We start from the raw sequence: 288,358 nt of genomic DNA, 5'->3' as shown, positions 1-288,358 counted from the left end.
TCCCGGTCATTTTTGGTGTCCAGGGCGTTACGGGGTTGGCGGAGGGCTACGCCCGCTCTCCCGGACTGCAGGCGTCCTATTGATATGTCGTTACTTCCAGCACTGCTGGACGCCCTGGGGGACATTTGCTGGCCTTATTATGAGGTCCTCTTGTTCCGCACGGCGTACGTGATGGCATACCACGGGGCCTTCAGGATTGGGGAGCTGGTGGCCCCGTCAAAACGGACGCCCTCACCTCTGGCTGTGGACGATCTGGTGGTCCAAGCTGACTCGGTGCTATGTCACCTGCGACGGTCCAAGACGGACCAGGCTGGGAGGGGGCGGTGGCTGTCCTTGCTCCCGTGCACGGTGGAAAGGGCGTGCCCTGTGACGTTGGTCTCGGCCTTCGCCCAGGTGCGCCCGGACCTACCCGGCGCATGGCTGATGCATGAGGATGGGTCACCGCTCACCAAATACCAATTTTGTCACGTCTTGGGGCGGGCGCTGGAGGCCACGGGCCTCGATCCTAAGGAATTTGGGTCTCATTCCTTTAGGATTGGGGCTGCTACCTCGGCGGCTGCGGAGGGCCGCTCCGACGCAGAGATTCAATCTCTGGGTCGATGGCGCTCGGCAGCATTCCGGAGGTACATTCGGCCAGCCTTATCTGTCACTTTTCACCATGGTCGACTGGACGCATAAGCGCTCGTCAACTTCCAGTGGGGGCCTTGAGGTGTGTTTTCACATCCGTCTGGGGGCACAATTCGGCTATAATTACAATCTGGCATGGCGTACTTGTTAGTTTACTTCAGACGGTGTGTTTTGTGCCTCAAGAGCTGGTCGGCCACGGTTTTTCTCATTCCTCTCTCCTAACAAGTGTGGTGAATGCGTGGTATGCAAGCTTGTCGACAGCCTTCTAACCTCTCTATAAATATTTCAGGTCGACAGGACGTTAAGTCCATATGGATGATTGGACATTCCTTTGTCTATTGGGCTTCCAGGGCAAACATCGCCTCCGATGTACGTGTGTTTGGTCGGGCTAGGGAGGTTAGGTGGCTGGGTGAGAGAGGTATGCTGTGGAATGGACTGCAGGCTGGGCTGATTCGAGCCCTGCGAAATTTTGGGGTCCCAAGAGTCATTATATTCCACCTGGGTGGCAATGACTTAGGGCGGGTGACCGCTCTTGAGCTACGCTCTGTGATTGTGCGGGACCTCTATTTTATTTTGTTGTATTTGCCTGCATGCAAGTTGGTGTGGTCCTCCATTATATCGAGGATAGTGTGGAGAAATGCGGTATCCTGCCCCCGCCTGGAGCGTTCACGGAAGACGGTGAACGCTGCAGTTGAGAAATATCTGCTGACCAACGGCGGGGGTGTTATTCGCCATGACGCCATCAGCTTTCAGCGGAGTGCGCTGTATAGGAGCGATGGTGTTCATCTGAGCCCGGAGGGCGTGGCTCTGTTTTTGGGCGATGTGTTTAATTGGTTAGATACACAGTGCTGAGCGTTTCCTACTTGGTGGCGGTGCTGCGGCTTAGGGCCTAGCTTTGGCGGTAAAGAACGGTCATCCTTGTAAGATCTTGAGGTGTGTGTGTAGATAGTGGGGTGTCGCTCTCCCCTGACATCTATGGTCATCGGCCATGCTTCCGCCCGGGGGGTGGTCACCACTAGCACGAGTGGATGACCGGGGAGAGTGATCACCAGCGATGGTGTGTATGGTAAACATCTTTAACCCCCACTTTCCTATAGTGACCGTTCTTTGGTGCCGCCACCATTATATATATAGTTTAGTTTAATTGTCAAAATAAATTGACATTCATTTTGAAACGCCAGCACTTGTGTCTGTGTCTTTTTTATTAGATAAGTTTAGTTATTAAGGTTTAGGTTAAGTTTATGGTGAGTTGAAAGGTGTAGACCTGGGGGATACCTGATGGGGAGTTTAAGAACCACGAATGCTGAGAGCATAAACCCCTGATGGGTTCCCCAGGTTGCACTGGAAGGTCAGCTGATATGCAAATAGGATGGGCACAAGGCCTATCAGAGCAGTGGGAGGGTACAGACAGGGAAGAAAAGGAATATGCTTACAGGAAGTCCTTCCTCTGTCTGAAAAAGCCCCACCCACCCTTCCCTATTTCTTCTCTCTTCGGCGGCGGTAAAGAACGGTCATCCTTGTAAGATCTTGAGGTGTGTGTGTAGATAGTGGGGTGTCGCTCTCCCCTGACATCTATGGTCATCGGCCATGCTTCCGCCCGGGGGGTGGTCACCACTAGCACGAGTGGATGACCGGGGAGAGTGATCACCAGCGATGGTGTGTATGGTAAACATCTTTAACCCCCACTTTTCTATAGTGACCGTTCTTTGGTGCCGCCACCATTATATATATAGTTTAGTTTAATTGTCAAAATAAATTGACATTCATTTTGAAACGCCAGCACTTGTGTCTGTGTCTTTTTTATTAGATAAGTTTAGTTATTAAGGTTTAGGTTAAGTTTATGGTGAGTTGAAAGGTGTAGACCTGGGGGATACCTGATGGGGAGTTTATACATAACTTATATAATTCTAGTGGCACTAAAGATTCTGACCCTTTTGACATTGCAAACCTTCGCAGATTATTATTCCCAATTATATAATCTTAACTCTGATGTTATTACCCCCTAGAATAATTGTCTCTAGATTGTCCTTCCCAGTGCACAAGGCCGGGATATCAAGAGCGTATAATTACCAGATTAGCAAATTTAAAACTAGAACATTATTAGCTCAAATTAATACTGCTTTCACATCTCAAAATGCAGGTTCGCACCGGGACTTTGAAACGGTTCAGTCCCGACACGAACCTGCATTTTGGGATGTTCACATTCCGGTTCATTGACATCATCTGGGGGCAGCGTGTCATCGGGGTCGGGGGAGGAGGCAGCGCTTAGAGCTGGCGCTGCTCCAAGTGGTGCCTCCTCCATAGTGTGAATGCAAAATGGGTTGCTCGACCAGTTTAACTCACTCACACCGCCAAGCAACACGGCAACATACCGCTAAGAACTCTTCTTTTTTACCAGTCCATATTGCTGTGTTTTTACCTGTTTACGGGACACGATAACCCCTTTTACATCACACTAATTACCAGGTCAAACCGGCTTGTTACCAGTAATTAGTTGCAATGTGAAAGGGGTAGAAATGGGAAGCAGATCTGTCTATGTTCCTGCCTCATGTTTTGAACTGTCTAAGGGCTAGATTCTCTAAGCTTCAAAAGTAATAAAAGGGAGAGTGATAAGCAGCCGGCCAATCAGCTCCTACTTGCCATGTCACAGTCTGTGTTTGAAAAATGTCAGACAGGAGCTGATTGGCTGTCTGTTTATCACTCTCCATTTTATCACTTTTGAAGCTTAGAGAATCTGTCCCTAAATGTCTTAACCATTCTGAAATGTTCAATAAACTCTGTCATAGGGCATATTTCACCCTTCAGTGCAAACACAGAATATGGATTTCTCTTTCTAAATGCTATTAGAGAAACTGCTGCTGTATTGGTTCTAATCTTCATATAGTTTGGGAATATCCATTGCTGCATCTGCTGAAGTATTTTCCCTCATACAGTAGGTAATGTTTTAGGAATAAATCTCCCTGCCAATCCTGTATTAGCAGTGTTCCACCACAATACACAAATTCTTCAGGCAGACAATTATATTCTAGGACATACTGTATCCTAATCACAACTAAGGCTGCTACCAGCTCTGGAAATCACCCTCTATACCTTGTATACACCTTATTATTAACAAAGTTCATAAACACTTTTTTTTGAGACGGCTGACTGTAAATACCCCTCCTCTGCTACGTCAATCCATATAAAATGGTTCAAATGGAGTGAGTACAGAGAAAGGCAGTTATCTGATTTTAGTGATCTAGGGCCTTATTCTGATCGGAGCGGCCAAACGTGCGTACGTTCACAATTACCGCACGCTAGCCGTACGCGGCCGTTAGGGTTAAGTCCACCCACAAATCAGCCGCTTACGTACGGGCAGAAATAACGTAGAAGGGGAGTGGTGTACAAATGAGCGTACGGCAACGTACGCGGCCGGCCCAGCCCTTACACTCCGACAACTGGCGTACGACTGAGCGTACGGCGCCGTCTACGGCCGTCTCTCCTCCGTCTCCCCACCGACTTCTTGCGGAGATCTGAGCGTACGCCAGTTTGCACGGACGGGTCCCTATTGTTTTCAATGGAAAACTCAGCTTATGTCACCGCTCGTGAGAGTGAGCGTACGTCCGTGCACGCTGGCATACCCTTCACATATATGGACCTGCAAATCTTGCCTCTCAACTACTAATCTGACAATTGATTAATTAATCTATTTGTTATTCACTTATTGTTTTCTATTAACTCAATTGTCTACCTTAATAAAGACCTAATAAAACTACATTTTAACCCACATTACATGTATATTTGTTATGTTCTAATGTGGCATTTTAATCACTATCTATGTGTCCCCATATTGCTGTTACTTTTAAATCAAGTTATGTTGGTGTTTCTGTATATGTATTAAATTATGTACGTAATTACTTTTTCCAAAATGTGTAACATGTATACCTACCCTGATGTTATGTGTGATGTTTTAATCGAACAACATTAAACATTCATGCATTTTCACTATGTGTTATTTTACTCCAAAACACACACATTCACACATCAATCATTACCCCTCACCTCAAATTACAAGTATAACTTACAGTACACATCTGTATGTACCTACCCTTACACGCCCTCTAACATATTTATTATTAAAAACACAGGCAATTTCGAACTGTCATCAAACTTTTATTGGATACAAAAATAAAAAGGGGGGGGGATAAATAAAAAATTAAAGGCGGGCCTCCAGAAGGCCAAAAAGTAGCTGCAGGTAGACCAGGGTGACCATTATTTCCCGCATGAGGGCTGCCACCTCCTCCTGCTGCTGTTCAGTGTCTGTAATGAAGGGATAAAACAAAAAATTAATATACACAAATGTTTGTTGTATTTGTACATAATAAAAAGTTCAGAGTTATGTGTGAAGGCCACATACATTTAGAAACTACATTGAAGATGGGTCTGCTGTAAACACAGTACTAAAAAAAAATATGTTAACACGCACATACTGTACATAGTAAATAACATTAATTCAATTACTCCTTCATCAATGAATGTATGCTGTATCCCAATTGGTAGTTTGGTTTTGGGGGACTCTCCTCTAACCTCACAATTAGCCTGTGCTATTTAAGGGTTATGACATTGTTGTGGCTTAAGCACTCCTTACTATTTTAAATTTAGGACATTGCTGTACAAATTATAGGCCTACAGCTATGTTTGTAAAGCATGCATCCGCATGGCCTCACACACTATTACCAAAACAATCTTTACATTTAAGTTGCACCAGTGGCAGATTAAGCCTTTGGGGGGCCCGGGGTACTTTAGAGCGGGGGGCCCCCTTGCACTTGTCATTACTGGCCGCACACTGCATGGGCGAATATTATACTGTCAAAACATAGAGTAAAGGCAGAATAAACTTGGTCAATGGTTACCTGCAGGGGATATATATATATATATATATATATATATATATATATATATATATAGACAGGGGGTTGGCGGCACTCAGAATAATAATAGACACCATATATATATATATACACACACCACATGAAAAGCCTGTGTTTGTCCCTCTGCCCCTTACTCTGGAGGAGACCTCACAGTCCTAGTGCTGCCTCTGATTAAAAACCCTCCTATGACTAAGCTGCTGCTGCTGTTCTCCATGGACCTGAGAAGTATGTAATGAGCTCCACCAATCAGAGCTCAGCACAAACTTCTCAGCCTCTGTCCTCTGGTGCAAAGTGTCATGGGACTTAGTCAACTCCCAGAAATGCACTGCACACTTGTGCAATCAGTGTGCCTTGCCTCCCGATGCTCAGCACCATAAATCATTGTCACATTGGCAGATAGGTGAAGCTGCAGCACTACCCCACCCATGCACAAAACATTTAGCTAAAAAAAAAAAACATAACTTAAACATTTTCTTTTTAAAAAAAAAAATGACAACCACAGGGGGCCCCTAGCTAGAGGGGGTCCCAGGGGCACTGACCCCTTGCGCCTCCATTATAATCTGGCCCTGTGTTGCACATCATGCTGGGAACTGGAGTTACCCAACACCTGGAGCCACATAACTACCACACCACTAATGTCGGATATCTCATTGGATGTACTGTTATGTCAATTATTCAAGGGGTGAGGCATGGCCACACTCAAAAAAACCACCAAGGGGAGCCTTGTTCCTGGAGAAGGACAGGACACACCTCATGGTCGGCCTGCAGTGATATGTTGCAACTAATGTTGATGTTGGATACACATATGTGGTTGTTGTGATTGTTTATGTGTAGAAATGTGTAGGTCAACATTAGACACATTATTTACTTACGGCTACTTGAGCCATCCTGGGCGCCGCTGGTTGGCTGTGGAGTGGTTGGGGGGGACAGGAGCAAGGAGGATGGTCCTGGTGTTTGGACCGAGGTAGTGGGTGTGACTGGGGAGTGGAGAGGTTTGGGGGTGGGTGGTGGAGAGGTGTAGGGGGGTTGGAAATGGGGTGGGGAGGGGGGGGTGGGGGTTGTGGAGGGGGTGGGGGTTGTGGAGGGGGGGGGGTTGTGGAGGGGGGGGGGTTGTGGAGGGGGTGGGGGTTGGGGGAGGGGGGGGGTTGTGGAGGGGGTGGGGGTTGTGGAGGGGGTGGGGGTTGTGGAGGGGGAAGGGGATGGGGGAAATGGTGTGGGTCCAAACTGCACCCTGGGTCTCCTCTTGTTCCTCCTCCTCTTCTTCCTCCTCCTCCTCTTCCTCCTCCTCCTCCTCCTCCTCCTCTTCCTCCTCCTCCTCTTCCTCTTCCCTTTTCCTCCTCCTCTTCCTCCTCCTCCTCGGCTGCCTGGTCCCGGGCTGCCTGCTCCCGGGCTTGAATGCGTGCCCTTGCCCGTGCTGAAATGTTCATGTTGATGGCATAGAAATCGAAGATTGGGTTTTCATAAAAAAGGGGGAAAGAAAAATTCACATTAGTCATGCTCATAACCTTCAAAATTATCATTGCTGTGAAATTTCAGACATTTATCATGCAAACTATTTGATATCCTACACCCAAAAACTGATCAACTACTTAAAACCCCCCCCCTATACACCCCCTATACACCCATATACCCCCATTATACCCCCATATACCCCCCAATATACACCCATATACACCCATATACCCCCATATACACCCATATACACCCATATACCCCCCCATATACCCCCCATATACCCCCCATATACACCCATATACACCCATATACCCCCCATATAACCCCCCATATACACCCATATACACCCCATATACACCCCATATAACCCCCATATACACCCATATACACCCCATATACACCCCATATACCCCCCATATACACCCATATACACCCCATATACACCCCATATACCCCCCATATACCCCCATATACACCCATATACACCCCATATACACCCCATATACACCCCATATACACCCCCTATACACCCATATACACCCCCTATACACCCATATACACCCCCATACTCAGGAACATATTTATAAAAAGTACACAAAACATTGCTAAAAAACGCTGACATACTAGTAATCAAAACTTACATCGGGCAATATGGCGGCGAAGGCTGCTGAGTAGAACCGGCTGCCGCCGGCGCAGGTCGGACCAGCGCCGCTCAATCTGCCCCAGGCTTCTGCGGACGCCGGTTGTGGAAAATATCAGGCGGCGGGCAGCATTATACGCCCGCCGCTTGTCCGCATTAGAAACATATGGGCCCCTGGGCCCCAGGTGACGATCCATCACTTCCACCAGGGCCAAAAGCTCTGATGTCGAAAAGGGCCTAGCTCTTGTACAAGTCATATTGGCAATGGCGCAGTTATTAATTGCAGGTACATATATCACTTTTGGTGCTTGCTGATTGGTCGAAAAAATTGTTTGTTTGGTATTAACTTTATTAATCCCTCTTACATTAACAAACTGGATGCGAATAGAAACTTACGCGGACCGTTCCGATATACACACACCACAACCAACAGCATGCATTCAATGAAGAGAGAAGTACTGTATTTACAGTGTGCGGAAAATAATAAACGCAACCCTCTACTTATAACTACGCTGCTTAAAGGGGGCACGATACACCGATATGCATGGGGAGGAGTACTGTATATACAGTAGGCGGAAAATAATACACGCAACCCTCTACTTATAACTACGCTGCCTAAAGGGCCACAATGCAACATGTTGCTGTATGACAATTTCATACACATTACATATGCAAGGCAAGCATGATAACGTGATGTTTTGAAATGTGACTCACAAAGCATACACGAACTCCAACAGATACCAGCTGACAACACTCATCATTGGAATGAGAGGTGCACACATTTCACGATGTAGCCCACAATGCTCCACAACCTGTGTATATACATATACGGGTGATTGATCAGGTGCATTGAGACCTGCGTAATTTAAGCGGCAATTATCGGCGGGAAATATCGGCGTAAATTTGCATCTACCTTGCGGGAAAATATATACGCCCCCTTGTTCGTGGCGGGAGATTAACATATAAATATTCAGTCAGATGCAGCCCACAATTGCTGCAAACATGTCTGACTCTGACGATTCAGCAGCAGAGGACGCTCTGCAGAGAGCACAAGCCGAATCCCTGCTTCAAGCATTACAGAAGAGGGAAGAGGAGCGGAGAAGGAGGGCCCAAGAGAGGAGTCGCCTGCAAGATCAAGCGGGCCCCTCAGTAACAGGCCCTGGTGAACCTCCACCAGCTCCACAAGGGCCAAGCAACCAGCCAGAACAAGAGGTTGCATCTCTCCAAACAGGTGTGACCCAGCAGGTGCATGGTGAGAGAGCTCGGGCCACCAGAAAACGTGCTGCAACATCTAGGGTGATGACTGAGCAGGATACCACCACCAGAAGGAGAAACCCTGCATTTGTAGAGGCCGAAATGCGAATTCTCGTGCCCAGGGCACGCGAATGGATTGAATTGGCAACCAGGAAGCCGGGTGCCAGTGCAAGGAGAAACCTTTGGGACAAGATCACAGAGGAAGTGAACCAGGTGGCACCAGTGGTCAGAACTTGGGACGCGGTGAAGAAAAGGTTAGTGTGTTTGTCAGGGCAATTTTTCAGCAGTCTCCAGCAGGAACTGAGGCCCTTATTCTAGTTCACTCTTTCTGGCCAAATATTTCTTAGATGGACAAAACCATGTGCACTGCAGGTGAGGCAGGTGTTACTTGTGCAGAGATAATCAGATTTGGGTGGGGTTTTACACCTGCCTCACCTGCAGTGCACATGGTTTTGTCCATCAAAGAAATATTTGGCCACACATGGCACAAAAGATCACCCACACTAGGAAATGTCACGTAGCTAGGGGTACCACCTAGTCCCTTTAATTCCGGACACATATTAATTACACAGGTTCTGTGGCTGGCTGACTTCAAGACTCCACTTCACCTAATTTTAAACTGCCACAGAACCTGTGTAAGTAACATGTGTCCGGAATTAAAGGGACTAGGTGGTAACCCTACACGTAGCACAGTGGTGCACATATCTCATGGTGATATTTGTATTTTTAAACTTGTAGGTGGACTGACTTCAAAAGTGCCCTGAAGAGGAAGATGACTGACTGGTACAACCACAGCATGTCCACCGGGAGCGGTCCTATGCCTGACCATTTGGAGTTTACCCCCCTGGAGCTGGACTCCTGTGACGTCATCGATGTGGGGGAGATCAGGGGGATCTCCAATATGGACAGTGAGCTCCCGGTGGAGGTCTTTGCTGCTGCTTTTGATGGTAAGTCACAGTAATGCATTGTATTTAGAAAGATATTTTTTATTGCGTATGTGATGGTGACATTGTTTTCAATTCTTATCCTAGCAGAAGCAGAAAGTCAGGATGTACCGGCAGCATCGGCCTCTGCAGAGCCACAGGTGGAGCAGGTGGTCCAGCCTCCAGCAAGACGTCGCCCCCAGCCCCAGCCACAGGAGACATTGAGTGAGAGCCTGTTGGTGACGCTGGACAGGATCGAGCAGCAAGGGGTGGATGCTGCAATCCGTCAGCAGCAGGTGGCGGATTTTCTGGCGGAGTGGAAGGCCACAAACCAGCTGCAGGTTGAGGCCTTGAACCGCATTAATGAAACTCTGGCGGCTGGCATGCTAAGCATTGGCCAACACCTCAGCCGCCAGAATGAACTTATTGCGGAGCAGCTGTCCACCGCCAGGTCCCTAAGGGACAATCCCCCATCTGCTGCCCCACCCCAAGCTGCTCCCCAACCTTCCACCTCGGCTGACCCTCCTGTGGCGACTAGGGGAAGACGCCGAAAGCCAGCTGACCCAAAGGCCCCTGTCCCCAAGGCCCCATCTAAAAGGGGCAAAAAAGGGCCCAAATGAGACCTGGTTCACTTCCTCTGTGGTTGGAGGCCAAAGGTTTAAATTGCACTGGACATCCGCTTCCTGAGTTGCCCATCGATCCATTTGCGTGCCATGGGCATGAAAGTTCGTATTTTGACCTCTACAAATGCAGGATATTTTTTTTTGGTGGTGTGTATCTTGCTTAGTATTCACCCTGGTTGTTGCAGTACGTATTCTGGTGTCCCCATTTCTTTCACCATTGCATTTGCAGGGTAACACATGTTTGGAGATATGCAACCTCTTGTTCTGGCTGTTTTATTATTTGTGTGTCTATTTTATTTGTTTATTTGATTTGTCACATTAAAGTGTCAAGCTGTGATGCTGAACAGCAAATAAATTTATTTTACAAATTAAATCTAAATTGTGGTATGTGTAATTTCTTGTGTGAAACAAATACTAGATTTATGTGTACTTACTGACCAGGGTATTTTTGAACATTTGTTGAAGTGTGGTGGAAGTTTCCCATGTGTAACCCTCTCCATGGCCATTCCCATGTTCCTATCCAACTTTTCCCTGCTAATTAGTTTGTGTCAGCACATGTGCAGAGCAACTTAATAGGTGAGAAAGCAGTTTGTGTGCAGGTGAGGTAGCTCCTACAGTAGTAGGTAAAAGCAGGTCCAGAACAATGCTTTCCTCATGGAGTGGGTGAGGCAGACAAACAAGGGTGAAAAGGTACATTTGTGTAGGAATTCAGATGTGTCCTCCCTAAAAAAAGATGTGTGAATGGGCCAAACATGATAAATTAGCTTGTGAACAAACATGAATAACTTTTAAAATATATATGATTTGACAGTGTCATAATCAGATGTAGGAATCCTTTGTTAGAGAGATGAGAGTGCAATAATGTGATTGGTGGCATCTTACATCCAGAGTGTAGTGAAATCCAAATCATAGCAGATGAGATAGTGGTACAGGTCATAATTTTGGGTACTATACAAAGATTGTGTGGAAAATAATGGTCATGGGCTTCAAACATTGCTGAAACATCGTTTGTAGGTGTTAGATGTGGTTTATGTTATTGTATCCTAAATACAAAACCTATGTTAGTATTAGAGTGAACACGTTGACACATGTCGACTTGTGTAGATTGAGTGTGCTACTGCGTAAAGTCTATGAAAGCAGGTAGTGAATGTGTCTGTTTAGCAAATACCTACCTTAGCGTATAAAAAGATTCTTACCTTAAATTAAACAAACCTTTAAATGTGGAGAAGTATAGAAACATAAGCTTCCAATGTGTTTGCGTGCTGCATGTGTGGCTTGCAGGCAGTGAAATCATGGTTTGTAGTTAATAGACTGCAGCATTGCTTATTACATTCAGGTGTATGTGTTTGAGTAGTAATCAGCGTTAATTAGCCAACTCAGGCGCACGCTGGCATGCGGTATCTGTAGGGGTGGTTTTAGCTGGCGGTTGGCGGCCGCCTGTTTGGCGTCCGAAACGAACGGTGCCTTAGTCGATCGTGCGGTAGTAGCACCGCTCATTTTGGGTGCACACCCCCGTGTACGCCCATATTTACGCCCATTTTCCCTCATTATTTCGGCCGCTCCCATCAACACGCCCCTATGCCGCCCCATTACCCGTACGCTCGCGTACAGGTTTTTTCGCACGTTGAGACCCCGGCCGTAAGCGTTGTGGAGTGTTCGCGCCGGCGCATTAGCGTATCTGCACATGCGCAGATTGTAAAAAACCCCGGGACGTACGCGTACGGCCCGGACGCTCCAAGCAGAATAAGGCCCATTGTATACTGTTTTTCTTATTTAGGTGTAATTTCATGTCACTGTGATATTTTTCCTGTCAAAGCTGTCAGTGTCCTGTGAGCTTATTTTCAATGGGAGGCCTGGAGCTGCAGCTCCATCCATTAATTCAGTATAGAAACATAGAATTTGACGGCAGATAAGAACCATTTGGCCCATCTAGTCTGCCCCTTTTTTTTACCCTTCAGGTAAACTTAACCCTTTTTAATCCTTATTTCTTTGTAAGGATATTCATATGCCTATCCCAAGCATGTTTAAATTGTTCTACTGTCTTAGCCTCTACCACCTCTGATGGGAGGCTATTCCACTTATCCACTACCCTTTCTGTGAAGTAATTCTTTCTAACATTTCCCCTGAACCTACCTCCCTCCAGTTTCAGTGCATGTCCTTGGTTTTTATTACTTGTTTTCCTTTGAAGAAAATTTCCCAACTGTACTATGTTAAAACCCTTGATATATTTGAAGATTTCTATCATGTCCCCCCTTTCCCTTCTCTGCTCCAAACTATACATGTTAAGATCTTTTAGTCTATCTAGGTAAGTTTTGTGATGTAGGCCATGAACCATTTTAGCTGCCCTTCTTTGTACACTCTCCAATGTATTTATATCCTTCTGAAGATATGGTCTCCAGAACTAGACACAGTATTCCAGATGAGGTCGTACCAATGACCTATAAAGTGGCATTATTACGTCTTTTTTTTCTGCTACTGATTCCTCTCCCTATGCAACCAAGCATCTGACTAGCCTTCCTCATTGCTTTGTTACATTGCCTCCCTGCCTTTAAGTCACTTGAAATAGTGACTCCTAGATCCCTCTGTTCCTCAGTAGTTTCCATTATAGTACCCTTGATACTATATTGAGCCTTTGGGTCTTTGAGTCCCAAGTGCATAATTTTGCATTTTTTAGCATTAAACTGTAGTTGCCATTCTCTTGACCAATTCTCAAGTTTACTTAGATCATCAGTCATTTGATTTACCCCTCCTGGTGTGTCTACTCTGTTGCATATCTTTGTGTCATCTGCAAAAAGGCATACTTTCCCTTCAATACCATTTGCAATGTCACTAACAAAGATATTAAAGAGCACTGGTCCAAGTACAGATCCCTGGGGTACTCCACTGGTAACATGTCCCTCCATAGAATGCACTCCATTTACTACAACTGTCTGTTTCCTATCCTGCAACCAGGTTATTATCCATTTAATTGTTTTATAATCCAATCCCACACTTTCAAGTTTATTTAGCAGCCTGCGATGTGGGACAGTGTCAAATGCCTTACTAAAGTCTAGATATGCCACATCTACAGCCCCCCCTTCATCTAGTGTTTTGGTCACGGAGTCAAAAAAGTCAATGAGACTTGTTTGGCATGATCTCCCTGCAGTAAAACCATGCTGTTTTGGATCCTGTAAGTTGTTTAATTTAAGATATTCCACTATTCTTTCTTTTAATAGTGTTTCCATTATTTTCCCTACTACTGATGTAAGGCTCACTGGTCTGTAGTTACTTGCTTCTTCTTTGCTTCCACTTTTGTGCAGTGGAACTACATTTGCTTTTCTCCAGTCCTCTGGAACTGCACCTGTATCTAGTGACTGGTTGAATAAATCTGTTAATGGCGCTACCAACACATCTTTTAGTTCTTTTAGTATCCTTGGATGCACTCTGTCTGGCCCCATTGATTTATCCACTTTCAGTCTTGAAAGTTCTGTTAGGACTTTCTCCCTAGTAAATGTACTTCCATCTACCTCATTTTTATGAATGTCCTTGCAACTTAACTGTGGTCCCTTCCCTTCTCCTTCTATAGTGAATACGGAGCAAAAGTAATTATTTAGATGATCTGCAATTGCCTTGTCTCCCTCCACCAAATTCTCAGTGTCTGTCCGCAGTCTTATTATTCCTTCATTTGATTTTCTCCTTTCACTTATATACTTAAAAAAAGTTTTGTTTCCTTTATCTACTGACTGAGCCATTTTCTCCTCAGCTTGTGCCTTGGCACGCCTGATCACTTTCTTAGCCTCTTTGCGTCTGGCAAGATACACTTCTTTGTCATTATTATTTTGAGTCTGCTTGTATGTCCTTAAGGCCATCTTTTTTGCTTTTACACTAGTTGATACCTCTTTAGTAAACCACACTGGCTTCCTTTTCCTGGTACTTTTCTTAACCCTTTTGATACAAAGGTCCGTTGCCTTTAGTATTGCACTTTTTAATTTTTTCCACCTCTCCTGCACTCCTTTCAAGTTCCTCCAATCCGCTAATGAGTCGCTTAAACATCTCCCCATTTTTGCAAAGTCAGCCTTCCTAAAATCCAACACCTTACTTTTTGTGTGACTGGAGTTGGACCCTGCCTTGATACTAAACCATACTGCTTGATGATCACTGGATCCCAGGTTCTCACCCACATATATGTCTGATATCCTGTCACCATTTGTGAGTATTAAATCTAATATTGAGTCTTTGCGAGTAGGCTCCCTCACCAATTGCTTGAGAGAGGCTCCCTGTAGGGAATTTAGAAATTTGCCACTTTTAGATGATCTTGCAAAAGACTCCTCCCAATTCACATCAGGTAGATTAAAGTCTCCCATGATTATGACTTCTCCCTTTAAAGCCATTTTAGTGACATCAAGCAATAGGCTCCTGTCCAAATCCTGCCCCTGGCCTGGTGGCCTATAGATGACCCCAGTAAGAATAATGTCCTTCTCCCCCATTTCGATGGTCACCCAAAGGGCCTCAGTTTTTTCTTCAATGTTTTGTATTAAAGTAGCATTTATGCTTTTCTTTACATACATTGCTACCCCTCCTCCGATTCTTCCCATTCTGTCCTTCCTAAATAAATTGTATCCTGGTATAGCTATGTCCCAGCCATGGTTCTCATTACACCATGTCTCTGTGATATCCACAATGTCTAGGTCATCCCTTGTCATTATTGCAATTAGATCAGGAATTTTGTCTCCTAGGCTTCTAGCGTTTGCACACATAGTTTTAAAATTTTTGCCTGTGCATCTGTTATTCCTAGGCATGTTCATATAGTACAAAATCAAAATCTAAAGTTGAAATTACCTGTTTGATGATGTTGTTCAATGTCTGTTTTTATTTTTTTACTGTTCAGAAAAGCTGCAGGTCACTAATTCTAAGAATATAGTGAGTCTGTTCAGGTCAGGCTACACCTGAACACTAACAACCAAATGGTCAAAGGAGATAATTTGCACTGTGTTTGAGTAGACATCAGGCAGAATGCAACACTAAACTATGCTTCACTGAACAATGTCCCCAAACAAGTATCTAGTAGGTACTTCTCTTCCTCATCTCTCCCGTCCTGTACACATATGTTCAGGGGACACTATTATTGTGGGAATTGTGTGCGTCGCTGCTACCCTGGACAATATATGTATAACATACAGTATATTACTTTGGGCATAGCATGTATATTACTTTTGTGTGCAGCATTACACTGTGTACAGTGGGGGTTATTCTGGTTGATTCGCTCTGATGCGTATTCGCATCCTTGCAAGTCAACCTAACCCCGCCTTGCGAATGGTAGTACGCCAGCCCACCATTCGCAAGGCTAGTTCCTTTGCACTGGCTGCGAATGGATGTTTTACATAAACATCCATTTGCAGCATGCAGGGGAACACCCATATCATTCAATGGTCGGCACCCTTACATATGTGTGCACGTTCAGAAGGAAGTGGGTGGGCAGCTGACATTAAGTGACGTCAGCTGGCCACTCCTGGCGCCCACGTCTTGGCCTCATTAGCATGAAACTGCCTAGCGTTCTCATGGGAACACCCATAAAACACCATATGCTAATGGTGCCACCCCATGCCCCTCTCCACCCCCACATGCAGAAATGCACATGCGCAGTAACAAAACATCGGTCAAACGCCTTTTGCGAATGGACCTGAATAATGTCCATTGTGTGTGGAAATACAACTGTGGGTATTTATGTGTGGCACTACTTCTATGGGCATTGTTTGAAGCACTACTACTGTAGACATTATATGTATAATGGGCACTATTGTGGGCATCGTGTGCAGCACTGTCCTGTTGACACTAAATTAAAAATGGAAACTACTTTGAGCATTGTGTGTGGCACTACAATTGTGGGTATTGTGTGCAGCACTACTACTATGGGAATTATATGCAATGGGCACTACTACTGTTGGTATTATGTGCATTGTCACTATGATTATGGGCAATATGTGTAATGGGCACTACTACTGTTTGCATTGTGATGGTTATCCAGAGCTGATGGCTGTTGTGTGAATTCACAAGGAGATTGATATTGAATGACTGCACATGTGTATGGATCATAGTGTGCATGATAATATTTGCAATAATTTACTACTTTTTCGCAATACCCTTACAACTTCACTGACAGGAAGTCAGCATTTGTGGTTGGACACCTGCCGATATCTGGGAGTACAAGGAATAAAACACTGGTAGGCTCAGGCATTTTAACAGAGGGTGTGTGACATCAGCGCCGACTTCGATCAGCCTTTCTCTGTTGCAGAGTTGTGGAAAGGTCAGAGTTACGCATACAGTACTTGCACGGACTGGGAAAATCATTTGATAGTGAGTGAATTGTGTATAGATGTGTATCGATCAGTGATATTTTGCAAGCAATTAGCAGACTTACATGGGACAGGTTTTGCACAGCGCTTAGGTCTGAATCAGGCCCTAATTCGGATAGGCACTACTACTGTGGAAATTACATGTAGTGGGCACTATCCCTGTTAGTATTATCTTCAGCACTACTACTGTGGCCATATGTGAATAATGGGTACTACTGTGGCCATTATGTGTAACGCGTGCTACTACTGTGGGCATTATGTGTATAATGATACTACTGTGGCCATTATGTGCAGCACTACTACTGTGGGTATTTTATGTGATGGGCAGTACTATTGTATGCATTAGGTGCTGAACTACTACTGTGGACATAATGGGGGGTATTCAATGCTGCAGCGAGCGGCCGGCGAGGGGGTTAAACAGCGAGGATTGCAGAAAACCAGCGATCCTCGCTGTTTAACCCCCGCGCCGGCCGCTCGCTCTATTCAACCTTCTGGGGAAATCCTCGCCGTCACAGACCCACGGCTACTGCAGAAAACTCACAGTTTTTAGCCGCGAGTCTCGCTGCTTCTGGAGTCGCATCCGCCAATTCTCCCTCGCTCAAAAAACGGAGCGAGGGGGAATTGGCGTATGCGGAGGGTGTGTTGAATGCTGTCAGGGTGAGTGGTGACAGCGAGCAGGAAGACCTGCTCGCTGTCACCACTCACAAACAGCAGTGAATACCTGCCTATGTGTAAAGGGCTCTACTAATGTGAATAACAGAAAATGTGACTAACAGACACTATTGTGGGCATTGTGTGTGGTGTAATGCATAAAAGGGTTACTACTGTATATTATAATATAACAAAGGGGCACTACTATGTGACGTAACATGAATAATACCCCTTTCACACAGAAAATGAAATTCCCAGGTGAAGCAGTTCCAGCTGAGAATTTCATTAAATACACAGGTCCATTTTCTGTGTGAAAGGGTTGATCCAGATCCTAAACTCTGAGTCTCCGAGCCCTGCAAAAGACCAGGGCCGGAGTTTAAGATCCGGATCGACCCTACCACACAGGCGAAAACCCCATGTAATAGAGCAAAGCGTCAGGTCTAAATTTGCTCTCCTGTATGCAGGGGGGTCTGACACCGGCGGACAAATAACCCGGCATTTTAAAAGCCGGGTAATTGCCGGTAATTACCGGGTTATTCGGGTGTCACTCTCTGAAAGCGGTATAGGAGACACTGCTACATTATGTGGTGTAATATAAAACAGTGGAACTACGTACAATGGGATATTAATAAGATTATGATTAGAGATAAGCGGTTCGGATTCCACGGAATCCGAACCACTCTGAACACTGCCGACCCGACGAGTTTATGGCTTTGTGAAAAAAGAATATAAAGATCACTGCGCTGCTTATCCTCTCACAACGTGAAATATCAGTAGTACTATCTCAGTCAAGTATTCCACTGTAATTCCCAGAATGATGACACTTCTTTGATGTGCACTTTTTCTCCATACATGAAACAGAAAAGAGAAACAGCAAAACAAGACCGTCAGGTATTATTCCTCATATATAAAATGAAGGAATGTTAATCCTGGGGGAGGGGACCCCAAATTCCCAAAATTGGATTGCTTACACGTGCTTACAGGGTATAAAGGGCCTTATTCTGGTTGGAGCGGCCGGGCCGTACGCGTACGTCCCGGGATTTTTTATGATCTGCGCATGCGTACATTCGCTAATGCGCAGGCGCGAACACTCCACAACGCTTACGGCCGGGTCTCTACGTGCGAAAAAACCTATACGCGAGTGTACGGGCAATGGGGGCGGCATAGGGGTGTGAAGAGGGGAGTGGCCGAAATAATGAGGGAAAATTGGCGTAAATATGGGCGTACACGGGGGTGTGCACCAAAAATGAGCGGTGCTACTACCGCACGATCGACTAAAGCACCGTTCATTTCGGACACAAAACAGGCGGCCGCCAACCGACATCTCAAACCACCCCTACAGATACCGCATGCCAGCGTGCGCCTGGGTTAGCTAATTTACGCGGATTACTGTAAGGATAAATGTGTAGCCCCTCGACCTGGTGGCCCCTTAGGTACCCGTGAGAATGTTTCTTAAAACTACACACCAAACACACGGTGGCGGGTTAAGAAACACTCTGGTTTATTAGGAGTTTAACAGTAAGTTAAAAGACATGATACATGGGTGTGGACAAATGTGTGGTACTTTGTTATTGGCTGTTTAACAGTTGCTGGGCAGATTAAACAGGAGACATACAAGATATTATACACAAAAGAAATGAGTAACAAGGGGGGGTTTCGATTATACAGGAGTTTATGCAGGTGCACGCTGCATACCAATTCCAAGGGGAAATAGAAACAGTATAGAGAGATAAGACACGCTCAGGCTTACAATGACCTTGCGATGTAACCATGGAAAAACAGTCTACGTGCAAATTCTTATATGCTACATGGATTCCTAATTTTAACCCTTCAATCCCCTCTTAGAATCATGAATTTAGATGATATGATTCTTCTTACCAAATTCCTTATTTCTGTGCTTAGCAAGATATTGTTTGTAGCCTTCAGGGGAATTTGCGTGTGCAGGGGCAATGGATTCAAGTTTTCTACAACATGGTATAATACAAAAAACAACAATACAGATAATTGTAAGAATAATCAATATATAGATTGCTAATTGAACAAGGGCCTGTTCTATACCATTTGGGTGACCATTCTTATTACATCCCTATGTCCGTCGTTTGGAGACACAGGGGTTAATGGTGCAAAAGTCTATCTGGTAAGCGGCTACCTCGGTGCTGAAAAAATTGTACCAGAAAATGTATACGCCTGCCTTTTCAGTCATGTCCACTTCAGTTTTTGTGCAAAGGTATCTGGCAAACAAGAATCAATAGAATAATATACGTTATCCACCATCGTCCAGAATTCTAGAATGACCTCATCTGCTGGTGAGTCGTCTTCTCCATCATGTAGGAGGTTAGGGCTGTCTGCCCCCATTAGTACCTCGCCTTGATCTGTTCTCTATCCGGGACGTTACTCGGGATTCTCTTTACCCTGGATGTGTGTATCCACACTGGACTCTCTTCTGTAAGGACAGCCGTCCTTGTTACCGCTACGATCTCTGTTTCTGGACCATAGGTGAAGTCTCCTGGGCTCTTATTTCTGGCGAGGACCTTCACAACGACCTTGTCTCCGATCTGGAAAGGATGTGTTGATTCCTGTGGATTAAAAAGATTTTTACAAATAACACCATGTTCAATTTCACTAAGTCTGGTGATGAGGGACCTAACATACTCTTCTCTAATCTGTTCTAGGTCTCCCTCCTGGACTACTAATGGTTTCTTAGCCCAGGGCGTGGGGAAAGGTCTTCCTATTAAAATTTCAAAGGGTGAATAACCCAGAGTCTGTTGGGGGGGTCATTCTAATTTCTGCTAGGACTATGGGGAGGGTTTGTTTCCATTTATTAAATGTTCCTCCTGTTGCTTTCCTAAGTTTATCCTTTTCTCCACTATCCCTGAACTTTGAGAATGATAGGGAATGTGAAATTTCCTCTCTATTTGAAATGCTTTCACTAAAGCTTGTGTGATTTTTTTTCTGTAAAGGCAGTGCCTTTGTCGCTATCTATTTGGAGCGGGCATCCCCATCTAGGGATGATTTCTTGTGTTAGTATGCGTGCAACTGTTTTTGCATCTTCTGCTTTTGTGGGAAATGCCTCTGGCCATCTGGAAAACATATCTACTATGACCAGAGCATACTCCTGTTTTGTACCTTTGTTAGGTATATGTGTAAAATCAATTTGCAGATGTGTGAAAGGAGTAGTTGGGTACTCCGGGTGTTGATGCTTTGCTTTCATTGGGTTATTAGGGTTGTTGCGCAGACAGGTAATACATCTGCTAATGTACTAATCTACCAATGTTTTAACATCTGTGATATAAAAGTCTTTGCTCAAAAGTATAGCTGTGGTGATTTTGCTATAATGTCCTACCCCATGGTAGTGAGCAATGAACAATGGGGCGCTTGATTGTGGTATGCATGGTCTCCCCTCTTTGCAGATCAATCCTGTTATAGGATTTTTCTGCAATATTGGAAAGAACCAGTCATCCAAGTCTTTTAGTGATGCTGAGCTTTGTAGTTCAGTGATCAGGTTTATCTTTCTACATTTGGCAAGCTCTTGTGAGCGCTATGAGTTCTGCAGCTTGTGCTGATTGATATGGAATAGGTCTCGCTTCTAAAATGTCATTTGGGAGGCGTACCACTGCATAGCCTGCCTGATATGTTGAGTCATTGGGTCTATTACAAGAACCATCCACAAATACATGGTCAGAACCTGGTATTGGTACAGGGGAAATGTCAAGTCTAGGGGAGGTCTCTGACTCTATTGATGCAGAACAGTCATGATCGTCAGGAATGTCATCCTGTGGCCCTTTTAGTCCTAAAAGTGCATTTAGAATGGGTGCGGGGCCTGAGGATGCGTTTGCATACTTAATGGTGAGTGAGGGGCTTCCTAGCAACAGAACCTCATCTCCACTAAGACGCTGGGCTGACATGTTGTGTGTGTAGCCCTTTAAGTAATGCTACAACATTATGTGTGGTATGGAGAACAGTGGGTGAGCCTAGGGTGAGTGTGGTTGCCATCTCAGCTACCATTGCACAGGCCGCCAGTGCCCGAAGACAGGCAGGCATACCTTGGACCGACACCGGCATCACTTTAGAAAAGAATGCCACGGGGCGCAGCTTACCTCCATGTTCTTGTGTCAGCACACCCGCCATGGTTTTACATTTTGTCCCTTGCATATAAATGAAATGGTTGTACATAGTTTGGGAGGGTCAATGCCGGACTTTTCATCAACATACATTTATAAGGCTTTCATATGCATTTAATATTTCTTGTGACCATTGTATCTGTTTAGGTTTGTCATTGAGTGTGGCTTGTCTCAAAATGTTATCATAGTAGGAACAGTCAGAAATCCACTGTCTGCAATAATAGTGTTTGGGCGGACCAGACCCAGTACAGACTGTATGCGTTGTGGGCTGACTTTCCTTTCCCCTTTTGTCAAGACAAAACCTAAATAATCAACATTCTTTTTGCACCATTGCATTTTTGCTTTTTGACACTTTGTGCCCACATTCACAGAGCCAGTTTAACAGTGATATACCATCCTCTCGGCATGCCTCCTTTGTTGAACTACAGATAAGCAGATCATCTGCATACTGTAGCAGGACTGAACCATAGGGGGGGTGCCAGGGAATGTGGCTTGGAGCACGATGCTGTACACAACAGGGGAGTTAATATACTCCTGTGGCAGTCTGCATCATGTTAACTGCTGGCCTCAAAAGAAAATGCAAATAACAGTTGTGTCTGGGTGTCCACAGGTATGCTAAAAAATATATTTTTCAAATCGGTTACTGAGAAATAGGCGGCATCTACAGGGATGGCTGAGATGAGTGAGTTTACATCAGGTACAATGGGTGCAATGGGAACAATTAATTGGTTTATTGCTCTGAGGTCCTGTTGACCATGTCTGAGGATTTACAGTGTCTAATTCTGTGTTTGGGTCAGAACTGTCGGTCATGAGCAAGTGTGGTGATGAAACATCAATTCCCTTTCCTGCTTCTGATGGACTAATTGTGATTTCCAGCACAGAGAGAAGATCTCTGCCTAGCAAATTGATTGGGCAGTCAGGTATTACAGTAAATTCATGTTTTCCTATGTCATGGCCCTTTAAGGTCTGTCCCTGCCAGTCAATCTGAAATCTGGAGTTGTCTCTAGGTCTGGGTTGGCTGGGCTGCATGGGGTTACTGACCTGTCGGGGTTTGTTTGAAGGGAACGGACAGTCTCTAGCCCAATGGCTATCCCTTTCACAGTTATAGCAGCTTGTCTGCCTGTTGGGTGGGGGTCCCGCAGGAGCCCTCTGAGGTAGTCTGTCTCTAGGAGAACGGAATGGTTTATTCTGTCTCCTAGGATTGTTTTGATCTTGGAAGCGTGTGAACGGGGTATGTGATGGTGTGACAGTGTTTCTTTTAACTTCAAAACAACCTGCTGCTTCCTTTTCATACAAATGTTTTTTTTTTTTAAATCCTTCACTGTATCAGAGGTCCAAGTTGAAACACTCTGCTTCACAGCGAGGATATATATCGGCAGCAGATTATTAATGAGAGTAGAAACAAGTAAATTATCATTATGCAGAAGCGGCAGACCTGCTTCCTCGGTCCAGCACTTCTTGAATCTCTTCCAGAAATTTGTCACTGTTTCTGTTTACAACTTACAGCTATGGGGAGAGATGAGCGTGCTTTAAACACTTCATTCATATGTGCAGCAAGTTGATCCCACATAGCATCTATGCCTTCTTGTGTATTAAGTGGGTAACCTACAGTTGTTTGTGTGACTGAGGGTACACTGATAAGTGGAACTTTTTCCCCAGTCTCATTTATTGTAATGGTCAATTATATCATTAACAATGAGTCTCATATCTCCTTGGGTAAAGCTGCGTCCTTTGCATGCTTTCTTTAAATATATTATACATCCTATTGGTGTTATTATTGGTTTGGGACGATTTTTAATTATCCTATCTATCCCGCTAAATTGTCTACCCAAGGGTTAATAAAATAGTAATTTGTGGGGGAGACACGGGCAACATATTCTTTACATGTCTCTCCTGGTAAAAGCGGGGAATATTCTGTTTCTTTACTCTAATATAATCCCATAATATAACAGTATGTCAGTCAATATAGTCACAATAATATCTGTCACAAGTCAAGTCGCAATTGTACTTAAAATTACTTTAAACAAAAGGACATTCAGTAGCCAAATCACTTTGCAAATCTACTTAGAATCGCTCTACACAACAAATGACACTCAGTGGCCGTACACTCACCACCCGTTCACTGAGTATCCCTAATACAAAATATACAGCACAATTGTATATAAGACAGACAGATTACTTCAGCGTACGTGCACTTACCACCCGTCTACTGAGTGTTTAAACAAATACACAGTTTGCAACATTAACAGACAAACATGTACATACATATATTTAGGCGATCAGATCAAGGAGGCTTTCTCTGTGAACCCCTGGTTCAATTGCGGTATCCCGGATACCTGTTTCGTAATCTCAAGTCCCGGACTTGAATTACCTTTACGTGGACCCCAGGTCCCTGTATCCCTGATACATTTTATGACGTCATAAATTTCCTTACATACAATTACGTAATATTAAGTCCCGGACTTAAATATTACCTTGTCACGTGTTCCCGGAACACGGAGTGAGTTCAGATTCTCAAATTCAGCAGGTGGCCGCAATCCCGTGGAGGGGACGGCCGGCTGAATCCCAGACGAAGCCCCCAAATTGTAAGGATAAATGTGTAGCCCCTCGACCTGGTGGCCCCTTAGGTACCCGTGAGAATGTATCTTAAAACTACACACCAAACACACGGTGGCGGGTTAAGAAACACTCTGGTTTATTAGGAGTTTAACAGTAAGTTAAAAGACATGATACATGGGTGTGGACAAATGTGTGGTACTTTGTTATTGGCTGTTTAACAGTTGCTGGGCAGATTAAACAGGAGACATACAAGATATTATACACAAAAGAAATGAGTAACAAGGGGGGGTTTCGATTATACAGGAGTTTATGCAGGTGCACGCTGCATACCAATTCCAAGGGGAAATAGAAACAGTATAGAGAGATAAGACACGCTCAGGCTTACAATGACCTTGCGATGTAACCATGGAAAAACAGTCTACGTGCAAATTCTTATATGCTACATGGATTCCTAATTTTAACCCTTCAATTACTACCAAACACATACACCTGAATGTAATAACCAATGCTGCAGTCTATTAAGTCCAAACCATGATTTCACTACCTGCAAGCCACACACAGCACTCTAACACATTGGAAGCTTATCTTTCTATACTTCTCTACATTTAAAGGTTTGTTTAATTTAAGGTAAGAATCTTTTTAAGACCTGCTTATATATGCTAAGGTAGGTATTTGTTAAACAGTTAGACACATTCACTACGTGCTTTCATAGACTTTACACAGTAGCACACTCAATCGACACAAGTCGACATGTGTCAACGTGTTCACTCTAATACAAACATAGGTTTTGTATTTATGATACAATAACATAAACCACATCTAACACCTACAAAGGATGTTTCAGCAATGTTTTAATCCCATGGCCACTATTTTGCACATTAATTAATTCAATCAATTAATTAATTTTCATAATTATAGTTGAAAGGGAAGATTTGCAGGTCCATATATGTGAAGGGTATGTCAGCGTACACGGACGTACGCTCACTCTCACGAGCGGTGACATAAGCTGACTTTTCTATTGAAAACAATAGGGACCCGTCCGTGCAAGCTGGCGTACGCTCAGATAGCCGCAAGAAGTCGGTGGGAAGACGGCCGAGAGACGTCCGTAAACGGTGGTGTACGCTCAATTGTACGCCAGTTGTCGGAGTGTAAGGGCTGGCCCGTCCGTGTACGTTGGCGTACGCTCAATTGTACGCCACTCCCCTTTGCCGATATTTCTGGCCGTACGTATGCGGCTGAGTTGTGGGTGGACACTCTTCCTGCTGTGCACAGCTCTGCTGTTCGCGGCGGTGGCGGGCTTCTGGGGCGTTGTGCACTGGGGTGTTTTAAACTTTAACTGAGGGGTGTTGTGCAGACTGCAGAGGGGTGCTGTGCAGTGTAGAGTCAGACATAGGGGTGTTGTGTGCAGTGCATGCAGAGTGAGACTGCAGAGGGGTTTGGCACTGGGGTCACTCAGAGTGATCATCATTAGTGTGCAGAGGGGTGTAGTGCAGACTGCAGAGGGGTGCTGTGCAGTGCAGACAGAGGGGTGTTGTGCAGTGCAGACAGAGGGGTGTTGTGTGCAGTTCATGCAGACTGCAGAGGGGTTTGGCACTGAGGTGTTTAACTTAAACTTGAACTTGTACTTGTTGTAATCAATCACTCAGTCATCATTACATTAGTGTGCAGAGGGTTGTTGTGCAAAATGCAGAGGGGTGCTGTGCAGTGCAGATAGAGGTGTGTTGTGAACTTTATACACCATATATACTACTGTCAGAAGAAGCAGAACAAGTTCAGTGTGTGTGATTGTTCTGCCTCCATGGTCCACGCAGTGTTATCCAAGGGCCCTCCATAAAAAAGAAATACAACATAAAATAAATTGTCCTATTCTACCCCAATAGCATAGACCACAAGTTGTGATTGTTCGGCCTTCACGCAGCTGTTAGCTCGTTGAGCAGTCAAAACAAATGTAATTAATTACAGTTAAAAAAATCCAAATCAATTTTTCTCTTCTTTATTCAGTCTTTGTGTGTGTAGTTGCATCCATAGTATACTGAGTCTTTTAGAAGGTGCGTGTGTGATTGTTCTGCATCCAAGCAGCGTTATACAAGCTGCGCATTAAAAACAAATTAAATTTAAAAAATCCTAATCAATTTTTCTTGTCTTTCTTTATTCATTCTTTGTGTGTACTGCACCCATAGAAAGTATATACTGTCAGAAGGTGGGTGTGTGATTGTTCGGCCTCCAAGCAGCGCTGTCCAAGCTGCTCATTAAAAACTAATTACATTTAAAAAATCCTGATCAATTTTTCTTGCCTTTAATTATTTATTCTTTGTGTGTAGTGCACCCATATTATATACTGTCAGAAGGTGGGTGGGTGAGTGATTGTTCTGCGTCCAAGCAGCGTTATACAAGCTGCGCATTAAAAACAAATTAAATTTAAAAAACCCTAATCAATTTTTCTCGTCTTTATTCATTCTTTGTGTGTACTGCACCCATAGTATACTGTCAGAAGCCACTTGTATAATTAGCATAATTATCCAGCTACCTCGGTGCAACCTTTTGCCCTAAAAACAGTATTGTGAGGTGTAAAGTGGTCAAAATTGTCTGGAAAGGGCTGGAAATTAATGTTATTGAGGTCAATATTACTCTAGGGACAAAAAAAAAATTACGTGATTTGGGCGGGTTTTGACCATTTTTCAAAATATTTAAATCCAAACCTTTAATCGCTGTTCGACAAATCCAAATCCAAATCTCGACGACGAATCCAAATCCAAATCTTCAGCCCCAGCGCTCATCCCTAATTATGATACTGTATGGTGTAATTTGCTTGATTGAGAAACCACACCACTTCAGCATACACTGCCCCTTTATTACATATGGAACAGAGGGTGCAAATTTATCATTTGCATGGGTGTACCAAAAACCAGTGCTTGTTTAACCAATAGGCTGATTAGGCTGCAGCCTTGTGCACCAGGACTGGGAAGGGGGGGGGGGGGGGAGGGTGGCGCCTTGCAGATGACAGCCAAGAAATAAAATTAAGGCATAATTTATTCTATGCTTGTTAGCTATGAACTTTTCCGATGTACTGTAGGGAGTAAAGTTAGTAAGGTGACTGACCAATGTCAGTTGGCTGTGCCAATGAAACCTACTGATGGAACCATTACTTTATGTACATTGTGCTAGAGTGCCAGTTGGCCAGCCTAAAGCCAAAGTTTCCTTCACATGCCATACACATTAGATCCTACAAGCCAGTTGTATAAACTTTGTTACATGCACATGGGCAGTATGAATGGCAAGTCCCTGAGCATTCTTTAATCAGGCCTTGCCATACACCATAGCAAAAGCCCTGAATGAAACCTCCTAGTGCACCCAGAATCGCAGCCTACAGTTAATACACACAGGGATATACTTAAATCCTAAAGAAGTTACAATATTACAATTAAAGTGTGTAAAAATAACTTATGTCACTTAGAGCCTTATTCTAGTTCACTCTTTCTGACAAAATCCTTCTTAGATGGAAAAAAACCATGTGCACTGCAGGGGGGGCAGATGTAAAATGTGCAGAGAGAATTAGATTTGGGTGAGTTATTTTTTTTCTGTGCAGGGTAAATATTGGCTGCTTTATTTTTACACTGCAATATAGATCTCACTTTGAAGTAAAACCCCACCAAATCTAATTCTCTCTGCACAAGTTACATCTGCTCCACCTGCAGTGCACATGGTTTTGTCCATCTAAAGCTGTGTACACACGGGGGCGATAGGGACTAAAATCGCTGGAAATATGGTCGCTGGCGACCATGTTGCCAGCGATTGGAGTGCGCACCAGCTATAAATCGCTGGGTGTGCGCTCCCGTTTTTAGCCACCTTATGATCGCTGGTCGCAGGAGCTTGCTGATTACCTCTGTTGCTCCCCCAGCAGAGGTTCCCTTTCATCAGCGACCATGTCTGGTCGCTGATGAAAAGGAGAAACTGAGCAATATATTGCTCAGCAATATATTGCTAGCAATATATTGCAGAGCTATATATCTCCCCCGTGTGTACGGGGCTTTAGAAGGATTTTGTAAGAAAGAGTGAACTAGAATAAGGCCCTTAGTGAGATAAGTAAAGTAATGTAGTAAGAAACATCAATTTTCAGCAGAGTGAGCACTCTGGGACATGGTAAGCTGGGATTGTCAACTAGAATCAGGCGCTAGATGTATCTGAATATTCTGAGAATTTGAAAGAAAGCTACACAAGAGATATGTATTGCTGTTTTTTTCTGTTACTTTACTTATCTCATTAATTACTTTACTTATCTTCAATAATAATCCCATCTTAGTAAATGTATCTTTTAACTTTATAAACAGTTTGAGAACCAGCAGTAGAAATACTTAAAATACATATTATTCTAACATATATGATATGTTTACAAAATCATATGTGTATGATTAAAAAATTTCCCAAATCTACTTTTTTTTATACAACTGGGGATTTCTATAAAGGCTTAATTAAGATGTATCCTGATGTTAACAAATCTGTGTTGTGTATATTGTATTTCTTTCATCCTGTTAATTCATAATGTAACAATTCAGATTGTCCAGGAGATGGAGTCAGCAGACCACTTTTAGCACAGAAGCCCAAATTATAGTGTATACTAAAAACCAACCGTGTGAATGAACACAAAAAAAGAATTGTTTAAAAGGAAAAAAATGTACATTTATATCATTCATCTATTTAAATTAATGTTATGAAAGTGATGGACTTACAGTATTATGTCCATACAAGTATTTATATTGCATAATTTGTGCAGTACAATAACTAAACAAAACATACAATTCTTAATAAAATACACTTAGTTCTACAGGACAAATATTTGTGTGTGCATGTGTGTGCGTGCGTGTGTTTGTGTGTGTGCGCATGTGTGTGTGATAAACGTAAGAATAAAAAAATAATTAAAAGTCATAAATGAAAATGCATTGCTGTTATAGTTATGAATCCTCATTTAATGAAACAATTAGAGCTTAGTCACACACACACCCGTGTCGGACACAGTGGATTTATTTTTTTGCCAATGCGCAATGTATCTAAGGCAGGGGTGGGGAACCACAGGCCCGGGAGCCGTATGCGGCCCCCGTAGCCGGTCTGAGTGCCCCGTTCACCCACCTGGCGGCTTTGCCGGGAGTCAAGTACAGGGGAATTCTTGCAAGAAGTCAGTAGTTCTCACGAGATTCCTCTTAATCAACAGTAGCCGGAGACTGTCAGTCATATTCAGCGGCAGCCGCCGGAGTGTGGGATGGCTGCAGCAGGACAATTTATAAGCAGGGCAGCCGAGAGGGGGGGGGAGCAGGTACTAATTACCTGGGCCCGGGCTTGCTGGAGGGGCCCGGCAGGGGCCCTGGTCTGACCCCTCCCTTCCCCCTCCGTCCCAGCTTGTGCTGTGCTGATAGCAGGCTCAGTATGAGCATCTCACTGATAGGTTGAGAGCTCATGCTGAGCCTGCTGTCAGCACAGCACATGCTGTAGGTGTGTGCTGCTGCTGCCGCTGTTGAGTTTAGAGTTTTCTTTCACCACCTCTAAACATTGAGGGGGGGGGGGGTGGCCTAAGCACGGGAGGTGGCCACACCCCCAACACTTAGGCCACGCCCCAAATTTTTACCGGGGCCCGGCATTCCTCTCGGCTGCCCTGTTTATAAGAGAAATTTTTACATATGGCCCCCAAACATACAAACGGCCCTTGGCACAAAAAAGGTTCCCCACCCTTAGATTATAAGGTGTACTGTGAATGTGTCCTAATTGTGTCCAAACAGTTGTGATTTCAGATCTACAATGAAGAAGTGTTTTGAAGGTGATATTGACATTCCTGAGTAGTAAAAGGGAGATGCTCCATCATATGTTTTTTTTATGGATCTCTTCCTTGATGTCCCAGCGCTTTCTCAAACTTAAGATGTCCAAGACTGAGGTGATCATCTTCCCACCCACCCTCACAACCTCACATCCCACAATCTTATTATGTATTGATGGCAATAGCTCAAGCTCCCAAGTACGCTGTCTTAGAGTAATCCTTGACTCCTCCCTCTCTTTCAAATGACATATTCAGCACCTCTCACAAACCTGCCATTTTCATCTCACAATTATTTCCAGAATTAGACCCTTTTCTCACTCAGGATGCCACTAAGACCATTATCCACTCACTCATCATATCCAGGTTGGTCTACTGCAATCTCCTCCTAACTTGTATCCCTGATAAATGCCTGTCTCCACTCCAATCTATCCTCAATGCTGCAGCCCAGCTCATCTTCCTCACCAAACGCACTACCTCCACCTCCCCTGTTCTACAAGCCCTTCACTGGCTTCCCTTCCCTTTCAGAATTCAATTCAAACTTCTCACTTACAAAGCCGTCACCCACTCGTCTCCCATTTACATCTCTGACCTTATATCCCTTTACACTCCCACTCGTCCTCTTCACTCTGCTAATGCCTGTCGGCTCTCCTGATGACTTATTGCCTCCTCCCACTCCTACCTCCAAGATTTTTCATGTGCTGCTTCCTTACTCTGGAATTCTCTACCTCTCCCCCTCAGACTCTCTACTTCTCTAAAGAACTTTAAATGAGCTCTTAAGACCCACTTATTCACCAAACCAAGCAAACTGTCCTCCTAACCTTCTTCTTCTTTTTTTGTCTACCCCTCCTGTATCACTCCTGTCTGTCTGCCCCTCCTCTTTAGAATGTAAGCTCTCATGAGCAGGGACGTCTCACCTCATGTGCTTATCCTTTCTTACTTTAGCAGTCTTGGACTGCACAATACATGCTGTTTGCTGCCACCTGGATACTTATGTTGCAGTAATCGGCCGGTGTTCCTATAATCATTTACCCTGTACTTGTCCTGTATTGTCATCAACTGTAAGTCACTGCTTTCCTGTTTGGTTATGTATACTTTGTAATTGGGAGCTGCGGAACCCTTGTGTCGCCATATAAATAAAGGATAATAATGATAATATGGGAATGTCACAACCATGTCAAAGAAAGTAGTAGCATATACTCAATGGCACACATAAGAGGCAATACTTGTACAGAAGACTACACTTGCCATAGGGCTACTGCAGGTTTATATGGTGCAAAGGGTATTACAGCATGTACAGATGTAGACCAGGGATGGACTTTTTAATGGGATTTGCATACCAACAACAAGTGATGATATGCAAATATTGCATTGGGTGCCCACCATTATATGAAGCCACAGTTACATTGGTGTATTCATTTGAATGCTGAGATGAGAACAATAATCCTTCAATAGAACATTTCTAAATTGTGTTTATCTAGTTGTATTTTGTCAAAATTAATTTACAGTAGAGCAGCGTTTCTTAAACTATTTTGCTCTGGGACCCCATCAGACAATAAAAATGATTACAAACAGGGCATAAAGTGGTCATGCAGAGGTGGTGAAACTAATTTCTCTATGCCACTTAATTACCCACCCTCCCCTCCCACAATTAGGCACAGACAGGGCCAGTGGTGTGATTTTTTGGCATTCCCCTGCAAACTAAAATGCTTTTCTTTGAGAATTACTGTGCAGGGCCAATGTGGAGATTATTGGTCCTGACGAAGCTCTTGCGAAGCGTGCGCTGACTGCACGCAGTGTGTCCCCTCATACCCCCTACCCACTTACCATTGTATTTTGATTGATGTACCAGTTGCGCTTGACGGGTCTCCGCTGTACACGGAACCCCACTGCTTACAGGTCAGGGTCTGACGGCCGTCACCCGACCCAAACAGCAATCCAGTCCCCCTGAGGCTGTGCAAGGGCACATACCTCAGGCACTCACTATTGGTAGGGACTAGGTGACTAATCTCAGACGCGGTAACAGTGACCGCTACATGGGCGGGTAACGGAGACACTCTCCACACCCAGCACCACGGTCCTACCCTGCATACTTAGACCAGACTTGAGTCTCGATGCAGCACAGATTGAGCCTACACTTTGAACCCGATCTCATGGTAGATCTCATTTAAGGGTTACATACAAGCCGCAACTGTCTTTGTTTCTAGTTGACAGCAATCCCACTTACCTATGTATTTTGATTGATGTACCAGTTGCGCTTGACGGGTCTCCGCTGTACACGGAACCCCACTGCTTATAGGTCAGGGTCTGACGGCTGTCACCCGACCAAAGCAGCAATCCGGTCCCCCTGAGGCTGTGCACGGGCACATACCTCAGGCGCTCACGGTTGGTAGGGACTAGGCAATAAGCCTCCCTGCAGCACAGATTGAGCCTACACGATTGAACCCGATCTCATGGTAGATCTCATTTAAGGGTTACATACAAGCCGCAACTGTCTGTGTTTCTAGTAAACAGCAACTTCCAAGTGGGTTTCTCCTAGGTGCACAGATACACCAGGAGATTTATAAGATATTCTATTGATATTGACACAATAATTCGGGGGCACACTGCATGAAGATTTAATCCTCTTTTTAAATCACCAGTTATGTGTATATGTATGTTAGTGTGTTTTTAATTTTCGCAACCTTTTTAAACATTCCCTAATAAAAGTTACATTTTATTGTACAATTTTTTCAAGGTGCACCAACCCAGACATTCTGTGCTTTCTCTCCCTTCTCGTTCTCAAATCTAATGTCTTATGGTAGTACACCTTTACTGGTTTAATCTAGTGAATTCCACACAAAACAACCAAATATAAGGGTCCACCTGAAAAATGACTGTTACTGTACTTTCCTGTGCGACTGGTACAAACCCCTGCTTTGTTTAATCTTGGATGGGTGGTAACCCTATCGTAGAATTAAAACCAAAGTTTGATTGATGTTTAAAAGCTTACAAAGTTACATATACTTTTACATTCTGTGGAACCTTAGGAAGGAAATCCTGTTGTTACCACTATCAGAAAAGGGAAAGTTTATGTGTGATATTTTATGATAACTGTTTGCATACAAGCTTGAATTATATTTTCATTTTCTAATTTTATCTGTATTGCATTGTGTAGAATTAAAATAAAATAAAATATAATATCATATGGGAAAGCACAGGTTTCTTGCGTTTTCTGTGTAGAGAGATTGCAATTATTAGGATTCATCTAGATATCATTATCAGATATATAATACAGTTACCGCAATGATTATCATCTCTATATTGTCTAATGTCCGTGAGTCTCCGAAACACTGCCATCTGCTGGCAGAGAGTGAAACTACATCTCTTTCTCACACATGCACAAACACAGAAGGTAGCAGACTAGCTTTTGAAGCCTTTCTTCAAGCGGGCTTACTAGTATTACTATATTCTTTTTTATTTCACAAGATAGCCACTGCTCCTTATTGATCAGTAAGACTCTGGTTTCAACAAAAGAAAAAGCAGCTTCAGAATATGATACTGTAGTTTAGGTCTTACCTGCAGTTTCTAGAAGGCAATAGCTGTCATACAGGATCTTGTTGTTTACGTCTCAAAAATATCTCTGACAAAACTATGTGTATCTGTCACACTCAGGTTCAGTCATGTGGCATGTTACCTGGTATTGCTTAGAATTAGATTCATCCACATTCCATCTGACCAGCAGCCACCAGTGTGACGAAGATACTGTATTCACATGCAGATCGCAGCATCAGTAGTATATTATATGTGATTGTAAAAGATGGGTCCATTTTACCTAGATGGATTAATAGCCTGTGGCCTATTTTTGAACATCATGGATAAAAAGACATGGGGGCACGAAAGTCTCTTGGAGTCAGGATATCAGATAAGGATCCCTCATCCACCCCCCACTCCCCTCAAGATATTAAATTACTGACAGGAATATGGGTTTGAATCATGAAAGGGTCCAGTGTCCAGAATGATCTGTATAAAAGGGAACAAGAGGGTAGGGTAGAATGAATCTTAAAAAAGGTATAACTGCATCTCCCGCTCAATGATTGTTGTTCACTTCTTGGGGATTCAGCCACACACTGAATGTTACCCTGTGAACACTTAGCACAGTCCCATTGTGCAAGTGTTATTTACTGAAATATTATTCCCTGTTTATTTTGCTGAGATTTCTATGTACTGTATATCATGTCTATTTGTAAACTTTTTTTGTAATTATATATTGGAATATTTAGTTTGATCTTAAAAGATCGTTTTTTTCTTGCACATTCTCTGTCTCTTAATGAATCTACAAGCCTGTGAGGCCAAACACTATGTAAGTGCATTTTTCAATTGGTAAGCCTGTTTACAGATAGTTGCAAAAGACTATCTGTTATCCTTATTGATGTTTTGCATTCTTTTGCTGGTGGCAGTGACCCGTTTTCAGTAATCACTCGTTCTGGTGTATCCATAAGTCTCTGGTGGTGATTCTCAGATTGATCTATCTGGAGAAATAGCCGGCAAATCAGAGACAACCAGTACTTCATCTTAAACTTCAGTAAAAGTGGGGGAGTGAGGAAGGGAGTAAGGTGAATGAAAAATGGGATGTAGGAGAAGGTGCAGGACAAGGTAAAAATTGGATTGCAAGGGGAAAAAAACACATATAAAAGGGGTCAGAAGCACAAACATGGAAGATAGACTCTCTCAGAGAAGAGAGGGGATAAAAGATACATAAGATAACTGAGGAGAGACAAGCAGTGAAAGGAAGAGAGTCTAGGAAGGAAAGATTATGAGTTTGTAGATAGACGGAATGGAGAGAAACTGTCACATATAGTAGTTGGGAAATTTGAACAAACCATGGAGATAATGGCTGGCTAAGTCTTAAGAGGTTGGTAAAGACACAGGAAGAAGAGGGAAACAAGCACAGGTAGAATAACTTGTGAGATATCAATTAATTCATAATCAATAAGTGTGGTATATGTGTGGTAAGAAATTGCTTCTCCGTTGATATATAAAATGCTAACAATTGGAATGATCTGCCTTCCATGGCTCTTCTGTTTCAGCCAACATTTATGATGGTTTTCCATTTTAATCTGAGAATTGCATCTAAACTGTATCTCTGCTTTCTATTTGTAAGCCTGTTTGGCATTCCTTATATAACTTTAGAAAGTTCTATCAGGCAATGTATGGTAATTCAAGTTTGGAAAGAAGAAAGACTCTCTTCTCTTCTTTCTAAACCTGACCTACATTTACTCTCAAGGGTGCACCTCCACACCAATTACCCAATAAACATAAGTATTATCTTTCTACTCTGACTAATTGTGAACCTGTATATATACTGTATTCTATGAACCAAATTTTTACTACCTACGCCTGTGCACCTGTCTCTCCTATTCCCGCTTTCCCTAAAACGTAAAATGTATGGTAATTGTATGATTCCTTATAAAGCATGCTCCTGGATGGATAAATCTAAACTTTGAATTCAATTTAGAAATAAAGCAGATTACAAAATATTTAACTACAGGTTTGGATTTAAAGTTTTTACAATTACGTTCATTTTTAAGTTGCATCTTTAATTGCATGTAATAGGCAAGTAATAGGCACTTCTGAATATTCTCTGTGCTTGCTGTGAGCATCATTGAAAAATAAGTTTTTTGTTTTGTGACAACACTTCAGCTGTTAAATGTGTTATTCATGCAGGACGTACTCTCTAGCATAAACCTGCATGACTTCAATGAAATAATACATGAAAAAGTTTAATTTGAAACACTTCTGAAGCTACGGAGTCAAGTATACTGTTTAATTAAACATTTACTTGGCGGCCCATGAAAGCCCTAGAAAGTTAATTAAAAATCTGCCCGAGCATTGTGGGAACTTCTGAATTAAGCTGATTGTTTCTCTTTTCCATGACCATTTATATTTACAGTATCTGCTGAAAGCAGTGAGCCTCTAATGTAAATGATAAATTGTCTTCTTGATGAATTTTCTTTACTCATCCAAGTGAATACTTATTAAGTTTTTGGTACAAAAATATTTAATACAATATTCGTTTATTGCATATAGGCAGGTACGTAAAGAGCCTGGCTGGGCCCAGTTACAGTTGGGGGTGTGGCCTAATGTAAAGTGGTATAGCCATGCACCATTAAAAAAAAGAGAAAATACAGTATTTGCAAATCAACTGGGGGTGGGGTATATTGTTCACCTCAGCTCAGAGCAGGTCAGGAAGGAGTACACATGGCAACATGGAATTGGCGAAGTAACTGGATATGTGGATGCCAGAATGACACAAGGTAGCCTGGCTTGGTGATACGAGCTGGATACTGGGATACCAGAATAGTACAGTGACTGGACATGAAGAATGCTGCTTATTCCAAAGTTACCAGAGTAACATAACTAGTCCGGTATAGCAGAAGTAAAGGACTTGGCAACACTGCAGCAAAGGTTCAGCAGGACTCAACACACATTCTGAGAGGAAGTTATTCCAGTCAGAGGAAATCCTGCCAAGGAGTTAAACCCCTGGGAGGGCTGTCATATGTCATGGATAACCAGCAGAGGTATAAATAGCCATTGGGCAACGGGCATAATGTGACCAATCCAGGATGGTGGCGCTGATCTTCGTGAACCTGCCCCTGGCCCGAACCGAGAACCAGTCACTGCCTGCAACCTCCCGAACCCCACCAGCCACATGCCGGTCAGAGATAGGAACCTATATGTCCAAGCACATGAATAACTGCATCCCAGACGCAAACCCTGCCAGGCTGTGATGAGGTGCCACTGCATATACAGTATGTACAGTACTAAATGATTAAGAAGCATTTATTTATATCTAATAAGTGCAGTGAAAGTGTCTACCTTTATTTCTAATAACTATTAGTAATGAAGTATTAACTGTTATGAAGCCATGTTTAAATGTTACCATTGAGATTATGGGGGTTATTCTGGTCTGTTCGCACAGACCAGAACGTTCGCACCGGACCGATGGTGGGCACATGCACATGCGCAGGGTCATTTCTACACATGTGGATACGCCGGGTGTGTGCAGCCACATTAAAGGTTGCAGCCTGGGGGGGGGGGGGGGGGGCAGATAGTTGCACCAAGGGCATTTCTATGTAAATGCTGGGCATTCCCCTGGTAATTGGGCCGTGACATCGGTGCTGGGGTTGGGCAACTGACATCACCAAATGTCAGCAGCCTGTCCACTTCCTCCCAAGGCTGCATGCGAATCTAAGTAACCTGAGAGTCACTTAGATATGTGTGCACGTTCCACATCATTCGATGGTCGATGACTCATATATTCATACCAGTAGCTTGCACCCACGGATTTTTCTCAAAAAGAATAAGCTGTCTGCCCTTTATTAGCCCTTTTTCAGGTTACATAAAGAAGGGCTAATAAAGGCCCGAAAGTGTTTGTCAATTTTGTTTTTGAGGAAAATCCGTGGGTGCCAGCTACTGGTATGATTGTACGACATGATGTGTTGCATTTGCACCGCAGTAGTTGTTTTAAGCTGAGGAGGGTGCCGGTCCATTTGCCTAATAAATAAAATAAATATTGAAAGGTTGCTGCTAAAAGCTTGGTTGGTCAGCTGACGTGTTTTTGAGTTAGCCCTAGAGTGCAGTCGGTGACATGGCTATGGATTCTAATTGCGGGTAGAGGAGCTGAACCGGGTGACAGGACAGTTTATATATATATATATATATATATATATACAAAATGTAGATCCAGACTGCGCACAGCCACAAGCTTCAGAATATAGGAGTGCGTCCTTGGGTCAGGATGTAGTGCAGCTCTCTCCAAATAAAGCCAGACCTTAGCTTTAATTGTCCCAATCACATGTAGAAAGAAATTGGAGAAAAAGCGCAGATATGAGCAAAGTGTAAAACAAATTTTACTAAAAGTGCAGGCTCACATACATCATAGATAACAGCAAACAGCTTGCCACAGTGATATCCAACACGGTGCACCAACGACTTGAATAGCCGGGACCAGCCTTTTCGCCGCCGTCAGGGCCTCTGTGGTCAGGAACTCCAAAAGCACAATGTTGTCAGTTTAGGCACTCCAAAATCTCCCGGTGTGTATGCGCTGGGGTGCTCACAAACAATAGCATACAGGCAATCCAGAACACTGTGTGCACTCCCACGGACTTCCAAAAAAGAAGTCTGTGGGAGTGCACACAGTGTTCTGGATTGCCTTTATATATATATAATATATATATATATATATATATATATATATATATATATATATATATATATATATGTATATATATATAAAGTTTGGATATCGGCACTCTCCCCTCCTGTTAATGATAATAAGAAGCCAGGTGCCCTCCGGGGTATTCAGGTAGGTAGTGAGGTGTAGATGGCGGCACTCACGGCGAATGAAATAACTCAAGCAACAGCAAAGAGGAAGCTTAACCTTTCAATTCTCGACAGGCTTCTGATGAAAATTCCTGTCGAGAATTGAAACGTTAAGCTTCCTCTTTGCTGTTGCTTGAGTTACTTCATTCGCAGTGAGTGCCGCCCTCTACACCTCACTATATATATATATATATATATATATATATATATATATATATATATATATATATAGATTTATGAGAGAGAGAGAGTCATACTTCCCCTTATTGTGAGCTAAATACAATCACATTTGGAAATTTGTAAAAAGGTATGAGCATGTTTCCATAGGAGCAGAAGCATACTATTTTTCTTTATAGCTGCATGTAACCTTGTTTTATTTCTCATTAATTCATTCACTTTTCATTAAGAATAGCTAACTTTTGAGAAAATAACATAATTTTCAAATGTATTTGATACTGTAGTACCTTGACATTTTAGAAACAGATTCTCAATAGATAGGATACTTAAAGCTATACACAAAATAACCTTGCTTACATTTACTAGATAAAAAGATTGCTGATTGCTCTTCAGGCAGGAAGTACTTCACATGGCTGCTCCTGATCTGACATAAAAGATTGAACCTATTTTTAAGTGGCTGTAGCTCTGTCAGAATGGTCTTACTACAGTTAGCACAAAGTATGGCCTAAGTTAGAATCAGATTGGGTACTTGTGTAGTTTCACAACGGCAGTTACATCGTCAGCGTAGCGTTCCTGTCAGAATCAGCGTAGTGTTTCAGCGGCCAGCATAGTTAACATAGTCAGTCAGAAGTAGCGTAGCCCAAAAGCTGCCTTACTTGTGTAGTTTCACGGCGGTAACCTAAGCTACATTATCAGCGTATGCTGCCGCCGTGAAACTACACAAGTAACTACCGTACTGTTGCCGGGAACTGCATCTCTGTCCCCAGCGTCCCTGGCAAGCCAGCATGGCACCAGCATGATCCCCTCTTTTTGGCGGAGAGCTGGTCATGCTTGCACCGGCGGAGAGGCACTCCATCTGTTTGAGAAGCAGGACCGTATCAGACTCTCCAGCAATGAGACGCTTCTGCATCTGAGTAGCTATTGCAGCATTTGCCAGTGTTCAATATTACATACTAGCAAATGCCTCCTTTTCAAACCCCCACTATATAAGGCAGGCCGAAGTGTGGTGAGCACATGCGTTACGCATCCTCCCGACCTTTTCATACCCCCACTATTCACGTCGACGTGGAGAGTTGATTATATATAGTGTGGCGAGCGCAGCGAGCCATCGAGTCCAAAGCGTGGTGAGCGCAGCGCGCCCCGCGAAGGGACGCGGATTACCTGACATGTAATCCGTGTCCCCTCCTGGGGCTCGCTGCGCTTGCCATGCTTCGGGCTCGGTGGCTCACTGCACTCGCCACACTATATAAAATCAACTTGATGCCAACGTGGATAGTGGGGGTATGAAAAGGTCGGGAAAACATGTTACGCATCCCCTCACTGCGCTCGCCACGCTTCAGGCTCCCGTGGATAGTGGGGGTTTGAAAAGGAGGCATTTGCTAGTATGTAAAATTGAACACTGGGAAAATGCTGCAATAGCTACTCAGATGCAGGAGCGTCTCATTGCTGGAGCATTTGAGACGCTCCTGTGGCTCAAACAGATGGAGCGCCGCTCCACCGATGCCAGCATGATCACCTCTCCACCAAAGAGAGGGGATCATGCTGGCGCCGGCGTTGTGAGAGAGGCGCTGACTAGGCTTGCCAGGGACGCCGGGGACAGAGATGCAGTTCCTGGCCACAGTACGGTAGTTACTTGTGTAGTTTCACGGCGGCAGCCTACGCTGATATCGAAGCTTAGGCTGCCAAGTAAGGCAGCCATTGGGATACGCTATTAGCGTAGCTTCAAACATAGCATAAGCTGCCGCCGTGAAACTACACAAGTACCCAGATTGTATGTTGCTAGTCTTTTGGAGGAATAAGAGCAGAGATAGTACAAGTTTGTGCATGGTAAGTGTGTGCTCAGTATTGGCCACATCAGAGACTTCCAGCTTTTGGCATTGAACTTAAGGATGTAGAGATTGTCTCCATCAGACACTAAGAAATAAGAGATCCAATGCCTGTCTAGATTGCTAAACTGCCCTGGTCCAAAAATGGATGAATGATCCATCATTCTGTGTTTGAAGAAACTCAGGGAGCCCAAGGTGTGCTCCCAACACCCAGTGCAGTGACCTAAATCGTGCATAGGGGGCTGTACGAACCTCTGTAATGGGAGCAATCTACTCAGTCCCAGCATTTCTCCGCTCCTTGGGAACGGATACTAAACTTCTTTCACTGTCTCATCCTTCAGGGGCTACAAACCCCATCAAGAGAGCCACCTACTGGGCCCAGTGTTTCTCCTCTCCTGTTACCAGTGGAATTATGATGCTGGAACTGTCCCACCATCTGGCAGAGGTGAAGGTACTCAGCCCCTCTGCTCCCAGGCATGAGGGGTCCTAAACCCTCTGCCAATTAGAGCAGTTACTCAGTCCAACCTTTCTCTATTCCTCTGCCAGGGGCCGGTCCATACCCACTGAAAAGAACAGATACTACACTTGATCTTAGCCAAAAGGATCCATCATTCTGTAAGGAACATCAACATGAAATATAACAATGTATTAAAGTCATTTTGAAAGAACATTAACAAAAATATATACAGTCCAGTGCAACGCAAACTTCAAGGGAGGTTCTTCCTTTTCGGGAAAAGGCGAGGATTACCACAAGGAAGAAATGTCACGTCACAGACAAAACTAAAAGTCTATATGCTACCTGGCAAAGCCTCAAAAAAAATTTGGGTTTGTTAAAGTGTGCATGTCCTATTTTCGCAACATAAGGGTGGGTGGGAGGGCCCAAGGAGAAATCCATCTTACATCACCATTCATTAATCCTACTGCTGAGAGTCATTCAAATGTGGGACTGTTTGCGCTCTTGACAGTGATAAGTGGACTTGTCTTTAAATGCATACAACTGTTTAATTCCACTAATGAGAGTAATTGATTGATGCACCAATCGCCCACTGTTCCTCGACTGGTTGCCTCCTGTGCTCAGATAGGGTGTTACAGGTGTCTCTGGGAAGCCATTCTGCAGTGTCATTAATGTAAGCACTGTACCTTAATCACAGATAACTGATACATGACTGTGTCACAGATACTGTAATGCAGATGGTATTTCCTATATTCTGGTATTATTCTGGGAGTCCACCACTGCCGCTCTCACCCTGCATTATTCTGGGAGTCCACCATTGCCTCTCTCACTCTGCATTATTCTGGGAGTACACCACTGCCACTCTCACCCTGCATTATTCCAGGAGTCCGCCACTGCCACTCTCACCCTGCATTATTCCGGGGGTCCGCCACTGCCACTCTCACCCTTCATTATTCCGGGAGTCCGCCACTGCCACTCCCACCCTGCATTATTCCGGGAGTCTGCCACTGCCGCTCTCACCCTGCATTATTCCGGGAGTCTGCCACTGCCGCTCTCACCCTACATTATTCCAGGAGTCTGCCACTGCCCCTCTCACCCTGCATTATTCTGGGAATCCGACACTGCCACTCTCACCCTGCCTTATTCTATGAGTCCGCCACTGCTGCTCTAAACCTGCATTATTCTGGGAGTCCACCATTGCCCCTTTACCCTGCATTATTCTGGGAGTCCACCACTGCCACTCTCACCCTGCATTATTCCGGGAGTCTGCCACTGCCGCTCTCACCCTGCATTATTCTGGGAGTCTGCCACTGCCACTCTCACCCTGCATTATTCCGGGAGTCCGACACTGCTGCTCTCACTCTGCATTATTCTATGAGTCCACCACTGCTGCTCTCACCTTGCATTATTCCGGGAGTCTGCCACTGCCGCTCTCACCCTGCATTATTGCGGGAGTCTGCCACTGCCACTCTCACCCTGCATTATTCCGGGAGTTCGACACTGCCGCTCTCACCCTGCATTATTCTATAAATCCGCCACTGCTGCTCTCACCCTGCATTATTCCGGGAGTCCGCCACTGCCACTCTCACCCTGCATTATTCTGGGAGTCCATCACTGCCGCTCTCACCCTGCATTATTCCCGGAGTCTGCCACTGCCGCTCTCACTCTGCATTATTCCGGGAGTCTGCAGAATGCTACCGAATCGCCCACTGCTTCTCGGCTGGTGGTAAACAACAGGATTAAGCCAGATAGTGGTCTTATTAGATATTAAACTGATAAAAACAGATACACAGCACAGCACACTCGTAGACCAAGTCAGTGCTGCACCAATCGCCTACTGATCCTCGGCTAATGGTAAACACAATCAAGCCAGATAGGGGTCTTTTTGGGGCCTAGCTTTTCAAATTGCCACCCTGTCTGCCGCTGCAGTGCCACTCCTAGATGAGCGTCGTGTTTGTGCCGCACAGTTGTGTGGCTTAGCATAGTTATACAGCTACCTCGGTTCAACCTTTTGCCCTAAAAACAATAATGTGAGGTATAAGGTGTTCAGAATGGACTGGAAATTAGTGGAAATGAATGTTATTGAGGTCAATAATAGCGTAGGAGAAAAAAAAACAATAATTCTGAGATTTTAGCAGTTTTTACGCTTTTTAGAAAAAAAATCAGAACCCAAAACCCAAAACGTTTAGGGGGTGTTTTGGCAAAACCCATTAGAACCCAAAACCTAAAGGTAATCAGAACTCAAAACCCAAAACACGGAAAGTGGCCTGTGCACATCCCTACTTTGCAACCTAAACAGTATATTTTATATGTATAATGTAAGAAATGACATGCAAAGTGTACTAATATTAAAAAAGTATGGGTTACTGGAATGTCATAATATGTTGTCCAACTGCTCAATTTATACAAATTTGGTAGTGTTGATATTTCAAGGCCAATGTGTTCTTTATTTTGGCGGTGATGACATATTCAATCTCAGTTTTGACTATTTTCTTAAAGCAAATTTTAGTTTTTATATGTTAATACAAGCCAGTTCTGGTATAATTTGGCTATATATGAAAGAATAGGTTTTAAATGAATTATCAACATTCATTGTGTGAAAATATACCATTTAATAACCTTAGTGTAACTCTAAATTCTGGCTTTATGACTGCACACAATACAAAAAAAAATAAAAAATGACATGCCCAATTAAGGTATTTTGAAGATTGCTTCTGGTAATTTACAGTAACATAAAATTTCTCTACAAGTAAATAATTTCTAATGTTTTTATACTTTGTCCGGGATTTAATGAAGTCCGGGATAGGCAGACATGTGTAATACAAGCCAAATTCTGATGCTTTTTTAAATGGGCAATCATTTAGAAAGTAAATAATATCAGGTAATCCATGTAATCTGAATATGTATTTAATGAAAACACGTGTCAGGGTTTTAGCTGTAGTTGACTTGGGAATTTATCAAATTAAAATTAGCCATTCCACTGAAATGCTCATCTATGGTCCAAATACAACTGCAACATTTATACAGAGATAACAAAACTTGATAACAAAACTTGCATAAGAAAATATTTGTTTTCTGCTTACAACATATATCAAGCACAAAATACATTATACTAATGGTATATCTTATCATATCTTATATGCAAAGAAATGAACAGTTGTCAATAATATACAATGCCTAATGACCCATTGAACTGCATTGCTGACTTAAAGCCATAATATTCAGTGCTAACCCACGAGTACATTTATACTCCATATTACTGGATATTTATAAATAGAATCAAATTATAGCTTGAATCTACTATATGTAGGAATTTTCCATATTACAGTCATAAGTAATTCAAGTGAGCAGACACCCCAGTAGTATACATATAAATAATTTTAATATTCTGCATATACTGACAGTTGGAAGTGCCATCATCATTGATTTTAAATATTTTGTGCAAGGTACGTATTAGTGTAATTATTAGAATGCATGAACAATGCGCATTAGTCTTCTTACTAAATTGTTAATAGTATGCTATGTTGTTATGACAGCCATAATACAGTACTATAGCAGGACTAGAGTACTGCAAGAATATTATATTAGGCATAAACATATCAAAGTTGAATGCACAAACAGCTGCTGTATATTTCTCCTATCTGTATTTCAAGATAAATGTAGATCATTATCACAGCAAAGTGCTGAAAATACCAATTCAGTTCTAGTTAATATAAAAGGATTTTTTCCAGCTCCCCTAAGGCAGCCTTAACTCACAGTTTTAGGTATCTTGCTAAAAGCTTTTAAAGTGAGAAATACTGTATAGAAAGAAATGGAAATATAAACACCGGTTTGTATGGTACAGTAGCTGTAATAAAACTGCTATTGTTTGGAATGTGTTCTTATTTTTCACCAAATATGCACTAAATAGACTGTATTACATAATCCAAAATGTGTTTGCATTGTTAATGGAAGAGCTACAGATGTAGCCGGCCACATCTTTGCATGGGCTGGTGATTCTATCGCCAGGCCCCGCCAGCAGCCGGCTACCGCCAGGGGCGCGCACTCACGAGACACACGCGTGCCCCATGGCAACGGAGCCTGCCGCCGGTCCCCGCAGCCTCCCCTGCCGTCGCTGCCGGTCCCCCACGCCACACTGACCCCCCCCCCCCCCCCGAACTGGGCAGCGTCTCCCTAAAGCGGAGACAGGCAGGGAGACACTGCCCAGCCGTCGTGATACTGGGACGCGCGTGCGCATGAGACGCACACGTGTCCCAGTCCCTATCGCTGGCGCTCGCCAGTGAAAGGGATCTGTACACTTGTATATTAAAACTAACTTGATGGTGCTAGTAAACTGCTGCCATGTTTCAGGATTCATGTTTTGTGATGGTAAAGTTATTCATATTTGGGTGGCGAGTTTTCCGGCAACCAAACAATGCCAAACATGAAGTACGCACAGATCAATCAGATCTGTACGATGCTTCTGTGTATAAAACGTGAAAGAAAAAACAGTGTGGGTTCTGCTGCTAAGCATACCCAGCCGGGGCTCTTCTAAAACTACAGTGGAAAAAAGATGTAGGCCTAGATGTAATAAGAGACGGTTTTAGCGGCCCCAAAAAATCGCTCAAAGACACACACTCGAGTGTCCAACTTATTTCTGGAACTTAGCCAATGAGTGTGCAACATTTATGCTCCGTTAGCAATTGGATGTGACTTCTTGTGCATTTTAGTCCAGGAAGCGTCCAATTCATTCAGACACACTGGAATGCTACATATATGGTATAATGGTATGCTATATAGTATAACAGTTGCAGGCCACAAAACAGCTCTATAAAATCAGACATAATTAGAGCTGGTTTGGTTAACTTACTGGTACAAAATCAGAGCACATTTGTAATAAACATTAAAAAAATATTTCTAACCTTAAAAATTCTAAATATACTTTTGATTTGTCAAAATAGCTGTATACCCATACATGTACTGTATACCCATACATACACTGTATACGTACACATATATTTTCCCATTTTATTTCCTGTCAAATGAATCTTATGTGTTTCCTTTGATGCAGCGCCATATTGGGAGGGACATTTGCAGACTGGCCACGGCAGTAGCAACATGGGTGCCAGGTTTCTCTGTGTACATGAATACAGCTGAAGGCTGATAGATGTATTGAAAAGTGTTACGGTTCTGTAGGTGGTCAGAAGACCTGCTCCCTGACTCTGTTGCCCCAGCCTGACGTCCACGAGATACGTGCGGAGCTAGTCTTCTCCTGTACCCGTCTCGGCTGAAGGGCAAATTATGTCCGCCCCACCACACTACAGGCAGGTTTTATGTTCAGGACAACGTATCTGAGGAGGCAGACCAGCAGCAAAAGGACCTCTAACTAAACCTGACGTGCAGGACTGAGACCCCTACAGGGATGGCAACAATGCCCAAATGGTGTAATATAATAAAATATAAATGGCAACAATGCTCAACGATGGAATATAATGAATACAATACTGCAAAGCACAAGGGTAACTGGCAGGGTGCACCCCTGACTTATCTGCAACGAATGCTGACAGCAGGTTCAGGCTAGGACACTGCAGGCTGGATGAAGCAGATACTGCGGACTGAGGTGACCAAGGACCAGGTACACGCAGACTGAGGCACAAACAAAGCTGGCACACAGGACGCTGGATACAAGGTGCTGGGACCAGGAACACTCTGGAAACGAGGGCTGGCAGCAGGTTCTGGCAAGAACACTGCAGGTACTGAGGACTAAGGCACAAACGAAGCTGGCACACAGGACGCTGTACACAAGGTGCTGGGACCGGGAAGACTCTGGAGCACAACATAGAGGGAATACACGGCAGGATACACAAAGCTATCAGTAAGCTATAACCGGCAGTGACTGCATGCTGAGAACCTTAATAAATCACCTTGCATGCAGCCACACCCAAGCAGCAGGGAATGCAAGAAACTGAGGAAGCTGGATCCACAAAACCCGGAGTACAGATCCAGGGAAAACACACAAACTAAACACAGAATATGAAAAACGACACATTTAAACACAGATCCGCTGGAGGCGGATCGTAACAGTTCCCCCCCCCCCCTTGAAGAGGGGTCAAGGGACCCCAATACCAGGTTCTCCAGAACCCTGGCAAGCGTGTACACACAAAAACAGACAAACAGAAACAAGCTGTGGCTGCAGCTTGTAACAGTGCCCCCCTCTCAACGGTGGCCTTCGGACACAACACGACCAGACAAACAGATAAGACAAATAGGACAAAGCACAAGGTCAGTGCATATACTTCCACAGGGAACATTTAGTTCTTACTATACCCTGGACAGCTTCTGCTTTTTCTATCCAACATCAAGGACCTTTCTGGGTTGTGCATAAAGTTTTCAGTGCCTTTCCTCCTACAGAAATCAAGTAGCAAAGGAGCCTATGGATCATGCTAATTAGGTTACAATGCACCAAAACATATTTAATATCTGTGGGAGAATTTAGTGGCATTGCACTAAATTATCTGAGCTCAGGGACATGAGCTTTGCTGCACGCCATTACTGTGGTTGTAATTCCACAGCTGCTAAAGTTTTTCTTTCTAGTCCGCCCCACTACACCTGCCTGTAGTGTAGTGGGGCGGACATAATTTGCCCTTCAGCCAAGACGGGTACAGGAGAAGACTAGCTCCGCACGTATCTCGTGGACGTCAGGCTGGGGCAACAGAGTCAGGGAGCAGGTCTTCTGACCACCTACAGAACCGTAACACTTTTCAATACATCTATCAGCCTTCAGCTGTATTCATGTACACAGAGAAACCTGGCACCCATGTTGCTACTGCCGTGGCCAGTCTGCAAATGTCCCTCCCAATATGGCGCTGCATCAAAGGAAACACATAAGATTCATTTGACAGGAAATAAAATGGGAAAATATATGTGTACGTATACAGTGTATGTATGGGTATACAGTACATGTATGGGTATACAGCTATTTTGACAAATCAAAAGTATATTTAGAATTTTTAAGGTTAGAAATATTTTTTTAATGTTTTTAATGTTTATTACAAATGTGCTCTGATTTTGTACCAGTAAGTTAACCAAACCAGCTCTAATTATGTCTGATTTTATAGAGCTGTTTTGTGGCCTGCAACTGTTATACTATATAGCATTCCATTATACCATATATGTAGCATTCCAGTGTGTCTGAATGAATTGGACGCTTCCTGGACTAAAAGAAGTCACATCCAATTGCTAACGGAGCATAAAAGTTGCACACTCATTGGCTAAGTTCCAGAAATAAGTTGGACACTCGAGTGTGTGTCTTTGAGCGATTTTTTGGGGCCGCTAAAACCGTCTCTTATTACATCTAGGCCTACATCTTTTTTCCACTGTAGTTTTAGAAGAGCCCCGGCTGGGTATGCTTAGCAGCGGAACCCACACTGTTTTTTCTTTCACGTTTTATACACAGAAGCATCGTACAGATCTGATTGATCTGTGCGTACTTCATGTTTGGCATTGTTTGGTTGCCGGAAAACTCGCCACCCAAATATGAATAACTTTACCATCACAAAACATGAATCCTGAAACATGGCAGCAGTTTACTAGCACCATCAAGTTAGTTTTAATATACAAGTGTACAGATCCCTTTCACTGGCGAGCGCCAGCGATAGGGACTGGGACACGTGTGCGTCTCATGCGCACGCGCGTCCCAGTATCACGACGGCTGGGCAGTGTCTCCCTGCCTGTCTCCGCTTTAGGGAGACGCTGCCCAGTTCGGGGGGGGGGGTCAGTGTGGCGTGGGGGACCGGCAGCGACGGCAGGGGAGGCTGCGGGGACCGGCGGCAGGCTCCGTTGCCATGGGGCACGCGTGTGTCTCGTGAGTGCGCGCCCCTGGCGGTAGCCGGCTGCTGGCGGGGCCTGGCGATAGAATCACCAGCCCATGCAAAGATGTGGCCGGCTACATCTGTAGCTCTTCCATTAACAATGCAAACACATTTTGGATTATGTAATACAGTCTATTTAGTGCATATTTGGTGGACAGACAAATCAGGTGATAGGATTTGGTGACCCCCGCCGTGGCTCGCTCCAATTTCCTACAGAACAACTTGCCCATAGGTATGACCCTGCAGTGAAGTTGGGCCTGCTGCAGCAAGACCATGTGCACAAGAACACAGGACCCAATGGAGTCCTTGAGCTTAGCTACCTTATCCTGGGGAAGGCAACCCCAGAGAGTATCAATCTGTCAAAATGAGAAAAGAGTGCACAAAGCTGAACAGCAGTCGGAACTGGGCGGACCAATGCACAGGAAATCATCTAGGTAGTGGGCAATCCCCTCGCCCCCTGAAGAATATGCCACACACCAATGTAGAAACTGAACTTTCACAAAAGACAAGCGGAAGCCCATGAACCAAGAAGCAACAGGGTAAAGTGGAAGCAAGTGAAAAGCCAACTCAACATCAATCTTAGCCATGAGAGCCCCTGAGCTGATACACCACCGAACAGTGCTCGGGGGAATGTCATTGTTCAAAGAGGACTTGATGGATAAGACAAATGCTATATAAGTGGAAACTTCACATGCGCCTTCCTTGGCACCACCCTCAATGGAGAAATAATAAAAATCTCCTTTGCAAGAAAGGACCTGCCATGCAACCCAGCTGAATCTCCTTGTCAACTGTGAAACAGCTTGCCCCTCGGCCTCATCTATTTGGTACTCCAAGGGAAACCTGGCAGGCCATCTGCTGCGACCATGGCATCCAGAGGGTGAAACCTCAGCTACAGAAGACCGGGATCCCCTTGTTTGTTCACGGAGGCCCAGCGAGGGACAGCCATCGTTTGCTGAATCTGCAATGCCTGCTGACTGGCCACTAACACGGGGGCCAGAGCGCACGATGCTGGAAGTGACAAGCCACCAGCCACCCCCCCCCAAACCCCCAAATATTAATTACAAATAAATTCATCGGAGAGTTTGTTAATACAGAGAACTTAGACATGGTTTAAATACCTTTACAAAAAAATTTAATTCAATAGACACAAAAAGATTAGGCAGAACATGGTAAAATACTGCATTGTTGTCCACTACCTCCTTTTCATGGACACTTGGCAGACATTTAGTATTGGAAATGTCTGTGTCTGTGAGATTGAAGGTTAATCTGTAGCCTGCAACCTTTCTCTGTCACATATACTCATGCACTCATTTTACTTTGGTAACCTAGACAGAGAGTGTGTATTCCATTTACCGTATAATAAGAACTGAAAATGATATTTCCTCTGCTGCATTTAAAATGTTACATGATGCATGTGACTATATACTCTTCCTGGAATGTTTTTCTTGCTTCTGGTAATGATAATAATGTGTAAAATAATAGGCTCCCAAATCAGACAACAAGCCTGAAAATGACTTTCCATAATTAACATACCCTATATATATTGCATGCATTTTTTTACACTAGCAAAATCACTAGTAAAAAATGAAATTCAAAAAGTATTTGGAATGCTCTTTTACTTGCATTTTAATGAGCATTAAACATGTAATTATAGGCTTTCTGATTCATGGAATTGTAGCAAGTGCATAAACTATAGCAATAAACTAGGAAATTAGCACAATTTACCAGAATGTGATATAAATAAGAAGGCCAATGTGTAAGGAAACAATATAAATCAGGGTTGCCGACTTTTTAAATCTCCTCTCTGTGAGAAGCCCGGAGAGGAGACATTCAGCAGGAGTTTGGGAGGGCGGGGCTTGAACATGACTTCATTAAGCCCCGCTCATGCTGGAAAATAATCCGTTTTGCACATCTCCGTGGAGGGGGCGGGGCTAAAATGACGCGATTATGACACTTTAGCCCCCGCCCCCTCATTGGAGATAAGCATATCAGGTTATTTAAATGGTGCGGCGGGGGAGTTTTAGCCGCGATCGAGGGGGGGGGAGGGGGAGCGGCTAAAACTCCCCCGCCGCACCATTTAAATAAGCGACCATTCCGGGAGGGTAGGCAACCCTGATATAAATGATGAGTAATAATCCAATATACAGTACATGCACTTAAATGCATTTATAGTAAAATGTATTAATTGAAAAACGGTACTTGTGTATTAGCAGGGCGCACAATTAGCATACGTACGCTAGCATAGGGAAATCGCATCGCATTGCATGGGCCGTTTTAGTGCCGTGCGATGCGATTTTCCTATGTAATTTATTCACTGCTCTCTTGGCCCCAGCGGATCGCATTGCATTGCATGCAATCGCATGCAATTTTATAGGGTGCGATGCCATTAAATTTACTATACACTTGTATGACATGCAATGAGGTTTTAGGCACCCCCCCACTATCCACGCCACCCCGAAGCGTGGTGAGCGGCGGAACGCATCCTCCTGACCTTTTCATACCCCCACTATCCACGTCAGCGAAGAGTTGAAAATATAAAGTGTGGCGAGCCACTGAGCCCAAAGCATGGTGAGCGGAAGCAGATTACTTTACATGTATTTCACGTCCCCTCGCCACGCTTCAGGCTCAGTGGCTTGCTGCGCTCGCCACACTATATAAAATCAACTCCACGCTGACGTGGATAGAAGGGGTATGAAAAGGTTGGAAGGACGAGTTCCGCTGCCCCACGCCACACTTCGGGGTGGCATGGATAGTGGGGGGGTGCCTAAATCTCATTGCATCTCATAGAAATGTAGAGTAAATTTGACGGCATTGCACCCTATAAAATCGCATGCGATTATGCGTGAGGTGTGATCACATGCGATGCGATGCGATCCGCCGGGTCCAAGACAGCAGTGAATAAATTACATAGGAAAATCGCATCGCACGTCACTAAAATGGCCCATGCGATGCAATGCGATTTTCTTACGCAGAATCGCCCACTAAGCAATTTGCTTAGTGGGCGCCCTGCTAATACACAAGTACCTAAAAAACAATATGTATGCTTGTAACTGTGTTATTCATAAATGCAAAAATCTAAAAAATGTATAAAATCAACTAGGTCTGAAATCACTTGTGGATGGTTTCATGCTATTACTATATATAATTTATTGTTGTGTGTGTAATGTATGGCATATTATCTGCCTATACATTGTGAACATTTTGTACTTTGTAAAACACGTCATTGTTCTATTATAATCTATTTGTATATTATGCTGATATTTGTCTATTTTGTGGGTTACACAGTTAGTAAATAGATGTAACCAGCTGAAAGACATGTTGTAGACCAATCGGATAAACTTAATCAGGAGCTTCAATTTAATTCAGTGCACAAGTCTTGTACAGCTGTACTTACAGTTACACAGAAACCTACCAGGGATGGGGCGCTGACTATTCTAGATCCATCTTTCAGTCTGTCTGCCATCAGGTGACTGTTTCATTCTATCAGCAACAAGCCAGGGAAATAAAGCCTGTCTCCCAGCACTCCCTAATCACCAGTGCTTTGTTGTCTACCAACCTATGGTTAACTTACTTTCCTCCATTGGTTATCCAAGAGTTCAGTGCAATTACCATCTACAGCACCACCTGGCTCCATCGGCTATCCTGAGTAGCTGCATTGCTGATTCATCTGTACAATACTAATGGTGTTCCTGTATAACTGGTCTGCATTCTCCCAGCTCCCCTGCATTCATCAGTACAATACTAATCCTGGTGTTCCTGTATTGCTGACCTGCATTCTCCCAACTCCTCTGCATTCACCAATACAATACTAATCCCAGGGTTTTTGTATAGCTGGACTGCATTCTCCCAGCTCCTATGCATGATATTGATTCAGTGCTAATACCAGTGTTCCTGTATAGCTGGCCTGCATTCTATAAGCTCCTCTCCTTTATTGCTACAAAACTAATATTGGTGTTCCTGTATATCTGGCCTGCATTTTCCCAGCTCCTCTGTTTCATTGGTACAGTACTAATACCATTGTTCCTCTGTAGCTGGCCTGCATTCTCCCAGCACCTCTGCCTCATCTGTTTAACGCCAATGTTTCTGTATAGCTAATCTGCATCATCACAATACTGATCCCGGTGTACCTGTATAGCTGTACTGCATTCTACCAAGCTCCCCTGCATGCTATTGATTAAATCCTAATCCCAGGGTCCTGTATAGCTGGCATGCATTCTCCCAGCTCCTCTGCTTCATTGGTACAGTACCAATCCCGGTGTTATGATCCAGGTGTGAAAGTATTTGTGTTATCTTTTCTTGTATCCATTATTTATAAATGTCTGGGGCTGCACCCCCTCAAGAAGAGCACTTAGTGATGCCAAACAAATATAAAAGAGGGGTTTCCTGTATCTTCTGAAAATCTTTGTAAAACTAATAAGATAGCGATAGCGCTATTTCCTGCGCTTCCTTAAAAAGAAGCATTTGGCCAATCCACTGAAGCACAGCAGGCCAGCCTCTTATGTCCCTAATTACACAACTGCTACTGGGCACGCTAGTTATGGCAGCCTGGTTGCTTAACAACAGCCAGGATGCTAGCCTAGCCACCCAGCATCTTTTGGTTTCTAGGCAATTGGAGGGCAGGAAGATGAGGGACAGATGTATCTTCGGATCCTAACACCTGGTATTTCTGTAATAGCTGGCCTACATTCTCCCAGCTCCGCTGTTTCATTGGTGCAGTACTAATACCAGTGTTCCTCTGTAGCTGGCCTCCATTCTCCCAGCACCTCTGCCTCATCGGTTCAAACCCAATATTCCTGTATAGCTACTCTGCATCAATATCCCAGCAGCTGAGTATCTTTATGGTCATATCCTATTCCGGTAACCTGGTATATTTGGTGCTGATTCTACTCCATATTTCCACCTGCACTAGTACTGCTCAATCCCAGTGCTTTTGTATCTGAATAGCTTTCCTGCTCCACCTGTACTCTCCTGTCTGTGAATCAGTAAACATGAAAAACTCATGTCGACCTTTTGACTATCGACTTTGCCATTGTCAACCTAATGCTTATGTCAACCTCAGCCATGTCTACCTATTTCATGTGTTGACCTAAGTCTTCAGTGGTTGACCCAATGCATGTTGACCTAATATTTGTCAACCTAATGACTGTATACAGTGCTATGGACCCTATTGTCAGGGATTAGCAACGACCTTAAATATTAGCAACCCATAACATCTGATGTGTTGAAACTGTACAATGTGCATTGTAAATAAGCAGACATTACATAAAACACATTCTATATAATACAGTGTGCCAGCATAGAATAAAAAATTTACAAAAGAATATACACATTATATGTTTTAAACAGAAAGTAGAAAGAAGGTAAAATATACCAAGTTAGGCAGTAGTAGAAAAAAAATCCATAATAGATGGATTTACAGAGCTTCTCAAATTGATTTTTTCTCTGAAGATAGATTTTGCAACTTGGAGCTGTTCAAGTTCATCTCTAGTCCTAAATGTAAGAACCACACAAATCACATACACTTTAAATTAAGTAGGCTCTGTTCAATTCCCACAAACAGTATGAGACAACTGTCTCAACGAGATGTATTTCATAATGTTCAAAAGTCTCCCTGCCTGCCCCAGAACGTTTGTGGGGGGAGGTGGGCTCCCCGGGTGCCAGGCAGCACAGGCTGCCCCCCGGGGGTGCCAGCAGGGGACCGCGTATATTCACTACACCCGATCATGAATATGTAATGATCGGGTGAAGTGAATATATGAATATCTAATGAGCGGCTCGGCTCCGGCCCCCTGCTGGCTGCTCTGTGTAAAAAAAATATATATATATATTTTTTTGGTACTTCTGTACTTTCACGGCGCCACTAGAAATCGCGGTCATCGCGGGCATTGAATGCACTTAAAAAAGGCCGCGACGCGACCGACGCGATGCCCGCGATTTCCCATAGAGATCAATGTTAAATTTCTCAATGGACCCGATTTTACTGTTAAATGCCTCAATTGACACAATTTTTCCATAGGAAACAATGTTAAATGGCCCACAGAGGCCAATTAGCCACCCTGAAGTGTGAAATGGCCCCCACAATTGTTAACGCCACCCCACGATCAACGCGAACCCGAAGCGGGGCGAGCGCAGCGAGCCCGCGAGGGGCGGCGGTACGCGTCCTACGACCTTTTCATACCCCCACTATCCACGTCGGCGTGGAGTTGAGAATAGAATAGTGTGGCGAGCGCAGCGAGCCACCGAGCCCGAAGCGTGGCGAGCGCAGCGAGCCCCGCGAGGGGCCGCGGATACCTTCACAGGTAAACGCATCCCTTCGCGGGCTTCACAGGTATCCTCGTCCCCTCGCGGGGCTCGCTGCGCTCGCCACGCTATGGGCTCGGTGGCTCGCTGCGCTCGCCACACTATTCTATTCTCAACTACACGCCGACGTGGATAGTGGGGGTATGAAAAGGTCGTAGGACGCGTACCGCCGCCCCTCGCGGGCTCGCTGCGCTCGCCACGCTTCGGGTTCGCGTTGATCGTGGGGTGGCGTTAAAAAATGTGGGGGCCATTTCACACTTTACGGTGACTATTTGGCCTCTGTGGGCCATTTAACATTGTTTCCTATGGAAAAATCGTGTCAATTGAGGCATTTAACAGTAAAATCGGGTCCATTGAGAAATTTAACATTGATCTCTATGGGAAATCGCGGGCATCGCGTCGGTCGCGTCGCGGCCGTTTTTAAGTGCATTCAATGCCCGCGATGACCGTGATTTCTGATCTAGTGGCGCCGTGAAAGTAAAGAAGTACCATTTTTTTTTATTAAATATATATTCATGTGCTTACAGCACATGAATAAAAATAGCATGCCCCTCCTCAGAATAAAATTCCAGATTTTTTTACACCAATTGTAAAAAACAATTTTTTTTTTTAAAAGTTCACATTCCATAAAAAGATAGCGATTACTACTCGGTGAATCATGGCGAAAAAAACCTTGAAATGTATTCGCCATCTGGTCATTGAATAGGGTGATTCACCATTTTAGTCAGAAATTCGCCTTACAGCACAAAATCGCCATAAAAACCTGGCGAATCAGCCTCATTGAATACCGCCCTTAGGCTGCACGAGGGTGGGTTAGGCTAAGGGAAGACATATAGGGTTAGCGAAAAGAGTACGTTTGAAATACTGGGATCCATCAGGATTTCACCATTGGGAGCCTGCTGTTTGTATCCTGACTGTCGCCCCAACCCAACCCCGCTGGAATTATGTGGTAGATATAGTTGTATTTTGACAGTACACTTTGTTCAACATATTTCCTTAAATTGCACAAAATAATTTAACTGATCATTAATGGCATTTTATGAAGTGACAGATAGGATACACGGATACACTGTCGAGTATAGAAGGACAGATACTCCAAAGTTTGAAATAAAATAACTACCATATAATCTAGGCAATAATATCTAGATTGAGAGAAATGATATAGAGTAACAATGTGCGTGTGTGTGTGTGTGTAGTGAAACAAGAACTTCAATATACAAAATAAATGTATGATCCTACACATGGATATGGTTGTGATGTTATAGATTCTGCATCATAACAAACTCATGGTGTACAGTACTGTATGTTAGAAAATCAGTGGGACTGGACACCAGTTGTGATAATCATATTTATTACTTTATTGTTACACTATACACTAAATACATGGCTGGTAACATTTAATGAGCGCAGAACCTGTCTAAAAAATAAAGTCCTATTTAGGACTTGCTCCAATATAGAAGAGCTCCATATACAGTAGTCTTGTTTACCACTTACTAAAAAAACACCACAATCATTACAGCAATTGTGCTCTTATGGCTAATTGGTAATTTCCACTAATCAAATTAGTCACATTTAATTTTTTTATATAAATTTGTTGAAGTTGATGTGTTATGAGCAAAACAATGGGCAGCACAAGGACCAAATTATGATGGCTAGACAACGGGGTCAGAACACCTCCAAAATGAAAGGTCTTGTGGGGTGTTTGGATGCCCAAGGCTCATTGATGCGCATGTTCAGCAAAGGATAATTTGTCTGGTCATAGCCAACAGAAGAGCTGCTGTAGTACAAATTGCTGAAAAAGTTAAAGATATGGTTTAAAATGGTGTCAGGACATACTTGCTGTGTAGCTGCAGCCTATGCTGACCAAAGTGTATCACTGACAGCACCTACAATCAGCACAGGAGAACATTAACTGGATCATGGAACAATAGAAGAATGTGGTCTGGTCTGAGTAATTAAATTTTTTTATTTTTTCATTTAAATTTTTTCATCACGTGGACAGCTGGGACTGTGGACCCAGCATGAACTATGGGAAGAAGGAGGCAGTGTGACACTTTTTGCAGTGTTCTGCTAAGAAAGCTTGGATCTTGACATTCACTTAGATGATACTTTGAAATATACCACATACTGTACCTGAACATGTTGCAGACCAAGTACACCATATCACGGCAATGGTATTCCCTGATGGTATTGGCCCCTTTCAGCAGGATACTGCTCCCCACTTTATTGCAAAAATTGATCAGGAATGTCTTGATGTCCTGGTCTCCATAGTCTCAAGCTCTCTATCCAATCAGGGATCTTTAGAATGTGATGGAAAACTTATCCGAGCCATGGAGCCCCCACCTCACAATTAACAGGGCATAAAGGGTCTGCAAGATACTACAGGACACCTGCAGATGTCCTGTGGAGTCCTTACATCAATGGGTCAGAACATTTTTGGTGGCATGAGGGGGACCTAAGCAAAATGACATAGGTGTTTTAATGTTTGGTGTATACTGTAGCTTTAAAACGAAAATTTCCACCAAGGATAAGTGTGTTAAAAGTGTGCATTGACAATGATGACTGCTACTAAACTAAGTACATGTACACAGGGATGTATACAACTCTGTATACAGACAAATATATACATTTGGTATCCAGATGACTGGTCTAGAATCGGAAGGTCGTCAGGTTGTCAATGTTTAAGTAAATATGCATTCAGGTAGACAGGATTAAAAGGTTAACATGTTCAAAAGGTTGATATTGACAGAAATGTTAACTTTTTTAGTTAATGTTAGGGTTAAAGATAGCGTTAGGCTTATGGTTAGTCTGAAATGAGAAAAAAAATCCACATGTTCAATGCTGACATTTTGAAAATGCTTATCTTTTATCCCTGTCAACCTAAATACATTTTGCAATAGACAATGTTGACCTAACGACCCTGGCAACCTAGTGTATGTCGACCTTTTCAATGTGCACTAGATCAAGTTAATATAGACCAGTGATGCCACTCCCACACATTTAGTACCTGCACATACAGTACTCTGGAACAATAGTGACTGATTTTAGTTCAAACCTGCATCAACACCTTAGTTTGTAATTTTACACTTTCCTCTATTCCCCTTCTAACATTATTGTTGCACTTCCCCACCATATGCAACACTGTCCCCAATCACATACTCCTAACACTGGATCTCACATAAATTTAGCACATTTATATTGTATTTACAAGTGGAATTAAATGCATTTTTTGTCTCTATTCAATTAATTAAAATTTCTGATGGCCAGGGTAAACTGCCATATTTATAATGGGTGCAGTGTGTGGGGTGCACACGGCCGCTAAGTTCAGGGGGGCCTACACTACATATGCTGCACCTATTTCTTGAATACTTAGCACTTCCGAGGCCCCACACTGACAGAAGCAGTGCAGAAATCACAGGGAAAATGGGATGGTGGAAACCTTCCAACGCTTTTGCGCTTGCGCAGTATAGAAATAGCCACTTTGCCATTACACCTGAGATCTGTGCAGGCACATTAGAGTCTGAGCCCTCTAGTATTCGGACTCTAGAGCACTGTTGGCAGAAAGGAGGAGACTAAACATGAGCCCCTCCTGCCTTAAAATGCCCCTGGCAGGGGATGAAGGGTCATTATAAAGAAAATGTCAACCACTTCTTACACATACTTTTTAATAGATGCATAATAGGCTGCAATCGTTTCACTTATTTTCAGGCACATGTAAAATAATACATTTATTTATTTATTTATTTATTAAATTTATGTGAACTACTAAAATTACAGTATTTGTGCAGACATGTTGCAAGCTAGAATTATCAAGGAACAGTTTTATAGTGGCCATACTTTTTTTGTCTTTTTAAAATTACATATAATTAAAAGCATAAACCAGGCATGTCCAAACTATGGCCCTCCAGCTGTTGTGAAACTACAAGTCCCATCGTGCCTTGCCACAATTTTTTCTATTAGGGAATGCTAAAATGCTGGCAAAGCATGCTGGGATATGTAGTTTTACAACAGCTGGAGGAACATAGTTTGGACATGCCTGGCATAAACTCTGAGAGATCAAATAAAATATGTGCTGTCCAAAATATAATTTTATCATTAAGAAAATCCAATCTGTTAATAGTATAATAATTGAAAGTAAAACACAGTGAGAATTTTAACAATGAATGTAACTAAAAACAAAACAAAAATAAACAGCTTGAAATATATTTTATTTTCTAGACAGAAATGAAATCTCTAGGCACAGTATTAGGCATTATCGATAACACAGAGGCAATAGGTTAGTGTGCACTGTCCTGTACAAAAATACAGAATGAATAAATTACATTGCTAGCTATAAGATTGAACTTCACTTATCAGTCAGATCATTGCATGTTTAATATTATACAAATACATGCTATTCCATATATATATCAGTTTTGTTTCAAACACATATTATGTCTCTCTCTATATTTATTTTTTTAAATTGAACTTACAAAAGTTTAACATAGTTGTGCAAGAGTTTGAAGCAAGATATGTAATGTTGGCACATGAACACGTTATGCCATATATTTCGGTATACTTAATGTAGCCCTGCTGGCATCCTTATGATAATATGTATGTACTACATAAAACGAAATAAGAACCAGATGTGTTTTAAAGGCTAAAATTAATACCAAGTACAAGACCAATAAACATACCAACTGGAAAATATACAAGGAAGCATAAAGCTTATCTAAAGTAGAACGTACAGCGGTTGAATTGTCAAAATACATTAGGTACAAGGCAACTTTGCCTGCCAATTTTTTTGCATACAATCTAGGTTTCTTCAATGTAAAGTTCTTACTTTCTAAAATATCTATCTTCCTTTATGTTTTATAGAACTATATAACATAGATTAAAACAAAGTCTGAAAAACTAACTTTAGTTTATAACTAGTTTAGGTAAGTACCATATTACTTGAAAAACTAAGTAAATGTACCAGATACAATGAATAATTTATAAACTTTTTTTTTTATAAAAAATTATACACAATAGTGCTATAAGCATTTAGGTGAGTGCTGCTGTGATTTACCAATAAAGAAAATAGTATATCTTTGTAAGTGACGCAAATTCAAATTTCTCACAATAGCCTTTTTTCTTAACATGTTTTAAATTCCTACTACAGCATTAGGCATTACTAAACTGAACAGAAGAAAAAAAATCTACAGTATTTAAGTAAACATTTCACAGTATAGATTTAAATTCATGGAGAAACATATTGATTATTACACCTCTGTGAGGTAAACATATTTATGTTTTATTTAATTGAGCATTGTTTAATATATAACTAAATCATTTTGATGATCATAAATGGGAAATCCTGGAAACAATGTTTGAATCAGTCTATTCCAAACTTGTACTCCCCTGGAGTTTCTCTAGGGAAGTGGCCAGGTACGGTGTAGCCAAACATGTAAGTGCAGCACCACCTCTTGCTGCCCAGTGCAGCAATTTTCAGCATCACCAAGCGGTGAGCGAGGTTGTACTATATTCACTGTTTCTCAAGTCATCTGTTTGCCAGATCAACCATTTGGGATATGAGCATATTGTATATGGGAAGCTAGTCTACATGCAAAAGAGTCCAGAAGAAGCCCTGGAAATACTGGAATCTCCACAACTTCCAAAAGACAAGGCAACTATGATTTATTTCTGATGTCCTACGGAGCAGGCAATTTTTACATGTATTAATTATGTTTAAAAAGAATTTAAGCTGTACTGTACTTGCACTTTACTTCTCTGTATTCTTAGACATTGATTTTTATTCCACCATCTATATTTCATTTACATTTATCTTCTATGTCCTATTTCCTATTATATACTTGTCTCACATCTATAGATTTTTTAGAACTATTGATTTTAGTATTAGATTTATCTCTATGCTGCTGCATTCTGTATTAAAGTGCCTATTATGTTATTACGTTAAGTAATGTGTGAAATCTTTTGGTTACGTTGTTGCTCACATTTATGAGGTATACTAATATTTATAAATTAATTATTTTTCATAAGGCTTTGCTACGAGAAACATTATATTTTATTCCATATACACATAAAATGATTCATTAGGAATCCATATCACTGGGCTTGTGGTTACATAATGTAAATAAAAATATCAAGAAAGACAACATATTCCACATGATCAATTTGCTAAGGTTTGGGGAACATTTTGTAGAGACTGGAGTATATTTACTAATAGGCAATATTGGTTGATGTTCATCGACTTCAGATCAATTAGATATCTGTTAGCAAATGTATGTTTTAGCCATGGATATCCAACATCAATCGATTCTATGCCACCTGAAATGAATCAACACTTAACAAAAATCGACCAACATCAACCTTTAGTACACATACACCTATGGGTCTGAGCAGAGTTAAAATTATACAAGTTGGAGTAATGCATCTAGTGGTAATTTATAATGTGCATTTCAAGAAGAATGTATGAACGCATATGTCCTCATTCAGATTGGTGGGCTTATGCCACTAACATCTGCCAGTGCAAATGGGTAACATGGGATGTTTGTGCACTTGTGAACATATGCAAACAGAGGAAAAGCCAAATACACAGCTTGGGAAGCCATGTTATCCATAGGTGATCGTGGGTTTCCATATGATGATGTTGGTGGATGCTAGCACTAGATAACCACCTGACACTAATTTGTGGTTACTTTGTCTTTTAGTCACTCTGATACATGTAGTGTTTGGTCACTTAAAATAAATGGCTAACAACATTTGTCTGTGATGTGTTACAGCATGTGTTATAGTTTGGTTCACTGGACCAAGGTACTGAGTGGGGCATGATGCGATCCACATTCAGAAAAATGTATAAAACTGTAAGTGTGGCCATGTGAATCAGTATGGTTGCACTGCCCAGATGGTGGTACCTTTTGCTTCTATGTCAGGGATAGATTTTCAGATGGGGATGTAATCGATTTGTCACCTGGTGCTGGCAAGCAAGATACTCCTCCTCTACAGTACCATTTCCCAGCACGATTAGTGTACTTGAGGGTACCTATTACCTATCTGGCTGCTCTAACCAGCCCAGGCCTTGGTAAAAAAAAACTACACCCCCCCCCCCCCTCAGCAGGACTGCACACATGATATTGTCAAACTCTGCATAGGAGCAGAAATACACTCCTGCATTAGTCCCCATGACTCTCATGTAAAGAGGCTCACATCTGTAATTGCCTACATACAAATTACAAAACACTGTTGCATGTACTTATTGGGTGCACAAAAATGTGACAATACATAAGTGTTAATAAACTGACCTCCTCTAAAGGAGGGAAATGTATATAAATTAAGGCATTTATGATGCTTTAATTGAATTGTTAAAGTGTTCTAGTGTTTTGTTTCAGTTTTATAGGGATTTATTTTATTGACTAATAAAATGTATAATGCCTCGTACACATCAATATGGTGGATTTTTCAATTCAATTTTGCTTATATAAGCAAAATCTAATTAAAATTGAACGGAAATCGAATGCATTTGCCTTGCCATGCATTTCGATCCCATTCAAATCGGGATCGAATAGCAAGGCACTCATATCATGTGCACACCCGTTACATAGTTACATAGTAGGTAAGACTGAAAAAAGACTTGCGTCCATCTAGTTCAACCTGGTACCGTTAACTCTTAGCAACCTACAGCTATTTGCTGTGATGTTTACGTGTGGGTTATTCATCATTTTTGGTTTTAAAGGAGTTTCTTTGAAATTTTTTAAATGAAATGGAGAGGTCATTTGCAAAAAACAAACAGATAACAATGATCATTAAGTAACTAAGTATATTTAATTATGTATCAATATTGTTATATTGTTCTAAAAAATAACTACTAGCCTGTGAGCAAGTTTTGTGTTATTGTAAATATAAGTTTCATCATAATTTGAAAACATGCATTATAGATGAGGAAAATGGTGGTTGAGCATATCATAGTTTTTTTCTATTAGAGCAACATTTTAATCATTTAAATTGCTATATATTACATATACCACAGATGCACAAATGTGGATCACATTGAGTTCCACAAACAGGGTTCTCTGTCATATATGCATTACAATCTGGCATACTGACACACTTGCGGCCAAAGCTAGAAAATGCTGAGGACCACTAATCTTGTTAAATCACTATAAAATAAAGAATCCATATTTGGAAGTATTTTAATGAACATCTTGTAATGTCTGTTAAATTTGATAGCAAATTGAAATACATGAAAATAAATAAATGTGCCTTTTCTCTTGTAATATAGTTATTTTTTTATCTGCAGCCCAAAAAATAGCACTGTATACCTTACAACTCTGCCAAAAAGTATCAAAAATACTATGTGCTTATACAATGGAGTGCATTTTTAAATTTGATCAAGTGCAATAACAGGCCAACAGAGGTGGAATGCTATGGGGTCTGAGGTGAGTCAGGCCAAGTGTATATGTGTGTGTGTGTGTGTGTGTGTGTGTGTGTGTGTGTATTTTAATATATAGACAATGCAGATGCCTTTTTATTTCTATTTGGAATTTAATATTAGATAGTGATGTTTTGAATATATTACTTTGTGTGTTGAATTGAAAAAATATTTTATTGTTTGTGCCTATCACATTAAATGCATTTTCATTCCATATCTAAAGACATATAAACGCCTTGTTCTGCTATATACATCTCAGAACAATTTCAATTTAATTCTCAATGCATTGGTTTAGTTTAAGTTTCTCAATATACAGTAGTCCAGGTTTAAAGATATCCATGCTTGAGTTCAGATACTGTTGTTACATTACATTGACTAAGGTATTACTTAAGTTGCCTGTGCTCCACCATTGATATTCGTAAAAAACATGGACTGTAATGGCAAATCTATGGAAGTTCTGGTATAATTAAATATCACAGCAGTATTCAGAGCTGGATTTAAAAACCCATAAGGGCTTAGGCAGCAGGCTGTTTTGATTCTACTTTCCACTTGTCAAACAAGAATGGGGAAAGACTAATACTACATTTCTACTAGGACTATGCTTTGGTAATTTATTTGTATCTTCTAATTTGTCTAAATATTGTAGTATATTGATATTAGCTGCTTGTCATGTGATACTGTTAGATCTAAATAATAAATCTATTAAATGTTGGGGTTGTGGCTTAAATACTGCTTAACCCTTTGAGTGCTGACATTGCTGTGAGAGATCCTCAAAATCTCTGCTGAAAATGCCAGCACCGCTCACAGCAACTGTTCTTATTTTGGCTGCAATATTTAACTAAACTTCAATGAATTGTCTTGCCTGTATATGTTTTTATTTATACTAAAAGAACAGTCGCTGTGAACAATGTTGGCATTCTTAGCAGATATTTTGAGGCTCTCTCACAGCAAGATTGGCATTCAAAGGGTTAAATAAAGAACGTTTGGCTATGTAGTACCAAAATGTTGTTCTTGTATAGTATAGAAGGACAGGTATTTTATGAGGCTGAATGGTGACTGTTGTAGTTAATAAATAATATGATTTTTCATAGTAAAGCGTATTAATGAATGCACAAAATGTTTTGGAATTTTCATTATGTCATTAAATGCTTAATACACACATTAAATATGCCCAGACCCAGATCTAGAAAAACTGTACTTTCCCTTTAGGAGCACAAATATATTTTGAAACTAGAAGTTTTATATCTAATTTTGTTTATTTGATTTAATTTATGGGTATCCGTTTTAATTAGCTGTTATAAATACAAATTATTTATTGTACTTCTCTACTCTCTTTCAAACCAAGGCATACCAAATACAGATTAACACTAGCTACTCTATAAATCTAAGTTCAGGTATACTGTACCCCTTTTACACTGAATATGAAATTACCGGGTGAAGCAGTTCCCCCTAGAAATTTGTTCAGTGTAAAACGTTCAACCTGGGTCTTAAATCCCATGTCCCTGACCCTACTTTTTTACCAGGGTTGGTGATCCTTTTATACTTAGCAAATACCTGTGTAATTCGGCAAATTACCAGATTGACATTTTTAACCTGGTAATTTGCTGTTCAGGGTAAAGGGGGTCAGACTGCAAAATTTAACGCAGTGCCTATGCAGCAAATTAATGGCCACTTCAATGTTAAATGCTATTTACAGCTTTTTTTCCCTTAAAAATTCATGTTGATTTGCATTGTTATTTTTCTGATAATCTGTATGAGACAGAGCTTATTTGACAATTGAAAATGTATCTCGTCAGTTTAGAGTTAGAAGCACATGATTGTTATTTAATTATTTTTTTTAACTCTATTGACCTACTGCCAAATATTCAATGAGGGCAATGGCATATTAAAATATTGATGTTACACAATCTACAAACACATACTTTAAAAAAAAAAAAATAGTTGCTAAAAATCTCTCTCTTGCTTACTCTCTAGGGGCTTAGATATCCTTTAGCTAAGTTATTCAGTTCAAAGGATTCCAATAAATCTATCTTTATTTTCATGGAAAACAGATGTCCGTGTTTTGAAATTCTGAGTAAAGGTGAATATTTAGCCACTAATTATAAGCATATTCCTTCAGATGTTGAAAAATGTGGCTAAATCATGGTTTACACCAGAGTACACTATTTTTCTACTGAGGAAAACCTTGACTTCTGATTTGTTTTTCTGTTATGAACCATGTATTTTCACAGCATCAGGTTTCTTTAGAACACAGTCCAGTAATGTTGTGACCTCAGCAATAACATGGAAAAAATGTCTTAGGAATTCTCTGAAGATTTTCCACAAGGAATTAGGAACACGTTTCAGCATATATTTCCTTATCCAGTTTATACATTAATAACATTTGAGTAGTTTCTTTACTTCTACTTTGGGAAATAAGTTAATATTGTAACAAACTGCAGCAATTCCTTTTTTAAATCATTCTTTCTTTGTTATCTATATTTCTTTTAGCTATTGTCTCCTTTCTTTTGGATGGATGGAAAGCTTGATATAATATTGGCAGCCGAATGGCAGAGGGAATTTAAAACAGCTGAGAACATTTCTTGATGCTCCACAAATCTTCTAGAAAAGGAAGGTACAAAAACTTGAGGAAACCTATTGTTTTGTTATATTTCATGGTATTAGTAGTAGTCCTCATAGTTCTTCGGGTTCAGGCAATAAAGTATAGCACCTCCAAAAGAGAATATAGTTGCACCCCATGCTAAGCCATAGCCCCAGTTGAATTCATGGTATATTTTTAGAGTGACGGTTTCGATGAACTTGATTGGATACAACACAAGGCCACACACCTGTAGGACAACTAGAGAAAAAAAACAGGTTAGCAAACAGATAAACAATAAGCAAAAAGTTCAATATGTGTTTATTTAAGGAACACTTCATTCTTTATTTTCATCTAACATCCTCCTTCTGCCAACAAGTAATATCACCACAGTATGCTTCTCAAGAAAAATCAACTTTGCCTTTTACCAAAAAATCTATGTATCTATTACAAATACTACATTAGCTAAAGACTGTGATAATAGTGATAATACAGTATATTATATGTACCTTCTCTCCAAGAATGTCTGGGATATTTCTGATTTCATGCAAATTGTTAAAAAATCATACAATGTGATTTCCTGTTTTTTTTCCCACATTCTGTCTTTCAGTTTTTTTAAGTGGGTCAACTTGCACAATCGGTGACTGTCCAAATTATTTTTTGCCCCACTGTGTGTGTATATATATATATATATATATATATATATATATAAAAAAATATTGGTTCTCACAAAGTAAGCGTTTCTAGTGTGAAAGACCTTCTTTTTAAACAGTTGTATCCAAACATGTAAACCCACCCCTCAATACATCAAAGTAAAATTGTATTGATGGTGGCATCACTGTGGTAATCATAATAAAATGTCCAGCATTAACATTGATGAGAATTTTTTTCACAATACAAAAAAAAAACTATTTTTATAGTATAACATTGAAGGGACAGTGGGTGGCATACATCCATTGCCTTAATTATTGATCTCTTCTTCTTATCCCTTACAGATATAAAGGTCATTGAGATGAGGTGCACATATACACAATAAATGTGGTAAGTCAAGTTAGGTAAGTCACTGCTTGGCGCCCTCAGACATTCTTACAAAGTCAATTACTTATCACGAAACACTTAACAGACAATTATCAAATACTGTATAAGGTTAAATGGTTTGAAAATGGCAAAGATAAAAGTGATCCTTTTCTAACCACAAATTCAGACATTTAAGTAAAGATCACAAAATAATTACTTCTGAGGAAAAATTTGTCATCTATGAAATATATACAAAAAGTTAAATGAGTAAATAATAAGATCATTTTTATGCTTAGCCAGTTGGTTATATGAAAGACATTGCAATCTCGTTTTCATTATTTCCTAGTGTCTAGCATAAAACAATTAATAGTTATATGCATCTTGTGTAGGTGAAACATAAGGATGGGTGTCTTTATGCTTAGCATATGTCCAGGCCCCTGGACTATAGGTATATGGACCTCTTTGGGAGATGTATCAAGCATTGGGGAGAGAGAAAGTGTAGTAGTTGCCCAAAGCAACCAATCAGCTTATTTTGCATCAAAAACTGAACTAGATAAATACCAAAAGATGATTTTTTGCTTTGAGCATCTTTTCTACTTTATCAACTAATCATTAATAAATCTCCCCCTGCATTTTCAATAATCCTAGGCCACACCGTAAGATATTGCATTGTGAGATGGTTATACCATGATGCAAGATCTAGAAAAATAAATGAATTGATGCAGAATCTTATGCATTATGATTTATTAAGCAGAAAATAGGAAAAGTCGTATAATGAGAATATTTTATAAATTCTTCGCTTCACATTAGACAGATAAAAAAGGAAGATGGTTTGCGTTCTATTTAATGAATATAAAGTTGGAGTACATGTATGATAATAAAATCATTAAAAATATATCTAGTCTTATTGATGAGGAATATTTTACAAAATTTTCGCTGTATGCCACTTTTACCTGTATGTCCAGTTGTGTGCTTTTCGACTCATTGGTAAAAATGTTTTGAATAAAAAAAATTACACTAAATAATTTGGCATGCCTCATTTATTAAAACAAATTGTACAAAAACACTAGGCATACAGCTGTAGCCATGCGTATATTTGCAGTGCCAATCACCACATGTGACATATGTGGTGTTTGGCACAATACCATTGCCGCACACATGTATCTAACTCGCTCCTGCTGCTCAAAGAACAGCATTGAGCAGCTATGGCATAACAATTCCCTGCCGATGGTTCCAAACAGGCACAAGCGCTGTGGCACAGCTATAATGAGTGCAGCTACATCTGTACTTAACTTCTTGGACTTCTCCTATTCTGGAGAAGTCCACAGTGCTAGTGTGGGTGGGTCTGACAAATTAATCCACATAATCATAGCTCTGCTGAACAGCAGAAAGCAGAGCTACAATGACACAATGTGTTCAAAAACATCTTATCCTGCCCACATCCCTCCCTATTGTTTCAAAAGGTAGTCTACTCTTTCAGATATACAGGATGTTCAGCACGGAATTCTGCATTCATATGCATTACTACTGGTTCCACTTTGAAGTAAATAGGAGTCAGGTGTACAGTATGTATGCACAAGTCAGTTCCCATTCACTTCAAAGGCGAAGTGTGCGATTGCCTGCTTCCCATTCATGTCACGACATTTAGGAGGATACAACTGTAAATGGAAACTCAGAAAAATTCAGAAGACTCCTGGACATTTAATAAATGTATGTAAGTTCTTGGGGCAGTATTCAATGAGAAAAATTCTCCGTGCATGGCGAGAGATTTTTTCTCTCGCCATGCACTCGCCCTGTTCCGGAGGGCTCGCTGCCACTCCTGCTCCCACTATTCAATGTGGTTAAGACTCGCCGCCACTCGCGGTGAGTCTTAACCCCTGCAGCGGACGAGCGTCCGCGGCAGGGAGCCGGGGGACGGTGGTAGCCAGGGAGATTAAAGTCTCACTGGCTGCCCCAGAACATATGTGGAGGGGAGGAGGGCTCCCCGGGACCCAGGCAGCACAAGCTGCCCCCCCCTATAGCCAGCGGGGGACCCAGTATTCACTGCACCCGATCGTGCATATGTAATGATCGGATGCAGTGAATATATGAATATCTAATGAGCGGCTCGAGAGCTCTGGCCCCCCTGCTGGCTGCTCTGTGTAAAAAAATAAAAAGAAAAAAAGAAATTAAAAAAATATTTTTTTAAAATTAAATATATATTCATGTGCTATAAGCGGCACGGCAAATTTTTCTCATTGAATACTGCCTTTGAAGTCATTTAAAAATGTCCATTAAACCAAAGGATCAGGACATTTAATTTAATTTCACTGTAAACAAAAAAATAAAGCAATGGACATAATACAGGGTTGTGACAGACACTTTACCGAAGAGTATCAGGTGAGGCAGCCATCTTGTACATACTGCACAGATTACCCTGGTCAAAATAGGCAATGCAGGGAAGAGATGACAATGGGGAAGCTACAGTACATGAAAAAGAGATGCAGGATCTTTGCAAAATTACAAAATCCATGCATTACCTTACCCACAAGAGTACAAGGTGAGGCAGCCATCCAGGGCGCACTACAATACATTGGTTATAATATCTGAGATTAGCAATACATGGAAGTAAAACATATTTAAAAAAAAAATGTTCAACAATGCATGAATAGTTTAACATTTTCATCTTGCTCATGAAACCAGCTGAGGAACCCATCTGGGGTGCACTACATAGGTTACAGTAATAGGTATGATGGGTAATAATTCAAAGCATAACTTAAAGGGAAACATCACAGAGGGAGGAGACCAATTTAAGGTACTATGGATAAATGTGGAAGCAGTCACCATATGCAGGAAAAATCCAGGTTAAATTGTTAAAAGTAGTTTTAACACATAAGTGGTGCATCAAATGTTCTGTGCATCCCCTGCTGGGCATATATATGCATGAACATCTATCAGAGCAATTCACCTTTTGCTCCAATCAAGTGCATGTTTTAATTAATGCCCATGAAAGATCCAGGTATAGCTGATGGGTAGACCTACCAGTCAAAATCACAGGAGGGTGGAGTAGTAGCATTCCTGAAGTGCTATTATTGATTATGACTATAATCTATAGCTTCATAATGACTTACACTGCATTATATTTGTTATTCTAACTACAATGACAAGAGTTTGATTTAAAACAATAAAAAATAAAGTTGAGGTAGAAGGTAGTAATGCAAACAGCAGCCAAGTTGATTACATTGTATAAAATATCCGCGACCTGAAGGTGAACCAGTGATGCAAAAAAAAGAAAGTTTTCAGCATATACTGTTTGCTCTTTTTGCTGATGATTTGTTCAACTTGCTAAGGCTGGATTAAAACAGATAAGCAGCATATTGCTTATATGTTGACATATGATTTTAATTTGATATGACATTGTAATAACTCGTTTCCTAGCTTTATCTAAAGAAGCTTATTGAAGTCTAGGTATTAAAATAATCCACCAGTGCCCCATATCAGTCACCACTTTTGACCTTTTCACTATATATTTCTGCAATAGTTTATCATACTTTACATACCACTTTCAGGCATGTTTAATGCCAGTTATTTCTCTCTGTATTAGCGGTAAATATCACTGATACTTTACAATTTAAATGTTTTTAAGAATTACTTTAGATACTATAGATACAAAAGAAGTGTATCTTATTTAGCTAGCATTTATATGACTATGTGACTACTAACCTATATTCATGTATACTTACATTTTACAACTAATGAATCCATGATGGTATTCTAGAGAGCTATGTTTGTTGAGATATTTAGGTTATATTATTTTTTAAATATACACAAAAATAATAAATTACAATACTATAAAGCAGGGGTGCTCATCTATTTTGCTCTGGGACCCCATTAGACAATAACAATTATTACATGACCCCAGCAAGTTACTACTGAATGACCACCACATGTGTGGTCAGTGAAGTGAAGTGACCGCTTTTGTGACACTGAGGCATTGGGTAATGGGGGGGGGGGGGGATGGAAAAGGGTGACAGGGGGATGGAAGCAGTGGGTGTTTACTTAATGAGTTATACCCTGTCCCCCCTCCATTGAGACATTGATCAGCAACATAGAGCTGTGACACCATGCTAAAGTGGTCTGGACCCACTTTGGGGTCAGGACCCATAGTTTGAGAACCGCTGCTATAAAGCAATCTGTTGTTTGTAGTCTTGAATTTCTGCAGAAGGCATTCACTGAAAAGTATTGAAAAAAAAATTATGAAGTATAAAATGTGTTAAAAGCGCAAAATAGTTTAAGGCTTAGGGCCCTTAAAGACTTATTCATGCAGTATGTACCCCCTTGCTTATGCACAAGAAACACTATCCAACCTGATCAAAATGATATATATCGCATTGCCATACAGCTCTGTATATTTGTCAAAAAGAGCATTATGTCATTTTTATAGGAATTTAATTATGAAGTGTCCATTATCTTTCCTATCAATTTTGTAATCCTGTTTATATAGAAGTGCAACTGAATTAATTGAATTAATAATTCTCAGTAAATTACAATTAAAGACAGATTAAAGCTTATTTTAAAAGCATCTTGTACTGACAAATCCTCATATTGCTGTCACCTCAGGGTGGTTATAATAGGGTCTAGTAGTAAAGAAGATGCTTTATTTAATAAAAAACAAACATTTTTTCACACAGTGAGCTAATTACATGGTGCCTCTATTCTATAACTTTTGTTTATTATACTGCATCTGTGTGTGTGTGTGTGTGGTTCTTTAAATTTGGGGAATTTTTTTTTTTTGCAGTTTAATTTTATATTACAGACAATATAACTACCTTCTGTATTTTATGTAACAATAATGCATTTTCTAAGACATTATTTAAGTAGTTTTAAATGCTACTGTGCTATTCAGGAAGCTGGAACTGGGATAAAAAGAAAGATGTGATAAAAGCCCAACAAATCATTTTATCTCTATCCTGCACTGTGGAACTTTTGAAAAATGCTAGCGATAGAAATCTAGTCTGCTTGGTAACTGTCACAGGGTTTAAACTCTCAAACCGCAAAATGATTACTCCGAACTGATTGCAACTTCGTAACACAAAGCTCTATGTTTTTACACAAAGATTTTGAAAGAGTTTCCATCCATACTAATTTGCAGATGAAGTAAACGCGTAATGATGTTCAGCAATGGTACATTTGTCTGAAGGGGAGAGGAGTTTGTTGTTAGATTTATGTGTTTATTTAAGAATTAGCATATTTCTTTTATTTATATATTTGCTTTTTTTATTACGCTATAAAGTTTGTTTTCTGTTAGTATAAATATTGGTCAGGGAAACTTACTGTTCTTTAGCATTAAAAAAATATATTGTTATCCTTGCTTGTTTCCATGCCAGGGCCCTTATTCTGATTGACGCGGACTTTACCGCATACTTTCGGATCGCGTGTTTACGGCGTCTGCGCATGCGTGGAGAACGCAACGCGCATGTGCCACGCCTTGACTCGGTACCAGTTCGGCCAGATCCCGTCCAGAACTGTTCACCGCTATCATTCGGGAAATAGGGGCGTATTATGGGCGTCATGCGGAATGACACATGGGCGTAGTTTCAAAGTGGGCAAAACGGGGCGGAAACATGGGCGGACACGGGGGAGTACACTTATGTTGGGGGGCGTACATTCGGAAACCACTCCGAATGCACGCGATCAAAAAGGCCAGAAATGTGCGGTGTCCACAAGTGTACTATTGCTTTGCGGACACCACTCGTTCATGCGGTAGGCGAACGTACGCCTAATGACTACAACCATTAACACCTGAACCCAATAGAATCGACTCCTTTACTCATTACTCACTAATAGGACGCTTGTCAGTGCTTTAATTGAAACCATTGCTGCTTCAATTGCTGTAAGGGTTAATGTGTGCAATGCATGTGTTAGGCATGCTTGTAAGGATATATTGGCATCTAATTGATTCCAATTCCAAATAAGCATTTTTTTATGAGGATAGGTAATTGAATAAGTGGGTCATGTGATGTATAGCAGAAGATACTTCATAGTGGGTTGTTTGGCGTAAATACTCCGCTTACGTGCGGTAGCACCGCTTGGCTCCCGTTCGGATGCGGTATTCCCGAGCATACTCTGTAATACTCTGTAATACCGTGCCGAATCGGAGTGTTTCTCCCGCACACGCATGCTTTGTATGTCGTCCGTAAACACGCCCTGTTCTTAAAGAGTGAGTCCGTCCGAATGCGGAGGACACGTGGGCGTTTCTACGGACGATGGCCGCACGCGGCAAAACACCGTGGCGTGCGGACCGCACCGTAAGAATGCGGGAATATCCGCACCGATCAGAATAAGGGCCCAAGAGTTGCTATCTGTATAACATTGTTTTAGCAATTAGACTAATTATCCTTCAATGGATAAACAACATTTACGAAAGCTGTGTACTTTTCAAATAGAGTCAACAACAAATCATATCAGCGGTTTCACTTGCATTTTCTAAAAGGTAAAGCCATAATCCAGTAAAACCATACAAAATTCACTCAATCCATCTTGTTGTGTATTTTTTTCCATACAGGTTAACTCGGAAAAAGTAAATTAAGGGTGCCACATATCTATAACCACCAATGCTTGGAAGCAAAAGTATTTTGGATATTGTTTTTTTATTTTTAATTAGGAATATTTGCATATCATAACGCAGTCAATCCCAAACCTTTTCAAATCACTGCGCCATAGAGTATCAAAATTTTTTTCGTGGCACCCACAGGCCAAACGTTTCTTATTGTGATTTGCTTCTGTTTGTCCACATATTTTATGATTGGAAGTCACAAGCTCTGGTTTTGCCTATTACATTGACCATAAATAATTAGAATTCTGCCTGGATCACCAACCCAGAGCACCCCTGCAAGTGCTCCGTGGCACTCCAGGGTGCCACGGCACACAGTTTGGGAACCACTGTCATAATGAGATATCTTTGGGGCTAGGACTCAAGTTCAAGTCTAAACACAGAATGCATTTGTTTCATATACAACTTATACACATAGCTTGAAAGTAATTTTATACAATATCTGTAATCATTTTGTGCATAAAAAGTGTGTACAATGAACCACCAGAAAGCAAAGGTGTCAAAATCTTGCTCTAAATAAAAATGCATATTTTAAAATATTCCATATTTGGCTACTCAACCTGTATATTGAATTTAATGCAGGAAGACAATATACAAGTTTTAAAAACTTCCCTAGAGTTACCTTTATTTTGTAGCATTTGTACATAAGATAACAAATCTAAAAAAAAAAAAAAATGCATGGAAAAAACACTCTTGGTCTATCTAAAAAATATATACTTATTGGAACAATAGAAAATTTCTCTATTGTTCAGAGATATCAAGGTGCAGAAACATTTATGACCCCTAGACAATCAGGCCAATCACAGTGAATGGTTTATACAGAAACCGGTCAGTTCTGATCAAAAAATGTATTAAGCCTTATTAAAGAAGATTAAAGGCCTTTTGCTACTCATTTCTCTAAGAGAGAATATTTTTCTTCGTAATTGTGGCTTGTGATGTGACATATCGGTGGCATGGTCACTGATTACTCTAGTTTTGAACACTTCTGTTCTGTACGTGCATGCTCAAATACATTTCCATTCTACATAGTAACATAAATTGGTACTTGTGTATTATCACGGCGCCCACTATATTCAGTCATATGGCATTGTATTCCATTTAAAATTGTATACCATTGTATATGGCATATAATGGCATACAATGCAATGAGATGCGATTTTAAATTGTATATACAATCTTTAATTGTATAAGCACCTTAATAGGTGCTTACAATGTTAAATGCACCCCCACACCACTGCCACTATCAACGCCAACCCGAAGCGTGGCGAGCGCAGCGAGCCCGCGAGGGGCGGTGGTACGCGTCCTCCGACCTTTTCATATGCCCACTATCCACGTCGGCTTGGAGTTGATTTTATATAGTGTGGCGAGTGCAGCGAGCCCCGCGAGGGGCTGCGCATTACTTCACATGTATTCCGTGTCCCCTCACGGGGCTCGCTGCGCTCGCCACGCTTCGGGCTCAGTGGCTCGCTGCGCTGGCCACACTATATAAAGTCAACTCCACACCGACGTGGATAGTGGGTGTATGAAAAGGTCCGAGGATGCGTACCGCCACGCTTCGGGTTGGCGTTGATAGCACGGGTGGCGTGGGAGTGCTTAACATTGTAAGCACCTATTAAAGTGCTTATACAATTATTTATCTTATAGGGGGCACATTTAACATTGAAAACACCCATTAGGGTGCTTATACAATTTAAAATCTTATACCATTGTATATGCCATACAATGGCATACAATTCGATGGTATACAATTTGAAATTGTATAACATCTGCTAACATTGTATCGCATCGCATACCATCGTATGCCTTATGGTATGCGATGCGATGGGCGCCATGATAATACACAAGTACCCATAAATTATATCTTAAAGGTGTTGCTGAATCTGTTTCTTTATTAAAATGGAAATATATCTAAATTCCAGGTACCTGTTTGTAACACAAAAGTGTGTAGAGTACATTTTAATATCAAAGTGACTTTGGTAACTTATGTTTGATGTTTTGCACTACTCGCAAATACATTTCTAGACATGCTGTACACCTCAGCTTGCACAAAGGCACCTAAGTTTTCTTCAGGGTAAATAGATTTGCACACCAAGATGGGCACATTTGTGGAGGGAACATATTTCAAGATTAGGAGAAAAGTAATGGACAATCTCAATGTCGAAGTGTGCTCCATACTGTACTTCTGTCTGGAAAGAATAATCTATGAGGCATTTCTGTGGGCTACATGCAAAAGCAGTTAGTATTTGCCCTGCACAGAAAAAACATAAATGGTACCATAGAAAAAATGTAATCCCATTAGGTAGAAAATGGTTTGTTCCCGACATAAAATTACTTGTTTTTTTTTTTTACTTTACTTACACATATGAATCAGATCCAAAGTTCTTAAAATTCCTGTTTTTCAACAAACAAGTTTTTTTTTTTTACTGTGGAAGCTTTTTTTTAATTTTTGCACTTTATTTCTGTTGGTAGGTGTTTGAACTTGTCATATTGCTTTCTTTATAGAACATAACTGCAAAGAAAATCTCCCCAGAATTGTCAAAAATAAATTTTTCATTAAAATTGCATAAGAGTTACATATGATCATGTGTGTTCTTTTCTTGCTAAACTTCTTCAAGATACACACGTGTTATATATTTGCGATCAGCAGTACTGGAATTACATACAGGCTTTCCTAATAAAATCTGCACCAGAAGTTTTTCAAAAATTACTTTCTTATGTGTATATAACCATAAAGTAGAAATTAATAATAAGGTGCAGAACATTTAATAAAAAATAGGTGAACCTACATTAAGCAAATAATGCTGTTCCTAATCTAGTAAAATGTACAAAATGTTACTAAAGATATCATAAAAAATTGGAAAAGCATGATGTATGTAACCATGAATAGGAGCACAATGTAAAAATATCACACGTAATAATAGATTAAAAAACAAACATTTGGGATAATTTATCAATGAGTGATACAGTAAAACTTACTGTGATGATAAAATTTGAATATGATAAATGATCCTCCAGTCCATCAGTTCCTAAAGGCCCCCATACATTAGGCCAACTTGCTGTGTTTTTACCCTGTATTCTGTTTCTGATAAGATATCATATGAAGAGAAACCTTCTGAGACCTTTCAGTTTTTCCCATAAATCCTCTAGCCTATTAATGCATTGGGCCCTCCCCCGTATACTAACAAATCAAACATCCCGACACAAGGGGCATGGGGGATCTGCCTTTTATATGGATTCATCATTTGATTCTGGTTTGTGTGATAACAACTGGAAGGAAGAACTGAAGATGAACACCAATCATATTTCAGCATCTATGACTGCTGGCAGTGGGAAACTCAGTATTTCCACATTCAGATGCATAGATGCACACCAGGGATGGGTAATAGTAGAGACATTTGCATAAAATCTCATGAGTCTGTCAGGAGATGCACACAAGGATGGCACAGTCTCCAAATTAGTATTATCCCCCACAGTATATTATGAACTGCAGTATGTGTAGTTCTGGGGCGGATGTGCATCCATCAAGATCTAGCACTTTATTAGCTTTAAGGCCTGTGATCACATGAGGGATCTCTTACACCTTAATTTTGGCACTCATGGATTTAAGAGCAAAAGGGATAGCTTTGGCAGGTGTCAGTAGGAAAAATTCTGCAGAGTCTACAGAAGGAAGAGAGAGGACAAAGACGGATTATATTATTTGCCATAGAAAATCTGGAACTTCCCAGTAATTACCAGCGGGATTATTGATTGATCTTCTCAAGTGAAATTTCATTGCAAAATCATAATTCATTAAAGGTCGGCATGAGCAACTTAATGGAGAACTCAGCCTCAGCAGTAAGAAAGAGGCCATACTTACCCCTTGCAGTTACAAATTTGTAAAAGTTGTCAGAGAAACCAAAGGTTTTATGTAATATATTTAATCGAACAATAAAGTCCAAAAGTTTTCTAAGATCTAGTCTCCCTAGCATGTGTAGTGCCCTAAATCACCACCTAATGGGCATTCCATAGCATAATGAGGGTGATATCAGGGCTAGCATAAATAGAGACATAGTATTTTATATTAGACTCTAGCTGCAGCCATAATTGAGGAGTCCTTCATTACGGTGGATGATTCCCTATGTAAAGTGTAATCACACTGTGATCCAACCAAGTCCTAGGGTGAATTGTGACATCCAAGATCAGTTGTGCTGGCTTAACATTCAGGAAGATTATATTCAGCTTCATATGACATCATGAACATAGAAGCAAAAAGTGAAGTCCTTGGCACTAGGTTCAATAACTTGACATTTATTTGAGTAAGATTCAGTTGTAGGGTACCCAAATGAGGGAGAACTAAGATATGTAGGGTTCCAGATTAAAGGGTCAACAATCTCTGTATAACAATTCAATGGGTATACACCAAAAGACTGACATGCACAAGGTTGAGTGACAAAAGGTTCACATATACAATGTCAACGGTAACAAAAGCAAAAGGTTGACATGGAAATAGTCAACACATAACAAGTTCAACATGAGTTTTTCACTTTTTTGGTGTCAGCATCAGCATCTGAGCACATAGACAATTAGTGTAGGGCACACCATCATTTCACTCACCATGCTTTGTTCCAGGTGCCTCGCTGCACTACCACTGCAGAGTCCACGTGGATGTTACTATATGAAAAAGTCCCAAATGTTTTTTTTTAAATGATAAAATATGTGCGTCAACCTTTTTATGTGTAGACCATTGGTATATCGACCTTTTGTCAATATTGATCTAGTGTTATGTAAACTTTTTGTCAATGTTGACATTGTGCATGTCAAACTTTTGGTGTTGACCTATTGACTGTCGTATCTAGACACTATCAACCGATCATCCAGATACCAAGATCTCGGTGTTGGATTTATAAAATTGGTAGGGTAAAATGTATAGTCTCCTGTACCCTTAATGTACTGCACAGGAGCTACGCATGAGGAAATTGTGGGGTGGGGAATGTCTTATTAATGTTATCCAGGTTTCCAACCAAAATACTTTAGTGCTCTTGGGATCCTTGATAACAATGCCAAAAAAATTAAGCACCTGGAAAATAACATAGTAACACGTTTTTATGATATTGACAAGTGTTACACTAACTATCTGAGGATATAGATAGTGGACCTGTGAATTGTATACTGGAGTGTTATTTGATTAAACATGTGTGTGATACACAAGGATATCTAACCTGCTATTTATTAAGATTTAACTATTTGTAAATATTGTATGGGTATTTGATAGACCATAATACAAATTAAGTTTCACAAATTCTGATTTATTTAAAGATCTGAGATTGAATACAGTGACAAATTATAATACATTTATTTGACCTTACTGCTTATTATAGAACAGGATAAAACTTTAAAAAGTTAAATTTTGCATATGATAGAACCTTTACGCCAAATGAAGATTTGTGGATTTGGTTGCTGAGTAAATAATAAATTATGTATATAGATCGATTTGCTTGCTGCAAGCACCTGCAGAGATTTCTATCAAATTAAATTAATCAAAAGTACGGGAAACAAACAGAGGTCTGTTCAAATAAGTGAAGATGTTTTACCACCTACTATCTTGTTAAAAAGATAAAGAATCATAAGTGCTTCTTCTGTGCAGTAATGTCACATGCCATTCCATTTTTTACTCTTCTGGCTCAGCAGCATATCAACAAAACAAAACAAAAAATATCCACCTTTCTTTATAATAAGCAAATTTTTTTTTTGATGTTTTTGATTTATTGGGTCGCATTCATCAATGAATTTTAGCTATTTGGAACGTGTGCATGATAAATGATTCGTCACCCAATCAGCTACTTGACACTTGATTGGCTGGAAAACCATTTATAATATGTGACAAGTTTTAAATAGCTACAATTTGTTGATAAATAGGCCCCGTTATGCTTTATTTTTACCCTACCTTTTATGGTGGGGACAGTCAATGGAAATTGTGTTACTGTTATGTCATGCACGGCAGAAACTTAAGGACAGGTTACCATAAGTAGACAATTAGCATTTGACAGCATGTTTTTTAGACATGTGGGACAGTAAGGACCACTGGCTTAGCCAGCATTTGTCTGATTAACGCCAACATAGAGCTGTCAGATCAGACACTTTAAAAGAAGTTTAGGCACTAAAATTGGAAAAAAAGAAAATATTACTGTAGGTCTAGGACAGTGATGGCTAAACTTGACACTCCAGTTGTTGTTGTTGTTGAAGTACACATCCCAGCATGCCCTGCATCAGTTTTAGCATGGCCAAATAGTAAAACTGTAGCCAGGTATGCTAGGATGTGAAGGTCAACAATACCTGGAGCGTCAATGTTAGCCATCATTGGTCTAGGACAGACGTGCCAAACTTGCGGCCCGCGGGCTGCATGTGGCCCCTGCCGCCTACTTTTGCGGCCCACAGGCTCATGGCGGGCTTGAATGGGCAAAGCCCCTATCTGAACTCTGAAGCCATGAGAGGCTTCAGAAGAAAATGTACAGTATACTGCACATTTTCTTCTGAAGCCTCTCCTGGCTTCAGCGTTCCCAGTAGTGCATTGCACGGGTGCACATGTGACGTCACCACGCAGTGCAGGACTAAGGCACTTGGCGGTGGAGGCGGGAAGGCAGGGTAGCGGAGGGCGGTGAGCGGCTGCAGTGAGGGGGCAGAGCGGCCTGCACTTACCCCCTTTTAGAGGCAGCATCAGGGAGCAGAGTAGTGCTTCCCCATCAGCACGGGGTTGAAGTAACCCTCCATGTGCCTGCCAGCGGTAAGATGCCTTTTTTGTGTGTTATCTGGAACTGTGGGTGCATGTGTGTTATCTAGCACCGTGGGGGCATATGTGTTGTCTGGCACTGTGGGGGCATGTGTGTTATCTGGCACCGTGGGGGCATATGTGTTATCTGGCACCGTGGGGGCATATGTGTTATCTGGCACTGTGAGGGCATATGTGTTATCTGACACCGTGGGGGCATATGTGTTATTTGGCACTCTGAGGTCATATGTGTTATCTGGCACCGTGGGGGCATATGTGTTATCTGGCACTGTGAGGGCATATGTGTTATCTGGCACTGTGAGGGCATATGTGTTATCTGGCACTGTGAGGGCATATGTGTTATCTGACACTGTGGGGGCATATGTGTTATCTGGCACCGTGGGGGCTTATGTGTTATCTGGCACCGTGGGGGCTTATGTGTTATCTGGCACCGTGGGGCATATGTGATATCGATGGCGAGAAGGGGACGCGCACGCGCTAGCGGTGCGCGCGTCCCCTTCCGACGGCGCTTCCAGCCGCTCCCCCGGGTCACCACCGGCTTGTCGGCGGTAACCCGGGGTCCCCGCCGCCTGCCCGCACCCCCCTAACCTCCCCTAACCCCGTTCCGTCTCCCTGAGGCGGAGACGGCCAGGGTTTCCGTCGCGCTGGCGAAGGAGACTGAGACACGCGTGCGCGTGAGACGCACACGCGTCTCATTATGATGGATGGCGAGGCTGCTGGTGGATCGCCAGCGGGGACGTTCTGGCGATCCGCCAGCAAGGATGTAGCCTGCTACATCTGTATGAAGAAGCTCCGATCTAGTTAAAATTATGTCAGGATGTCTTAGAGTGGTTCATTAATATACTTTTGCATAGTAGAAAGAGCACAAGCTTGTCCTAGTGCAAAGTTACTGACTTTGGCAGGAGAAAGATATCTCTGATAATACCTGTTCTCATGGTCACAATTGTCAATACTGTGTGTTTTCACCTGAAAGTGTATTTTTTTTTTTTGGAGAGGATACTATGTAATTGAAGTGACCAAGAAAAAAAACTTGGGGCAAAAAATCAGTGTACACCTTTTGTTTGCCCTTAATAGAATAGTGCATGAATAAGTCCTGACATAATTTTTACTCGATCGGAGATTCTTCATACGTTTTGTTATTTTCATCTAACAAGTAAAACTTTAGGTGTCTTGCCGCAACAGAAGATATTGACTTAGAGCAAAACACTATTGCACATTTCTTATTCAGGTCGTCACATCTTTTCCACACTAGCCAATTTTGAATATCTCAATTTCAACTTTTTCACTCCGCCCTAATGTACAGTACTAGAGGAGGGATACAGTTGCTTGGTCAACACTATGAAGGTCGACATACATTAGGTTGACCACTAATAGGTTAATATGACTAAGGTCGACAGGGTCAGAAGGTCAACACAAGCGTTAGTTCAACGCTCAGTCAGAAGGTCGACAGTCAAAAGGTCGATATGAGTTTTTACGTTCTTTCTCTCCCAAAACAAGCGGTATTTCATACACTACCATCCACTAGGGCAGGCATGTCCAAACTATGGCCCTCCAGCTGTTGTGAAACTACACATCCCAGCATGCCTTGCAATAGTTTCAGCTTTAACTAATCGCAACACTGTGGCAAGGCATGATGGGACTTGTAGATTCACAAAAGCTGGAGGGCCAAAGTTTGGACTAGGGCATGGAGGGAGCCACGAAACGTGGCGAGAGCAGCGAGACATTCTAGGCGATGTAGTACACTGATGTCCATGTCGACTTTCGAGGAAATTCTGGACAAAAATTTAGAAAAACTCATGTCTACCCTTTGACTGTCAACCTATTTCATGTGTCAACCTAAGCCTTGTTGGCCTTTAGTGGTTGACCTAATGTATGTTGACCTTTATAGTGTTGACCCTATGACCCATAACCTAGGGGAAGGGAAAAGGGGATTACTATACTCTTAAATAAAAAAATATATAATAGGATAATTCACTTGAATATTGTTCAGATAATGAAACAATACACCACCAGTGTAGACCAAGAGGTATTTTTTTAGCTGATTTGGTGTTTTTCTGCCATAGCCCACAAATTGTGCATATTAGAAATGTACTAACGTGAAAACCACAGTAAATTGCATGTAAAACAAGACTTTAGATGGCAATAGACAGCATGAGACCAATAAGGCAAACATTGAATATGTTTTATAGATATAAATATAAATCAAAGGGGGTTATTCTGGTTGGTTTGCAAAAGAAAATTCTTTCTTTAATGGACAAAAACATGTGCACTACAGGAGAGACTTACATTTGGGTGAGTGATTTTGTTTCTGTGCAAAGTAAATACTGGCTGCTTTATTCATACACTGGAATTGAGATTTCAGTTTGAACACACCCCGCCCAAATGTAAAGGTGGCCATACATCAGAAAGACCTGTCTTACAATCACGATTGTGTCCAACTTTCCCTTCAACTCCCTGGCACTCATTGGTAGTTTTTGGACACACAATGTACTCACAATCTGTCATACAATCAGTCATACAACCAGTTGAGATTGTACGATTGAGTACAATATCTTTCTGATGTATGGGGGCATTAACTCTCTCTGCCCATGTTTCATTAGCCCCACCTTCAATGCACATGGTTTTGTCCATTATAGAAGGAATTTGCTTTGCAAACCAACCAGAATAAATCCCTCAATCTGTTAATCTTCGGAGCCCAATGATCTGGTAAACGCGCGCCCAAACACGCAAATCATGTGCATAGCAGTGAATTCGTTTGCAGTTGTGCAGATGAGAGGAAAACCATCCAGAACCATCGCAATCTAATGGTTTTCCCCTCTGTTCACCGCACCAAGTAAGCCAGGACAGGGAGAAGGAGGCCTCTACTGATGTCATCATCCCTCCCTCCCAGCAGCCGGGGAACGCCTGCATTTTCTGGTGCACTCCCAGGAAATGCTGGGTCACCACCCCCAAACTGTCGCAGGGTGTCAGGGGCAGATTTATTAAGCTCAGTGAAGTGATAAAGTGTCTGGTTTTTATCACCGGCCAATCAACTCCTAACTGTGAAGTTACAGGCTTGGTTTGAAAAATGACAGGTAGGAGCTGATTGGCCAGTGATAAAAGCCAGACAAGTTATCACTTCACCAAGCTTAATAAATCTACCCCTCAGTCACCCTGGGAACAGCCATCACTGGCTGTCTTCACACGGACGGCACGGTATATGCACAGCGTACTGTGCACATTCGCAGTCATCTGATAACAGGAGGTCTGAATCGGGCCCATAGTACAGATGGTGTAATGGTTAACATTACTGCATCACAGCACTGAGGTTATGGGTTTGATTTACATGGTTTATATACTCCCAGTTCTTGCGTAGGGTTCCCCCAGGTGCTTCAGTTACCTTCCACAATCCAAAAAGATACTGGTAGGTTAAATGACCCCTAGTAAATGCATGTAGAGTACTTGTGTTTAGGGCAGGCTAGATGGCCCAAATGCATATGTCATAGTAGCAGGACCTGGGTATATATGTAAGAAAGTTTCTGAAATATCTTAAAACCAAGTAGAAAAGAAATGCTCTTTATGTAGCGTTAGGAAAAATGCTATTTTTAGATGTAATTATTCTAGGTATTGTTTCTGCAAGGGCTTGAACTTACAAATTCATTTCTCTGTCTCAAGTGGTTAAAGATGAGCAACAAAAGTATAAAATTTGTGAATATAAAATGAGAAATGCTGTAAGCTACAGAAAACTTGCTTTTAGAGGACATGTACATACATCTTCAGTGCATGTGGATAACCACATTATTCCTTACAGGGTTGTATGAGGTTATCATTTCAATTCTAGCAAGCACTGCTATTATGTTAAATTAATTTGCCTGTAGCTTTAGCACTATGAAAAACAATGTTCCTAAATACTAAACAATTGCTTTCATTTGTCAGACCATTAATCGGCTAACATTTTTCATAATGAATGGGGATCTTTTACAACTGGACAGCACAATACATATATACAGTATATTATTATGTGGAATTTTCCCACAATTTAGCTTATGCCCCAAGGAACACTGTTACAGTATTAAGCATCTATCCCGATGCTTTTGCAAGATTGCTACTTATTGTTGCTGATCTTTCAAAATACAGTACAAAAGATTCAACAGTAAAAACAGCAGTTGTAGCACATCTTACTGTACATCAAGACCCATCAGTGTAGGAGTTACAACAGCTATTGTATTATTACTCAGGAAATAAGACCAACATTTTAATGACTGTATTTTTAAAAGTTTTATACCAAATACATTTTTGCACTCGTTCATCCCATTGTACCACTGGAAGTAGAGGATATTCAAAATGACTTTTGCATGGAAAAAAAGGATCTGCTATCACTTGCAAATTGGTCCATTTAATAAGTTGGGGAAAGCCCTTTCTTCAGCAAAAACCTCAAAAGGGATTATGCGCCTGATTCAGATCCGTTCGGTACTGCGCGCATTCATGAGTATCTGCGCATGTGCAGGCGTATGGTGCGTGCACCCACGGCGACCTTTCGGGTCGCCGCGTGCACGCACCCATGCCCCATATGGGAACGCCCAGCGTTCCGTGGGCGTTCCCATGAGACTGCTGGGCGTTCTCATGGTAATGAGGCAGTGACGCGGGTGTGGGGGGCGGGTAGCTGACATCACCGGATGTCAGCTGCCCGGCCATATCCACGCCAGAATGCACGCATATATACGCGACTGAAAAGTCACTTATATATGCGTGCACGCTAAACATCATTCGATGGTCGGTGACCATCGAAAGATGTGGGCGGTTACCCGAGCCATGCGAATGGATATTTATGCAAAACATCCATTCGCAGCTGTTCGGGCGAAGCCGCACTTTGAGGGGGCGGCAGGTGGGCTGTCGTTCGCCGGGCGGGGTTTGGTGGACTCGCAAGGCCCCCATGTCCGTTTATCTCCTTTCACACAGAAAATTATATTCCCGGTTGAAGCAGTTCCATCCGGGAACTTCATTAAATACACAAGTCTTTTTCTGTGTGAAAGGGTTGATCTGGATCTTAAACTCCGGGTCTCCGACCCTGCAAATGACCAGAGTCGGAGACCCAGAGTTTAAGATCCAGATCGACCTTTTCTCACAGATAAAAACCCAGAGTAATAGAGCAAATATCGGGGTCTAAATGGGAAGGGGGTCTGACAACGGCGGTCGAATAACCCAGCGCTTCAAATGCCAGTAAATGCCGGGTAATTTGACAGCCACTGTCTGAAAGCGTTATCAGTTTGGCCAAAAGTTAAACCAATTTTGCGCTGCATACTGCCATACTGATAGACCTATGGGGGTAACAGCTCCACAGGATAGCAGCATCTACTGAATAACTGGCAATGTAGAGATATAGCTGGATCCATGCTGGTTCCGATTACTGTGAGTATGCATGGGCACTAGCCACTCCTATGCAAAATGCTATTATCATTTCTCAGCAGACTTGAGGAGCCCCGCCATGGTAAATTGTTGCAGTGGGACAGTCTATAACGCTGTGATAAGTGACAATGTGAAATATTAGTTAAATAGATTTACATTAAATAGACCCATACATTCGATTCATTCAGTGAATTACAAAATGTAGTTTTAGCCGTCTAATTATAAATGACCATATGGTGGAATATTCCCCCTTAATGATAGTTCTGTATCTATGAGAGCATGACTGAGTTACCTGCAGCGAAAAGCATGACTGCCACTGGTCTGTAGAACCGCCTGCGAGATCCCACACAAATGGAGACTAAGCCAATAAGGAATGCAATGAGAATAATGGCAGCACCACCGAGTAGTAAGGCAAGGGTCGCAATCTGCCAATCTACAGAAAAGAAACAAAAAGTAAAGGTATGAATAATGCTATAATATTACATATTATCTAGTACATTATTAATGACAAAAGCATTTGAAACACATAAATACAGTATTTACTACTCAAATGATCCTGCTGGTACAAACGATACCTAAAAGAATATGCCAGTGGCAGACTGCACTTAGGTGTCACCCCTCAAATGTTGGCATCTGCTCGTGGCAGGAGTAACATGCTGTGCTGTAAACTTACTTTGGTCTCTCAAACCACTTTTGTTAGTAAGCAGGGAAACATGTTATAAACTATGGAGCAGGCTGCTTTAATTGTATAATTACTATACAGCACACTAGGGGCCAAATGTAATGCCGCCTGAGTTCGGCACCAGTGCGGGATGCCGGCTGAACTTAGACTTTTTTTTAAATGTCAATCACTTACAAGGCCAAAAAATTCCTTGTAAGTGATTACCCCTTTAAAAATACACCTGAGTTCAGCCGGCATCCCGCTTGGCCGCCGAACTCAGGTGGCATTACCTTTGGCCCTATATATGAAGGCGATAAGCCTTTGCATGGATTGAAAAAAAAGTAGCTGTATTCTCCCTCTATCTGCATGGCACAGATACACAGGAAAATAATAATAGCAGACTCCATTTGGGCTAATTAACTCACCTCTAAACAAATCAAGGTGCTGACATATATATTCTATAGGCACTGAAAATACTATTAGTCATATTGCCCCATCATACTGTATGTCACTGACCGCTTTCAATGAATTCATTCGAAAGTAGATTGGATATTGCACAAGCACAATAGTTCTTATATCCATTACTTCTATGGGGCAAATTTACTAAGATGTTAGTTCTATTGAAGATGATATGTTGCCCAGAGCAACCAATCAGATTCTTATCTTCTAGACATGTGCTAAATAAATAAGAAGTAGAATCTGATTGGTTTGCTATGGGCAATATTCCATCTTCAATAGAATTCCCACCTTAGTAAATTTGCCCCTCCATGTCACTTTAAAGAGTGCTATATTTCTGATTCCAACTAAGTGACAACAATTTTACTTGCTTATTATTTTACACACCCCTCCCTTGAAGCCATTCTCCTCCATGAAGCCACACCCCTTTTCTTGCCACTGTCGCACGAGTAAGGGACGCCACTGGAGTATATTGTATATTATTCTTTAAAATAGAAATAGTAACACTGAACACAAATTTAAACTTGCCAATAAGAAATCATATCTGCACAATCTGTTTATGCAGATACTATTTACAGAATTCTATATACAGCATATCCATTATTTCTGTAATTTATAAGTATAACTTATGCACATTTACATAACTATAGGCCTTATTGCACCTTAATGACAATAACATATATGCCAAAATATCTTTAAAGATTTGCAGTAGAAAATAGGGGTACTATCCACCAGTTGAAGTCAACATAAGATGCATGATACAACAGAAAGCAAAACAATACACAGAAGTGAATTGGTTCAACAGAAAATTTGCCTTCTTGAGTGACCCAGTCAGAGACCAGACGTCAACTTGACTTCAATGCTGTGGCATGAAATTAATAAAGTGGTTGACACCAGACATTGCAACAATGTACGAAAACACAAAGAATGTCTAAAAATTCCTCCTTTGTGCACGTATAATCTGGAGCTACACGAGACGTTGAAGCTATTGCAGCCAAAATATGGCCAACAGTCAAGTACACATACTTTTCCACTATGTACTGTTATTGCGTACACTTTAAATAAATACATCAAAATGTAAAATTGATTGTATATGTGTTATGAGTTTAGAATAAACTGATTTACATGAAGAACAGATCCGATTAAATGAACAATTTATGCTGCTATTGAGAAAATTACGATGGAAACAATCCTTTTTTGTGGCTGAATGTATTCTCAATAATACATTAAGAAAACTTCAAAAACAAATCCTGGGGTTTAATTACTAATGTTTATAGAAGTGGGGATGTTGCCCGTAGCAACCATTCGGATTCTACTTGTAATTTATCTGGAATTTTCTAGCATCGGCGACACAGAGGTGGGTGACACCCATTGCAGCATGTAGCCTCCCTATGTACAAATGTGCTTGCTCCCAAAAAGGGAGCATGGCCTCATGCAAAGGGGGTGTGGCCTCATTGGAGTTCCCATTCTACATCACTTTGACACCTGAATGAATCCTGAACCCACCCTTTTGACACCACTGCCTTCTAGATTATAATAGCTGGTCGATATAGGAAACATCTTCATTTCTGTAAACCTGTACTTTAGTAAATACCCTTCTGTCTTAAGTATAGAAAATACTAAAGTTTTCTCAGCTATATATACATCTGCATCCCAGTCTGCATGTGTTTGCAACTTTGTAAACATTCCCTGCTGTTCTAGAATGCTATTTTCCTGCCCCTCCCACCTGTACAGGTGCACGTCAGTGTAAGTGCCACGTACACTTAAATCTGCATAGGTCTGTCCGCTTCCTGGCATCGGCAGACAAAACATAGGCTACATAAATTGGCATTGTAACTGGTCTGCATTGGCCCCAGAATGACTGATTGTAACCCCAATATACATGTAATTTACACAAAGATGAAAGGTTAAAAGCAAATTAAAAAATGGAAACCAGAATCTGAATAAAGGCCAGTACCAATTAACATAAATTACACTGGGTTTCTCCAGTTAATGCTTTGTTTAATAGACAATAACAATAACTACATTAATAAAATGTTACCTATCCAAGGGAAAAAAATAAATGTGATTGCAAAGAAATAGAAAATGTATAATATTGTTCAAGATAAAATAGCATAATTTAATATTTAGTACTAGGATTGTCAAATGATGGGATATATAAGGTAGTAAGGGAAAAATTGGGAGGCTAGGCCATCTGGTCCACTCCAACAGAAGAGCTACTGCAGCTCAAATTGTGGAAAACAGTAATGGATAAAGTGGCAGAACACACAGTGCATCCTAGGCTGCAAAGTCAGAACTGGACAATGGAGCAATGGAAGAAGGTGGTCTGATATGATGAATCACTTGGACGGCCATGTGCATATGCATCCCTGGGAAGAGAATGAACCAGCATGCACCATGGGAAGAAGGCAATTCTAAGGAGCCAATATGAGGCTATGGGCAAATTTCTGATTAGAAACGTTGGGTGAAATTTAATAGGGTGAGAGATTCAGAAAGTGAGAGATTTGGTAAGAAATATCCAGGGTTTTTAAAAGTGGTTTTGCAGTTTAAAGGATTGCCTTTTTTTTAAAAACGGGATATTTCTCACCAAATCTCTCACTTTCTGAATCTGTCATCCTATTAAATTTCACTCTTTCAGTCTTTGCATTCATGTGGTTGTTAATTTGACATGTGCCCCCTATTTAAGCATTGATGCAGACCAAGCACACCCCTTCATGGAAACGGTATTCCCAGTGGCATCAAAATGAAAGTGGTGTGTCTGGAGGAGTACAGTCAGCACAAAGGTGTCAACAAAATGTTTGCTTTTTCCGTAGTGACAGTAGCTGAGTGCTGCAATGGGACATTCTCCAGCAGAACCAATGTTCTGTCATATGGAAGGAACCAATAGTGTAGACGCTAGTCTCTGGGGCAGCCTAGCATTTTTAGGGATGCTGGGATGCCCACAGAGTGATGCCATCGGAATTTCCACACCTTCTATAGGTTAGGCCAGGCCACCCTTAAGCCGTCTATGCCTACAACATGCGAGGGGGATGCAGAGTGTGCACTGGGTGTCACCTAACCTAATGACACCTCTGGTTTTTCCCTGATTGCAGTGGCTTCTTTCAGAAGGGTAAAGTTTGAGTAATATATGTAAATGGGTGTAAAGAATCATGTATGGTGTGTAGCCTGTAATGTCTTGTATGGGGTGAGGTTTGTCATGTCATATACAGGGTGTGGCCTGTCATATCATGTTTGGGGTGAGGTCTGTCATGTAATGTAAAGTTAGCTATAAAAGAAGATCCTTCTTGTGTTTAAGGTGTAAAAAGGGACGAAGGGTATCAAACACCTCTAAAAAGCATCACTGCGCAGGGGGCTTGTCAAGGCAAATACACATATCAGAAAGTTGTACAGCACAGCAAATCTCAGCTGTGATGCTACAGAGATGCACACATGCCTTCAGGTGGCCTGGTGCCTCCTTCTCAGCCAGTGTCTACAGCTTCTCTCCCATAATGGAACTATGTGCCTCCCAGGCCATTTCCACTTTAATGCTGGGTACACACCAAAACAATTTGGGTACAATCCCATCAATCTGGATCCAATTCAGACCGATTGGATGCACAGTGGATGCAGATTGGGTCAAAATCGTTTGGTTGGATCCGAATTGGATCCGATTCCAATCCTACCTGCTGCAGGTAGGATCTGTATAAGATCCATTCATCTAAATACAGATGGGATCGGGTCGTATGCAAATAATTTGCAAATCGGATCGGATGATTTGCATACGATTTGCATCCAATCCAAATCGTTTTGGTGTGTACTCAGCATAAGATAGAAGCTGAGACTCATCTTGGCCTTCAGGCTGGAAAGTAGCAACACTGACTTAGATAAGAGAAGGCAAATTGTTCCTGCTCATTTCTATAGAATTGACCTGTGGCTGGATAGCAAACATTGGCTTGTCTTCAACAAGTGTCCTGGGTACATATGGGGAGGAGAGGGGTGGTATGGGCAATTAGGCAGAGGGTTAGCCTCTGGATCTTGGAGCTGAGGGCATTTCAACTGCAATTTAGTGGTGTTTCAAAAATACGGTAGGAACATTAACCCTAGGCTATATAATGTTTTCATTCAAATATGAACACATTTAGCATACTTTCCTTTGCTAGATACACACAGATTTACAGTGGTGGTGTAGCACTGAAAACAATAATCCTTTTGTTTTTGCATTCAGATATGGTATTAACATTTCCAAAGTAACTGGTACCATGTATAATATAAGTGTATTGCACAGTTACAATATTCAGCATGGTAAGCCACACAAATGATAACTATTAGACCTCATTCCTGGCAAGGGATTTCCAATGTAAACTATGCCAATTTTATTCTGAGTGGAAGTAAATCAATTTCAAGCAGAAATGCATTCTGGCAGCCTCAAAACAACTGATGCATGCATGAGTTATAGCAGGCAGCAAACAGAACAACAGATACATTATCGTCTATTCAAACGGAACATTGAAAGCAAATAAAAAAAAATACGTTTATCAACAATGTGTCAGATGTTGCTTACTATAAAACCCTGCTGAGAAAATGCACTGCATGGTTTTACCAGAAATAGAATTAGTAATGACAAAAGAACCTGTTAAACTGCAACCAATGAGTAAAATTTAGAGTATGTCAAAGAATGTACAATGAAATAAAAGTGTATACCATTATATGTATAGTTTTGCTCAATGCTATTGTATATGCCACTGTTTTAGTCTGCTCTGACAATCATGTGATGATTACAATATTTTCACTATTTGTAGCGAGTTGATTTCAGACAACTACTGGAGATTGAAGTGAAATAAAAATATAGTAAACTTTTATTCCAGCAAATGGCAGAGCCAGTACAATGGCTTCTTACACAGAAATACTAACAGCAATCCAGGAACATAAAGTAAAGTTTACAAAACTAACATTTACAAGAGTATGGCAAACAAGTCGGGCCTTTAGAACATCCTGTCACCCCCTGACTCACACACATAAGCAGGTTTATTTACCAGAACTCATATTAGCTGAGGAAAGGGTTGTGGCTCTTCCCTGAGCCTCAACAGGTTAAATCTTTCCTAAAATGTGGGAAAGATCCACTTTGCAACCTCCTCTCCCATTAAAGGGTGATTCTAAATCACCTGGCTCCCCCTTGAAAGCTTTTAGGGACTTAATAAATGGAAAAATGGAGACCTGTGCTTGATGGATGTGTGTGTGTATGTGAGAGAGACAATATGACACTATCATAATCTATAGGCTACAATGGATGAAGGACAATAATGTCTTAAAAAAAAACTTTTTATTGGTCGCAATGCCAGTAAAGTACAAGTGAAATTGCAAAAAAAGGGGAAAAGATAGAAGTCTCACAATTACCGCTGCACCAAAAGGGTGTCTTGTCTAATTGTGTGGTGTGGCGTGCTGGGTGGGTACCGTATGTTGTGGGTACCTTGCCAGCACTTGCAAATGAGTCTGTCTCATTTTTTGTATTCAATATTTCTTTATTTAATTTTCATATTTTCATTTATATAAATTTACAATACATCACATAACATACATATAACATATACAGTGACATAATCTTAATCGTTCAACACTGGTACTATCCTTCGACAGATATAATCCAAGCTTTATGTAAATTTCACTATTTTTCATAGTTCCTCATACATATTCATATTAATTATAAACACAAAAAAAACCACAAGCCAAATAATACCATTACATAAATAAACACTCAATTTCTACCCCCCCTCCCTTATATATATTTATACTCCACTTTAAATTGTGTACTCATTCACTTATTTACATATACCCTGTGACTCAATATAATAGATACAGAAGTGTGCTAATCCTAATCCTCACTGTATTTTTGGCCTTATTAAGGTGTCCCTTTTTATTCTTGACCCCTCCCCATATCAATGAGGCAGTGATGCTATCTATTTTCCTAAAGAAACTCGTTGGTATGTATACTGGTGAGTTTTGGAACACATATCAGAATTTCGTCAATATCACCATTTTTATCAGGTTTATCATCCCTGATACCGTTAAGGGTAGTCTAGTCCAAGTTTTAACCTTACCTTGGTACAGTTTAATGAATGGTTCCATATTAAGTTTTAATAATTCCTCCGGCTTGTTGGAGATTCCTATCCCTAAATATTTTATATCATCCACCCATCTCAATATTCATTCACTGCACCCTTGTTCTGACTTCCCTCTTTGTGGAATAATGTTAGACTTCCCCCAAATAATTCTCAACCCCAAGCATTTTCCAAATATTTCGACTATTTTTAGTACAACTGACAGTTCTATTTCATAATTATTTAAATAAATCAACATGTAATTTGTATACATTGAAATTACCTCACTCCCTTTCTCCCTTTTCCCAAATCCCTCTTATTCCAAAGTAGTTCTTAATATACATGACAAAGGCTTGATTGCCAGATTGAACAAGGCAGGGGATAATGGACACCCCTGCCTTGTTCCCCTGGCCAGCCCGAAATATTCTGTAGTACCATTAATCTGGACTCTCGCCCTTGGATCCCTGTACAATAATTTAATCCATTTGATATGTTTTGGGCCAAATCCATACTTTCTCAAGACAGACCATAAATATGTCCACTCTATGCAACCATATGCCTTTGCTGCATCTAACGATATAACTGCCTTTTTCTTTTCCAGTTTGTGTTTAATCTGCATATTAGTGTATAATCTTCTAATATTTTCCATTGTACTCATACCCTTTCGGAACCCCATTTTGACCTGGGTGGATGACTATTTAGAACATTCTTTGTGACAATATTTTTGCTAAAATTTTTGCATCAACATCAATTAGTGAGATGGGCCTATACGCTTCGGGTTTACATGGATCTTTGCCCTCTTTTGTTATTACTGCTATTTAGGCTTCATCCAACCCCTCTTCCAAACTATTATTAAACAAGGCAGTTAACCATGGAGCTATTTTTTCAACTGTGTTTCTTAAAGATTTCTGCCAGTATTCCATTGCACCCTGGCGATTTATTACCTGGCAATTGACTAATGGCATACTTTGTTTCCTCTAGTGTTATGGGCAGTTTCAATGTCTCATGCTGTTCTCTATTTATTTTGGGAGTTTGTATCCCCATTAAAAATAGTTACATTTTCTCCTCCCCATATTTAAATGAGGATGCGTACAATTCTTTATAATATTCAACAAATATCTGTGCAATTTCTGGAGTAGTTTCTACTATTGGTCCTTGTCCTGATTCCATCTTTACTATATGATTTTTTTGGTGTCGAATTACTAATTAGTTCATCATTTATATATTTACCATGGGCTAGAAACATTTGTTGTCTCACTGCTTCCTCCCATAACTCTTTTGTCTACTCCCTATTCGCTTGTGTCCAATCTTCCTTTGTTTTTTTCTGTTTTATTTTGGCAATACTGACTCTCAAATAGTTTATTCTTCCTTTCCAATTCCTGTTTGTTTTTCCTAGTTGTTTTTTTTATTTGTGCTATTCTTTTAATCACCCTCTAATAACCGCTTTCCCTGCATCCCATACTACTGTGCGAGGTGCAGATTCCATATTAATGTCGAGATACTCTTCCCATTCCTGTTTTAGCTCCAACCCTGCACCCATTTGTTCTAACCTGGATGGGTGACATTTCCACATACTATGTCCTCTATCCACTTGCTGCCTAATTTGTACCGGTATCAGGGAGTGGAGGACCAAGGACCTGGAGTAACATGAGTATGCCTGGCTGATGGGGTGTTTCTCCCTCCACACATCTCTCCACCCAATATCCACAATGAACCTGTCGAACCCCTTATTACCAACTTTACCTCCTCCCCCTCCACGGTTCCACCGGTCCATACCTGGATCCATTACGTTATTGAAATCACCAAGGCACATTATTAGATGCAAACTCAACTGCCCATTTTAGTACCTTGTATTGAAATGGTGGAGGGAAAAAAAAAACCCACCAGCATATCTTATATCATTGTCATATTCATCATGTCACATTTTCTCCCTAGTATTCCTACCCAGCTTTGTTAACAATTTCTTCATTTCTTTTTTCCTTTATATTTGTCAATCCACATAGCGGCATCTTCTGCTGACATGAAAAAACTTAGTCTCTCCATCACAAATTACTCTGAGCTTTGGAGGAAACATTACCAAGTATTGAACCCCTATCTCCATGTCTCTTTTTGATATTGATATACTTCAGCTGCTCTTTTTTGGACCTCCTTGGAATAGTCAGGAAAGATCATAATTTTTGCTTCATCTATTTCCAATTGGCTTTTTACTCTAGCCATTCGGATAATAGTGTCCCGATCTCTGAAGTTCATGACTTTTGCTATGAACATCCTTGGGGGAGCTCTTGGTAGTAACGGCCTCCCTGGTATCCTATGAGCCCTTTCAATGCAAAACAGGTAGGAAAACGTCTCCTTGCCGAATTGTGTTTCTAGACATTTTTCTAGCCATGTCTCGGGGGAATCTCCCTCTGATCTTTCCGGTATCCCCACCAATCTGATAAATTTGCGGCATAAGCGACCCTCCATTTCGGACATCTGGGGTTGTATCCCCACCGCAGTTCCTTTTAACTGATTAATTTGGGCTTTTGCTGAGGTTTGCGTATCTTCTAATTTGGAGATTCTCATCTCAGTCTCCTTCACTCTTGTTTTAACATTTTGTACATCCTGTCTCAACAGCCCAATTTCAGCTTGAGTTTTCTCTATTTTTTTCCTAAACTTTGCTCACAACCATTTATTGCATCCAACAGCTGCTGCAGTGTGGCCTCTGCTGCTGGCTCGGAGTTAATAGAGCTTGATAACATAGACTTATGTGGGGATAGGGACTGTTGGGTTTCCCCTGCAGTTGATTTTGTTTGGGGACTGCTTCTTGCTTACTTCTCTAATTTTGCTGCAGCAGCAGCCTTCCCAATCACTGCAGATACTTAATCACTGTGGTAGCAGAAAAAAGTCAGTACTCACAATAACAGTTTTGGATATTCGCCTGAAGAATAGTTTAACTGCTGGGCTCAATATTCAGGATACCTCTCCTCTCCTGATACTTTACACCGCTATTTTGCCACAGTCTCTGCCCTCCTCTGCTGCAATCTTTCCTCTGCTGGGCTCACTCCTTTCTGGACGTTATTTGCAGCACCCCTGCAGGCGTCCGGCAGCACACACCTCTTCCCAGCCACAGCCCTGTTCAAATCAGCCACCACTTCCAGCACGTATTCAGGGCTTTAATAAGCTGCAAAGCCTCCAACCTGCTCCATCTCGCAGTCTCAACAGGAGCCCATGCTACGGCTTCCACTGTTCTAACGCTGGTGCCGTCTCTCTCTCCCCGACACCCGCTCTCCTCTTCCGGCGGATCAGCAGACGCGGCTCTCCGGCTCTCTCACTCTGCTTCACCTCCCAGCTTCACAGCATGCCGCATGCCAGTGGGCCCCGGACTTCCACCCTATGTCTGCCGCGCCATGTTCCCCGCCCACAGTCTGTGTCTCTTGACAATTCCCCCATCCGTAGATGCATGTGGTAAGCAGTATTAAACAGGATGCCGCTGGTGTATTAGGCACTTAGTGTACTGTAAATGGTTGCAAGGGAGAATGATGGGTTGAAAGGTGAGCAGATTATAGGGACTTGGCCAAACCACCACCTCCAGTGGTTCAATTGGATCATGTAATCAACCCCTTAGGGGTAGGGACATAGGTTTTCTCCAGCCTCATAACTTTCCATGTGCCTATTCCATGGCCACCATCTCCTCTCCTACCCAACACTGATGGCATCACACACTGCAGCAACAGATTGGAGCCAAAGCAAAAAGTTACAGTTTACCACTGCTTGGATGTGACTCAGATGACTGGGATGAGGCCACAGCATGACTGGTGTAAGAACACCTGGAAAGGCATGGGGCTGGTCCTCACCTCCCATACTGTAAGTGTGCCATCGCTAAGAGCCCAAAGCTCTGAAGTGCAGAATACGAACAGGGCAAATTGAGAATTGTTTGTTCTGCCCCTAGAGCATCTGGTTATGGTACTGTATAAGGCATTGACCATGTTTAGGTCCACACTACAATGATCAACCACTAGAGGTCGATGGCATCTAGTTAGACACCTATACCTGGTCTTCTGCATTTAGATAGACAGTGATGGGAGAAAGAGAAAGTACTATCTCTTTGTGGGGGCACTCTTAATTAAAAGTGAGCTGAGCAGTACACTTCATACCATTGTTCTACAAATTTCACCTTATCCGCCTATACTTGAAGGTGGCCAATTTTGCTGATTAACTCTGGGTAGTTTTTCTATTTGTTTACCCATCATTAACAGCTGGTGGACATTATGTTTTAAATCGTCCAAGGACATCTCTTTTCCCGAAAATTTCTTTATCTAGAGGGTTCCCAACCTCAATTCTAGAATGTGTGACCACCGTTGCCTACTGTTGTATTGTGCCCCTGAGGAAGTCGTGTTCACGACGAAACGCGTTGGGCCTATTGGGCGTATTTCGACCACGGTCAAAATAGACATACCATTATTCTATACACTGTAACTGTATTTATCTGACCTTTTTGTTATATACTGCTATGCTCTGTGAGCAAATGTTTATTAAATCTATTTTATTGTAAAATTACTGTCTAATAACTTAAGGTCTCAGCGCACCCTGAAACTTCCTCTTTTCTTCATATATATATATATATATATATATATATATATATATATATATAGTCCAATAGGCCGGCACCCTCCTTGTCCCAACTGGGTAACAGCAATTACCGTGGTGCCTAGCCAAAGTAAATAGATACAGACCAGTCCAGTAGGCGGCACCCACGGATTTCTATCCAAGTCATCAAACACACGCCATGGTAGTGCAAGCTTTCGGGTTTTATTACCCTTCTTCAGGCGGCATACAACATACAGACACACTGTATGTTGTATGCCGCCTGAAGAAGGGTAATAAAACCCGAAAGCTTGCACTACCATGGCGTGTGTTTGATTACTTGGAGAGAAATCCGTGGGTGCCGCCTATTGGACTGGTCTGTATATATATATATATATATATATATATATATATATATATATATATGATATGCACCTCTGAGTAATGATCTGTAGGCAGCCATTTTCTTTTAGCTCCAAACTTTTTACTACTGCATAAATATATCACTGCAACTATTTGTCATATTCTATATGAAGGATAAGCTAACAGAGTAGCTGATCGATTGGTGGACAGTGTCTAGGTCGACTACTTTTGGTAGACAAGCAATAGGTTGACACATCAAAAAGGTTGGCATGGTCCAGGTCGAAATTGACCAAAGGTCGACACAGAAAAGGTTGACATGAGTTTTTCCTGATTTTTTTAAACCAACTTATTCTTATGTCAATAATTCAGTGGGTATATAGGGCAAATATAATAGTGTGCCGAGCACAGAAAGGCACCATGCCCAAAACATGTGGAGCGCAGCGTGCCATGTGAGGGGACGCGGTACACTAATACAGTGTCCATGCCGACACGTGGCCAAATTTGTGAAGCATGGTCAGACCCCCTCCTGGAAAAAAATAATGCCTTCACGGTAGCATACCCTGCAATGGGGTACATCTAAAATTGGGTCTACATAATTAGTACTCCATACTCACATCATTTCAGCGCCGTTTACTGGAAGGTTATGTATATGAGAATGTACTGAATGTATAGCTATTGCTGGGTGGATATATTCCCACCCAGTTCTACCTTGCCATGATTCCACCCATTGGACCCGGACCAGTCTCCAGACCCAGAGTCTGTCTATGACCAGCGGCTACCATTTGGTGTTTTCCATTCAGGGCCTACTTACGCCCCAACCCGGACGGAGGTGATCTACTAAATAGGAGAGTGTTACCTCCACTGAATACCTACTGCAGGACTACATGGACACCTTGGATAAAAATACTACCATTGGTAACTAGGAGACGTTATAGGAATGGACTCATTAATCAGTGGACCCTAGAAATACGGTACCGTATGAACTGGATAAAATCGAACTATCCCTCTATTTTTTTATCAAATGCCCATTTTTTCACAATATGGTATGTCATATGTTTTTTAATAAATGATTGTTATATTTTTACCCAACTGGCACTCTTTAACAATTTGTTTATAAGTGTATTGTCTAGCGTGGTGTAACCCTTTTTCTCTTCTTTGTGTAGAAGGGGGCTGACTACCTCCTATTTCTCACCACAGCTTGACAAAGTACCTCATATAATTTGCGTCCCCCACACTTGTTGGTAACTAGTTACCTACAACCCCTCCTGATTGCTATGGGTGACTATGTCACTTGGTCACTGTAGAAAATTTTATACACCTCCCCAAAGTGGTAAAAAAATTATTTTGCACTATCCAAATCCTCAAAGTTTGGGGTGTTCATACAGATGGGGCAGGTCCCATCTTGGCTACCTATGGCGAGAGTTCTGCCAGCTGGCCATGGCTGGCCATGGCTAGCCACGGCGCCCGCCATCGCAATACATTTTAAATGCTTGGCGATTCGCCATGGCGTCTCCGGATGAGTGCAATACCAGTGATCATCCACCAGATGTCACTTTTGAAAACCTCTTTGCGCATGCGTAAAATTTGTGCTGCAGCGCGTGCATGAAGCGCAGGAACTACAGTAAATAATTTATTGTCCCTGTCCCTAGTCAGCGCCTCTCTCACACCGCCGGCACGAGCATGATCCCGTCTCTTTGGAGGAGAGGATCATGCTGACGCGGGCGGAGAGGCGCTGCATTTGTTTGACACGAAGGAGCATCTCTGACGGACGCTCTTGCGACCCAGTTGCACAGACGTTCCAGTAATGAGACGCTTTTGCATCTGAGTTGTTATTACGGCAGGGTACTACAGTAAAGTACTTTACTACTATTGTGCTGTGTCCACCAAGCTGTACTGTTCTATAGATAGTGTACACACTAATAAATAAAATTACATTGAATTGCGTACAGAATCATTACATTAAATTATCAACAATTATGTGTTTAGGTGGGTGGGGCCCCCCCAGTATAACATCAATGATTATGTGTTTATGGGGGATGGGGGACTACCCACTATACCACCAACGCTTATACAGATGGAGTAGGTCTCATCCTGGCAGGGGATGGCGCTGGCGTCGCCAGCCGCCATCCCCCGCCAGCACCATGGCGATGGCGAGAAGGGGACGCGCGCGTTCGAGAGGCGCGCGCGTCCCCTTCCGACGGCGCTTCCATCCGTTCCCCCGGGTCCCCGCTGGCGACGGAGACTGAGTCGCACGTGCGTCTCAGTATATTCGCTGGCGAGGCTGTTGGTGGGTCGCCAGAGGGGACGTCCTGGCAACCCGCCAGCAAGGATGGGAACTACCCCATCTGTATGTTTGGGGGGGGGACACCCCACTATACCACCAATGCTTATATGTTTGGGTGGCGAGAGGGTGCACTGGCCACCAATATGTGTTTAAAGGTCACTGGCCACCAATGTCTTTGATATTAACCATCAGCCTGGCGCCCACCACCCAGGGGCGCCAAGGACAGACTCAGTCTTCAGCCCAGGCCAGTGGCACCCTGTAAGGGGACCCCTTTATTGTGGGGGTCCCCACTCCACCAGGGACCTGGCCCAGCTGAGCAGCCACAGAGGTAATGCTTTGGCCGCGGGACCTTATATAATAAGTGTCCCCCGGCTGTGGCATTACCCTGATGGCTGTTTGAGCCTGGAGCTGGTATTTTGGAAACCAGAACCGATCCAAGAAAATATTCCCCTAAAGTCACCTAAACACTTTGTGTGAGATATTTTAATTCTCTCATGCTGAATCTCCCATTATGAATCTCTGGCACAGATCTCTCTGTGTGTAGGGCCCATAAGAGTAGTTAAGAGTTTATTCATTAGTCAAGTGCTGGAAAAAATAGACACAGGCTGAGAAAAAAATAACTGAGAAGAAAAAGTGAAACAATATTGTATGAAAAGAAAAGATCTAATCTAGATAATTTGTACAAAGAGCACAGATTAAATAGAATGTAATGATCACTCTAATTATTCAGATTAGTCTATACTACTTTCTCACCAGCAGTAGCAGGGATAATTTACTGTAAGTGGATGCATGTATTAAAAGAAATGCATGAATTAAAATAAATAGAACTACACTTATGATAATAACAATCATATTATTTACATAGCGATTTTTCTCCAACAGGAATCAAGGTACTACAGGCATCAAAACAAAGCACACAGTACAAAATATTTATATACAGTAATAGAGAATAAAGAAAACCTAGGGTGCTCAATAAATGTAAAGCAGAGTTTTTGCACACATTTTGGGTATTGAATTCAATTAATTAAATATTCAGTTATGAAGGTTAAACTGTGGTAGATAAGACATTACAAAAAAAAATTACCACAGGGTCTTTAACAGGGGATTTCAATTGCAGGACAGTGGTGCATCATTATTCACAGCAGCATTCACAGGGTTTTGCTATTCAATTAGTGGACAGAAAATGGGAAGCATTGATTTTTATAGAATAACTTTTTTTCTTGTAAGACGAGAAGTCTAGAAAAAAAATCACTGGTATGTGCTAGGAAATGTGTTAATTGGGTACTTGTTTCCTAGCACGGCCACAATCGGGAGTAATCATGTACCTTAACTTAAGGTACACGATTAACGCGATGGACCCGATTTCCTTTGAAATCAGGTCCATTTTGCCGGCAAAGTCAAAATCGGGTCCATCGCGTCGGTCGCATGCATTAACATGGCACGCGACCGATGCGATGGACCCGATTTTGCCATAGGGTTCAATGTTAAAATATTTTTAATATTGTAATCGCGTTCATCGCGTCGGTCTTGTGCCATTATAATGGTACAAGATGCGATGGACGCGATTAAGCACATTTTACATAGCTAACAATGGGAAATGGGCCAATATGGCCCATTTCTCATTGTATATGCCCCCGTCATGCCTAAAAATTAATGCCCCCCCCATTGTGAGCGGAACCCCACGACTGACGCCAACCCGAAGCGTGGCGAGCGTAGCGAGCCTGCGAGGGGCAGAGGTACGCGTCCTCCGACCTTTTCATACCCCTACTATCCACGTCGGCGTGGAGTTGAGAATATAAAGTTTGGCGAGCAGAGCGAGCTACCGAGCCCGAAGCGTGGCGAGCGCAGCGAGCCCCGCGAGGGGACGCGTATACCTGTGAAGTAATGCGTGTCCCCTCGCGGGGCTAGCTGTGCTCGCCACGCTTGGGGCCATTTGGGGTCTGGGGACAATTTTACATTGAATCCAATGTAAAATAGGGTCCCAGGGACCCTATTCACATTCGATTCAATGTGAAAATCGGGTCCATCGCGTCCGTCGCATCGCATGCGATTTGGTCGCATGCGATGCGACCAACGCGATTTTTCCGACCCGATCAAAATCGGTGTGGCCGTTCTAGGAAACAAGTACCGTTAATTGTCATATAAAAGTTGTTTTGATGTTCAAAATTGGCCTTGAACTAAATAAAGGTAAACTAAAATTCCATAACTATTATGAACTATAACAATATTACTGACTAAAAAGGATACTCTTCTTATTTATTTATTTTGATTTCTAATTACTTCTTGATTTCTTATTATGTATTGCTTTATATTGTACTTAATTTTTCAGTGTTACATTGTTTGCAATTAAACTATAAGAAAATTGTTGCAGTCACATGTCAATACTATTTAAGATAATAAAAACTCAATAAAATAAATTTACAAAATTTCACATTTTCTTTGAAACATGAATAAAAGAGAAGCGATCACAATATAGTGGCAGATTATAATATATAATACTAAATAATATAAAGTGTAGCAGTTTTAAGGATCTCAAATATAGAAATCTCTCTAGAGTTAGAAGATAAATTGCTTTAAATTTCCACCAAGAGAAAAACTACGAACTGTAATTCCCACTCAGAGCAGAGTAATCTATTCACCGCCCATGGTCAAACTATTGATGTGTAAGTGTTGCCAAAACCTACGGTGGAGAGCACTGGAGGCATGAATGTTGCTTCCCAAAGGCACCTACATCTGACTTGTAGGGGTCCTGGTACAGCTGTAGCCACAATGTCCTAACATTTTGACGGGCTGCATTAGAGATTTATAGGGGTAATTTCAACAAAGAGAATTCAGTTGTGGGAGTTTCTGCCCACTTTTGAGTAATTTTTTGCCCATGCCTTTTCACCTTTTTTGGACGAAATGTCATGGGTGAAAAATGACTCAAAAACAATTGAAAAACATGCCTCCAATTTCATCCGAGAAGTGCCCGCTGACCGACAGGTTTCTCGGCGCTGCCAAATTGTTTGCCTTGGTGAAAAATCACCACTTTAATTGAATAGAGCAAATGCCCATTCCCCCTAAAAAAGAGCAAAGTTAGTTAGTTGCACAAAAAAGTACAAAAAAGTAGCAAATTTTGTAGCGTTGCAAACCAACTAAACAGCGTTCACTGCCCGCACGAACATCCGCCCCCCTTTCGCAAGCTGAATATCCCTGCATGCATGTAAAATGGATGTTTTGCATACACATCCATTGGCAGCCTTGCATTTGGGGCAGAAATCATTTGATGGTCACTGACCATCGAATGATTTCTAAAGCATTCGAAAATCTAAGTCACTCTCTGGTGACTCAGATTTGCAGTGCCTTGGTAGGTGAACAGAGAGGGCAGCTGACATGACATCAGCTGCCCGCCCCCGGTACCCGCGCCATGGCCAAATCATCGTGGACACACCAGCTTTTTCTTGCGGACACCCATGAAATGCTGGGCAATTCCCATGGGCGCGACCCGTGCCCGTTGCCCACCGCCCCCCTCCCTGGGCCGGCGACTATACAAGTCGCCACGTCCATTCGCAAATAGAGCCTGCACATGCGCATAAATGCTTTTGCGCCAGCGCAGTAGCAAAACATTGCTCCCCTGTGCAAATGCGCAGGGGAACGTGAAGACCAGAATGACCTCCTAAGTGACAGTGGCTGTAGTCAGTGCATTGTACAGTATGTTTGTCATATTAGTGAATATGTCATATTATCTGTTGCACACTAAACATGGCTTTATGGCACACATCTATAATATCATTTAGCAATTACTTGAGCTACACTAATTTCTACATTCATGTTCAAACATTATTTCTACAATGTTCTCATTTCCAGACTCAATGTTAAAGACATTGATTTTGAACTTGTACAATTCACTGGAGATGCTAGTATATTCTAATAACAAAATGTGCAGTATGCACATTTTTACATTTTTCACAATGCTTCATTAGAAATACATATTAAATAAGACATTGTACCCTATGATTTCTTATTCACATGTAAAAACCCTCAGAGCCATGAGCAAGAATTTGTTTCAAGTAATTTCAGCTAGGGAAAAAGATATTACAATATTTGACAGTAGTGGTATTCAACTAGCTTTTAAACAAAGGTTAACGTTTGCGGTAAGACCATTTAACAAAATAAGGATAGAATAATGTGACTATAAAGAGGAGGGCATATGCCAACTGTTCATGTTATTTCTAATTTAACATAATATTATACTACAGCGTAATTTTTAATGTACAGTTTACAAGACAGATACTATTTAATGGATTGTCCATAATTGTGTCCATTCATTTTCATTCATCCTCACATCTGTCTCTATTATACTACAGCACATAGAGAAACAGGTAAGAGACTGCTATTATGATATACCCTAAAGGTTTCCCTAGAAGAATGCAATTTGTGAATAATTCAATAATTGCTTTACAGTATGTGATGTTGAATAATTTTTTTTATTACATTTTACTATAATCTTTCACATCATGTGTATACATTGCTAGCTTGTATGTCTTAGAAATATTGTTGCAATGAATGAGTGTAAACACACTATATACAAAATGTGCAAAATATACAATATGAATATGACATAGTATTCATCCAAGAGTCCAACATGCATACAATATTTCACCATTTCAAATTGTCTTCAGGGCTAATGAAAGGGCTTTTTATTAGAGATCTGGTCATCCCCCAGGAGAGGAGGCCTCTGCCCACAGGAGATACCAGCAGTGGCTCCCTTCCCTACAGTCCCGGCCTCGGCCCCCTGCCTCACCTCGGAGTGGAGGGCTCTTCCACCAGGAGACACCAGCAGCAGTCCCCTTCCCTGCAGGCCCAGCCTCGGCCCCCAGACACTTTGCCCCACCTCCCCAGCTTCCAAGTGATCGAGACTCAGCCATAAAAAAACATGAAACAAGGAAATGGCCTGTTCAGGCCCTGCTGCTGAACTCGAAGCAACTTTAACCAAGATAGTGCCGCTGATGACTGTCAAATAGTTCCCTTTATATATATATATATATATATATATATATATCAACCAAAAGGATTAGAGGTGCACTAGCTGATGAACCACCAAGGATCTTTTTCAAAGTCTATTAAGACTTGACAGTTTTTGAGTCCCAGGTGTATTTATCTCCTTTTGACCGCAGCTTTCCATCTCAAAGAAGGAATCCCGGGACCCCACGGGATTAGTGTAGATCTGGAAAAAGAGATTGGAGGAAGCGCTTCATAGTGCAAATATTGTATTTAATAAATGGTGATAATTGCTCATAAAACCAGGTACTTTTCAGCAGCGTGGGCTGAAACTACCACGTGATATAATAGCCATATCTCACAGTTAGTTGTTCTCTCGAGTTGTCCGGGACAGTCGCTGCCACATCCAGTGCTCCTCCAACACCATGGGATCGCTGGTGCACTTTTCTTCCCCTCTCAATCTCCTGAACTGTGACCGGCCAGAAGTGTGCGTCTGATAGGACTCGCCCAGACGTGTTTCGTCTATGACTTCGTCAGACCCCGAAACGTCGGGCATGTGATGTGTGTTATTACCACATTAAAACCTGTTTGAAAAATCCAGTCTCTGTCGTGCCGCAGCAACCCCCACTGCTAATATATATATATATATTTTGACTGAAAGCTCCATTGAGTCTGTTGTCTTTTTGACGTGATTGATTATAGACTTCAGAGTGCCGCTGAACATTATCCTGTATTATATTCCTTGTGTCAAACCAAGTGAATCTGAAGGCACCTGAAGCGGTTGCCAGATTTTTTTGCTAGTGCCGGCTGCATTGACAATTATATATATATATATATATATATATATATATACAAACTCCAAGAAATGATTGGCACTCGAGAGGCAATAGTAACAAATCAAAGGATGTGTATTAAAGCTAAGCTTTCGGGGTTTGACCCCCTTCGTCAGAGCACAATCCTACAGCCGTAGGATTGTGCTCTGACGAAGGAGGTCAAACCCCGAAAGCTTAGCTTTAATACACATCCTTTGATTTGTTACTATTGCCTCTCGAGTGCCAATCATTTCTTGGAGTTTGTGTATGATTGTTGCTGGGGCACCGAGGCCCGTTGTCTGCTACTTTGTCCGAGTGCCGGCAGGTTTGGAACTTTATATATATATATATATATATATATATATATATATATGTTTTCTGTACATGCTGCCTAGATGCTGTGCAGCTCGGTGGGTATGTGTTCCATATATGATAATTGTACTGTCTCTGCTTACATCATTACCTACCTCGCTGTTGCGGCGACCAGTGGCGCTGCTGATGGCTGCCTAGGCGCTGTGCAAGCCAGCAGGTATGTGTTCCCTGTGTGATAACTGTACTGTCTCTGCTTGTATTGTCACCAACCTTGCTGTTGCGGCGACCAGTGGTGCCGCTGATGGTTGCCTAGGCGCTGTGCTGCTCAGTGAATATATCTTCCGTGTTTTTTTACCCCCAGGATACATCTAGCGTATACCTGTATGTGTTATGTATATGTGTACTGTCACTGTTTAACTGTTACCTTACCGGCTGTTGCACAGCAATCCAAACCAAATTCCTAGTATATGCAAGTATACCTGGCCAATAAAGATGATTCTGACGTGGACTCTTCTTACTCTTCAGCTGCAGTCAGGGAGGGGGTTGCGGCTGGTGGGGCTCAGGACATGATTTTCAGTGTACGGGGGAGACGTGCTGTGTGCTGCTGTTGGTGGGTGGGTTGCCAGTGGGCGGATGGAGGTGGAAAAGTCCTGCCTCAGATTTTGAACTGACGGAAAGCAGTTCTACTCCGTTCCGGCCTACTTTAACCCATGCCTGTGGCATTAGCTCTGGATCCAATCTGACTGCTTCTATCACAGCTGCTGAGTAAGTCCTGGGTCTACATAGAAACTGCACACACTGTAAAAAATTTACGGTTTGCGGCTTGCACATGAGTTTGCAGCAAATTCACAATCAAGCTACTTTTCACAGGTCATGCTAAGTAATTTGCAGGCTTGCACAGGGTATGATATCACTCAGACTGGGCAGTAGCTATTTGACAGGGTAATCGCAGGGCGCTGCAAAATTGCACTGCAGTGATCAGGTCTGAAAAAAAACCAATGTACTTTGAAATTTTCTATGAATAATACCACTGCACATGCTAAATCATTACCATTAGAACCCAGATCTTCACCTATAACAGCCACCTTTTCCTCAATTCTTACTTTGTTTCCAAGTACTGTAGAGATACATATGCATGACCAATGGTCAGAATAACGATGCCAGCATCCAGAAGAAGAGAATCCCAACAGGGGTCAGGTAAGTATACTTAGCATCCCCCTCCCCCAAACCCTTCATTCTAGCAGCCTTACTCCTCTCAACCTCCCATTACTCAGTCCCGCATACTCACAGATCGGGAGGCCGGCTGTCGGTATAATGAATGATGACCGCATCCCATAATGGGATGTCACCAGGACTTTAGTAGGTCAGAGGTTTCATAAACTAGTATTTTACGATAAACAGGACACTATGCAGGTCTATATTAATATCCTAAATGTACGGTATTAGTGAACACTTCAAGACTACAAAGATATATGCACAATCATTTTTATAACTTTATTATAACCTGCAGAATATTTCTCAAATAGTGCAAGTAACCTCTATGTACAACAGAGAAGTCAGTCTATTAACTTTCAAAAAGGTCACACTGACTATTGAGACTGTAGTATAGAATATTTAAAATAGATTGCCTTAATTTGTGCAAAGTATAATATGAAATCATTATAACTATTGGTACTTATTTCCTAGCACGGCGCCCACGATTTTTATCTTATGGCATCTTATGGATCTCATGGATCTTATGCATGAGATCCATAAGATGAGATCCATAAGATGCGATATTGTACATACAATTAAAAATCTTTTCAATTGTATGTGATCGCATAAGATTGTATGCCTTAATTAAGGCATACAATCTTATGCGATGGGCGCCGTGCTAGGAAACAAGTACCGATTTTTAATTGTAAAAGTACCCTTATGGGTACTTAAAAAGTAAAATGAGCCCCCAATAACCATCGCTAATGCCACCGGCACTATCAAAAACCCGAAGCACGGCGAGCACAGCGAGCCCGCGAGGGGCGGCGGTATGCGTCCTCCGACCTTTTTCATACCCCCACTATCCACGTCGGAGTGGAGTTAATTTTATATAGTGTGGCGAGCCACCGAGCCCGAAGCGTGGCGAGCGGATGCGGAATACATGTGTAGTAGTCCACGTCCCCTCACGGGGCTCGCCACGCTTCGAGCTCGCCACACTATATAAAATCAACTCCACGCCGACATGGATAGTGGGGGTATGAAAAGGTCGGAGGACGCGTACCGCCGCCCCTCGCGGGCTCGCTGCACTCGCCACGCTTCGGGTTGGTGGTGATAGTGCCGGTGGCGTAAACAATGGTTATTGGGGGCTCACGATTTTTATCTTATGGCATCTTATGGATCTTATGCATCTTATGGATGCATAAGATCCATGAGATCCATAAGATGAGATCCATAAGATGCGATATTGTACATACAATTAAAAATCTTTTCAATTGTATGTGATCGCATAAGATTGTATGCCTTAATTAAGGCATACAATCTTAAGCGATGGGCGCCGTGCTAGGAAACAAGTACCAAACTATTCATAGAAATCTACTACTCATTTCCCACTTTGTGTCCATTAGTGGCCCTTCATGAGTGGGCCTTTTTCTCCTTCACACAGAGGAAAGTTAGATTGAGGTGCTAGAGGAAGAGTTATAAGTAGGATTTCGGGTAGAGGATTGGTGAAAATACTCACAGAATAAGATGACCAGAAGTGACAGTCACAGAACTGCCGGGATGTGGAAAACACCATTCTCCAGCAGCCAATAGAAATCAGGCTGATATAGGCGAGCTGCGCTAAATTGAAACAGCCACGGATAGCTCAGGCCATGGTTGTCTTCGTAAGCTATCACTGTGACAGCAAAAGCCACTGTGAGTCACGCTGATTCTTTTCGACTAAGGCTGTCACTGGTGGCACAGCCAGAGAGACAACTTAAAGGGGGTTAAGAGGGAGCATGGAAGCCAGGGCTAGCTAGAGGTCACAGGATGACCGATGCTGGGACCTGGACTGGTGGCATGGCAGCAGTCATTGCTGTCCCCCATTCTGCCCACCTATCACAGTGCTCTAGGCTGGAGTCAGCACTGAGTTTGCTGCTGGACTGCCATGGCTGAGTAAGGAGGGACTGGATTCTATTCTCTCTGACAGGTAAGTCTCTATATGGGGGCTGGAACAAATTCATTTATTTTTTAATTTATTGTGGTGGACAATATTTTTTTTCGTGGTGGGCCTCAATGTGTTTTATTTTTATACATGAGCTGTTTAATGTGTTCATTTTGTTATTTTTTCCCGTGTGGGGGACAATGGGCTTATTACTGTGGGAGCCAATGTCTTTTGTTACTGGGAAGGCCAATGTGTGATTTCAGCAACCTTCTACAAACCCCACCCAGCAAGGCCACCAATTTTTATACTGTACAACCTTCTACAGTGCACACAAATGTGCCTACTTGGTAAATCGCAATGATTTTTAGCTTTTACATCACGCAAGATTTTCATATTTTACAGTAGATGAACGGTTCCAAAAGACTGACCACTATGCTTGTATATTAACTAAAATAACATTAATGGGTAACAAAACAATATATATCAACATAAAGCATAGATACATAATGCATTTCTATACACATTTACATCTTAGACAACATAAAGAAGAATAAACTAAAATTATTTATGTTTTGGATTCTAAAAGTATAAATCAGCCTTGAATCAGCCTCATAGGCAAGGGTTATTGAATATGCAAGGATTTAGAAAACTTTGTAAAAGATGAAATGCTTGATAAAAGATTAAAATTTAAATAGTAAAGTATAACAATAAATAAGGAATATAAATTGCCAATTTATTCAGCATTAGTTGTGATGAAAGCCAAGTTTTCTCAGGACACAATGCAGAAGATAATTTGTAAGCACTGTGTTTAGTGCTCCAATAGAATTAATTCATGAGTACATTGTAAATGATAAGAATTGAAGTCAAAGAGTAATAAAAGAAATGTATTTATAAAGTGGCAGCATGTTCCGCAGCACTTTACAACTGGGAACAAACACTGTACTAACAAAATTGAATTCAACAAACAAAGGCAAAATAACCCCACTAGCAAGCTAATAGTCTGTAAAGTAATAATAGTATTATTATTATTATGCTTCTCTAATAACAATAAGTACATTTGCATGAAAAATAATATTTTTTTTGCATTGTTAAATGCAAATTGTGATGATGGGGAGATTTATCAAATTTTAGAGAAAGATATAAAGTGTTGAAGACGTCCAATCAGCATCTGTCATTTTAAAGATTGTGCTAGAATAATGACAGAAGCTGATGAAGGTGGAAGCCTGGTCAGTTTATAGGGGGCATGGCTGGTAGAAAGCTGGGCTGATTGGGGGCATAACCACACATAATTGTGGCTCCGCCTTCGACTATTCAGGACATAAAAGACACATGCTACATCTCTGGGTGAATGAGGCAAGGACTGGGAGTGAAGATCGTTATCACTAGAATTAAGCTGTCAGGTGTTTTTCTTTTGCTACAAATGCTACTTGGTCACAATGGAAAGCAACTAGCATGAACAAGGAGATTGTGTTGATTCAATTGATATATGGCACATGTATGTTTTGTGTGAATGAAAAAAGCTGCAGCATACAAAGATTCGGATGGCGATGTTCAGCCAGCAGCCAGTAGATGGCACCCAATAAAGCCATTCAATTGCTACTTGATTTGGGAGTGATCAGCTGTCAGCATCTGCATTTCAGCTTGCTAAAGAGTGAAAAGTGACAGGCTTCAGCATACAAATGGGACATTTCATGTTGCTCCCATTAAAAGAGCGATAAAAAAACTAAATGCCCCCATATCTATTGTCTCTTTAGAAGAGAGATCAGGTACTATAAATAATGAATATCGTCCATATTTCATGCAAACATACAAGTGTCATATATCAAATTAAGCAAAATAGTCTCTTCGTGCCACCTGCAGTGGATGCATCATGTTAGTGTTCCTGCTAGGCTGTTTTAGCGGGGCCCTGCGCCCTGCCCGATTTTTAAAGGGCAAAATGCACCCTACCCCTCTAGCTGCGCCCTGCTAAAAGAGCCTGCCTCTGGCCCCGCCGTTGAAACCGGGGAATCCCAGCGCCACCATTTCCCAGCAGTGTAGATCCTTTGGAGGGGCTGGGCCCGCCCCCTTCAGTGTTGGCGCGGCACAGGCACGTCCCTTTTGTGACACTGGCAGCCCGGGACCGCCCCTTTTCGTGACATCAGCTGGCCCGGTCCACTCCCTTACGCTTCCCCCGTGCAGCGGTGAACTGCCCACCCTGGTTTCTAGAAGGAACACTACATGTTACAACTGCTTTTTCAGGAAAAAGATACCAGACACTAGAAGCTGGCACACAAGCTGACTTGCTAAGAGACTGCAGCAAAAAAAAAAAAAAAAAAAAAAATATATATATATATATATATATGGTTTATGAGTTATACAAAGTTATCCCAGACAGACTGGCTCTAATTGGAGAGGGGGGACCATGCTTTGGTTCTAAACAGGAGAGAGCTCTACTGGATTTTCTCTCTAAACACCTTACATCCGAGGGGGTCTAAATATCAATTAACTGTAGCATATAATGATGCTCACATTTTTCTTTATTACATCCTATACTGTTCGCTCCACATCAAGTATCAGCGAACAGTAACCGCCACTGAAATGACATAGATGGGGCTAATTCTCCACATCGAGCATCAGCTAACAGTAACCGCCACTGAGGTGGCATAAATGGGGTTAACACTCATCTCATTCAGTCCAAGACTGCACCTTTTGCCTCACATAAACATCCCACCAATCCCATGACCACAAGTAGGATTGACTCTGTTAGACACCAATCTCGGCAAAAAGAAGGAGTCACCAACCAGCTCTTAAAAGAGTGAGAAATATACTGGCATACATCCTTGAAAAAGGCCGTGACACAGCCGAAACTCATTGGTCTTACTACCTCCACATCACAACTTCATTGCAAGTCTCCTCTCCTCCGAAGAGTCGAGCGCATACCGCTCCGGCTGTCCGTCACTTCCAGGTGATGCGTCACACCGAAACCCAGAAGTAAGTGACGCAGCTGTAGTAGCAGTATGGAGATACGACTGGCGTGCTGCTTACAGTGCAGACACGGCTACACTCACTTCAAGGAACAGGCAGCGTGGGACCTTCCAGGAGCACGGGAACCATTGGGGGTATCAGGTAAGGGTATACTGCACCACCGGGGGTATATGGGACGCCAGCCCCATGGTGCCATTCATACGCCTTACATGACCCATTGACTTTATCCACCCTGACATTAAGCCCATGTCTCCCTGAGACCCCACATTAACTTCGCATCTCTGTGCATTGCCCGACCACAGAGTGCAACTCCCCACCTCACAAACCTGCTTTACCTACCCACCTGCAGGTATCCCACACGAGCCAGCAGCAGACACAGCGGTAGCTAGTGAGAGCTGCATGCACTGCATTTCCTTTAATATATATTCCTTTAATATATACCACATTTATTAAAAATTTTCATGATATTTCCCTTTTATGGTATATATGCTATGATTTTGTACATTGACATACTTCTGCATTTTTAATAAATTCCTTTTGCACCCATACTTGTAGACCATTTCCATCATTATGTGATTTATTAGGGGTTTTACCCATTACATCCAACATAATAGAAGGTGAGCGCAGAGCTATCACCATATTTAGCTATCCCAGACAGGGGCCAACCCTAGGCATTATTCTATTTTAGCTGTCACAGTCACAAAGAAAAAAGATGGTTTGTGACTAGAGCTGTAATGGAAGGTCAGCCATCCAGAGTGCAAATGGAATGCAACATTGCATACTGTATCTTCAGTTAATTTGATTATGATTGAGGCCATTACATTTTCTTTACAGTTCTGCAGTGTGCGATCCTTTCATTCCTGGTTGGATGTAAACAACGTCTGTGGATGTACTAATATACCCAAACACTTTGTCAAGCCAAGACTTGCTGGTTCCAGTATTGCACAAGAACAAATAAAAACCTATTTAACCATTTCAAATTTATTACCCCTCACCCTTTAAGCAATGGTATGAAAGGGAACTTATTGCTTTCAGCACAAGGCTGTTATTTCACATGGGGAGATATTTATTTTTTTTCTGTCATAAATTACACCCATTTTGATGCTACCTCTTTTATTTTATATGCGCTTTACAAAAGGAGACAGTAATATATCAAACAGGGTATTTACAGACAGTCAAAAGGTAGGAGGGCCCTGCTCGCAAGCTTACAATCTGTAGGGAAATAGGCATTGATACATAATGATAGATACTGTATTCTTTATAGTATTGATTCCACCAGAATGCAAGGTTCAGTGTCTGGTTCTGGAGTTTAATAAGCTTGCCTGAAGAGGTGAGTTTTCAGGGAACGCTTATAGGTGTTGAGACTGGAGAAGAGTCTTATTGTGCTTGGGAGGGCATTCCACAGAGTGGGTGCAGCCCGAAGAAAGTCCTGCAATCGCGAATGGGAGCGAGTAATGAGTGTGGATGAGAGATGCAGATCTTGGAAACAGTATCTTGTGTAAAGTAAGGGCACATTTTGAATATGTTTTTTAGGTGCATGTGGCATGATTTTGAGACAGATTGAATGTGGGGTACAAAGGAAGGTTCAGAGTCAAGGATAACACCTAGGCAGCGAGCTTGAGAGGTAGGAGTGATTGTCATATTCTCAACTGCAATAGAGATATCAGGTTGGCAAGTACTATTTATTGGTGGAAATATAATTAATTCTGTTTTTTAAATATTAAGTTTGAGGTGGTGAGATGACATCCAGGATGAAACAGCAGAAAGATATTAAGAGACACGGCTCAATACAGATGAGGACAAGTCCGGTGAGGATAGGTAGAGTTGAGAATCATCCTCATACAGATTATACTGAAATCCAAAAGAGCTGATTAGTTTGCCAAGAGATGATGTATAGATTGAGAAAAGCAGAGGACATAAAACTGAACCCTAAGGTAGTCCAACTGAAAGAGGTAGCGAAGAGGAGGTAGAATCAGAGAGAGAGGGCTGTGTCTTTAAGACCTAGGACTTGAAGTGCTTGTATGAGAAGTGTGTGGTCAACAGTGTCAAAAGCAGCAGAGAGATCTAGAAGAATTAGTAGTGAATAGTGGCCTTTAGACTTAGCAGTGACCAGATCATTCACAACTTTAAACAGTGCTGTCTCTGTGGAGTGTTGGGCACGAAATCCTGACTGAAGCGGGACTAGTAAGTTGTGCGAGTTAAGGAAGTATGTGAGGTAAGTGTAGGCAAGTCTTTCAAGTAGTTTGGAGGCGCACGGAAGTTGGGAGATGGGACAGGAGTTTGAGAGAGAGCTTGGGTCAGAATTCAGTTTTTTTCAGAATCGGAGTAATACCTGCATGTTTGAACAATAAAGGAAAGACACCAGTGGAGAAAGAGAGGTAACAGATTTTAGTTAAGATTGGGATGAGCACAGGAGACAGAGATTTACTTATTTGTGAGGGTATAGGGTCAAGAGGAGAGGTAGTAGAGTGGTAGGAAGACAAAAGTGCAGATACTTCATCTTCATTTGTGGTATCAAATAAAGTAAATGCATCAGACGGCTCAGGTATGGAACTGAGCAGATCACCAACTGAGTTGGAGCATACCAATTCATCTCTGATCTTGGCAATCTTATCCTTGAAGTAGGAAGCAAGAGTTTGGTGTCTGCGAGCGGGGCAAGCAGCTGGGGCCTGGATTAAGTGAAATGTCACCAGCTAATAGAGAGAGATAGTTATAGCTGCAGGTGGTTTGTGAATGTTGTTTTGGCGACAGTTTGTGGATGTTATTGTCAATGTAGAGAGATATGTAAAAATCTCATGAGTGTTATTAAGAGGGCCATGGATAATTGAGGCAGAAATGTGTAAGAGTTTCAGGGAGAGAGAGAGAAGAGACTGATTTTGAGAGACCATGGAGAGCAATAGTTTGTAGTACATGGTGTATTTGAACAGAGTTATATAGGCAGAGAGTATATTAGACTTGCAATTGTTGATACCAGCTTACGGGTGTTGCTCAGATAGTCATTTCTAAACCCTACATATATGTGAGTGGACTCTGACTAGCACAGCTGACCATAGATTGCATATAATGCTATATGCAATCTATGCAATCTATAATGCTATATGCGATCTATGCAATGTTTTCAGTTGTCGAGTTACCCTGTATTTAGGGAAGCAGACACCAGCTTCTAATATGGCTCCAATTAGCAAGGCATCAATGTCAAAGTTTTCAAACATAGGTAGTACAGTACCATATAGAAGCAGATTATGTTATTAAATTTGCTGTATCACATACACAAACAGGCAGCATAGTGACAGTGTACAGGTACATACGTTCAAATTTAGAGGTTATTGCTAAAGGGTGAATGGCACGTAGTTGGTAAAACTTTCTTAGGCTTGAAGATGTTTCAGGACCAAACTAATTGATCTATACTAGTGAACTATCATAAAAGTTTTCCAAATAATGTAACTCACTAATATCCTATATAATAAAAGGCTAACACTGCTTCTCACCTCTACAGGGGGAATTCAAGTGTTTTGCAACCTTTTTAATAAATTCAAGTGTTTCTTCATTTGGGCGTGCACATTACACAGCCGCCGGTACTGACTGGTATGTTGTTCCTTCATTATCTAACATAATTATTCAAATAAATGTAAAACACTGAAAGAAACCAATCCCAATTTTTTATAAAACAAGGCAAACAATACAGTACTTATCTCAAATTAAAAATAAAATATGAAAACTGATTTAAATAACCCCAAACAAAGTAAAATACTACACTTGCATCAAATGTTTACAAAATAATGCAAACCTATTTAAATAATTCTGAAAATCTGAACTTAAATGTGACATCTTGAAAAATAACATAAAACAACCTAAATGAATAACAATTCTCCCATAAAATCTCTCATTATTGCAGTCCTTTACATTTAACTAACAGAAAATGTCTCCAAATGAATGTAAAACACTACAAACTAATGTAAAAAGCCCTCATAGTAACATAAAACACTGGAATAATATTGTATAAGATTCCCAAATGAATGTAACACATTACATACTAATGTGAAATGTACCCATATTAATTTTTATTAGCGTTTTAAGTACATTTGGATAATTATATAAATTTGCATTATTATCATTCTATAAATAAGCAATATTATTATAATACTAACTGTAAACTAGTGTAAATAAATGTGAAACACTGTTAGTTCATATACAAATACATACAGTAAAATATTGGTGTCAAAAAATCTCATTCCTCTGTGTTTTCCATTAAAATATCATAAGGTGGCCCCAAATGAATGTAAGCCAATGTAAACTATCTTATAATATATCCAATGTATTGTAAACCACTGCAAACTAACAGAGTTATTTCAAATAAATGTTAAACAATGTAAAATTAAATCAAATTATGTAAATTAAAGTAAAATTCTGATAATATAAAATGGCAGGTCATTACTTTTATACAGTTAAAGACAAATGTGATCCAAGAAAGGAGATCACTATCTGTGGTACATATGTAGCCCCTGCCATCCTTGGCCAGAGCTCGCCAGCCCTTCCCCACTGGTGAGCGCCGGCGGACAGGGGCTACACTGAACTGGGATGGGCGTGCGTCTCACACACACACACGCATCTCAGTCTCTCGCGGGGGCGCTGCGTGTCCCAGCCCGTATCCGCTTCAGGGAGACGGGCATGGTTAGGTGGGCGTTTGGGGTGGCGAGGGGTACCTGCGGCAACAGGCGGCAATGGTGGGGAGGCTGCAGGCACTGGAGGCAAGCTCAGTTTCCGGGGGCGTGCAAGCGTCTCGTGCGTGCACACCCCCTGGCGAGGCTGGCATGATGGCGGGGCTGGCGTTAGAAACGCCAGCCCTGCAAAGATGACACCAGCCCTATCTGTACTACAGTATAATAGGCAAAAAAAAAAAGGAAAAATAGAAATATAACAAAATGTTTCAGAGGAGCTGATGCCTTAGAAAGAATTCTGCAATAGATAGAGAAATCATATGATTGGATGCCTGTCCATTAAGTAAGGAGACTTCCGTGAATAAACTCATCCTGTGATGTAAGCTCCAGGGGAGTATTACATTATATCTCTGTTGCGTTTTGTCTCTCTATGAATTACAACGGATCAAATATTGAAACAGATTATAGGCAAGTTTTTTTCTAAACAGATTGCACTATAGATAAAGGGACCAAACTGATTAATAAATATTCTTTGCAGTGGGCCCAATTAATTTTATTTAAAGGGAAAACACTAATTTACTATTTAATCAATGGGGGCATGCTAATTCACTGTGCAATAAAAGGGGTGCAGACTTCGATCTGGGCGGACAGCCGTGACCCTGGCCTGTTTTCGTTTTGTTTGACTGCAGATCGCCAGGCACGATTCAATGTCCCACTTCGCGATCAGCAAAAAGGGGGCGTGTCTGCGTAAACGGCCATGGATTGTCAATATTTGGCCGCGATCGTGACAATTCACGGCCGAAATCTACAAAACGGGCCAGACTGCTTTTAAAGTCAGGCCCATTCTGTCGATCTGCCTCTTCAATGCTGTTGGGAAAGACAGCATTGAATAGGAGAACACTGCTATTTCCCCTGTCGTAAATAGTGGCCCAGATTGAATACCCCATTATTGTTTATTTTAATGGCACACACTGATTTTATATTTAATCAAAGGTGGCACAGTCATTTGAAATGTAATCAAAGGGGGCATGCTGATTTAATATTTAATCAAGGCATACTTGCCAACTCTCCTTGAATGTCAAAGAGACTCCCTGAAGTAACAGCAATCTCCCAGACTACCTAAAGAGTTTAGTAATCTCCCTGATTGCACCTTCTCCACATTATAGAGTACTATATAATTGCAAAACAGAAACTAGACAGATATACATACAAACGGGATCATCAGTTCCATTTCCATCCATTATTTATAGGGCATAATGATCATTAAGGCTACTGCATTTTCAAATAAGGTTTCTTGTGACCACTTATCTGGAATCACATGCGAGTAGAGCACAATGGGGTATTCAATCAGTGGGAAACTCCCCACACAGAATGATTTTCCCAGCTCAAGGAGCTGCAAGGTATAGTCTGCATGAAAACTCCACAAAATCTTCTGGCCGAAGGTCAAAAAACATAAAATCATAGGTAGTTTAGGCTGAAAAAAGACTTACGTCAAGTTCAACCTTTGGTTAGAAGGTATGTTCTATTTGTTATATCCCTATATATGAATTGTGTATTTTGATTTAATGTTATTTTGAGGATCCCTCACAGCAAAGTTGTCACTTAAAGGGTTAATGATTTATTAAGTTTCTTATATAGCGCAGCAAAATCAGTTGAGCTTTACAATAGGAGACAATAGCGAGCCACCGAACCCGAAGCGTGGCGAGGGGATGCAGAAAACTAAGCAAATAGCTTAGTGGGCGCCCAACTAACATATAAGTACCCAAGAAACTTAGTAGAAAATTATGAACTTTTTCTTAAGGTTAGGAAAACTAGTAAACTACAAAGGTGAAAGAATAAAAAAATGTATGTCTCTAATTATCTCCCGAATGCTGTATACAGCAATTTGTACTTTCATTATTTGTTGCTTAAAAGGTGCAGTACAACCAAAAGATAGCATAACAAATTAATGCCCTTTTAATACTGTACATAACAGAACATGTTCTGCTTGTAAATGTTACAGCCAAAACAGGTATTGGCATACTTAATTTTGCCCTAAAGGCAGAAGAAAAACAAAAGTACATTTGCTTCAGCGTGTAAATGTCCTAAAATTGGTTGTTTTTAATTATCAAGGCTGGATTGTTTTCTGCATTAACTTTCTGTAACTTATTTCAGAGATGACTGAGCAATGAATGCTAAATGTGTGCAACAGATATTTTGTTTAGAGTTCAACTTTATTCATCTGTTTTTATGCCATGTTTAAATGAATTGCAGGGCACAATGTGACATTTTAATTACATTTTTACCATGCAATATTATACTGTCAGTTCACAATTTATATGAATTAAATGATAATTTTATGTTTTCTTTCAAAAACAAATATCATTTTAAATACAACTACATTGTAAACATTGGATGCATCTCCAGATAAATGTTATAGTACCAAGAAATGTAAAAATAAAAAACAATAATATATAATGCAAGAAAAAGTAAGCTTGAAAAGTAAAATATTGTCTTAGCGGATACAAAAACATCATATAAATAAAAATGATTTTCAGCAAGTCCATTTAGTTTAGATGGCATTGCGGCAATGCACAGATGAGCATCATTAGTAGTGCCATCACAAATCTTCTCTCGCACCTCTACTCTGATGCACCAGCGCTCACCGCTCATCGCTGACCCAAACACACTGGGTTGCTTTGGGCTGAAAGTTGCTCAGTTTTTTTTTTTTTAGCTGCTTCCAGCTCGAAAGCCGCCCAGTGTGTATGGGCCAACGATGAGCAGTGAGCACTGATGGTCGTTCTTCCATCATCACTGGCTGCCGCTCATCTGCTTTCCATACATACTACGCAAAATCGGCCAGTGTGTTTGGAACATAAATGTACTTTGCTGCCCGTTCTGTATGGCACAACACATTCATGGCAGGAACTGAATTCCCACCTAAGAAAAAAATTCCTTTTAAAGGCCCCCAATAAATACTGTACAAAAGAAAATACAGTCAAATCTACTAAGATACATAGAAAGATTTTAAAAAAATAGTTATCGTCATTGAATACACAAAGAATATGGCTGACTTGCAGTGGCATCACAACAGGGGTGAGGATGTGCAAGGCTGAGGGATAACACCAAAATGTTAACTCCTCTTCAGCTACAGTAGCTGGGCGCTATACTGTGACAATACATTTAGCCCCAGCTCCTGTCACTGTGTAGGAGCTGGCACTGCACTCACATTGGTCTCTTCGGGCAGCCATCAGCTCCAGCACTCCCAAATTGGGTGGGTTTGCGCAAGGCGGCAACACCCCTCACCTTTGAGGCCACCCCCCTCTTACTCACGAGGTCACATACCATTTTTTTTACCACTGCAGTATTCAATCCCCCCACCATTACTAGTGATGTCCCTGCTTGTCCTTTTGGTGAAAATGGAAATGATTCTACAAATTTCTCATTAGCTCAGATTTATTTTTGTACTAGGAAAACAGTTTTAAACAGCCACATGCATCTTCGGCAAAGCTTATTATTGAGCCTGTATTTTTTAACCGTGCTATAAGTTCCAACAATCAGAAAGGTCTTTTAAAGTACAACTGACCTAAAATATTTTAAAATGCCAGATGGAAATTTGTTGAAGTGGGATTCTGAAGCAAATTACTGGAGAATTGTAAGCTGCCTAGGCTTTTATTTCCCTATTGCTGCATCTGTGATGACAGAGAGCATTATGTACCCACCATTTGCAATACATCTAACCACTACTCACAATGTTACTAATCACATATGTACTAATATCCCTTTCACACCAGAAATGCAGGCACAAACCCAGGAATTACATTCCCGGGACAAGCAGGGACATTCCCGGGTTGGGACCCTTTCACACCAGAAAAGTCCCTGCATTTTCTGGTGTGTGAAGGGGGCGGGAAGGAGGCCGTCAGGAGGTGGGGAGGAGGTCGGCAGTCGGCGGGGTGGCGTCGGGCAGTCGGCGGGATGGCGGCGGAGGTGGGCAGGAGGTGGTAAGAATATTCACCCCGGTTGCCGGTCCTCCGTGCAGGCCGGGGATCCACACAGGCGGTGGCGCAAATGACGGGACAGGCGGCGGATGAAGATGATGCAGCTCTCCGGCGCCCTCACTGCCGCCGGAGAGCTGCGTCATCATCATCCACTGCCTGTCCCGTCATTTGCGCCCACCGCCTGTGTGGATTCCCAGCCGGACAGGACACCGAGGACCAGCAACCTGGGTAAGTATACCCTACCCCATTCACACCAGCCATGTCCCCGGGTTGAACCCGGGAACAACCCTGCTACCTAGCAGGGTTGGATTGCCGGCAAATTAGCTCGGTAATTTGTCCCGGGTACCTTTCACACCAGCGGTAGTACCGGGTTGTTCTCGGACTCAACCCGGGAATTTAGGCTGGTGTGAAAGGGGTATTACATATGCAAATAGTTATGCAAAGGACTACCAGGTTTATGACCAGTGTCCATCTGAGCATGATTGATGATGGCGGCTACAGAGAAATGCGTTAAGTGATTCGTATTGGATCCCTCTACAGACAGTATGCGGAAAAGAAGCCCAAATGCTTCTATAGTATACTCACCAAAGTCCCAGCATCCAGGAGTACATACGGGAAATGTGGCCAAAACCCCAAAACAGGCTTTTGGCCACATACAATATTGGTGTTAGTACATACTACCCAGAAAATTAGGAAGCAATTATTTTGTACAAACACGTGTTCTTCTCTGAATTAGTCTGCTGGGTGTAGGAAAACATGTGTACCTCCATGATCACACCTTGTCTTTGATATTTTCAGTTCAAGTAATTGCCTGTGACTTTTAGAGATATATTTGTAAAAGTTCTTTATTAAATGTCAACTTGTTTTTTGGAGTTTGGAAAATGTCCTAATTATATATGCAAATTTTTACTGAAATTATATTACTGCTTTTTTAAATCTCTTGAAACTCGGTTAGTTGTACAGTGGGGCAAAAATGTATCTGGACAGCCAACGATTGTGCAAGTTGACCCACTTAAAAATATGAGAGAGGTCTGTCATTTCCATCATAGGTACACTTCAACTGTGAGAGACAGAATGTGGGGAAAAAACTGGAAATCACATTGTATGATTTTTAAGGGTACTTATGTAATATCTGGGCTCCCGTTTTTCTTATGAGACCGCGTCCCCTCGCGGGGCTCGCTGCGCTCGCCACGCTTCGGGCACGGTGGCTCGCTGCGCTCGCCACACTATATAAATTCGACTCCATGCGTAGTTGGATAGTAGGGGTATGAAAAAATGGGGTGCATTTAACATGGGAGCCCAGATAATACATAAGTACCTTTTTAAGCAATTTATTTGTATATTCTTGTGGAAAATAAATATTTGGACAATCAAAAAGTTAAATTTAATACTTTGTAATATAACCTCGGTTGGCAATTACAGAGGTCAAATGTTTCCTGTAGTTTTTGACCAGGTTTGCACACACTGTAACCAGTAGTTTATACCAAACAGTTCTATATTGCTCTCATCTGCGCACATGACATTCTCCCAATCATCCTCTGGATCATCCAGATGGTCACTGGCAAACTTTAGAAGGGTCTGGACATATGCTGGCTTGAGCAGGGGGACCTTTCAGGCACAGCAGGATTTGAATCCATGACGACATTGTGTGTAACTAATGGTAACCTTTGTGACTGTGGTCCCTGCTCTCTTGAGGTCAGTGACCAGGTCCCCCCATGTAGTTCTGGACTGATTCCTCACTGTTCTCAAGATCATTGATACCCAAGAGGCGAGATCTTGCATGGAGACCCAGGGAGAGGGAGATTGGCACTGATCTTGTATATCTTCCATTTTTTAATAATTGCACCAACAGTTGATCTCTTCTCACCAAGCTGCTTGCATAATGTCAGATAGCTCATCCCAGCCTTGTGCAGCTCTACAATTTTGTCCCTGGTGTCCTTAGACAGCTCTCTGGTCTTGGCCATGGTGGAGAGGTTGCAGTCTGACTGTTTGGAGGTGTGGACAGGTGTCTTTTATACAGATAACCAGTTCAAACAGGTGCCATTAATACAGGTAACATGTGGAGGATAGAAGAGCTTCTTAACAAAGCAGTAAATGGCCGGTGAGAGCCATAAATCTTGCTGGTTGGTAGGTGTTCAAATATTTATTTTCTGCAAGAATGTACAAATAAATTGTTTGTGATTTCCTGATTTTTTTTAAACATTCTGTCTCTCACAGTTGAAGTGTACCTATGATGGAAATTACAGAACCCATCTTTTTAAGTGGGTCAACTTGGAGAATTGGCAGCTGCCCAAATACTTTTTTGCTCCAATGTATATACATATATGCACATATATTTGTGGGTACTTTGTTATTTTAAAATGTTTTGCAAATAATGCAGTTATAAAATGTTTTCCCCAAAGATGACTACATTTAATTTATTTACAATGCTCAGTGCCTGAATAACCATTAGGCTGATTAGGCTGCAGTCTAGGGTGCCAGGACTGGGGGGGGGGACCTTGCAAGTGTCGGACAAGGAATAAAATGAAGGCCTAATTTTTCCCAAGCTTGTAAGCTATCACCTGATTTTGATGTACTGTGTGTGTGTGTGTATGTGTGTGTGTGTGTGGGGGGGGGGGGGGGTTAGGGGGAGGTTAAAGGTGACTGTCAAATAGCTCTGCCAATGTAACTTAATGATGGAACCATTATGTTATACACATTGAGCTACTGTGCCAGCTAGTCAGCCTAACGCTAAAGACTCCTTCACACGCCACAAGCATTAGATTGTACATTACAGCTGCATAACCTTTGATAGCAAGTCCCTGAGTGGTCCATATGTATGTGTTTTGCAGCATTACAATGTGATCTGCATGAGTATTAGCCTCTGGAACCTTTAATCAGGCCCTAACAATGTTATTTAAGTTTCTTACAACTAATTCACTTTCATATTCATATTCAACACTAAATGCCTCACGGTTATTTCTAATAAGCTTCTTTTGATTTTTAATTAACAACTTCAGGATTGATTTAATATTATATTGTTTGCATGGCATTTTATTCTAAATTTGGTTATCAGACAGTTAGAATGAAGGAACTGATGCAGACTTAACATTAAAATGAGAAAAGACACAATGTATTTTTTGGACATGCGCCGTATTCTCCTGGACTTCTATGTGAAAAAGACATACTATATTCCACATTAACAGTTGTAATTGTATATACTATGAGGGAAAATTACTAAGATGGGAGTTCTATTTCACATGGGATCTCGCTATGGGCAACCAATCAGATTATTTATATTACCTTCTAGAAGTTTCTAAGCGAATTCTGAACCCCCAACTTAGTAAATTTCTCCCTTTATGTTCCAATTTGACTCAGCGAATTCATGCAAGAATCTCTGGACAAACTGGTGCATGTTCAGATCTACATGGCTCCAATGTGTAACACTAGGCTTAGGATAATTATGCTACCTCGCAGTGGTAGCTAAACTGACTTCTATAGCACACAGGGTATACTGTAGTCAGTCTATTAAAGCACTAGGAAAATGTACATCTGCTATCACATCTAAACAGTCAGTAGCAGCAGTTTGGTACACAGATAATGGCAGGTTCTGTTGGAGTCTGCATGAAGGAGGCTACTGTAGATACTAGACTGCAGCTGGTAGCACAGGTAGTTATGCTGGTAGAAGGGAGCACATTGGTCTAATGGATGAGCAGGGAGAAACTAGAGAAGTATCTGGAACCAAATAACAAGTAGCTTAGGAGTCAAAGAACACCTTACGACACGGGGCAAGCCAATCAGCTCAAAACATTGACATTCCCAACCACCCTGAGTGATCAACCAGCAACCAGCTGGTTGATCACTCCCCATTTTTATCCCTGTATATATATGGCAGTGTTTCAGAGACTCACAGACACTAGACATGTATATATATAGATGCATATAGTGTATATATATTTATTTATATATATATATATATATATATATATATATATATACAAATATAGACAAGTCCGGCACTCACTGCATAAAGAATAAATCTAGTCCTGTGCCTTCTGTGTAGTGTCCTCTGTCACAGTAGAATATCCCACACAGCTTTGTATTCCGTCAGCTCTCAGCAAATAACACACAGACAGACGCCGATAGACGCCAACGTCTCAATACTTTTATCGTATTTTCATCAGGGCAGCAATACAAATGTAAAAACTCACCATTCTTGTAGTGCTCCGCTTCACCGAACCTCCTCCTGGCGCCGGAAACGGACTTCCGTCACACTTGCACCCAGGAAGTAGTCACCCAGTGCATTCCAGACACCACCATGTTGCTTAAGGGAAAAACAAGTATAATATGTTATGCAAATACTGGCAAGCAGTCATATACCGAATACAAAATTATTACAGGAAACATTGCAATCCCATAGTTTCATTGAGCCCAATAGGACTTAAGGCATTTAATAAAAAAATCAATTTTGCCTCTTTTGTAAGAGGATTTTAGATCTATTGCCTCCCCAAGATAAGGGAGGGACATGGTCCACCACCATATGGTTTAGCGCTGTTGGTAAATGCCCAGCTTCAGCGTAGTGCCTGGCTGCTGGCTGATTGCTAGTCCTCGCCAGGATGGCAGCACGTATCGCCATTCTATGCTGTGCCATCCTGACCTTAAACTGGTCCTCTTACAAAAAATCCTCTTACAAAAGGAGGCAAAATGGATTTTTTTATTAAATGCCTTAAGTCCTATTGGGCTCAATGAAACTATAGGATTGCAATGTTTCCTGTAAAAATGTTGTATTCGGTATATGACAGCTTGCCAGTACTTGTATAACATCTAATACTTGTTTTTCCTTTAAGCAACATGGTGTCTGGAATGCACTGACGCTGTTCTGGAAGCAGGAGACGCGAGCTGACACAAGCCACCGTGCTGACCGATGGAGTCAACCTGGGAAGTGCCACTAGCGGGAGATAATCTTGCCGTGGTAGTCGTGAGTGACCAGTGGTCCAAATCTATTCCTGCATTTGCCAGTGTGGATTGTTTTTAACACCATTTGGTTTTAGGTCCACCCCTGAGGACTTTATGGTACGCACAATGTACTAGTGATATATTTCACAATTTTCTGTCAATTTGACAATACTACACAAATGGGCGCCCCTTTTTATTCTGTTTGTTGTAGATAGCCTTGGTGTTGACTCAGGGGGACTGAGACGAAAAAGGGAGCTGCAGTTCCTTAAGTTTGGAACAAGTGTATGCAAAAAGAACTGTGGACTCAAATCAGCAGTATTTATGGTATTGTAATTAGCAGGTGTCAGCGCACCATTCCTGCTTTCTGTTTGTTTTAAGGGAGTGCCTATGGATTCATTGCTTGAACTGTATTGCCCCTAATGGTTTGAACGAATATCAATCCTTACATTGTTTTCTTTAGGGTTGCCTGCTATAACCACATGTAATTCCCTTTATATAATTATATGTGATACTGTGGTCTTCTATTGTCCGTTTATTACTATTATTATTATTATTATTTTTATTTTTTTTAATTCTTCATGCTATGATGTTCCACTGTTGCTCTTCTTTTGTGACAAATACGTCCAAGTGTGTTTATTGTACCCGTGGGCCTTCTAATCATGTCACTCTGCTCTCTCTTTTTTAAACCAATTTGCACTTTAAATATGGCTTGAAAATAAACGCATACCTTTTTAAACTGATGTTGCTGGCTTTCTAATGTATGGTATGCATTGTAACATTTTTTGAAGCTACAGCACTCTCTGTGCTCTCTGTACGTGTGTGCAGTCTTGGTCTCATGGTTTGGCTATATATACATATAGCCCGGTCTCTTGTGTTGCTGGTGACCAAGCCCGGTCTCTTGTGTTGTTTCTTCGAGTGCCGCCGCAACCCCCCACGCTGTTTGTATTTGAAACAGTCACACACTGTCTTTCTGCAGGAGGGCACCGCTTCATTTATTGCATCTATTATTTACTCGGGAGTGCCGCCAAAGGATATATATATATATATATTTTTTTTTTTTCGAAGAAGATAGGTTGGCACTCTGGTTTTCAGCTCCCAGTACCGTGTTGTCTTCCCAGCCATAGTAATACAAAGTAGAAAGGAAGAGGGCGGCTCTCACGGATTTAAATGTGGAAAAATCTTTAGTAAAAAAGGTGTCACATAGACCGACGTTTCGAGGCTCCTGGGCCTCTTTTTTTCACACCTTGAATATATATAGAGGAATGGGTTGGTGCGGCACTCAGATTGTCGACATGCAGAAAAAAGACGACAGGAAACTGTCTTTGTGTCAACGTTTCAGTGCTTATGTACACCTTATATAGCATCACTTGTGTACAGGCAAGTGTCAGGTGCCACCCCCTCGCCCTGCAATTGGGGATGACGTCATCAATATATTCTTGTCGATCCTGGAGCACAATCGCCCCGCCTTTGTCTGCAGGACGTATAATCAGGTTGTCATTTCTAGCCAGATTTTTTATGGCTACCTGTTCTGCAATGGTTAAATTGTGGTGTGTTTCCAATGGTTCTTTATTTAATGAAATAACTTCCTGGTCAATGCGTCTCATGAAAGTTTTTAAACTGGGATTGGTCGACAAAGGATCAAAAGTCGAATTGGCCAGGAGTCTACGTATTTTTGCTGGAATGATTGGTACTGAAGTGGAAGTTGCACTTGAAGCAGATTTCCTTAAAATTCCTTAAAAGTACGGCTTAGAACAAACGATAGTCCTTTGTTTAAGACACTTATCTCAAAAGTGATTAATTCATATGTAGATACATTTATAATTACTTCTTTCCCTTTGGAGCAGGCAGTTTTCTCCCTCTTTTTTCTTTTGAGGACTCTTTGATTTTGTCCACTGCATATCCACTGGTATCACTTGCAGTACTATTGAATTCTGTAGATGATTCAGTATCACCATTATTTCTCCTCTGTCCTCGTCGGAAAAATGGTTGTCGTTTATCATATGTATTTTTGCTAGTGCCTGACAGCCACTGATATACATTGTGCTGATCGTAGTCGTATATATATAGTACAGATTCCTGGTTGAACTTGCACCCCTGAAACTAGCTTTGTGAGGGAGCAATGCTAAGTATTCTATAAGGACAGCGGTTCTCAAACTGTGGGTCCTGACCCCAAAGTGGGTCCCGACCTTCTCAGCATGGTGTCACGACTCCATGTTGCTGACCATCAGGCTGATGACTTTTCTAATCTCAGTCAGTGATTCAAGGAGTCTGATAAATCTGTTAAATAGACTGTTATTTTAGACTCCTCCCATCATTTTGTGCCTCCACAATGCTGCCATGTATGTGCTGTCTGCACATGTGACGTGATGACCTTCTGCTGTAATTTGCTGGGGTCCTGTAATTATTTTTATTGTCTGCTGGGGTCCCAGAGCAAAATAGTTTGAGGACCCCTGTATATGTATAATAAAGCCATCCTGGAATTCTGAGGTTTATGTATTTGTCCTTTTCTGTGCTTACAGAGAATCTTGGTTATATCTAATATCCTAATATGTAAAATTTTCAGTGCAAAATACAATGCAGAAAATTGTCATGTTTTTTTTACTTATGTGGGTGGGACATTTATAAATTTTTTTTTAAAAAAGTACCAACCAAACAGCTTCTATCTTTCATTTTCTGTAGCACAGCTTGTACAATGACAGAAGTTGATTTGTTGGTATCTTTAATGCTAGGTATTTACTGCTCTATATGAGAAGGTTTAGCCTTTGATCTAGAGCTCTCCACAAAACAACAAATAATGATGTCGATCAAATTTTGCAATATACTCCAGCATCGGAGAGCACAGTATAAAGTACAGTACTTTGCTGTAATTGCCTTTTTTTTTTTACTTTAAAAACCATCAGGGAAGTACAATTTTTGCTTAACCCTTTGAGCGCCAAGTGGAATTGTCAAAATAGATGAGAAAATTGGCAAACAAAATTTTTATTGACCATAATTACCTGTAATGTTTACCTTATATAGGATATATAATTTTTTATTTAACACAACATTTTTTTTTTTTTTTCAAAACATTTTTTTGACAGGAAAATCAATGAAATACAATATATTGCAAATGTGACAAATAAAAGAATTGGTTGGTCGATAACAAAAACTAACAATTGATGGTACATTGTGTGTGGTCAGCACAACAAGTTATCGTTGATTTATAGTAATCGTCAACAAACATTTCAAAATAGAGGGTCTTTACTCAAAGATTCTGTGAGATACCAGGTGGTATAGTATAAAGAATTTCTGAGGGCAGTTTTCAGGGGGGGGGGGGGGAAGGGGGGGTTAGGGTATGGATGTATGGCAGCCAAGTATCAAAGAACTTAGCTGTCAATTTTTGGATCAAGGTTTCTGTGCTGTCCATTGTCAACAGGTGGGATATTCTAGGGAAGGCCAAAGACATGGCGGAGGGAGTTGGGAAGATCCATTCTGACATTATGTTTTTTTAATAACTGCTGCCAGCTTAACAAGCAATAGACTACACAACATTTTTTATTTGAATTTATATAACAAATGTGAGCGACGCTGGCATTTTTAGTGGATATGTTGGGCATCTTTCACAGAGATGTTGGCACTCAAAGAGTTAAGCCTAGAGTTGTACTACATACCAAATCAGTAATACTAATAACACATTTTGCAAATACTTGTTAAATTAGTTCAGTCTTGTGTTCTCCATGAATCTATGTTACTACAGAAATGTAACTTATTATTATTATTAAATTATAATTTTATTTATAAGGCGCCACAAGTGTTTTGCAGCGCCGTACAAAGGAACAATACAGGGAGACAAAGCTTGGCATAACATTGAATAAATAACAAAAATACAGTACAAATAAAGAGCGCCACAGTTCAATACACATTACAGCTTCAATGTAAGTAGTGAGGACTCAATCAACATACAACTAGAGGCTTGATGCCAATGATGGAGATGAGTATGCGGACAAAGATGGTCACTGAGTGTTGGAGTATAGTAGAGCTGTGAGTGAAATGTGAAGAGAAGAGGGCTTAACTTGCAGCAAACACACCATATCTTACATATATTCATTTAATACACAATCAGCATTATAAGAAAGGTTACACATTAAGAATTTTAAATTCTCTCAAATCCTCATGGCATGGAGTACTTGCTGGGAATTTATGTATTGTTTATTAACATTTCATTATGTAGCGCCAGCAAATTCTGTTGCTTTTACAACTGGGAACAAAACAGTAATAAAATGTGACTGGGTAATAACAGACAGACAAAGTGGTAAAAAAAAAGCCCCGCACACAAGATTACATTCTGTAGAATGATACATTAGGTTAATACTGAAGCAGACATGGCAGGGAAGTGCTAACCCTCTCATTCCTCAAATCCTTACCCTATACGCTCATGTTTCAGCATCTATTTTTATTCAGGTCACTCTGCTAATAAAAATGTACTCCCTGAAATAATGCCCTGTAAAAAACTGTAAACATTGACTTTAATCTAATGCCCCGATTTTTATTTGTGCACATTCATACACAAAAACAATTATTCATATAGTCTACACATTTTTGTCATTTTTTGTAAGTTCAAATACTTGTTTTGCAAATAAGCAACAATCATCAATGTACTCATTGCTCCAGTTCAGGTAGGTGTATATTGTTTCTAGCGTAGCAAAAAAATTCAACAATTTACATTTACAAATATTTACAGCTGCCAAATCACTTTAAACTGTGAACACGTTAATATTTTAACCTTTACGTGACTATCATTAAAAATTTGCAGACCAAAATTAGAACAAATTGCATGTAAAAATGTTATACCTAATAAAAAATATTGTAGCGTTAAAAATCTTAAATTCATGTTATCTGATGTTTCAGATCTTACATTAACTACATTTGGGGCCTTATTCTGTTTTACTCTCAGAGGCAAATTCCTTCTCAAATGGACAAAACCATGTGCACTGCAGGTGGGGCAAATGTAATTTGTGCAGAGAGAATTAGATTTGGGTGGGGTTTTACTTCAAAGTGAGATCTATATTGCAGTGTAAAAATAAAGCAATCAGTATTTTCCCTGCACAGAAACAAAATAACTCACCCAAATCTAATTCTCTCTGCACATGTTACATCTGCTCCACCTGCAGTGCACATGGGTTTTTCCATTTGAGAAGGAATATGCCTCTGAGAGTGAACAAGAATAAGGCCCATGGTATGAATGCAGTTTACTGTTAAACCTTGGATAGTTCCAGCTCCTTTTCCTGAACCAAAGTGGAACTTCCAAGACAGGTTTTCATAAATCATCCGATATTTAGAAATTGCAGAAACAGTTCTGAACTAAGCTAAGACCATCGGCATATGGATCAGAAGAGTGAATGCATGATTTTGATGGGTCGTGCGATCAATTGTATGCACATTGTGTGGTATATCGGTTCGATGCGTGGTCCTGCTGATCAAGAGGTCGATTCTCAGTGATGGGGTGCAGATCGTGAGTTGTTTTTGTACAGGCGATCGTTCATTCAATGGCTCACATGATTGGCCTCTTTTGATTGTCAGTTTCCTGACCACTCTAACACTCTAACCCTGCAGTGACACGATCGATCATATGCGGCAGCTGGATCACATGATGGATCGATAGCACATTATTGGCACATTGTGTTTCAAAAATGCCCCACATCGTAAGTCCAGGACTGCCGAGGAGTTCAAGGAAAATCATGACACAAACGACCTGATAGTTAATCCGCACTATTTTGACGGGATGTGCGATGCATCCGAATACTATCCAATGCACAGTACCGTGGGTCGTGAGGTGGATCCTGTGATCTTATGTGCTGCACACATGGGGTCAGATGCACTAAGTTTCAAAAGTAATAAAATTAAGAGTGATAAACAACCAACCAATAAGCTCTTGCCTGACATTTTTCAAACACAGTCTGTGAGTCTGATTGGCTAGCTGTTTATCACTCTCCATTTTATCACTTTGGAAGCTTAGTGACCTTTCTCTTAAAATGCTACTAACTACGAGTATGCTGGCAGTTGCAGATATTATGATAGATCTTATGTGAAATTACACAAAGCTCTATCGTGTGTCTGGGCAGCTGCTGGGGAGTTCAAGGGAAATTGTGACATGATCTGGATCAGATGATGGTCATCCTGATGTATCACCAGCTTAACTGTGTTATGTATAGTAGGGTGTTTCTGAGACTTGACACGCACCTAGTTTGCTCAGCTGACATTTTTTTTAAGGCATTAAAACTTTCATATGTTGACTCAGACAACTCCGCTATGTAAAAGTTCTTGGTGGTAGAAGCAAATATTCAAACAAGAACTGTATTGGACAGAGGGTGAGGCGGTGGGTGGAACTCAGAGGGTTGATCAGAATGGAGTGGAGTGGGGTGGCTTGGTAGAAGTATGATGAGCAGGCAAAGTTTTCAGAGTGGGGTCTTAACTATAAAATTACTTCTTACAGTCAGCAGCAGTGGGTGGGCATACCTAAGGATCTCCCATCAATAATGCAGTCATGATAATGACTAGAAATTAGTAAATGGAAATGCACCATGTCATCTAAGCACTCTATTGACAAGGTCATCCCCCAATACTCAGTGTCAGAGCATGAAGTAGAATGATGAGAGATGCCACAGAGTGGTCAACTATCAGTTCGAATGAGCTAAAGAGTTCAGTGGATAGAGTGAAAGTCCACTAGTCAATCGTATAAAGAACTTTGTATTCAATAGGCCTGTCTGAAAGGTGACTAGAATGCATTCATTACTAAAGAAACATTCACATCAAAGCACATCTGCACTTTGCCTCTAGATAAAATGTGGGATATGGAATTGTGATCAGATGAGACTAAAATTTAGCTTTTGGTCTCGATTTAAAAGTTATATATGGCACAAACCTAACAGTTGTCATTCCTCAGCAAACACTATGCCAACTGTGAAATACTGAAGTCATGTTGTTGGAATGCTTTTCTTAAGAGAACACTAAGCATCCTGTTAAAATATGACCAATGCTAGGCTGGTTCCAGCATTTTTGCCACCCTGATGCAAACTATACATATATGCCCTGATACAAATATGCACTTCTGCTATATATTTTTACAATGGTTCATATGTATCACTTATTTGCATTGCACTTCACCCCTTTTTTCACAGTAGAGCCCCGTATACACATTACAACATAAATGAGTGTTCATTATATGCCATATGCCACACAATAGAGTCCCTTATACACATTTTGCCAAACAACAGAGTCCTTAAAACACATTATGCCACACAGTAGTGCTCCTAAATCATATGATGCCACACTTCAGAGACATTTTCACCTTATGCTACACAGTAGAACCCTTTATACACATTACACCATATAGAGCCCCTTATTCATATTATTCCACACAGAAGTACCCCCAAAAGTATCCTTTATACCGTATAGAATATAGTCGCTAACACACATTATTCCACAAAATATTGTACCTCTATTACATTTTGCCACACTGTATTACCCCAATTACACACATGCCAAACAGTACAATTACAGACCTGTGAGTTTAACATAATAACACAATAGTGGGTAAACTATTTGAAGGTTTTTTAAGGGATGGTATCCAGGAATATTTAGACTGTCATAGTTTACTCAGTATTAACCAGCATGGGTTCGTGAAAAATTTTCATGCCAAACTAATCTATTAGGTTTCTAGGAGGTGGTTAGCAAAAACCTTGATAATGGAAATGCTGTAGATGTGATTTTCCTGGATTTTGCTAAAGCTTTTGATACAGTACCACACAAGAGGTTGATAAATAAAATGGAGGACCTGGGATTAGAGGAAAATATCTGTAGATGGGTTGGGAACTGGCTATGTAATAGAGAACAAAGAGTGATCGTGAACAGTGCTGTATCAAACATGATACTAGTACTAAGTGGAGTGCCACAGGGTTCGGTACTAGGGCCCATTTTATTTAAAATTTTAATTAACGATATTGGGATGGGGTTACTCAGCAGTGTACCCATCTTTGCAGATGACACAAAACTAAGCAGAGTTATTAAATCATCAGAAGATGTCACCACGCTTCAAAATGATCTTGACAATCTAGATGAGTGGGAAAAAAAGTAGAAGATGAGGTTCAATGTGGACAAATGCAAGGTCATGCACCTTGGGAGACATAACCAGTGTGCTAGTTATAACCTAAGTGGGGAGGAATTGGGAAATTCAGTACTTGAAAAGGATCTAGGAGTCCAAATAGACAACAAACTGGGGTGTAGTGCTCAATGTAATATATCAACAAAAAGGCCAACAAAATTCTAGCATGTATCAAAAGGGGCATGGAAACTAGGGACTCAGAAGTAATTATGCCACTGTACAAAGCATTGGTTAGAACTCACCTCGAATATGGAGTACAATTCTGGTCCCCACACTATAAAAAGGACATCATACAATTAGAAAAAATCCAAAGAAGAGCAACAAAGCTTATTAGGGGAATGGAGAATTTAAGCTACGAGGAGAGATTGAGCAATTTGGGACTATTTACACTAGAGAAATTAAAGGGGGGACATGCTCAACATATACAAATATATCAGGGGCCAATATAAGGAACTATCAAACACCCTTTTTTCTGCTAGAAAGGAATCTAGGACGCAAGGGCACAATTTTAGATTAGAAGAAAAAAGATTTTGTTCATCTAGAAGAAATTTTTTTTCACGGTCAGAGCAGTCAAACTTTGGAACTCTTCCTGGAGAAGTGGTGTCGGCAGACACAATAAATACGTTTAAAATAAGGCTGGATAAATATTTATTGGTTAAAAACATCCATGGGTACCAATAAGAAACATAATCTAGCTTTAAAATATCAGAACATACTATACAACAAGGGATAAGCTATTATAAACATAGGTTGAACTAGATGGACGCAAGTCTTTATTCAGCCCTACCTACTTACTGTTACTATGGGCCTTATTCTGATTGGATCGGTGAAACGTGCATACGGACGTGCACACTGAGCGTTTTTCTCACTCTCGCGGTGAGCGTGAGTCCGCCCACAGAACAGCCGCACACGGACGGTCACAGATACCGACAAAGGGGAGTGGCATACATTTGAGCGTACGCCACCGAGCACAGACGGATCTCAGCCCTCTCCCACCGACACCTGGCGTACATATGAGCGTACGCCGACGTGCACGGGATGGATCTCAGAGACTCAGTGTGTCTCCCCGATCGTGAGAGGATGTGCGTCCGAGCACGGTGGCGTACGCTTCACATATATTGACCTTCAAATATTCCCTTTGAAGTATAATTATGATAATTACTTCATTATACTAAGTATAATGTAATAATTGATTTCTATTAACTAAATTGTCTACCTTAATAAACACCCTAATAAAACAATATTTTAACCCTCATTACATGTATATTTATTATGTTCTAATGTGGCACTTTACTCTCTATCTATGTGTCCCCACATTGGATTAACTTTTAAATAAAGTCATGTTGGTGTTTGTGTGTATTTACTAAATTATGCTCATAATTAGTTTGTTCTAATTTTTTTCTTTTACATAAAGATAAATTTAGCTGTGATGCTTAACAGCAATAAAAAATATTTAACACCATTAAAAGCCACACCACTTGTGTGTACATACACATCATTGAGTATGGTGTTTAGGTGAATTAAGTGATGTCTTGATCATGCTTGCCTTGCTGACCCACTCCATGAGGATGCAAATGTTCATCTCCACCATTTACCAGCTAATTTATGTTTGTCAGCACCTGTGCTGAGCTACATAATAGGTGAGAAAGCTGTTTCTCTGCAGGTGATGTTACTCATACATTACCAATTAACTCCAGGACCAGAGCATTGAGTACCTCATGGAGTGGGTCAGGTAGGCAAACATGGGGGTAATGAGACATTTGTCTAGGACTGCATATGTGTCCTCCCTTCACAAATAGTAATGGTTTTTCATAGTTATTGTTACAGGTGAAGATGTGTCAGTCGACCAAGCATGACAAAATGGTTTGTGTGCAAACATCATCTAATATTGTAACAAATAAGACATTACAGACTGATAGGCAGATGTTGGGATCCTTTGCTAGAGATATGTGATTGCAATAATGTGCTTCCTGGCATCTTACATACAGAGTGTGATAAATAAAGATATTAGGAGATAGCAAAGTGCAACATTTATGTCCAAGGTAAATATTAGTGAGATTGTGTGCAAAATAGTGTCCATGAGCATACAACATTTAACAAACATTGCAAGTAGAAATGGTGACATAAAAACACATTGGCCCTTATTCTGGTTGAAGCGGTAACGGCCGCATGCGGCCGTTCCGCCGATGTTTTCGGTCTGCGCATGTGCAGAGGCCACTCTGCGCATGTGCAGCCGAAATCGCCGTACACGTATTTTGTCCGCCGCAAAGGGGGTGGATAGGGGCGTGAGGGGCTACGAAGCCTCATTTGCATATGCATACGCCCCGCGTTTCATGGGCGTTCCCATGCAAACGCGGGGCGTACGCATGCTAATGAGGCTATGACGCGTGGGTACAGGGCGGGCATCTGACATCGCCGGATGTCAGCTGCCCGCCCCCATACAAGATTTCACACGGACAAGTGTCCGTGTGGTCTTGTGTTGCGGGACCTGGTGGAGCGTGCGGCCCTGCATTCGATGTTCGGCGACCATCGAATGCAGGGGCTGCTCCCACCATGGAGGAGGCGTATCCCCGTCCACAATCATGCGGATCGCCACATGGCCGCGTACGGACGGCCGTGGCGATCCGTATGGAAGGCGGGGATTCGTCTGGTGCGGTCGGAGCCGCATATGCGGCTCCGGCCGCACCGATCAGAATAAGGGCCATTGTTGGTGTTAGACGTGATAGATGTGTTTAAAAAATACATTAGACTTGTATGTTTGTGTTGCAGTGAAAAAGTTGACACATGTCGACTCATATGAATTGTGTATTCTGCTTTGTAAAGATGTAAAACACACTTTCACTAAGGGTGTAGATGGTTAAAAAATAACTACCTGGACATATTGAAACGTGTATTTGGATTAATACTACATAAAAATAAACCAGCCTTCCTATGTATTTCTGGGCTGTGTGTGGCTTGCAGGTACTGAAATGAGGCATTTCACTTAATAGCCTGCAGCATTGCTTAATATTGCAGTCAGGTGTATGCAATTTACTTGTAATTGGCATTAATTAGCAGACAAGGGCGGCCGCACTCAGGCGTAAACTCTAAGAGTGGTATTGAGCACTCTTTGGCGTCCTACTGTTTATGGCCCAAAATGCACGTTGCGCTCGCCGAGCGAGGCGGTTGTCCCTCCGTGCAGTTTGAGTGCACAACCTTGTGTACGCCCAGGTATACACCCAGTTTTCTAGCCTCTCCCCTAAAAATGCCCACATCACGCCCACTGTCACCGTGTGATTGCGGATAGGATTTTTCGCTCGGGACAGTCCGTTCATCAGCAGTTTGCTGACGCCGCACATGCGCATAATGAATGATACGCATGCGCAGAAGAAAAAAACATCCGGTCCGCCCGCACCAACCAGAATAACCCCCTATGTAACTATGTAAGTAGGGGCCCCCTTACCTGATACTAAAGAATGCACTGGTCCTAATGTCCGGCCATTCACCAGGAGTAAAGCTATTGGCTGCATACTTTAGGGTGCATAAAGTGAACTGGGCCTATGCCAAGAGTAACTTTTACTTCTGGCATGGGCAGTTTGCATGCCTAACATGCTCCACAGGCCGTGTGCATGATTGCACCATGGGCCTAATGCCTGACACCTGGAGGTTTAGAAAGAGATAGGTTGGTAAATAACAGCCTCTGGTAAGCTGCAAGAGGCTAAAGTTGGGAGCGTTTCAATTACTTCCCACCACCTGAAGTATTCTGTGGTCCTCCATAATCTTTCTTCTGGCTTGACCAACAGCACCCCCTTCTGGCCTCTTCCATGGCCACTGGAACTCTTCATAGGAGGTTCTCTTCTATTGACTGCTACCACTACACAGAAGGCTCTGCTCATCTCATAACTCATGGAGTTATGATGCAGCAATCTGTGAATGACTCACCGCAGCTGCTGCTGATTGGTTGAGCAGTGACAAGTTTAAATAGTCACTACTGGTTATTAGCAATTGGTTTGCAAGCTACAATTGGCTCATGTTCTGTGCCAAAGTTACACTTGTGATGCACTTGCTTGCATTGTACTCAGAAAATAGAGATCAAGTCAGTGGCTGGGTCCAAAATGGAATGGCACCTCATGATTCTGCACATATCTGTTCTGGATATATCATCCCACTTTTTATACAGACAATGATGTACAGTACCAGCACCAACATTTTATTGCATATTGCAATAACTCTGTGATTGCATAGCAGACTAGTCCCAATGGCCAGCAGCTGCAGGGCCCACTGGAGAGCTCAACAGCACAAATGAGGGGGCCTGGCAGAACAGCCATGGCCTGATTAAGTAAAATGCATTCAGTTGTTGAAGCCACACAGAGCTGTGTGGCTGCAAGTCATCGGGAGGAGGCATGATCCACACCATAACAGTGAGATTAGGAGTTTCAGGCAATGCAGATCAATGGCACACTCAGGAAGTAAGTGCAGTGCCTGCCAATAGCTTAACAAGTTTTCTCAAGGGACAGTGTTGTCCAGCCCTGCTGACATTACCTGAATCCATCACTTGCTACAGTATGTTACAGGCAGTCAGGAAACAGCTGGAGACCACTGTCTGGCTGCATTGACTGTATTTATGACACAGTTGGACCCTCTTCTGCCTGTTTCTCAGCCATTGGACATGTGATGCAGAATGTCTCAAACAATCCATCTAAATATATTTGTAGAACAGACAAGCTTTTTTGTTGTGTAGCGGGTAAGTTTGAACGTGTATGTATGTATATACGTATGTATATATCTATTTTTTTTTTTGTGTGTGTAATATGACCTTGAAAGAAACCTTGATTAGATTTTGCTTCTCTTTTTATGTCAATACATCAGACACCCACTGACAACACATAAAATATAATTTTTAATTTTTATTTTTAAATAAGTTAATAGACCGCGGCTAGGTTTCCTTTACTATCCTTCAAGAAGATTTGCAGTGGTTACAGTTTAATAAACACTTTGCTCCTGTCAATCTCAGCACTTAGCACTCTTTGGCAGTGAGTCAGGATAAATTAACCTAAATGCCATGCCCTCAGGTTTATTTCTTTATTCTAGGTCACACGGCTCTTGGTTTTGTTTCATTGTTCCTTTTCATTCCATCATTATATTTTAAATGATTTATCAAAAGCTCAATGAACAAATCCAATAATTCTGAAGTGTTTTCTCAATCACCTGTAGCCTTTAAAAGATCTTTCAACTCCCTTAGTCGCTGTAGTTCACTTTGAAATACACTCATAAATTGCAAGTACGGGTCATAGCCCAGATACTAAACATATTAAAAGCCTTGCCGGTACTTCTTCATTGAAAAACAACGGCATTCATTAGTGAAAACATACTTGACGTGATGTGGTTGGGGGAACTATCACTGCTGTTTACACGGAAGCACTAATAGAAACATGGAATTTGATAAGAACCATTTGGCCCATCTAGTCTGACACTTTTTTTATATTTTATGTAATCACAACCCTTTTTGATCCTTAGGTGTAAATGTATGAAGCCGTGATAAGGGAGGTGAAGTGAGCCAGAGGAGAAGTGGCCCATGGCAATTTATCAGCTGCTCTGTATAATATTATATTATGCAAATTATAGATGTTATGTCAGTCCTGATAGGTTGATATAAGCCACCCTCTTTGGCTCACTTCTCATTTATCACTGCTTCATACATCTACCCTTTAGTTCTCAATAAGGATATTCATATGCCTATCCCACAAATGTTTAAATTGCTCTACTGTCTCAGCCTCTACCACCTCTGATGGAGGGGGGGGGGGGGGGGAATTGTTCCACTTATTCACTACACTTGCTGTGAAGTAATTTTCCTTAACTTTCCCCTCCAGTTTCAGTGTATGTTCCCAAGTTCCAATATTCATTTGAAGTAGGGTTACCACCTCATCCCTATAATTCTGGACACATATGGTATATGTTTAGATCATTTAGTCTTTCCGGTTGTTTTGCACACCACGCACCATTTAATTCCCTTTCATTGTAAGCTCTCTAATTTACTCATAGCCGTTTGGAGGTATGGGCCTAATTCAGACCTGATTGCAGGCTGGGTGATTATCGATAGACTGGGCATGCGTATGGCCTGTAATACGCATGCGTGAGGCCCTCCTGTGATAAAATCCTGCTAGTTTTTTTTTAATCGCTGGACATCGGCAGGTTTATTGAGAGAAAGCCGGAATTTTTGGGTGGTAACCGGACGTTTTTTAGGAGTGCCATGGAAAACGCAGGTGCACCCAGGCGTTTTAGGGGACATTATGTGACGTTATCTCCGGCCCTGATAAGCCTGGTTTTATCACAGCTGCCAGGTAAGTCCTGAGCTATGCACAGACTGTACACAGTGGGAAAGTTATTTGATGGTGAGTGGCCTGCTAATAGATTTGCAGCTAATTACAGGTCTGCTATATTTTTGCTTAGAAATGTGCAGGCTTGCATGGGGCTGGATTTCACTCTGCTGGGGCTGCGTATATCTGATAGCAGGGCTCTGAAAAATAGAGTGCAGTGATCAAGTCTGAACTAGGCCCATGGTTTCCAGAATTGGACATATAAAGTGGCATTAATACTTCTTTTTTTTCTGCTGCTGATTCCTCTCATTTGCAACCAAGCATCTGACTTGCCTTTCTCATTGCTTTGTTGCATTGCTTTCCTGCCTTTAAGTCCCTTGAAATAGTCACTCCTAAATCCATTTACTCCTCAGTAGATTGTATTATAGTATGATATTATATATTGGCTTTGGGTTTTTAAGACCAAAGTGCATGAATTTGCATTTTTTTTAGCATTAAACTGTAGTTTTTGACTATTCCTGAAGTCTAACTAGATCCATTTGTTTTTTTTCATTGTCTACTCTGTTGCATTCCTTTCCTTCATCTGCAAAAAAAACTACTTCCCTTTCAATACGATATGCAATATCTCCAAAAAGTATATCAAAGAGAACTGGTCCATACAGATCCATGGGGTACTTCACTGGTATCACTTCCCTCCATAGAATGCACTCTATTTACTATAACAGTCTATCCTGTAACCAGCTTCTTAGCCCCTTAACTGCTATAATCCAATCCCATGCTTTCAAGTTTATTTAGCAGTCTGTGAGGTGGGGCAGTGTCAAATACCTTACTAAAGTCTAGATAAGCTAAATCTATGCCCCCTCCCATGATCTATTAAGATATGATTGTCATGATCTTCTGCCAATTAATCCATGGTGTTTGGGAAACTTGTTTGATTTAAGATATTTTGCTGCTCTCTATTTTATTAGTGTTCCTATTACTTTCCCTACTACTGATGAAGTGGTGCCCATACACTAGTAAGATTTGGTACTCTTTACCTAGATGGGCGCCCGTCGTGGTGATCGCGGGTACATTTATGTCTGGCCGCGACGCGACCGCCGCGATGCCCGCGATTTCCCATTGAAACCCATATTAAACATGGAAATCGCGTCGTTCGCGTCGCGGCCGTCCATAAATGTACCCACGATGCCCGCGACGCGATGCACCCGATTTCCCATAGGAATCAATGTTAAATGGCCCGACGGACGCGATTTTACTGTTAAATGCCTCAATGGACCCGATTTGGCCATAGGAATCAATGTTAAATGGGCTACAGAGCCCAAATAGGCACAATTAACCCTTAAATGTCCCCCCAAATTTTTAACGCCACCCCACGATCCACGCCAACCCGAAGCGTGGCGAGCGCAGCGAGCCCGCGAGGGGCGGCGGTATGCGTCCTCCGACCTTTTCATGCCCTACTATCCACTAGGGCGTGGAGTGAGAATAGAATAGTGTGGCGAGCGCAGCGAGCCACCGAGCCCGAAGCGTGGCGAGCACAGCGAGCCCCGCGAGGGGACGCGGATACCTTCACAGTTATACGCGTCCCCTCGCGGGCTTCACAGGTGTCCGTGGCGACGCGGACACCTGTGAAGCCCGCGAGGGGACGCGTTTAACTGTGAAGGTATCCGCGTCCCCTCGCGGGGCTCGCTGCGCTCGCCACGCTTCGGGCTCGGTGGCTCGCTGCGCTCGCCACACTATTCTATTCTCACTCCACGCCCTAGTGGATAGTAGGGCATGAAAAGGTCGGAGGACGCGTACCGCCGCCGCTCGCCACGCTTCGGGTTGGCGTGGATCGTGGGGTGGCGTTAAAAATTTGGGGGGACATTTAAGGGTTAATTGTGCCTATTTGGGCTCTGTAGCCCATTTAACATTGATTCCTATGGCCAAATCACGGGCATTGAGGCATTTTACATGAAAATCGCGCTCAATCAGCCTTTTTAACATTGTTCCCTATGGGAAAATCGCGGTCATCGCGGGTAGCAGATTTTTATGTACCCGCGATTTACCCGCGATGGCCGCGATGGCCGCGATGACCGCGATTTTTACCCCCGACGCCCGCGATTTCAATCGCTGGCGCCCATCTAGGTAAAGAGTACCTAAGATTTATCTTCAGATCTGGCTGGTTGGAACAAAAACATGGTTATGGGTGAGTGACAGTTTGTATGTTTTGCAACATTTCCAAGCAAATGGTCAACTATCATTTGCTCTCATCCATAACCATGTTTTTGTTCCAACCTGCCAGATCTGAAGATAAATCTGCATGTGTATGGCCACTAAGACTTACTAGTCTTTAGATACTTGCACATATATGTTAATAGGTAATGCAGCAGGATGTGTCACAGCACCTGCATGCTTTACTGATTTGAGCTACTGTACGTCCTAGCATCGGATCAACTATGACACCATAGGCGGGCTGTGTGACCAATAGGATTGTGCAAGACAACTTCGCAGGTACAAGCAAGAGGCCAGGAAAACTCTATCCTCTGATCAAGATTGTGGTCTCATCCCCCCCCAACAACAGCAGAAAAGTGCTTCCATTTTAAGAAATGGATCCACTCGCAGCCCCCTGCTCACCCCCAAACAGCATCAGACTGCCAATAACTGACAATGTAATGCAGTACTGTTCTGCCAGTACATTCCCATACTGCTAATGTGCAGTACAGGTCCAGCGCATTTGCAAAGTACAGAATATCGCAAGAATATCAAGAACTGAACCAGGCCCTGTCTATGAAAATAGATGGTTATGTTACATGTAGTCTCAGAGATAAGAGTGTTTGGAAGCTGAATTTCAAATTCTTGCATACCCCAATATCTCTAAAAAGAAACAGGGTAACACATTTTTTTTAAAACAAATGCACGTGGATCACCATAGCATCATTATTTTATTACACATCTAGACACTCATATGCACAAATATTGGGTTAGCGCATAACTATAAACTTTTAACGGGCTCTCATGACCCACTTCTTCACCAAACCCAGCCAATTCTCATCCTGACCCACTGTTACATGCTCACTTCTGTCACTTCCGTCACCACTCTGTCTGTCCCTTCCCTTTAGAATGTAAGCATACACAAGCAGTACCCTCTTCAATTATGTGTCCTTCCTTCTTTTATCTAAACCATCTCCATACTTCCTTCAATGGCATCTTATCCCTCGGATTTGCGCCACCCTAATACTAAGTTTAGTATTGTCTACTGATGCAGAAATGTTTATATATCCTTTACTTGTCCTATACTGTCCGGGAGCGAGCTGTACTAAGCCTTGAAAAGTGAAAAAATGGAGAGTGATAAACCACCAACCAATCAGCTACTACCTGTCATTTTTCAAACACAGCCTGTGCCATGACAGTTAGGAGCTGATTGGCTGGTGGTTTATCACTTTCCAAGCTTAGTACATCTGGCCCTTGATCTGTAAGTCACTGTGCTCTTGTTTTAATTATTTGTTTATGAACTCTGTAACTAGGTGCTACGGGTCCCATGTGGTGCTATATAAATAAATGTTAAGAATAAAAATAAATAACTATAAATCAGGCCCTGTAACAACAGTTTGCATTATGTTACTGAGCACACATGTCCAGACATCTGTTAGGAATTGTATATAGTTATACTTTTAAATATTCTACTCACAATATTAATTCAGGGAATCTCTGCCAAATAACATTTTCCTATTATGTCAGTTTATTTTTCAACAGAGGTTTTTTGGTTATGAAACTTGCGGCAAATTGTCCTAGTATCAAACAAAACCCATCTAGCCATGTGTAGCATGTGGGTGAGCAATGGTTAGAAAAACTAAAAATCTAAAACCTCAGAAAAACCTTTCACTTGATCTTAGAAAAAGAAACACACTACCCAAAAAATGTTACGTTGGGTATACACTAGACGACATGAACCTCATATGATGTCGCTCAAGATTTGCCTTGAACTGCCTCAACTCCTGGACAAACAATATAGTGCATTCACACTGTTACCAAAGATATTGTAGGTGGCCACATCCAGGAGTATAGCTGTCTTTGACAAGATCCTTAGATTAGGCTAATGGTCCACAAGAGCTTTATGACTGGTCATTATCATGCATATCCTATTGGTTAGTGTGTACACACCATTAATCCAAGAGCTGAGCCTCATGATTTGTTCAGATAGACGCCCTTATTCTGGTTCACTCGCAAAGGCAAATTCCTTCTCAAATGGACAAAACCATGTGCACTGCAGAAGAGGCAGATGTGGCACTTGTGTAGAAGAGAATTAGATTTGGGTGAGTTTTACTTCAAAAGGAGATCTATATTGCAGTGTAAAAATAAAGCAATCAGTATTTTCCCTGCACAGAAACAAAGTAACTCACCCAAATGTAAATCTTTCTGCACATGTTACATCTGCCCCACCGGCACTGCACATGGTTTTATCAATTTGAGAAGGAATTTGCCTATGTGAGTGAACCAGAATAAAGGCCCGAGGCCACTTACTTTAGGGTAATTAATGTGATATGCCACAATATCTAACCTAAGTAATGATAGTTTATGCATTTGTTTCAGAAAAATAATAAATAGGCTCTTTAACTTATCAAAATGATTTGTCAAATCAATTAGGTCTAATTTCTTAATTAAATATAGCTACAAAAACCAAGAGGTCTGAATATCAAAAGGAAACATTCAGTAAATCAGAAATTGAAGATTTTCAGTTAGGGTTTGTTTTTGCTCACAATTTCCCTAAAGATATGATAAATATTAGTGTCAACAGGTATGGCTGGTGGTGGCAATCACAGAGGCAACTATTAACTGCTACTGGCTTAGGCATACCAACTGGGTTGGACCTACAAAATCTTTATGAAATTTATATATAAAGGTGTTGGAAACATTTTTTAGTGGACTATGTTAACAACATACCATTATGCAGTTTCTGCAATTTGTTGGCTTACACATTCATGCTGCAAATCTCTTGCACCTTCACATCCTACAGATATAAACTGTTGTTTTATTAACCCAATTATATGCATTGTAACACTTGTAAGGCTGTCCCCTTACATCTCTGATCGTTCCTTCTCTGTATCCTCTCATAACACTACTCCTCCCCCCCACACACACACACTTCCACTAACCGTTGGTGTCCCACAAGGTTCTGTTCTTGGTCCTCTCTCTATACATCCTCATTAGGTGAGCTCATTAGTTCTTTTGACTTCCAATATAATCTATATGCTGATGATACTCAAATCTACCTTTCATCCCCTGACCTTTCCCCCGATCTCCTCACTCGTATCTCCAACTGTCTCTCTGCTATCTCTTTCTGGATGTCCCAGCGCTTTCTCAAACTTAGCATGTCCAAGACTGAGATGATCATCTTCCCATCCTTCCGCACAACCTCACATCCCACAATCTCATTATCTATTGATGGCACGGCTATCTCCTCTAGCTCCCAGGTACGCTGTCTTGGAGTAATCCTTGACTCCTCTCTCTCCTTCAAACCCCATATTCAGCACCTCTCACAGACCTGCCATTTTCATCTCAAAAATATTTCCAGAATTAGACCTTTTCTCACTCAGGATGCCACTAAGACCATTATCCACTCACTGATCATATCCAGGCTGGACTACTGCAATCTTCTCCTAACTGGTATCCCTGACAAATGCCATCTCCACTCTAATCTATCCTCAATGCTGCAGCCCGGCTCATCTTCTTCACCAAATGCACTACCTCCACCTCCCCTGTTCTACAAGCCCTTCACTGGCTTCCCTTCCCTTTTAGAATTCAATTCAAACTTCTCACACTCACTTACAAAGCTGTCACCCACTCCTCTCCCATTTACATCTCTGACCTTATATCCCTTTACACTCCCACTCGTCCTCTTCGCTCTGCTAAAGCCTGTCGGCTCTCCTGACGACTTACCTCCTCCCACTCCTACCTCCAAGATTTTTCACATGCTGCTTCCTTACTCTGGAATTCTCTACCTCTCCCCCTCAGACTCTCCACTTCTATACAGAACTTCAAACGGGCTCTTAAGACCCACTTCTTCACCAAACCCAGCAAACTGTCCTCCTATCCTTCTGTTGCTTGCCCTGTCTACCCCTCCGGTGTCACCCCTGTCTGTCTGCCCCTCCTCTTTAGAATGTAAGCTCTCACGAGAAGGGACCTCTTACCTCATGTGCTTATCCATTCTTACTTCAGCAGTCTTCGACTGCACCAAAGCATGCTGTTTGCTGCCACCTGGATAGTTATGTTGCAGCAATCGGCTGGTGTTCCTATAATCATTTACCCTGTATTTGTCCTGTATTGTCTTCAACTGTAAGTTACTGTTTTTTCCTGTTTGATTAAGTGTACTCTGTAACTGGGTGCTGCGGAACCCTTGTGGCGCCATATAAATAAAGGATAATAATAATAACCATTTTTATGTCAACCTTTCAACCCTTCCAATATTTTCTATGATCACCACAAAGGTGGAATGCATAAACACAGTCCTAAGGTTGCATCTTTATCCAAGGATTTGCTGACTAAAGGATAACATAATTTTGGGTTTAATTGCAGATCCAGAAGCAAACAAAGCAGCTTCTGATAAACTATAACTTGTAAAAAGGGTATTTTGCTATTAAATATGTGCTTTATTGAGTACAGTACATGATAAAATGTTTACCAAATATCTCTAGACTAAAACCTGAAATTGTATAGTGTTTCCTAATCTCATAAACAGCATACCAACCAACTCTTTATGAATTCAAGGGGTTAACTTGTCATAAAATAGAATTCAGCATTGCAGAGATACTGTAGAAAAGCTACCATGTTTATGATGAAATAAAACCACTTGGGCAGCTGAGAACATTCCCGGTGACACTGGCCGTCTTCCAATTCCAGTGTCAATGAAATAAGAGTTTTAGGAACATGAACACTCAAAATAGAAAAAATTTAAAATCATTTTAAAAAGAATGCTTTATTTTTATAAAAGACATACAGTAGCATCACAGACTGTGAGGTGTGTCTATTAAATTAAATTATCATCCTTGCCTGCTAACTTCTTTTAGGAAACCATCATGATATTTATAAGTATGTTGTATGATCACATCCACACAATGAATGTAACAAAATGTACTTACTGTACCTTTACTAATTCACAGAATAAATGTGAAATTGTATGTAATCTTTAGGTTGAAACAGTTTCTAGATAGACGTGACAAAATGTCACAATGGCACATACTCCTCCATTTCACAGGCCAGTGAATTATTTTATGTTACTGTAGTTAATTACTATTCATCTCACTTCAATGCACAGTTTATACTAACAATGCATAAACCAGCCCTACAGTTTTTTTATTCACTGTTCAGTAAGCAATCACAGACAGCAATCTACACTAGATCCTGATTGTGAGATGTGAACTACAGTATGGGTTTGATTCAGACCTGATTAGCAAATGGACAAAACCATGCTGCACTGCAGGTGGGGCAGATGTAACATGTGCAGAGAGAGAGAGTTATATATGGGTGGGATGTGTTCAAACTGAAATCTAAATTGCAGTGTAAAAATTAAGCAGCCAATATTTACTTTGCACAGAAACAAAATAACTCACCCATATCTAAAGGCCCATACACACCGGGCGATTTTGAGATGAAAGCAGCTCAGTTTTACTGTTTGAGCTGCTTTAAGTTCAAAAGCCGTCCAGTGTGTATGCGGCAGCGATGAGCGGTAGTGTTCCCGCTAGGCTGTTTTAGCGGGGCGCTGCGCCCTGCCCGATTTTTAAAGGGCAACATGCACCCTGCCCCTCTCGCAGTGCCCCGCTAAAACAGCCTCACGGGGAAGCCCAGCGTCGCCGTAGACGGCGATGCCCGGCGCTTCCCTGGCAGCATAGTGGCTTCGGAGGGGCCGGTCCCACCCCCTTTGATGACGCCGGCGACCCAGGCACGCCCCTTTGATGACGCCGGCGGCCCGGGCACGCCCCTTTGATGACGCCGGCGGCCCGGGCACGCCCCTTTGATGACGCCGGCGACCCAGGCACTCCCCTTTGATGACGCTGGCGGCCCGGGCACGCCCCTTTGATGACGCCGGCGGCCCGGGACCGCCCCCAGCTGTGGCCTGGTCCGCCCCCCGGTGCCCTGCCCGGTCTCCATCCTAGAGTGAACACTAGAGCGGTATGTGCTGGCATTATCGCCGACCAACGACACTCATTTGCTAGTATTACCAGAAGAGGAGCGATGAGGGGTGGAAGGCTTTCCATAGCGCCCTGCTATGGAAAGTCGTCCACCTCCTGTGAAAATCGCTGGCCAGGGGGGAAAATCGTGTGTATGAATGAGTGATTTTCAGGCCAGTGATTTTCACATCATCGCTGCCTATACACATTGGGCGAAATCACCCAGTGTGTATGGACCTTAACTCTCTCTGCATTTTACATCTGCCTCCTCTCCAGTGCAACATGGTTTTGTCCATTTGCTAAAAAAGCAGCCCTGTGATCAGGCCCTACAGTATGTACATTGCCTATGGGGCTTATTCAGGTTGGATCACATAAGCGATCCATACTGCATTATGCCTGATGGTGGGAGCTCTGGGTATGCGCAGGACATTCTGAACATGCGCAGAACGGATCTTGACGTCACACCACAGAATATTGAACATCTTTGAATGAATGACAGACAGAGGCATTTGTGAGGGGGTGACCAGCGTTTCTGGAAATGGGGGCATGTCACCCCCATTTTCCGTGAGTGGATGGTCCAAAGACTGTGCTGAGATACACAGTTTCCTTGGCCCCACAAGCCAGCCTGCAACTGCAAGCCTTTTAAGGTTAGATTTTCTCAGACTGTAGTCACAGAGGGACACCACGACCGATGGTCGCAACATTCCTCTAAACTGCGATCACACTGCAGTTCGATGCCATTACAAATGCAGGCAGGGGGTGGTATGCATCGTCTCCTGCATTAACATTGCTTAAGGATTACGCTAAGCTGCTGCGAGCAACTTATCATCATGTATGATCTAAGGTGAACCAGGCCCCATATCACCAAGCTGTCTTGACTAAAGCTGGCAATACATCAGAAAGATCGATCTTAAGATCGCTTGCACTCATGATTGTGTACAATTTCCCTTGAAATCCCCGGCAGTCCTTGGTGGTTTTTGGACACACAATCTACACACAATCCATCATACAATCAGTCATACAATCCATCTGCTGCATGATTGTGTATACAAGATGTGCACACAATCTGCATACAATCCATCATACAATCAGTCATACAATCCATCTGATGATTGATTGTATGATTGTGTGCACAAGATGTGCACACAATCTGCATACAATCCATCTTACAATCAATTGAAATTGTATGATTGGGTACAATATCTTTCTGATGTATGGCCACCTTTAGGCAAGAAAGTCCCACTTTGAAAGGGTTGTCTCACTGTCACTGTTATTAAGCACATATGTCCAATGTCACTGCAAGGTGGGACTTTTATTAGTGTGGACATCACCATGATGAGCAGGTGTCCCCTGCCACTGGTACTTGACAATGGTAAATGTCTGGCAATTTAAATATATTGAGAAAATAGTTTTGCGTGAGTATTGCATTGTTTGTATTAACATTAGTAAAAAAAAATGTAACTTTGGATAAAAAACATAAATGATGGTGGTTTCGTACTTATAGTACTATCAAGAATGGACAGAAATCCAAGATTCTCATTTATCATCAAGTCTAAAACTTATGCATGATAGAACTCCTTGTGTATCATAAATTGTGGTCAAGCCAATCAGCTTCCAACTGTCAGTTTTCAAACACATGACAGCAGCTAAACATGTGACCGTCTGGAACTGATTGTTTGGAGCACATGTATCATATGCAAATAAATGTATCATTTGCAATGGGTTTTAGCATTTGTTGAAAAAACAAGCCCACAAGTAAAATAACTTTCAAAAGGCAACTGAAATCACTTATTTCATCCTCATCAATAATCTGTCCATATGTACCATTTACTAGCATTAGTGTGATTGGCATTATTTTATTAAGCTTATATACTGTAGGATTAAGGGGCAGATTTGTTAAGCTTGGTGAAACTTCACCAAGCTTAATAAATCTGCCCCTCAATGTAGCATTTTCTTTTTATTATATCTCATTATACTAAAGTAGATTGTTACACTAGGCCTTATCAATTACCATAATAGTAAAGGTGGTTTATGAACCACAAACGTGACTACTTATTTAGACTTTCGGAGACTTGAACACATTTCAAGCTACAGGCACTTTGAAAAAAAAAATCCACAACTATTGTGGCATAACCAGTTTTGCAGTTTAAAGGATAGGTTTAATGTATGTTTTAAATACATCTTGAAAATTATAGGTCATTGGGTTTGTCTTCATTACAGACACAATATAGACCTTTATTAAAGACCCAATATATAGACCCTTCATTATAGACCAATTACTATTGACACACTATAGATACGATTGTTGACCTAATTAATTTAACTCAATAACCTGTGTAGGATTAGAAAGCATCAGGTTTTAGTTTATGTACAGTGATATGTTTGTAAAAATCCCCTTCCTTCTTTCCCAGTTCAACTGAGGCTCCGCTGGGTGATTAGCATGTTAATAGACCCAGGGCCAGTAATGGACCTCTCCATGTCAGTGTTGTATCCTGTGAGAACTGAAGTGCTGGCGTAAAGCAGGATGAGGCAGGAAGAGAGACAGAGCTTGGTATGCAAGTAGCAAACTAATTGTGCTTCCAATTTGTTTCTCTCCTGTACAAGCCAGGGTGGCAAACACTGTTGAGCAGCCCTTAAGTAGCATGTATTTAACAAAATAGGATTTGTGCTGTATGTCACCATGAGTAGCTTAGCTTAGATTTTTTTTTCTGTAGTTAATCTTTTCATCAAAAACAACAGGAGATAGCCATATAAGATATAGGAAATATAAACAATGTATCTATGGAATTAGACCCGTATTGACTTTTGCACGCTGGCGGCGCCATGCTATATTCCTTATCTATTGTATTTTGATGTAGCTGTGTTGAAACTGTTGAGTGATGTCACACTGCATTCAGAACTTTTGCAGCACAGGCAGGGCTACACTATTAGTAATGTGAACTAATGTTTCTAAAAGTAATGGGTCAAGGAGAAATCCATACAGTACATTTCTCCTACAGCATGATGTTCTCCCTGAATTCTGATTTGTTGTTGCTATTGTTGGTTTTTGTTGTTGTTTTTTTAAAGCAGCCCAGTGCGTCAGACTATCATTTTTTGTTTTTTTCAAGAGCTCAGCTTAAGTAAACCGATTTTCTAGAAATGATTTAATGTTTTTTGTGATGTCAAATATTATGGTTTTTGCAAAGTCATTTTTATTACATTACAATGACAAATCATCAACTTCCCATGAGACATACTGTTATTGTTTTTGCTTATATGTTGCGGCTCCATCTTTAGATTTAAATATTTATAAATATTACATGTTTCCTGTACACAACAACATCTTACTGCAGCATAGGGTGTGCCCAGCACAGACTGGTTGGATTCCCATTTCCTCTGTTTCCTAGTCAAAGCCTGTATATAGTAGTCAAAATATCACATGACCCTGGCCAGACACAGCTCAGAACAGTCTGGCTCTGCCCTCCTGTGTTTGTTTTGCTAGGGAGAAGCTATTTTACAAACCTGTCAGTGTAAAGTGTTACTAACAGAACACAAACAATTGCTACAGGGTTTTCTGCTTTGCTGTGATCACACATTGGCACTTGAGAATACATGATTAACTGATTAACTGCTTTCACATTGCAGAAATGGGTAATGACACGGTATTCTTAAATGGGACTTTAAAACGGGTCTGAGCCTTGAGACCTTTCACATTGCAGGTGAAAACCGTTTTAAAAATCATTTAATACCATTCAAAATTCAACCCGTTTAACCCCCAAGGGACACGTTTCAAGCCATTGAAATAGAGCCATTCACACTGCCTAAAAAACGGCTTTAAAACGTGTAGGACTCTGCTTTTTAACCGTGTTGAAATACCGGTTATCTTTAACCGGTAAATCAACTTTGGCACTTGCACATTGCAGCCTTAAATGTTTTAAAATGGGGAAAAAACGGCAATATACCGGTTTAAAAGTGCAATGTGAAAGGGGTACTACTGTATTGAGCAATACTATAATCCTCTACCACACATACAATCCAGAATGGGCTAGGACCCTAGAAATTGGTAAATCAATTTGTTTGGTTCTAAAATCAGACTAATTTCAAAGATTCACTGGTGTGAATGAATTTGCAAATTGTATCCAAACATCTCATACTAGGCGCCATCATTTACAAAGCACTGATGATAAGAGGGAGTGTTTTAAAGGAACACAATACTGGATGGGTTAAAAGTGATAATGGAATCAGCTTCCACTATATAAAAATCAATGGAAGATTCAGTCTTCACAGAATAAAAACTTTATGAAGTACATAAAATAAATGTCAAATAAAATGGATCCTTTCAAAAAATAAAATAAACACATAAAATGGTAACCATGGTGACACCTTTGACAGCCATTGACGGCTGAAGACTGCTTATAAATGAAAGGTGCCACCAACCGGATTATCCAAGGTTGGCATACAGAGTTATTTAGAAATTATGTAGGAACTGTAAGCCAACACTATGAAGAGGAATAATATTGTGCTGCTTAATGTTTAACACCATTTCTCCAGTACCCCTTTTTTATTATGTATATTGATTACTGGCATAGACCCAGGGCCTTAAAGAGGGGTGGTGGAACTGGCAGCACCCCTATGGCATGCCTGGCTACATATACAGTTGTAGGGTCCTTGTCCTGTGATGTCACTATGTCAAGTGTGCAAGAGTTGTGGGGCTCTGGCATAGGGCACCTTTGCTTCCTATGGCACTGCACAGACCAACTAAAATGGACTGAACTGTGATGCCCTGTATGAGTAATACAAACTAGTATCATCTGGCTTTTCCTTGGAACACATCAGCACAAAAGTATTTAAAGAGTACTGGATAAAAGAAATATACTTATTAAATCATATTTTAAAATGGTTATGATATTGCCTGTGAAATATTACAATTCTTATCTGCTTGCGTAACAGATGTTTTAGGAAATAGGTCCATTGCAGCACAGTGGAGCAGTGGTCAAACTTGCCACCTCGTATTGTTCGGATGTATTTGTGTGCAGTTTGTATATATGTTCTCTATGTGTGCTCTAACTTCCATTACTCTCCAAAAAGAAATATTAGTAGGGAATATATATTTTATGCCCCACTGGGGCAGGGACTGCTCTGAATGTTTATACTCTGTAAAGCACTAAATAATATGCATATGCTATAAAACAATCTAATAACAAGTGAACACATGAGTTTCTAAGGATATTAGTATGAATTCCAGAACTTTAAAAGCTACTGCAAAGATTACTGTTATTTAATTTAATCTTCCTGAAACATTGTTTCTCAAGTCTTAAAACTTTTCATGCTACAGCATCCCATTTCACATGCGGTGGTTAAAGAGCACTTGAACTTTACCTCAACACAGTCACTTATGTTGAATGGAGCGGACATATTCAGAGAATGTGTGCAGTGGTACAAACAATCATAAATGAAAATGTTAGTGTGTATGGGGTCAATAACACCACTAAACTCAATTCCAAGATGCATTTCCATTTTTTGGAAAAAAAAATCTCTAGTCAAAAAATGTAGTTAGAGGCCATTTCATGTTTGGACCACTGGTTAGAATTACTGCATCACATCACTGAGGTTGGGTTGCAACTGTGAGGAATTTGTATCACGTCTGGCCGATGGTTTATTACAGTAACCATGTTGATGTTCTTAAGGACGACACCACAATGTCAACATTAAACTATCAACATGGTTCAAATGGTCAAATGGTTGACTAGCATCAGCTTGACATCTTCAAACAATCTACATGTGACCATAAGGATAAGGCACTGTCAGAAGGGTTAGGTGGCGGGGAGGTGTGAGTTATGCTGCTGTTATGGGGGGTGGGGTGGGGTTAGATACTAGGGGAAGGATTAGGGTTAAGGATATGGAGAAATACTCACCAGAATGTAGCGGCTTTGGCACCTTGTGGCAGAAGCAAAAGAGACATGACCACCAGGACCCAGGCGAAGACATTGGAGCTGTTGCTACTGCCAGAAGAAGGGGAAAAGCAACTAGACCACCAGGGACAGTGTGTTGACAGTTCATCATGTTGACATACTGTATCATCTAAGAAGAAATGCTGAATGACAAAACATTTTTGGACCCTGTTAACAATCTCTGACTGTTGACAAGTCATGCTAAATAATTAGTCAACAGTTGTCTGATTAACATGAGAATGTTGACGGGGTCAAAAAAATAAAATGTGTACTGTATGTCCTCCCCATGCTTGCACTGGTTTTCTTCTAGGTGCTATGATTTTCTGCCACAATCCAAAATATACTGGTAGTTTAACCACGTACAGAAAATAAATCCTTCTGTGCAGAGGTTCCTAAACTCCGTCATTACAGTCCTGGTTTTAAGCATATCCATGTTTGAGTACAAGTGACTTAGGGCCTTATTCTGGTTGGTGCAGCCGGGCCGTACGCGTACGTCCCGGGGTTTTTTATGATCTGCGCATGCGTACATTCGCTAATGCGCAGGTGCGAACACTCCACAACGCTTACGGACGGGTCTCTACGTGCGAAAAAACCTATACGCGAGTGTACGGGCATTGGGGGCGGCATAGGGGCGTGATGAGGGGAGCGGCCGAAATAATGAGGGAAAATGGGCGTAAATATGGGCGTACACGGGGGTGTGCACCAAAAATGAGCGGTGCTACTACCGCACGATCGAATAAAGCACCGTTCATTTCGGACACAAAACAGGCGGCCGCCAACCGCCATCTCAAACCACCCCTACAGATACCGCATGCCAGCGTGCGCCTGGGTTTGCTAATTTACGCTGATTACTACTCAAACACATACACCTGAATGTAATAAGCAATGCTGCAGTCTATTAAGTCCAAACCATGATTTCACTACCTGCAAGCCACACACAGCACTCAAACACATTGGAAGCTTATCTTTCTATACTTCTCTACATTTAAAGGTTTGTTTAATTTAAGGTAAGAATCTTTTTAAGACCTGCTTATATATGCTTAGGTAGGTATTTGCGAAACAGTTATACACATTCACTACGTGCTTTCATAGACTTTACACAGTAGCACACTCAATCTACACAAGTCGACATGTGTCAACGTGTTCACTCTAATACAAACATAGGTTTTGTATTTATGATACAATAACATAAACCACATCTAACACCTACAAAGGATGTTTCAGCAATGTTTTAAGCCCATGGCCACTATTTTGCACATTAATTAATTCAATCAATTAATTAATTTTCATAATTATAGTTCAAAGGCAAGATTTGCAGGTCCATATATGTGAAGGGTATGCCAGCGTACACGGACGTACGCTCACTCTCACGAGCGGTGACATAAGCTGAGTTTTCTATTGAAAACAATAGGGACCCGTCCGTGCAAGCTGGCGTACGCTCAGATAGCCGCAAGAAGTCGGTGGGAAGACGGACGAGAGACGTCCGTAAACGCTGGCGTACGCTCTGTTGTACGCCAGTTGTCGGAGTGTAAGGGCTGGTCCGTCCGTGTACGTTGGCGTACGCTCAATTGTACGCCACTCCCCTTCGACGTTGTTTCTGCCCGTACGTATGCGGCTGAGTTGTGGGTGGACTCAACCCCAACGGCCGCGTACGGATAGCGTACGTTAATAGCGAACGTACGCACGTTTGGCCGCTACGATCAGAATAACCTCCCAAATGTGTATCTTGGTTCATTTTATTTCATGAAAACTTTAGCATTTATATCATTAAAACCGGGAACTGTAATTGTAGAGCTTTTTACAACTCTTAACATTTCTTAATTCCAGTACACTAACAGTTAAGTGTAACAGTGTAAGCAAACTGCTGACAAGAAATAACTGTACATGTTTAGGGCAAATGACACTACAAAACTCCTTAATGTCCCATGTTATTAATATATTAAATAGTAACTACTGTAATAAGGTCATTTAACACAGCTTAATATCCATCAGACCATGTTGAACCTGAATGTTGAACCCCAGGTAATAGGGCTTCATTTTCAATTGGTAATTATCCTCTTAACCTTGTTGAATGTTAAGCAATCTGGTTATCTTCCCTGGCTTCATCCGATAACTTTTTTGACCTTGGTCTTGATTTTGTAGAAAAATAAACAGGCTCATTGGCTAAATTTCCAGAAAATCTTATATGTTTCTTCTAAAACGGACCTCTGTTCTTACTTATTATCTTTAAGAAAAATATCAAGTGGTCTTCACATGTTAGATATATGATACCCATAGTGGCAACTAAGATGAACATATTTGTTTATAATACATTCCCAGGAATTTGCTCCTGCATAACTGGTTTAGGACATTGTTCCGCAACCCAAATGGAAAAACAACTTGCATAAAACACCACTCGAAAGGCTTCAATTACTGTACAAGGACTTGAACAGGATCCAGCTAGCAGAAATGGGAACTCTCTCAATACTACCACATGAGGAGCTTTGGTTAAACAAGAATGAAAATGTGTTGTGGTAACCATAGAAAAGACAGTGCTGTGTTTGGTATGTCTCGGTCTGTATAATTCCATTTTCATCTTATGATTGACTATCATTCTTTCTTTGGACAGTTACACCAAGAACATTTTTTTCCCATATCATTAGGATAAATTGGTGCTGGGAGGGGGTTTCACAGCCCCACAACTACCCTTTATATAAAAGCCACAGATCCCAGACATAAAGAGTCTGTTCAGGCATAATTATTAATTTACTCAAGAAATAGCTGGAGAAACTGGGCTTGTGCAATGACCTTGAAATGCCCATTTTTATTTTGTTAGCCAAGCAAGGGACGCACATTGCAGAAACTTTCAAAAAAAAGTAAACATTACAAAAAAAATAATAAGAAAAAACAAATCAAGGGATTTGAAGTAGTTGGATGAAAGCCACATCTGTTTCTTATTTTTGACTTGTGTGTGAAAATGTAACATTTCTCATATTGTAAAGCAATTCTTTTGTTTTCTTCCACAAAAAGGAGACTGCTGACATGAAATGAGCCTTTAGAAATAGCATAAGCCATCTTGCATTATCCTCAACAAGCTTTGTCATGGCCTTTCAACTTCACATACACAGTCTCCAGCATACAATCAGTGAAACATGCATGCAGAAAATGCAGCTCAGAAATGGAAATACTCCAGTTTAAGCTCTTTGCTATTTTAAGTATACAAAACGAAGGTAGAAACAGGATATTATAACAGGAAGCTAACACATTGATATAATTGCAGTTGCTAAGGAGATTTCAGAAATGCACATTAATAAACCAGTTAGAAGTCTTGGTCATAAAAACCAAAAAATGATTGCAGGGATTTTAAACTTATACTTATATAGGAGGATTTGGAAGCATCTTCTATTTGTTCTAACATAACATAAAATTAAAAAATGCCACAAAGAACATATATTGAGTAGCCACATAGAAAATGGGAGGACTTGAATACCAAAACTGCGTGTTATAACCACATATAATGTTGATGTGGTGGTGGGTTTGTCAACTTAGAAGAGAGGCAGTAAAGTTATAAAACCATTTTATTACTCATTTGTTTTCTTGCATAATTAATATAATGTAATTGACATGCTTCTTGTACAAAAATAATGGTTGCAGCAGCTACAAAGTACAAAATGGAACCACTATCATATAATAGAGAAATTCCTTTCGCACGGGAGTGTAAGATTTTGACATGGGATTGTGACTTTGTTTCAACTCTATAGATAGGATATAGAGTATATAACAGAAAGTATTACAGCTACATCCGTGGTAATGTATACCAGTATTGGAAACAATCACTGCAACAGGGATGAGTGTGCATTCTATAATAGCAGTGTAACAGTCTTCTACAATTTTTTAACAGTTAATGCAGGAAACTAATCTCATATCACTTGTCATAGCCTTTCTAGTGGGAACCGAGCTGATAATTGCACTCTAGCCTGCCATAGCATTTTCATCACACTTAGGATCCACGTAAAAATATATTGGCTCTATTATATCATTGAAGAAAATAAACACGCATTGAGGTTTATTTGCTTTTTCACATCAGTAGTCTTTATGACTTCAGCTGAAAGCTTTTACATTAGAACATTTCACAAATGTAGTGATAGTGGGCATCTACTTCACTAGGGGATATGCTTTATCTAGATAATGATTCATGTAACCTAAATTGTAATTGAAGTAGAGACTAGAGGCATTATATTACATTGCCAATGTATTTACTTGTAATATAAGCATAGATGTAAGATGTAGGTAAAATAACATTTTGCTTAGCAGAATGTTCTCAAGCACAATGTGTGTCACATTTATTTACAACAAGAAAACCTCCCTTGGAGGCAGGTGCTACAATACATACAGTACGGTACAATCATGATTGGCACTGAAAAATGCACACAATATTAAATGTCAATGAAATATTGAAACAATAGGGATGCATTTGTGGCAAACCATAAATATGGGTTATGTACACTCGGTGTGCAGAGTGAATGGATGATTTCATCAACTTACATGGATTTTGTCCATCTAAACTAATTTGATAAGTCGGGTTTGTGATTATCACCTGATCATTGAGAAAAGGTTAGTAGGTTTACAACAACCATGCCAGGAATATGCATACGGTATGTAAAAATAAACACTCTGAAATTAGAGATTACTCTGATTTAACACAACCTGTGGCCAAATGTGCATCACAACTGCAATGGCACAAACAGAGGAACATACAGTATATCCAGCTCTGATGTGCATTAGTTTAAAGGACTCACTATCCAACACAGACTCAGGCAACAGAGTAACAAATTGAATCTTAATAGGTAAATATCAGGAAGCCACAACCTAACCTAATGGATTGGCAAGAGGTCAAACCAGATCCATTCATATAGTCACTGAAACTTACATTGCACAGTATGAAATATTCATATTTTTATCTTAAAGCAGTTGTATGTTTTCAATTAGATTTGGAATGTAGTAGCAGGTTACCTGAGCACACTTGCAGAAAAACACATACACCATCCAACAGCACCATATACTAAGGGTCAAATAGCACTAGTGATTTAAATGGTGATGTGTTCGTTTATATCAATACATAAGAGAGTTCAAGGAAGAAGTGTGCTGGGTGACATGAGACAGAAGACTAACAGATGCTGCTAATATATGGGGTGTGAGCCACAACAAGGAGATGGGTGCTGCTGGTGCAAAGTGAGAGGACAAGGAGCTTGGGTGCAACTTGTGAGTGAGGTCAAGGAACAGGGAAGAGGCTGATGAATGAACTATGAGTGAGGACCAGCTGGGTTGCATCTGGTACAGTATATGCAGTGGGAGTGAGTACAAGGAGCTGGGGTGGTGCTGGTGCATGGATTGCAAGAGAGGACTAGGAGCTAGGGTGCTGCTGAGTGAGTGACTGAGGACAAGATGCTGGGGTACTGCTGGTATATGGTACGCAAGAGGACTAAGAGTGATGATAGTATATGAGTGTGAGTGACTGAAGACAAGGAGCTAAGGTACTGCTGGTGTATGGAGTGCAAGAGGCTACTAGATGCTAATGTGCTGCTGGTAAATGGAGGGTGAGTGACTGAGAAGATGCTAGGGTACTGCTGGTGCATGGTGTGCAAGAGGACTAAGAGTGATGATAGTATATGAGTGTGACAGACTGAGGACATGGAGCTAAGGTACTGCTGGTGCATGGAGTGCAAGAGGCGACTAGGAGCTAGGGTGCTGCTGGTAAATGGAGTGTGAGTGACTGAGGACAAGTATCTGGGTCACTGCTGGTGCATCAACTATGAGTGAGGACAAGAAGGTTTGGTTGCTGCTGCTAAATAGAGTGTGAGTGACTGATGACAAGGAGCTGGGGTACTGCTGATGTATGGAGTGCAATAAAGGTCTCGGAGCTACAGTAGGTGCTGCTGGTAAATGGAGTGTGAGTGACTGAGGACAAGAAGCTGAGGCACTGCTGGTGTATTGAGTATGAGGGAGGACAAGAAGGTTTTGTGGCTGCTGGTAAATAGAGTGTGAGTAACTGATGGCAAGAAGCTGGGGTACTGCTGGTGCATGGAGTGCAATAAAGGACTCGGAGCTACAGTAGGTGCTGCTGGTAAATGGAGTGTGAGTGACAGGACAAGAAGCTGTGGTACTGATGGTGCATGGGGTGCAATAAAGGACTCGGAGCTACAGTAGGTGCTGCTGGTAAATGGAATGTGAGTGACAGGACAAGAAGCTGTGGTACTGATGGTGCATGGGGTGCAATAAAGGACTCGGAGCTACAGTAGGTGCTGCTGGTAAATGGAGTGTGGGTGACAGCTCAAGAAGCTGGGGTACTGATGGTGCATGGGGTGCAATTAAGGACTCGGAGCTACAGTAGGGTGCTGCTGGTATATGGAGTGTGCGTGACTGAGGTCAAGGAGCCGGGTACTGCTGGTGCATGGAGTATGAGGGAGGAGAAGGAGCCGGGTACTGCTGGTGCATGAAGTATGAGGGAGGACAAGGAGATGGGGTACTGCTGGCATACTGAGTGCTAGAGAGGACTAGAAGCTGGGGAAGTCTCTCACCGCTCTGCAATGTTGAGTCGCACTTCCAGTCGTTGCCTAGTTTCTTGCAAGACTCCCACAGGGACAGGTAGTACTGGTTGTCCGCCGTCACCCAGGCTGGGCTCAGAACGGCTCCGATATCCAGACACAGGGCCAGGAAGATGCAGACAAGTCCCACCAGCTTCAGAGGGGTGAGGACCGAGGAACGCACTTCCTCCATCCCACTGGCAGATGAAGCCATGGTCCCCTCCCAGGTTCAGCACTCAGATAGCACAGGGTGAAGGAGCAGGGATCAGGGAGAGACCGACAGCTTATGCTGGGAGACGGCCACTTACACTTTGTACAGGTCACTGTAGGGACTGTGCTGCCAGGCTGCAGGAGGTGTAAGGAGTCAGGCGGCAAGTAATGGGGCAGGCGGTGGTTTATGTGATGCTCCCCTCCAGGAGATGTTACTAATCTCTGGTGATGATGATGAGTGAGTCCCGCTCCTCTGTGTCTGCCACTTGTTTCCTTGCACTCAGATGCTGCTCGCTGCTCCCTGCTCCAGGACAGAAGCGCACTGTTACCCAGTGACCTCCGTCTTTGCATAACTCCCTCCCTCCTTCCTCCTCTCCTTTCTTCGTCTTTTCCTTCTCTGCTCCCTCTCCTTCTCCTCCTGCTGGCTGCAAGGGGGCACCGGCCAGGCTGCTGACGTCAGCGGCGGCTCCGGAGGAGGGAGTACGGTGACAATGACACGCGTGTACATCTCAGGATTCCATATGTGCAGGTGGCCTGTGCTGCAAGCGTCATGCACTTCTCAAGTCAAGTATTGTGTCAGTCTCCAATGCTGCACAGCCTATACATAGCTATATACATACTGTATATATGTTTATTATATCTACAATTATTTTAGGACAAGAAACAAAGAAAATAGTCTTGCTGTTCTTGAAGTTCATCCACTGTCTGATGGTTTTTATTTATATTTAAATTCTTTTTATGGACACATTCAACAGTAATAGCACAAACAGAAAACACTTTTCTATTGTTTTCTGTCTAGTGCATGGGTGTAAAGTTCATTAACTTTAACAGTCATATTTACATTATTAGACTTGACTGATGAATATTATTGTAGGCTTCCCCCATCCTTTTACCAGAGGTGTGTTGGTGAGACCAGTGACTTTATGGCTCAATATGGTTGCTCAATGACACATGTTAGATGTTAATATATGTAAACCATTACTGACTTGTTCATTCATAACAGAAACTGCTCGTCACTGCCTCTATGTATTCCATATGTCATGTCTTCTCATTTGTCATATATTATTCTCTCAATAAAAAGATTTAACAAAAAAAAGTCATATGTACAAACAAAAAGGTTATATCAAAATCCCGGATATGACCCTTTATTTCAAACAGAGGGCGGGATTCACTAATAACCCCCGCTGCACATCGCCGGCATTCGCATTGTTAATAATCGCATATGCACTAACATATGCGATTATTAACTCAAAAGCAATGGCCGGTGATGTGCAGCGGGTTCCCCCCTCCCTGCCTGCACACTTACCCGGCTTTAAGGGCGCCGTTTCCTCCTCCCTGCACTTGGAAGAGGTGCAGGGAGGATGTGGTCACTGGTCCAGGCAGCACAGCAGGAGGCTGCCCGTACACAGGTGAGGGAGGGCATCGCGGATCGGCGGGGGGCGCGCAGGGTGGCGGGGGACGCGAAGGGAAGCCCATAGGCTTCCATGGGGTTACGCCATATAGAACTGGCGTAACCCCCCGCAGCGAAGCCCCAGCGGCGGGGCGCCTTGCTGCATATGAAAATGCGGTAAAAACCCCGAAAACCGAGTTTTTACGGCATTTTTAGTTTGGTGAAGCTCGCCCACAGTTCCAATTTGGGTCGGATCTGGGATTTGCCCCGTTTACACTGCGTTGCCGACCCGGAAGGTTCCCGGGCCAGCACCATTCACACTGCACACAGGTTCGGTGGCGGCGCTTGCAGATGACATAATTTCCAAGCGTGGGACCGCCGAACATTTCGCCAGGACAGCAGCTCTGATGATATCCTCCGGGAAACGGGGACAGATTTATTAAGCCTGTGAAGTGGTAAAGTGGCCAGTGATAACACAGCAGTCAATGAGCTCCTAACTTTCATTTTCAATTTGGCATTTGGGAGATGCTGCTTTATGATTGGTCACTTTATCACTATATAGTTTCTATATGATATGGTTGCTTTATCACTTCACCAAGCTTCATAAATTTGCCCCACAATGCTCCTTGGATGTGGCCACTGAACAATATACAGTACAGGTTAAGTATCCCTTATCTAAAGTACCCGGGAACAGAAGCATTTCGGATAATAGATTATTCTGTATTTCAAAATATTTTTAGATTTCAATGAGCTATCATGTGGACGGGACCCATGTGTGAACAAAAATTGCATGTATGTCTTTAGAGAGGTGGAGGCCTGTGTGCACCCTCCTCTCTGCCAGGAGTGGCTCTGGGTGTGTAAGGTCTGCTCGCTCTAGTGCTCAGATCCTACTGCGCTTGCATGAACCTCCACTGCGCTGTGGAGTCTGAGCCCTAGAGCCCTCAGACTCCACTGGGTGTGCACAGATAGTAGGCAAAATGGCCACCACGCTATTTCTGCAGTGCTCCTGGCACCGCTGCAGGACTCCCAAAGGTAAGTATTTTCAAAATGAGTGCTGGTTGTAAAACACATCAAAGACATGAAAGACACAAAAATATTTGTTATTTGTGCATGAATGAAGGTTTCAAAAAATTTAACAAAGTTTGTGTACCATATCAGGCAATGAATTGGATATGGATACTAAGGATTTATTTTCTTGCACATATTTAGTGAAAGTTGCATATAATGTGCCCAGTAGTGCCAGTTACATATCATGTCCCCAGTAGTGCCAGTTACATCTCATGTCCCCAGTAGTGCCAGTTACATATCATGTCCCCAGTAGTGCCAATTACATATCATGTCCCCAGTAGTGCCAATTACATATCATGTCCCCAGTAGTGCCAGTTACATATCATGTCCCCAGTAGTGGCAGTTACATATCATGTCCCCAGTAGTGCCAGTTACATATCATGTCCCCAGTAGTGCCAATTACATATCATGTCCCCAGTAGTGCCAGGTTGGTTTTCAGAATAATTTGGACAACAGATCAACAGATTTCCGTATAAGGGATACTCAACCTTTATTGCCTAATATATTATTCAGTGTTTGTGGCTGACTGATACATCGGCCTATTCATTTAAGGCGAATACACATTACACAATATTTTAAATGATTTAGATGATTCCGATGGATTGGAAAGACAAATTATTTAGATTGCCAAGTGTGTGCAATTCCATAGGTTGTTGGTCACTTTTTATGATCTGCTGAACATGCAGGAAGAGTTGTATAACGATTTATCGCACATTGTTAAAGTGTTTGCACAATTGAAAAACAATATCAGAATCAGCTTTATTGGCCAGGTATACTTGCGTATACTAGGAATTTGATTTGGATTTCTGTGCAGCAGCCGGTTAGGTACAGCTAAACAGTGACAGTACAGATATACATAACACATACAGGGTATGCGCTTGATGTGCCCTGGGGATCGTAGACGCAGGGAACATATATTCGCTGAGCTGCACAGCACCTAGGTAGCCAACAGCGGTGCCACTGGTCGTTGCAGCAGCCAGGTAGTAACAATATAAGCGTGTAAGCTGACCTGAAAGATATGGCCTCACTTTCTTGTATATTCAGGTCATCAGGTATTTGGGTAAAGCAAATGACATATATTGTTAACAATCTAATGATTTGGCAGTCAGGTACTGTATACTGTTTTATCATTTGTAAAATAGCTCAGTGTGTATGCACAGTATTGATTCTCTGGGAGCAACAAGCAGTTCATAGGAAATCATTGACAAAATAGCATTGTTTGCAAGTCTTCTAATGTGTACTTAAGCTTAGCCTGTGTTGGCAATTTCCGGGTGACCACGGTCATTAGTAACATTGCTAGCTTTACGTGCTGCACATCTAACCTCCTGGTACTGCTTGCTCATTCTGTACCCAGCCTAAAGTACACATGCAACAACTTTGTGCATGTGCTGATTACAAAAAGTGGCATACCTAACATACACTTAGGGGGTGATTCTTAGGGGGTCCCCGTCCGATGTTAGGCGTTTGTGCATGCGCAAATATGCAATCCCCCTTAGTAAACCCCTCCAGTGATGCCAACCCGAAGCGTGGCGAGCGCAGCGAGCCCGCGAGGGGTGGCGGTACGCGTCCTCCGACCTTTTCAGACCCCTACTATCCACATCGGCGTTGCGAGCCCCGCGAGGGGACACGGATACCTTCACAGGTATCCGCGTCCCCTCGTGGGCTTCACAGGTATCCACGTCCCCTTGCGGTCTTCACAGGTATCCGCGTCCCCTCGCCACGCTTCGGGCTCGCCACACTTTATTAAATCAACTCCCCGCCGACGTGGATAGTAGGGGTATGAAAAGGTCGGAGGACGCATACTGCCGCCCCTCGCGGGCTCGCTGCGCTTGCCACGCTTCGGGTTGGCGTCAATAGTGGGGTGGCATTAACAATGGGGGGGGGGCATTAAACATACTTTTTAACCATATTCAATGTGAAATGGGCCATATTGGCCCATTTCACATTGTCACCTATGTAAAATCGGGTTGATCGCATTGATTGCTTCGCAGGCCATTATAATGGCCCGCGACCGACGCGATCAACCCGATTTTGTCGATTTTGTGAATATTATTGTAGGCTTCCCCCATCCTTTTACCAGAGGTGTGTTGGTGAGACCAGTGACTTTATGGCTCAATATGGTTGCTCAATGACACATGTTAGATGTTAATATATGTAAACCATTACTGACTTGTTCATTCATAACAGAAACTGCTCGTCACTGCCTCTATGTATTCCATATGTCATGTCTTCTCATTTGTCATATATTATTCTCTCAATAAAAAGATTTAACAAAAAAAAGTCATATGTACAAACAAAAAGGTTATATCAAAATCCCGGATATGACCCTTTATTTCAAACAGAGGGCGGGATTCACTAATAACCCCCGCTGCACATCGCCGGCATTCGCATTGTTAATAATCGCATATGCACTAACATATGCGATTATTAACTCAAAAGCAATGGCCGGTGATGTGCAGCGGGTTCCCCCCTCCCTGCCTGCACACTTACCCGGCTTTAAGGGCGCCGTTTCCTCCTCCCTGCACTTGGAAGAGGTGCAGGGAGGATGTGGTCACTGGTCCAGGCAGCACAGCAGGAGGCTGCCCGTACACAGGTGAGGGAGGGCATCGCGGATCGGCGGGGGGCGCGCAGGGTGGCGGGGGACGCGAAGGGAAGCCCATAGGCTTCCATGGGGTTACGCCATATAGAACTGGCGTAACCCCCCGCAGCGAAGCCCCAGCGGCGGGGCGCCTTGCTGCATATGAAAATGCGGTAAAAACCCCGAAAACCGAGTTTTTACGGCATTTTTAGTTTGGTGAAGCTCGCCCACAGTTCCAATTTGGGTCGGATCTGGGATTTGCCCCGTTTACACTGCGTTGCCGACCCGGAAGGTTCCCGGGCCAGCACCATTCACACTGCACACAGGTTCGGTGGCGGCGCTTGCAGATGACATAATTTCCAAGCGTGGGACCGCCGAACATTTCGCCAGGACAGCAGCTCTGATGATATCCTCCGGGAAACGGGGACAGATTTATTAAGCCTGTGAAGTGGTAAAGTGGCCAGTGATAACACAGCAGTCAATGAGCTCCTAACTTTCATTTTCAATTTGGCATTTGGGAGATGCTGCTTTATGATTGGTCACTTTATCACTATATAGTTTCTATATGATATGGTTGCTTTATCACTTCACCAAGCTTCATAAATTTGCCCCACAATGCTCCTTGGATGTGGCCACTGAACAATATACAGTACAGGTTAAGTATCCCTTATCTAAAGTACCCGGGAACAGAAGCATTTCGGATAATAGATTATTCTGTATTTCAAAATATTTTTAGATTTCAATGAGCTATCATGTGGACGGGACCCATGTGTGAACAAAAATTGCATGTATGTCTTTAGAGAGGTGGAGGCCTGTGTGCACCCTCCTCTCTGCCAGGAGTGGCTCTGGGTGTGTAAGGTCTGCTCGCTCTAGTGCTCAGATCCTACTGCGCTTGCATGAACCTCCACTGCGCTGTGGAGTCTGAGCCCTAGAGCCCTCAGACTCCACTGGGTGTGCACAGATAGTAGGCAAAATGGCCACCACGCTATTTCTGCAGTGCTCCTGGCACCGCTGCAGGACTCCCAAAGGTAAGTATTTTCAAAATGAGTGCTGGTTGTAAAACACATCAAAGACATGAAAGACACAAAAATATTTGTTATTTGTGCATGAATGAAGGTTTCAAAAAATTTAACAAAGTTTGTGTACCATATCAGGCAATGAATTGGATATGGATACTAAGGATTTATTTTCTTGCACATATTTAGTGAAAGTTGCATATAATGTGCCCAGTAGTGCCAGTTACATATCATGTCCCCAGTAGTGCCAGTTACATCTCATGTCCCCAGTAGTGCCAGTTACATATCATGTCCCCAGTAGTGCCAATTACATATCATGTCCCCAGTAGTGCCAATTACATATCATGTCCCCAGTAGTGCCAGTTACATATCATGTCCCCAGTAGTGGCAGTTACATATCATGTCCCCAGTAGTGCCAGTTACATATCATGTCCCCAGTAGTGCCAATTACATATCATGTCCCCAGTAGTGCCAGGTTGGTTTTCAGAATAATTTGGACAACAGATCAACAGATTTCCGTATAAGGGATACTCAACCTTTATTGCCTAATATATTATTCAGTGTTTGTGGCTGACTGATACATCGGCCTATTCATTTAAGGCGAATACACATTACACAATATTTTAAATGATTTAGATGATTCCGATGGATTGGAAAGACAAATTATTTAGATTGCCAAGTGTGTGCAATTCCATAGGTTGTTGGTCACTTTTTATGATCTGCTGAACATGCAGGAAGAGTTGTATAACGATTTATCGCACATTGTTAAAGTGTTTGCACAATTGACAAACAATATCAGAATCAGCTTTATTGGCCAGGTATACTTGCGTATACTAGGAATTTGATTTGGATTTCTGTGCAGCAGCCGGTTAGGTACAGCTAAACAGTGACAGTACAGATATACATAACACATACAGGGTATGCGCTTGATGTGCCCTGGGGATCGTAGACGCAGGGAACATATATTCGCTGAGCTGCACAGCACCTAGGTAGCCAACAGCGGTGCCACTGGTCGTTGCAGCAGCCAGGTAGTAACAATATAAGCGTGTAAGCTGACCTGAAAGATATGGCCTCACTTTCTTGTATATTCAGGTCATCAGGTATTTGGGTAAAGCAAATGACATATATTGTTAACAATCTAATGATTTGGCAGTCAGGTACTGTATACTGTTTTATCATTTGTAAAATAGCTCAGTGTGTATGCACAGTATTGATTCTCTGGGAGCAACAAGCAGTTCATAGGAAATCATTGACAAAATAGCATTGTTTGCAAGTCTTCTAATGTGTACTTAAGCTTAGCCTGTGTTGGCAATTTCCGGGTGACCACGGTCATTAGTAACATTGCTAGCTTTACGTGCTGCACATCTAACCTCCTGGTACTGCTTGCTCATTCTGTACCCAGCCTAAAGTACACATGCAACAACTTTGTGCATGTGCTGATTACAAAAAGTGGCATACCTAACATACACTTAGGGGGTGATTCTTAGGGGGTCCCCGTCCGATGTTAGGCGTTTGTGCATGCGCAAATATGCAATCCCCCTTAGTAAACCCCTCCAGTGATGCCAACCCGAAGCGTGGCGAGCGCAGCGAGCCCGCGAGGGGTGGCGGTACGCGTCCTCCGACCTTTTCAGACCCCTACTATCCACATCGGCGTTGCGAGCCCCGCGAGGGGACACGGATACCTTCACAGGTATCCGCGTCCCCTCGTGGGCTTCACAGGTATCCACGTCCCCTTGCGGTCTTCACAGGTATCCGCGTCCCCTCGCCACGCTTCGGGCTCGCCACACTTTATTAAATCAACTCCCCGCCGACGTGGATAGTAGGGGTATGAAAAGGTCGGAGGACGCATACTGCCGCCCCTCGCGGGCTCGCTGCGCTTGCCACGCTTCGGGTTGGCGTCAATAGTGGGGTGGCATTAACAATGGGGGGGGCATTAAACATACTTTTTAACCATATTCAATGTGAAATGGGCCATATTGGCCCATTTCACATTGTCACCTATGTAAAATCGGGTTGATCGCATTGATTGCTTCGCAGGCCATTATAATGGCCCGCGACCGACGCGATCAACCCGATTTTGTCTTTCACCTGCAAATTAGCTGGTGATTGACAGAAAATCGGGTCCATCGCGTTGATTGTATGCCTTAAGTGCCTTAAACTTAAGGCATACAATCAACGAGATGGGCGCCATGCTAGGAAACAAGTACCTAAAATCTTAAGTTAATTTCTGTGCTAATTTATTCTATTGCTTTAAAATGTAGTAAAATAAATAAGAAATACTGTAGAACATGGCGAATGGTATTAACTAATATTGCTCAAAGGTAATGTTCTGCAGTACAAACATGGCAGAACCTATTCCAGGTAACAAAATAAATATAGTCTAGTTGATTGTTTTAGTGCCTGTGTACACCTTTCAGTGTTGTTAGTTAGCAACCTTCAGTACTTCACAATTATTTAAATGCAGCATAAAGATTTTACTGTCAAGTGCTGTAAATCTGCATCATTGGATCTATAATCAATCATTTCTAAAATATCTACATTGTACTTTTGATTATTGATTCTAGAGGACACGCTTCAATGCTCATTCTCAGTGTGCAAATAAAGATGGGATATTTGTTTCAGCCTTGTATATTGCACCTAGCATGGGATTGGTGGAAGTCCAGAAACTAATGAAGCATTAGCTTGCAGCAGAAATAAGAACAGTGGGCGTGATCAGCTTCCAAATGCAAAGGCAAATTTGCTTGTTACTATATGACAGTCATCCACAGCCAGGCAGAAAAGCTGCTCCGGATGCTGCTGCATCAGAATCAGCCTCAGATTGTTTGGCTCAGCTGGGAACATTGTGAGTGATCATCATCATAGGAGGTTACTTCCAAATAATGTAATAATACAAGTTTTCATTAAAATAAATGAACTACAAATTGTATGAGGCATAATGTTGTCACCAAATACAAGCAGAATCTGACAGGTGAAATAATATCTGATTATTATGAAGATATCTCTCACTCAGTGTGCAATTGGGATACAAAATGTTGTTTTCCTAACCAGAATTGCCCCTCCCTTTTGGCACCTGAGTGACAGACCTCTGATTGAGCAGCTTACCAACAAAAGTGTTGTGCAGTTGAGAGAGGCATAGATGGGTCAGCATTAGGAGGGATTGCTGACACCTGAGTGCCATTGGAGAAGCCAGGGGTATCTCCAGGGGTGGCTCTCAGATGTTATATGCCATTATCATGTGGCCTGACACTGGGCTATTAAGCCCAGACATATATGTTACTACTAATGGGATGGGTTTGGGAGTGTGGTGCCCCCTGTGTTGGTAGGGCTGGTCTGCTCCAGGTTAGCACACCCTAACACTTTATTAACACTTATTCTTTCCTATCACATTGTATATTTTGTATTTGAATCACACCTTCACTTCCCTACATAGCACCTGTGTGCTTCTTATTAACCCCCACTAGCTTTCATTTGTGTGCTGCCCTGGAGTACTCAGCCTGTGTCGGCATGTTGGGGGCCCACACCCCAGACCCATACCCAGTATTAGGGACCCCCAGTGACAGAGATGCCTTGATGTACGGCCTGGGGGCTTAGCCCTATATCTGCAGATATATGCAACCAAGATCTCTGTATTATCTGATTATTATGTAGATATCTCTCACTCAGTGTGCAATTGGGATACAAAATGTTGTTTTCCTAACCAGAATTGCCCCTCCCTTTTGGCACCTGAGTGACAGACCTCTGATTGAGCACCTTACCAACAAAAGTGTTGTGCAGGTAAAATATTTCCTTAAAAAATATCCAGAGCATCATTAAACTAAATGCATGCAAACTACAAAATTACTCTGTGTGTGTTTGATTTAAGTATTGGTTCTGTTGTGTAACTACAAGAACCAGTGGGCCCATTAATGCCTTGCATCCTGGGACTTGTGGTTCCCTGTATGCGGGGGAGGCTCGCTGGGACTTGTTATTGCACCACAGAACCCAATACTTTATAATATTTTTAAAACTTTTAATACCATCAGCCCGCGGCCCACAGCCCAGGGGTGGCAGGGGGGCAGCCTCAGATTTCAGCCCAGGCCGGGGTTCCCTTTTAAGGGGGGACACCTTTATTGGGGGGCCCACTCTCCCAAGGACCAGGCCCACACTGACTGGCCACGATGCTCATGCTTTAGCCGGGAGACCTTATGTAAAAAGTGTGTCCCCGGCTGTGGCATGACACCACTGGCTGTTTAAGCCCAGTGCTAGTTTTCAAAATACATGAACCTTTTGTCCCCCATATTTTCGGAGCCAAGCCTGGGCCAGAGCCTGGTGCTGGTTATAGAAATACAGGAGGGACCCCATTTGATTCCCCCTCCTACATTTGTGCAACTAGAACAGACTCAATATTCCCTGGGCTGGTTATACTCGAGAGGGGGGACCCCACTCCATTTATTGATTATTATTTATTTATTTGTCTACTTATTACACAGAGAAGCTTGCACAGATCTTACTGATCCGTGCAGACTTCAGCCAAATATGGCTGGAAAATGAGGAGTATTTTCCAGTTGTACGAATTATAGTACATTTGGCCATCCTATAAAACTCTATGGCCATATACGGCCAAGTTCTATCAGTGGTATATTCATTTGTGCACCAGAATTCGTCTGAGCTTGGAGTACATAAATACAGCAAATCAGCTGAATTAGGCTGATAATAATATGTGCATTCGTATCCATTCAATCTTAGCAAATTTGCCCCTCTGTATGGGCCAGTGCTAAGCTCGGGAAAAAAAACCGGAGAATGATAAACCACCAGCTAAACAGCTACTAACTGCCAAGCCACAGGCTGTGTTTGAAAAACGATAGTTTAGAGCTGATTGGTTGTTGGTTTATCAAGCTCCATTTTACCACTTTTTAAGGCTTAGTACAGGTCAGGCATTTATTCTCTATTGAAAAGGAAAGTGAACATTTGACATTCTGAAACCATTACATTTAGGGACTTGCTTCAATAGCTTGTTGATTTATATTGTTTATTTTCACATGAACACCCTTACACTGCTAGCCTTGTCTGCATTTCTGACTTATAGCTGTGTAATCTATTGTAAATTAGAGTCAGCAATTGACTTTCTCAAACCTTTACATTTCTATGATGTGCCGGCATAGCATATGTTGTTGTTTTTACATCAACACCCTTGTACAGCTAGTATATTTATGATTTCTGTAAATAAACCAGTCCCCCAATGATCCCACCTGGCCACAAGCCACTAATCCTCTTTTAGTTGGACATTGGCTGCAGCTGTTAAAAGAGTTTTAATTTACTGTATGCCACTATGGCCTATGAGGAAATTTAACTTAAGGCACATTAGGAATTGTGTGAAAAAGGAGCATTAAAACATATCAAGGTACATATAATTAATAAAAGTTCAAGTTACATGTACAGTACATCAATTGCTTCTTTTTTTTGTGGAGGGTATTATAGTCACATAGCAACAGCACTCGTTATTTTAGCTACTTCATAGGTTTAATTCTTACCACTCGCACAAACAATAAGCTGAAACCACTTGGATTTTGACAAGAATAACATTTTATTTGGCTTACATTTATTTGTTTTTGCTCTTTTGCAGCATCATGCCATCAGAAAATTGCTGATCATGCATGTCACACAATATGTAGCCATTTGGACTTTTACAAGAATTAAATGGATTGAATTTTATTATTATTATTTTAATTTTTTTTTATTTATTCTGTTTTTATTGAAAGAAGATACATATACAAATTGAAACACAAATAGTTTGCAGGACATAATTCAACAAAATAGTCAAACTGAAATATAATAGTATATATCCATATATATACACTATCAAAATAATTAGTCCAAAATCACTTAGCTCCGTATCAGTATATAACAAGATAAATGAGTAGAAAAGGGAGGAAAAGAACGGAAATGAAAGATAAAGAGGGGGTTACCAAGAGCCGAGAGTATATATAGACCAGAGTAATAGCATATACGTGTCATCATCAGTGAGTCATCAATCACAATGTACAGATGAGGAGATATCTTTATATACTTTGGAGGATTTATACTCTATCCACGGGAGCCACACAATTGTAAACTCAGATGTTCTGTCTTTTGAACTCAAGAGCATGTCTTCCATGTTCATATAATAGTCTAGTCTAGAGAACCATGAATATCGGGTGGGGGGGGTACTGGATTTCCAAAAAGTGGGACTCACCGCACGTGCAGCATTACTTAGATGACGTAATAGTGATTTCTTATAAGCGGATATAGACATGGAAGAGTGATTCAACAGCCAAAAGGCCGGGTCTGTGGGGACAGGAGTACGAATAATGTCTGTCGAGACTGATATTACATCTTCCCAAAGAGTTTTAATGAGGGGGCAGGTCCACCATATATGTAGCATGGTTCCCAGATCCTTATGGCATCTCCAACACGTGGGGGGTATGGATGGGTAGATAGCGTGCAAGAGAGAAGGGTATCTATACCATCTCATCAATACTTTAAATTGCGTTTCTTTTACTTGTACACAGATGGAGCTTTTATGTGCCTTGAGAAAAACAGATTCCCACTCTCTCTCCGATAATGAGATTTTCAAATCTCTTTCCCATTTCTGAACAAACAGAGTGTGTGTTTGGGGGTTGGTCCCTTGTAATATCTTGTATAGGGAGGATATTACATGGCTAGGGTGTGTAGGTGAGACACAGAGTCTTTCAAATGTTGACATTTCTCTGGAGGCCTGTTTAAAAATACTATCCGTGAGTTGGAAGTGTCGTACCTGTAAGTACTTCCAGAAATCGGTTCTTGGTATGTCCCATTTTGTCTGTATGTCTGAGAATTGTTTTACTCCAGCTGTCTGTGTCATCTGGCCCACTCGGAAGAGGCCCTCTAAGGCCCAATTCTTGTAGTGGGAGAGTGTGTGGCCGGGAGGAAATGCAGTGTTGCCTAGAAATGAGGTAAGGGGACTGAATTCCAAAGACGCTTCAGGTCTCCTGCGTAGCAGTTTCCAGCAGGCTAGTGTTGGGGATATAGTTGGGTGAGGGTGCGGGAGTCTGGACAGAGTTGGAAGCCATGGGAAAATCTCAGGGTACTGTTGGACATATAAGCTTTCCAATACCACCCATTGCTTAATCTCCCGACTCCGTGTCCAATCCAATACCCTACTCAACAGGATGGCATGGTAATAATTTTTTATATCTGGGAGACTAAAGCCGCCATGTTGAGGTGAGCGTGATAGGATAAGTCTGCTGATCCTGGGTCATTTCCTGAACCAAATGAACTGTTGGATGAGTCTGTACTGACTGGAACCAGGAGTTCAGGATATGAATCGGTAATGTCTGAAGGAGATAAAGTAGTCTAGGAAGGGTGTTCATTTTTACAACATAATTCTGGCCAACCAGGAAATCTTATTATATTGCCATCTACAGTAGTCATTTTTAATTGATTTGAGCAGTGGAGAAAAGTTTAGTGATAATAGGCGGGAAAGGTCACTAAGAAGCTGCATCCCAAGGTATGTTATATGGGAGCTTTTCCAAATGAACGAGAAAGAGGTTTTTAAGTTAGTGTAGTAGTACCATTGGAGGAGTGGAGATATTAAGGGCATAGGATTTGGTGGTATTGACCTTGAAGTAAGAGAGTGAGCTAAAAACATTCAGTTCGCTCATGAAATGGGGGAGTGACTTGGCAGGCCGTGTAAGGATTGTTAACAAATCATCTGCGAATAGGGCTAATTTATAGTTGACATCACCTACCTGTAGGCCTGTTATCTGGTTATTTGCCCTAATGGCCCTGGCTAAAGCCTCAATGCAGAGTACGAATATCAGAGGGGATAGGGGGCATCCTTGTCTCGTACCATTGCTTATGAGAAATTGATCCGAAAGGATCCCGTTGACTCGCACTCTTGCCGAGGGTCGGGTGTAGAGAGATAGTATTCTATGAAGTGTTTGTGGGCCTAGTCCAATGTGCTCCAGCACAGCCCTCATAAAGTCCCAATTAACCCTGTCAAAGGATTTTTCAGCATCAGTTGACAGTAAGATGGTATGGATTTGATTTTGAGATGCTAAATGTATGAGGTTAAGTATTTTTGTGGTATTGTCCTTTGCCTCGCGGCCCGGGACAAATCCCACTTGATCGTTATGGATAAGTGATGGAAGGAATTCATTTAGTCTAAGAGCTAGTAATTTTGCAAAACATTTAAGGTCTACATTGAGTAGGGATATGGGTCTGTAACTGAAGCACACCGAGGGATCTTTCCCCTGTTTGGGGATTACCGTGATTTGGGCTTCTAAGGATTGATTGGAAAAGTGAGAATTAGCGGATATGGAGTTAAAGGCATTTAACATTCTAAGAGCAAGTGTTTCTTTAAATACTTTATAATAGATCACTGGAAAGCCATCTGGGCTGGGGCTTTTACCTGCCGGTGAGGAGGATATAACCTGTTTGAGTTCTAATAAAGTAAAAGGTTTTTCTAGAGAGTCTTTGGCAGAGGGTGTCAATTTAGGATATGAGAGGGGTCATGATTAGAGAGGGGGTCATGTGTAGGGGAGGGGTCTCCAAGATTATATAATGCTGAATAATAATTCTTAAAACATGCTGCTATTTCTTGGGATTTGAAGCAAAGGGAGTTTATTATTAGAATTTTTAGGGTTGTGGTGCTGCTGAATCTAGAACCCTGCTTTTCGGACGAGAGTCAGACCATTACATATTAATTGTTCACCCTCTTTCACTGTCTCAACTGTCTCAGATATATTTAAGAATTTTTTTTTTATTTTGGGGGGGGTACATTTTCCATTAATTTGCCAAATTGACAATTCACTTAAGGCCGAATTGCAGAAAATCAAAAGAAAATTATGACTTTACACACGTAGAAGTAGAGATCCACCATCAATATTCTATAATAGACACCAATAGAAATCCAGAATTTACTAATCATTGTTTTTGTAAATAAACACACACTCCACATATACATCCCAGGCACACAACAAAGTGCAAGACATAGCTGCAATGTCTATATGACAAAAGTTACCCTTTTTCACCCTCTCTGTAACTCAATACAACTAATGACACCTTCTAGTGTAAAATGGCATTTTAGAGCTGTTTTTATTTGATCCAATATGCTAGAGACCACAGGAAGGTAGAGCAGACAAGACAGAGGTACAGGCTGAAAGGACCTGCCGCCCAAACATGCATAATTTCTCTGTGCCATAGGTTGTTCAATTATCACCCACCATCTCATAGAGATTTAAAACGTTTGCCATGTCAGGTTAAGGGCCACATAGGCTTTAATGAATGGTCTGTGCTTCACTCAAGTCATTCCTTCTGCCACAGATAAAATTGGTCACACTCTTTATATTGTATTTCATATAAAATTAGAAGTCACTGAACTAAAAATTAACCCAGCGAAATGACCAGACCACCATTCAATTTGGCTTTAAGTTTTAACTCATCAAATAAGATCTTTGTCCACAGAGTTTATCAGATAGCATCCAAGAAGGCCGCCATACACTTGTCCAATTTGTCCTAAGGAAAAGTTGGACCAGTTTGCCCAGAACCCCCCCCCAGGTGGCAGGGGGAGGGCAGCAGGATCTGACCATCTGGTGGTGGTGACGGGGGGCAGGCAGCTCATAGTGGTGGGTGGTGGGGTCTCTTTGAGCGGCAGCTGGGAGGCTGGAGCTTGTAGTGGCATTTTGCTGGGCGGCGGGATGTGGCTGCTGAATATTTTGAAATGACTGACCGGACATTGATTGGCTGAGATTCTCAGCCAATCAACATCCAACCAGTCATTTCAAAATATTCAGCAGCCGCATCCTGCCGCCCGTCAAAATGCCACTATAAGCTCCAGCCACCGCTCGGACAGATCCCGCTGCCTGCCACTGCGAGCTGCGTATCACCATCACCAGCTGGCAGCACCCCAATCCCCCCCCTCCCCCAGGTCGTGTGGTCAGACAGCCAGCAAGTACAGTGAAAAAAAAAACAGAGAAAAAAACCATGTCGACCTCGCGACCTGTTGACCGAAAGTCATGTTGACTTTTTCTCCTGTCTACATTCTATGTCGTTATTTTGACCATGTCGGTATTTTGACCATGTCGGGATTTTGGCCTTGTCGGGATTTTAAGTGTCGGTATTTTGACCTTGTCGAGATTTTGACCTTGTCGAGATTTTGACCGTCGGTCAATAGTTGACGGTATTTTGACTGTCAGGATATCATACCGAATCCCATTGGAGATCCCTGTACCATAGTCCATAACTATAATAGGGATGTTATGGTTGCAATTAATTTTATCACCCCTGTTAATATATGACCTTGCAAACCACTCCGTCAAGCTATCTGGTTTGACAATAGTGTTAATGAGCTCAAGAAAAGGATGCATACACTTTATAGATGATGGAGGAAGGCAAAACTGGTAGAGAATAAGATAAATGAAATTATGCCTGTAAACAATAGGCTAGTTCATATTTTATATAGTGGAGATGCTTTTCAAGCCAGCATGGTTGCATTCTGAAAAAGTCTTTACTTTGTTGCAAGTAAAGCATCCATCACCTGGAATGGAATATCCATAGTGCAATCAAAGGAGTGCCAAACTCCCAAGCCTTGCAATATACTCCACCTGTTTCTATGGACCAGCTTTGACCCAAATGAATGTAAAGGACATTACTTAAATTGCCTGACCTTGAGTCATCTGGACCCTTTCTCAACCAAGCTGTAATGTCATATATGTCATGGACCAGGTGGCGAATTACAGATGTATCCATGCACATCGTTGCGTGCGACTTCCATCTGGACTGACCCCACCCAGCACTGTTGTTGCTGTCCCTTGCTGGCACTCAGACTGCAGTTGGATTTTCCAGTTTGAGGGCTCCCACAGAATTGCTAAAATTGTTTAACTGCGAAGTTAGCAAATCTAGAACCCGAGCTAAATTAGGCCATCTCAGAATTTAGCCTTTAGTTTTCCCATGCACAAACAAGAGCCCAACATAATGGTATTTTCAGAAATGACAGACTTCAGCATATATTTATATTAAATAACTACATCTTACCCATCCTCTCAAGACTATTTTATGATATGAATGTAACGGCTTTAATAATTAACTGAATAAAAGAAATATTTGGTAGTACTGGAGACCAAAGAAGGGAATGAATGGAAAACAATGCATATCTACTGTATATATGTATATTCATCTTTATAGAGTTTTAAATAATATCAAAATAACATAATATGAAACAAGTAAAAACAAACAGCCATTGCAACCAGCTTATCATATATACATTCTAATGAGTACAGTATCTCATGCAATGCTATAGAAAGTTTGTATCCTTTCCCAGAAACACTTTGTAATTTCATGGAAACATATGTTTCCAACAAGATGAAATTAGAGCAGATTAAATCATAAATACACAATAGTTCCAAAGAGGATATAGCAGTCAGTATACCGACATCGGAATCCTGACTGCCGGTGCTCCGACAGGGAGGGTCCCGACTGACAGGGGCTATTCTCCCTTGTGGGGGTCGACGACCCGCAGGGAGCTTCTTTGGGTTTGCCCCCCTGTCAGAGCACCAGCAGTCGGGATTCAATTTTCGGTATACTAACTGTAGGGATCCCGATTGTCGGTCAGTCATACCACACCCACTGGATACAGTACACTGGCCAAAGATGTATAGCTTAATGCTCCCGTGGTATGAAGACTGGTGTGCCCAGACTTGAGTTTTTATGGAGAGAGACTGACTCTGGCATCCTCCACCTGTGTGTAGGATAGATAGACTGGTATGAGTACTGGCGGGTCTAGTGTTACGATGCTGCAATTCGGGGAAATAAAGTAATACAGCAAGCCCATATCCTCAATACATTATTGGAAAGGATAGAGAAAAAACTTAAATTATAATATTAAGGTTGTTGTCATAAAAGATAACAATTATTTGCAATGTTTTTTGTTCTTATGGACGCATTCAGATCTAGATTCTGTACTTTGCAAGAGTGGGGTGAGTGAATGTAGGTGTACATTATTGCAGCCTTAATATGTAGTATAATTAATAACATTATTTTTATGTTGCAAGGCAGTGAATACAATGATAATAATCTGTATAACAAAAACAAAACAAGTCAAGGGGTGTATTCAATGTGGGGTCACGGCTGTCGAGCTGGCTCAACAGCTGTGACCCTGTCCCATTCTCGGTCAACGCGACAGCGAAATAGCAGGTGGGATTCAATGTTCCGCCTGCCGTGGGGCGAGAAAGTGGCGTGGCTGCGAGCAGTGGCCGGTAATCGTCGAGCTGCGGCTGGTAGCTCAGCAATTCCCGGCCGTTCTCAACAGAACGAGCCCGACAGCTTGTGAACTCGGGCTCGTTCTGCGAGATCCCCTGCTCAATGCTGTCGAGGATTGAATAGGGCCCGGCGGCCATCTCCCCCATAAGGAGATGGTCTCCGGTGATTCAATATCCCAAATTGAGTGCATTCTCTTATCAAGCTTAACTATTGGTTTTAGCCTACTAAATTTTACTAAACCTTTTGGTTATCAAAATTTGTGAAAAAAATATATATATATACACACACACACAAACACGCATGCGCGCACACACACACGTATATATAACTTTAGATATCAATCTTTCTTTTCTTTATAATCTGTCTGTCTCCCTTGGCTGAGAATTACTTTGCATCAGACCATGAATTCCTTTTCCAGGGGGATTGCACCATGGAAACTTGAGCTAGAAGTAGACCGTGTTAATGCCAGCTGTACACAAATCACCTCCTACTTTTTTCTTCTGTTTGTTGCCAGTGTACACCAGATGTGTGTGTGTTGTGTGAAGCATTATATATATATATATATATATATATATATATATTCTGGGGCAAGATGAGCAAAACAAAATATTAGTATATTAGTACCTTTCTGACGCTACATTTGTACATACGCTGAGCTTGGTTCATTGTGTTAATATGAGAAGAATCTTTAAAAAATGGATTCATAAACACAGTTAACCATGAGTATATGGGGTATTCTGAGCATGGAGAAACTATTTTAAACACAGGCCAAGTTATACTTATTTCGGGGAAATAAGTATGACACAAAATTTTAAGTAGAATGAAGTACAGTATAAAATAAATGCACAACTAAGAAACCAAGAAAAAGCTGCAATTATAGAGAAAATATTAAATAATTCTGAGAAGAAAGATGTTTTTTAAGCTAGATGAATAGTCTAGTTCTTATAAACTTTGATCTCTATTTAACAATGAGACATAAGCCCTTTAGCACTTGATAAAGGGTAATGCCCTCCTTATGTTATGTAATGTAATACCAACAGCATATTCATTAGTATCACTATGAAACTAAACAGAATATGCCACTAGTAATAGGGCTTGTTAATAAATGAGGTCCTATATTTCTATTATTGCCAAACATGTGCCCCCCACAGTGCCAAACATATGCCCCCACAGTGCCAAACATATGCCCCCCACAGTGCCAAACATATGCCCCCACAGTGCCATACATATATGCCCCCACAGTGGCAGACATGCCCCCACAGTGCCACATATATGCCCCCACAGTGCCACATATATGCCCCCACAGTGCCACATATATGCCCCCACAGTGCCATACATATATGCCCCCACAGTGGCAGATATGCCCCCACAGTGCAAAATATGCCCCAACATTGCCACATATATGCCCCACAGTGCCAGACATATGCCCCCACAGTGCCACAGATATGCCCCCACAGTGCACTCCCCTCCCCTCCCCTGGGAAATCAGCTGGCTGCTGGGGAGAGGGGGAGAAAGGGAGGTGGTGGCATTGGGGGGAGCTGCCTGGCGGCTGTCAACACAGGAGCACAAGACGTGTGGCGCCCCGGGCTGCTGCACGGCTTGTCCGCCTCTAGAAACGGCCCTAGTTACATGTGTTGTTTAAGTGTTCCCTTTATTTTTTTGAGCAGTGTATATAGATTTGCAGTTCATTTTAAAGACTTGTTACCAAGACAGAAATGTTTTCGATGGTAAAATCCTTAGGATGCATTCCAATTATCTGTGATATTAATCTTAATAGAAATATAGAGGCATGTTATTTTCTGTCATCATAATGAAGAGTGCATTGTCATTTTCAGGTATGGTCTGAAATTATATATTTTGCTATTTGGATTGATTTGTTTTTATTTTCTTGTTTGCAGTTATCAGTGATCTACTGTAGTTTCTTTTAAATTGTGTATTTACAGTGAAAATCTTATGATGAATATTTTGGATAACAAGTTATTTATTTAGTTATAAGTAATTTATTTTCTAGTTATGTTATTCTCCTGATTCTTCAGTTTGATATGCTTTACTTGTCATCATCTGTGATTGACGTACCCCAGTTTCCCTAAGTTTGATTAGCGAATACCTTCAGGGGAATTGTCAACATCATGTGCAAAAATAGATTTTTTTTTTGTTTTGTTTATTAGTTGACTCATGCTTGTGTCTCTTTCCTGTTGTACTGATTTCTGATTGGAATGACTGCCAGTGGATACTCTATTTCATTAGCAGTGACAGCGCTACTAGGTGGAAGTCACAAAGGGTAGGAAGGCTGCACCCTGGGGGGGGGGATTGCTGGTTCCTGCTCTGTGACAAGTGCCAAGTGTTGCACTGTTACATTGCTTGTAGCACCTTGCTCCTATCAGTGTGTAGGAGCCAGCACTGCAGCCACAGCAGTCTAGATGGGCAGCCTGCATCTCAACCAAATGCTGCCCGCACTTCCATCTGCCCCCCTCGCACGCCGAGTTTCCCCACAAGCATGCGAATGGATGTTTTGCATAAACATCCATTCGCAGCTTGCATTCAATGGTCGCCAGTGGGTGCTGGGGTCCTCCTGAAGGCTGCCCCGTCTTGGAAGGTGGGTTCTGTTGCACTCTGGCATTAAGCTTGCAATTAGTGTCAGGATGCATCACATGCAAAATGTGGTGCTTGATGAATCAGCTTATAGTCTGATAGACAATAAGCACTAAGAATGACATTGAATAGAGGGAACCCACTAGCGTATTTATAATAGATGCAGTGTGTGCAGTGCACACATTCTCCCCAGGTTCCATGCACGTCCTACACCCTTTTTTTCAATACTTACCCTCCAGTGTCCCACATTGGCAAAAGCAGCACTGCAGAAATCACCAGGAAAATTGTGTGGCAGGCATTTTCCCAGCCTTTTACACATGCAAAGTAGAGTGGGACAGCGCTAGGGTCCCTTATGGACCCTAGTGCCCAGGGCATACAACGCTGCCTGTTAGAGAGGAGGAGGGGCAGACAGGGGAGGTAATTCAGACCTGTTTGCATGGCCGTGAATTTGCATGGTGTGGCACATGCATATGGGCCCTTAATGTGGTGGTGTGCAGCCTTTCAAAAGGGGAGGGGGGGTGAAACTGCGCTATATATATATATATGCACATGCAACAGGTGTAAAATATATATTCAAATTTATTACAATAAAATAAATACAATAAACATTAAAAATAGGGTAAATGAATGTGCTAAATAGCAATATTAAAATGGCTGGTACCAAGAAAGGATTGTATTAGCTAGGACATTCACCCAGAGACCAGGATGGATAGTGTCCAGTGACCGTGTCCAGTCTATTTTGTAGACTAATTGCTTTATCACCTTGAAAAACCTGCTAAGCGAAACGCGTTGGTGTATCATAGCTCTTGGATTACAAATTTGATTCCATAAGGTGTGCCCGGACCAGCTTCCACAACTATCCCAGCAACTGCAGATTATCGGGACTCCACCACTCTCCTGTATACGAGGTAGTACCCCATACCAGCAGGCGGTCCCTGGACAGGAAGATTTACATCTATAAAGTCCCTGCTACAGCAATTGGTCTACAAAATCTGGGACACATCTAAAGGAAGCATCATAGGAACGGACACTGGACACTATCCCTCCTGGACTCCGGGTGAATATCCTAGCTAATACATCATTTCTTGGTACCAGCCATTTTAATATTACCATTCATTTACCCTCTTTTTAATGTTTATTGTATCTATTTTATTTTAATACATTTGAATATATATTTTACACCTGTTGCATGTGCATATATAGCGCAGTTTCACACACCCCCCCTCCCCCCCTTTTTTCTAATAGGCCAGATATGCCTGTTTTCATTACAGCCACCGAGAAAGTCTCTGGCTACTCTGAGCCTGCAATGACTGGTGCCCAGTGGAAAAGTCATTTGATGATGAGCCTGTAATGAAGGGTTTTGGACATATTCGCTTGGCTGCAGTCTTCACACGGTGAACACATCCATTCACACCGCGTGCACATTAATTAACAAGGCAGAATTTCACTCTAGCAGTGAGGCATCTCCCTGATCGATGTCCCCTGCTAATTGCAAATCATTACTTCAATACTTCCCGATAGTAGTATTTTTGTAATACTTCCACCAACCTAGTTGTCTACCCAGTGGCATTTCCGCCAACCAAAACAAACCGGTGGACTGATTACTTCCGCCTTTTGCAGACGGTCCGCATCACTTCCGCCAACCATGACTGACATGTGCGCCACTTCTGCCAACCGCGGCGTTTGGATCGGGACCCACCGCCATTGTTGCGGAGTTATAGTGCCCCTGTGGCTCGTTTGCTCTTTCTAGAGTGATAGGAGCCATGTGTATGTGTGGTTCTTGGGACTGCGATCATTATATGAACCCCTGATTTTATTATCTTTGTGCTGTGACATATACACTGGGCATAGACATCTGGAGTCACGTGATCAGTCCCGATCACGTGATTTATAAGCCCACTAAATAACACTGATATATCGGATGCGATATCGGCCCATATATCGATGCGATCCGAAGCGATTTTTGACCTGTTCATAACACCACTATCCACTACGCATGGAGTTGATTTTATATAGTGTGGCGAACGCAATAATCCGTGTCCGCTCGCTACGCTTCGGGCTCGGTGGACCACACTATATAAAATCAGCTCCATGTGTAGTGGATAGTGGGGTTATGAAAAGGTCAAAAAATGCTTCGGATCGCGTCGATATATTGGCCGATATCGCATCTGATATATCGGCCGATATCGCATCCGATATACATTCATGGTACATTGTACACATTCAAATTACTAGATCGAATTCGATATTTCCTTGGCTGCAAGTAGATTTTTCTGTTCAATTTTGTGAAAACGGGAACACGCATCGAATCGAATGTAGATCGAAAGTGACACAAAAAACATTCGATTTAGTTTAGGATTCGATTCTATTTTGCTTCTATAAGCAAAATCTAATCGAAAATTGGAAAAAATCAATGCATGTGTACAGGGCTTAACACTATGCGCCTTATTCCAGTTCACTCTTTCTGACAAAATTCTTATTAGATGGACAAAACCATGTGCACTGCAGGGGGGGCAGATGTAAAATGTGCAGATAGAATTAGATTTGGGTGAGTTATTTTGTTTCTGTGCAGGGTAAATACTGGCTGCTTTTACACTGCAAGGCCATATACACACGGGGCGATTATGTCTAATATCACGGGCAATATGGTCGCTGAGCGACCATATTGCCCACGATGGGAGTGTGCACTGGCGATATATCGCCGGGTGCGTGCTCCCGTTTTCTCCCCCGTAGTGATCGCTGGTCGCAGGAACATGCTCCTGCGACCAGCTGATTTCCACTGCCTGGCTCCCCCCCGGCAGTTTCTTTTCTGGTCTCTGATTCTTTTCATCTCTGGTCGCTGATGCAAACGGGACACTGAGCGATATATCGCTCATCATGAGTGATCTATCGCTCAGCGATATATCCCCGTGTACGGGGCTCAATATAGATCTCACTTTGAAGTAAAACCCCACCCAAATCTAATTCTCTCTGCACAAGTTACATCTGCCCCCCCCCCCCCCCCCCCTGCAGTGCACATGGTTTTGTCCATCTAAACAGGATTTTGTCAGAAAGAGTGAACTAGAATAAGGCCCTCTGTGCCTCTGAAATTATTTTGTATACAAGATTAATTCTTGTTTCTCTACATGTTATTTACTATACATAGTTAACTTAGTGGTTTGGTTTGAAACCAGGGTTTTATACCAGTTTCAGTTTTAACAAGAAATACTGTAAACAAGATATCATTATTATTTGTCTAAACAGAAAAAAAAATCAATTTTACCAACTGTTTTTTTTTTTGCTTTGAATTCGACAGATGTCCCAGCTGTGGCTTCCAGAGCAATGTGCTGACAAATAGCAGGAAGTCAACAATTAGCATAAAGTACAGTTCATTTTAATAAGTATCTGTCAATTTTATTAAAGCCTTTACAAAAAATGAGGACTTCCAGTGCTCTATAAAATTGTGTTAAATACATTTTCCAAAGTATTTTTTTTTAAATCATTTAGACTATATTGGGTTAATACAGGAAGACAACACTCACATGTAATAATTTTGGATCCTATTTTTCCAATAGTTATCAGTGTTCATGTATGTCTTTGAACAGGAAAATACAGGACCTTTTTCTGGCTGACACGCAGCTCTGCGAAGTTCGCAGTGCTGCATGTCTTTTTAAGATCGCCCACCACTTGCATTGCTGCCCAGCCCCTTAGCAGGGTGAATTCGCCCACACGGCTACAAATGGATGGACATCCATTCGCAACCTATATTTTATTATTCTTCTTACTTCACACCCTCTTGCTATTCTTATTCCCCTCTTGTCCTTCCCCCATTGAACAAGCACCTGGTTCATTTGCTTTTAAGCCTATTTTGCACCATTACATTATATTTTAAGAACCCTTATGTAGAGGCAGTTAAACTATACAGGATCCTAAAGGCATTTCATTTGGTCTCAGGTTTTTGTGTTTATAAACAATACCAAAACAGAGGCTTTGGCCTTGCACTCAGATTACCAAAAAAGCCCTTTGGCATTGTAGGCAGCCAACTACCCTACCATAATAAGACATACTCTCCCAGATTTAGAAAAATGGAAACATCGTCCCCGTCATACCTCGGCAGATGCCAACAAATTAAAATTATATATTTCCCTTATATCTTCATCAAATGCTCCTGCTGTTGCCCCTAGAATCAGACCTGAATGTCTTGGACAGAGCGGTCCGCAGATTTATTTGGGCAGGAAAAAAGCCTAACATTTCCCTTTTTAAACTCAGTTAACCACCCATTTTAAATCGTGTATATTCCTTGTTTTGATCTTATTCACTGGAGTCAAATTGTCATTATGAAATAGATTGGATGAAAGGCACAAATGGATTTGCTGATATGCCTGTAGAGCAGTGGTTCCCAACCCTGGTCCTCAAGTACCCCCAACAGTGCACGTTTTCCAGGTCACCCGACAGGTGCACTCATTATTCAGACACATATGAAAAGATCCACAGGTGGAGCTAATTATAGCACTTGTGATTCTGTTTGGAGACCTGCTTGCACTGTTGGGGGTACTTGAGGACCAGGGTTGGGAACCACTGCTGTAGAGCAATCTATCAGCACTGATATCTCATTAACTAGCTTATTACACACTGGGGCCTTGTCTTTCTTACTGCATATAAAACAAAATCTATTATTATATACAACATGTTTGGCATGGCAAGAAGCGCAAAATGGCAAGAATGGCAAGAAGCTGCTTCCAACTATTTTCCGCTTTTTTACCCATTGGACATAACCCTGGTTTCACAGCTTGCTTTCTATCACCCAGGGGCTCAGCTATATTTACCAACTAGTAGACCCATCCACTATGAACATCTACTCCTATTATCAACTGCAGGTTACATTCCCACATATTAGGATGCCTTTATTTGTGTATTTTCGTATCCACAGCTATGTAACTAATATATTGACCAAACTTTCTCCCCCTTCTGAAAATCATTGTTTGGATGATGTGCTGTCACGCTGCCCTACTTGTTCACCACATCTATGCTTTATGCCATGGGTCCTCAAACTGCGGCCCTCCAGATGTTGTGAAACTACAAATCCCAGCATGCCTTGCCACAGTTTTAACTCTCCCTTTTAGCAAAACTGTGGCAAGGCATGCTGGGATTTGTAGTTTCACAACATCTGGAGGGCCGCAGTTTGCGGACCCATGCTTTATGCTCACATGCATTATAAGATAGACAGCCTCTAAAACAGCTGGCATTGCTAAATGGAACATATTCCCTGAAATATCTCTGACGAAATTCTTAAATTTTTTTCTCAAACTTAATAAGCAATTAATTTCTGCATCATATGCAGAAATGTATTTATGTATTAACAGTTTCCTGATAAAGAGCACACATATTCTGCATCACTTTACAGAGAATATTTGAACACTCACATTAGTGGAGCTTACAATTTAAATTTTGTTGGAAGCCAATTAACCTATCAGTATATTTTTGGACTGTTGGAGGAAACCGGAGTACCCGGAGTAAACCCACGCAAGTACAAGGAGAATATACAAACTCTGCACAGTTAGGGCCATGGTGGGAATCAAACCCATGACCACAGCGCTGTGAGGCAGTAATGCTAACCATTACACCATCTGCAATATAAACTATTACACCCTTTATTTTACACACCTAAATTGAAATTTATAACTGGGGTCTTTAATTGTTTCAAATGTTCACAAACTGACGCGAACTTAGGGGCCAATTCTGGTTCATTCGCAATGAACCAAAATCGCCCCCTGCCACGATGATTGGGGTTTTCACATGCGCATTTCTGTGCATGTGCAAACCCCGACTGCGAACAGCCTTGGCGATTTACACTGTTGCAGCAGGCCGGGAGGGGAGAGAGACTAGGGTGGACAGGGGTGGATGGGGGCAGTGGCGGCGATGGGATATGGGAAAGCCCAGCATTTCATGTGCGTCCCCATGACAACGCTGTGCCTTTCCATGCAAATGCGGCTGGGACGAAGTGTGACGTCAGCCGCCTGCCCTGACTTCCTCCCGGAGCTCGCAAATATAATTCACTCTCCACTGACTTTTATTTGCGAGCCAAGGAGAAACCATTTGATGGTCGCCGACCATTGAATGATTTCTCCTGCTGTGGGCACATGCGATGGGATGTGTTTTCATAACACATCCAACTTAGTACTATGGACTCACCAGATATATACAAGGTCACCTAGACCCTGGTTGGTGGGCTAGTATTTCTTGGCCAATAAATATACCAAGAACCTAAATTATTGCTCACTATCAGATAGAAGAGCTAGCTTAATATTGTGGAATGTACATCTGTATTGCACTTCTTTCTTTGCAGAACTACAAGTCCCAAAATGATAGCACCCCATGATACATGAGTGTAATTAGGGTGTGCATTTCCAGACCCGCCCCCCATTTTCATGTTACAGCCTGCTTTATAACATAAATCATACCCACAAAACTCAAACACATGGAAGGGAACATCACCTATAATCTTCAATTGATGCAAGCTACATGCAGACATTAATTAAAATATAACCTACTACTATGGCTCAGCATTCCTGTATTAAGGTTTGCCAGTAACTTACAGTATATGTATATTATTTGTTTTTTGGATGTTAATGTCTGTATTAATAACGGTAATTTTGAAACCTCGGTTTACAAAAAACAGACGGACATTAACTCTGTATTACGAGCAGAGAGTTTCCATCCATCACCGCTGAAGCGCGGATTGCCGTACTCTCAGCTACTAAGGGTTGTGAGGATTACCTCTGATGCAGACAAATTACCCCAGGAGCTCAGAAAAATAGGAAATGATTTCCTTTAAAGGGGCTACAACAAGGAAGAGGTGGAGCAATCGATTAAACGATGCCTACAAATGGACAGAAACATCCTTTTGGAGCAGGAGAAACAGGACAGGACTGTCAGTCGGATAATCCTGCCCACGACCTTCTCCATTGCATCTCCTAAGTTAAGAGAAGTAGTCCTAAAACACTGGCACATATTGCAGACTGACCCAGTAATGGGCCAGTTTTGTCAAGAGTACCCACTCTTCGCATACAAACGTAGCAGAAACCTAAAGGATGAAATCACCTATTCCGATATCAGCTATACTCCCGATAACACCAATTGGTTGAGTATGAAGAATGGAGCCTACAAGTGTAGTGGGTGTGTAAATTGCCAACATCTAATCATGGGAGTACACTTTAAGCACCCTTTATCAAACTACAAATACAGGCTACAACATCGGATGACCTGTGAGAGCAAGTACATTGTGTATGTAATTGTTTGCCCTTGCCCGTACTTGCACATCGGCAAAACTATTAGGATGCTTAAAGAGAGGATCAGCATGCACCGGTCCTCTATCAAAAAAGCCATGACCATCCGGGACCAAACTACACCACCGGTCGCCAGACATTTTTTCGATGCCGGGCATACCATAAAGGACTTTAAGTTTATGCCTCTTTATCATGTGAAGAACCCTAAAAGGGGTGGTGATCGTCATCTCACCCTCCTACGCAAGGAAAGCGAATTTATATATGATCTGAATTCACTTAATCCCTCTGGCCTGAATGAGGAACTTAATTTAAATGTATTCCTCTAAGTGGAATTACTTGCATGGGTATTACCATATTGATACTGTTGTTATTGTTAACAATTTTCTTTGTGACTGTGTATCTTAATGAACTGTCCTTGTATGACACCTTCACTTATATCACCAATATGATGCTAAAATATGGTGGATGTCAGTATATACATTGTATATTCGCACTATTGTTTTGATGGTGGTTGGTCTTCACTATAATTGCTCAAAAGTTAGGGGTCTGGGGTCTGCCAGATCAGTTACAGTAGCAGGTCTCTACTATGTGGAATATATTGCAAAGCTCAATTTTCTTCAAATAGGTCTTTTACCCTGCAGTAAATGCTAGTTATTGTGGCCAATAACGCATACCCTTTGTTTAGCCCAGCCCAGCCGAGTATCAGGTGCTGCACTTACTGGCTAAGCTATTGGATGATGCAGGCAAGATGGCCGTGCGTTCCACCGCCGACTGCCTTGCGTTCCAGCTGCCGTTCATTGTATTCATGTTGTTGGCATTGATTGAGCACAGGGTGCGGGCTGAAGATTGCGGTTCCCACTCTGGAGCTCTCTGCCCCACATGTTTGAGTGCACTATGGTGTAAAACGGCAGGCGGGGGATGCGCCACATGAAGCACACAGGAAGCGGAAGTGCGTGCGTGTCACGCGCCGCGGTGTGCCTTCCACTGCAGTAAATGCTGTTATGCTATATGGGTCTTGATTTCCATTGAGCTGCAAACCACAGGTGAGTCTTATTGTGCTGATTTTGGCGGGCCTCTGTGCCCTATTTATATGGTGACTGCTCAGTTATATTTGTGCTCTTGAAAAAGGTGGTTACCCACCGAAACAGGCTGTCGAGCAGATTGGTTATGGGACCAGCGTGGAGTTCCACGGGCACTATGGTGATGGCCCGTTAAGGATAAGTGACCCACTGCTATTTTCCTTATGCAATATGTTGCCATGTGTTTTGTTGTTCAATAATGGACTTACAATTATATGCTTAAAATCAATATTCTCTAGTCTCTAGTCACCAACATTTCCTAGTATTTAACAAAATACACTTACTGTGCATCATCAAACATGGGCTACATCTTGGAATCAAGAGCTAACCAAGAGTTGCAAATGTCATATTAGTTCTTCACATTGTGAATTTCATCAGAAGTAACTATTCATTGGAACATTTGAACTGTTGTGCTGTGAGATAGAAGTTCTGCATTTCATGGCATATATTTGTTTTTAAGGGAGGGGGACTATTTAAATGTAAACATGTTCAATGTCTCCAGAATTATCTACAATATATTCTATGTAAGGAAAATTAACACGGAACTTAAAACCAGACAAAATTTTCATATATACTATTCTATATTCTAAAGTTATCAAATAATTAGAAAAATGTGGAACAGGAAACTAGTTATACAAAATGTTCTAAAATGTAATGCTATGTTTGCATTTTACATTTTAATTTGTTTTTTATTTATCTGCTTGGATAACATATAAACCAGAGTTAATTGCAGTGAAATGAAAGGCATCACACATAATGATTTTGTAATTAACTTATATATCCCAAGCTATGAACAGCTAAACTAATATTTTCACAGAATAGTGTAGATTGTCCACTTATCCTTATGCATAATCTCTGATCCCTGCAAATATGCTCTTCTCCATCTGTGCTGGATATTAAAAGACATATGGGGTAACATTTAATAGGATGGGAGTTTTAGTCACTTTCCAAAATCGCCCATTATTGCACTTTTTAAAATTTTCTTGCTGCAAAATCGCATATTTAATGAGCTGCGTGTTCCGGGCAAAAAAGTGTGATAAAGTGCGATAATGGGCAATTTTTAGTCATGAAAATGTGCGATTTTTAGTCATGAAAATGTGCAATTTTAGTCATGAAAATGCGAGTTTGAGGAAATGTGCGAATTTGTGTTAAAAAAAAAAGGAAAAAATGGTGCTAAGTCCCCCCTCCTGAGCATAGCCAGCCCCGGGCTCATTGAGCTGGACCTGGTTCCAAAAATACGGGGGGGAAAAAAGGGTAGGGTCCCCCATATTTCTGAAACCAGCCCTGGACTTTTGGACTGGTCCTGGTTCCAAAAATCTGGGGGACAAAAAATCTGGGGGTCCCCCGTATTTTGAAACCAGCACCAGGCTCCAACAGCCCGCGGTGTCATGCCACAGCCGGGGGACACTTTTTACATAAAGTTCCCCGGCCGTACCATGAGCACCATGGCTCATCAACCTTGGATGGGGTACCTGGGGGAGTGGGGACCCCTAAATAATGGGACCCACACCAGGCTTCACCCTTCCAGGTCTGAAGCCCGGGGCTGTCACCGGTGTCCCTGGCCGTTGGACGCTGGCCTGATAGGGTTAAAACAATCATACATCACATTGCTTTATACAGGTGAACTACAAGTGCCAGCAGGCCTCCTCTGCATGCTGGGACTTGGCAAACCACAAGTCCCAGCATGCATGGCATTAATGGGCCCGCTGGAACTTGTAGTCCACCTGCAAAAAGAATGTTTAAATAAAACACACACACACAGAAAAGTAGAACTTTATTACACACACACCTCAATTTTACACCAATATACTTACCGACCCAGGGTCCAGCGCTGACTCCCTCCGCCAGATCCAGCTCATCCCGCACTGACATCGGGGTGAGCCAGCTTTCTCCGGCGCAGATAACAGCTTTTATAGCACTGTCCCAGCGCTACAGAGACTGCTAGCATCCTTAGCTGATGCGTCTATATGGAGACGCATAGCTCAGCCGGCATGCGCTTCGCAATATTATTGGGATTGTAGTTCTTACTGGCATACATACTGTACAGTGGAACACCCCGATAACAGAGATTGGTCCATAGCCACACTACATGTGTATTTTTAGCACATGGTGTGATTTTACACTGAATAATTCACTATCTTTATAATCTGCACCATGTCTTAGTAATCTGACATAGGTGACCGTATCTGTAAGCAAAAAGGTCAGTCTACACAGCCTCTTTCTCCTGCAGTTGTTAAATCCCAATGGGAAATATTCAATCTTGATATATTTCCAAAATAAGTAAAAAAAATCCTTTTTACATGCATGGGTTGACTACAGTGTTGGATCAATATGTAAATTTTTTTTTTTTTTTTTAGGATTTACAAGGTTATTCACTCCACTTGAGCTCCAGAAAATATTACTTGACTTTCATAGGTTCCTTTAAAACATAGTCACTTTAATAAAAAATCATAGTCACTTTATTTTTATTTTATTAATAAAGTGACTATCTTTTAAAGGAACCTATGAAAGTCAAGTAATATTTTGTGGAGCTCAAGTGGAGTGAATAACCTTGTAAATCCTACAAACAAATGAATTAACAGATTGACCCAGCGCCATAGGTGACCGTATATCAGTATTTGATAGAGCCTTTTCTGACTCCTTAGAAAGGATCCTCTTTGGAGCAACGCTCTGTATAAATACATTAACACTATTGATGCATATACCCCACAGTTGGGTTGATTTATTATCTGTACAGGTCTAGTGTGTGAGTCTATGACATATGGAGTAATTACCCCAAGAGGTCATGTGACCCACTCCAAATGGAAGTTTAAAAACCCATGATTAAGTGATTACATTGACTGATTGCAGTATATATACTGCTCAAGTCAGGTACACACTATCCAATCAGCAATACAATCCAATAAATTGACACATTTAAGTGCAACATCTGCCTGCCACCTTAGTTTTAAAGTGTGATCCCCAACTCTGTATGTCTATTTATGTGTATTTTAATATTTTCATAGCCTTTTAAATATAACAATAAAGGTTACATTTTATATTTCTGAATTTATTCAACTCGGACAATATATTTCTAAAGAGTAACTTTGTATTTAGGATTATTTTATGTTTTGCAGAAATAAATACAAAGTTGCTCGTTAGAAATGTACTGTGTGATTTGAATCCGTTCAGCCACACTGCACATATGACATAATTACGAAGCACAGTCACTCATATAGAATTTTTCTTACGGTTAGGAATGAATGCAGCATGTTTAAAAATGTGACAGTTAGTAATGACTACACCTGTGCACCAGCTAGGTGGTCTGGAAAATGTGAACTGTTCCCGATGACCGTGTTGGCCACCCTGGAGTAGATCATTGTAAAATGCAAATGTCATACACAAAGCAGCTGAAATGTAAATAACACTCATCTGTACTGTACTTCATATGATTAACGTTATTATCCTTAGATTTTTCCTATGTCTACTAAAACATGTATACTGATTTCTAAGCATTTTACCAACAGTCCTTATTTTTTACATGCATGCAGTTATTGTGCATGATTATTATTTGCCATATGAAGTCATATGAACTAAATTTAAAGCAAAAAATTGGAAGATTACTGATAAAGATTGCTTTGACAAGTGATAAAGATGATTGAAAGATGATTGACAAATGTAAGTGTCTTGAATAGGCATTAGCCTCTGGTTTTATTGTAACTCAACAATTGAATTGATGCTGTATGTGACATTGATTCACAAATTCTGGTTTCAGCAGAGTCTAAAATCTAATATGAACGATGTTTGATTATTATATTTGATACTGTCTTAAACCATACAGATTATTTTGGGTAGCAATCCTGTATTCATTATGGATTTTGGTTGAAATATATCATTTTAATCAGTGCTCAAAGTGGGGCAGAATACAGTGGTATGGCATACCGCCACATCAAGCACTGCAGTACTTTGCACCACCAAGCAATTCCAGGATCAGCCTCAAGAGGGCACAGCTGCACACAGGCAGCGGCATACAGTAACTAGTAGCCACCAGGTCCTGCATCACTGGAAACCCAATCAGCAACCCTGTCCTTCCCCTGCCTGGGACCCTGCCAGGACCCTGGGTAGCAGTCAGGTCCCCCACCTGCATTGCTGGTGACTGGGATCCCTGGCAGCAGCCACATCCTGCAATGCTGGGGTGTTGGGTAACAAGATGAGAGAAAGCGGAAGCTGCTTGCCCGGAGTGCTCTGCCATCATTCAGCATACGTTCACAGGGCACCAGCAGGTTAGTCTCCACTCCACTCTCTGGTCTAAGCTGCATCCAGTATCTGGGACATTCTTTTACCCCTAACCCACCCCTGCTATAGCCTATCCCTAACTATTTCTTCCTGCAGCTTGACAATAATCAACCACACTTTTCTGCCAGGGTGGAGGGAGGCTTTCAACCCCCCATTCCTTTCTCTTTGGTAAAGAGAGGGAAAGAAAAGGGTTGGCTTGAAGGCCATTTGAGCACCACCCCACACCCGCTACCACCGGAACCTGAGACTGTGTCCTACACTGGTTCCAGACACATGGTCAGGAGAAGTGTGGGTCAAAGAGATCATTCTACACTTGGTGTTTCCTCCTGCTGCAGCTACCTTCCTTCCCACCTGCCTGTTCGCAATCCAGCCGGCCAGCCAGGCATCTACTCAGTATTTATATATTGGTTTTGGCAAGGTTCTTGGGCGCTGCTTCTGATGTTTTTCTGCCTCACTATCACAAAATAGGACTATTCCTTAAAGTCCCAAAAGATAGTTACAATTTAACAGAGAGGGTTTAGTGATCGTGTTGGCGCTACATCAGTTAAGTATAGAGGACTGGAAAATACTTAGCTTCGATTCCTGGCATTCCAGCTTCTAAGCTCGTTCTATCTTTCATCGGTATATCCTCATTGGGTATGTGGAGAAAAAAGATTTTTTAAGGGAAATATGTTAGGGTGGATTCTTCAGTATAGGAAAGGAATTCTTTTGTGCCTGGATGTGTTGCGGTTCCTACCTCACACACAATGTTATAGTGAGGGGAAACCTATCTGGGTTTCTTTTGATGTTCAGTTTTGGGGAGAAAGCTGCACGTTGACGTACCTCACTCACATGAGAAAATGCTGTAACGTTCTTATCAAGGTATCTTTAAATGGCGTACCGGTGCTCACGATTATCATTGATGGAAGACTCTCATCAAGGTATCTTTTATCTCTGTGCAGATTTTATTTTGACATACAGTATAATAAAAAAACCTCTTTTAGCATAAGATATGCTAAGAGTTTACAAACAAAAACACCCCTTTGCTGTTAGAGGGTTGGTTTGCATCCCTAGGAGTTTTGGTATGGTCCAAACACAGTGCTGCACATGGTTCTACGGCATGTGCATATGAAAAAATGGGGATCCTACCTTTCTCCCGGGGTGCGTCACGATACCCAGATCTCCCAGCAGACAAAGGGTTTAAAATAGCAAGTCCTCCTGCCTACGCATTTCGAGATTAAAATCTCTTTATCAAGGCATATACATTCTCAAGTTGAGATTTACGAATTAGGATCAATAATCTATTAGTGGAAGAAACGTTGCCATTTAACTGCTCGATACTATACTGTGCATCTTCCAGAATTCATAGATTCTTATATACAGTGTGCAGAAACAGCATATATACATTACAGCTTTAATATACAAGTTAGAAGACTGTTTACCTGTTTACTTTATGGTATGAGACTTGAATATATAAAAATAATTTTGTGATCAATTACCACTTGTTTTTATTTATTGGTGCACTGATTTGGTTTCCTATTTCAAAATGTTCTTATCACTCTTAAAGTTTTCATTCTCTACACGAAATGTTGTTTTTACTATTTTCTGTAATGCTCTGTTATTATGGTGGAGATTTATCAAAACCTGGAGAGAGAAGTAACTCATCAGTTTCTAAGAGTCATTTCACAGGCTGTGAGGCAGATGCACTAAGCTTCTCAAAGTGATAAAATGGAGAGTGATAAATCACAGCCAATCAGCTCCTACCTGCCATGTCACAGACTGGGTTTGAAAAATGCAGGAGGATTGGCTGGTTGTTTATCACTTTCCATTTGATCACTTTTTGAAGCTTAGTGCATCTAGCCCTGTGTTTGAAAACTAAGAGAAGAGAGCTGCTTGGCTGACACTTTATCTCGATGTCTTTTAATAAATATCCCCCTATATATCTAGTTACTGTATGCTTATAGATTTATACTCTTTATCTGTAATACTCTCCTTTTTTTCTATATTGTCATTTGTATTTAAAAGTGACTATTAAAATAACAGCAATTTCATAAAAAAAAAAACATTTAGAGTGGTTCTCTCAGAAGTAGTATGCCAAAAAAAATCCTGGGTAATCCAACAATGAACAATAGCTGCAGAGGCCAGGATCAACAGTCAAATGTTAAAATCCTCAGGTCAAATGCTCTTTGTGAATGTTTTGGACTACTGCGTTTGATTTTATGTATATAGATTTGTGGGGCAAGATGAGTATGAGTATGACTACATTTACACTGTGAATGTTAATTTACAGGGTGAGATTATTTGCATTTGAGAATTGGTGGGGTGGGTTAATTAAAAAAATCAATTTCTTGATGATTTTTATGGCACACAGCATTTTCATCACAAAGGGCGGGATGTATTAAAATACATCACCGCCCTTCGCCGCCTGCTGCCACGATGCCAGGGAATATGTACTAACATATGCAGCTGGTATCGCAGTGCAGTGACGGAGACCTCCCAAGATACCTGCACTGTTGTGTGCGGGGGATCTCTGTCACCTCCCTGCCGCCTGCTTCTCCCCTCAAGCCGGGGACAGCTAAGCAGGCTGTCCCCGGCGCCTCCTCCTCCCCCCTGCAGCCTGAAGGACGTCCGGCTGCGTTACTAGGGGGAGTAGGGGTTTACCTTCCAGGGTCCAGGACGACCTTTCAGGAAGCTAAGCCCAAGGAAAGGGGAGAGGGGGGGTGGCGGAGGAGTCAGGCGGTGAAAAGAAGCCCATAGGTTTCTATAGGGTATCACCACCCAAAGGTGGCGATACCCTGCTCGCCGATATCGGTGCGGCCGGGTAATAGTACATATGAAAATGCGGTAAAATGGGGGGTTTACCGCATTTTCATTTTAATACATCTCGTAATACATCTCGTCCAAAGGGACAGATCTGAGACACAGAGGTGTTTCAGATCTGCGAGCGCTGGATAAATCATTCGATGGTCACTGACCATCGAATGATTTCTCCCCTGCACCCAAGGCCGTGAATGGATGATTATGCAAATCATCCATTCACAGGTGTGCGGGTAATTGCAGCGTGCGAGGGGGGCAGTTTAGTCCACACACAACACTGCAAAATTCTTTGCCTTGCGTGTGGACCAGAATAAGGTCCTTAATTTGAATGTAACTAAAAGAGCATTATGTCTGTAAAATGAAACATTTAAATCAATAACGGTAGTGGAACTGATGCTGAGTTGAAGGTACGACTGTAAGCATTATCCTAAACTGAGTTTATGCAAGTATGAGTTATAGCGATTCGTATGCATTCCAGCCACAGCAAAGTTTTTGCATAGGTATACAGTAGTACAGGTATAGTGCATGTTGATGCAACTGCAGGAAATTCAGAGATGACCAAAATAATTAATATACCTGTGTTCAAACTGATGGTGATGACTGGAAGGAAACCAGTACAGATGGGTACACAAAGATCTCTTATTTTTATCCAACTCTAGGTCCGGCTTAATGTGCTTGTTTTAGATCCCTCTCAAATGGGTCAAAACCATGGCCCTTATTCTGATTGATGCGTACTTTTCCGCATACTTTCGGATAGCGTCTTTACGGCGTCTGCGCATGCGTGGAGAACGCAACGCGCATGTGCCACGCATTGACTCCGTACCTGTTCGGCCAAATCCCGTACAAAACTGTGAACTGCAATCAGTCTGGAAATATGGGCGTATTATGGGCGTCATGCGGAATGACACATGGGCGTAGTTTCAAAGTGGGCAAAACTGGGAGGAAACATGGGCGGACACGGGGGAGTACACTTATGTTGGGGGGCGTGCATTCGGATAGCACTCCGAATGCACGCGAACAAAACCGATAGAAATGTGCGGTGTCCATAAGTCAAGTATTGCTTTGCGGAAACCACTCGGTCTTGCGGTAGGCGAACGGAACGCCTAATGACTACAAGCATTAACACCTGAACCCAATACAATCGACTCCTTTACTCATTACTCACTAATAGGACGCTTGTCAGTGCTTTAATTGAAACCATTGCACTTCAATTGCTGTAAGGGTTAATGTGTGCAATGCATGTGTTAGGCATGGTTGTAAGGATATATTGGCATATAATTGATTCCAATTCCAAATAAACATTTTTTTATGAGGATAGGTAATTGAATAAGTGGGTCATGTGATGTATTGCAGAATAGACATAATAGTGGGTAGTTTTGCGTAAATACACCGCTTCCGTGCGGACGGACCGCTTGCCATCCGTTCGGATGCGGTATTTCCGTGCATACTCTGTAATACCGTGCAGAATCTGAGTGTTTCCCCCGCACACGCATGGTTTGTATGTCGTCCGTAAACACGCCCTGTTCTTAAAGAGTGAGTCCGTCCGAATGCGGAGGACACGTGGGCGTTTCTACGGATGATGGCCGCACGCGGCAGCACAGCGTGGCGTGCGGACCGCACCGTAAGAATTCGGGAATATCCGCATCAATCAGAATAAGGGCCCATGTTATTTTGTTTCTGTGCAGGGTAAATACGGGTTGCTTTTATTTTTACACTGCAATTTAGATTTCAGTTTGAACACCTCACCCAAATCTAACTCTCTTTGCACATGTTACATCTGCCCCACCTGCAGTGCAGCATGGTTTTGTCCATTAAAGAAAGATTTTGTATTTGCAATCAACTCTGAATCAGGTCCAATGTTACTACAGGGGTTGTAGGTTGGACTTCAATGTTCTTCTCACTTCACCATGCACAATGGGCCTTATTCTGGTTCACTCCTTCTAGCAAATTCCTTCTTAGATGGACAAAACCATATGCACTGCTGGCGGGGTAGATGTTACTCGTGCAGAGAGAGTAAGATTTGGGTGGGGTTTTACTTCAAAGTGAGATCTACATTGAAGTGTAGACATAAAGCAGTCAGTATTTACCCTGCACAGAAACAAAATAACTCACCCAAATCTAAATCTCTCTTTGCATTTTACATCTGCCCCAATGCAGTGCATATGGTTTTGTCCATCTAAGAAGGAATTTGCCAGAAGGAGTGAGCCAAAATAAGGCCCAATGTCTGGTGACTCCACCAACCCGGAAGGTACATGAAGAATTTACAAGGCCAGTTTCACGGATTACAGAGATTATATGAAATCTCTTCCTGTTATAATTTTTAGGTGCTCTTAAGTGAAAAATAACTCATTGTTTTTACCTTTTTGTTTCTTGTCCAAAAATGACCCTTGCAATTGCTTAATAAGTACCTTTAGTGATAGAACCACTATAAACGTATTCTTTTTCTTCACTCATGACATTTATTGCTATTGAGCAAATTGTAAAAGATATCATCTCCTCTGGGAAGAGACAGCTATCAATTTCATAACTACAAAGCTCAGAGGTTATATTTCTTTAAAGAAAATCTTCTTGAAAGAGATGAAACATCTCCTGTGCTACAGTAAAATATACTTTATGAACTGTAGTTCAACTTAACAGCAAACAAAAATTGCCCAACTCACTTTCTATAGATCAGAAATAAAGGCATGGGTAGTTGTATCATTCTTACATGTTAATCATTTATTGATTCATTTACCAAAAATACACAATCAAAATTACACTTTTGGATTTCATCTAACAAACATAAAACAATTAGAACAATATTTACTCAGCGAGTTGTATGCTGTATGTTGTTTTTAATAATTATTCATTTGTATTGCAGTATACATATTGTATTGCTTTGTATGATTTTATTTTGAATATCAGAAATCAGTGCACAGAGCAAATTACTTTGTTTAAAAAATTAACTCAGCTTGACTTTTGGTTGAGATACAGCAATTTGTTTGCATTCGATTTATTCCATTAAAGAAAGGTCATATTTAGATGACGCTGTCTTTTCAATTTTTAACCTCACTGAAGCTTTCTGGTTCACTCTTTTATAGGCAAAAGTTTGACTTGTATTTTTTAAAGTTGACCAGAGTCCAAGGTGAGGTTGGAGCAGTCAGCAACCAAAACATTAGTCAGCTTTGAGGCAGCAATAATATTTAAAGAAGTTGCTTGTACTGTACCTTTTCCATTGTGAAAATAATTATAGGTGATATAAAAATCCTAATAATCGCATTATAAACTATGAAGGCACAGATTGTGCATCAAATACTATTGTTACGGGTATACCTTTTAAACTGTCAAAGAAAGGATGAAAGGAAAAAATGTTCTAAAAAGGCTGTCCTGAAAAAAGTTTATTTTCCAGAATGTAATTCTCAAAGAAAGATTTAGTAAATGGCATACAGTATTACAATGATGGATTCATTTAAAATGTTCCTATTTTAGTTGTTCAGTGTAGTATTCAGTATAGTATTTGTGGGAATAACAAAAAAAAATGTGTGTAGGTGGCAGTTCTTGGTTTGATTTAGAATAAGTCATTAAGGCCGACACCACTAGGTCGACGTGCTGAAAGGTCAACATGGGACAAGGTCAACAGGTCATTAGGTCGACACAAGCATTAGGTCAACGTGGTCTAGGTCGACAGTCAAAAGGCTGACATGTGGTTTTTCACCGTTTTTTTTACCCGAATGTCGACACAGTCGACATGTACACAGGATAAAGTGCACCACTTCACTCGCAATGCTTCGGGCTTGGTGCCTCACTACACTCGACACACTATTTTATTCTCCCACCATGCGCTAGTGGATGGTAGGGCATGAAATACCGCCTGTCGGCACATGTCGGCTCAAAAAACAGTGAAAAGCCTGATGTCCACCTTTTGACTGTCGACCTAGACAACTGGTCGCCAACATGTCGCTTGCGAGCTACTGGTAGCTTGCGGTAGCAATACGGGTGACTCGAACACTCTGAGGCTGCCCTCCTGCCTGTCCCTCCATCTCCCACCATCGCTGCTTGCCCATCCCTCCATCTCCCGCTGCTGCCACCCGCCCATCCCTCCATCTCCTGCTGTCACCCGCCCATCCCTCCATCTTCTGCTGCTGCCTTCCCCTGAGAGCCAGACACTAGAGGTCATATTTCATCTCTAGCATCTGACAGAGACCACAGCGATATGCGCTCCCGGCACTTCCTGGTAATGCTGCAGTGCTGTCCCTGTCAGACGCTAGCGTCTGTCTCCTCAGAGGAGGAGGAAGCATGTGTCCCTGTCATTGACAACCATGGCCACAGCCTCAACCTCACGGAAGCTGAAGCTTCCATGGGACTCACCACCTCACCCTCCTCCTCTACAGGACCCACTGCTGCCTGGCACTGACCATGGGAACCCGCTGCTGCCATACGTACAACTCTTGTATATTTAAGTGAAAAAGGAGAGGGTGTGGTGTTCAGGACAACATGTGTTGGGGGGGGCAGGCACATACCTGTCTCAACCCGCTGCACTCCCTTCTTTCTCTCCTTCTCTTCTCCCCACTCTCTCTCCCTCTCTCTCTCTTTGGGGCAGATGTATTAAGCCTTAACAAGAGATAAATGCAAGTGTGATAAGGAGAGATAAACGTCCAGCCAATCAGCTCCTTACTGACTTGTCATGTCAAGCGATGTTTCGGGACTCTTTATTGTCCCGTCCTCAGGCTAAACAAACAAACATGAAAATGAACATACATTACCTAGAAATACCTTCACCTCTCGCACCACACGCTCGGCATCCGCCCTCCGTCTCTACCATTCCACTTCCGGGATAGGATCTCTCCACCCCTCCTGTCAGAGTATCATTGAAGTCAGCGGAGACTGGCGGCTGCTGCGAGATGTGTTACAATGTGTCTGTGAAATAATAAACAAAACAACAATCAATACATTAAAAGCATACATAGTGAGTAATATAAAATGGGACAACGTATTAGATATATATTACTTCAATCTTCCCTATATTACGTGGTTGGGTGTGTCAACTCACTGCAATGTTGTTATACTATTGTGCATAATTATAGGAATATATTTAAAATCAATTGGTCATTTAAACCTTTCGGTTTAACAGTATCTAATGAGAAAATCCACTTGGATTCACATTTCAACAATTTTAAATGTCTATCCCCTTCTCTTCCATCATCGGGGATATGATCGATAGCCATATATCTAAAACTTGCCAAGCTATGTTTTGTTTCCGCAAAATGTTTGGCAAGTGGTTGATCTCCTCCTTTGCCATTAATTGCTGCTCTAATTGCAGATCTACAGTATGTTGTATCATTGGCGCTCTTTAAAAGTATGCATGGTCTTACCAACATAGTTAAGCCCACATGGGCATTTTGCTAGGTACACAATATAGGAGCTGAAACAGGTAAGATTATGATTGATGGTAAATTTTTGGCCTGTATGTGGATGACAAAAGTATTTTCCCGTTGTCATATAGCTACAGGTCACACAACCTGTGCACCTGTAGCATCCATTGGATTTCCTGGTTTTCATTTGATTTTCTTTTAAGGATTTAGTTACATCCGAGTGTACTAACCAATCTCTAATACTTTTGCCCCTCTGGTAACAGTGCCTAATTTTTGTTCTTTTGAGACTCTTAAACTCCTCCTGTACTACTGGCCAGTTGTTTCTAGCTACTTCTCTGACAGTTTTAGATGAAGTATTAAACTTTTGTACCCAATTTAAACTTTGTTCTGCTATTACGGGAGTTTTGCTTACAAGGGTGTCATGCCTGGGAATTGCTTCTACCTTCTCTCTTGCCTTATTGAGTGTTGTTTGACTATATCCCCTGTAAATGAATTTTCTATTCATTTCATCCAATGTGGATGTAAGTATAGCAGGGTCACTTGTAATACTTTTTGCTCTTAGGAATTGGGAGAAGGGAAGGCTGTTAATTGTGTTACTGGGATGAAAGCTGTCTGCCCTTAATATGGTGTTTTTATTGGTGGGTTTGGTATATACACTGGTAGTTATTTTGTTATTCACCACCTTGATTTTAACATCCAAGTACGCAATTTCTTCTAGGCTCATTGTGTAAGTATATTTGATGTGACACTTCGATTTGTTAATCCTTTCTAATACATCATGAAATTCATCATAGCTGCCACGCCATAACAAGATGACATCATAGTACAGAATCTTATCTCTCATATCTCTGTTTAAAAAGAACCTCCTGTCTATATGTTCCATGTACCCATTGGCATATATGGGTTAGACATTGGATCCCATCGATACTCCAGTTCTCTGGAGGTAATACCTGCCATTGAAGAAGAAATAGTTTCTCTCCAAGACCCACTCCAAGACCCCCTTCAACAGTTGCAGAAAAAAAAATCAACATTCGGACCCACATATATCGGGTTACCACTGATTAGATCCTTAATAGCTGTAAGACCCCCCTCATGAGGGATATTTGTATACAGACCGGTGATGTCCAGAGTCACCAACCAGGTATTGTCTAGAACATCACCAAAATCTTCCAATGAAACCAGTAGGTCAGTAGTGTCCCTCAGATATGTCCGTTGTCCCATTTTATAGTACTCACTATGTCTGATTTTAATGTATTGATTGTTGTTTTGTTTATTTTTTCACAGACACATTGTAACACATCTAGCAGCAGCCGCCGGTCTCCGTTGACGTCACTGACACTCTGACAGGAGGGGTGGAGAGATCCTATCCCGGAAATGGAATGGTAGAGACGGAGGGCGGAGGCCGAACGTGTGGCGCGAGAGGTGAAGGTATTTCTAGGTAATGTATGTTCATTTTCATATTTGTTTGTTTAGCCTGAGGACGGGACAAAAAAGAGTCCTGAAACGTCGCTTTTTTATTAATAGACATTTCCATCCAGTCCATATGAAAGAGGTAAACAACATGGGGCATCAATAAAGTAATAGAGAGGGTGTCCAAGTAGACCCATTGGGACAATATGGTTTTCCTACCAGCCACTGCGATTTTTAGCTAAAAACCTGTGGTGACACACAGGGAGTTTATGACAGATGGGTGAATAAATATCCCAAAGTGCCGATGTGATTGAAAGGGTAAAACATTTTCCAAGTATGTTTTTAATATACTGTAAGTCTGGACAAGTGACCAAAATGTCATAACCTCTGGACAACTCCAGATACAATACATCAGGCATGTAACATTTGAAACAGGTTGAGTCTCGTGATGTGCCCATAAGACACCGGGTCCTGAGGGTGATGTTGGATTTTTGTAGAAACTGATACGTCATTTTGGCATAGGATGTTGAGACTAAAAGCTGGTTCAATAACACAGAAGCATCAAATATAGATTTGATAGGGAGTGAAGGAAAATCATGTGTCCATTTAACAATGCCCATCTGGGATGTCTCCAAATCTAAGGGACGTTTTATATGGGATTATAGAAAGGAAGTGGAAAACGAAGTGGAAAAGCTTCCCCATGGGGAGTGGCACAGCACACCATCTAACACATGGGATTTATCAGTTTCAGTCAATTTAGATAAAATATTATTAGCATGGCTTCGAATTTGGTAATAAATAAAGAGGGGGATAGTAAGAAGGGGACAAAGTTCATTGAGGCGACTATATGGGATTACTGTTCATCAGTCTGAATCTATAATGTGAGTGTGTTCTTTTAGTTTAAGGAATTAATATATGAACAGCAAAGAAAACTCCACAACAGTTACTCAATACAATATTGATTTATTATTCTCAACATTGGGAGTTCAATTCAGCAGTAAAACAGTCACTGATCACATCCAGGGCCCTCCATTGTCATTTTGACACCTGTGTATTTAGAGAGAGGTCAGTTGATCGCTTTCATCTTCTGTCCATGGGTTCCAGGATGAGGCTAATGCACTGCCCTTCTTAGTGAGCTTATATACACACTTCTAGGTGTCGGCTCCCAAAATAGTAACACCACGAAAAGGTAATAACATACATTGGTGCAGTACAGCATAACAGCGGTCCCTAAAAAGAATGTAACCAATATATGCACAAGGAATATATATATATATATATATATATATATATATATATGTGTTGCATTTCCTAAATAGTTTATATAGAGGGTGACTCTAATCAAATCGCTCCCCTGCATGTTTGCACAGGGGAGTGATGTTTACCTACTGCACATGTGCATAAACATTTATGCGCATGTGTAGCCGCATTGTGCAAGCATCCACGGCAAGTTGGGTAACTGGATGTATGACAATTGGTGCAATCTTAAAAATGGCTAATTTAATAATACATTTATAATGTAATTTAGACAAAAAACAATACACATAAAAACAATGATATAGGGAATGATTCAAATGTCAATGGTAGAATAAATAGGTACAATGACCTGAATACTTGGATAGTCACCCTTTTATCCACCAGTACTGGGGAAATCCATCCAGGTTTATGGATGTATGCTTGAAATGCCAGTTATTTGCGGAATGGAGTTCCTCTCACTTCTTTGGAAATGGAACCGGATCCTTAGGAGGTGGCGTTCCTCCAGAAAATCTCTGAGCCACAGCAAGTGAAGGAAAGATGGTGCCTCTGATGCAATAATATGCCGAGGGTGATGTCCGCAGAGTTGAAGTGGGTGGCAAATATTTCAATGCAATGGGTGCTAAATCCAAGTGGGTTAAAATTGGGGTGCAAGGTCCTACGCGTTTCACCGCTAAATGCGGCTTTTTCATCCTTGACTCAAAGATTTTCGGGAGGAACGCCACCTCCTAAGGACCCGGTTCCATTTTCCAAGAAGTGAGAGGAATTCCATTCCGCAAATAACTGTCAATTCAAGCATACATCCATAAACCTGGACGGACCTCCCCAGTACTGGTGGATAAAAGGGTGACTATCCAAGTATTCAGGTCATTGTACCTATTTATTCTGCCATTGACATTTTAATCATTCCCTATATCATTGTTTTTTATGTGTATTTTTTTTTTGTCTAAATTACATAATAAATGTATTATTAAATTAGCCATTTTTAAGATTGCACCAATTGTCATACATCCCGCGCAGTTACCCACCTTACTGTATTTGCTTGTCTAACTATTGGGAGTGACTATTCCTTTTTCCATTACTGCTGCTTCAAGCAAAGCACACTCACATCATAGCGCCCTTCCCGATATCTTGATATCTGCCTTCATCCACGGCAAGTTGTATGTGTCTGCGTGTATGTGTGTGTGCATATGTGTGCATTATTAAGTGGCTGTTGACAGAAAGAGTTAAATCTTTTTGGGGGGACTGATTGCTGTACTGTGCATGAGATATGTACAGAATGTGCATTAAAACCATTGTTTAGATGCTTATAACATAATAGATAGTATGAACAGTATGTTGGACAGAAATGCACAGAGTGGGATCGCCCACAGGGTAAACCTTCGGTGGGCTGCACATCCTCCTTTAGGTATCAGGATCAACTGGGCACTCGAATGACACATTCTACAGTATATACAGTATGTTAGCTTATTCTGCACAAGACTATGGGGTATATTAACAGTGCATTGCTGTTATCAATCTGGCACATTGTCATGCATGAATGAGCAGTATTTGCTATATATTTTTATTAAGGGCCAAGCACTTGCACTCTCTAATGGTAAAAAAAAACCTGAGGCAGCTGGCCACACCCCTTCTGGAGACTGGCAACACCCCTAAACATGGTCCAATACCAATGCATTCCAAAGTCCCACACTGGAAACGCACCTAGGGTGAGACTACACCTTAGTCTAGTCCTGGGGTAGCCAACCCTAGTCCTCGAGAGCTACCAACAGTGCATGTTTTGCAGGTCTCCTCACAGAATCACAAGTGAGCTAATTAGCTCCATCTGTGTATCTTTTAAAATGTGTCAGTGATTAATGAGTGCAGCTGTGCAGCAGCTAGGTTGTCTGGAAAATGTGAACTGTTGGTAGCTCTCGTAGGCTAGGGTTGGCTACCACTGGTCTAGTCCATAAGAAGGCTGACAAATAAATTACATTATTTTACTATCTGTGTTTGCGTTTTCATTAATACACAAGTATACCTAACCCATTAAGTAACGCATTGTGTATCTAACCAATTTAACATGCTAATAGTATACCATTTTGTTATTCAGTGCAAAATATTGAGAATACTTTTTATGGTGGGATTGTTATTTGCATTATTGGTTTAGGAAGTTATTTTGATTTCTGAATGGTAAATTTTCAGCATTGAAATTGAATGTGCAGAATAGGAAATTGTAGACGGTTAGCTGAACCTGTACAGAGATTCAGAGTAGTGCTGCAGGCCCTCTCCCGACCTTTGTAAAAACAAACTGCACACAACAATAAGGGGAATTGATGGTCCCAGTTAAATAGTGAATTGCAAAGTAAATAGCAAATACTAATCAATAAATGCCCTAGATACTGTGGGAATAGCATTGTGTGTTTTTGTGTTATGTGTTATACAAAAGTAAGAAAATGTTTGAAATATGGGTTAATTTTGTCAGAACTCCAGTAAATAAGCCCATGGATTCTGGGCAAATGTGGCTAGAAATTTGTGTAATAAAAGCAGCCAGTCACCAAGTTTCTAGTGTCGAATTCTTTTTTTAGGCAAATGCGACTTTCTCGGCTACAGAGCTGCTAATGTTAGCAATCATAGTTGAAGCCCAGGAATGAAAAAGAGATGCCAGCCAGAGCCTTGCAAACACATTTGCAGGTACTGTATGTACTCATTTGTAGCATATATGCAAAAAACAAGTAACACTGAGTCTAAGGGTTGCCCTATGGCCCCTTTCACACGCTCCGGCTCCCGCCGGGCGGCGAAACCCCACACAGTCAAAAGCCGTGCCATACACATTAGTTATAAATGGACATGATTGTGTCCATTTACACAGGACGGCCACAGCCCTGCCGCCCAGTTGCAGGCGGATGTCACCACTGGAAGGGACAGCTGCTGGGCTGTGGCCATCCCCTCCATTGTAAACTTGTGTGTGTGGGGCACAGCTTCTTGACTGTGTGGGGTTTCGCCGCCCAGCGGCTGCCGGTGTGTGTGAAAGGGGCCTATGCAGATTGGCTGCAGCAGTAGTGACTCTGGCACCATGTTTTTCTGTAGACATGATCACAGCCGAATTGAGATACATGACCAAAAAATTGACATAACATACATGTTTCCACCAGTCACTGATAACTCCACCAAATGGTCACTTCCTAACAATCAAGTCCTCCTTGCAAGCATGTTTATAAAGATCTCTTGGCCATGGTGTTCAAAGCACATAGGCAGTGTGAAGATAATTGCTCCATTGCATGAACATTGGCAACTGAGTACGTGATTACATTAAATTTTTAACACAGACTTTTTGCTACTATTACTTTATATTTACTCTAGTTAATGAATAACTGCTTTGTTTACTAGTACACCTCTCTAAACCAAGGGTTCTCAAACTTGGTCCTCAGGACACCACACAGTTCACATTTTTCAGGTTTTGCAGGTGCACAGGTGCATTCATTACTCATGGACACATTTTTAAAGATCCACAGGTGGAGCTAATTATTTCACAATCTCAAGAAAAATGAAAAAAAAAAATGATCACAGCATTTGGGAGGGGAGCAAATTGTCTGGAATGTAAATATAATGATACTACTAATAGTAGTGAAAATAGTAATGGTAATATTAATAATAATAATAATAATAATAATAATAATAATAATAATGAAATACTATAAATAACTATAAAATAGCATTTAATGTTTAAATAACCCATACAAGAAAAATAAAATAGTACATTTATAACAATATAAATACACACATACATGGATAATAAAAATGGCAATAAACTGATTGAATGAGCCCACAAAAGTGTCCTGAATAGGATAAAAATCTTCAAATAAGATTCCAGTTATTTTATTGTATTGTGAGGCCGGAGTCCCGGGTGGTGTAAACAGAATGTTTGATAGAATAGGAACTAATGGGTAATCCTATTCAGAATAGTCATTCACCGCACTGCGCATTGGAGCACTCTGCTAGTTTGGTGTGAAGCAGTGGCGTAACTATTTTTTTCGCGCCCCCCGCCCTTACCCCCTCTGTTCGCCACCACTGCCGCCGGGACCCGCAGATGCTACTTAGCTCTTGTCTGCGGTCACGGGCGGCTGTCCTGCTGGCAGGCTTAATTGCAGGCTTAATGAAAATGACCCACAAAAAATGGCCGCCCCTAACAGCAGACAATTTTTGAGAATGCTAGAGGAGGCCGACGCCTCCTCTAGCATCCTCAAAAAGTGTCTGCTGTATGGGGGCGGCCATTGTTTGAGGGTAATTTTCATTAAGCCTGCCAGGAGGAGAGCCGCCCTGGACCGCAGACAAGAGATAAGTAGCATCTGTGGGTCCCGACGGCAGTGGTGGTGAACAGAGGGGCACTAGTAGCAGGTTAGTGCATGATAGCCCCCGGCACCCACACTTAATCAGCGCCTCCCCGCGACCGAGGGGGCTGCGGGGCTATTGTTACGCTACTGGTGTGAAGTCAGCTGCAGCACTGGCTCTGAGATCTGCTGTGAGCGGGACCATCGGCGGGAGGTCAGTGGAGCCCGCAGATGGAAATACTGCTGGGTCCCGGAATCAAGCTACTGACAGCGCGGCTGTGGAATTGCAGGCTGGCATGCCTGTAGAAAGGAGCAGGTGTGACTGTGTGCAGAGAGCTGCTGATTGTCCAAGCGGCCATCTCAGTTCAGCGGTGCCCTGAGACCTCTAGTGCGCCATATGCCGATCAGCAGTGGTGGTGCCAGGGGTGCTTCAAAGTCTGCACATGATACATCTGCCCCACCTGCAGTGCAGATGATTTTGCCCATTTTGAGAACAAATTTGTACTGTGATCAGATCTGAATAAGGGCCTTTGTGATGAGACCTGCAAAACATGCACTGTGCGGGGTCCTGAGTTGGAGAATCTGTGCAAGTAGAATGGAATACAGTAGAATATCCAAAAAATTCTAAGCAACTTTCTCACAATCCAGTGTCTAAGACATGGGTCCTCAAACTGCGGCCCTCCCAGATGTTGTGAAACTACAAATCCCAGCATGCCTTGCCACAGTTTTGCTATAAGGGGGTGTTAAAACTGTGGCAAGGCATGCTGGGATTTGTAGTTTCACAACCCTTGGAGGGCCGCAGTTTGAGGACCCATGGTCTAAGAAGTAAGACTCTATACACCCCTTAATCAAACATTGTATAAGTGTCAAACCTTATGCATTTATCCTTGATTTCTGAACAACCCATCAGTCAACCTCAAATTATTAATACTTAGAACAAGATCAAGTTTTCAGCATTCTTAGCAAATGCACTTTTCAGAATTGTTAAAGCTATATCTTTCTAAAATAAATATAAATGATCTGTACTCTCACGAGGATGACGTACTATTTTAATAAGAAATTTGATACTCCTTGTAAACTGTTTTTAGATAAGTCTGTTGAATGGATAAAATTAAATACATCTGTCTAATATGTTGTATTTCCACCATCATGCAATACCTGTTAGGCATATATAGCAGCAAAAAACATACATCATATGTGTTCCTGATGTGGCTGTCTTTATTAATATGATCTTAGTTAAAGTCCAGTTTCAAACATTTACATAAAAATTCAGTACAGTAAATTTATTGGATTCATTACATTAGACAACTTACTATTCCAATAGAGAAGCTCAAAATACTGTTGTATAATCAATACAAATAAATTCTATACCAGAATGCATTAAATATTGGATAGATTTAAAATATTCAAGTGAAGCCCGAAAAGGTCAGATACATTAGGATTGCCCATGTTCAAGCCTGTTTGAGCCAATTCACACACTGGCAAGCTGGGTACACACATGTGTGAACCAGCTTTATAGCTTTTCAGCCAAAAATGATACAATATGTACTGTATTTCAAACAATTGAGTTAAAATACTTGAGTTAAAAACTTTTCTATTTTTTAAATTGTAAAAACTTTTTTAAGCAGTCATTAAATGAAAATATTTAGTAACACTTTGTATGTGAATTGTTCAGATGATTTGTTAATGCTTGTATGTGGCCATTATGGTTTAAAAGTTATTTAGTGTAACCCTGACATTAAAACCTGGTAGAGACCAGCCACATGAAGATAGGTGCTTGGAGGTATAAGCATGTCTACCAGTTTAACAGTCAACAGGGAACCGTTGTGGAAGAGCCATTGGGAAAACACTGCTTTGGGGAGAGAAATAGAGGAGTTGACAGCAGCTGAGGGGAAGAGGAGCTGTCCACTACTAGGATTCCTATAAAGCAATAAAGCATCACAGAAAAAAAAATGTGGCTCTGTAGAAGAAAGAGATATAAGAGAGTGAGAGAATATCATGAAGCATGTGAGTTACCACAGAAGGCTACCTGTGCTGCAGGTGGGGCAGATGTAACATGTGCACAGATAGGCCCTTATTCTGATCGGTGCGGCCCGATCAGAATATGCGGCCACGACCGTGCAGGCGAATCCCCGCCTACCATACGGATCGCCACCTGCCGTCCGTACGCGGATATGTGGCGATCCGCATGAAATTGGACGGGGATACGCCTCCTCCATGGTGGGAGCAGCCCCTGCATTCGATGGTCGCCGAACATCGAATGCAGGGCCGCACGCTCCACCAGGTCCCGCAACACAAGACCACACGGACACTTGTCCGTGTGAAATCTTGTATGGGGGCGGGCAGCTGACATCCGGCGATGTCAGATGCCCGCCCCGTACCCACGCGTCACGGCCTCATTACCATGCATACGCCCCGCGTTTGCATGGGAACGCCCATGAAACGCGGGGCGTATGCATAGGGTAATGAGGATAAGTAGCCCCTCACGCCCCTCTACGCCCCCTGTGCGGCGTATAGAGAATCCTTGCGGCGAAATCGCCTGCACATGCGCAGAGTGACCTCTGCACATGCGCAGAAGAAAAACATCGGCGGCCCGTACGCAAGCGGGAATATCCGCATCGATCAGAATAAGGGCCATAGTTAGACATGGGTGGGGTGTGTTCAAATTGAAATCTAAATTGTTGTTTTAAAAAAAGCAGTCAGTATATACCCTGCACTGAAACAAGATAACTCTCTTTGCACATATTATGGTACATTGGCCTCACCTGCAGTGCACATAGTTTTGACCATTTTGAGAACAAATTTGAGAACGAATTATGCCCAATGTACAGACTGCTGTGAGCATCACTCTAGAGATAAACTCTAATAGAAATAGTGATACAACTGACTGCATTTACAACCCAAGTTTACCTTTACTACTAAAGAAGACATATGTCTTCTGTGTTATCAACACTATGTGCACCAATGTTGCCACCCATCTGCAGTGCTGCATCGCTGTTTATTATTATTATTATTTTATTTATAAGGCACCACAAGTATTTAGCAGCGCCGTACAAAGGAACAGTACAGAGAGACAAAACTTGGCATAACATTGAATAAATAACAAAAGTAGAGTACAAGTAAAGAGCGCCACAGTTCAATACACATTACAGCTTAAATATTAGTAGTAAGGACTCAATCAACGTACCACTAGAGGCTTGTGGCCAATGATGAAGACGAATATGCGGACGAAAATGGTTACTGAGTGTTTGAGCATAGGAGAGCTGTGAGTGAAATTTGAAGAGAAGAGGGCTTTGACAACAGGAGGGAAGATGGCCCTGCTCAGAGGAGCTTGCGATCTAGAAAAGTATATAATATAGTTATTTACTTACATAGTTACATGGTTACATAGTAGTTTAGGCTGAAAAACAGATGTATGTCAATCAAGATCAACCTTTGGTTAGATGGTATGGTCCATTTGTTATATCCCTATATATAAATTGTGTATTTTGATTTCATTTTGGACAAATTATGATTGTTGGTTGTACTGTACCCTGGATTTTTATACAATAAATGTGTGTCCAACATTATTTTAAATGTATTTTTTGTGCCTGCTGACACCACCTCTACAGGAAGAAAATTCCATAATTTAACTGCCCTGACCGTAGAAAAGTTTTTCCTTTTAAGAGAACAAAATCTTCTCTCCTTTAGTCTAAAGGCATGCCTATGTGTCCTATCCTCCTTCCTCAAAGCAAAAAGGGTGCCAGACAGTTCATTATATTAGCTCCTGATATATTTGTACATGTTAAGCATGTCTAGAGAGGTAGGTGGTGGAACCAGGGAGATATAACTAATCCAGTGGGTGGTCCAGGGACTGCAACAAGTCTCAAATAATTTAACTGCAGTTTAACATGGTTATGCCCATGTGCAAGTATACTTTTTGCTTTGCTTGAACAAAGACGTAAATTCATCCCAGTCATCCAGGTGCAAGTTGGAATTTGATGCCTCCTCCCTCTAAAAATAAGGTGTGACATTGACTGCTGTGATCTATCAGTGCAGGGGTTGCAGGTCACACCTGTTGGGAAATCTATGGGTTAGCAGCTTGCTATTTATCAATTTCTGCAGGCTGAGACCTTGCAGTCTCTTCCAATGTAGTCCTACTTCTGCATTTCCTACAGTTCTGTGAATGGTCAGAGTAGTAGAGAAGTCTTGCAGGTCCCTCCAGGGAGAAGCACTGTGGCAGGTGCTTCATACCATTTAGGATTGAGCTGTCCTTTTCTAGCCTGACACAGAGAGCAACCCTGTTTGTTTAATGATATGTTTCTGTGTGTCGCCATCTTTTTAAAGAAAAATTATTAAACGTAATGTTTTAAATTATCATCACATATTATCATATTAATAAGAACAGTGCCCCCCCCCCCCCCAAAAAATAATAATAATAATAATAATAATTTGTCTCTATTTTGCTTCTATGCAGAATTTGTCTTCACAGAGAGCCACACTATCAGGACAGATTTGGAACAAAGGAGGCGACAATATACCAAGCTAGACCTCCTTTGGTTTACATACTGTAAACAAAGATTGCTTCTATTATACTATAGTCTGGTTTCCCTGACAATCTAATTATTGGAGTAAAGACTTGTTCCTATGGCAGTGGTTCCCAAACTGTGCGCCTAGGCTCCCTAAGGTGCCTCGGAGCACTTGCAGGGGTACCTCAGGTTGGTGGTCCTGAACCAATTCAAATTATATATGGTCAATGAAATAGGCAAAATCAGTGCTTGTGGCTTCCTGTTATAAAATATGTGGGTAAACAGAAGTGAATCATATTCCTCACCACATAACTGGACCTAAGGATAAAATGTAATCAAAACTTTTTTAATTTAATATCTTTTTCTGAAATTCTCAGTAACAAACTTTTGGCCTATGGGTGCCGAGAAATATATTCTGATACTGTGGGGTGCCGCAATTACAAAAGTCCTATCCATAAGTAATACCCCTAGTACCTGGTAAAACATTTCTACCCGCTAGTTTGCAGTACAATACAGGTCCTTTTTTTGTGTGAAAGGGTCGAAATCCCAAGGAATTTAGACAATGTTTGACCCTTTCACACAGAAGAAATAACTGCATCGATCAACCAATAACCAGGAAGCAATGCTTGACCCAGTTATTTGCTTTTCTGTGTGAAAGAGTGGTCGTACTGGGACCAGCAAAACAACCGGCACTCTGTCTGAAAGTGGTATAAATTCTCTCATAACAGGTCTAGATGTGCTTCCTCTGATAGGTGCATTTACTAAAGCTTTTAAAAATGAAAAGAGGTGACATTGACCATAGCAACCAGTCAGATTCTGTCTACCATTTTCTAGGATGCTATAAAGAAATTGATACAATCTGAATGATTGCTACAGATAATAGCACCTCTTTTCATTTTTAGAAGCTTTAGTAAATCTACTCCTGAGAGAGATAACACTTTTGTAAAATAAATAAATAAATAAATAAACCAAGTTATAAGTGTGAACACATTGCCCTTTAATTACAGTTTATTCTTTTTCTCCAATTATCCCATTTTGAGCAACGCAGTGCAGCTATACCAAGGTACACTAAAATAACAAAAAACATACACTCAAATAAATAAATCACTGCAAACACATTAGTCAGCCCCAACAATGAGAACAAGTAATATCCTGTGAAAGACAAATCAATACCCTAATGGATTCCGGTAACATCACTAAATGCTTGCAAAAGGAAAACTCGGGCTGCTTTAAATTGCACTAGATGATTTTTTTCCTTTTTTGCTTACACAAAAGCTCAACATAACATTAAAGACACATACATTTAACCAAATGTATATGCTGTATATGCTGCATTAATGACACATACATTTAACAAAATGTATATGCTGTACACTTCACTTTTGTTAAATATTAGAATATATTGCTATATGAATTAATATTTCATTTCTTAGTAATATCACCCAATTCATATTTTAAAACCCATGCATGCTTTAATGTTTCTAACAGTACATTTTGCAATTCTTGCCCATCATTTTTCCAATAATGTGTGTGTGTGTGTGTGTGTGTGTGTGTGTGTGTGTGGGAAAGGGGAGGAGGGGGGCCACGTTGGACTTGATGCTTTCTCTGGAATGAGGAATTGTAGATGTGTGGTTGGAGCTATCTGGGTTACCCCCCAGAACTTGCACACCATCTGATACTGAGACAATGTTATCTTCCTATTTGTAGAAGAAGTCATATAGTATACTGTGGGTAATTGTGTTACCGGGGACTATCCTATTGTCCCTGAAAAGCCAGCATGGCTTATCAGGGGTTTTATTTCACCTGTCTCAGGCTTTTTGAGCTCACAAATATGAAAACACACAGGTTTCACTGAACCAGTGTGTTTTGGAAAGAGAATGGTTTTTAAGATTGCTCGGAATAGAAAAATAGGGAAAAATAAAAAAAATACTTCAGTTTCTCTAGCCTGATGACTTTTTGTCGATAACCATAGCATGCAAGACTTGACCTAGAAATACATGGAGTTAAATGTTTTTGTTTAATAGCCTGCCAAGGTATTTTCAGAAATCTGCATACTACCTTATACAGTATGCAACAAAAACAAAAATAAAGATAAGAATTACTTGATGAAAAATGTACTAATAGTACTAATAGATTATTATTTTTTTCAGATCTATTCCCCTTTAGAGGAGGACACTGCAAAAATGTTTTAGATTTTTCAGAAACATGCATTAATATTATAGAACTTATCTAACATATGGTATCGTTTAACATTCTGTACATATTTTTATTGAAAATCTAAAAAGGCTTAAGTTTTCACATCGCATTCTAAAATGTCTTTTATCACACATTGCGTGTCCTTAAACCTGTGAGATTGAATTTTTCAATATAAACTGTCAACAATATAGGTCATATGAATGAGTTCAGAAATGTAAATATTGTCAGCACAATCTGAATGATCTTGTGGTGATAATGGATAATGTCATGCACAAGTCGTTCTTTATAGATTTGACTAGTTATTTTAAATAGCACATTCAGTGAAGAGTTGATTGATATATAAATATAAAGTTACTAGTCACCTGATATTTGATTTTATGTTTTACCTTCATGTAAAGTTTCCATCACATATAAGTGGCAATTCCCTATCAAACCATCAAAAGTAATAACATACACAGATATAAACATAAACAGAGTTACAGTATTATTTAGCAACAGCATTGTATGCAATACATTTTTCCAGCCTTATAAAGAATAGTCTCGATGCAGTCTTTGCCAATTTAAGTCTAACTAGTTGAGGACACGAGCTCTTTAATTTTCCTTCAAGCAGCTGGCTAAATTGAAATCGACTTGTCTGAAGTCATTGAAGAAATAAAGGCTTATTCCTGCAAAATATCTTGTTGTTGTGCGATTGTACTTCAAGATGTAGACATTGCTGAATTCTTGTATCGTGGCTGTTTGAAATATAGACATCTGCAGTTGCAGTAATTGTGTAACATGGTGTTTAAATGCATACTAACTAAAACAGATTATAAACTGATGAAATCTGCATTATTTATTTAAAGTGTGTTGTTAATAAAATCAGGGCTAATCATGCTGCTGTCCATGAGCTAATATAATACTCTTCTAATTCCATATGCAGAGGAACCCCCCCAGGGTTGGCTCTACATTAAGGCAAACATGGATAATTGTATCTGCTAGCTTCAAGGCATCATCTGGACTATGACTTGTGTCATGCTCCAGAGCTCTAAGCTGGGTAACTTACCCTGACACCTAGCAGATGTATTAAGCCTGGTGAAGAGATGAAGTGGAAGGTGATAATGGATCAACTCCTAACTGTAATTTTTCAAACACAGCTGATTGGCTGGTGCGTTATCACCTTCCACTTTTTCTCTACTTTATCTCTTCACCAGGCTTAATACATCTGCACCACTGTTTTATCTGGCAGTAAGGCCCTCTCCTTCTTGGGTTCCTACATATCACTTCCTGAAGCATGCCTTGCTGTCTCACACCCAAGCAGCTGCATCTTTAAATCTGATTACACCTAGTGTCCCAAACCCACATTTTCACCACTGTGGGGGGTATGGAAATACTTGACTGCACTCGAGGACCAGTCAGTCTGCAATGCCAGCTCCACACAATGGCCCTTATTCTGATCGGTGCGGATATTCCCGCTTGCGTACGGGCCGCCGATGTTTATCGTCTGCGCATGTGCAGAGGTCACTCTGCGCATGTGCAGGCGATTTCGCCGCATAGATTCTTCATACGCCGCACAGGGGGCGTAGAGGGGCGTGAGGGGCTACTTATTCTCATTACCCTATGCATACGCCCCGCGTTTCATGGGCGTTCCCATGCAAACGCGGGGCGTATGCATGGTAATGAGGCCGTGACGCGTGGGTACGGGGCGGGCATCTGACATCGCCGGATGTCAGCTGCCCGCCCCCATACAAGATTTCACACGGACAAGTGTCCGTGTGGTCTTGTGTTGCGGGACCTGGTGGAGCGTGCGGCCCTGCATTCGATGTTCGGCGACCATCGAATGCAGGGGCTGCTCCCACCATGGAGGAGGCGTATCCCCGTCCACATTCATGCGGACCGCCACATATCCGCATACGGACGGAGGTGGCGATCCGTATGGAAGGCGGGGATTCGCCAAGACGGACATCACCGCATATTTCTGATCGGGCCGCACCGATCAGAATAAGGGCCAAGGTTACAGTGCAACACCCAGCTCCTGTTACTGAAGAGGAGTCTGCACTTTGATTTCACCCCACCTTTTGTGACACCCAGATGTGGCCCACACCCCTTCACATCCCTGGTGATGCCACCATTGTTTTCCACTGGGAAACAAGCATAGGTGCTATCATGCTGGTACAGATCAGCTGACTCAAACTGCTCCACTCAGTCCATCAGCTAATCAGGTTCCAGCAGCTTCTATAAAACTGCTTCCTGTGCACCGGCTCATTGATGGTGCAACATTGTGTCCCATTATGCCATCCTAGTTCCTGAGCTCCTAGTTATTGCTGGTTAAAGCTCAGTCTCTCCAGTTCCAATATAGTTGCCTTCCTGGTACCAGTCTGGTCACCTCTCTGGCTTCAGTCCAGTAGCATCTCCAGTTGCAGTCTGATTGCCTTGTTGACTGCAGTTAAGTTACATCTCATAGTCCAGTGCAGTCACCTCTCCAGTTCCAGTCCAATTGCCTCTAAATGTTTCCGTCCGTTCACCTCTACGGCTTCATTTCGGTTATCTTTCCAGACTGGTTCCAGTTATATCATGCCTTCAGTGCATCTCCAGTTGGATATCCTATGTCAGCCAGTATTCCTACTCACTCTTAGGGGAAAATTTACTAAGATTCAAGTTCTTTTAAAGATAGGACGTTGCCCATGACACACACAGACAGGATGACCCGCACCATATAATTTACTGGGATTGTAATGATTCGTGGATGCAAGAAGACTTTTATATATACTGTTCCTCTCAGATTGTGGGTGCTCTCAACTGATTTAGAATGTAGTTTGTATGAAGAGAAGAAAAAGAAATCAGTTCAACTAGGATGCACTCCTCATCCACGTTGTCCCGCAAGACCTAGAAAATTATGTTTAATAATATCTTTATTAATAAGCAGTTAAAGGTAAAAGGCCATCATTTACTGTTAATATTGGTAAATTGTATTATTTGTCTGTGGCCTGATATATTAAGTCCCTGTGTCAGGGATATTGATGGCGAAGTATTAAAAACAAAGAAATGAATACTTTATCTCTTCACCACTTTGATGCCCTAGGAAAGATTTTGACTGTTACCTCTATATCTGCCTCTTACCCTATACCTCGCTAAGTTCTAACAATACATGAATCCATCTTATTTTTCTGTTTTGTAAATTACTGTATTATTAATAATAATCATTACTTTAGCCACCATTTTGATGAAAACTCTGGCTGGGAATTTACATACCATCCCTGTAGTTGCCATAAATTCACATTTGCAAACTAACAGTATAATTCCTGCTCAGTCATCTAATAACTTAATGACTTTGAGAGCCAAGAATACATCATCTTAAATTGCATATCTGTTCTGCTTAAAGTATTTCAGACTTTCAGACATACAGTACCATGCATATTGTAAACTAATAAAGAATATTTTAACAAAACAATATGTAGGTTTAAATTTGTAAAACAAAAATATAAATACATTTATTTATAAACTTTAAATTATTGCATTTTAATGGGACATTGGACAATGGACAGTCTTCTACCCTGAACATGATTATAGTAACTCTACTTTGAATTCCTTAAAATAATTTACAAACAGCAATGTACCTACATCTGTTACTGCAGAATCAACATCATCTCTGTGAGTCTGTCTGATCTTAACCCACCAGTTTATCCATTGGGGAGGGTGCCAAGCTCAGATTTGCTTCCAGGCAAATGGGTTGGACTTCTGTCCCTGGTGAGATGTTCTGTAAATATAAAATATTTAGAGAAGATATTGATATACATTAACATGTTTAAGTGGGGTATGAAAGGGGAAAGGTTTTACAGACACTTTTTAAGCCCTGCCATTCAGATGTAAATCTGTGGAGACTATGACAAAATACAGATGGAGCGCACTCCATCCAGTGCTGGTCTGGCTGGCGGATCACCAACACGCCAGCCGCACGAAGTGCGCACAAGGCCCCTTACAACAGAGTTCCCCGCCGGTCCCAGCCTCTTCGCCGCAGATCCCCGCCGCTCGAGAATTTGCTTTATCTGGAGGCACTGAGTAACGCTAGTTATTTGCTGGGACCAATAGTTCACCAAGGAGATACAGTAGCACTGTAGCTAGGCTAACAAAAGCAAAGCTGAAACAGTAACATCTGTAGCAGGATACTGAGGGGAAAATTTACTAAAAATGGTTGCATACGGCCGATCTCCGTACGAACCGGTACAAACGGGATCGGCCGTATATGACCCTCAAATACGAATGTAGAATATGGCAAATTTCCAAAGCTGCTGTATTATCCATATTCATAATTGCCAATGTTGTAGCTGTTCGTATTCATTCGTATTTGTGGCCTTATTTACAGGATCGGGATTGGCAGGATCCCGCGATTTGACCAAGAAAGTTGACAGGCTTTCAATTTCATCATTAGTTTGCACATGCACAGTCTAATGCTGGAGTGTCTGAGCACCGATCAGATGCTGCAGTCTGGTCCTGCTGTGCGGCTCAGTGCAAAATGATGTGGTCAGAAGACATGAAATCCCGGGATTCAGCATTTATGAATCTCGAATTCCAGCATTGAAAAAATACCCCTTGATTGGCACTACTAGTACCGAATACATGTGTGGTCATTCTGGTCAGAGGGATATGCTATAAACCACCAGATATTAGTGCATCTGAAGTTCAACTCCTACTGCAAATAGAAAAGGCTGCAGAACTTGGTGACATTTTAATTATGGGGATTTCAATTATCCATATGTTGATTGGAGTAATAAGACTTGTAGTCCAAAAGCAACAGAAAGAGAGTGGGAACAGAAACCATGGCAACAAAGTAGATGTGGTCTACTTAGACATTTCTAAGGCCTTTAATACAGAGCGACTTAAATAAACTGAGGGATTGGGCAGTAAAATTGAAGATTTGTTTAACATAAATGGTTATGCATTGTGGGACCAGAAACAAGTGTGCAATCTATAAATGAGATAGTGGTATCGGTAATGGAGAAGGATTTGGGGATACTTATTAAATGTAGACTTTGCTGGTGCTCCTTGACATTGAGCACTGTTGCCAAGGCCAATAAGGTATTAGCATGCATAAAAAGGGGCACAGAGGGAAGCCAGTGTCATTTTTCCACTGTATAAATCTTTGGTATGGCCGAACCAAGAATACAATGTACAGTTCTGGGTACCACTTCATAAAAAAAGGGTCCAGAGAAGAGCAATTAAATTGATTAAATGTTAATTATGATGAAAGGCCAGTTGGTTTAGGCATATTTAGATAAGAAAAGAGACATCTAAGAGGAGATATGATTAATTTATACAAATACGTTAAAGGTCAATATAGTGAACTATCAGGTGAACATTTAAACAAGAGGTCTGTACACAGGACATGCTGTCACCCCCTAAGATTAGAGGAGAGAATAGCAAAGGGAGGGTTTATTTACAGTAAGTGTAGTTAAGATATAGAATACTCATCCAGAGAATGTTATAGTGGCAAACTCAATTGATACATTTAAGAAAGGGTTAGACAAATTTTTGCAGAAAAAAGGTATCCAGGGTTATACCCATTAGTTATAATGTATAGTAGTGGACCCAGAAAGAAACAAGACTACCTTTTTTTGGGTCATCAGGAATTCTGGTTGAAGTTGTTACATCTGGGATATTATAAATATAACCTGTGCACCACAGGAGATCCAATATAGGTTGAACTTGATGGGTTAATGCAGAGGTTCCCAATTTTTTGTAATCATGGCTCCCCAGAATATCAGATTTTTCTTTATGGCCCCCCTAGTTCAAAAGTTTCTTATTGAGAAATTTAGAAAACATTTTTTAATTAAATAAATTGTGTTTATATGTCATCCTAAGGTTCAGTTATGTGGTGAGAAACAGGATTCACTTCTGTTTGTCCAAATGTTATGATTTGAAGTATTGGTTCTGCCTATTAAATTGACTATAAATAATTTAAATTGGTCCTTCACCACCAACCCAGGGCACCCCTGCAAGTGTTCTGAGGCACCATAGGGTATCATGGCACACATTTGGTTACCAATGGACTAATGTTTTCAACCTCATCAGCTATTTTACTATGTTACTATCCAGGGTAATATTGAAGTTTGACAAGAATTTGAGACTGGTTAATGCAATCATTTTTAATACATTTTGTCTAATCCCCTTATTTCTTGTCTGACAGAGCAATATTCAAATCAGCTCCCTATTAGTTTGGACCATAAATTGGTTATCTATAATAGGGAAAAAGATAGCATTATACCATACTGAAATGATGTCATGTAAGAAAGAATGTATAGGTTAGAAGTTATGAAATGGAAGGGAGAGTAGGAATGGGGATCTGTTGTCATGGGTATGAAGCCAGTGCTTCACTTGAAAATATTTATAAAACACATGATCTGTCATACCATATTATTACAGTTGGGAAAATCATTGGAACACGATCCTCTCAAAAGCTACCCAGGGTTTCTCAATAGCTATCCAGAGAGGTGGAATTAATCTAATCAGAAAGTTTGACCAACAAGCTAGAAAATTGGAAACATTCCAAATTAACGGAAACAAGAAAACCTTTAAACTTAGCTCTAAGCATGTGGTTTCTGCCAAGTCTTGTGCACGTTCCCATCGACAGAAAACTTGAAGCAGTACAGCAAAATTGATTTGAAGAGGAACTAAATTTTAGATGACCAGAAACAGACGCCACTCTGCCCAGCAAGATCTCTTAATTGATCGATGGCTCTAGTTAAATTAAAGAATTGATGAATTGTTTAAAATGAATAGAATAATTTTATTCAATTATGATTTGTAAATCTGAAGACTTCCAAATTACAATGTAGTTCATAGATAAATCAGATATAGGAGAAAGCAAAGAAGACGGAAAATTACCTACAGTAGGACTTGCTAAAGCCTGCATTCTGATTTACCTGCATTTAGGTCCCTAAACATAAGTCCTTCATTGTTTGCATCTCATTGGACAGGTGAATGCATTGAGAATGACCTCCTATTTAGGAGTATACAGTACCATCTGTTATACAGGATTTAGAAGACTGGTATATTATATGATCGTTGCCAGCACTGTAACCAGCATTGCAGTGGAAATACCAGTATGCAACTGGAGGTTCTGCGGGACAAAAATCTGTGATTAATTCCTCGTATATATACAGTTATGCCCAAGTACATCGTGGCTGCATTGCGCATAAAGTGCGCCATGCAAATCGCGCCTGGATCGCGCCTGCTCCTTGCGCTATAGTCCCGTTATAGATCGCGTTATAACGTAACGTAATCTTGTAAATGTAACCTGCACTTACACTCATTGACCACCAGATGTCACTTTTCCCAAACAGTACAGTGCATGCGTAAAAATCTCTTCTACAAAACAGTGGCCGCCACGACTTTTCACTACGGATTTTGTCCTTACTTTACGGATAGCGCTCAGAGAAGGGTCAAACATTTTTTACTCAATACATATATATATATATATATATATATATATATAAAAGAAAGGGTTTGATTCTGAGTTGCGCTTAGTTATGTGTGCAGCACCACCAAAATTCCTCCTGTTAGTGAGGAACAGTATAGTAATCGAGAAAGAAGGGAGGATTGGGGTGCGCTACCTAATACAAACAATGTACCTCCCAATATATCATAATAAAATCACAAAAACATTTCTGAAATTTGTTTCCTTGTATTTGATGATGTTCACAACGATTAAGCACAGTCCATTTCAGGATTAATAGTCCTTTTATTATTGATGGAAAAAAACCGACGCGTTTCGTCAATAAGACTTCATCAGGCGTGTAAAAACCAATTGGAGTATTAAATTTGTGCAGCTGGTCATAGTGGGAATTTCTGCTGATCATTGTAGTTTTTATTCAAAATTAAAAAACATCAAAATGTAATTCGCAGTTTGGGGTAATCCTGGATTATATTGAAAGTGGACTTCTTTGAAAATTATGTAGATCCGTGCAAGAGAGAATTTCAGGACACTCTTTCAGTGGTAACCTCCTTGCTCTGTATTCAGAGTAGGAAAGGTTTCTATATAGTGTGTATATATATATATATATATATATATATATATACAGTTATGCCCAAGTACATCGTGGTTTACAACACGCTTTTGAGGGCTCTGACTCGCGAGTTGCAGATCGGGTTATGTCCTGCGTTATGTACCACGCCATGCAATACATAGTTTAACCACTGGGTGACTAATGCTCCACGTTAAGACTTTACGCTACGGATTTTTGCTAACCAGCCACTTTTCACTACGGATTTTGTCCTTACTTTACGGACAGAGTGTTTTGTATTTATTCGCAGAAGCAGCTACGTACGGTCATTTATGTAATTGGTACAGAAGCCATGCTAACCTTTGCTATTGCTGGATGACTACTTAAAACATTATTTGAGGACCTACAGTATCATACTTTACACTACGGATTTTGTCCTTACTTTACGGACAGAGTTATTTTATTTTATTCGCAGCCGCAGTGACGTACGGTAATTTATGTAATTGGTGCAGAAGCCATGGTAACCTTTGCTATTGCTGGATGACTACAGTACTTCAAACATTATTTGAAGACCTACAGTATCATACGGAGCATGTCATACAGTACGTTCAGTACTATACTTTATGGGGCATGTCTTGTATTGGACGTTGCTGTACAGTATATCATACACCAAGGGAGCACAGTTAATCACAGGCAACAGTGGCCTAGAGGGTAGAGGCACAACTTCACCATGTCAGTATCAGTAGTTCGATCCTCACTTGGTTACAATATATTTTTATTTTTTAAACGTTCTTTTTTTTTTTTAAACCAATACAGGTACTGTAGTTACAGTAGTTGGTGCTTATCAAATTCTTTCGGATTTTTCCACAAACAAAAATTCACAATGGCAGGCCTCCATGTACACGATAGTTAATACCCATACTGTACATACTGCGCTACAGAGAACGTTTTTTTTCGCAAAATAGATTTAGCTTTTCAGGTAAAACTCCTTGCCTTGAGGACCGTGTTTCGGGATAAAATTCGCTAACCTTTGCTAACCAGCCACTTTTCACTACGGATCTTGTCCTTACTTTACGGACAGAGTGTTTGTACAGTATTTATTCGCAGAAGCAGCTACGTACGGTCATTTATGTAATTGGTACAGAAGCCATGCTAACCTTTGCTATTGCTGGATGACTACTTAAAACATTATTTGAGGACCTACAGTATCATACTTTACACTACGGATTTTGTCCTTACTTTACGGACAGAGTTATTTTATTTTATTCGCAGCCGCAGTGACGTACTGGATGGTCATGAACTGTATTTGATTGGTGCAGATCCAAGCCTGGATCTCTCGTGTTGTCTTGTTATCTTGCTTCATCTTGACGATGATCTGGCTCATTTCTTTGGTGATTTTTGGCGGCATGTTTAATCTCAGGAACTGTGGAGACAAGATACAGTAATGTACCGTAAATACTGACCAGTAATGGAAATTTTGGTACTTCGGCAACAAGTCGACTGGCTGGCAGCCGGGCAGGCAGGAGTGAAGTTGGGGCCGGACGTGCAGCCGGTAGGGTTGCCTTCCCTTAATTAGTGGTATGCGATGCGATGGGCGCCGTGATAATAGACAAGTACCAAATACACTGCCCGGAATCACGGCACTTTGTGAGAGGAATCCTGGGAGCTGTAGTCACTTCAGACGAAACCGGAAGTGACGTTACGACATTACACAAACGTCTACAAACAGCCCACAATATAAAGGATCTATAAGAGTGCTGGATCGGGAGTGACGTGAACACGCACCCTGCGCTCTGCTGCGTCTGAGCGTCAGGGTTGCCAAGACTACCCTGTAAGCCGGCAGCGGCAAACAGGAAGTCCCGCTGTTCCTCGCAAAGAACTATGGGACACGTAGTTCTACACAATTAATTAGAGTCCGGGCAGGAAGCGGGAATACAGTAGACCAGGTATATAAAGGGCTCATACGCAGTAATGCAGGACACCTTGAAAAAGTCCTCTGCGGAGGAAGAAACGCGTTGGTGGACTGTGTATGGGACAGAGAAAGGAATCGTTGGACCAGGACCTTTGGCAGTACTAAAGCCCAGCTGATGTGCCCTGGAGAGACTACATCTTTAAACGCATATGGGACTGGTGAGAACTCAGTTCCCATAAGATTTGACTTTGGAGATTACAGCGCAGAACAAACTCCTTCAAGCGCCCGATAAGTGACCTTTCCCATTTTTTCTGTTATAAAGTACCAAATACAGTACAGTCTCCAGGATTAAAGGAATGAGGTGGCAACCCTAGCGGCCGGTAATGTGTGGCTTCTCCCTGCTCATAACAACACAGAGCAGGGGGAAGGAGCAGGGGCAGGAGAAGGGGAGGCGCAGAGGCGGTCCGCAAGTTGAAAGCACGCGCGGTGTACACACACACACACAGCGATGATGGATGAAAAATTATCCATCATCGCTGGCATGCTGGTCAAATCAGCAGACGGGAGACTTTGCTAGTGTTGTGTCTCCCATTGGTGGCCTACACTATACACACTTGGAGATTTACTGTAGATCGGAAAATTGGCAAAAAGTAGCATGATTAAAAAAAAATGGGGTACTTGTGTATTATCAAGGCGCCCCCGATTTCCATCGCAGGGCATTGTACAAACAAAAATCGCATCGCATGTGATATGAAGCGATAGGAACGATTTTTAATTGTACAGGCAACCAGATGAGTACCCTGATGGGTAATGACTATTTTAAATGCACCACCATTGTTAACGAGACCCCATTATCAACACCAACCCGAAGCGTGGCGAGCGCAGGCAGCCCCCACTACACACGTCGGCGTGGAGTTTGGAGTTGATTTTACAGTACAGTATACTGTATAGAGCGCAGCGAGCCACCGAACCTGAAGCGTGACGAGCGCAGCAAGACCCGTGAGGGGACGCGTAATACTTGTGAAGTAATGCGCGTGCCCTCGCGGGGCTCGCTGCACACGCCACGCTACAGTATACGGTATACTGTACAGTAAAATCAACTTCACGCCGACGTGGATAGTGTGGGTATGAAAAGGTCAGAGGATGCATACTGCCGCCCCTCGTACTTACAATACGAACACCCACAGCTAGGGGATTTTGTACACAGCTAGGGGATTTTTTTTACACAAATACAGTATGACTGAGTGCAAAATAGCGAAAAAATACGTTATTTACAGTATTACACCAATTGTATTACGGAGAGAACTAGTATTTAGCAGCCTACAGTAGCCCACCCTAATAGAGTATTGTCATCGCTAGTCGGGGATCTGCAGCCCATACACACCAGGCAATTTTAACACAATGTACAATATTCTCAATGGCGCTACAGTACCTGTATCTCTACTGCACTGTGCAGCCATGTCGATTCCCAACATGGCTGAAAATCACGATACAGTATCACATGTGCTCCTATTCCTATTCAGCGAGCCACCGAGGCCGAAGCGTGGCGAGCCCCGCGAGGGGACCCGGATACCTGTGAAGCCCGCGAGGGGACGCGTATAGCTGTGAAGGTATCCACGTCCGCTCGCCACGCTTCGGGCTCGGTGGCTCGTTGCGCTCGCCACACTATATAAAATCGACTCCACGCCGACGTGGATTGTGGGGGTATGAAAAGGTCGGAGGACGCGTAACGCCGCCGCTCGCCACGCTTCGGGTTGGCGTTGATAGTGGGGTGGCGTTAACAATGGGGGCATTTAGCCATCAGGGTGGGAATACAATTAAAAATGGGGTCTTGGGGGCCATTTCACATATGAAACAGGCATCTGGGTACATCTGTACATACAGTATTAAAATCGTATCAAATCGCATCGTATGCAATACAATAGCATACAATTCTATTCTATTCTATTCTAAATAGCATATTCTCAATGGCGCTACAGTATCTCTACTGCACTGTGCAGCCATGTCGATTCCCAACATGGCTGAAAATCACGATATCACATGTGCTCCTATTACTGACTGAGCCTGCGAAACAGTCCGTAAACATGAGAAAAACACCGGTCCCCTCGTTTGAGGAAAAAATACGTTATTTACGGTATTACACCAATGGTATTACGGAGAGAACTAGTATTTAGCAGCCTAAAGTAGCCCACCCTAATAGAGTACTGTCATCGCTAGTCGGGGATCTGCGGCCCATACACACCAGGCAATTTTAACACATTGTACAGTATTCCACATGGCGCTATCTCTACTGCACTGTGCAGCAATGTCGATTCCCAACATGGCTGAAAATCACGATACAGTATCACATGTGCTCCTATTACTGACTGAGCCTGCGAAACAGTCCGTAAACATGAGAAAAACACCGGTCCCCTCGTTTGAGGAAAAAATACGTTACTGTATTTACGGTATTACACCAATGGTATTACGGAGAGAACTATAATTTAGCAGCCTACAGTAGCCCACCCTAATAGAGTATTGTCATCGCTAGTCGGGGATCTGCGGCCCATACACACCAGGTAATTTTAACACATTGTACAATATTCCCAATGGCGCTACAGTATCTCTACTGCACTGTGCAGCCATGTCGATTCCCAACATGGCTGAAAATCACGATATCACATGTGCTCCTATTACTGATTGAGCCTGCGAAACAGTCCGTAAACATGAGAAAAACACTGGTCCCCTCGTTTGAGGAAAAAATACGTTATTTACGGTATTACACCAATGGTATTACGGAGAAAACTAGTATTTACATGGCGCTATCTCTACTGCACTGCACTGAACGTGTAAGGCATCAAAAATCACGATATCACTACTCGATACTGTATACAGTAAGTCTGCGAAACAGACTCTAGTATTTACGGACAGTGGGGCAGATGTATTAAGCTTTAACAAGAGGTAAATCCAAGGGTGATAAGGAGAGATAAACATCCAGCCAATCACCTCCTAACTGCCATGTTACAGGCTGTGTTTGAAAAAAGTCAGAAAGGAGATGATTGGCTGGACGTTTATCTCTCCTTATCACCCTTGGATTGAATCTCTTGTTAAGGCTTAATACATCTGCCCCAATACTCATAGCGGCAGCCTGCAGTATCTGAATACAGTATACACAGCAGGCGATTGTATACAGTATTCTGCACCGGGTGCATTTGAACAGTAGGAAAAGAAGGGAAACAGCTTCATTCAGGGAAGGGTGGGAACCGAGCGCTTCCGCGCAGGGACCGTTTTGTAGTGCTGCTTACTGTATACTGTATTGCAGCAATCAGTGAAATGTACAAATGACTGTACTACTGTATAGTGTACTTACTGCTCCAGCGAGAAGATACAGTACTGTACTCTTCTTGCGGAAGGAAGGCAGTATGATGGTAACGCTTGGTAGAACAGGAACGCAGCAACAACTTGACTTTGGATTCAGCAGAATGAATAGTCCAGGTGTACAGGTACAATCTCGTGCTTGTATACAGGCAAGAGATGAAGAGACGATCCGTAGCAATTCTACACGGTTTAGATGCAGAAAAACAAACTGGATAGTTTGACAATTTTAGTATCTGTAGCTGAATTTATGCTGGCAGAGACAAAGGAAATCCTTCATGAAGCTGATAGGTGCATTTGAATTATGTACAATTACCAGCGAAACAAAAAGGCAGACTGCAATTAACATATGACTGCAATCAACATCTTATTGTCTGAGGTGTCGGTCTGTGTCTGAGTTTGGAGAAATCTATTGTTGCGGAAAAAAAACGTTCTCTGTAGCGCAGTACAGTACTGTATGTACAGTATGGGTATTAACTATCGTGTACATGGATGCCTGCCATTGTGAATTTTTGTTTGTGGAAAAGTCCGAAAGAATTTGATAAGCACCAACTACTGTAACTACAGTACCTGTATTGGTTTAAAAAAAAAAAGAACGTTTAAAAAATAAAAATATAATGTAACCAACTGAGGATCGAACTACTGATACTGAGATAGTGAAGCCGTGCCTCTACCCGCTAGGCCACTATTGCCTGTGATTTTACTGCTGGCAGATGGTTAGCATGGCTTCTGCACCAATCACATACAGTTCATGACCATACAGTACGTCACTGCGGCTGCGAATAAAATAAAATAACTCTGTCCGTAAAGTAAGGACAAAATCCATAGTGTAAAGTATGATACTGTAGGTCCTCCAATAATGTTTTAAGTAGTCATCTAGCAATAGCAAAGGTTAGCATGGCTTCTGTACCAATTACATAAATGACCGTACGTAGCTGCTTCTGCGAATAAATACTGTACAAACACTCTGTCCGTAAAGTAAGGACAAGATCCGTAGTGAAAAGTGGCTGGTTAGCAAAGGTTAGCGAATTTAATCCCGAAACACGGTCCTCAAGGCAAGGAATTTTACCTGAAAAGCTAAATCTATTTTGCGGAAAAAAACCGTTCTCTGTAGCGCAGTATGTACAGTATGGGTATTAACTATCGTGTACATGGAGGCCTGCCATTGTGAATTTTTGTTTGTGGAAAAGTCCGAAAGAATTTGATAAGCACCAACTACTGTAACTACAGTACCTGTATTGGTTTAAAAAAAAAAAGAACGTTTAAAAAATAAAAATATATTGTAACCAAGTGAGGATCGAACTACTGATACTGACATGGTGAAGTTGTGCCTCTACCCTCTAGGCCACTGTTGCCTGTGATTAACTGTGCTCCCTTGGTGTATGATATACTGTACAGCAACGTCCAATACAAGACATGCCCCATAAAGTATAGTACTGAACGTACTGTATGACATGCTCCGTATGATACTATAGGTCTTCAAATAATGTTTGAAGTACTGTAGTCATCCAGCAATAGCAAAGGTTACCATGGCTTCTGCACCAATTACATAAATTACCGTACGTCACTGCGGCTGCGAATAAAATAAAATAACTCTGTCCGTAAAGTAAGGACAAAATCCGTAGTGTAAAGTATGATACTGTAGGTCCTCAAATAATGTTTTAAGTAGTCATCCAGCAATAGCAAAGGTTAGCATGGCTTCTGTACCAATTACATAAATGACCGTACGTAGCTGCTTCTGCGAATAAATACAAAACACTCTGTCCGTAAAGTAAGGACAAAATCCGTAGTGAAAAGTGGCTGGTTAGCAAAAATCCGTAGCGTAAAGTCTTAACGTGGAGCATTAGTCACCCAGTGGTTAAACTATGTATTGCATGGCGTGGTACATAACGCAGGACATAACCCGATCTGCAACTCGCGAGTCAGAGCCCTCAAAAGCGTGTTGTAAACCACGATGTACTTGGGCATAACTGTATATATATATATATATATATATATATATATATATATATATACACTATATAGAAACCTTTCCTACTCTGAATACAGAGCAAGGAGGTTACCACTGAAAGAGTGTCCTGAAATTCTCTCTTGCACGGATCTACATAATTTTCAAAGAAGTCCACTTTCAATATAATCCAGGATTACCCCAAACTGCGAATTACATTTTGATGTTTTTTAATTTTGAATAAAAACTACAATGATCAGCAGAAATTCCCACTATGACCAGCTGCACAAATTTAATACTCCTATTGGTTTTTACACCCCTGATGAAGTCTTATTGACGAAACGCGTCATTTTTTTTCCATCAATAATAAAAGGACTATTAATCCTGAAATGGACTGTGCTTAATCGTTGTGAACATCATCAAATACAAGGAAACAAATTTCAGAAATGTTTTTGTGATTTTATTATGATATATTGGGAGGTACATTGTTTGTATTAGGTAGCGCACCCCAATCCCCCCTTCTTTCTCGATTACTATACTGTTCCTCACTAACAGGAGGAATTTTGGTGGTGCTGCACACATAACTAAGCGCAACTCAGAATCAAACCCTTTCTTTTATATATATATATATATATATATATATATATATATATATATATATGTATTGAGTAAAAAATGTTTGACCCTTCTCTGAGCGCTATCCAGAATGCAGCATTCCTATGTAAACTCACTGTTAGAAGAGGGAACAAGAGTAAGTGTGGGTATAAGATATAGAAGTGGGCATACATTCTCACAAATACATATACAAATTGGAATAATAATAAAAAAAATAATTAAAATACAGATGCAGTTATTTCCATCAGTTCAGTAAATAATTCTTCAAAATGGTAACATCCAAATTCATATATGACACATGTAGAAAACATTTTCTGCGGTGGGTATTTCTGGGGCAGGACAAAACTGCCCTGGTGGGTTTGTCCTGCCCCAGAAAAAACAAACCACCCAAGGGGTTAAAGACCTCATGGTAAACAGAGCACCTAACAGTTCCCTGTATTTGCCGTTGATGTATTTGTTGATATTAATCATGTCTCCTCTTAAACGCCTTTTTACAGAGAAAACTATGGATGACTATGCTAAGTGACACAAGTGTGCGGCACAAACATGTGGCCCATTTAGGAGTGGCACTGCAGTGGCAGAATGTATGGCAGCTTTAAATATTAAACAACAAAAGAACACATAATGCAAAGAAAAATGTTTAATAAACCCATCATTTCAGTGACAGGTGGTCCCTCTGGAAAAAGCTGGCCAAGTTCTCTGAAACATACAACCTCCATTTTTTATGACTGCATGACGGACTTGGATCCTGCCTTAAATTGGGTCATTCGGGGGTAGCTCACATCTTGGAGATCCAAATCGGCTCATCTCTAATAGCTAATAATGTGACATCATCAATGTTAATGGTGTTAATGAGTTCCCCCATACCCTCCTCTATTGTAAACACTGATGAGAAAAAGGTATTCAGTTCCTTTGCTATCACCTTATCATCACTGCTCATTTCACGGTTGTTATTAATTATGGGTCCAGTAATGTTTTTTTTTAACCTTTTAATGTTTTTTTTTTTTAAACAATTGACTAGGATTAGTATGGTTTTCTAAAGCAATATTTCTTTCATTATCCCTTTTTGCTGCTCTGATTTTCTTTTAAGAAATGATATCACACTCCTTGAATAAGTGGAATGCCTCCTCTTTTTCATTTGACTATTGTATTATCATGCATGAAAATGAACTAGGGGCCCATGTTTAAGGCCACACCCTAAACATATATCCTTACTAGAACATTCCCAAGATGGGCTCTTCCTGCTTCAGACCGACACTGCATCTAGGGAATTTGACAGAGAAGTACTTCCATTTTCAGAACTATCCAGAGATTTTCAATTGGATTCATGTCTGAGCTCTAGCAGGACCACACAGAGTTGTCCTGTGGCCACTAATTTCATATCTTGGCTGTTTGCTTAGGGTTGTTGTCCTGCTGAAAGATGAACCATCGCCCCAGTCTGAGTTCAAGAGCACTCTGGAGGAGGTTTTAATCCAGCATGTTTTTGTACATTGCTGCATTCATCTTTCCCTATAGCCTGATTATTGTTCCAGTTCCTGGTACTGAAAAACATCACCACAGCATGCAGTATGATGCTGCCACCACCATGCTCATGCATCAATGGGATGTTTTGGCCTGGTGATAAGCAGTGCCTAGTTTCCTCCTGACATTCACACCAGAGTTCGATCTCTGTCTAATCAGACAAGAGAATTTTGTTTCTCATGGTCTGAGAGTCCATCAGGAGCATTGGCAAACTCCAAGTGCCATGGTCTATTTACTAAGAAGAAGATTCCTTCTGGCCATTCTACCATACAGCCCTTATTAGTGGATTGCTGCAGAGATGGTTGTCCTTCTGGAAGGTTCTCCTCTCTCCACAGAGAAATGCTGTAGCTCTGATAAGTGACAGGTTCTTGGCCACCTCCCTGACTAGGGCTTGTCTCCCCAATTGCTCAGTTTAGATGGCCAGCCAGTTCTACAAGAGTCCTGGTGGTTCCGAACTTCTTCCATTTACAGATGACGGGAGCCGCTGTGCTCATTGGGACCTTCAAAGCAGCAGATATTTTCTGTTCCCTTCCCCAGAATTATGCCTCGAGAATATCCTGTTTCGGAGGTCTACAGAAAATTCCTTTGACTTCATGCTTGGTTTTTGCTCTGGCATGCATTGTCAAGTGTGGGACCTTATATAGACAGGTGTGTGCCTTTCCAAATCATGTCCGATCAACTGAATTTACCACCGTGGGCTACAACTAAGCTGTATTAACATCTCAAGGGTGATCAGCGAAAACAGAGTACACCTGAGCTTAATTTTAAGCTTCATGGCAAAGGCTGTGAATACTTATGTACATGTGATTTCGTAGTTTTTTGTTTTTAATACATTTTCAAAAATATCCAGAAACCAATTTTCACATTGTCATTATGGGGTATTATGTGTAGAATTTTGAGGGGAAAAAATTAATTTATTCCATTTTGGAATAAGGCTGTAACATACTGTGAATACTTTCCAGATGCACTGTAAATAGAGGCAAACCTGGTGCCTTTTGCCATACCATCATCAGATTTAAAAATGATCATGAAATGTGCAAACAATTGATACTACTATAAATCGCCACAATTGATACTACTAGCGTTGTGTGGCTATGTTCATTAATTTTATACCCTTCAAAACAGCAGTTTGTTTAGGTATTGTTTTCTATAAATTCCTGTTGAATGATTGCCAAATTCAAGCATCTGAAAATTATATTTTCTATATCACAAGCACTAAAGTATACTGCTTATAAAACATGTAAAGTATAAACTGGCTACTGCACAACATTATTTGGTAGGCTTCTATAAAAACTGTCATACACAGAGTTCCTATTATTGGCCAAGTATATATTTCTCTTTTGTTTCCTACTTTCCAGTCCCAAACATATTAAGTTAACTAACTAATGCTAAACACGGCCAACTCATGAGCAGAAATAGAAGCAGCATGACATCAGTACTCTGCTCTTTCTTCCATATATAGCAATGCTTACTCGCACAGCCAAGGCTCTGGTAATGATTACAAAGAACTGTAAGTATTACTAGAGCAGCAAAACAGATGTGAAGTCAAATATCAGTGACAACTATTTGGCAATGATTGAGACTAGATTTGGCAATGAGTAGGACTGCTGTAATCATATTAATCTAAATACAACAGAACAGTCTAAAATATTTATGCTGGGGAATGTATATGATAATAGGAGGGTACAGCCAGTAGACAGACTTTTGCTACACTTATTTTATCGACTGTGATTTCATATGAAAATTGGTACATACAGAAGTTCAGTTCCTTTTAAAACCCAGAAAACGTTCTCATGTAGTTTGTTAAATTATAGTATATTGATTCAGTAGCATAGTAAGAATAGAAAATGCAGCAGTTATGGGGAGAGGAGAGAGGCCTGGTCGGTCCCACCAAACACCATGTAATGACAGTAGTTCTTCTGAGTGCTGAATGACTGGCTGACAGTTGGATCCCGACAGTCAGTATACCAACATCAAAATACCAACTGGTCAACTGCCTGAGAGTCAGAATCCTGTCAGGATCCAGCAGTTGCTATTCTTCCTTGTGGAGGTCCATGACCCCTATAGATAGAGAATAGAATCTGTGTTGAGCGCATTGAACCCCCATCGTGGCAAGTGCTGTAGGGGCTTTTTTGCGCCCACCCCCCTGTCTGAGTACTGGCGGCTGGGATTTCGATGGGATCCCAACCATGGACCAGTCATGCCACTCCTGTTCTACCACTGCCTGCTCCCAATATCATATTTCAGTAAGTGTAATGTAGCTAAAATAGGTCTTCAGTCCACATGCACAGGCCGTTAAACATTTCAGAAATACTGTGTGGATGGACTGCATTGCAGTATTAAGGCGACTTTGAACTGAAAGCCGCTCAAAACAGCACGTTTGAGCGGCTTTCAGCTCAGAGCTGCCCAGTGTGTATGGCCCGCCGATGAGCAGTGAGCAGTGATGCACGCTCCTGCATCATCGCCAGGAAAGCAACTCATCTGTTGGTATTTCCAGCAGATGAGCAGCTTTTAGGACGCCTTTGCATAGCGCTGCACTATTTTTTGTTCAGAAAACACATAAATTGTTGAGTCAAAAGCCTGGCCATTTTGATTATTAACAGAGTTGAGCCTGAATTGGCGGAAAACCATCCAAAAATTTCCAAATTGAATAGGTTTTTCTGGATTTTTCGGTTAGCAATCATTAAACACACCTTAAGTGGTAGAGGAAGCTCTAGTGTGGATATGGCAGACTAAAGGAATGGTACAGATACATAGAGATATATTTACATAGGTAGTATGTTATTTCAGTAGTCTTTCTATTTGAACTTTTTTTTTTGAATGTGGATCTAATGAAAAATAAACAAAATGTTTTCTGCAATGTAGAACACAGATTCATATTGGTTTTAAGTGCTCAATATCAGCTTTAACTTAAGGGTATTCACTTCCAGATTGGAGGAAGTTTATGAATTACAGCTGTTAAACATTTAGTTCCCTATTTTTCAAGGGACCAAAAGTAATTTGAAGATTGACTCAAAGGTTGTTTCAGGTCTTGGGATATTCCTTTGTTATTTTTTTTTTTTTAAAGCAGTCAAAGATCTGGAGTTGATTCCAATTGCGGCATCTGCAATTGGAAGCAAATGTTGTGAACCTATAGCATGTGTTCAAAGGAGCTCAAATGCAAGTAAAACAGGTTGCAAAACAATCAGATAAATATCAGAAACCTTAAAAGTGGTCAAATCAATAGTTCGGTACATTCTGAAAAAAATGAGGTGGTGAGCTCAGAGAAATAAAGCGGTTCTGGACATCCATGGATGACAGCAGTGGTGGATTATCACAGGACACTTTGCTTGGTAAAGAAAAACCCCATTTGCAACATCCAGTCAAGTAAAAATACACTGTAGTTGATAAGCATATCCTTATACAAGTGTATCATATAGAAAAAACTCATGAGAACAAGCACAGAGGTTTACTACAAGGTTCAAACCATACATAAGCCTCAAGAACAGAAAGCAAATAATAGACTTTGGCAAAAAAATAATAATCTAAAAAGCAAGCTTACAGTAGTTCTGGAATAAACTGTACCCAAATGTTGGGAAGAAAAAAAATATGTAGAAAGCTATGGATGGTTTGTAATTTGAAGCATGTACCACCATCTTTAAAATGGGTGGCGGCTGTGTGATGGCATGTTCTTCATGACTTCCTAGTGTTTATTATTTATGTGACAGACGGCAGAAGCAGCCAGATTAAGTTTATATAAAGAATGGAAGATAGAGCTAGGAACAGATATAAATTGAAGCCAGACCACAATAAATTCAATAATAAAATATAATTTATATATAAACCAAAATTGCTAATCATACATAAAAATAATCACATTGCAATACATATAAGATTAATATAAAGATAATGAATGCATAAGTACCGGACGATACAACAAGTAAAAATCAAAAAAATAGGTACCAAAAAAAGTTTATCATTTTTTTGAAGGCTGAGATTAAAGGCACAATCCTTATTCCACTGCTGGTATGTTAATTATTTAGTGAATAGTAGTCTATTCCTTGTTGGCTAGTAAGATTAAATGCTCAATCAATATTGTATCAATAACCACAATGTTGGTAACAATTAGGTAAATCTTCTGGTGGAGTTTGTTTAATTATAGTTGCCAATCCTCCGATCAGTTGGCTGAACAGACAGCAGGTATAATGGAGCTTAGTGTCATCTGTACCCACATATAATGCTGCAAAACTCCTTCGGAGAGTTCCTGAATAGTTAGAGACTGAGCCCCGGTTCTGCTCCAAATTATGGTGTGCCGGCCGACACTTGTTTAAAAGGCATAAATCAAGAACTGACACGTTTCCCCCGCCTACATCTGTCGGCGGCTTTCACAAAGATCTTTGAGTTAAGTCTGTACATGCAGTCAAAATGTAGTCAAACTGCTTAGCAAGTGACTGCAAATTGCTCTGTGTATATAGAATCAATGATAGCAACTGCGATCTGCGTCATCCTGAACCACTACCCTGCCTTTTTTTTCTTAAGTAAAATTGCATATCAAAATCTCTTATAAAAATCGTTTAACATTCATCGCTGCATGTGTATGCCCCTTAAATCTGTCTGCACATGATACATTTTCCCCACCTGCAGTGCACATGGATTTAGCCATTATGGCAGTGGTTCCCAAACTGTGTGCCGTGGCTCCCTGAGGTGCCTCCAGACACTTGCAGGGGTGCCACGAGTTGGTGGTCCAGGACCAATTCAAATTATGTATGGTCAATTATTATTTTTTTTTATCATTTATCTTTTATTGACAGAAAAAGACAAACTTATACAGAATTCAGTTACAGAGAACAAAAATAAAGTTGTCTGGTCGGTAGTTAACAGTAGTAACATTGGTTGATGGTATATTCACACGATCTGTAGGATGATTATAGCACCACATTAATTTACAAATACACATTTATATATTAACTCAGAAGGGAGGGTCATTAGTTAAGGTTTCATTTAAGTACCAGGTGGTGTCTGATAAAGAGTTTCTTAGGATGGTTTTTAAAGGGTGGAGAGGGTACGAATGTAGGGCAACTAGGTATCAAATAATTTGTTTGTCAATTTTTCTTTTTGAACAGCGGTTTCTGTCCAATCCATCATAAACAGATATGTTATTCTGGGGAAGCCTAAGGATAATGAGGATGGGGTTGTCAAGATCCATTCTGACAGTATCGTTTTTTTAACAGTCGCCGCCATTTTAACAAGTAACAGTCGAGTGCCTGATGAAAGGCGTTTGCAATCTGCAGATGAATACTTTCCCCAAAAGACCCAAGCTTTTGAGATATTATAATCTATATCTAGTTTTGTTTTGACATAGTTCTGAAACTCTATCCAAATAGACTGCAAAACATCGCAGGACCACATGCAGTGCATCAAGTCCGCATCTGGGTTACCGCACTTGTAACAATTGGCGTTGGGTGCTCCCCCCGTAAGATAATTAAGTTTTGGATTAAAATATGATCTATGTAATAACTTTTGATGCATCTCCATATAGGATATAGATACTAGGCTCTTGTTTAAGGTCTGGTATGCCGTCAACATTGTCTTCATGGTTAGCTCAGTGAAGTCATTCTGCCACTTCAGAAAACCTTTCAGGGGTTGATCTAACGTTATAGTCTTGCGACAAAGGTCATAGATATAAGAGGTGGAAAGGGGCCTGTCCAATCTTACATGTAGTATTCTGTCAAGATCACAGAGCTTGAAGTTGGGGCCTGTCAGAGGGAGTATCGTTTGGGCATAGCACTTCACCTGTGTCCGTGTACGTCAGGAAGGCTAAGGAGTCTACCTTTAAAAAATGTGCAATGTATTTTAAACCTCCAATATTCCATAGTTTGAAGACATTTGTAAGTTGACTTGGTATGAAGTTGGGATTACCCCATAGGGGGAGAAAGATAGATGTGTATCTTGAAGTGTGGACAGCCGACCGGACCAGTCTCCACGCCATACAGGTTGTATTAAGAAGAAGATTACTTTTTACCTCCTCTGGCATTACCTGAGGGGTTTTATGTAGTAGTGCTTTTAGGTGAATATTAGGAATAAAACTTTGCTCTTCAGAGAAATTAGCATAAGTATTTGAACCTGATATCCAGTCCAATGCGATACGGTAATTGGCCACCATGGCGTAGGTTCTGAGGCATGGCAAATTAAGGCCTCCAAGCTCCCTCTTCTGTTGCATTTTAAATAGAGATATTCGTGGATGTTTTCCGCACCACAAGAATTTGGATAGTTCTTTGTTGTGTTTTGTAATGTCTCGTTTGGGAGGAATGATGGACAACATTTGCAGTGTGTATAAAAGTCTGGGGAAAGTGATCATTTTATACAAATAACCTCTGCCTATGTATGACAGAGGTAAGTGTGCCCATTTGGTAAAATCTGATGTGGTTTTAGACCATAGTGGCCCAAAGTTCTGAGTGTGTTGGGATTTTGATACCCAAATAAGTAATTCCCTCCCTGGGGGCCCACTTGAAGGGAAACGGCTCTTCCCAACCCAGTTTCGCTTCTGGGAAAAAGGCTAAAGCATCTGATTTTGAGTAATTTATTTTAAAACCTCCTACGTTTTCGAATTCCGATAATGTGTTAAGTATGCTGGGAACAGCTCGCTTTGGATTAGATATGTAGAGTAAGAGGTCGTCAGCAAATGCAGACACCTTTAGTTCGGATTGTGCAAGTCAAACCCCCTCTCAACTTGTATTGTGTATGAAATGTCTTAAGAGTGGGTCTAACGCTATGTTGAACAGCAAGGGGGATAATGGGCACCCTTGGCGTGTGCCCCTGTGTAGCCGAAAGGGGGTCGAATTAGAGTTATTAATGGTGAGGAATGCTGAGGGGGTATGATATAGGGTCTGAAATACATGGATGAATTCGGGGCCAAAGTTCTGAGTTTGTAGCAAGGTTGTTAAATAATGCCAGGATACTCTGTCAAAGGCCTTATCTGCGTCACAGCTAAGGACAATCGTTTGTTTGGACTTGGTGAGGTGACTTTTGTACATGGTCGCTATTCGTGATCTCACATTGTGCACTGAACGACGGTTCCTAAGGAATCCTGTCTGTTGGGGCAATAGAAGGGATGGGAGAATTGTTTGGAGGCGTGAGGCAATGAGCTTTGTAAAGATCTTTAGGTCTAAGATCTTTAGTTTAAGCAAGAAGATGGGTCTATATGATGACAATAGTTGGTGATCTTTATTGGGTTTGGGCATAATAATTATTCTGGCTTCATTGAAGCCGGGGGGGGCAGGTTGTCCAGTGAGAATAGAGTTATATAATTGAATTTGGTGTGGGGTTACTTGGGAGCTGAGTAATTTATAATAGGAGGTCGAAAAGCCATCTGGGCCTGGGGTCTTATGTAAAGGCAATGATTTGATGATGTTTTTAACCTCACCTTCACTGATAGGCGACATTAAGAGTTCTCTGTGTTCAGAGGAGAGCTGAGGTACTTTGGCTGTTTGTATAAAATGTGATACTGTATATTGGTTTGGTGTAATGGGGGGGCTTGATAAAGTGATTCAAAGTAAGACAGGAATAATTTGGTTATTTGCTCTTGGTCAGTGATAATGTCCCCAGTGTTTGATTTTATTGCGGATATGGGTTTGTGACCCATAGCTGTCTTCACTAGATTTGCCAGCAACCTACCCGGACGGTTGCCCCATCTGAAATACTTAGTTTTTTTTTTAATTGAAGGTTCATGTTGGCTCGTTCTGTTGCTATGGCATCATAGGCCGACTTAGCGTCTCTATATATAGAGCGATTCATATCAGATGGGGAGGCCAACAGTCATGAGTAAGCCGTGGAAACCTCTTTGGAAGGTTTTGTAAGTTTAAGGTGGTGTTTTTTCTTTTGGGAAGAGACGTAGGCCAAGATATGACCTCGTAGCATGGGTTTGGAGGCTTGCCAAAACAAATTGATATTGTTACTATGAATGTTGTTGTCATTAGTATAGTTGAGGAATGTTTGTGTCAAGTCGTTTTTAAAATCTAGGGAAGTATTAATATAGTCCGGGAAGCGCCAATTAAAGGATTGTTTAATAGGATTGTACAAGGACAATTTCAATGTGATAGGTGCATGGTCAGAGATAAGGATGTTCGAGATGCTCGAGTCTTCAACTCTGTGCAGCAGAGAATCATCCAGAAGCCAGTAGTCTAATCTAGAAAAGGAAGAGTGAGGGTGGGAAAAGAAGGTGTACTCTCTATCTACTGGATTCAAAAAGCGCCAAGGGTCTATTAAGTGTAGGGAGTCAATCAGTAGGGAGAGAGTCGGGGGGATTTGCCTGTTTCCAGAGTGTCTATCTGGGTGGGTTGTGACGTCCAGTAGGGGATCTAGAATTGTGTTAAAGTCGCCACCCATTATGAATGTGCCCTCAGCCCAACCTTGTAAGTTAGTGTAGAGAGCTGAGAAAAACCCCACATTGTGTCCTGTAGGAGCATACACACAAGCCAAAGTATACAATTTGTTTTCAATGGTCACCTTTAGAAAAAGAAACCTCCCCTCAGGATCCGCCCATTCCGACATGATGGAGTAATTAAGGGATTTCCTAAAAATTATTAAAACTCCCCTAGACTTGGTGACATAGGAGGCCGATTTACATTCCCCAATCCATTTGTCTCTAAGAACATTGGGGTCTGTGGCCTTCCAATAAGTCTCCTGGAGAAAGGAGATATCTGGTCTAAATTTACGTGGGTGGGTCAGAACTTTTTTCCTTTTTGGGGGGTATTAAGGCCCTCCACATTCCAAGAAACCATGGTAAAGCTGGTTTTAATGGAGTGTGGTTGTGGTGCTATATAAGTAAATTGAGTACTAATCCGATTCCTTGGGCAGGGAAAACAACAGCAGAACCTACAACTAGCGTAGTGTCCCACTCGTCCCAGCGAGCAGGTGGGGGACCACATATCAGACCATCAATAATCCAGGAAAAGTATTTCCGAGCAGAAAAAAATACAAAATACAATAAAGGGATTAGTCTAGTAAAACTAATCTTAAACCTGTCAATAAATTTTTAAATTTTTTGAACCCAGTGCAACAGCCAAACGGGCTGTACTAATGCAACTTCTAAGATTAGAGAAAGGGAGTGTTGTGGATTGATCCACCAAATACCGGCAATTCACAACATTGGGGGCTAAAGGCAAGAATTTTGACCACCTTAATGGGGCCAATAAGGTTAATAGTGACAACTCCAACAGGAGGGACAAAACTATTAAGGCCAAAACTAAATTACGTTTAAACAGAATGAACATTCCTGACTGTAAAGACATGTAACAAGAACATTTATGTACTTAACCAAGCCCCACATCAATTATTATCAGCCATTGTAGAGCGTGTTGGGCTCCTGTGCGAGGATCTGGCAAAGTTCTGTGCTGCTTCGGGAGATTCAAAGTAGTGAGATTGACCTTCATGGGACACTCGCAACTTGGCCGGGTATAATAAAGCAAAGCAGATGTTGTTTTCAAAGAGTTCCTTGCAGACTTGGGAGAATTTGCATCGTTTGGTGGCGACTTGATAGGAAAAGTCTTGGAATAAGAGCAGGCATGAAGATTCATATGTGATCGATGCAGTTTTGCGGTATGCCTCCAGGAGCTTCACCTTATCCAAGTAGTTGAGGAGCTTGAAGATGACAGGCCTGGGTTTTTGTTGGGTAGGTTGGCGGTCAGGTCCCACTCGATGGGCCCGTTCCACCACCAGGGGGGCCATCACCGGGATACCGAGTTGTTCCGGCAACCACCCGGATACAAACGATAGAAGGTCTCGGGGCTTAACACTTTCTGGTAGGCCGATGAGCCTCAAGTTATTCCTCCGATTTCTGTTTTCAAGGTCCTCCACCTTGTCGAGCAGGGCCTGAATTGAGGACTCATGGGCCTGTGTTTGGGTAGTGGCTGTGTTGAGGTCATCCTCTAAATTGGAGATTCTATCCTCCGCCTTGGTTAATCTGGCCGAATGTTGTGATATTTGTTCTGTCACCTTGTTGATAGCTTCCAACAGTGGGGCCAACTTGGAGTCCAGCAATGGCGAGAGTATGTCAGAGATCTCCTTGGCCGTCAGTGTGGTTGCGAACTATGATGGATATTTTCATCTAGAGAGTCAGTCATGCTGGCATTTCCCGGCCAGCGGGGGGAGGAGTTTTGTGGAAGGGGTGTGGGTTTGTCTTTCTGTTTTTGATTTTGGGATCCCCTTTGGGATCTCTGGGTGTTTGCCACATATTTTTCCATTGTATATGTAACAAGGTGTTTCCCCTTTATAACTGGAAGAGGATGTGGGCCCGGTAGTTCTTTATTGTGCAACCGACAAGGTCTCCTTCAACACACTTCAGAATGATTGTTTAGCAGAGGAGCGGTCAAAGGCAGCCCCTGTGTGTATAGGTGGGTGTATGACTGTTATAAAAGGTAAATACTCGCAGACAGTAGAAGGCTTGTGCTCTGGTGAATAATGAAACATAAACGGAGAGCACTGATGGACAGGTTGATTGCTGCAGGTGTTCTCTGCCGTATAGGGTTCATTGATTTTTACACCATCCAGTGTTGCACCCGGCAAGTGCAGTGTTCTGGGTGATGCATGTGAGTCAGTAATGTAAATGGGTCTCCTGGCCAGCAGTGCCTGTCACAATGATGGAGCAGTGGCTATCCACACTCCACTCCTGGCGGTCAGCTCTCAGGGGCTTCCAATGTACCAAGCAGGCCAGGGAGAAGCAGGGAAGGCCCTCTGCCACACACAAGATGGTGGCCGTATAGGATTTTATGAGTTTATAGGCAGCCTGTCCGTAATTACGGCTTTATTACTGTGGGGTATTGGACTACAAGGCGCCCCCCTGGTGTCCGTCCCACTCGGGCGGCAAGTACACCCTGAAAGACGCCCAAGAGCAGCCGGAGAGGACAGCTGCCTCCTCCAAGATGGCGGCCGTCCGGAGTGAAAGTGCGGGGTGACTGCCGTGAGCCGGACCAGTGCCTCTGAACTGCCGGCCTTCAGTGGCTTTGAGTGGTGGGGAGACAGGCTTTGCCCGTGCTCCGCCAGCGGAGCACAGAGCGGGCAGGCGCGGGTGATCGGGCAGACACTGACTCACCAAGCTGGATCCAAGATGGCGGCGGACCCTCACAGCAGCGCGGTGTTTGCGCCTGGACTCCGGGGAAAAAGGTTGGTGGGGAGCCGGGGATCAATCCTCCTTGCCCACCGCTGTCTTGCACACCCTTGCGTGGGTGTGGGGTGCGTGATTCTCGGCTGCCGCGGGTTGGTGAAGGTCTCGCGGCCTGGAAGAGTGGAGAGCTCTCTAAAAGAATGACCCACTGCCAGGTCCACCTCCCGGAAGTCGTATGGTCAATTATTTATGGACAAAACCAGTTCTGGTTATTTCAAATCATAATATATGTGTACAAACAGAAGCAAATCCTGTTCTTTACTACATAACTGAACCTACAGTACGGACCACATATAAATACAATCTACTTAATTTTAGATTTTTTTATAAAGAAAATTTGGCCTAGGGGTGTCGTGAAAAAATTCTGATACTATAGGGTGCCATTATTCAAAAAAGATTGGAAAGATTTTGAGATCCTTACTAAATAACCCCATAGTTTGATGTACGCCCAAATGACAGGGACTGATGTAAATGATTAAATATTTAGTGTAAAGCATTATATGTGTGTAATATATGGATGATTCATAATAAATAATGATAACTACACTTCTGGTACTTAAATGCCTTGCTCACCCACAGTACATTGATGTATAATGAATAAATCATTTATTATCCCGTAGTTACTCTAGCATCTGCAGATGACATTTCTGATGTTAATAGCTCTACATTTAAAATCACTTTGTGATCAGTATGTTCAGTGCATTTAACATTTGGTACACTTCTTCCAAATAGAGATAGCAGCTCTTTTTTGCTTCAGACTCACACAGGGATAAATGCCAGATGCAGTCCACTTCCTATTTCACATTTTAGACAAGTTGTGGCAAATATCCAATTAAGACTGGCACAGGTTTAACACTCTCCTAAAACCTTTTAACATTCAATACCATGCTGTGAACTTCATGTTTATCATATAAGAAGTTCCCATTAAAGAAAAGTTAAAGAAAAATTAGCTGTATTCAAAGTAACCGTGGATTCCATTGCTTGGAGCAAGTATATTATCATGCAGTGTTTACTCTGTGTCTTCCTGACTGGATGAGGAAGTGAACATGCCTGATGCCAAATACATCGCTCACAGGACATTTTTCTCAACAGGAAACTTGTTTTCCTAAAGTTAACGACAGGCTTTGTTGACTGCGGCAAATTGAAGGGATAAGTAACAGAGCAAACAAAAATCTGAAAATGACCTGAAAGATCACGGATGGATGGTGCTGCAATAAGAAAATATTGTTGCAGTATTGGAAAGAATATCAGTTTTATCTCTATTGCTAAGAATAATTAAGCAATTAGATATTTGCCTATACACAGAGGTGTAGCATGGATACATGGTGCCAGGAACAAGGAACATCTGCTATGGTGCCGCTCTCCTCCCACTCACACATTTTACCAAAGAGGGCATAGATAACAAGCAAGTTTATTTGAAAATAAATACCGGTATGTATTGTAGCTGGATAATGCAGGATTTATTTATTGTGTTGATCTATTTTATTTTTAACAAATGATATGGGACCTGTTTATGAAGCAGAAGAGAATAGGTGACAAAGTGCAGATATATACACTCTGAATTTGCTGCTGTTCTTTAATAAAGGAGAATTCCACCCCTTAAATCAGACAAAGGTGAACAAGAAAAAAGTACAGCGCTAATCCAGAGATCTAGGTACTTGTATAGTTTCACGGCGGCAGCCTAAGCTACGTTTGAATCTACGATGTCAGCGTAGCCCAATGGCTGCCTTACTTGTGTCGTTTCAAGGTGGAAGTCTAAGCTACGTTGTCAGTGTAGCTGCCTAACGTATGTAAGCGTAGTGTCTCTGTGGCAGCCCTGCGTAGTGCCTCTCACACAGTGCCAGTAACCACCAAATGCCAGGAGCGTCTCAGACGCTTGTGCGCATCAGTAAGTATTGAGGCAGGGTACGGCAACCCTGCTGACAGGGTTAAGAATTTGGTAGCAGGGGGTGCTGTGCACTAATGGACGCATTTGCCAGTCCCCCACTATCCACACCAGCCCGAAGCATGGTGAGTGCAGCGTTCTCGCGAGGGAACGCGGTACATGTCCTCCCAATTTGTTCATACCCCAACTATCCAAATCGGCGTGGAGTTGACTTTATAAAGTGTGGCGAGCTCAGTGAGCCACCATGCCCGAAGCGTGGCGAGGGGACACGGATTACTTGATAAAGCCACACTTTATAAAGTCAACTCCACACCAATATGGATAATGGGGGTATGAACAAGTGGGGAGGACGCATACCGTGTCCCCTCACAGGGCGCTCTGCACTCGCCACGCTTTGTGGGCTGGCGTGGATAGTGGGGGGTTTTCAGGAACACATTCTCACCTGCCATTTCAGGCAGGTTAAAATGGTCAGTGGTTCCCAAACAATGTAAAAAGCGCTGACTGACTACGCTAACTGCGTAACGCTGACTAACTATGCTAACTACGTAAGCTCCAGCTAGCTGTGAATGGGCGGGAACAGATACTGACAGGGACGCCTGACTGAATACGCTAACTTCTTAAGCGAGCCGTTGGAACACTACGCTGATTCTGACAGGGACACTCACTACGCTGGCTATGGGAACACTACGCTGATTCTGACAGGGACGCTACGCTAACTACGTAACTGCCACCGTGAAACTACACAAGTTACAAAATTATTTTACTTATGGATAAAGACAATACATTTATAGCAATTCAACAAGCTCTCTCCCAGCTGTTAGTTGGTGAGTTTAAATATTATTTGCATGCAAATAATATTTAAACTCACCAACTAACAGCTGGGAGATAGCTTGTTGAATAACTTTAAGATTGGATCCACTAACATACTAATCCTAATTGCCTCTTTATCATACTAATGGAAAGTTGATTATTATTATTATATAGTTATTACTTTATAAAAATATTTTGATTTAATCATTATTTTATTGTACCGGCTGGTTATTGCTATAAATTTATTCTCTTTATCCTTAAGTAAAAATAATTTTATATCTCTGGATTAGTGCTGTACTTTTTTCTTGTTCTCTTTTGTTTATCAAACAATTCATCCTTAAAATATATTAAAACTGCTGTTTCCATACTTTTAAATGCATAATTAACACCACCAGCCTTTACATCCGTCATCACCATTAGTTTTGTATGAGGGCAGTGTGTAACAATATTTTGTTGTGAAAATATGCACAATAAAATTACAACACTGCAGCCCACTAGGCATATAGGAGGAACACCATCTCCTGTGGGAATAGTATAGAAGCAAATAACCAGTTTGGCGCAAGTGTTGTAAAAAGATGTTCAACTCCAATTACAGATGGAGCAGCTCCCATCGGAGCTGCTCCTAGCAAAAGAATCACCATCCACCAGCCTGTGCCAACCACAGAAAGGGGGCGTGCGCAAGAGACGCCGACAGAGCCCTCTGCCGCCCTCCCCCACCTCCACGCCGGTCCCCTACAGCCCCACGCAACTCCCCCTAACCCTGCCTGTCTCCCTGGAGGGCAGGGATTCTGCTCCTCGCCGCTGAGTGACTGGGACGCTTGAGTGTGTGAGACACTTGCGCGTCCCCTTAAGATGGAGCGCCTCTCCGCTGGCGAACACCAGCTAAGGGAATCTGGCGATTCCTATCGGTGACTGAGAGGAGCTCCATCTGTACCTTAAAGGTTAAAAAGTGTACATAATTTATTTCAAATATACATACAATAATAAAAATAATCACATGGGCCACAGCATGATATCCGGTGCATTGAAGTGACATTCAATAAAATGCAGAAAATACTGTAGACCTCATCCTATATAGGCACTGCAGTGGGCACCACCACAGATGGCTTGGGGGGGCGAGGTCCCAGACAAAGTGCAAGTGCGTCCAAGTTCAAGTTTTACTGAGTACAGTATGCAGTTTTCATAACAGTATTATTTCTCTCTCTTGTTCAAGCATGGAATGTGTTTTTTTTTATATATTGTCACATTGTTTTATGGGCAGAATCAATGTTATAATCTGTTTTCTGTGGAAAGTCATCTTTACTGCATTCTATATAAGTATTCCAGTTCAGAACCAAGAAAAATTTGACAACTAGTGAACTTGATCTTGTATTTTGTACTGTAAAGCCAACCTATAGTACTGTAGTAAATTACAGTAGATCTCAGCTCACTGCTTAGGCAAAACAGAGCGAGACATTCACTAATAAGCTACTAAAAATATCACATGTTACATTGTTGGATTGACAAGTGGGCTGAAAATAGCCTTCTTCTAGTAAGTGAAGAGAAAACATTGAGGGCCTGCACGTCAACAAAATTCCACAAATACTGTAATGTGACTAAGAAATATAGTAATAAGAAATGTAGGCAAAATATAAAATGAAAAAAATGTAATGCAGCAGATAATAGGAAAGACTGATTTCAACAACTAACAGTACTTATCAAGCATACAGTATACAGAATTGCTGTAATTTCTTGTCATCTATCTATCTATCTATCTATCTATCTATCTATCTATCTATCTGTGGGTAGGGGAGGAGTGCAGGAAGGGGTTGTTGATGCTGTGTAGAATGTTCAGAACATACCATGAGGTTTTTGCAGAATTAACACCACCAGCCTTCACATCCGTCATCACCATTAGTTTTCCATGAGGTCAGTGTGTAACAATATTAATAGAAATAGTTTTGTTGTGAAAATATGCGCAATAAAATTACAACACTGCAGCCCACTAGGCATATAGGAGGAACACCATCTCCTGTGGGAATAGTATAGAAGCAAATAACCAATTTGGCGCAAGTGTTGTAAAAAGATGTTCAACTCCAATTACAGATGGTTTTTGTACTGTTCATACTCTGCAACACACTAAAGTACAGGCAATGCAGAATTGCATGCATTTTATTATGCTCTTCTCTAATGACCGAAGATGCATAATTGATTGGTACATGGAGATATCAAGAAGGCAGATATAGTCAGGTCCGTTTCTAGGGCCAGACAAGCTGTGCAATTACACAGGGCTCCTTTGGCCAAGGCCAGTGCTGCAAACAGTATTCTCTATGGAATACTATTAAAATGGTCCTCTAAAATTGGCCATTTAGCGGCTCATAGACTGAGGCAGGCAGGCCTTGGAGGTGGAAGACAATAGCAGTGGAGGTGGAGATTTCCCTGACAACGAGCAGGTACTGTGTGGTAGGAGAACCCCCTGACAACGAGCAGGCACTGTGGCAATGTGGCATAATTAGTATGGCGCAGCATAAATATGTGGGGTATAATAGGATTACAGGAGCCTAACTGTGGGGGCATAAAATGGTGCAAGTGGCATTATTGTGTGGGGCATAAATATGGTGCTAGGGCCATTACTGCGTGAAACATAGGAGGAGAGATTCAGAAAGTGAGAGATTTGGTAAGAAATCTCCAGTTTGATTTTGCAGTGTTATGCTGTGTACACACGGGGGAGATAGGGGCTATAATCGCCGGGAATATGGTCGCAGGCGACCATATTGCCAGTGATTGAGAGTGTGCCCCGGCGATAAATCGCCGGGTGCGCGCTCCCGTTTTCTGCCCCATTGTAATCGCTGGTCGCAGGAGCTTGCTCCTGCGACCAGCTAATTACCTCTGCGGCACCCCCAGCAGAGGTTCGTTTTCAACAGCGACCATCTCTGGTCGCTTGTTGAAAAGGAGACACTGAGCAATATATTGCTAGCAATATATCTCCCCCCGTGTGTACGCACCATAAATGATTGCCGCTTTAAATAAAACTGGAGATTTCTCACAAAATCTCTCACTTTCTGAATCTCTCATCCTATTAAATCTCATCCATAGAGTCACATGTATCAAGCTTCCAAAAGTGATAAAATGGAGAGTCATAAACAGCCAGCCAAGCATCACCTAACTGCCATGTTACGGGTTGGATTTGAAAAAAATGACAGGTAGAAGCTCATTGGATGGTTGTTTATCAATCTCACTTTTATCACTTTTTGAAGCTTGATACATCTGGCCAATAATATGGTGCAAGAGGCATTATTGTGTGTAGTATAATGTGGTGTAAAGGGTACTATTGTGTTAGTGTATGGTAGTCTTTTCCTGTAAGGTTACACCCATTGTAGTGAGGGTAAACACCATTTTTGTTTGCACTGGGAACCAAAATGAACCTGGGGATAAGATGGAACTGTCATCTATAAATATTTGGAAATGTTGTACTCAATGTACACTACATTTATGCATAGTACTCTGGTAGATGTGTTTATTATTTAGATAGACATAATACACATCTGCAATTTTGATGTATGCCTTAAGAACTGTAAGGTATTATTGGTACTTGTGTACTATCACAGTGCCCATCGCATCGCAGACCATATCGCATGCGATGCAACGCGATATCGGCCGATGTTGTACAATGGCATCCAATTTAAAAATTGGATGCCATTGTATATGGCATACAATGCCATACAGTTCGATGGGATGCGATTATAAATTGTATAAGCACCCAAATGGGTGCTTACAATGCTTAAATGCACCCCCACACCCCCCCTTCCAGTATAAATGTGAACCCGAAGCGTGGCGAGCGCAGCGAGCTCGCAAGGGGCGACGGTACGCGTCCTACGACATTTTCATACCCCCACTATCCACGTCGGCGTGGAGTTGATTTTATAAAGTGTGGCGAGCGCAGCGAGCCCAGCGAGGGGACGCGGATACCTTCACAGGAATACGCGTCCCCTCGCGGGCTTCACAGGTATCCGCGTCCCCTCGCAGGGCTCACTGCGCTCGCCACGCTTCGGGCTCGTTGGCTCGCTACGCTCACCAAACTTTATAAAATCAACTCCACGCCGACGTGGATAGTGGGGGTATGAAAAGGTCGTAGGAAGCGTACCACTGCCGCTCGCCACGCTTCGGGTTCACGTTTATACTGGGGGGCTGGCGTGGGGGTGCATTTAAGCATTGTAAGCACCCATTAGGGTGCTTAAAAGCACACATTAGGGTGCTTATACAATTTAATATCGTATATGCATTAAAATCGCATCGCATCGCATGACATCGGGTGTAATACTCTTGATGAGACAACTCAGAATCATATTCCTATATTATATGAGGATACTAATTGGAACTTACTGAGACATATTGCGAACATTATATAGTTTGGTTTGTTTATCTGACCTTCAGGGATCTTGGTTTCTTTATTGCTTGATATTATTATTTATTTATTTTATTTATTTATTTATTAAAGTTTCTTATATAGCGCATATATATTCTGCAGCGCTTTACAGAATATAGTTGAACATTCACATCAGTCTCTGCCCCAGTGGAGCTTACAATCTACCACATGTACACACACACACACACAGATATTCTAGGGTTAATTTTGTTGAAAGCCAATTGACCTACCAGTATATTTTTGGATTTTGGGAGGAAACCGGAGTACCCAGAGTAAACCCACGCAAACACGGGGAGAATATACAAACTAATCATGGCCATTGTGGCTATTGAACCCATGTCCTCATATTTTTTGTTTTAATACATGCATCTGAAGCAGGGCTTAAAGTGGTCATGCAGAGGTGGGGGGAACTAATTTCTCTACTGCACCTAATTACCCCCCCTCCCCCCATTAGGGCCAGTGGCAGGGTTTTGGCATCCCCCTGCAAACTAGAATGCTTTTCTGTGAGAATTACTGTGTAGGGCCAAAGTGGAGGTTAAAATGTTCCACCTTACCATTAGAGGTGGTGGAACTCAGTCGACCCTGCTCCCCCTCACTTTAACCCCTGGTCTGAAGGTATACTAGGCTATTTTTGGGTTAGTGCTTAACCTCAGATTTTTATTTTATTTTTCATCTTCTTCCTTGTGTGTTTTCCTAATCCTCACCCTACCCCTTTCTATTTTAATTTTTTATATAATATTTATTATTAGATTTATATAGATATATAGATGTATCTTGCATTTAAGTATAGTCGTTAGCATTACTTTGACTGATGAATCTTTGTATTTGTTTATATTTGTAAAACTTAATAAAATGTATCTACCAAAAAAAAGAAAGAACTGTAAGGTAGGATTCTGTAATGTACTATGGTGCAATAGGAGTGTATATTCACAGTACAATGAATATTGGCTAAAATGCTTTTAGATTACATCATACAGTATGTTTATGTCCTTTTAAACACTGTACAGTACATATACTTAGGCTCACTCAATATTTTCAATCATTGACTGCTTAAATGTTTTTTTGTTTACCACCCTTCCTTTAATCGAGTAAAGAGCTGTTACAAAAAAAAAAAAAAAAACTTTGTTGTATAATGTTCTGCTTACAGTATTTGTAATTCATTTCTGTTTAGTGCTGAATTTAAATAATTTTCAAGCTGTCATTTCATTCACACTGAGTAAATCACAGTAGTGATATGTTATTTTTTGTGTTTGCTAATCCGATACAGATATATGAATTTCAGGAATTCAGTTTTTTTTATGTTAGCAATAAATGTTAGGATTAATATAGAAAAATCAAAGTAATTACCCTAATATCTAAGATCCTAATTCAGCAGGTATTCAACATGTAATCCACTGTGCAGTTTTCTAAAGTACGTGGACTTTGCACATGCAGGACCCATTCTGCACAATTGCAGGACAGGTCCTGTGATCACATTTGTATAAAGCATTTGTGGGCGGCATTAAGGAAAGAGGGGACATTTTGCCTCTGCTTTACTGGCGTGGTAAGGCAAGGGACTGTGTCACAAATGCAGTTTCCTTGGACTTGCAAGGCCTACTACAACTGGAAACTCTAGAGAGTTCAGGCTTACTCAGGCTGCAGTAGCAGGGAAATACATATATATATATGTAACCTGAAGACAATTGATAAATTGAAACGTTGTTGCTATCTGGCTTGACTATTGTGCTTTGTATCGGCTACGAGTGCCACACCGCCACGTATCTACATTTTATTTCAGTGGAGGCACCGGCAAAGTTTTTCTTGGTCATAGGGAGTGCCAAACCCCAGGACTATATATATAGCCCTCTGACGAAGTCGATGATGGAATGCATTGGGGCGTGGCCTAGCGTCTTCTCTGACCAAGAACTTTGAACCTGTGGGGTGTGAGACCGCAACCGCTGCTGCTGTGGATGCCACAATTGAGTGTAACCTCTCCTACAAACTACTGCTGGGAAAAGCAGTTTATGCGATTCTACTGCGGCGACTAGTGCCGCTTGTTGTGGTACGTGACCCCCGCTACCTGTTTTATCTTCTGTGTACCCTTCAATAAATTGTTTAAAATTGATTCATGCACTATATAGTGCGCTTGCTCTTATTGTTTCTTTTGTAGACATATATATATATATGTTGCAGTACTTGCTACGCAAACAATACGATAACATGATGAAAATTTACAAAAAAATGACACATGGAACATTGTCTGGAGGTCTAAGTGAAATCCATTTTTTAGGTGTGAATACCATGAGTGCCACCACCCGTCCCACCATCTCTGGATAGATGAACACCTATACATTTAGAACTCACCCCTCTTATTCTGTACCATCATTTATCATTTAGTTGCGTTATCCTTTATTTGAAATCACACATTTCTTAGCATTTGTACCCAGTTACATCCTCGCTTATTTAAAGCACACAAAATACTGTCATACCCAGGAATGTGTACCTTAAATAAACTAATGGCTAAAAGTGTTTAGGGATGTAAGGGGGGGATGGGGCGGCCAAGAGATGCGAATCAAGAGGAAGCTGCAGGTGAGACTGATTAAAATAGAAAATTGACATGTGCTGTAGAAGAGAACTCCCTGCCTTGCAGTACCTGATGCCAAGTCTCATGTTGCACCATCCTAATTATGGCCCTGACACAGTATATTCCACTGTGAAGTGAAGGAATCCTCCAAAACAGCAGTTCTAAAACTGTGGGTCCTGTCCCCAAAGTGGGTCCTGACTTTCTCAGCATGGGGTCGCGACTCCATGTTTCTGACCATTAGGCTAATGACTTTTATAATCTCAGTCAGTGATTCAAGGAGTCTGAAAGATCTGTTGAGTTTTCTATTATTTCAGATTCCTCCCATAATTTTGAGCCTCCACAATGCCACCATGCATTTGCTGTCTGCACTTTATATGGGGTGTGGTGACTTCTCACATCTCTAGAGCAACTCGGATTTACCCTAAAATCATACATTTTAGTAAAAATCATTGGGGCTTGCTCTAGTACTCTGGCACACACACAGCTGCCAGAATGCCAATTATCCCCCTGCCCAATTGAAAAATGGAAAGGAGACCATGGGAGGTGTGGAGTACACCGGAGATTCCCAAAGAGGTGAGCATCATTTTTTTCCTGCCACTTTGTAGGGGCTGGTACGGTTGCCACAGCACTCTCTGGGGGCAGCCCGCATCTGATGGACCCCAGAATTCCAAGAATGCTCCTCCCCCAAAGCCACATCCAGTACAGGTTCCAATTAAAGTAGCATGTTTGGACAAGAAATAAATCCAATCCATTCTAAGCAATATCTGCTAGTGCCTGGTCAGATATTGGTTAGTATTGGCAATCTATATAGTACCATGTATGTTGTGATTGGTGGCTATAGTGGTTAAACCTACTTAAATGGCCATTAAACTTGCAGGATGTATCACAATTATTATTATTATTATTATTTATAAACAGTAACTATGCTTTTACTATGTTAATACTATACTATAGCTTAGGCCAGGCATGTCCAAAATATGGCCCACCTGCTGTTGTGAACCGACAAGTCCCATCAAGCCTTGCCATAGTTTTTAGCATTCTCTAATAGCACGACTGTGGCAAGGTATGATGGGACTTGTAGTTTCACAACAGCTGGAGGGCCATAGTTTGGACATGCCTGGCTTAGGCAGTTGTGCATGAATCAAACAAAATGATGTCAACAAATGACAATTGACTACTTGGCTAGTTAGGGGGGTATGCAATCTGAGATCACGGCTGTCAATCCCCGCCGACAGCCGTGATCCTGGCCTGACCGCATAACCACAGATGGGATTCAATGTCCCGCCTACCGATGGCCTTAAAGGGGGCGTGGCCATGGAATCGGCCATGGATTGTCGATCTGAGGCCCGGATAACGACAATCCAAGGCCGTTATCGGCAGAACGTGCCTGACAGCTTCTGAAGTCGGGCCCGTAATCCCGCATCAATGCTGTCGTTAATGACAGCATTCAATAGGGAGCCACCGCTATTTCCCACGTCGGAAATAGCGGCGGCACATTGCATATCCCCCTTAGAGTCTTACTAAAACATAGTAGACCATAACTGACAGGGAAATTAAATGCATATTTTATAGGAGCATATAGTTCTCTGAAAATGAATCCATTGCTTGTGTTGTAGTGGTGCGCACTGTATACAGTTTTTATAGCATACTTTGTTTTTAAGGCATTTAATTTGCTTACTATTGATTTTGCTATGCGTATAGGATTCACGTTATGGATTAAGCTATGAAGTGCACAATCTTCATAATATATAGACTATAAGACAGAAAGACCAAATATTTTAAGCTAAAAATTATATTTTTATAATGCAATGGAAATGTTCCTTTAACATGAAGCATTTTTTTCATTTCTGAAATTGAATAACGTATCTCTGTTTTAGGTTATAGCAGCTGTTTTTTCTCAAGCTGATTCAATATAATTTATTAACACTGAGCTGGAAGTCCTGGTTGATAAGTGTCACCTTTGCAGCAAGATTTATATATTGTAACTTTATGATGTTGCTGTATTTCATTGTCAGGTTTACAAATGATAACATTAATTAGGGCCTTTGCAGTGTGAAGAGAAAATACTTTGCAGTGTGACCATAAAGTCCTAATTTATGTTTCTAATGTCTAACAGGTTGTATAATTTGCTGCACAGATCACTGATTTATAAATGTGATGTTCTAAATCCTGCTAATAAATCTGAAAAGCTGAAGATTTAGAGCAAGAAGGTTCTTACTGTGTTCTAACCTTACAAACATAAAATAAATTTTATGCACTCCTTTCCTTTGGAAAATAACAGCTGGGATATATTTGACCATATAAGACTGTTTCATAGAAGCAGACGGATGTATTCCTGTGTGGATTTACTTTATATCTTAAATCCTATATTGCTGTGACATAAAACTGCACTCAATATATTTCTTTGGCAATGAGCATAATCTCAAGTTAATTTAAGTAAAATGTGCACCTAATACATGTACTGTATTTACATATACATGTTGAAAGTAATTTTTTTAGGTTCATAATCTGACACCAATTGACTGTTTTTATTTTATGTTTAATATATAAAAAAATGTTTCTGTAATTCATGGTTGTCATTTGCATTATTTATACTGTTATTTATCTTGTATGCGACCTAGTTGTATATTTATTACAATATGCCTAGAAGAGGAGCACATAAAAAGCAATCGAAACATATAATTAATCTATTTTTAATATTGTATGAATGTCCATCTTTTCAAATATATATATATATATATATAATATATATATATATATATATATATATAATACCACAGATTATATATATATATATATATATATATATATATATATATATATATATATATATATATTACAATATGTTTCTTCTTTGGGAATTACTTGTCTGTACCCTTAGTGGTTTATCTCACTTTCCATTTCACTCTATGCTGATTTGTTTCCATGGAAACCTTTTAAGAAAACTTCATGCCATTTGTCAAGTGTATCTTCTATTTATAGTTTCCATTTATAACTTTTTAATTCCTTCACAACTAGACCAATATAAAAGTTATAACAATTATTATTATTATAATGATTATTCTTCTTTATTTATAAAGCACTTCAGATCAAACTAGAGGGTGTTGGCTAAAAAAAAAAAGGATAAAAAAAAGAGTATAGAAATAGAGTTAATTGCCAAAAAATATATAATAAAAATGTCCTTAACCATTACTGTGATGAAAACATACTTTTTTTTTAATTCTGTTTATTAAGGAGCAGAGACGTACAGTACAATAATATACAACATCGTTCGCACATGCCCCTAGCATGGGGGTCAAGAACCATACATATGAGGTCATGCTTGAAATATTAACAATACATTCTAGTATTTAACCAACAGTGGACTGCGATGCACATTCTGGGGCCTGTGCCCAACAGTTTAAACATATAAAGATTTCCAATCTACATTGAGTGCACGTCTCTAAACCTAAACTTTTCTAATTTTTATGTGGTGGAGCTAAGATAAAAGGTAGAAGGGAGGGAAGGGATGTGGAAGGGTTGGAAGGAAGGGGGGGAGGGGAGCTTGCAGCTAAGTCATATCTCAGGTGATAATGTTGAGTCTGGGGGGTCTTAGCTCAAGTCGCTTCAACGGGGATCTCTAGAATATGACAGATCTCTGTCCTCTGAGCAAGAGGGCGACTATAGATAAATGGTCCCCATGTGGATATGAATCTTGTGGGTGAAGAGGGGTTAGCATGTCTGAGTAGATCATATTTATCATAATGCATGTATTTTAGCAATAAGGCCTCCACCTCAGTCACCGTGGGGCGATGGGGTTTGATCCAAGAGTTTAGGATAATCTTTTTCGCCACCGTGACTGTGAGTGTGAGGATAGGGATGAGCCCGGAGGCCAGGGGAGGGATGGGCCAGGAATCAAAATTAGCGAATAGAAGTGGGATGGGATCAAGTTTAGCATCAATGCTGTAGGTATATCTAATGTAACTAACTAATTTGTTCCAGAATCGCGCTATGTGCCTGCAGGACCAGAGGTTGTGGTTGAAGGATGCACCCTGGGCATGACACTTGGGACATGAGCCATCTTCATCTTCTACAAAGAAACTACGCTGGTATTGTGAGATATAAGCTCTGTGGATGGACTTCAAGTGAACTTCCTGTAGGATAGATGACTTTAAAATTTGAAGGGTCTTGTGGTGATACTTGAAAATCATGTTAGTATCTATCAATAAAGAGGTGTCCGTCAACCACGACCTGGCTACTTGTGTTTGATATTTATCTGCTGGTATTACTACCACTGGTTCATAAAGTAACTTAGTTTTAAACTTACCCCTTTGGAGCTTGGCCATCACTCCGGATAACATCAACTCGGCAGGTTTGGTGTGGTCAATTGGAGGAAGAGAGCGGATGTAATGGTTCAATTGAAACAGGGGGAAGGAGGATGTTTGTGGTAGGTTAAATAAGTTTTGTAGCTCCGTGATGGAGTATTGTCGGCCTCCAGGGTCAAAGACCTGAGATATGCGCTTCAGGCCTTTATGAAAGAGTCAGACCACCATGCCGCATGTATGTCTTTGAATAGTAGGTTTTGGTTAATGTGTTTGGGGAGTTTAGATTTTGGTATGTGTAGCAAGGCACCTGGGGAGTATGAGGAGAATAAGGCACAGTCTAGATTATAATCGGAGTAAGTGTTCATTTCCATAAGCCAGCCCACAGCAAATCTGCAGAGTAAGGTTTTGGAGTAGAGTTTAAGGTCAGGTATGTTTAACCCTCCCAAAGCTTTTGGGAGGTTTAGTTTGTGTAGAGCTATTCTGGCCCTTTTCCCATTCCATAAGAATTTTGTCACTTGTGAATTGAATCATTTAATATCAGCGTTGGATATCTTCACTGGAATCATCTGAAGGACATAGAGCAGGCGTGGGAGAATGATGGATTTTATAACCTCCGCTCTTCCCAGCAGGGACAAGGGAAGCCCGGTCCAGGAGTCCATGGAGCTAGCCATGGAGACCATAAGAGGGTCAAAGTTGCATGGATATAATTTGTTGAGGTGATTTGGTATATTCACCCCCAGATATTTGATCTGGGAGGATTTGGTTTTGATCGAGGTTAGATGTGACCCTGCCGGGAAGAGTGCGGGGGGGGGGGCATGAAGCATCATGAGCTCAGACTTGGAGATGTTAATTTTATAGCCCGAGAACGAGCTAAAGGACTGAATAATCTGAAGGGCCTCGGGCAAGGAGTGCTCTGGGGAAGTTAAAAACAGCAACATGTCATCAGCGAATAAAGAGACACGTAAGTCTGCACTCCCTACCCGAATTCCCCCAAAAGTAAGGCTGTGGCAAGGGGCTCTAGTGCCAGGGCAAAGAGGAGGGGGGATAGGGGGCAACCCTGTCTAGTGCCGCGGGATATTGGGAAAGGGTCCGAGAGGGAGCCGTTACACATGATTCGGGATGAGGAGTTACTATAAAGGGCACGCAGTAGGTTGATAAACGGGTTTGGTAGGGCAAATCGGTGAAGAGTATCAAATAGATGATCCCAGAGGACCATATCAAACGCCTTCTCAGCGTCCAGTGAGAGGATTTGCCAAAGGAGTGTCCGACATAGTCCCCTGGGAGGCATGTAGGGCTGAGAGGACTTTTCTGATGTTCGTGGCAGGGTTTCTTCCCGTGATGAACCCTGTCTGATCCGGGTGTACCACAGAGGGAAGCAAGACCTTCAGTCGTTCAGCTAGTATTTTTGTAAGGATTTTGTAATCAATATCCAGGAGGGATATGGGCCTGTAGGAGCCGGGGTCCGACAGATCCCTCCCTGCTTTCGGGAGAACTTTGATGGAAGCTAGGTTGAAGTGAGGGGGGGGCAGAGTTAGTCTGTAGGATTTGGTTAAACAGTGCTACGAGGGTAGGGGCGATTTTGGGTGAGAGGATTTTTGAGAAATCAGGGGTAAAACCGTCAGGTCTAGAGGCCTTCCCAGATTGAAGGCCTGCAATGGCCATCTGGACCTCTTCGAGGGTGAAGGGACATGATAGAGTGGCAGCCTCAGAGGGGGACAGCTTTGGGACTTCTAGACCATCCCTGAATTGCCTGGCTTGTTCTTTATCTGCGTGAGGAGCAGCATATAAGGAGGTATAGAAATCGCATAGGGTTTGCGCAATTAGTGTGGTTGATGTGGCTAGTGTACCATCTGAGCGTTTCAGCGGATGGACTATCTATGGGGTTTGGTGGCCTTTTAATAAGTTTGAGAGAAGCTTGCTTGACTTATTCCCGTATCTATGAAATCGGGCCCCTGATGCTAGGGAGTGGAGAGATTCAGATTTTATGAACAGGCCTTCGAATGTGGCTTTTGCTTGTTGGTACTCTAGTTTGGAATTTGGGTTTGGATTATCTTTGTAAGTGACGTATTTACTGAAAAGGTCTGCTTGTGCTTTGGCGAAATCTTGGGCAATTGTTTTTTTTTGTGATGCGGTATGGGAGATGATGGCTCCTGTCACTGTGGCCTTCGAGGCCTGCCAGTATAGAGATGGGTTAGATGACTCTACCAAGGAATTGTGAGTAGCATAATCATCCCATGCCTCATGTATGGTTTTCTTTAGGGAGTCTGGGACTGGGAGATAGGAGGGGCATCTCCAGGTTATATTGGATTTTTGTTCTGGCTTAAGGCGGATTTTAGTCCAGATCACTGCATGGTCTGAAAGCGAAATGGGCTCAATGAAGGTTGTGAGTACAGAAGAAAAGATATTGGAGGAGAGAAGGATATAGTCTATTCTTGACAGGCGCCGGCGGAGGCTGAGAGGCAGGTGAAATCACGCTCTGTGGGGTGGAGCACTCTCCATATGTCCATTAGTTGGAGCCTCGCCGCCAAGGCCGACACGCCTAGCCCAGGAAGAGATCTTTGTGTTGGTCTTTGTTTATCAAGGTGTGGGACTGATATCAGATTAAGATCACCGCAAAGGATGATAGGCATGTGTAATAAGGGGGTGAGGATATGTATTATTTCTAGGAAGAATTCTTTGGAGTATGTGTTTGGTGCGTATACATTAAAAATTATGTATTGGGACTGTGCTAGTGTGATGCGGCAGAGGGTGAATCTACCTTTTGGGTCGGAGTGGAGAGGATCAGCGGTTAGTGGGATCTGTCTCTTCGCCAGGATCACAACCCCTCTGGAAGGCGAATTGAATGAAGCGGATGATAGAACCTGCCAGTTGAGCATCCGGAGCTTGGCCGTCTCGGTCTGGGTAAGATGGGTTTCCTGCAGGCACACAACATCGACATGTAACTCATTGAGGTACATCAAAATACATTTCCTCTTCTGAGGTGAGTTTATCCCACCCACATTCCAACTACCCACCGTCAAAGATGACATGGAGGGGGGTCAGAGGAGGGTAAGGACAAAGCATGATCATCAAATACATTTTACCATCAAAAATACAACTCGACACTGTTACATAGCTGCAATGAGGGGGGAGGTGAGGGTGGAGTGGGGGGGAGATGGGGTAGGGAACTGCAAGAAGTAGACTTCCAGAAAAGAAGGCCGAACGTCCATGCCTGTATTAGGAGGTTCGGGCCAGTAGGACAGGGGGGCGGGAGTGACTCCTCCACCTAGGCGTCTACTCCACAATCGCAACTATAAGAAAACATACAATTGAATAACAATGTAAAGCACGGTGCCCGCCATGGGCAAAAGGTCTAGGGAGAGGGGGAGGGGGAAGGGGGAGGGAAGGGCAACTTAGGCCAAGTTGTGGTCGGGCGGAGATGCAACTGCATCCCAGCCAACATGTGAAGTGGCGGAAGGTCCATAAGTGTCCAGCTGGATCTCGGCCTGGGGGTAGGTCAGAGTCACCTCATACGAGGGGGTGTATATGTGGAAGGCGATGAGGGGGGTGTGGGTAATGGAAGAGATGAATGGGTATAGGTGGGGTGTCTGGGCGTTGTGTGTCCAGGTTCACCGTCGTTATGAGTTTTCAGCTTCAAGGCCCTCGCTGAGGTGTTATGGGGGGAGGAATGATGAAGTTTTCTGAGATGTTGACGCGAAGAAACAAATCAATTAGAGTCAATGACAACTATTGAGGCGAGTAGTCTGTCCTTGTGGATCAGGATCTATGATGGGATGTCCGCCCAGTGTTGGGAGGGGCCAGGATCTTCGCATTCTTCTGTGAGGTACACCTCGGCATCTTGATGAGAATTGAAATCTTTAAAGGAGTTCCCTTTGAATATGCAGAGTCTGGCGGGGTATAACAAGGCGAACTTTACCCCGTCTTTGATTAATCTGGCACAGGTGGGGGCAAAGTCTCTGCGGGCTTTGGAAAGCTCCGCAGAGAAATCTTGAAATATTAGAATTTTTTGATCTTGCCAGGTAAGGTCTCTGTGTTTTCTGGAGGCAGTCCATATTAACTCCTTATGAAGGAAATTGAGGGGTTTGAAAATTACGGCATGTGGTCTGGCTCCCTCTTGTGGCCGGACTGAGCTTAACCTGTGAGCACGTTCTATGATGAGGCCTTCACATCTGTCTGTGATTTGAAGTAGCTCAGGGAGGGTCAGGCGGATGAAATCGAATAAAGCTTGGCCTTGGACTGATTCGGGTAAACCTATTATACGCAGATTACATCTGCGTGACCGATTCTCCAAGTCTTGTACTTTATTGTGTAAATAATTGATTTCTTTCTGGGCCTTCTGTGCTGAATCTTAAAGTTCTGCTATGTCAGCGAAGTTTGCTCCCACAGTCTGCTCTGTTGTGAGGACCCTCTGCTGCAGCTGGGCTAACTGCTTGTTAATGTCTGCAGTCTGTTCCTTTAAGAGGGGTCCAATGGCTGCCCTAATGGCTGTGACCATGTCCACATATGTGACAGGGGCAGTCAGCGGTGGCAGCGGAATGTCTGGGGGTCTGTACTCACTGTGGAGAGGTTCCAGGTCCTCACATACAGAGGAGGGAGTGCTGTGTGGGGAGGCGATTTTGGATGCAGAGGCTTGTGGAGATGAGGGAGCTTTCCGGGTCCCGGCGTCCAGCGCCATCTTGGATCCCGGAGCTGGCTTCTCTCTCTCTCTTCTGGCGGCTAGAAGTGCTGGGCATCGCGCTAAGGTAGCGCTTCATGCAGCGTGGGTCTCAGGCAGGGATCAGGGGGTGGCAAGCAGGCTTTGTGGAGGCTTTCAGCCTAGTTAATTGCGGCGTGGGGTGCCCGGGCAGCGGAGCTCCTGCAGCCTGCTACTGCTTCATTCGGGGGCGGAGCCCGATGAAAACATACTTATTGCTTTTACCCTCATAGGCAATCTGGATTTTGCTAAGTAAGTTGCACTTTCCAAGATGTAAACCTTTTTCAAGCACAAGTAAAGGTGTATGTTTAAAGATAGACAGTAATTATTGATTTGGCAGTATGCCATAATGCCACTTCTTCAATTACTAATTCAATTGAAATCAAATTCTATTTGCTTACATTTTCCACAATACCATTTTAATAATTTTCAATGAAATCACTAAGAACAATGACTTTTATCCTGTGCTCTTCACGTTGGACTGAGCAGCATTAGCAGCTTCCCTCTCTATATGAAAACCATAAAACTAACTATTTGGAAACAGGCAACATATTAATATTATTATTATTACTTTTATATGTGTTTATTTATTTAACACCACAAGGGATCTGCAGCACCTAGCAATGTACAGGGTGCGGCAGAAATAACTCCCACATTTCAAAGGGGGATTGAAAAAAAATGGTACGAGGTATCACCAAAAGCTTTTTATTTCCCAAATGTAGATATAAAAAAAGTTTTTTTTACTTTAAGTTTTAAAAATCATATCATCCAAATGGTGGCCTTGACAGCTGATACCCATTTGGAGACGTTCTTGGAAGTTTTCCATTACTCTCGCTAGCATATCAGGCGAAATTCCTGCAATTTTGTCTTGAATGGTCTCCTTTAGTTGGTCCAAGGACCGAGGATGATGTTTGAAAACCTTGGCCTTGAGGTACCCCCACAGAAAAAAATTCACATGGACTTAAATCAGGTGAGCGCGGTGGCAACGGAACTGCCTTGCGTGAGAAGACCACTCGACCCAGGAACATCTCCTGCAAAAATTTTCATGGACGACGTGCTGTATGGGCCATAGCTCCATCCTGTTGGAACCAGAAGTCCTCTAGGTTCTGTTCTTCCCCATACTCTTCAATTTTCAGGTGCAAAAAAATTTCCAACATGTTGCAGTATCGATTGGAATTCACAGTGACTGTAACTCCACCCTCTTCAAAAAAAATAAGGCCCAATGTCACCTATAGATGACACAGCACACCAAACGGTCACTTTTGGGCTGTGAAGAGGTCATGCATGGAGTTCTCTAGGGTTTTCAGAGGCCCAGCAGCGTAAATTTTGTTTGTTCATTGTGCCAGAAAGGTGGAAATGGGCTTCATACCTACTCCACAAAATGCAAGTTGGAGACACAGCTGCGAGGATCCCATTACAGCAATCCATACGTCTTCCCCGTCTGCTGGAGACAATTTGTAACCAATCATAAACTTGTATGCGTGTAAATGAAGGTCAGTATGCAAAATTTACCTTACAGTTCTTTCTGAAATCTGAAGAGCTTGGTCATGTTTCCGTGATGAACATGCTGGAGACAGCTCAATTGAAGCCCCCACTGCAGTGAAGTTTTTGAGTGTTCTCACATTTTTGGGACGTCCGGGAGGATTTCTCTTCAGTGCAGATCCTGTTGCCCTTATTCTCTGAACCCACAGCAAAATCATTTTCCTGTCTGGAACACTTTCATTAGCATGTAAACCGAGCCTTGTGTGAAACACCCTCTGCAATGTACTTACAGATTCGTCATTTTTGAAAAAAGCCTCCACTACAAAGCCTTGATGCTCACCCGACCAGGACATGGTGATGACTGTAAACTTTATTAAGTACCCTACCTAACAGAATGGACTGCACCACGTTACCTGCTTTGGAGATCCCACAGCGATTCTTCGAAATGTTGGAGTTATTTCTGCCACACCCTGTACATAAACAAGTGAGCAAAAAAAGAAAACAGTGACACAGTACCAGACAATATAGGACAGGTACATGATATATAAGAATTACTCAGAGGACATTACACTGAAATAAAGCATCAGGGTGGCAGAAACTGAGGGTTCTGTAAAAGAAGGAAAAGCATATGAGGGGAGAGGATGCTGGTCAAACAGGCAGGAGTGACAGATGGTGTAGAAGTGATCATAGAGCTGAGGGTTTGGATGAGAGATGGCTTGGTTTGATGAAGAAGTAAATCTTGAGAGCCCATTTGAAGTTTTGTAGAGAGGTGGATATTATTCTGAGAATGAGAGCATTTCGGAGGAAGGGAACCGCACAGCCAAAGTCTTGGAGGAAAGACCAGTTGACAAGAGATGCAGCATTCAGTTATGGAGCAAAAGAGGGCAGACTGTTTGTCCTCATCTCTTTTAAGTTTAATGACCCATTTTTGCATTTGCTCCAAGTTATGCCACAAACATAATTTTTGCTACCATATCAAACTGAATGTTTTTTAAATTGGAAGAAGCAGATGAAACTTGTTAGGTCATAAAATAAAAATAAAGAATGAACTTGATCTTATTTCTTGGCATGCAACAGTCAACTTCCACATAACATGACTCGAATGACGTGACCCCCGTCACACAAATCAGTGGGATTGCACAGTGCCAGCAGCACATTTAAGATCAGAGGAGAGAGTTTATAAAGTCCCTTCTTCATCTGATTCTTGCTTTATTTAATCAAGCATAGTAAGCACATCAAAACAACAAGCGCAGCATGGATGGAAACCTCTCTGCAGGATTGCATGCACCTCTCCCAGCCTAACTTTCAAATGCTGTTTGAAAAATCTGGCCACATTAAATATCATATTTTTTTTTAATGCCACTTATAACACTTGTTTGTCTTTCATTAACATTCCTGCTGATATGTTATTACAGATTGAGGTCTCTTCTTTGGTTCAATGTATTGTTTAGCTTATAATGGTACTTTTGTAGGTCAGGTGGAATTAAGGTGTATTAGGTTGCCAATCATTGATGTTGTCACTGCTGATTGACTGATTGTGTATTGTTTACTCCAGCTGATAGTACTTAAATCACTATATTATATGAAGCTGCAGCCTACTTTTTGCATTTACTTTACTGACATTTCAATTTGGATTACTGCTGGAAAGAAAATTCCCATTTGTATTTTTTGAAGTGGAAAACAACAGATGTGTGCATGTAATATAATTTAGTTTGTATCTGTATTTTTCTTTTTCTTTTACTGTATGTTTGTATTTAATTTCGGTACTTGTTTCCTAGCACGGCGCCTATCACATTGTATACCATAAGACTAAATATGGTATGCGATGTGATGCTGCACGATGTTGTACAATAAAAAATTGTATGGCATTGTATGCTATACAATGGCATACAATGCGATGGTATACGATTCTTTATTGTACAACCACCCAGATGGGTCCTTACAATGTTAAATGCCCCCCCGCTATCAACGCCAACCTGAAGCGTGGCGAATGCAGCGAGCCCGCAAGGGACATCCTCCGACCTTTTCATACCCCCACTATCCACGTCGGCGAGGGGTTGAATTTATATAGTGTGGCGGGCGCAGCGAGCCACCGAGCCCGAAGCATGGCGAGCAGGCGCGGAATATATGTAAAGTAATACAGAAAAAAATGGGTTTGTTATCAGCGCACCGAATCGTGTTCGGCTAGCAGCTGCACTTAAGGATGACTGGTCCTTTGGTTGTACAAAAGTATTCAGGTTTTTTAGTGCTGCGCTCTGCCTAAGTACTAGGGTGTGTGTAGTCTAAATAACAGTCTGTCATTAAATTGAAAAAACACACTTTACTTGTAAATTGGAAATCAAGGTACAAACAGTGGTCGAAGTGGAAATTTTGAAGTGGGGGTATGGAAATTTTGAAGTGGGGGTATGGAAAAGTAAAGAGTGAATATAGTGCGCACCTTCGGACACCCCCCGTCCATCAACGTCCCCTGCCAGACTGCCCCGTTGTACAGGGGTATTACAAAAGCACAATATGTGCTGCTGAGTGATCAGAGAGCATCCTGAGGGGGAAAAAAAACTTTTTTTTTTTATCTTCAGATTAAAGTGGGGGTATGCCATACCCCCGTATACCGCCCCACTTCGACCACTGGGTACAAATATACATAAACATGCAGGATTTAAAATAAAAGATGAATAGCAAACTTAAGCATAAACATAGACTGCAAGAAATGTTGCAGCACAAATGAATAGAATGTTTAAATGTACAACAGTTGCCGATGTGTGTACAAACTTCCAAGGAGTCAGATTGGTGGTCTGTCCTGGTTGGGCAGTGTGTACGCTCTTATGGAGCTGCTGTTTTGTGGTAAATTTCACGTCAGAGATTGGGTATATCCTTAAGTTGTTAATAACAAAGGGAGATGGTGGGTTGCAGGTGGTAAATACGCAGTCTCGGGTTGGCAGTGAGCGCAACGTCCCGCTAACTCAGATGTATTGGACAGATCTTCAGGTACCCCTTTTACTGTTGTGAGTGTGTAGGTAGTGGTTTTCGGAGGAGCTGTGGATGGTGCATGTAGGTACGCCAGGTGCTAGTGCACCCACCGATGGCTGCTGTGCGCGTGTGGAGACACAGCGCCCAGCACCTCGGTCCTCTGGTGACTGCGTGTTCCAAGGATGTGGTCCGTGCCGCCTGAGTCACCTTCGGTAACTCGTGCGCCGCGTTCTGACTTCCTTGCCTGGGAGTCCTCCTGCCTCTCGTCGCACTGAACTGCCTCCTACTTACGCGTCCTCACAGTAACTGCGTCCGGCTGTCCTTGCTTCCGCTCCGTCTCCGTTCTGCTGGCAGCTTGCCAGTTCGCGCTTCTGGTGTGTTGCAGCACCGTGGGGAATCGCGGGATGGATTATGGTTCCCTTCTCTGGCGTGGAATAGTTCAATTGTCTAGTGGATAATACTCCAATGCGTTTCGGCCTTTTCAGCATCCTTCTAGGGACATTTCTTGCAGTCTATGTTTATGCTTAAGTTTGCTATTCATCTTTTATTTTAAATCCTGCATGTTTATGTATATTCGTACCTTGATTTCCAATTTACAAGTAAAGTGTGTTTTTTCAATTTAATGACAGACTGTTATTTAGACTACACACACCCTAGTACTTAGGCAGAGTACAGCACTAAAAAACCTGAATACTTATGTAAAGTAATACGCGTCCCCTTGCCACGCTTCGGGCTCGGTGTCTCGCTGGGCTTGCCACACTATCTAAAATCAACTCCACGCCGACATGGATAGTGGGGGTATGAAAAGGTAGATGCGCTCGCCACACTTCGGGTTCGCGTTCATAGTGGGGGTGGCGTGGGGGTGCATTAAACATTGTAAGCACCCATTAGGGTGCTTATACAATAAAAATCGTATTGGGGCTGCTTTTAACATTGTAAGCACATATTAGGGTGCTTACCTGAGAATAACCCATGCCCAAGGTGAAGTGTAAATAGGGTATGACCCAAGTCTATCATAGGTTGGAACCATGTCCAGACATCTAGCTCAGACCTGGGTTTTTAGTGGAAAGGTGTTATTAGTAATATGGCCATTTGGGAAGGAGGTGAGGACATTTGTCAGTATCTTGTATGAACACTAACTGTATGATGAACAGAAGCAATAGATGGTATAGAATAAGACCCCTACTTAGCGCTTTGCTGCCCTCAATTCGTACTAACTCGTGGTCATCACCCAACAACCAGACAAGATACAATGTAATACAAAGTTGAGATTTCCAAACTGTATGAGGCGCAAAAAGATCCTGATGATGTTCGGACCAGCAAGCTTTTCAACAAGTTTCTCCGTGTGTGTGAATTCCCTCCAGGTATATTCTTCTATATTCTGGGTATATTATGGACTAATCAGTATTTAACCAGGGAACCACAAAGTGGTATGTGCTGAATCGTACCAGGACTCACTCGTTAGAGATTTTTATAAAGTGTATAAAGGTATCTTTGTGGGGTGTGAATTTTATGGAAGATTCCTCCACCAAGACCAAAAGTGTAGAAATTTTTTTCCTTTACCCAGGGGTAGCAGGGTTTAGATGAAGAATGATGGCGTACCAAACTTACGGATTCGTAAGGCTTTATGTTCTCATAGCGTTTTCTTTATTTGGGCTTATGTTTTTAAACCACACTGGACGATGCTTCATCCAACCATGTACACCAATTGGTGCAGGATAAGACAAAAAAAAAAGGGATATTTTTGTCTCAGTGTTTTGTGTTCAAAAACAAAGAAGGGGTTATCTATTCATTCCTTATTGACCATAAATAAATTTGTTTCCTTTGTCTCTCTTTTTTAAAAGATTTATTTGGACAAGTAAGGTAAAAAAAGGTTCAATCACCCTTTGATGGTCACACACCATACAACAGGGGGAACACACTATAAAAAGACCCACACGGTCATATAGAAAAGGCAGAACTGTTTAAAAACCACAACAATAAGCATCAAAAAAATAAAAAACATAAAAAATATGATAAAAAAATATACATACATCCAATGAAGATTCGTGATAAAAAAAGGGGGGGTGATGGCTGCTCACACTCCACACCAACTGCCGACGCGTTTCGGTGTGCAAACACCTTTTTCAAGACATGTTGGTGGAGTGTGAGAAGCCATTATTTATACCCCGAGCAGCCAATCCCCATGAACAGGAAATGATGTCACAAGTTATTACAATAATGCACGTTTCCCATGTTCAAAATCCATGCACACATATTACATTTTACTGTACATGTGCTGTATAATCCAATCATCTTAAATCATTATAGTTATCAACAGTAGAAATCACATTTCCTATGATACAGCATTAGCGGTTGCCATGACAACCATGCGCGTCCTTCCGGTGTGGGGAAACGCCGTATTGATGGTTGAAATAGGCTGTGTTAGTGAGCGGTTCTTATCTGTGTCCAGAGTACGCGCCTTCTGCTAGCGTCCAGGTGCCGTCTTGCACGGTGGGGACATATAGATGTTTGCAAAGACGGAGCTGATGGTTTGGAACGCACACGCCCACCCAGATCTCTCCTCGTCTTCCGGCTGCTGGAACGCAGCTACGGAAGCTCAGAGGGGTCAATGGGTGAGGCGCATCTATGTGCAGATTCTGGTTTCCGGCTTTCTTTGAACCGCAAAATGCGGAAGTGTATTTTAATGTTCACATCGTCAGGGCGCCCTGTTGTCATGGCAACGCCTCCCGTCCTAAAATAGAAAAAAACAGGAAAATTGATCATTACCTGGCATATTTTGTTTCTATTCCAGCCTATTCTAATAAAAAGGCTTTGAGATATGTGAACCTGGCAATTTTGACGGCGTGAATAGAAAATATTACCGCTGTCGCACCAATCGTAAGGCTACAAATATGGAAGAATACATTCTTGCATAGTATTTACAATACAAAAAGTCCCAGAAATTAACAATCAAAAAAGGCTAACAATAAAAAGGGAATTTTACACCAAAGGTGAACCAGACTCCGAGCTGAAGCGGTGCCCGTCATAGAAACCACTTCAGCTCGAAGTCGCTGTTTAAACCCCCCGGCATGAGTGTGTTACAATTAAATATCAAATTCATTTCGGATTTGGCCAGGGGTGTGATATTGTCTTTTTGTCTCATATTCCCCTTTACCAGTCTGAGGCCACAGAAGGAAACTATTTCCTTTGTGGAACAATTATGTACCTTTTTGAAGTGGGAAGATAGAGAATGTGTTTCCATCCCGTTTTTCACATTTCTCAAATGCTCTCCCAATCTAGTTTTAAAGGGCCTTGTGGTTCTACCAATGTAGTGCTTCCCACAGCTACATTCGATGGTGTATACCACATTTTTGGTGTTACATGTGATAAAGTCACTGATGGTTATTTGCCAACATATTTATGGGGGCATGGGAGCTAAGTACCATCTGGGCCAATAACCCGTTTGGGGCGAATCTGGTGTCCTACGCAAGATATATAGACGATATTTTTTTCGTCTGGGAGGGGGATAGAGACACTCTCGAAACCTTCTGTAATCATTTGAACAGCAACGACTGTAATATCAAACTTTCCTTTGAAATAGAAGAAAATAATATCAATTTTCTTGACATTTCAGTCTACGTAGAGGAGGGGCAGCTAAAATACAAAAACTACTGTAAACCTACAGATTCAGGGACTTATATTCCCTCGTCAAGTTGCCACCATAAAAATTGGCTCAGTTCCATCCCAAAGGGCCAATTTAAACGCCTGAGGAGGAATTGCTCTGATAGTGCAACGTTCTCCGAACAGGCCATAACAATGAAGAACAAGTTTGTGGCATGTGGATATGAAGAGTCCAAATTAGAAACAGCAATCGATGATGTAAGAGAAGAGCCTATCACAAATAACACCGCCCCAGAAAAACAACAAAAGGATGGCAATTATGCATATTCTTTTATCACCACCTACACGGAAGAACATAAAACTGTTGAAAAAATCTTTAGAAAACACTGGAAAATCTTACAGAGCGATCCCGTGCTAAAAAATTTAATACCAGAATATCCAAGACATATTTACCGCAAAGCTCCAAATATACGCAATAATTTAGTGAAGAGCCAGTTTGTGTCCAAGCCCCCTATGTCTAAAATCACAACAAAAGGTTTTTTTCGATGTGGCAGTTGCATTGGATGCAAAAATATAAAAAGCAAAGGCACCAACAAAATCTCGGAATACACCATCAACGGGTATAAAATAACCATCAGTGACTTTATCACATGTAACACCAAAAATGTGGTATACACCATCGAATGTAGCTGTGGGAAGCACTACATTGGTAGAACCACAAGGCCCTTTAAAACTAGATTGGGAGAGCATTTGAGAAATGTGAAAAACGGGATGGAAACACATTCTCTATCTTCCCACTTCAAAAAGGTACATAATTGTTCCACAAAGGAAATAGTTTCCTTCTGTGGCCTCAGACTGGTAAAGGGGAATATGAGACAAAAAGACAATATCACACCCCTGGCCAAATCCGAAATGAATTTGATATTTAATTGTAACACACTCATGCCGGGGGGTTTGAACAGCGACTTCGAGCTGAAGTGGTTTCTATGACGGGCACCGCTTCAGCTCGGAGTCTGGTTCACCTTTGGTGTAAAATTCCCTTTTTATTGTTAGACTTTTTTGATTGTTAATTTCTGGGACTTTTTGTATTGTAAATACTATGCAAGAATGTATTCTTCCATATTTGTAGCCTTACGATTGGTGCGACAGCGTTAATATTTTCTATTCACGCCATCAAAATTGCCAGGTTCACATATCTCAAAGCCTTTTTATTAGAATAGGCTGGAATAGAAACAAAATATGCCAGGTAATGATCGATTTTCCTGTTTTTTTCTATTTTAGGACGGGAGGCGTTGCCATGACAACAGGGCGCCCTGACGATGTGAACATTAAAATACACTTCCGCATTTTGCGGTTCAAAGAAAGCCGGAAACCAGAATCTGCACATAGATGCGCCTCACCCATTGACCCCTCTGAGCTTCCGTAGCTGCGTTCCAGCAGCCGGAAGACGAGGAGAGATCTGGGTGGGCGTGTGCGTTCCAAACCATCAGCTCCGTCTTTGCAAACATCTATATGTCCCCACCGTGCAAGACGGCACCTGGACGCTAGCAGAAGGCGCGTACTCTGGACACAGATAAGAACCGCTCACTAACACAGCCTATTTCAACCATCAATACGGCGTTTCCCCACACCGGAAGGACGCGCATGGTTGTCATGGCAACCGCTAATGCTGTATCATAGGAAATGTGATTTCTACTGTTGATAACTATAATGATTTAAGATGATTGGATTATACAGCACATGTACAGTAAAATGTAATATGTGTGCATGGATTTTGAACATGGGAAACGTGCATTATTGTAATAACTTGTGACATCATTTCCTGTTCATGGGGATTGGCTGCTCGGGGTATAAATAATGGCTTCTCACACTCCACCAACATGTCTTGAAAAAGGTGTTTGCACACCGAAACGCGTCGGCAGTTGGTGTGGAGTGTGAGCAGCCATCACCCCCCCTTTTTTTATCACGAATCTTCATTGGATGTATGTATATTTTTTTATCATATTTTTTATGTTTTTTATTTTTTTGATGCTTATTGTTGTGGTTTTTAAACAGTTCTGCCTTTTCTATATGACCGTGTGGGTCTTTTTATAGTGTGTTCTCCCTGTTGTATGGTGTGTGACCATCAAAGGGTGATTGAACCTTTTTTTACCTTACTTGTCCAAATAAATCTTTTAAAAAAGAGAGACAAAGGAAACAAATTTATTTATGGTCAATAAGGAATGAATAGATAACCCCTTCTTTGTTTTTGAACACAAAACACTGAGACAAAAATATCCCTTTTTTTTTTGTCTTATCCTGCACCAATTGGTGTACATGGTTGGATGAAGCATCGTCCAGTGTGGTTTAAAAACATAAGCCCAAATAAAGAAAACGCTATGAGAACATAAAGCCTTACGAATCCGTAAGTTTGGTACGCCATCATTCTTCATCTAAACCCTGCTACCCCTGGGTAAAGGAAAAAAATTTCTACACTTTTGGTCTTGGTGGAGGAATCTTCCATAAAATTCACACCCCACAAAGATACCTTTATACACTTTATAAAAATCTCTAACGAGTGAGTCCTGGTACGATTCAGCACATACCACTTTGTGGTTCCCTGGTTAAATACTGATTAGTCAGGACGAAACTACACATTGTATTTTTTTATTTATATTTCATGTTCACATTTTGGAGAAAAATTAAGAGTATCCTGCTGGATAAGAGAGAAAAAACTTAAAAGAACCTGCTACGGGCATTTACACCATCTACATCTACCGTGAGTGGGGTACGCCCATTTTTTTCACCATTGAATTGAGTCACAAGTTCACTGTATTTAAAGATACCTTTATATGTGTGCCTCCCCCTGAGATCGGGTGAGTGAGGTGCGCCCTAAAATCACTTTTTCTATAGAAAAATCTATATATACCCAGTAGGAAACGGGTTTACACAGTATTATTTATTATTTTTTTCATGATATAAACATCATTTGGAGCGAGGAGAGAGAATAGAGAAGATTAATTCCAACAGGAGAAAGTACACGCTACGTGCACATACAGTGCCACTCACAGAGTGAGTAGGGGTACGCTCACCCTCAGTTCTTTCTGTTCGCTCCACCTGTGAAATTTATCCATGTGTCTGAACTTAAACTAATTGCTGGTTTCTCTGGTTTATGTTTTCAAAAATATACCCGGAGGGAATTCACACACACGGAGAAACTTGTTGAAAAGCTTGCTGGTCCGAACATCATCAGGATCTTTTTGCGCCTCATACAGTTTGGAAATCTCAACTTTGTATTATATACTAACTGTATGATGGTTAGTGGGCTAGTGTAGAATCAACAGTATATTTTCATATATTACTATTAAAATTTTTTTAAAGCGTGTTATATTTTAAGTTTAGATTTTTAAATATAAGAACAGGTTTATATTGAATTATTTAATAGGTTAATAGTATAAACAGTAAGATAAGTAGCTTGTAATAGTACAGAAATCATATGCAGTCAATAAAGCCAAAATTACTGTCCATGGTATTTTAAATGTTTCATACACTAGGCAAAAAAAGTAACAGAATATTATGCCCAATCATAGTTATTGTAAACTACTAAGCCTGCTCGAATCAAAAGCTTTCGAAAGCTAGTCTGCTACCTTCTGTGTTTGTGCATGTGTGAGGAAGAGATGTAGATTCATTCTCTGCCAGCAGATGGTAGTGTCTTGGAGACTCACAGACACTAGACATATATATATATATATATATATATATATATATATATATATATATATATATATATATATATACCACTCCAAGAAATGATTGGCACTCAGGAGGCAATTTCAGCAGAATAAAACGGATGTGTATACACATCCGTTTTATTCTGCTGAAATTGCCTCCTGAGTGCCAATCATTTCTTGGAGTGGTATATGATTGCTGTTGGGGCACCGGGGCCCGTTGTTTGCATTTACTCTTTTGAGTGCCGGCAGGTTTGGAACTTTATATATATATATATATATATATATATATATATATATATATATATATATATATATATATATAGACAGCAGATACCGGCGGCACTCGGGAAATAACAACAGGACACCTCAGCCTGATTGCCAACGTTTCAATGCTACTGCATTTTCCTCAGGGCATTACACAAAAGTAAAACATCACACTCACCATTTATGTGCTTTGTCCCATCACCACGGCGTCTGGAGAGCCCGCGCTGCAGCGTGAGCGCGGCGGCTCATGATGATGACGTCACCCACGTGCACCCATCACCAAGGTTACAACAGACAACAAACTAAAAGACAGAAACAACGTTTGCATAATAATGTAAATAAAACATCAGTATATATGCATATCTCATAGAAAAGCATGACTGCCAATGAACTGCAGTAGGGGGAACAACATGTTTAAAGAAAACAATTAAGACCTAACGTCTCATTGAGACCGTGCGGACTCAGGGTGTTAAGCAGAAAAATCCACCTCGATTCTCTCTGGAGCAGAATTTTAGATCTATTACCACCATGTAGTAGCGGTGGGACATGATCTATGATTTTATGCTTAAACGCAGTAGGGGAATGCCCCATCTGCGCATAGTGGCGAGCAACAGGCTGTTCGCTGTCACCTTTTAATATGGCTGCTCTAATGGCTTGGCGATGTTGCGCCATTCTGATTTTAAATTGGCAGTCGGTTTTGCCGACATAGTATTTGCCGCAGGGACATATTAAAACATAGATGACGAACGTGGATGTAGCAAGTGAGCCTAAAATTGATCTTAAAGAGCTTGTTGCTGGTGGGATGTTTGATAGTGTCACCTGTCGACATATAGCCACAGGTGGTACACCCAATACACTTGACACAACCCTTCTTTGGAGCCCCAAAGAATAGTGGGCTGTGCGATGGGGTCCTCAGTGGCACCATCGTACGCTAATGCCTACATGATGGGGGTGGAATCCCCCCGGTATCTGCTGTCTATTGGGAGACACTGCATGTGTAGTCCCGTGTAACGGAAGGCAACGGGAGCAGCATAACCTGTATCAGTGAGTGCCAGAATCAATGGACTGTATATATATATATATATATATATATATATATACATGATGTGTCTATAGATGTCCATACATTTGCAATTTCAGATAATAATCAGAAAAAGCAGTTTCTGAGCTCTGCGGCTCTTTTATCAAGGTGCAGGTTCTTCTTGCACCTTGATAAAAGAGATGCAGAGCTCAGAAACGTTGGTGAACACATCCACTGTGTGGTGTGTTATTTCGAGTGCTGCCATCTCCACCATGCTTGTATTGCAGCAGCTACATCTGCTTGTAGGAGGGCACCAATATTGATACATTTCGAAGAGTTGGCAATGCCAGTCGTTTAGGAGTGCCTCCACCCCAGAACTTATATATATATATATATATATATATATATATATATATATATATGTACTAGGCAGTAATGGCACTCTCAATCCACATCATCACATCTTCTGGGGTGCAGATTCTAGGCAAATATCCAGGGGGTATAGCCATATCAATCCGTTTCAATCCAACAAAAGAGCAGTCAGCAGTCTCTCCATAGTTTTGCTGAGTAGAAAAGGTTTAATACATCACTAAATCTCTGCTTATCATTATGTCTGTCGACGTTTCAGGCTACTAGGAGCCCTTTGTCAAGACCACAAGTTATATGGAACAAAGGCAACAGCAGACTGATCACAAGTAGATCCTGAGTCCCCTAAATACCCCAGAGCCTGGAAGCTGCTGCCAGTACATTAGTTAAGGCCGGAAGTGTACTAAAAATCAAGCTACACATATATAAATACTATACCAAAGTAGTCCTCAATAAGTCACGTGGGTGAGCTCCCTGGGACCTTAACTCAGTGTTTCTCAACGTTCCCCAGAAGCTAGGGTGACCAACTCATCCCTTTAATCCGGGACACATATTAATTACACAGGTTCTGTGGCTGGCTTTCACCTGGTTTTAAACTGCCACACCTCAAGACTCCATTTCACCTGGTTTTAAACTGCCACAGAACCTGTGTAATTAATATGTGTCCCAGATTAAAGGGATGAGTTGGTCACCCTACCAGAAGCTCAACATCATCTCTAACCTGTTAAGCATTCTGACGGTACTTGGAGCCGGAAGCCGCATCATCAGTGGATCATGCGTGCCATACAATTGCTGTGGAATGCAATCTAGGTCAGTCGGGGGAACCAGCTGACGTATATGCAAATCCCGCCCGGCAGCAAAGTCAGTGGGGATGTTTTTGCTCATTGGCATCCTAGGTTTCTAATACATGGAACGCACGGCCATTACAGCACATTTCTGGCAACTCCTGGGCAATTCTACTCATAATACAGTACAAGTACTTTCCTAGCAATGTATGGGAAGGCTAAACATAGAAAACATTTAGAGAAAAATATTCAAATGCATCTTCTCATTAAGCCCTCTTGGGAACACTGTGTCCAGGCGATGGATCCATGACGCCTCTTTTTTAAATAACATGTCCCCGATCGCCACCTCACAGTGGGGGGGATCCAGTCTATCGCCATATATCTAAGAGTGGCCAACTGATGTTTTTCTCTCAGAAAATGGGCAGCAACTGGTTTATCAGTTGTACCCGTAGCATAGGCCATTCTGATGGACGAGCGATGCTGATTGATCCTCTCTCTCAGGGTTCTGATAGTTTTCCCCACGTACATTAGTCTGCAGGGACATACCAGATAATAGATGACAAAGTCCAACTGGCAATAGAGTCGGCGTATCAAGAAAATCTTGGCCCCACTATGTGGATGACAGAAATACGGACCTGTAATAAGAGCCCGACACATTGCACATCCGAGGCATTTGTAGCAGCCGTTCCTCTTTATGAGCCACCCCTCATTGTTCTCTTTCCTAGGCTTCATATTAGGCGTCTTGTAAATTGTGTCCTCTAGAGACACTCAGTAGAGGAGACACCATCCCCAATTTCTTAAAGGCTGGGTCAGACGTAACCAAAGGCCAGTGTTGTTTAATAATCCATTGTGTGTTCTTGACGTTCGTATCACACTGGATATTCATTATTAGCCGTGCTTCACTTGGTTTACTCTGTGCCTTTCTTACTTGGTGTGTATGTTTTTTATGGGCTTTGGTGAGGCATCTTTTGGTAATGTCTGGACTATCCCCCCTCTCTCAGAACCGTTCAGTGCATTCTTTTAACTGCAACTCCATCATCTCGGGATCTGAATTATTTCTTATTACTCTAAGGCAGCGGTTCTCAAACTGTGGGTCCTGACCCCAAAGTGGGCCCCGACCTTCTCAGCATGGGGTCACGACTCCATTTTGCTGACCATCAGGCTGATGACTAATCTCAGTCAGTGATTCAAGGAGTCTGAAAAATCTGTTGAATTGTCTGTTATTTTAGACTTGCCACATCATTTTGTGCCTCCACAATGCTGCCATGCATGTGCTGTCTGCTGCCTACACATGTGATGTAATGACCTTCTGCAGTAACTTGCTGGGGTCCTGTAATTATTTTTATTGTTTGATGGGGTCCCAGAGTGAAAAAGTTTGAGTACCCCTGCCTAAGGTATTGTGAGGCCTGATTGGACTTGAGCACATCTGGGTGATGGCTCGTAGCCCACAATAAGGTGTTTCTGTCCATCTGTTTTTTGTACAATGTGTACTCCAGGAAGACACCTTTTCTAATCACTGTGATGTCTAAAAAGCTTATCATCCTTGGATCAGATGCTGATGTGAATCGGACAGGAGTGGGGAGGGTATTGAGAGTCGTCACCATTTCCTGGATAGAAGATTCATCACCCAGCCAAATCACAAACACGTCAATATATCTCTTGAAATAACGCATTTTATCTGTATAGTTTGGTAACATATACTGCTGCTCATATTGGTCCATGTATAAATTGGCAAATGCCGGGGCCATATTGTACCCCATGGCAGTCCCTGTCAGTTGCATATAGAACTCGTCTTGATATAGGAAATTATTGTATTGCAAGATGAGTTCCAATAGACTCAGAATGAACTCAATTGAAGGGCCAGAATATGGACATGGCTACTCTGATCGCCACAATAACCTCTTTATGGGGGATTATTGTGTATAACGAATTAACGTCTAGTGTACACAGCAAATACTCTTGATCCAGAACACCTAATCCCCTAATATCACTCAGAAATTGAGAGGTATCCTTAAGGTAAGTCTCTGTGGATTGTACCAACGGTTGCAGGTAATAATCTAAGAATTTTGCAAGAGGTTGTAGGACCGAACCTCTTGTGGAAATTCTAGGGCGTTTTATATATACACACACACACATTTTTTTATGATTGTTTATACCTATTTTTATTAGCGCCTATTATTTATTAGTGATGGCCGGCAATGTGCAGCGGGTTCCCCCTCCCTCCCTGTACCCTGGCTGTAAGGACTTGGTTTCACTCGAGGTCACTGGTCCAGGAAGCTGCCCGGACACAGGTGAGGGTGGTGCGTTATGGATCGGTGGGGTACGCAAAGGGAAACCCATAGGCTTCCATGGGGTTACGCCATCTAGATCTAGCGTAACCCCCCCCCCCCACAGTGAAGCCCTGGCGGTGGGGCTTTGCTGCATATGAAAATGCGGTAAAAACCTAGAAAACTGGGGGCGTGGCTTGGACGGCCAGGTGAGCAGAAGCACTCTCCCGCTGCTCCCCGCTAAAGTTATCCTGTCTACCCATCCTGTACATGCTCATCCATACCTGGGCACCTGGGGAGGTAGGGGAAGCCTCCCAGCACGTCCCTGCCATCCTATACATCAGGCTGAATCACAGCTGCTGTTATATTCGGGCCGCCGCGCTGTGGCTCTGGGTGGAGGTCGGCCGGCGAGCACGGAGATCTGAGACCCCGGCGCCCGCTTTGCTGTATCTAATTCCCTGCGCCGCCGGTCCGCACATTCCTGCCTGCTGCTCCTCACTGTTGGTCGGAGATCGTGCGGCACAATCCAGCCACACTGCGCTGGGGGAGTGAGCAGCCGCGGCCATCTTGAGGAGTGGGAGACTGTTTAAGATCCTTGTCACCCCACTGTGCTCTGCCTGACCTCCTGCTCCGGTGCTGCCAGACCACATGCTCCTGCCTGCTGCAAGTACACCCTATTAATATCCAGGGACTGCACGACGCGGCAGTGGTGGCCATTTTGGGGAGTGAGAGATAAACGACATCAAACGGCACCACTTCTGGGCTGAATCTGCACACAGGTGGGGTATACATTTTTTCGCCCTTTTCCACCTTCCTGCACAGTCTGGCTTGACACACAGTATTTACGATTTGCACCACTAGATTTAACTATCCTTCTGTTTTTGTTGGTGTGCTAGCCACCGTCAATTTGCCCTGCATCACTCCTGAGGTGGTGTTTGACTATTGTGCTGGACATTGCCTGTGTGTCACCCCACAAGTTAGTGCTGCTCTCCTTAATACTGTGCTGCAAAGTCTATATTGCTGGCTGAATAACTTCCAGATGGCTTGCTTTATGCAGCAGATAATTGAGGCTATCACTGCCTCCACTGAGAGACTTCTCACTAAATTTGATACTACAATGACTGCTCCTACAAGTGATTTGAATACTACAAATGTGCAAAATTTCTCCAGCATACGAGATGGATATTCTCCTGAATCTGAAATCCCTATACTACATGCATGGCCTGCTCATGTTGGGATATCCACTAAGATTGATGCTATGCTACCTGCACCCTCAGATGCTCTGGATGCTATCTCCAGACCTCCTACAACAGTGGCATCTCAGAGGCTATCCAGTATACTGGATGGATACACCCCTATACTTGAAATCCTTTCACTGAATATCTGGCCGCCATCTGTTATGACAGCTCCAGGCTTCTGTTGTGTGACTGCTCCAGATGATTTCATTTTCCAGAGGTCTTTCTCTGCCTACCCCCAGAACCTATATACGATTAGATCATGCGGCTCGTCTCTGGACTTCATGCTACACTACTTCGGTTTTCCATGTATATATCCTCGGGCGCAAGATAAACCATGTGCTGATTGCTCTCCTGCTTCTTCCCATGTGAAATGGGTCACTACAGACTTTCTGTTTTTCCCCTATATTTATGCTGAATGTTGGCCAGACTAGTGTAAGAATATACGTATATAGCCCTGTTGCTAGTGAGACCCTGATCCATCTGATACATATTTTATACTCCTGTGTATGTCCTTATTATTCTGCTGGTATATTAGCATTTTATGTTTTTGTATAACTGGGCAATATTTGATTATTCTCCTATTTGCTCCACGAGGATTAGGTCTGCCCTGCTTTATACTACGAGTCAACTGCCCCTGGCAGTCCATATTGTTTAAGCTCCAGAATTGATCCTGGCCTTACTATGGCCATTAGCTTAGCCCCTGTAAGTTATCCTTTGTATATCCTTCAATATTTAAATAGTTGGATGGGAGGGTGGGTGGGGTGGGAGGGGTAGATTAGCTACTTGGCGTAGATTAGTTAATTTTTAGCTGATGGCCACTAATCTAATCCCTCTTGAGTTAGTGTTGTTTAATATTGGTTTGGGGAAGGGTGCAGTTTATTGGGATCCAAGTATGCCTAGGGTTGGGTTAGGCCATACAGGGTGGGGTTTTTTTGGGAGGTTTGTGTTGGGAAGTTTTATTTTATTTAACTCTATTTCTATTCTTTTATCCGGTGGATCAGACACGATTTGGCGATATATATTTAATAGCTATTGCAATGATGATTTATAATTCTGACATTTCTATGGCTATTCTCTTAACATTGGGGGTGGGTTGAGTGACTCAGAATGGCGCCTTTGCTCGCTCAATCTACGACCACTTCCTGGTACAGTGTTAATACTCCTAATATTTTGCTATCTACCGTGTTATCCTAGATGCCTATGACTGTGTCAATTGTGATATTTGCAATATGTGTCTGATACTCCCGCTACTTGTTTTGGGAGTTTTGTTTTGTTTTGTGCTTTGCTTTTCAAAAATCTCAATAAAAATTACTTAATTAAAAAACCCAGAAAACTGGGTTTTTATGGCATTTTTAGTTTGGTGAATCTCGTCGATGCCTCCAAAATGTCATTGCCATGCTCCCCATCCCACTGCCAAGACCTTCAATGTTTGCAGTAAATTCAGGATGTCAGTAGGTTTAATTGCTCTTATCTGGAGGTATGCTTAATTATTCCCTCAACTTAATAGTTTCCACTTTGGCTTCCCAGAGGGAAAAATTGTTTCTTTAAGTCAAATTGGACAAACTATAAGTATATTTGGAGTTATGGGAATATATATAATTAGGTTCATTTAAAAGTTTGGTACACTTTTTTTGAGTATACAACATATTAATCCATATTCTTAATTAATCCATATATTTATATATTCAAGCCAAAAGTCCTTTTTAGGACAATTGAAATCCAACCAATAGGGACTTAGGAGGATATGAGGTCACACCCTGGCCCTCTATATAAACCCCATAAGTATCAGTCCCTCAGTATGCAGCCTTTCCCTGTAGGAAAAGGAGATCCCTTAGAGAGGTAAGACCATTGTGAACTAGTTACCTTTTGGACTATGATACACATGTGTGCATGTTCATTGAGATGTTCTATGCCACAATTTTATATGTGCTCATCTTTTTATATATACTCATTTTTATAGAGATCTATTCACCAAACTCTGGAGAAGCTATTGTTAGACTCCAGTATTGGTATGTGTTATGTGAGACTATTTTATTATTATCCTTATCTTTGTAAAAATTGTCCCGGGCATATTTTAGATTGAATGAGTACGAATGTATGCAAGGTAATTGACAAAGGGATATTTGCAAAAAGTTAGCAATCGGCATCTTGTGCACATTAAAGCCCAGGGCTAATTGATTTTCCCGGCACAGTAAATTACCGCTGCTAATTGAATTTGGCCCATCTCCTATATATTTGGCTACATCTGTCACTCAAAGTGGGTGCCTGTGTCTATAACGCTCTGTTCCTGGACTTTCCTCTTAATGTGTGATTGCCTTCATCTGTGCTGAACACCTTTCTGAGAAATTAACCTGTTTAAAACAGGTGATGGCAATCATACATTAAGGGGAAGTCTAGAAACAGAGCATTGTGTCCCTCCTGGAGAGGGTCATGTTGGGAGGTATGTGACAGAGAACCAGCCCAGTGAGCCCACAGACAGTGCCAGACACCCACTGCCTTCCCATGTTGCCCAGCACTGCTACTCCACAGCCACCAGGTGAGCGCCCCCCTCCCGTGATTTGTGGCAAAACCTCCCCCCCCCGCGCGCCCCCCCCCCCGCGATTCGCGGCAAAAACACCCGCTCCCCCGCGACCCCCCCTACCGCGATTCGCAGCAAAAACACCCCCGCGACCCCCCCCCCCGCGATTTGCTGCAAAAAGAACCCCCCCACGACCCCTCCCGCAATTCGCGGCATAACCACCACCCCGCGACCCCTCCCGCGAATCGCGGCAAACCCTTCCCCGTGACCCCCCCCCCGATTCGCGGAAAAAACACCCCCCCCGCGACCTCCCTCCCGCGATTCGCGGCAAAAAGAAACCCCCCCTTGCACGATTGGCGGCACACCCCCTGCGACCCCCCTCCCGCGATTCGCGGCACCCCCCCCCGCAATTCGCAGCAGCCCCAGGATTAAATGGCACATGCAAAACACTGACATGGCTATGGTCGACAATGAAAAAGGTTGAAATGAGTTTTTGAAGATTTATTTTTAATTTTTTTAATTTTTTCATATTCATTGTCATGTGTCGACATGGACACCAATGAAGTGGCACACTTATGTCAACATTTACATGTGTTGACCTTTCTGTGTTGATTTTTTCTTGTGGCGATTCGCGTCACACCCCCCCGCAACCCCCCCTCCCGCGATTCGCGGCTCCCCCCGTGACCCCCCACCTCCCGCAATTCGCGGCAACCCCCCACCGGAACCCCTGTGAACCCCGCCCTCCCGCGATTCGCGGCACCCACCCCCGCGACCCCCCCTCCCGCAATTCGCGGCACCCCCCCGTGATTCGCGGCAGCTCCAGAATTAAATTGCACATGGAAAACACTGACATGGCTATGGTCGACAATGAAAAAGGTTGACATGAGTTTTTGAAGTTTTTTTGTCATTTTTTGAATATTTTCATTTTCATTGTCATGTGTCGACATGGACACCAATGAAGTGGCACACTTATGTCAACATTTACATGTGTTGACCTTTCTGTGTTGATTTTTTCTTGTGGCGATTCGCGTCACACCCCCCCGCAACCCCCCCTCCCGCGATTCGCGGCACCCCCCACCTCCCGCAATTCGCGGCAACCCCCCACCGGAACCCCTGTGAACCCCGCCCTCCCGCGATTCGCGGCACCCACCCCCGCGACCCCCCCTCCCGCAATTCGCGGCACCCCCCCGTGATTCGCGGCAGCTCCAGAATTAAATTGGACATGGAAAACACTGACATGGCTATGGTCGACAATGAAAAAGGTTGACATGAGTTTTTGAAGTTTTTTTGACATTTTTTGAATATTTTCATATTCATTCTCATGTGTCGACATGGACACCAATGAAGTGCCACACTTATGTCAACATTTACATGTGTTGACCTTTCTGTGTTGATTTTTTTCTTGTGGCGATTCGCGTCACACCCCCCGCAACCCCCCCTCCGGCGATTCGCGGCACCCCCCCCGCGACACCCCCCCTCCCGCAATTCGCGGCAACCCCCCACCGGAACCCCCATGAACCCCGCTCTCCCGCGATTCGCGGCACCCACCCCCCGCAAACCCCCCCCCCTCCCGCAAATCGCGGCACCCCCCGCGATTCGCGGCAGCCCCAGGATTAAATGGCACATGCAAAACACTGGCACGGCTATGGTCGACAATGAAAAAGGTTGACATGAGTTTTTGAAGATTTATTTCATTTTTTGAATGTTTTCATATTCATTGTCATGTGTCAACATGGACACCAATGAAGTGGCACACTTATGTCAACATTTACATGTGTTGACCTTTCTGTGTTGATTTTTTCTTGTGGCGATTCGCGTCACACCCCCCCGCAACCCCCCCTCCCGCGATTCGCGGCACCCCCCGTGACCCCCCACCTCCCGCAATTCGCGGCAACCCCCCACCGGAACCCCTGTGAACCCCGCCCTCCCGCGATTCGCGGCACCCAACCCCGCGACCCCCCCCTCCCGCAATTCGCGGCACCCCCCGTGATTCGCGGCAGCTCCAGAATTAAATTGCACATGGAAAACACTGACATGGCTATGGTCGACAATGAAAAAGGTTGACATGAGTTTTTGAAGTTTTTTTTTTTCATTTTTTGAATATTTTCATATTCATTCTCATGTGTCGACATGGACACCAATGAAGTGCCACACTTATGTCAACATTTACATGTGTTGACCTTTCTGTGTTGATTTTTTCTTGTGGCGATTTGCGTCACAACCCCCCCAACCCCCCCCCACAACCCCCACTCCCGCGATTCACGGCACACTCACACACACCTCCCCCGCGATTCTCGGCACCCCACCCCGTGACCCCCCCTCCCGTGATTCACGGCACACCCCCGCAACCCCCCTTCCATTATTCGCCGCAACCCCCGCCCCGTAACCCCCCCTCCCGCGATTCGCGGCACCCACCCCCGCGACCCCCCCTCCCGCAATTCGCGGCACCCCCCGCGATTCGTGGCAGCTCCAGAATTAAATTGCACATGGAAAACACTGACATGGCTATGGTCGACAATGAAAAAGGTTGACATGAGTTTTTGAAGTTTTTTTTTTCATTTTTTGAATGTTTTCATATTCATTCTCATGTGTCGACATGGACACCAATGAAGTGCCACACTTATGTCAACATTTACATGTGTTGACCTTTCTGTGTTGATTTTTTCTTATGGCGATTCGCGTCACCCCCCCCCGCAACCCCCACTCCCGCGATTCACGGCACACACACTCCCGCGATTCTCGGCACCCCACCCCGTGACCCCCCCTCCCGTGATTCACGGCACACCCCCCGCGACCCCCCCTACCATGATTCGCCGCAACCCCCGCCCCCGTAACCCCCCTCCCGCGATTTGCGGCAACCCACCCCGCGACCCCCCTCCCGCGATTCTCTGCAATCCCTCCCGCGATTCGCAGCATCCACCCCCCCCCACAACCCCCCCCTCCTGCAATTCGCGGCACCCCCCGCGACCCCCCCTCCTGCAATTCGCGGCACCCTCCGCGACCCCCCCTCCCGCGATTCGCGGACACCTAAGTTGCAATACAGGGCATCTTTCATACAATTCTAACCATATTTCTCATATACAAATGTTCACAAATTAAGGGGGCGCAGCCCCTTACGACGGTGTGAAGAGCGCCCGTAGGGCGCGATGAATCACCTAGTTCACATATTAAGGGGCTACAATCAAAGTCACACACTTAGCCAGTCCCATTAGTTTCACTACAACATGTATATTTAACAAAAACACCTGTCAGTCTATATTTACTTTTGCAGCTTGTCTTATGAACAGTTAATCATTAGAAAATGACATTTTATCTGTATTACATACAGTAATTTGGCCAAAGCCTACTTGATCATTTCCCATTTTTATTATAATAAGGATGACAATGAAAATAACATGTCATTGTTGTGTGTACTATAATTATTTTCTCTTTTTCTTGTTCATTTCCTGCTGTTACACAAGTCATCAATAAAATAACAACTGTTATTGCTTGGGACACATTTGTCTCCCTAGGCTACACAATGTGAGACTAGAAATGGTCCTGGCAGACATGTACAGTCTAGACAACATTGCAATCACTTATATGCTTTGGTACAGCTCCAATACAAAATACACACTGCTGCCAGTATCTTTAAATGCTGATAGTTTATATTATTCAGTTCAATCTTGTTCCCTGTAAAATAAAAAGACACTGCATGCATTTATAATAGTATTTATGTTGTCCTTTATATAGGGTGATACTGAATTAACTTGATATGGGACTTACCATATTTTTTTCTCCTTTTGATTTAATAAAAAATGTATGCAAATTTTGAACTCTATTATACCACTCCAACTCATTCCTTAAAGGAAAATAAGACAATTTTGTTGAAAGAGTATACATCATTTATCCATGTGAAATAATGTTCTGACACTTAGGGCCAAATGTAACAAGGTGTGAGAATCAGAAGGTGAGAAATGTTGGTAGAGTTTTCCCATTGTTTTTTAACCCCTTCCTGACATTTGACGTATATATACGTCATGGCCGGGATGTACTTCCCGACACATGACGTATATATACGTCATGACTTCAAAGTGCCACTGCGTCTCGAGACGCAGTGACAGAGGGACGATGTCTGCTGTCCCTGACAGCAGACATGTCCCTGCATGCCCAGGGGGGGCGGCGATGCCGCCCCCCCGTCGGCGATCGCTGTGATTGGCTGTTCAATGTGAACAGCCATTCGCAGCGTTTTCCTGTGTTACCGGCGAATCAGACGCTCGGTAACACAGGTGTCAATCACCGCCGGGTGTGAGGGGGCATGAGGGGGTCATCGGTGACGACGACACCTCACCCCACCTGCCCCCAAGGCTGTGATTGGTCCGTCGGACCGACGGACCAATCACAGCCAAGGCGCGCCATTTAAACTAACGGTGACTGCGCTGCAGACGCCATTCCGGTCTGGAATTGATATACATACCTGAACCTTGCCTGATACTTACCTGATCACCGCTGATCACCGCTGGTAGCGTGCTGCCAGCAGTTGGATGCTTCCTGGATCTTGTGACTTCCTGTGTCCTGCTGCTGCAGTGTCAGAGTCACAGATCGTGAGAGATAGTGACAGAGAGTGATAGAGAG

The 288,358-nt window shown here is 41.8% G+C and overlaps 1 protein-coding gene across 1 annotated transcript; it reads right to left on the bottom strand.

Moving 5' to 3' along the window:
* Positions 1 to 59,055: 59,055 nt before the first annotated feature.
* Positions 59,056 to 161,481, bottom strand: TMEM47 (transmembrane protein 47). The gene is made up of 3 exons (XM_083174333.1): positions 160,836 to 161,481; positions 85,907 to 86,047; positions 59,056 to 66,115 (listed from the first exon to the last, which is right to left on the bottom strand). Exons 1-3 carry the CDS (start codon positions 161,053 to 161,055, stop codon positions 65,937 to 65,939), a joined length of 540 nt encoding a protein of 179 aa, XP_083030459.1. The 5' UTR covers positions 161,056 to 161,481; the 3' UTR covers positions 59,056 to 65,936.
* Between the last annotated feature and the right edge of the window lie 126,877 nt (positions 161,482 to 288,358).

Source organism: Crinia signifera, chromosome 2 (assembly GCF_055691185.1).
Source record: "Crinia signifera chromosome 2, ASM5569118v1, whole genome shotgun sequence".
In the NCBI taxonomy this organism is placed as follows: Eukaryota; Metazoa; Chordata; class Amphibia; order Anura; family Myobatrachidae; genus Crinia; species Crinia signifera.
This window is presented reverse-complemented; position numbering and strand designations above follow the sequence as displayed.

Excerpts from the sequence above, each read along its gene's own strand:
- TMEM47 (XM_083174333.1), bottom strand. The coding sequence starts at position 161,055 with ATGGCTTCATCTGCCAGTGGGATGGAGGAAGTGCGTTCCTCGGTCCTC. Across the intron at positions 86,048-160,835 it reads CGACTCAACATTGCAGAGCG|ATTGGCAGATTGCGACCCTT; the intron begins GTGAGAGACTTC and ends TCTTTTCTGTAG. Across the intron at positions 66,116-85,906 it reads AGTCATGCTTTTCGCTGCAG|TTGTCCTACAGGTGTGTGGC; the intron begins GTAACTCAGTCA and ends TTTTTTCTCTAG.